This window comes from Lontra canadensis, unplaced genomic scaffold (genome assembly GCF_010015895.1).
Source record: "Lontra canadensis isolate GAN:19392208 unplaced genomic scaffold, GSC_riverotter_1.0 scaffold44, whole genome shotgun sequence".
Lineage (NCBI taxonomy): Eukaryota > Metazoa > Chordata > Mammalia > Carnivora > Mustelidae > Lontra > Lontra canadensis.
This window is the reverse complement of record NW_022631038.1, coordinates 11,054,161-11,342,518: the sequence shown is the minus strand read 5'-3', so window position 1 is coordinate 11,342,518 and position 288,358 is coordinate 11,054,161. Positions and strand designations below refer to the sequence as shown.

At 36.1% G+C, this 288,358-nt stretch overlaps 1 protein-coding gene across 1 annotated transcript; it reads left to right on the top strand.

Annotated features, from left to right (window-relative positions):
• The first annotated feature begins 59,827 nt into the window (after positions 1-59,827).
• Positions 59,828-179,329, top strand: CDH7 (cadherin 7). Its single transcript, XM_032872262.1, has 12 exons — positions 59,828-59,976; positions 71,816-72,221; positions 114,333-114,627; positions 118,142-118,261; positions 124,913-125,080; positions 127,520-127,707; positions 141,133-141,386; positions 154,236-154,372; positions 155,204-155,325; positions 155,969-156,086; positions 159,256-159,507; positions 177,189-179,329. The coding sequence occupies exons 2-12, from the start codon at positions 72,012-72,014 to the stop codon at positions 177,680-177,682; spliced, it is 2,358 nt and encodes a 785-aa protein (XP_032728153.1). The 5' UTR covers positions 59,828-59,976; positions 71,816-72,011; the 3' UTR covers positions 177,683-179,329.
• The last annotated feature ends 109,029 nt before the right edge of the window (positions 179,330-288,358 follow it).

The window sequence follows — 288,358 nt, the reverse complement described above, 5'->3', positions numbered from 1 at the left end:
GTTCTCCTATTTGCAGGGAGTATCAGTGAAGCTCAGATACCTCAAAGTTCCTAAGTGCCCTGAATCTTCCTTCTCACATTTATCAATGGTCTAGCAACATTTACTGGGGGAGCTATGAACCGGGAAAATAGAAGTGTGCATATTATTGGGGGACTATTTGACATTGATTATGAGTCTGAAACAACATTAATTTGGGACCAAAACTAACTCCTTGATTCACCTGTCAGAAAGGAGACCAATTTGATGCCAGGAATGAAATGGAGCTTTTAAGTTATACAACTCATAGTATTTCCAGTGGAACCACAATTTCACCTCATTAAGTCCTTCATTCCTAAGCTCTCCAAAGGCCCTACCTAGCAAAGAAAGCATGCATCCAAGGGGGCATCAGAGATCTTATTATGACCATAAGGATTAAAATGATCCAGAGATAGTCACATTTTCTATCCCATTTCTGTTTAACTGCCCATTTTTTTTTAATGTGAAAGATGGCAGGAGGATAGAGAACAATAGTGCATTTTTGTAAGCTTCATTAACTGGTGACTCCAGTTGAGTTACCATTCCAGATGTTATCTGTTTTTACTAAAACAAAAAAAAAAATGTCTTTGGCATCTGCCTAGCCAGTGATCTGGTGAATGTTTGTTTCCTTCCTTCTTGATTAGTAACCAAACACACTAGAAATTGTTTGAGGTTTGTACATGGCAAGTACATTCACTGTGCTGTTAGAGGCTGACATCAACCTATGACTGTCTACAATTTAGTCCAAATGAAACTTAATTGTCCTCTTCATCAAAATAGCATCAAACCAAATTATTCCTTTGATGATAGCCTGTTAATAGAAATTAGAGAACAAAAAGAACCAGGGCTTAGGGAATAGAAGCAAATCCCGTGAAAATATTGGGACTTGATATACTTTCTGTGCAGAGAAGAGGTCTACAATAGTCTGGAATGTATCTAGATAAAATGTTTACATCTTAAAGAAAGATATTTACTATATGACACTCCCCATTTATTTATTTACTTATTTATCTATTTCTTTATTTTGTTACAAGTTTTTATTTGAATTCTAGTTAATTAACATATAGTTACTTTCAAGAGTAGAAGTTAGTGATTCATCACTTACATGTAATACCAGTGCTCATCACAAGTGACAGTACCCTTTTTAAAAGGTATCTTGTTAGGGCTCTTTGGATTTGGGAAGAAACATACTCAAATTAAGGATATTAGACATTATAATTTTTAAATTAACATATAATGTATTGTTTGTTTCAGGGGTACGGTCTGTGATTCATCTGTCTTACACAGTTTGTAGCACTCACCATAGCACATATCCTCCCCAATATCCATTAGACATTATACTTTTAAGTGGTACAAAAATATGTATTTTTAAAGGTTTTGTTTATTACTTGAGAGAGGGAGAGATCATGAGCAGGGAGAGGAGCAGAGAGTGAAGGAGTAGGAGGGGGAAAGAATCTCAAACATACTCTGCACTGGGTGCAGAACCCAACGTGGGGTGCAATCCCACAACCCTGGGATCATGACCTGAGACAAAACCAACTGAACCACCCAGACACCCCAGAAAGCTGTATTTTAATTGGAAGACAACAAGAAAATAATAAAAGCTCCTGGCTGGTTCACACTAGAGTATGAGCAGATCTATCATTTGGCCCTTATAACCAAGCTAATAGAATTGGTTGCTGTATGTGCCAATGGACATGATGTTTTATGCAAATAGGCATTTGTATCTGAACCCTAGTGGCTGCACATAAAGTTTTAGAGCCCAGCCATGTCTATTCTCCTAAGAACTACTCTACTTTTGAGAAACATTGCTTGTTTTGCTATTAAGTTCCCCAAATGATTAAATGCCAAATTATGAAACTCCAGGTGTCCTTGCAAGCAAACATGCTCAGCATCAGTTGTTTGTCATTTGATCCACTTAGATAAAAATGCGGGTGTGCAGAGCAGTGCTTCTGGCCCTGGTCCTTTAGAAATAGCTTGTAGAGTATAAATTATAACTAAGTACTAAAGCTAAATAAATTTGTACTAGAACTCCCAACTTGCTTCCTTCTGTCACAATACTAGATGGCCACTCCTTCTATAATGAATCTTTGAATCTCCAGAGGACTTCCCTGTGACCTGTTTACTGAAGTGGAAAATACCTGAAAAGCCTGATTTTAGAGAAAGTCCTGTCTCATAAAGGGCACCAGCTTCAAGATGACAATAACAGAATGACTACCTCATTAAGAATCAGCATTGATTAACACATCTAGTTACTCACTTTTCCTGGAAAGAGAGATGACCTGAGCATGAACCCAACAGTGACTTAAGATTTTGACTAGATGTTCAGGAACCTGAAGCAAGATTACATTACTGCTAACAAGGAGTCTTGGGAAAGAGGAATGTCAGTGCACTCAAGTACAGAAGATTATGTGCCTCCAAAGGTCACCACATGCAGAAGAGGCACTTCGTAATCAGTCAAACAACATGACCAGACCTGTGGATGTTGGACTTCCTCTTTAACTATCTCAGGTTACAACTTTCCCTGACCCTGTAGGACTGGAAGTTCTAACTTCAATCCTGGTAGATATGGGGCTGTGGTTGTCAGTGTCTCAAGAGACTGTTGCCATATTTTACTATTTTGAACATGGACACAGGGCTTAGTCAAGCTTTCTTCTTTGCCCCTGGTAGATGGATGTGTTAGTCTTTTCTTTGTAAGGCACATAGCCTTTTTTCTGGGTCGCAGGTTTTACAGAGGTTTTGGTTCTAACTCCCCATCTTACAATCCTTGTCCTTTTTCTTTTCACTGCTTTGAGTTTTGAACTCCAGTAATCCCTTCTGTATCACCTGGCCTTTCTCCCCCCAAATCAGGATTACCTACCCTGCTCTCATCAACTTGAGAGCCTGCCATTCTTGCTATCAGTGACCTTTCCGTGTCTGATACCTGTAACTTCCCTTTCTTTCTGGTAAGCATGGCCACACAGTACAATATACTTTATTATATCTGCTTGATATTTCATTAGCATTCTTAGGTGTTTCACAGAATTGTTTGAACATTGTCCTGTTGAGCTGTGAAATGACTCCTGCCTTCCTAATGTAGTAGATATTTTAATATTCATTTATATTTTATTTGCATTACTAAAGTTCACCTGTAGAATATATATAACTACACAGTAATGATATATCTAGACTTCAGGTATAGTATATCTAATCATGGTGATTTTAAAACAGAATTTAATGTGGCTAAATAATAAATTTTAAATTGTCAATTTAAATGTATTTCCAAATAAGAAAACATTTTACTGTCAGATCTTATGACTATTCAAATACGAAATGAAACATGGTTGTCTAGTTAAAACATATATTCTTTAAAACAAAATTGTAGATACTGATATTTATAAAGGATTTGGAAAGTACTGGTCAGTGCATCTAATCTAAAATAACATGGTTATTTTGTCATATCACTAATGCAAATTATTTCTTATAATTTCTTATCACAAGACTCACAGCTTTATTTACTATACTAGAACTTCTGTGTAAAATCTGTACTATTCAAGAATGTAAAAGAGATGTAAACAAACATGTATTAGAAAGACTAAATGAATGTCCCTGAGAGATTTTTTTCTTAAAATGATGTTTCCTGGAACGGTCTTAAAAACAAGATTCTTAACACATTAGCTATGATCGGGTAGTTTAAAGAAGCACTAATAGTAAAGGGCAAATAAAGTGACTTTTCTTTTCTAACTAAATATTAAGTTAGCTCAACTTCAACGTTGCTTGAGTTGCAACATGCATTATAGAATACAGAGCTAATTGCTTTAGTGTTTCAACCCTCCAAGCAGTACAGATGTTATGCAAATGGTTTAGTGCTCATTTTCAGAAAGTAAACAATTGTGGTAAATTTTGCAAGGGTATTTTCTTTTTTTTTTTTTTTTGCATTAGCATTAAACTTCCCAAAATTGTTGTTAGCTGCAATGTTAGTGCTCAAATAAATTGAAAATTTTGTGAGGCAAAAACCTGTCAGATGTGAAAGTGTAATGGATTTTTGTCTAAGTGTAAAACTCTTACCTTAGAAAGCAACATGGAGTTAAATAGAACAATTAGTATTGAGTTGGTTCCATAATTTGATAAAACATATTATTGCTATCCTCAGACAGTAAGAACTTGTCAGTTGTGTTTATAAAATAAAAATAGGTTTATTTTTTCACATGGAATCTATACTTAGCATTTGATTTTTTTTTCATAATTCATTACTTGTTTTGTATCAACAATAAAGATAAATTTAGAAAGTAATTATTAATAACTAATCCTTGTAAAGATGACTTTGATGGGTGCCTGGGTGGCTCAGTTGGTTAAGCAGCTGACTTAGGCTCAGGTCATGATCCTGGAGTCCCAGGATTGTGAGTCCTGCATCAGGCTCCCTGCTCAGTGGGAGTCTGCTTCTCCCTTTGACCCCTGCCATGCTTTCTCTCTCTCTCATCAATAAATAAAATCTTTAAAAAAAAAGATGACTTTGAAATTCAGTAGGTAACTATTTTGTAATTATTTATAAGCATATCATCATTGTAGCTTAAAAATCTGAATCTTAACAATTTGTAGGGAAGGTAAAGTGTAGATATTTCATTATGTGAATTTGAGAAAGAACATGTATTTGTTTCCTACTGCTGCTGTAACAAACTTCCACAGATCTCAAGGCTTAAACCCATACAAATTCATTATTTTAGAGTTCTACAGCTCAGAGTCCTTAATTTAAAGCGTAAGTAGGACTGTGTTCCACCTGCAAGCTCAAGGAGAGAGTCTGTGTCCTCTCTTCTCCAGCTTTTATAGGCTGTCTGTGTTCCTTGACTCCCAGCCCATCACTCCATCTTCAAAGCCAACAACACAGCATCTTCAAATCTATCTGTCTCTGTCTCTCTTTTTCTTTCTCATTTTTGCTTCCATTGCCATATCTCTTTTTCTGACTTTGATTCTCCTGCCTCACCCTTTCCCTTTAAGGATCTTTGTGATTACATTGGGCCCATTCAGATAATAAAGAATAATCTTGGTGTCTCAAGTGCTTTGATGTATTCACATCTGCAAAGTCTCTTTTGCCATGTTTACTGGATTGTATAGTAGCCTCCAAAAGACATGGTCAACTGGAACTTGAGAATTTGGCTTTATTTAAAATAAAAATCTTCATCTCTGTAACTAAGTTTACAAAATTAGATCACTGTGGATTAGGATGGGCCTTAAGTCCAATGAAGATTAAGTCCATAGAAATGACAGAAAAAGTTTAAACATGGAGACAGACTAGAAGGTGGTAGGAATGGGTTCTTTCTCACTTTCTCAGAGCCTCCAGAAGGAATCAACATTTCCAGCACCTTGGTTTCAGATTTCTGGACTCCAAAACAATGAGAGAATACATTTCTGTCGTCCAAAGCCCCCCGTTTAGTGGTAATTATTTATGGAAGCTGTATAAACCAAATGTACTATTCAAACTAACATAATTATAGGATCTAGGGATTATAGGACGTGGATATCCTTCTAGTGTCATTATTCTGTCTACCACGAAGTACAAATATCCTACTGAATTTGAGAAATTGCCTTCATATTCTGACATTTTGTTTCTGTATCCTCACTGTTGCAAGATGCTTGAAACGATTTCTTAACATCTCTCTATATAATGATGTGATTGATTGATATCCAAGCACAGATAGATTTATGTAAAAATCTTACTCGCCATGGAACAGCTTCTAAAAGGTTGCTGGTCAAAAAAGTTTGGTAAGGTTACATAAAGAGAGATATACTCTGAAAACTTCATATATGAGCCTATAAATTAGAAATATTTGCTATTATCTTTGTAGTGTTCACTAACTGCAAGAACAATAAAATTCACAGAAAATAGTTTATCCACTGAAATTCTCTGAAAATAAACAAGCCTCGGTACTATCTCAAGTATTTCCCTTATGAATTCAGATTGATTTAAATAGAGATCATACTTATTTAACTATTTTTCCTTCATTTGTTTTCCAGAAGATAGTAGCTACATGTAAAGGGCCCCAAGTTTAATTTGGCAGTGAGTTATAGTCAAATCTCTTGAATGACTCCTCAGTGTTAGATTTCTTTTGTTCACAATTACATTTTACTAATGGTTTATAGTAATTATAAATTCCTGTTAAATCTCTGTGTGAATCTTTTCCATACTACACAAATGTAGTTTTTAGTAGATTGATCTACCATCAATAGTAAAGCTACAGTTGTTATTTTACATGTTGAATTTGAATAACCACAAATCAACAATGAAAAAAATATAGAAATTTTTTGTGAAAAATGCTTAAACATGAATTTATCCACTTTGCCAAAGTTCAACATATATATTCCCAATTTTATCAGCTCTCTTTGCAATTGCTAATTAAATCTCTTTGTTGGATTTTAGAAATAATAACTGAAAGCTGGCTGTTCCTGTAGCTATCCATGCCCCTAGACTGACTTCTTCAAGCAGTAATGACATACATGCAAGGAAAATAAAGTATGTTTTCTCACTGTTTGGTATCACACAATGTAGGCAATTCAAACAAAGAAATATTTTAGCACATTTAGGTATAAATATCATAGACAGACATAGTCTGAGAATTAAGAGTTTAATACATGTGACTATAATTTCTTACTGCTTTAAATTTCCTTTCAGATGAGACATGAATTATAGAGTTTTCTATGGATTCTATTTCTGGTTGCCTGTTAAAAGAACATATGGGACTATGTTATAACTAATTGAACTTAATTGAATTACAAGAGGCTCACTGTTTCTCAGAAATGCTATTATCTTTTGGTCAAGCAATAATATATAACAAGGAAGAGAATGAGAGAGTATTCTGAGAACACAATGTGCTGCTTATACTTCAAACAATACCTTTTGGAAGAGGTCATCCTGTGTTGTAGAGCAAATTCATAGAATATGATAGTACCTTTAAAAATGAATAACAAGACAATTTCTATCATGCCACTTTATTTTCCTGTGATTTAGTACAGAAGTTTACCAGAAGTAAAGAGCTATTTAAAGTACTTTAAGGCGCTCCTGCATGGTTCAGTGTGTGATTCTCTACCTTTGGCTCAGGTCATGATCTCGGGGTCCTGGGATCGAGCCCCGCATCAGGCTTTCTGCTCAGCAGGGAGCCTGCTTCCCCCTCTCTCTCTGCCTGCCTCTCTGCCTGCTTGTGATCTATCTCTCTCTCTGTGTCAAATAAATAAATAAATAAAATCTTTTAAAAAAAGTAAAGTACTTTAAGCAACCACTGGATCTTGCAACACTTTATTTAAAAATTTCACATGAGACAGATATCATTCATATTACTAGACCATGATAGCTATCCATTAATGTTCTGATGTGTTCATAAAAACAATGAACTTCTAGATATCCACAGCAATACATAATAATTGCTGTTAAATATCTTATAGAATCTGCATTTTTATTCCAATACATGATGGCATAATTTTCCTTGATTGAAATATTGTTTCTAATTACATACCAATTTCTTAAGAACACATCTAGATATATGCAACTTTTAAGCTAATGAAAGTAATCATCAAAAAAATTTATTGGATTTTATCCAATAATATCAATAATAATTTCATAGTAGATATGAATAACACCTAGTGCATTTCTTTTCAGAAGTAGGGTAAGTAAAGTGAGTTTTTATAAAAAATTCTTATTTTATGGACATTTTTTTAATAAACTTCCTTTTAATTGTCACAAATCTGGAAAATATGGAGAATAAGAAAAACAGGGAGGAGAAAAGAAAGAGAAGAATAGAAAGAACGAAGGAGGAAGGATATAGAGTGATTAATTTAAAAAGCAAGAAGAAAATGATGTAATCCCTAAATCAATAATGAGTGGAGACTCCAACAGATCTCATCATATCCTCCATTGTACAAACAAACAACAGAATTTGATCCCTTAGAAAGTTCTCCTGGTCACTCACTGTGCCTTCTGTTCCTAGTTCCCTTTTGTTAAGCTGATATTCCCAGTGTTGTCTGGAACTAGCAGCATCTGCATTACCATCTCACACCAACTGAACAAGAAACTTTGGAAGTAGGGCCCAGAAACCTGTTTTTATTTTCCTTTCCCTTTCCCTTGTTTTCTTCTTAGCACACTATCCAGGACAGTCTCATGGATAGTAGAAGCCACCACTCTAATCCAGACCACCTAATCCATGTCTTCCTCAGCCTTTTCATGTTCATCAGTTCCCATTTAAAGAATCTAAACTCCTTAGAAGGCTGAATGAGACATGGAGTAATAATGATATGTTTGTTCCCTCTCTCCTTCCCTCTCTAGAACAGGTCAAGACATTACTCACTACGTGACAAAATTAGGGTGTATTCCTATATTTGACATTCAACAAATTTTAAGAAAAAAGCAAGTAAGTGAACATTAATAAAATGAAAAATTCCCCAACTGCATGTTTTAATAAATCCAGTGTTCCCAATGACAGGAATCCTAGGACTTATTTCCAATCTGTCCTTGCTTCACTATAACTCTGTCTAAAGAGTCAGAGATATTGTCTTCCTTAAAACTAGGTCTAAGCAGGTCAATATATGGAGGTCTCCTGTTGCTTTAAAAAATAAATATAAGTGATTTGGCACTTTTCAAATCTCCCTTTTTAAATCATTTCTACCTTCTACCAATGTCCCACAACCTTAACTCTTCTCTAAACTTTCTAGTTCATTACTCCGCACTCGACTTTGTATTGCCATTTCTATACCTTCCTCTTGCTCTGTCTATACCCATGTATGATCATTTTCCCATTTGAACTTATTAAACATCTACTCATTTTAAGTTCAATTTCATGGTGTCCTCTTTTATAATAAAATATAACCATTATGTCCCCTTTTATTTTTGTTCTCCTATTTTAGCCATGCCTTTCCTTCTGTGTTCTTTTTGATCATTTGCTCATAGTTTCTGCATATGAATGAGTTCAACTTTGACAACAGAAATCCTTCTTGCAAAGCTTTATGTGTTCGGTTGTAATTGAGAGATAAGTTGTCCTACTTGAATTTTTGTCATTCACCCATTATTGGATATTTTTTAGAACCCTTTTTTTTTTTTAAGATTTTATTTATTTATTTGGCGGAGAGAGAGAGAGGTCACAAATAGGCAGAGAGGCAGGCAGAGAGAGAGGGGGAAGCAGGCTGCCTGCTAAGCAGAGAGCCCAGTGCATGGCTTGATTCCAGGATCCTGAGATCATGACCTGAGCCAAAGGCAGTTGCCACCTAGGTGTCCTAGAACCTTTAAATTACAGAACTTTCTTACTTATAATGGAGCCATAACCCATCATAAGTTGAAAATACACTTAATATGTTTGACTTATCAAACAGAGTTTAGCCTAACCTACCTTACACGTGCTTAGAACACTTATATTAGCTTAGAGTTGGGAAAAATCATCTCACACAAAGCCTCCTTTATAATAAAGCCTTGAATATCTCAGGTAATTTATTAAATACCATTCTGGAAGTGAAAAACAGAATGGTTTTACGGATGCAGATGGTTGTCAGTCAATCAGTTGTTTACTCTCATGATTGCACAGCTGACTGGACCTGCAGCTCATGGCTACTGCCCAGTGTCATGAGAGTGCATTGTACCTCATCTTTCTAGCCCAGGAAAAGATCAAAATTCTTAATTTGAAGTATGGCTTCAACTGAATGAGTATTGCTTTTACACCACTGTAAAGTTAAAAAAACAAAAACAAAAACAAAAACTAAGTCAAACAATCATAAATTAAAGACATCTCTATATAACTATTGCTTTATTTTCTCTATTAGTTTGCTAGGGCTATTACAACAAAGTACAAAAAAACCCAACCAACCAACCAAACAAACAAACAAAACCTGAGGGGCTTAAAATAAGAGAAATTGATTTTCTCTTAATCCTTGATGCTAGAAGCTCAAGATAAAGTGTCACTGGCCTTCTTCTGAAGGCCGTGAGGGAAGGATCTGCTCAAGACCTCTCTCCTTGGCTTATAGATGGCCATCTTCTCCCTCTGTCTTCACATCTTCTCTGTATGTGTCTGTATCCAAATTTGCTCTTCTTATAAGACACTAGACACTTTATTTTAATTTAATTATCTCTTTAAGGACCTTATCACTAAATAAGCTCACATTCTGAGATACTGAGGATTAGTACTTCAAAAATGAATTTTGGGAGAGACAGAATTCAACTTATTGTCCCTTATATCATGCAGAATGGAATAATACATAATAGTGTGTAAAGTGTAATATAGAGAGTAAGACCAATTATTTGGAAAGGGGGATAAACCTTAATAGTTAAGTCATGGTCATAATATTTTGCTTGCAAGGTCTAAATCAGTTGAAAACATCATACAGTTTTTTTGTTTGTTTGTTTGTTTTTGTTTTTTTAAATCATTTCCCTCTCTTCCAGTTCTCTCTATTGATGTAGTTTAGAGCCACAGGAAATGCATAAAATAACATCAAGTTTACACATTTGTTGTTAAATAAAATGCCTTCTTAAGAGCCACAGCAGACCTTTAGCAAATTATTGCTGAGTTGTTGCACTGCAGGCACTGAGAAAAATTCAATCAATTTCTGCTATATTCAATTGCAAAATACTAAAATATTCCTGAATAGGCTTGGTTGAAAGGAATCACATCATGTTTAATAGTGTAATTGTTTGGCATTATTTCCTACAGAGAATTGGTTTGGATAGAAATAATCTGAACGGAATTGTGAAGATTTTTCAGTGATATTCCTTGTCATCAGTTAGTAAATGATCAGCCTTGTGCCATGTTGTTTATGAAATACTAATAGCATTTAAATAATACCTAATAACTTTAAATAACTATCCTTTTTCTGGATAGAGACAGAATGGCATAGCATATTTTAACTACTAAGAGTGAGTCACCTTAACAGATTTATGTAGAACATCTCTAACAAATGTAAAATAAACATAAAACAGCAGTGTTCTTTTGTCATTGAGAAATAAGTCAAATGTTCAGCCTTAGCATAAATTTATTTTTATCTTCTATATTGTATGATATAGACCTTCATCTTATAAAGTTTTTTAAAAATCATAAAAATAACCCATTGCTTAAAAAATTTGTGACAGAATCATTGAATTTTCTATTTTGGGAGATCACATAGTTGAGGGAAAAAACATTTTTTTCAAATGTAGAAACCAAGGATTGTAGAATTTGACTCCCTATTCACTAATTAGATATGTACTATGAAAGACAGGAAGGAGAGTTTTATATAATTCCTCTTCCTTATGAGTTTATAATCTATTCATAAAGGCAGATATAGGTATGTTTCAAATTAAGTAAGTCAAATATAATCATGACAAAGTGAGTAAATACCATAAATAAAATATTTTAAATAATATATATCTAATTTGTAAGAACATGAATGACAAACATAGGCAAAGTTTTTGCTAAACAAACCTAAATCATTTCAATATTAATTTCCCAATTAAAGCATTAGGGTTAGTAATTGAGAAAGTGTTTTTATATGCTGTTCTTGGCTACCAAAAGAAGAAGAAGAAGAAGAAGGAGAAGGAGAAGGAGAAGGAGAAGGAGAAGAAGGAGAAGGAGAAGAAGAAGAAAAAAAAAAAAAAAGAAAAGAAAATGGGACAATGTCAGAGATTTTGAAATCTAATCTGATCTCACAGTTTAAAGTTATTAGATTACATGGCTTATCCAAGATCAAAAATTACTATATTTAAAACTCTCAGGATTGGAAGAAATCATCCAGGTCATCTAGTTACCCCCATTCATTTGCCAACAAGCTTCCAGTGGCTGAAGTGAAATGGATCATTTGGCTTCTAATTGAACATTTGTTTTTGTTTTTGTTTTTGTTTTATGATATGAATATAGGTTACAGATAGTTGCTTCACTTTGGGATAGACCAAATTGACTTCATCTAAAATGCCTTTCATCTTTGTTTTAGAATTCACTTTAAAACCCCTGAAATAGAAGACATAAGAACTGCTTACTGTCCTCTTTCCGTTGCCAGTAATAACTTGTGAAATTCATCCAAAACTCAATCTCTGCTACAACAAATCTGCAAGCTCATGCAAGGACAATCATTTAAGTTGTGTATATTCAAGAAAGAGGTAGTAAGGTGAGCTACAGTCTTATCTCACATGTACTTCTGATGGAATTGCATCTTTTACTTGTATTTGTGCATTAGCATTTCATAGTCAAGGTGCCTGGGTTGCTCAGTCAGTTAAGTGTCCAACTCTTGACCTAAGGTCAGGTCTTTATCTCAGGGTTGTGAGTTTATTTAAGCCCCACGTTGGGCTCCACAATCAAAGAAACAACAAAGTCATATAAAGTGTAAAATCCTGCGAATAAAGTGGCCTAGAAAAACTAATTAAATAGGAGAAAATTTGGTAAAGAAACTTATTGAGATGAAACTAATGTAATATTGCATGTCAACTATAATTTTTAAAAATGGAATTTATTGAAAGAGCTGTGTACCTACAAAAATTTAGCCATGCACAAGTTTTCACGAGAGTTTTGTTGGTTCCAAATGTTTTCACTAGAATACTTGAACACTTTGTAATATTTTTGAAATACCAGATAAACCTTGTTATAGAAGATTGAAAAGCCATAGGCAATGTAGATACCATTGAACATCTTGTTGATACAGCAGAAGGAGTCGGGAAGACTCTGAAGAGATGAAGGGGGCCGGGGAGTGGGGTGGGGGGTGTGGGGGGCGGGAATAGAACAAAGGATCGAAAGACTGAATTTCAAAGCAACTTTGAGATGGTTTAGCAGCTTACGTAGGAAGCTAAGCTACACTATGCTTTCCTAGTAGCTTAAGTTGGCTTTACTGCAAAGCAGATATTCTAATTTGTTAAGACAAGGGTCTTTCGAAATAAATGACATCTTTACTAATCATCTCAGAAGATGTAAAAAGGTACTGGCATCTTCAGTGCCCAAGACAGGCTCACCCTGTTCTTGAGTACAAACTGTGAAGATGGAGATCGAACTTTTTTGGTCTATGACTCCAACAGCTGTAAGGCTCTTTAAATTATGTTATAGAGCTCACAACCTGCCATATAGCCTTCATATTATAAAGCCTAAGTGAGAAAGGCGGTCATTCAACATTGAAGAAATTTATAACACAAGAAAAAAAAATCTAAAAGCTGTGTTCTTTGATAATAGAGCCTTAAGAACGTATTGATTTAGAAATGAGTTATTGATTTATTGAGATAATACTGAAGTGAATTTTTTGCCTCATAATTCATGATCATTGTAACTTTTTGGACCAAATTATTTTCACCCCCTTCACAGCATTTTCTAAGTGGCATTTGGTCCTAGGTACAAATAGATATGATACTGACTTAGTGATGAATTTTACAAAAGAGTTTTAGCATCAAGGAGACATTTTAGGCTTGAAATAAAAGTATCACAACAAAGGTCAGAGAATGAGAGAAACTGTTTTGTTTTTTTTCCCCTGTTTTCTTGATTTCCAAGGTGTTGACGAACTGTCTGACCACTCTACTCTCGAAGAATTGAGACAGTAAACATGTATATACATTTCATTTAAATGGGAAATGTGATAATATATTTCCAATCCAATCAAAACCTCAACACTTTTCACAAATTATTAGTATAAAATAATGAAGAACTTACTTCTGATATATTTAATTTGATTCTTGTCATTGACGAGAGGAAGAAGAATATGAGTAGTCATGAATACTAGATGACAATAAATTAGTTGAGATTTAGGTAATGAAAAAAAAATCTTAGTGAACATAATCAGCATGAGCAGATGCATCACATTAAAAAATCTGTAATGATAAGCTGGCCTTAAGCTATTAGGATTCTTGGGGTTATCAAGAGTCTTGAGTATATAGGTTTCTTGGATTAGGTCATTGATGATATCTGGCATTTACTACTGTCTGGTTCCTTCTGGTTGTCTTGTTCCTTCACTGACACTGACCTTAATCTGCCACCCATACGCATAGTGGCTGTTTCCTTCATCTCTCTCTTATCATTGCCAAACCTCATTTAAGCAATTCAACCATCATTAAGTAGAAATTTTGCTTGGTGTTTTTGAATTTGTTATGTATCTTTATCATGTTATTTTGACTTTTAATAGCACCGCAATTGGATGACTATCCATCACAGTTCGTGATGATAGTCCTAATGTAATTTTAATATCATATCACATTCAAAATTGGTGTGGTCTGTGTGTAAAGTGACAAAGTCATAGTATTTATGGCATATATTTGTTGTACTTTAGAAAGAAAAGTGAATGTATGTTTGATATTGTATACAGTATCATGCTATACACACACACATACAACAAACTTACCGGGGCACCTGGGTGGCTCAGTGGGTTAAAGCCTCTGCCTTTAGCTCAGGTCATGATCCTGGGGTACTGGGATGGAGCCTCGCATAGGGCTTTCTGCTCGGCAGGGAGCCTGCTTCCTCCTCTCTCTGTTTGCCTGCTTCTCTGCCTGCTTGTGATCTCTGTCTGTCAAATAAATAAATAAAATCTTAAAAAAAAAAAAAAACTTACCAAATTCATTAATTGATAAGTAACTGGGTGATTTGTGTTTTACAACTCTTCTGTGGGCTTTGCACAACTATTTTACAGTGTTTTTAAGATATGTGAAAAAATCTGAGGTTTTGTATAGATTGGAAATATATGATCCCATTTACTATTTAAATGAATAGTGTATAGATGCCCACTCTCTGAAAATTCATTATCCAGTCAATTTTTAGGAACTGATTAATTCTGATAAATGAGGAATACTGGGCTACCACTTGATCAGAGGTGAATCACAGACTTATAGAAGAAATTGTACTCATTGATCCTTATGTATTGCAGTAGAGCATTATTGAATTTATTTTGTTCATAGAAATTATGTCCAAAAAAGATAGAAAGTCCAATCCTTTTTACCAAGTATCTCTGCCTCAGTTAACAAATAGAGGTAAAATTGCTGGTCAGCATCCTGAGGTAAAATTGAGGGATGGATTGTATTTATATATAATTGAATTAAAACAGTGTTTGTTTTTATCTGATTTGTGTTACATGCTATTTTCTCTTTTAATTACAAAGCTAGTAAGTGCAAATTTATTAATCTTCTTGGAAAGAAAAGTTGTTTTGTTTTCTTAATGTGGCATGGATTAACAAGTCTACTTGCATGTCTAACAGAAAGAAAGATAATTGTTATAAAAATATAATGGGGCATCAAGATTAGTATTATTGAACTACCATCATACGCTGACACAGCTTTCATTTAAGTGCACAGAATAAATGAATAGATCTCTTCTGTAACTGAGATTCAGCTGGGCTTTTATTTGATCATCTCATTGCCTGTAATAAACTAGGGCTTATTCAAACAGAGTGAGCTAGCTCTTCTCTTTTTAAATCTGAATTAGGAAGCATTTTAATGGGTGAAATCATGGAGATTGCATCTAGGATGCACTGCTTCCATTGGTGAGGGAAAAAAGTCTGATGCCAGTCGAGGACATAGATGAGGAGGAGCTGGATGACTGATAAATTAGCAATACTTTTTCCTTTTATTAAAAAGATAGAGACTTGCATTTGCATCATAAAAATATTCATATTTTAAAATGACTCAACCTTCACACAAATACTGATTTTTAAAATTTCCTAATTATTTTATCAAAGAAACAAAGAAATATATATATCACCATAAGCAACAATGCAGGTGATGCTTTATTGGAGCTATGCCTCAAGAATTTATGGCCAACTTGTGATCCCATTTATAATTCAACTCTTCACATTTAGTGGAGATATCTATCTAAATCTATATCTCTATCTACATCTATATCTGTATATATGTATTTAGCTAGCCAGCTAGATAAAATTGGTAATCATGTATGAGTAACATCTCTTGCCAGAATTTAACTTGTCCCAATAGGTGAATTGGTGACCACTGTCTAAGAAAAAAAAACAATATACAGACCAGGTATAGAAGAAAATTATCTTTAAAAATTAAAGATAAAATATCCTCTATATTTCTAAAGCATAGCCTATACCAGGAATATATACTTGCTGATTTCTTTGACAGGGCCCACTGATTCACATACTGAGACAGTCAAGTTATGATAGCAAGTGCTAGGCATACATAATTGGAACTTTACTAATAGTCACCAAATAATATCAGTGATCATACATTTAAAATTTCAATTGAAATTTGTTGGGCAAATAATTTATTATAGGGTACAGATTAGATAATAAATCATCTTTTCCTCTATTGTTCCTCATAGCCATTTTCCTTTAGCCAATAAGCCTACTTAAGACAAAAGATTGACAGTTCACAAATAAATAACCAATGTTAATTACTTAATTAATTAATTATGAGAGAGGAGGGGAGAGAGGGTGGTAGGGAAGAAGGAGAGGGAGAGAGAGAATCCCAAGTAGGCTCACACCCAGCAGTGTCCAATGCAGGGCTTGATCTCACAACGCTTAGTTTAGGACATTAGCCAAAATCAAAAGTCAGACACTTAACTGACTTAGCCACCCAGGCGTTCCAATATCCAATCTTTTAAAAGGCCTAAGGATGTTATCTCATCTGTTGTTGAAAATGTACAAAACATAGAAGAGAAAAATATTGTTACTAGATCTATATATATGTTTATATGAATTCACTTATTCAATTATTATTTCAATTACTCATTCACATCTTCTGTCAGTGAATATTTGGTAATCTCTACCATGTGTTAGCCATTGTGCTATGTATTGAGATATAAACCCTAATTATACCATATACCTAAACGTTTAGACTTCCCAGACTTGGACAACATAAGTAAATAGGCAATTTCAATATACTAAAATAAATGTTAACATTAGGATAAACTCAGGGAAGAAGACACTCTGTCTCTGTAGGTCATAAGTGTGACTTGGATTCCACAGGGTTAAAATCAAGGTGTAGTTGGACTGTGTTCCTTTCTGGAGGCTCTAGTTTAGGATCTATTTTCTTGTTTATTCTAGTTGTTGGCAATGAGGTCCCCAGTTCCTTGGTAACGGACACCATTTCTCAGCTTATAGAAGCCACTCACATTCCTTTGCTCATGGCTTTCTTCACTTTAAAACCTACAACAGAATCCTCATTGCTCATCTCTCCTGTTTCTTCTTCCATCAGTGCATCTCTCTGACCAACGCTTCCACTTTTCAGGGGCCTTGTGATTACAATATTCATAGATTACAGGAATTAGAACATAGATATCTTCACCTAACTATTATCCTTCCCAACACACTATTCTGGTTCATTTTCACTATATATACTTTTAGGAAGATAGAGTTACCTACTAATGCTCTAACCTAAAAGTCACAAATTCTTCTAAAGTTTGACATACATTTTATATTGAAACAGTCTCTTATAACTTCATTGCAGATTATCTGCTCCTTAATACATGAAGTGATTCTGCTTCATTAATTATTTTGTGTCAAATTTCTTTTTGTATTTTACACTTGTTTTCTTGAGTTCCCTCTTTTTGTACTTAACTCCAGGTAGGATTGATTTCATTACATTTTAGAAATACAACCCTCATTATTTTGCAACCTATTCATATAAACTTTTACTTATACATTCTCTTGGAATGAATTAGTTCTTATAATTTGAATTAATACACACATACTTTTCTCACCTACATTTACAATTTCATATTTTGGGGCTTTTTTTTATTTAATCAGTATTTTTGTTTTTATTAATATTTGCTCCACATCATGTAGATCCAGCCAAACAGAATGAAAACAATTCTTCCCACTAACAACAGCATTCTCTTTATTATCTAACTAGTTTCTATCTTTCAAGTACAGATTCTAGAAAACTACCCGAAAGCTATTCTTATGAAACATTTTGACAGTATTTAATCAATGCAGAAATATAGCTAAACCATGTTTCCACCTTTGCCAGTTGGAGAAGGAATGATGTGGTTGCATCTGCAAACTTGGGGACCTGAAAGCATGTTATTAGGATGGTCCAGCTGAAAAGTAAGAAGGTCATGGGGATGAAAGTACAGAGATAGGATCAAATAAGCTTTTAGAGATCAAAGCAGGATGAGTCAGTGATATCATTCATGGTACAAGAGGAAGAAAGTGGTCAAAGGTGACTTTCACATTAGTGCCTTTTTCACTGATGGTGAATTCTTAAAAATAAGATCTGAGGAAGGACAAGCTTTTTTTAGATTATGTAAATTGAGTTCAGGACATATTCAGGTTGTGGTGCTAATGAGAAACTCCGGTTGAGATATGGATTTGGAAATCATCGTAAATTCAATCCAAAAAAGCAACTCAGATTATGCAGGGAGAGTAAGCAGCAGGAGAAGAGAGAGAACTTTGAGAAATGCTAGTATTTAAAGTATGGACAGCAAAAAGAGAATGCAGAACAGTACATGCAGAACAAACTCTTGGGGTGAAAAGTTATATTATAGACAAAAGTAAGAAAAACAAACATCAATAGATGGGACCTTCTATCAAAAATTTTAGACAGGTCAAGTAATTTGAAAGGTGGAATGTAACTATGGATGTTGGGAAAGCTCAGGAGCTATTAGGTTTTTATAATCTTGAGTAAATGGACTTAGAAAGTTTAAGTAGCATGCCTATAGTTACACCATAATAAATCAGAGAATATAATTTTATCCAAGGCTATTTGACCTCTTGATCTTAAACTTTACAGAAAAAAAAAATCTCAAATGAACAAAAAGTTTAGGTAAAGGAGTGGTAAATATTTATTGGTTTCTGTGGTGCAAAGAATTTCTTATAGTTGAAAGATTTGAAGAAAACTAAATTAGGGAAAAAATTTTAATAAAAATGAATAACATATATAAAACAATAATGGCAACCCTAAGAGGGAAACAATACTTTCAAGTGATATACCTGTAAGTTTTAATTTAAAATGTGCTGAGCTTCTACCAACTTTTTAAAACACCTAAAGTGATTCAAACATCAAGTCTCACAAGAATACTGAGAACTATAAAGCATTACAATAATCTGAAAGGCAGTACAAGACCTACGGGGCTGAATTGAGAATCACAATTGGCAGCTGACATGAGCCTTGCCAATTGGAGCAGATGGTATAGATATGATTTGGTTCTGTGCCACAACCTCCCCCTGGTAAGAGACCAGAATTTGTGCCAAAGGAAAACTTGGAAGCTGCTTTCCCACTGCACAGATATAAGATTTTCAGGGACCAAAGCATACCTGCTTTTTTGTTGCTACCCTGCTTCAAGTACCTCTCATTATGCATAATGTAAAATTACAAAGGCAAGAATGAAGGTGGAAACCCTAGGATTAATAAAGTATATCCTGTGAAGTGTTGACACAATATGTTTAATTTTGTGGGAAAGATCAATAAGTATTTTGCTCCTGGTATCTGTTGGAGACTTAAGTTTTTCTGAATTCTTTTAGCATATTGACAGAAGAAGAGGTTCTGGTTTTTTGAGACCATATACGTCAGTTGAGTAGAATTAAAGTACCTAAATATTTTTTAGCATGGGAAATAAGCCTATGAACTTTGTCATCGACCTAATGTATACAAACCAAGAAGCACAGCTTTGGTTGCTTTTTTCCTCTCTGCTAGTCAGGTTGGTATGTGAGCTTTCTGTTAGGAAAAAAAAAAAAAAAAATGTTACAAAGTCACTTATGTTCAAATGGTCTCCCTTACTCCACTGGCTTGGACCACACAAAACTTTGCCAAATTGAAGCTTGAATATGAAAACATAAGGCTTTAGTCCAGCAATTGTGTTCTGATGCTACCTGAGAATTATACCCAATGGACAGTGAGAAAAGACATAACATAAAAGACATAACACTTTTTTTTTTTCTTGGAAACCCTGAGTGTGTTCGGCAACTCTTCATTCTAATGTAAGTAAACAAAACCAACGCTCCACATGAGACTTGTGGGGGGAAAAATAGTGCAGGGCGATGAATAAGGAATAAAGTAGCTTTAAGGTTCAGAGAAAGATTTTGCATACAAAGATTAATTTTCTTGAAGAGACTGTCTTTTCTCCACTGTATATTTTTTCCTGCTTTGTCAAATATTTTTTTAAAAAGGTTAATTTTCTGAAATCATACAGTCAAATGTCCTCTACCCTTTATATCTACATAATCCAGATCTTCCAACCATCTGCAACATTGTCATCTTTATTCCTGATTTTCATCATTATTGAGACCTCTAACCCCTGAATTCCTCTTCCTTCCTCTAACTTAGTTTTCCTTTATTGCTTCCCATCCAGTTGCAGACTCCAGGGTCTCTTCCTTGACCTCACTCTTGTGAATGACCTCAACTTTTCTTTCTTATTAGTTGTAACCACCTGGAATATGTTCAGAGTTGGATAGATGCAGTATTTGCGTTCCCTAAGCCTAAACTAGGTCTGCTGAGCCATGCTAAGAAAGACGATATATCTGCAGAGTATGACCTCCTCTCTAAACTGATGGGACTTTGATTTTGTAGATATAGCTATACATATAGATGATATAGATATAAATATATATCAGCTAAAATATAGATCATAAATAAAGTATGTATACATATATAAAGTGTGAAAATAAATCATATATGTCTAATTATAAATACCATATTTATTATGTATACCATATATAATATGTATGTAACCTTATACATATATCATATGTATATATTTATTTTCATAGTCTTCCTTTACTCTTGATTCTTTCACACAGAGTGGTGTGGTTTGGTCATATTTTCTCAACTCACTTCAAACTCATCCCAATTTTTCCCTTCCCCTCATCACAGGACCTTGCTTTACACATTAACCAGTGCTCATCAGATGAGAACTTATTCCACTTCTTAATCACCAGTCTTAAAAATGACATTGTCTTTGGTCTTTATTTCTTCCTGTTGTAGAGGAAAAATTCTCTTTTCCAAGCAGGGACACCCAGTAGGAGCAGCACCATATCTAAGAGGGGTTGGACATAGGGGATGGCTAATAGTTGTCATGCTGATGGGTGAATCACTGGGGGGAAGTCAGTGGAAAAAAAGTTCTAAAATGTGGAAGCAAGTCCTTTCATTGAAATGTCCCATCTCCTGCCATGACTTTCAGTTGTCTCTCTAGAGTTCAACAGGTAAAAAATTCATTTACAATATGAGTATAGAACATAACTTCAATTAATAGAACATAACTTCAATACCATAATAAATATGGTATTTATAATTAGACATATATGATTTATTTTCACACTTTTTGCAGGTGTGATATATACAGGGAGTTTCAGAAGTAGCGGCTGTGATAAACTTGAAGGGGATTTTGGTTTGTTTTGTTCAAAATTTTACCAAACATTGCTTACCAACTTCTTTTGGAGTTGATATTCTGTTCTTATAACACATATGGGATATGTGAGAAAGTATAAAGACTATAGGGAAAAAAAAGTAAGGAGACTGAGGAATCCTAGAGATTTGTAATTTTAGTGGGTCAGGGTAGACCTAATAGAACGTGACTTTTGAGCCAATATTTGAGGAGGAGATGGAGTTATCCATTTATTAATTAAAGAATGCCCAGGGAAGAATAGTCACTAGTAGTAACCTCACAAACTCATGCCCATGAATGCCTCAGGGTTGATAGCTATAAAAGCTCTTGTTACTGGTACAATTAATAAGATAATCTTGATGTGAAAATACTGCATGTCTTAAAAAGGATCTTTATATACAGATCATTCATCACAAGAAATGTGATTTCTCTGCAAATACCAATATGTTTAGTCCAAGAATTGCAATAAAATATAATAATGAAAAGTTGGAAACTAAATGTTGATTTAAAAAAGAAAATATTATGAAGTAATTGCATTGTCGTTCAATACACTTTAAAGAAATAAGATATAAATTCTACTTCTATAGTTAACAGAAGTTGTTGGCTTACTACAAAGAGCAATAATAAAATATCTCTACATAAACTTTAAAGTTTAAGTGATAAGATAACAATATGTTTTTCCTATTTTATTATTTATTTATTTATTTATTTTTTAGAGAGAAAAAGACAGTGAGTTGGGGGGCCAAAGGAGAGAGAATCCTCAGCAGGCTCCTCATCTAGTGTGAACCCCACACAGGGCTCAGTCTCATGACCCCAGGTTCATGACCTGAGCTAAAATCAGGAGTCAGATGCTTAAATGACTGAACCTCCCAGGTGTCCCTAAGTTTTCCTCTTCTATTTTACAGGATTGGATTTGATTGGATATTTATAGTTTGTATTTTTGGTTTTGGTCTTATATGTTTAATTTCATATTATAAGCATTATAGGCATATGATATTTTTATACATATTATTATATTTCAGTTATTAAGTATGTAAAGACTACAAATATTTGAGACCAAATGTTTATAGACATACTGTTGACATTTTCATTAACCAATAGGATTACTCCTATTGTAGCATTTTTTATTAAAAAATAAATGGATATCTACTCAGATATTTTTAAAGATTTTATTTATTTACTTGAGAGAGAGAGAGAGCTCACAGAGGGAGAGCTAGAGAGAGAAACAAGAGACTTATGGACTGAGCCACCAAGGCACCCTCTACTTATACATATGAAGAGCAAACTATTTACAAATTACAGCCATTGAGACTATACAATAGATCCCACATTTATAAAGATTGCATTTCATAAATTTTATTGAACTTTATTTATATCTATAAAGATTGAATTTCAGATTAGATTTTTGTATTTTATATTAACTGTGGGTGTCTTGAGTGGTGACGTAAAATAATGGGGGAAATGCACCCCACTATGAAGTCTTAGAAACAAGAAGTAGGAGTTCCATCTGCTTTGGAAAAGATTGATTTTTACCCATCAGTTAAATGTTTGTAAGCATTGTTAAAAATTTCTCAAAGGATGTTTGTATTCCTTAAAGTAGATGTCATTTGTGAAATTAAATATAAATATTCATGAATTAGTATGTGGGTATATTGATTTTTTAACAAGATCTTGAAGTAGAGCATTGTTAAAAGAATAGCAAAATGAAAAAGAAAGTAATGTTTCATTGTCTATTATACAATGGTACTAAAAGAGAGGTCACAAACTTGAATACTCTCCTTTATCATGGTTAAAGAATTTTTTTAATAAAAAAATAAATAATCTAAAAAATCTTCTGTGAGCCTTAATAGAGATTCAGAGAGACAGTTTACAATTTGCCTAATAATTTTATGCAAAGATGCTTCTTTAAATACAAAAAAGTAGCAATTTATTTGTAACTGAGATGAAGTTGATCACTCCTTCAAATCAAAATTAATTTCTTTCAGAATGAAAACATACCTTTCATCTATAGTAAATGATAATTCTATTAAAATTGTCTGTAGAACATCAAACTGCTCAATTAGATGTCTGATCTAGTGGTCGGCCTCTTATGAACAAAACTATGGACACAACTGATTAAATTTTCATTTTTCACGTAAATATTTACCATTACCTAAAACCACTTAAAGTTTTAAGTTATTTGTGCTATATCCTGTTGTATATATTTTCTTTAAAGTGGAGTCTGAATTTTTTTGTTTCCAAAGTCTTTATATTTTTTCAGTTATCCAACATCACACTATTATATTTTACTGGCTAATGTACAGTGTATACACAGTGTATATGTATAATGACCTTTAAACACTTATTTTTTTGCAACAGTGCACTGTACTTAAGAAAATTATAACTAGATATGCTTTGTATTAGTCATTTTATTTTAGCACCTTACTATAAATTGTAATCACTGATTTTTAATTGGTTAAAATGAATTATTTGTTTACTTAATCGTTTCACTTACTTGGTAGAATACTCTTTAAGTAAAATCTTTCCTAGATGCAAGAATGATTGATGGCATTTATCATGTTATCTCCAAAAGTCAAGTGGCTTCAAAATGAAGGGAATCCTTGAAAGGACACTGGAAGCAGTGTTTGAGTAATTGCAAGTTCAAGCTTAACAGAACTGCTTGTTGAATTTAAAGAGTCTTTTGTGGCCATATCAATAATAAGAAATCTAAGACATTGTGTATTCCCACAATGGTCCATGTGTTTTAGCTGACACTGAGTTAAACAATGGTTAACTCAAACTCTGTCTGACTTACTTCTCAATCATTATTTTTCATTTATTTAATTGACTATTTTAGCTGCAATTGCAGGATTAGTTGTCTAACTGACTACTAAAGAGTAGTACTTTTTTAACATGTAAATTTATTTTCCCCTTTTTATTAATATTCATTCTAACTCCAGCATAGTTAGCAGTGTTCTATTACACTCAATCCCCTTCCCCTATTTCACCATGCCCTCACCCACTACCCCTCTGGCAACCATCTGTTTGTTCTTGTAGTTGAGAGCCTGTTTCGGGGTCTCTCTCTGTCTCTCTCCAGCTCTTTTATTCCTCCACTAATTTGTTTTATTTCTTAAATTCCACATATGAGTGAAATCATGTAGTATTTTTCTTTCTCTGACTGACTTATTTAGCTTAGAATTATGCTCTCTAGCTCCATGCATGTTGTTGTAAATGGCAAGATTTCAATCTTTTTTATGGCTGAATATTATTGCATTATATCACACACACACACACACACACACACACCATATCTTCTATAAAGAAGATGTGATATATATACATATATATAAATTTATTTCTTGTTCTTTGTTCCTTTTTATTTCTTTTAATTTTATTTTAATGAAAAGTTTGCACATATTTAGATTTTGATAATGACATGTTCAGAAATTTAAGAGATATTTTGATGACTTCTCATAATTTGGGATAGAGTAAATGAATATCAACTTGCAGAAATTACTTAAAGACATATATTTCAACTCTAATGACACGTAGAGAACATTTTGAAAACAAAGTTTTTGATAAATTCTAATTATTTTGTAGATAACAAATGAATATTTATTCATGGAAATGGTTTAAAAGTATATATTTAGTTCTCTGTAGCTATAATACTTAGTTTACAAATAAGACAGTACTTATATATTAATTTATATATATAATATATGAAGTTTTATATGAATTAATAAAATTAATAATTAATAATTAATAATAATAAATAATTTATTAATAGATTAATAAAATTGGATACTTCTATAAATAATGCAATATGATTTTAAACTGTAACAAGGCATTTGGGGTTAATATAAAATGATGAATTTTTTATTGACTATTCAAGAAATAAATATCAGTATCTTACATTATAAAAATGTGGTCATAATATTATAAATTTTACTAAATACTTCCTATTTGCTTTATAGGGGGATCTCTCCTTTGGATTAGTTACACACATCAGTTGTAAAACTTTACATCCCTTCAGATGTAACCTACTAAAGGCAAATATTCATTAATAGGAGCAAATGGTAGTGGTGCCTGGGTGGTTCGTTGGGTTAAAGCCTCTGCCTTCAGCCCAGGTCAAGATCTCAGGGTCCTGGGATCGAGCCCCCCATTGGGCTCTCTGCTTGGTGGAGATCTTGCTTCCTTCTCTCTCTCTGCCTGCCTCTCTGCCTACTTGAGATCTCTGTCTTTCAAAGAAATAAAATCTTTTTTTTTTGAAATAAATAAAATCTTTTTTAAAAAGTTTTAATAGGAGCAAATAGTAAAAAAAAAAAAAGTAGCTTCAAAAATAAAGTAGTATGTTAAAGGCCATTGCATTTCTTTCAAATGTATTGTTAAATTTGCTTAATTCCAAGGAATTTGTCAGAGTTGTGTTTGTTTTGTGGATTGTTCATAGCATCCTTGAATGGTTAAAAAAAAGGAAGGGAAATCAATAACATACAAATTTGGCACTACTTCCTTCTAAAACATAGGAAATTTTTGATAACTCAGTAAACTGCCTTGATAATCTCCCACAGTGTACACAGTCATTATGTCAATCTTAGTTAAAAAGGCACAGAAGTCCTGCCAAAAGTGCTAGGTTCAGAATGATTTAAACTATTTAAATGTTTTGGAGATGCACCTTGGTAAGATAATGACACAAAAATAGAATAGACAGATAGAAAACAAATAGCAAGCCCAGAAATAAAACCACATATATGGTTAACTAATCTTCAACAACAATGCCAAAGACACATTATGGAGAAAGGATAATGTCTCCATCAAATGATGTTGGAAAACTGGATATACATATGTAAAAGAATGAATATGTAACAGTATCTTACACCAAACACCAAAATAACATCAAAGTAGATTAAAAACTTAAACATTAGACCTGAAACTATAAAACTCCTGTAAGAAAACATAAGAGAAAAGCTTCACCACGTTGATCTTGGCAATGATTTCCTAGATATGACACCTTAAAAGCCAATAATAAACACGAAAGTAGACAAGTGGGATGACATCAAACTGAAAAGCTTCTAACAGCAAAAGAAACAATTGGCAGAGTGAAAAAGCTATGAATAGAGTGGGAGAAAGTATCTGCAAACCATGTATCTCACAATGGGTTAACATCTAAAATATATAAGGAACTCCTACAACTCAATAACAAAACAAACATAAAACAAATAACTTGATTAAAAAATGAGCAAAGGACTTGACTAGATATTCTCAGACATACAAAGAGCCAACAGGTATATGAAAAGATGCTCAACATCATTAACCATCAGGGAAATACAAAAATCAAAAATATCATCTCAGAATGGCTATTATCAAAAAGTGGAAAGATAGCACTTGCTGGTGAAAATGTGGACAAAAGGGGACCCTTGTGCACTGTTGGTGGGAATGTAAACTGCTAGAGTTACCATGGAAAACAGTATGGAGTTTCCTCAAAAAATTGTAAAATAGAACTCACCATATGGTCCAGTAATTCCATTTTTAGTTACATAACCAAACAATTGAAGTCAGGGTCTTGAAGAGATATCTGAACTCCTACATTTATTGTAGCATTGTTCATAATAGCCAAGACATGGAAGAAACCAACGTGTTCTCTGACAGAGGGATAAACAAAGAAAATGTAGTATATATACAAATGTGATTAGTGATTGTAGAGGCTGGAGGTGGGCAAAATGGGAATTGTTCTTCAACATGTGTATAGTTTCAACCATATGAAATGAATACATTTTAAAGATCTGGTGTACAATATTGGGCCTATGGTTAACAATAGTGTATTGGGCACTTTTCGGGGGAGAGGGGGTGACTGGATGGCACAGTTGGCTGAGAATCTGACTGTTGGTTTTGGTTCTGGTTGTGATCTCTGGGCCATCACAGAGATCTGTCATGAGATAGAGCCTTGCCTTGGGCTCTGCAATCAGTGGGAACAGATTGAGATTCTCTCTCTCCCTCTGTTCCACCCCACCAAGCACAGACACACTCTCTCTCTCTAAAGTAAAGTAAAGAAATAAATCTTTTTAAAAAAATTTTTCCAGAGAGACCTCATGTTAAGTGTCCTTAACAAAATATTAAATAATTAATTAAAATTTTAAAAATTAAATGCAATTATTTGATGAGAATATTTAAATTGTCAATTTGAGCTTATAGCAGATTTAATATAATGGAGAAATACAGTAGAATATTATTTAAATAAATTAAATTAGAATATGTCCAGTATTTTTTAAATAAAAAGGTAAAAACCAAATTGCTTATCCCAATAACATGATACCTAGCAAATAGTAGAACCTAATAATGTTGAGTAAGATAAAAAAGCCAGGCAAATATTCATTTTTAATTGAATGAGTGACATACAGAATTACAATAGTTTGGGTATACAACATAGTGATTTAATACGATTGCCATTTGGGACAACATGGATAAACCTAAAGGTCTATTTGATTTGAAACATTATGAGAAGACCACAAGAATAATTCTAGTCACCATCTATCATCATACAAAGTTATTATAGTATCATTGACTATATACCCTATGCTGTACATTACATTCCCAAGTCTTATTTATTTTATAACTAGATTATACCTCTTAATCATACCTTTCACCTATTTTGTTTATCCCCTACCCAACTCCCCTCTGGTAACCATCAGTTTTTCTTCTGTTCCTATGAGTCTGTTTCTGTTTTGTTTGTTTGTTTGTTTTTTAGATTTCACATCTAAGTAAAACCATACAGTGCTTTGTCTTTCTCTGCCTGACTTATTTACTTCGTATGATATCATCTAGGTCCATTTATGTTGTCCCAAAAGACAAGATTTCATTATTTTTTATGACTGAGTAATATTCCACTTCTTTATCCATTCATCTATCAAAGAATATTTAGATATTTTTCTATCTTCACTTCTGTAAATAGCGCTGCAATGAACATAGAGGTACATATATCTTTTTAAATTAGTTATTTCTTTTTTTATATAAATACCTAGTATTGGAATTTTTGAATCATACGATAACTCTATTTTTTAATATTTTGAGGAAACCATACTGTTTTCCACAGGGACTGCACCAATTTCATTCCCAAAAATCATGCACAAGGATTTATTTTTTTTCTATATCCTCAACAACTCTTGTTATTTCTTGTCCTTTTGATAATAGCCATTCTGACAGGTGTGAAGTGATATATCATTGTGGTTTGATTGCATTTCTCTGATGGTTAGTCATTTGAGTGCCTTTTCATGTGCCTATTGGTCATCTGTATGTCTCCTTTGGAAAAGTGCCTGCACATTTTTTTTAAATTGGATTTTTTTAAATCTCATTTAAGTCCTTTATACATTTTGGACATTAACCCCTAACCAGATATATCATTTGAAAATATATTCTCCCATTCAATAGATTGCCTTTTGGTTCTGTTGGTGAGTTCCTTTGTTATGCAAAAGCTTTTTATTTTGATGTAGTCTCAATGGTTTATTTTGCTTTTGTTGCCTTGCCTGAGAAGACATAGCTAGAGAAATATTTCTACATTCAATGTCAAAGAAATTACTGTCTATGTTTTTTTCTAGGAGTTTTATGGTTTAGGTCTCACATTTAGATCTTTAATCCACTTTGAGTTTATTTTTGTATATGGTGTAATAAAGTTTCATTTTTTTCCCATGTCACTGTCTTATTTTCCCAACACTGTTTCTTGAAGAAACCCTCTTTTCTTCATGATATATTCTTGTCTCCTTTGTCATAGATTAAATAACCATATAAGCATAGGTTTATTTATGGGCTCTTTATTCTGTTCCGTTGATATGTTTGTCTGTTTTTCTGGGTGATTTGTTTGTTTGTTTGTTTACCACTTCTACAATGTTTAATTACTATAGCTTTGTAGTATAGTTTGAAATATGAGTGTGTGATACCTTTAGTTTGCTCTTCTTTCTTAAGATTGCTTTGGCTATTCAAGATCTTTTGTGGTTCCATGCAAGCTTTAGGATTATTTGTTCCTATTTGTGTAAAAAATGCCATTAATATTTTGATAGGGTTGTATTGAATCTATAGATTTCTTTGGATAGTATGGACATTTTAGCAATATTAATTCTTCTAATACATAAGCACTGAATATATATTTGTGTCATCTTCAATTTCTTTCACCAACATTTTATACATTTTGGAGGACAATATTTTAGTTCCTTGGTTAAGTTTATTCCTAGGAAATTATCATTTCTGGTGGAATTGTAAATTGGATTGTTTCTTGATTTATCTCTAGGAGTTCATTATTAGTGTATGAAAATACAACAAATTTCTGCATGTTGATTTTGTATTCTGAAACTTTATTGAATTCACTTATTAACTCTAACAGTTTTTTGGTGGAGGCAGAAGGGTTTTCTATTTATAACATGATATCATCTGCAAATAGTGACAATGTTATTCCTTCTTTTTGAGTTTAGATGCCTTTTATTCCTTTTCCTTGCTTAATTGCTTTGGCTATGACTTCCAAAACTATGTGGAATAAAAGTGGTGAGTGAACATCCTTATCTTGTTCTTGATCTTTATGAAAAGCTTTCAGTGTTACTATTAAGCATGATATTAGCTTAGGTTTGTCAGATATGGCCTTCATTAAGTTTACATGTGTTCCTTCTCTATCATTTTGTTGAGAGTTTTTATCATAAATGGGTGCTGGGTTTTGTCAAATGCTCTTTCTGCATCTATTGAAATAATCATATATTTTTAGCTTTTGTTTTCTTAATGTGGTCTATCATGTTAATTGAGTTGACTGAGCCTATGTGTGTTGATAGACTTAAAGGAATTCACTGTAAATTTAAAAAAATTGTATACCTAGGAAAATAGAAGCTAACAGATCCATGAACTAGCTAAGAGAGTTTTGCATTGTGGTCATAAAACTTGAGAGAACCCACCTGTTTTAAATATTGCCTTAGGCTTGGCTTTAAAATCTTTTAGAAAAGACCTTTAGTGTTAGAAAACAAAAGGAAAAGGATTTACGTAATAAAAGTGATAGCAGACAAGCACTTAATTTCTTTTTAGTTTATAAATATGTTTAATATCAATTCCAATACAATAATAATATTCAAATCTCATTAAAATGTTACATATATCAGAAAATTTTAGAATAAAAGAATTATCTCAGTATATAAATGGTACTATTTTTCCTTTTAAATAGTTATCCATTATAATTACTAATTTAATCTGGAGAAACTAAAACATAAAACACTCTTTCAGAGAGTCAGTGATATAATTATCAATGGTATCATAATAGCACTATTCTTGCTTTAATCTTATCAATTTAACAACTAGCAAAAATAAGTTAAAGTTACTTTTCTCTAAAATGGAAAATTATTATTTGATAATATTTAGATTTTCATAGTGCTTGATAATTCAGTTCACTTGTCTGTGTATAATAAGGTGATATTGAAAATGGGTGTGAAATTATATTTAATAGATAATAAACTGAGAAGAGAACATATCATGACCAATTCAGTTTTAAGACCTGATTGTATAAAAAATGACAAGGCAATTAGCCTTATAGATTTAGTTCACAGTAAGAAACTCTGATTCTTCTCAAAATAGAGAGGAATGTTGTAAAAAATAGATTACAGAAATTATAGGACACTCCATTCCCAGTAAAAGTAAGGTATAAGTAAGAAAAAATTCTATAAGATATAAAAGATAAATGAACAAAAAATCATAAAAGTTATGCTATTTGGTATGTAGCACATAAAGAAATACCTTGTAACAACAACATAAAAGAAAGCAGTAGGACAGAGCTTATAGATAGGTGCATGGATTTTGTATACTATTGAAGTTTAGTTGTTATCTATTTGAATTGGACTATTATTAAATTTGGATGTTAAATGTAATCCCCATGAAGATCACAATATAATATTTTAAAAATACACACAAAAGGAAGTTAAAAGTGAATCAAGAGTTTACTAAAAATCTATACACAAAAGACATCATTAATTTTTTTAAAAAAAGACATTAATAGAGGAAATGAGGGACCCCAGAAATCAACTATAAGATATAAAGAAAACAAACAGCAATTGGCAGAAGTAAATCCATCCTTATCAGTAATTGCTTTAATGGAAATGGGTTAAACACTCTAATGAAAAGATAGGGGTTGGTAGATGGATTAAAAAAGAAAAAAAGATTCAAATATATTCTATCTTGTAGAGGCATATTTGAGATTCAAACACACAAAGATTAAAACTGAAAAGTGGGAAAACATTATATGTACATAGTTACCAAAAGAGAACTGATGTGGTTATACCGATATCAGACGAAACAGCTTGAGGGGGGAAAATAGTTACAAGAAAAAGGATATTATACATTGATAAAAGTGTTGATTTATCAAGAAAATATAAAAATATAAAACACATACATAAAATTGTTCTGTGAGGTAGGAAGGAGCAGGAATTTTCTCCCAACTATACAACAATTGCACCAGCAAAATCTGTCTGATATAAGTTTTTTGGGACTCTGAAGTGTATTTATTGAGTGTTTGCAGCTTCCAGGGGAAGGCTTGGAAGGGAAATTGCAGTTAATTTTAGTCCATTTTAGCTCTGAGCACAGTTGCAGCTACCAATCTCCCATCCCTCAACCTCCTGCCAGGCAACTGTACATGTGTTCCTGAATCAGCTTGCACACACTTTGCAGGAGCTAGGGTGGGTCAAAAGAACTCTGTCTTAAAAATGTGGTGAGTCTGTGTTCTCATTGGTGATTGCTGCTTCTGATGACAGAGATAAAAATGAAGAGGTAGATAGTCATTTTTGTTGCAGTTGCTCCATTGTTGCAAGACCCTCCCCCTTCTGCTGAAGTGACTTTTGGGAATTCAAAGAGCTAATACTCATTATCTGCCCCTTAAATTTTCATCTCTTTACCTTTTGGAAGCCAGACTTTAATGACTAGGACATTCAGAAACAACTACATATACAGGAAAAATTAGAAAGTGATTGCATATGCCCAGAGAAAAGCACAGGCTCAGAAGAACCTAAGAAGACCTAAAGTTTATATTCAGACTGATGCTTGGCACAGAGACAACCTATAATAACCAAACAAACGTACTTTTTTAAAAAATAAGACAAAACAACAGAGACAATGTGATTTCCAGAGAAACAAAGATATTAGATTCAAATATCTAATGTTCAAAAAAAAAAAATCCAAAGACATACAATAAAACAGGAAAATGTGACCCATTGAAAGGGAAAATAAATAAATAAATTAACAAAAATTATCCTTTAAAGTGACATCCTGGCAGATTTATTAGACACAGACTTTAAAAGAGCTGTCTTAAAGGTGCTGCAACAATTAAAGGAAGATGCGGAAAAGTTAAGAAAACAATGTATTAACAGAATGGAAATATCAGTAAAGAGATACAAAACCTAAAGAAAAAAAGAAGAAATTCTGATGTTTAAAATATTATAAGTGAAATGAAAAGTTCCCTAGAAGCATTCAAAGCAAATATGAGCAGGCAGAAAAAAGAATCAGAGAACTTGAAGACAGAGCAATAGAAATTATCAAGTCTGAGGGACAGAAAAAAAGAGATTGAAGAAAAGTAAACAGTGCTTAAGGTAATTGTAGGATAACATTGAGTCAACCAACATACAAGTTGTGGGAGTCCCAGAAAGAGAAGCAGCAGAGAAAGGGGCAGAGAAGATATTTGTAAAAAAATAATAATTATTTATATCTATATATAGATATATATATTAGTTATATATTCATTGTATATTATTTATATATTATATATCTATATATAGATATATATCTAGATATATCGATATAGATCTAGATCTAGATATATATATATATGGCTGAAAACTTTTCAAATTTGATGAAAGACAAATTGTATAAAATCCAATATCAAAACTAATGATGTTGGCTAATTGAACATAATAAAAAAAACCAAGAAGCTAACATCTTATAAAAAATAATATAATTATCAAAGAAGCTCAAAGAACTGTAAGTAAGATGAACTAAAAGGGACTCACATCAGGAAACACTGTAATCATTGTTGAAAGACAAAGACAAAGGGAAAGTGGCTGGTAGGAATAAAAAATGGTACAGCTGCTAAGGAAAATAATTTAGTAATGCCTCAAAAAACTGAAGATTGAATTAATTAATTCAACTCCACTATTAGATGTTTCAAAAAAAATTAGAACAGTTACAGATGGTTCTGGATTTACAATGTTCACCAAATTATTTTTCAGCTTTACAGTGATACAAAATAATACATATTTAGTAGAAACCGTACTTTTAATTTTGAATTTGGCTCTTTTCCCAAGCTAGTAACATGCGGTTCATACTCTTTCACGATACTGGGTTGTAGCAGGGAGCTGCGGCCCCCAGTCACTCATGCAATCACAATCCTCCTCCCTGTACTCTGCTGTGTTCCCTCTCTCGCTGTGTCTCTCTCTGTCAAATAAATAAATGAAATCTTTTAAAAAAATATATGTTGCCTGAAGAATATGAACAAAATCCAACCTCACACAGATTTGTAGCCAGACAGGGAGGGTCTAACTGACCCCCAAAAAAGTGTCAGAGACCTCGGGGGACTTCTAGCCACACTTTGAAACCATAAGTCTATCTGTAAACCATGTTAAAAAAAAAATCCTCATCATTTATAGCAGATACAGATTCTAGCTAGATTGATATTAATTCTCCAGAATTTAATCTGAATAACACATTTGTTAAGAAACAATCTCAGATACACATGTATCGAGATAAGTAAGTCTTTTTTGTTTTCCCACAAAACCTGGCTTATCTTTATCCTTATTCTCATAATCAATTTTACTTACTGTTCTCACTCATTAGAGTGCCAACTTTTGTGGGGAATCAGAAACGCTGTCCTTTCACTAGTTAGGACCAAGCCACAAGTTAAGAGCACAATGAATAGCTCTTTAATGAATGCATAATGGAACAAGTAGACGAAGGAAAATATTTGAAAGTCTGTTTAAAAGGGAATATAATATCTTCTTGTAAGACTTGGAGACAATAGAAGTATCCATGTTCTGAGAGGATTTAGAAGGATAGAGAGCGAGAAAATTGTATTCATTTACAGTGGTGAATAGTTTGACATCTTACAAACCTCTGGCTGTTATCCAAGACAGTTAAAAAACAGGTTTCTCTCTCTCTCTCTCTCTCTCTCTCTCTCTTTTTCAGTTTCTTAATGTGGTTTCAATGGTAGCACCAATCTTAGTATTTAGAATCTGAAAAGAAATTTTATAAAACAATTTAATCTATTTAAAAATAATTCCCTAGGGGCACCTGGGTGGCTCAGTGGGTTAAAGCCTCTGCCTTCGGCTCAGGTCATGATCCCAGTGTCCTGGGATGAGCCCCACATCGGGCTCTCTGCTCAGCGGGGAGCCTGCTTCCCTTCCTCTCTCTGCCTGACTCTCTGCCTACTTGTGATCTCTGTCTGTCAAATAAATAAATAAATAATATTTTAAAAAAATAATAATTCCCTAAAGGCCAGCTGGGTGGCTAAGTCGTTAAGTGTCTGCCTTCAGCTCAGGTCATGATCCCAGAGTCCTGGGATTGAGCCCCACATTGCGCTCCTTACTCAGTAGAGAGCCTCGTTCTCCCTCTCCCTCTCCTGTTCTCCCTACTTGTGCTTTCTTCTCTGTCTCTGTCTCTCTCTCTTTCTTTCCCTCTCGTGCACACTCTCTCTGTTAAATAAATAAACAAAATCTTTTTAAAAATAAATAAAAATTTAAAAAATACAAATAATTGTATTTGTAAATGATAGAAGAAATAAGGAAGAAAAAAAAAAACTTCATAATAAAAAATACTCAGTTCAGTCACAGAGCTATATAACTTACAGTAAGATGTCTGGCACCTCCATCCAACTTCTGACAGGATGATTCTATCATTGCACTTTTATGTATTGTATGTATGTATGTATATATGTATGTGTGTATGTATTTAAATTCCTGTGGTTTTGTATTGATTTAAAATTAGGTCTCTGAGTTTGTGCATGCATACATGCGTATGAGGGACACAGAAAAATACCATGTGGCCTGCGGAATACAGATACAAAATCTTCAAATTTTTGTAGAAACTTTGCCTTTTCCCAGTTATTGTGTTAAACTTAAAATGTGTTACTTCTCTCCCTACAGTAATGTATGAGGAAGGAAAACATAACCATTCTTGTTTTAAAGACGTGGAAACATGGGTTAAATGAATTGTCCAAATTCATTTAGTCAGCATAGAGTAAAAATCTCTGCATCTGTAGTGTTTTTCACTTCATTGCTTGTCTCTTCCCTCTTCCTCTCACCAGTCCAACTTTATTAACCTGGATGTGTGTCTCCTCTTCCCTATCATCGTTTGGATGAATGCATGGCTGACTTTGTGGATCTTCGTCTATGAGGAAGCATCTGGTGGTGGCCCCGAAGCTTCTGGCACTCTGGTGAGTTTGCCCCACAGCTCGGTGCAGATGGCCGGATTATTGATGGAAATGATAGCCTCCTGTGTGAATGGCTGCCGCAAGGACAGCTTCTGCCCTTGTGTTTCTAGAACCAGACCCCACTCTCTTACTCATGGGAACAGTGGCTATTTATGAGGTAGCCACTGGGTGGCACAAAAGCGCGTGCTTTGTAAGAGGCCCTTGACTTAATTGACACGCATGCTAGAGAGGAATTAAAAGTGTTGCCCCCAGTTCATATTTTGAAACAAATTGAGAGGTTCAAATTGAGATTCTAAGTGAAGGTCTGCGTTCTCATTATCTAGCATACTTCTCTACGATGCTGTATTCACTGCATGTATCTTTATTTACGTAAAGGAGAATGGGTCCCACACATACATTCATGCCTCACACTCCAAGGACTAAACAGTCACTCATTCATATAATAGAAAGTAGAATACCATTTATGGTATTATTATTATCATTGTCATTTATGATAAAATTTTCTTTCTAAAAGATCTTATTTGGCGGACATTTTTGGTCTTTCTGAGTATGTGTGTGATAATTCTGCTTCGGTGTGGCAATTAAAAAAAAAAAAAAGATAGTTTATTTCATTTTTCTCCCTGCTTCTGTTGGTTTGTGATTGTTGCAGTTACATTCATCAAACAGCACATTCATATGCAGCAACATAATTGTGGCCGTTTCGTATCTATAATCACTTAGAGAGAATGAGTGGGGATTAGCCCTTAGCTGGAGTGTTTAAAGAGGGAAAGAGGGAGCTTTAGTGTTTAAAAACAGATGAGCCATTTTCTACCTCCAGATCTCTTGCAGGATTTGTGCCTAGTCTGATTTTCTTTAGATTGAGGAAAGTGCTTGTATCTATGAAGAATTTAAACGAGTGCATTATACAAATGTTATTTTCAGGTGGAATGTAGCATTATATAGTAGTCTATTTAAGGGATTCAATGCCTGGAAATCCAGCACAAAGAAAAGTCCCATTCCCTCAGACTTCTGTGTTTTATAGACAATGTGAAAAATTTGCTTTAAAAATGAATTGCACATATAAGAGGAGGCTCCCCCTCTTTCATGTATATTTGGAAAAGTGTGGAAATAATAATAAAAATGATAATACAGCAAGCATGTTGGCATCAGATTATAATTAGATGATGTTCTAATGAAGAAACATCAGTTAGTGATATTTCTAATTTTTTTATTATATTGTGGGGATTTTTTTCCCATCAGAGAGGAAGACTCTCTTTCCGATGTGAGGAGTGTGATACAGGGGTTTTGGAGTATCTAATCTGGAAAAGCAGAAGATGTCAATGTTGAATGATATTTTTTCTTTCCTTCTTAAATTGTCCTTCACATTTGTTTATTGTCAAGAATGCCAGCTTTAAGATGAGATATTTGAGGACAGAAATCACTCTGCTTTCTTTTTTAAATTCTTTTTTTTATGCTATAGGATTTATCAATAACAGTATGCATAGTGAACAAATAAGATACTCAGCTTTTCCATATGTATCTCCTTTTGCTTAAATGTGTTATAGAAAGTGTTGGAAAAGAGCTGAAAATTGCATTCAGCAATCAAATGCTATATTCAACGTGTCCACTATTCTCCTGCAACTGAATGGGTAAAGCATCATCATAACTTGGTTCCTCATCTGCCTCATTTATGGCCACTAAGTAATTCTACAGGATAGCTCAGTAATAGCTTTGTGAGTCAAGAGGCTGCAATTCTAAAATAGGAACAAAATGACCCATCCAAATATGTCACAGAAATGCGACAAGTATCAAGGCATGGATAGGGAAAAACCAGAAAATTAAAGAGGCTTTAGGGAAATAATAAAAATAAAAATAATAATAATAATAATCCTACTTATTTATTGAACTATGTGCTTGGTTCTGTACTGAAAGATTCATATCCCTTAACTTTACTCCCCATAATTCTGCAATAAAGGTTTATTTTTTCTGCAGATGGAAAAGCAGCAGAGTGAGGAAATGCCTCTTGCCTAAGATTACCCTGAAATTCAGTGACAGAGGGGAGGTTCCAGAGTGCATTTATTATGACTACGAAATTGACTGTAAGGGAAGGTAGATGTTTCATGTTTGTTCAATGTCCTACAGTTTACCGAGTGTCATCATGCTCCCATTGGATCTTTTCAGGAGCTCTGGGATATACAGATATTATTACCCCAGTTGTACAGATGAATACATAAATATTTAAAATAACAATAATCACGTGCCTAATAAGGCACCAGGCCTAAAGTAGAAAAGGGTTTGGCGTTCTATCAAGTCAAACCGGTTGGCTTGAAGAACTGATTGAAAGTAAAGAATATAGACATAGAGGGAGAAGAAAGATACACATTCCAGAGGCCAATTCAGATGAGGATTCATGGATCTTTATATTTATTCTTGTTCTACAGGTTACTAGAAGAAATGTACCTGGAGGGGAACCATGGGAAGAAAAAATATTTGAGTAAATAAAGGTGGCTTACAAAGGCTTTGTGTGTTGGCAGAGTTCTGGAAGAGCTAACCCCGCCTGCAGTTAAGGGAGGCTGTGAGTTATGAGGAGAAGAGCCCTGGGCCTGAAGGCAGCTGCTGTGGGTTCCAGACCAAGCTCAGACATTCACAGGCTGAAAGATCTTCAACGGGGCATCCCCATAACTTCTTGGAGACTTATTTTCCCTGCTTGTAAGATGAGAGAGTTGAGTTACACGAGGTCTAATGGACTTACCAACAAAAAAGTTTTGACTCTAGAGTTTTCTTATATTTCCGGCTTCATTAGGAAGCTATCACTGATAAGGGGACAGCTCAATGGTTTCTCCAGAGAAGGAAGAAGCCCCAGAACATCTTCTACCTGCTATCACGGTGCCTCCATCAACTTCAAAACAGGCAGCAATAGTGTTAGCCTGCTACTTTGTCCCTACGTGTCTTCCTTGTAATTCATTCAGGTGAAAAAGGGAAGATTCTGAGGAAACAGATCAAAGAAAAAGAAAATGGGAGGCAAAGGACTCCCCTTGATTTTCCAACTCCCAGTTAGAGGATTATCTGCAGGACCACTTTCACTCTACGAACAAGTAACAGTGTATTCTTTAAGGCAAATGAGCCACATTTTTTTGACGTTATATGTTCTTCCCAAATTTTCTGGTTATCCTAACTCTGGGAGAACCCCATTTTCTCTATTCAAGTGCTGATCAGCTACTTCTTTGCTCTTAAATACAACAAAAGAGAGGGCACTCTGTTTTTGAGACTAATTGTTAGTCACTTTCTTTCTTCTGAATGCATCACAAAAGGCCAGGATCCCAAAATAGACAATCCCTCCATTCTTCCAAAATGCATTTAAATCAATCATTTTCGGTGCAGGCACTTCGGACATTGGTAAGGGCAGTTTTGCCCCACCTCAGCGATTTATATATTGAAATAGACATTATTTTAGTATAAATTGCTTTTATGTCTCATTTATTTTTTGTTGGAACATCATATTGATTTTTTTTTAGTTATTATAAGTATATAGGTGGGTTTATTATCTATGAATTTCATTTCCGGATATTAAATGACCATTATAAAGCACTTATTCTGAAAGAAATAATTCAGTGTTACAGGAGTCAGGCTCACTGGTATAAAATAACTCACATTATTAACTGGGAGGAGGCCCCTTTCCAGATTGGGCAAGTGACGTCTCCCTCAGCTCCACCGTCTTTTTACAGCCTTGATTAGCCAGCTCCCTAGTTTCCTAAGTTTAGCAGGTCATCTGATTTTTTTGCTTGTTCATATACAGAATAGGAACACATGGGCGAAAAAGTCTGAAATCAGTGTTGCTACCTTTCCAAACCCCGTAATAATCTGCTCAGCTAATATTTACTGAAAACATGCATTGTGAGAAACTGAATGTTCAAAGGACACATACGGTCACTATCTCAAGAAGGTAATACTTATGGTTGTGAGGAAAGAAAGACACCTGTGAGCATAAATCATTAAGTCATGCGTGTAGTATTAGAAAACAAATAACATGTTACAGAATTGCAGGAGAAACAATTCTTACAACTGTCTCAGAGTAGGTTTTATGAAAGAAATAACATTTGAATAGAGGCTTAAGGGTCGAATGAGGTTTTGATATAGTAGGAGAGCAAACAGACTGAACAAAGTTAATTGCCATAAAGATGTGGCCATGTACAGGGAATAATAAGCAGTCAGTATGAGCAATGAAATGTGCTTCCAGAGGGAGCCAACAGGCAGGATAGGGCCAGACCTTGGGAAGCTTTTAATCCCACACTTAGGAATTTTAACCTGTCCCCTTGGACAATAGGAAAACCCCACATGTTTTGAGGAGAAGGTGTTGGCATCATGCAGATTTGTTGAGGGAAATGGCTGGCAGCAGTGTAAGGGATGAAAAGGGGAGCAAATAAAAAGAAAAGGGACAGGGAGACTGATGAAGAGTTTCTTCCATAATCCAGTGGTGAGTTATTATGGCAGGACCAAAGCCAGGCACTCATGCAAGAATGGGAAGGAGGAAGGCAGATAGGAGAGAAAATGGTATTTCCTAATGTGGGTGTAGGGGGCAAGGAAAATCAAAGAGAAGAAGATGACTTCAAGTCTCTCCATATGGATGATATAAATGAGTGAAGGAGAGGGGTGCCTGGGTCGCTCATTCCGTTAAGCACCTGACTCTGAATTTCAGCTCAGGTCATGATCTCAGGGTCTTAAGATCAAGCCCAGCGTCAGGCTCTGTGCTGCAGCGTGAAGCCTGCTTAAGATTCTCTCTCCCTCTGCCCTACCGCGTTCTGTCTCTAAAATAAATAAATAAATCTTTAAAAAGATAAGCGGAGGAGAGAACATCATTCCGAAGGAATGGATGTTTAGAGAGAGGACAGTGAATTTGGTTTGCAAGACACCGAGTATCCCCCAAATAAACTTTGCTCTCAATAGAGGCGATAGCAGATTAAAAGGAAGTCCTGCCCCCTCCTAGACATTATAAACTTGTTTTCAAGGCACAGTCCTGGGCTGGTTTCAAAAGTCATTCAAAATATGAAGGGGGTTCTATTATGATTGACACAAGAGGAAACTGAATTCTAGAGGCATCAGTATTATCTGTGGGCTCTATCAGTTCTTGAATGAATGCTACCATTTAAAAATGTATCCTGTACGTCCTCTGCCAATAAACACACAGCTGTTGACAATACTCCATGTGGGCTGGGCTGTCACACTGTGTGTGAGATGATACAGAACAATAAAACAGAGTTCACACCAGTAGAGCAGATACTAATACGCAGGCACATTCCCACGCCACTTTTAAGAAGCCACTTGTTCTACTCACTCTGGTGATAACACTCTGACACAAGGTTTTTCACCAAGTGTTAATATTTTGCTTTTCCACTTTTGTTCCTCAGAAGTAGTCAGGTGCCCCTCACTCAGACCCCCACACTTGTTTCTGTGGGATAGCCTAATTCTAAAGTCTGCAATTACTGGGCTTTTATATAACAAATGATCTACCATCTCTTCATTCACCCATCGCTGGGAAACGTTCCTGCTTAGGGGTCTGGCACTGCTCTGGGTAGGGGTAGTAGGGAAGGAAGGGCTTCAGGACTGGGGAGAATAGGAGCACACTGGATGGCCTGAATCAGATTGTCTACATCACAGAAGCATTTTATTTTATTTTTATTTTTATTTTTTTAAGATTTTTTTATTTTTTTTATTTATTCATTTGACGGACAGAGATCACAAGTAGTCTGATAGGCAGGTAGAGAGAGAGAGAAGAGGAAGCAGGCTCCCTGCTGAGCAGAGAGCCCGATGCGGGGCTCGATCCCAGGACCCTGGGATCATGACCTGAGCTGAAGGCAGAGGCTCAACCCACTAAGCCACCCAGGCGCCCCACAGAAGCATGTTAAAGAGAAGACAAGAATACGCAGATAAGACAGGGCTTGAGAAAACAAAACAGAACTGGTCACTATATCTAGACAAGTAAAGTCTTAATATGAAAAAGAGGTTAGTCAGAAATAGAAGCAGCAATGAATAATAAGCTATTGGGGTAGATCTGCATGAGCCCGTTTTAGCCAGACATCTTTACACTTTCAAATCACAGAACTAACAATCCTCAATCTGACTTCCCGCTCACCAAGTAGCAGCCTGATAATAATGTGGCTTCCCGTGTGGTATGCCTGCAGGTGGAATGCCCGGTTGTCTCTCCAATTAGATGGCTCATTATAGATTGGTAAACTGGAGTACATCATTGCTTTTCAGCATGGATGATCTGAGATCACTCCTGCTTCAATTATGTTAATAAATCAGCTTTGCAAGCCACCTAGACTTCGAGCCAGTCCTTGAACCATAATGAACTTAAGGCTATCTCCCAATGAAACTTCTTTGGAGAAATACCTTTTTTTAGGGCTCCTAAACTCTCATTGATCACAACTTTTCTGAATTAAATTTTAATAATTGTCACTATTGCCACAGCAAAGGTCAGGATTAGAGAAACCACGTAGTAGCATGATGGACCCAGAACAGTCCTAAAGCCTGGGTGAGCATGTAATTTAGAGATTAATAGCAGATCACATTCAAGAATGCAAAGGAGCACTCACCAAATTTGAGAACAGAATTTTTAAAAGAAATGTTTCAAAGAGGGCTCTCATAAGAAAACTGTGTTATATGGCCACCCTACTCAACTCAGGTTGCTATACCAATCTTGAGACTGAACTTGAGACTTTCATTAAGATTCTTTTGTGAACCTATAATGAACCACTACCAAAGATACAGCCTTTTCTCTGTCATCCAAGCATAGAACCCTCTCAGAACTTCCTGGGACAGCTCCTTGGGGTTTCTGCACTTGGCATTTAGTAGCACAAGCAGACTTTGCCCTTTAGGATAACCTCCAGACCTGGTGACCTCACTTGTGCATAGATCATTCTGTAACTGCTGTGTCTTAGCTGAGGAAATCTATTCCCTAGGGAGAAAAAAATGAAGTTCAGGTTTATACAAAATTATCAAAGATTTAAAAGTGGTTTTCTTTGGAGAGAGGACATGGGAATCAAAAGGAAGGAGAAACATTGATTTTTCTAGTTACAATTTTTGTACTGTTTAAATTTTCTTTTAATGATAGTCTTTTAAAAAAAAAATCACCTTACCGCTTCTAAAATTCTTACAGACTTGTGTACCTGTGCAATGAAGACCCCTGTTGGAGGCCCATATGCTTCTGAGGAAAGCAGAAATTTTTTTGAGTATCACAGGGGCTTACACAAGGCTCTAGTAGAGAGAAAAATATATGTTTTAGAAAATAATATAATATGTGTAACATATTATACTATTATACTATGTGTTATATACAGAATTTTATTTTATTAATTTAGTTATAGAGATGTGAATGTATATCTATATATTGTATCTATATTATATATACTATGTAATTTTATGTATGTATATATGTATGTACATACATATGTACATACATATATATGTTCCTACTTCCTACTGTGTTCCTACTTCCTACTGTGTAACTTCTATACTGGGTTTCCCTTTCTCTCCTGATAGTCTTTAGTTCAGGTTTATCGCTGATAATAGTCATGCTGAAGTCCTCATGGTATGTAAAGTGAGATGTCTGGGTACAGACTTCATTTGCTGAAAAAGATTCCTCTGAGCACACTTTACAGATTGAGACAGCTGCTATAAATCATGTGGAATTAAATAGTACATTTTAAATTTCTTAAAATGGAATTAATTAAAATTAAAACATAAACATGTGAATGAATACATATAGAAAAACAATTTAAAACTCAACAGCAAAATTTTATTGCTTAAAATCAGCTCCATGTTTAAGATTGCTTTCTGTTATAATATCAATGACTGTATAGAATACATTATTAAGATTGAGCCCAAAGAGAACAGCTCCAGTGTAAGTGACTCCAACAACATAAATCATAGAGATCACAGCCAAGAAATAAGCTGCATCCATGTCTTCTTGGCTTCTAATAGAGATACTACAATTTCTGTGAAATAAATGGTCTTCCAACCTTGTTGACTTCCAGGACGTGCCCAATCCTGGACAGTTTGTGATGAGATGAGAGCACCTCCCTCTAGCAGTGCTCTAAAGAAGGGGCAAGACTTTGAAAAGGAAGTACTAGAAACAAATCGGGTAGGATAGATTTAAATTTAAGATATTACATGTATTTCATACATTTTTAAAAATATTACGCTTAGCAAGTAAATAATTGCACTTGTACTATACTTACAGTTAGAGATTATGAATTCCTATGACAGAAAATAGAACATGTGAAAATGAAAATTTTTACTACATTAAGGTAGGCAAACTGATGACAGAGAGCACCCAAAAGCCATGGATCAAAAAGATAGAAGGTTATTGTCTTTCAGGTAATGTTTAGGGAAGAGAAGCAGGTTCCAAACAACAAAACCAGCCAGTGACATAGGCTGACAAAGGCTTGGCCATATTTACCACATAGCTTCCAATGCCACTCTGGACATAGTCCTTTCAGACAACGGGAAGGGGAGACCAGAGAAGTAGAGGTAGGGCTTTCCTCATATGCAAGAGAAAGGACGTTGCACAAATTGGTCTTACCTTCCATTCAGAACTTGGGCTCCTGACCTTGCACAGTTCAAGGCAGGCTGAAAAAAGTACCCCATTCAAATGCTTACTATAAGAGAAAGATTAATATTGGTGAGGAGTCACTAGTCTTAGCCACATAGGAATAGTGGATATTTTTTCATCTTTTCCTTGTATTATTATTACTATTTATTCAAGGATTTTTCATCCTTTCTTTGTGTTATTATTACTATTTATTCAATAAAAATTCAGTAATAATTGGACACCATTTCCAAATTAACCCATTTGTTCCTTCGGATGCTCAGCAGCAACCAAAATTCCTTAGGAGTTGAAGAGTTGGTTGTGACATGAAAGTAAAGACGATATGACTTCAGTTGGCATAAAGCAATCCTTGTGTGAGAAAAAAATATGAGTTACCATCCTGAGCAGACAGAGGGTGCATCTCATCTGGTGGCCAATACCAGATGTTTCACTAAGAGGAATAAACCTCCCATAATATACTTAATTTCACAATATTATACCATGGGGGGGAATATCTTCCTGACCCATCTGGTGAGCAGCTTCTGCCCTCAAGCATGAAGATTGATAGCTGGTGTAATTCTACCCTAGCTAGTGTACTGTAACTGCAGATGCCACTCTTCCTCACATGAATCTCTAATTATCTTCAGGATCATTTTCTCTCATTCACATCCGGTTGCCTGGAGTTACACAGGTTAAAAATGTTGTTAATCTTTGAATGTTATTCTAAAAAACAGAAAAGCCTTACTTATGAATATTTAATACATTGTTCTGTCTTGTTTCACTAGCTACAGGTCACTTGCCTTTTTTTTTTTTTTTTGAAAAACTGTTCTACTTATATTTTATATTGCCCCCAGTGATTTGAGAGGTGCATCGATAAAGTAATTTTTCTCAAAATATATCATTGTCTCCATTTCTTCTATGCCAAATGTCTTTGTTTATATTCCATGACAATTTATAGTCATGAACTAACTTCCTCGCTGCTAATTTCACTGTAAATTTCATTGTGTTACAAGATACCCTCCGGACTCAACTTTAACAGATCAATACACTGAATTTATATTTGGTATGGAGCTATTAGCACCAGTATCAGCAGGGTAATTAACTTCCCAAACAGAGATATCATTCCCCATCTTCATTATTAATAGTGTGTATATCTTGAAGATATACTTCTATTTGCATTTAACACACATCAAAAGAACTTGTGGCTAAATTCCAACGTCCATGTGAATTCTAGATCTTAGGGACATAATTTCGTGGCATAAGATAATTTTAAGATCTATTAGGAAGGGAGCAAGCTGAAGAATATTGAAATTGTCAGTCATGAGAAGAGCTACACAGAAAAACAAAATATAGAAGCCACATGGAAGAAAGAACTCAATATTAAATACCACTCAGTATTTAGATCACTCCTTCAGAAATAATAGAGTCAAGCCCTATTTAAATGACCATGAAATTTACTTGAAGGTCAGCATTCACGTTAGTAAAGCAAAGGCCAATGACTTCTCACTGACAAAAATAATTTGTTCCTCATAATTTAAGAGGTTACTACCTTGGTTGAAAAATATGTTATATGCTTAGTGACCACTGGAAAAATGTGAAATGTCTTTCATATAGTTGCATTTATTTTTGTGATGTTATTCTATCCTAAAGTAGTTTAATATTTAGACATAATTCGTTTACAGACTGACAGACGTATGCTATGCGAGTCTCAACTGAGTTCTTTGAATATGAACAGGCCCTATTACTCATCCTTGATAACCGCAATTCTAGTGGGGATAGGAAGAACACTATTCTGAAGCAAAAGTTCTAGCATACAAAAATTTCACCACTGTCTATGGGTGCGAGATCTGGGATTAAATAAGGCTCAAGGAATAATTACCCTGAACTTTTAACACAATAATAAATGTTGGAAACTGAAAAGTGTGGAATTGGAAATATTAATTTAAGTAATAAAATTCCATCAAAAAAGAAGAGGATTTCATAAGTGAATCAGAGAAAGACAACTATCATATGATCTCCATGATATGAGGAAGTGGAGATGCAACGTGGGGGTTAAGGGGGTAGGAGAAGAATAAATGAAACACGATGGGATTGAGAGGGAGACAAACCATAAGTGACTCTTAATCTCACAAAACAAACTGAGGGTTGGCCCAGGAGGGGGGCGGCGGTTGGGAGAAGGGGGGTGGGGTTATGGACATTGGGGAGGATATGTGCTATGGTGAGTGCGGTGAAGTGTGTAAGCCTGGCAATTCACAGACCTGTACCCCTGGGGATAAAAATACATTATATGCTTATAAATAAATAAATAAATAAATAAATAAATATTTTAAAAAAGGATTTCACTTCTTCTTAGATAATATTTACCTAATGAATGGATCAGAGACATTTTTTTTAAGAGTAAATATGAGATCTTTGAAACATGTCCTCTTAAAATTTCTTTTTTTTAATCATTTCAAAAGCCCTGGTTTAAAATGATAGTGCCATTTGAAGCAATTTATGCTGATTTTATGTAATTAATTTCTGTTATTGTTTGACAATACTTTCCTTTACTCTCTGTTTTTGGGATAGATCCATTTTACTATTTTTAAGCTGCTTATACACTCCTATGCTGAAGTTGGGAGACAAGCTATCCAACTTTGCCTAACCCTCACTTTGTTTAAAATCACTTCCTCCTTAATGGATTTTTTTTTTTAATAAATATCTTCAGCCTTCTGTATGTGTCTGTGCCCCTGAAGAGTTTATTATCTATATAGTGACCGTGAGAATTCCTCAGATGTCATGAGGACACAAAAATATAAGGCATTTGATAATTAGGTGTAACTTAATAAATGCCCAAGGACTGTTCTTTCCTTATTGTCATTCATACAACCATCTTCTAATTTCTTATGTCATTATGGCCTACTTTTCAGCATGACCATGTCTTAATACGCTGCGTATCCAATCGAATCCTGCAGTTTATTGTGGGCAGCCCCGGTTGGTCTGTTCTGAGCTCTTTCCTCCCATCTGAGCGAATGGGAGTTATACTTATGCCCTGCTGGTGGCTTGAATCACCTCAATTTGTTCTGGCACTCAGAGGCAGCTGCTTCATGTGAAAGGCATGAGGACCACTGAACACCACATTAGGATTGACCTCAAGCTGGATGTAAAAGGCTCAGTCCTTTCTGCCGGGTCAGCAGAGCATGTGCAAACAGATTTGCTCAAGTGCAAAATGGTCCAATGATTTAAAGCAAGGGTTGGTCTCTTTTCTCTGTCTCTCTCTCTCTCTTTTCCTTGAAAAATGAAACAGGATAGTAGACGGGCTGCTATAATCTTAGCAACATCTGTTGCCTTTCACAAGTGTCTTAGCTAAGGACAATAAGTTTCAAAAGGGGACGGAGTTCCTGTTGACAGGGGTAAAATAAAAGCTCTCCACTAAAGGGAGATGTTTCCCCACACAGTTGAGTCCTTTTGTGGCTTCCGTCCCAATGCATATGGAGAAACTTATTTTCGTCTTTTTTATCCTGATGAAACTGCCAGGAAAAAAAAAAAAAAATCTTTCCCAAATAGTGCTTAATGGACTTAAAGAACTATAGAAAAGTTACATTTTCCCCTCCTTGCTTTTATTCTCAATACCTCAATCTTAAGCTCAGTTAATCAGAAATGTGAAGGAATTTATGCTTTGCATTCTTTCACATCTGTTACTTCTGAGCTTTTTTAAAATTAATCTTTTATACTAAGTCCAGAAGTTTAGAGAACAATTGTTAGGCATTTATTTATTTATTTGGCCAAAATGAATATTTCACACTGATTATTTTTTCCTTCGAATCTGATGTGTTCATCTTACTCCAATTATCTTATGTTGGGCATTGGATTTAGATAATTGAGATAGTAAGAGTTACCAGATTTTTTTTTTTTTTTTTGCAAGGTATTTTTCATAAGCAATTTTGTTCACTCCAACCAGGGCATCCTTTCACATAAGTGGAGATAAGATACAGCTGATCCGTGTATGACTCCTGCAGCCTTCTGTTTTTTAAAACAAATAAACAAAATTATTATTATTAATAATTAATTAATTTTGAAAAAAGGATATAGAAACCCTCAAATTCAATCCCATTTTATAATATGAAGTTGCAGCCTAGCTTGGTCAGAATTCTAGTATATAGCAGAGGAGTTAGAAATACAGACTTTCATGCATAATCTTCCAATAACAAATATTGGAATATACATTAAAAAAAAAAAAAAAACACCCAAAACAAAACCCCTCTCTGTGAGCCAAACTTGTGTGAAGCCTGGGTATAATCAGAGCAGCACTTAGATGGTACACCTTGTTTAAACAAATTAAAACATCTAAAACATTATTGATCTTGCTCCTTTTTGTTTTCACTTAAGCAGGAGACTCAATCTAGGCAAATTTCAAGGTCAGTTTGAGGTCAGCTGTTTTTCAGAAATTTAGAAATATATATTTTGCCTTAATCTATGGGGGATCGTGAATGGTTAAAGGTATCTAATAATTTTCTAAAAAGGTCATAGGGCTACTTTTATTCATAGCTATATTTTAAATAAACTTATTTATTTAAATAAACTTATTTATTTTTCGAATTAACTTTTAGGTGGAAACTACTATTGCATATGATAAGGAAACTGAATTATCAGTGGGGATTCTAAAAGCAAATGGCTTGCTTGCCATGAACTATCCCATTGCCTTTTTCGTCCTCCAAAATATAGGCATTTTACCCTGGAGCAAGTGACTCCTTCAATTCTTATTCTCCTAAAACTATGAGAATGATGATTTATATTAGTATTGTAAGGGCCTCTTTAGCCAGAGCATCTCCATCCTGACCCTGCCCCCTTCCCCCACTTCAGGGAACTTACTTAAAAACAAGTCCCAGAAACCAGTCCCAGGTAACAAAGCCCAAATACAAGGGTGGGTCAGGCCAGGTGGAGGTATTCAATCAGTGGGGGCGCAGACTGTCTCCTAACTACCAAGAAGTATGGGCCCTGCCCTTTAGGTGCCCTTTGGGTGCCAATTCTGACCAAGGTGATAGGCTGGTTCAAATATCTACTGTAGTGTAAATTGTAATTCCATTGGTCACTTATGTGTGACCTAGCAGGACTGTGCAGCTTTCTCTGTGTTACAATCTCATTGGTCACCTGTGCATGGCCAGGCCCAACCACATGGCCTTTGCCCTTAAAAGCTAGTCTGTGAAGAAGAGAGGGGTCACCTCTTTGCAAGAGACGGCCCTGGCCGGTCAGTTTGATTCTCGATGCTTGGCTCGAAATAAAGCTTTGCTTGACCTTTGCTTTGTATCAGTCTAGCTCCTTTGACCATGGACCCAACAGTATTTAAATGAAATTTTAGGGTGTGATGGAGAGCCATGTCAACAAAATCATTATATACATTTAACTTTTATAATTATAAAGTTAATGCAGTCTGAGCTGTAAAAAATATCACTTTAAGAGACATCAAGATCACTTAGTTAAGCCAGAATCTCTTGATTTTGGCTTAGATCATGATCTCAGGGGTCATGAGATCCAGGCCCAGGGCTCTGTACTCAGCAGGGAGTCTGAGATTCTCTCTCCTCTGTCTGCCCCTCCCCAGCTTGTGCTCTCTCTCTCTCTCTTTCTGTAAATAAATAAATAACAAATAAATCTTTTTTTTTTTAAAGTATCATATTAAAAATGAGAAAGGCTACAACCAATTATTTTTTCTGTTGCCTTAGAAAAGCTATGAAATTTAAACAAACAATCCTTCTTGGTATTTGAAATGCATAATATCACATAATTAAGCCCAAATATCTAGGATCTTTAAGAATCCTGTTTTGGATATTGCAGTATGTACCAATCAGCATGCTTTTATTACTAGGTTTTGATTCTTATTCCCATACCTGAAATGTATCATAAGAGTATGAACCAATCTGTCTCTGAATTTCAGTTTCATCATTGATAAAATAAGGGAATATGCTTAAATGTCTTCAAAGCTGTCTTATGTAGGTCATTTCATGCATAAGGTATTGAGTCCAATTATCCTCAGTGACTAGTGGTAATTGAGTGGCTTGCCAAGGCTCATTAACCCTTTCAGACTAGTATTTGTATCCACAGATATATTTGCAAGGAAATCTTTAAGTTACTTACTACAACATTTTTTCCATCGCTATTAAATGTGAAAAGCCCTCGCTAATAAAAATGGCATAATAAGTACTCATTTCAACCAACACTATTCTCACACAAACACATGAATACTTGAGCAAACGGTGTGCCTTATTGTGTCTATGAAGTTTCTTTGTTTATGTGGCTCCTGAGATAATTGTGTCAGTCTGAATGGGGTTGCTTCCTTATTTGATCTTTTGCAGGAAGGGGCCGTCCCTAATTCAGGTTTTAGAGTAACCATTTTGTTAGATGGGGAATGAAACAAATGTTCTAGTCATTTTTAATCATTCGGGCCTAAAAGGAGAATGCGGAACCATTTGCATTTCACAAAGACAATGAAGGCTTCAGCTTCGTGCATGAAGTAGTTCAAGTTCATAAAAAGACTGTTGCTCTTCTTAATCATAAGTATCTTCTAGGGCAGTGGTTCTCCAGTACTTTACTAAGCATGTTTGCCTTCTTACAAATTCACCTTCGAAGAAACTGGCTCATTTCATCTCATCTCATCTTTCTTCCTGTGGTATATAGTGGCTCGTATTTTCTCCTCCTGGATTTTCCTTCTGAATATGAGTTTAGCCTCAAAGTCACGAGCTTCATGCAGCTGCTAGAAGTAGGGTCATTCCTACATGCACATTTTATGTGCGTTAAGAGAGCACTAAATATAACTGAGTGGCACCAGCTATAAAACCGACAGAACTCAGGGCACGCCAGCGCTCTGGATCTCTATGCAGGGAACAATCAGGTTAGTGCTACTCAGAGGAGCTCAGTGGGCATGTGTAGAGGAACAGTGTCCCCAATACAAGTGTGACAATTGAATGTATGCTGAGGGAGCCCTCTTTCTGTCTAGGTGAGCAGAGGATTACATATAAAAATTGAATTTTATCTGAAAAAAAAAAATCCTCCATTAAATCCCTTTGCCCCTTGGAGATTATTTGAAGTCCTGTGAATATTCTCCTGATTTTCTGCTTAATCCTACTGTCACTCCACTTATCACATCCTAGACCACAGTGAAACGTCATACCAGTTGATGCTTTTAGGACTCTCCAAGAGCAACTATTATCTTCCTCCTTCAAATGTGGTACCTCACTGAGCAAGGTTCTCTTACTGAGTTCAGCCTCATCTCTACCCCCCCTCCTTTTTTTTAAGATTTTATTTTTTTATTTGACAGAGGGAAAGAGATCATAAGTAGGCAGAGAGGCAGGCAGAGAGAGGGGGAAGCAGGCTTCCCGCCGAACAGGGAGCCCGATGCAGGGCTCGATTCCAGGACCCTGAGATCATGACCTGGGCCAAAGGCAAAGGCTCAACCCACTGAGCCACCCAGGTGCCCCTCTCCCTTTTTTTAATTGTTATATGCCTGGAATATTCTGTAGGATCATTGCCTAACTTTCCTTTGTGGTTTCTGCAACTTGTGGCATTAAACTTAGTAAAACAGCTCACATTCAATAAAGATTTTTGAAAGTTTATTGAGAAAATCCACATTTTTCAAAAAATTCTAGAGCTGAGCACAGAATGTAGTGCAATGTTCAGCAGAAATTTACATTGTTGCTTTTTTCCCTCTAAAGGCTTTAGAAGGCTTTTATAGAACAACTATAATTCAAGAGACTGCACAGGCCTAGCTATATTATTTCTGACAATTTTGATTTGAGCTGCTTTTTAAAAAGTAATTTGTGTTGCAACAATTGTGAACCCAGAGATACAATTGCACATCAGTAGTATCATAAGCTATTTAAATAAGTAAGTGCTTCCCTTGCTTTGGCATTTAATACCAAATCCAAATCAGATGTTTATCTGTTTGAGTTTGTTCTTAGGAAAGAAAATGCTAAGAAATTTGACATGTAGCAGGAGAAAATCCTATTTTTACTTTCAAATCATAACCATTGACCTGCAACAGCTCAGATAGTCTCAAGCCTCGAGATGAAGCCGCAAATCTCTGGAGGAAACTGGAATAATAGCCAGGACCACCTCCTTTGCTTAGATCAGGGGACACGTGAATTCTTCACTGTTGGGTTCCAGTCCCACTATGTCATTTTGTTCGCATTTTCTTTCTGTGGGTTTCTTCTAAGTGGTTTGCGTGAGGAGTTACTACCTGCAATCTCAGAGCCAAGCAGAATCTTCAACAGCACAAAGTGCAAATCTTAAGGGAAATCTTCCCTGTAAATTTTCACTTGCTTCTCCCCAGACACGGATCATGGAATATCCTGTATTCTTTATTTTTTTTTAATTAAAGATTTTATGTATTTAGTTGAGAGGCAGAGACAGTGAGACAGCGCAGGAGCAGGGAGGAGAAGGAGAAGCAGACTCCCGTTGGGCAGGGAACCTGATACAGGACTCTATCTCAGGACCTTGGGATCATGACCTGACCCGAAGGCAGATGCCTAACCGCCTGAGCCACGCAGGCGCCCAGCATCCTGCAATCTTAAGGATTGAGGCTTCTGTAAGGCCCTCTTCTTCACACAGAGAAACTTTTAAGGAAAGATTTCCTTCGACCCCATTAGACATCTCTGCATTTTCTAAATAATTCTATGCGGACGTAGCAACTCTCTTTTCTGTGAATATCTTTAGGGCCCTTCAACTAAGTCATATACTCGCCAAGTATTCATTTCTGAACAGACTGACTTTCTGGATAGTGAAAAGGAGCCCGGGCAAACACCCTAAAGCAACAAAACTGTTATATTAGCTCAGACTTTTGGTTTTTCCAGTCCAGTACTCTGTGAGGGATACAGTCATCAATGGGCTGTAGTTGGAGCGTGATTCTACAATACTAACTGTAGGAACACGTCTACCTTCTTTTAGTGTTCATTTATACTCCCTTGTTGATAACTGGTGTCAAGAAATCATTAAAGATAGATAGGTAGAGAGGTAGACAGATATAGATAAATTTTCTGATTATATCCAAGAGATTTTCACACATTAGTGCCACAAGTAGAGTCAGGCCAAGATGTTTCTTATCTGGATTTCTGGAATAATTTTCTAAACATTTTCTTACCTCCGTCCCAAGAATGGCTTTAAAAGGCTGTGAAGTGTTCCTTCTTCTACTGAAATTAGAATGATTCTCCTTCATAAAACTCCTTGTGATGCCCCATTGCCCTCATGGTACATTCTAAACATTTTTTCTCCCCGTCCAGGACTTTCTGTCACATGGCCACTTTTGTGTGCTGCCACACTTGACATTTATTCATACTTCATCACCATGTTTATCAAGGTACATGGAGATGGATGTAGCTCCTTATTTTGAACACAGGTTGAAAGGTCCCTAAGGATAGGAAGTACATCTTAAATTCAGCTGCATATCCCATCATCCAGAAGAGGGTCAACTAATAATTACCCAATTAGCAAATGAATATCTTGAGCTAGAATCTCTCCTATTAAGATCTTTATTTTGGGCAGAAGACATGAACAGACATTTCTGCAAAGAAGACATCCAGATGGCCAACAGACACATGAAAAAGTGCTCCACATCACTTGGCATCAGGGAAATACAAATCAAAACCACAATAAGATACCACCTCACACCAGTCAGAATGGCTAAAATTAACAAGTCAGGAAATGACAGATGCTGGCGAGGACACGGAGAAAGGGGAACCCTCCTACACTGTTGGTGGGAATGCAAGCTGGTGCAACCACTCTGGAAAACAGCATGGAGGTTCCTCAAAAAGTTGAAAATAGAGCTACCCTATGATCCAGCAATTACACTACTGGTTATTTACCCTAAAGATACAAACGTAGTGATCTGAAGGGTCACATGCACCTGAATGTTTATAGCAGCAACGTCTACAATAGCCAAACTACGGAAAGAACCTAGATATCCACCAACAGATGAATGGATAAAGAAGAAGTGGTATATATACATAACAGAATACTATGCAGCCATCAAAAGAAATGAAATCTTGCCATTTGCGACGACGTGGATGGAACTAGAGGGTATCATGCTTAGTGAAATAAGTCAGTCGGAGAAAGACAACTCTCATATGATCTCTATGATATGAGGAAGTTGAGATGCAACATGGGGGGCTAAGGGGGTAGGAGAAGAATAAATGAAACACGATGGGATTGGGAGGGAGACAAACCATAAGTGACTCTTAATCTCACAAAACAAACTGAGGGTTGCTGGGGGGAGGGGGGTTGGGGGGGGGGTGGGGTTATGGACATTGGGGAGGGTATGTGCTATGGTGAGTGCTGTGAAGTGTGTAAACCTGGCAATTCACAGACCTGTACCCCTGGGGATAAAAATACATTATATGTTTATAAAAATATTAAAAAAAATTAATAAAAAAATTTAAAAAAAGGTTTTTATTTTGTAAAAGATGGAGTTATCCTTAACTAGAGAAAATTAATTGAAGAACATAGACATCCTCAGGACAAAGCTAAGGATGATATGATGAAAAAATATTTTGGTGGTGCGTGGGTGGTTCATCGGTTAAGTTTCTGTCTTTGGCTCCAGGTCATGAACTCCAGGTCATGGGACTGAGCCCTGAGTCAAACACCCAGGTTAGCAAGAAGGCTGTCTCTCCCTCTCCCTCTGTCTGCTGTCCCTGCTTGGGCTCTCTTGTTCTGTCAAATAAATAAAATCTTTAAAAATATATATATTTTATTATCCACAAAGTCATATAGAAAAAAACTATAAACAGCCCCACTTTTTGACAGTTTGCCTTATACAGGTGCTTCTTACCTCTTGTCACATTTGTTTTCCTACCATAGCCCCCCAATTTTAATACTACTTAGTTCTCAATGGTTAGCTCTCTTCTGCTCTTAGCTCCAAGATCTTTGAGACTCATCTTTGTGTTTAAGGATGGAATGGCTATGAACATAACCTAATTGGTAATCTCATCAGAACTTTCTTACTTGTACCAAATCTGCTTTGAGAGCTAAAACATGTAGGGAAATAACATCCACGCTGACAGAAAGCATGACAAGAGTTCTCTGACTTTTTCTGATTTTTCCTTTCCAAAGTATATTTCTCATACAGTGGATTTAATTGATTTAATCAAGAGTAAACATAGATTGAAAGGAGGGTTTTTTTTTTAAATTATTTATTTATTTGAGAGAGAGCGCGCAAGCGCGAGAAAGAAAGGAGATGGGGAGGGGCAGTGGGAGAAGGAGAGAGAAACAGACTCTCCACTGAGTGCGGAGCCCAACACAGGGCTTGATCTTGGACTCTGAGATCATGACCTGAGCCAAAATCAAGAATCAAATGCTTAACTGACTGAGCCACCCATGCGCCCCAGGAGAGGTTATTTTTGTTTGTTGTTGTTGTTGTTAGTTTTTTTTTGTTTTGCTTTTTAAATAGGAAAGAAAAGGGGACATTAACAAATTTGTACATGGCAACACATGACATAGAAGAAATAAAACCTTCAACTGAGGGGATTTGAAAAGGATTACTATATATAAGAAGGGAAATATTAGGGTACCTGGGTGGCTCAGTGGGTTAAGCCTCTGCCTTCGGCTCAGGTCATGATCTCAGGGTCCTGGGATAGAGCCCCACATTGGGCTCTCTGCTCAGCAGCGAGTCTGCTTCCCATCCCCACTTCCCCCGCCCCCACCCCTGCTGCTCTGCCTACTTGCAATCTCTCGCTCTCTCTCTCTCTGTCAAATAAATAAATACATAAAATATTTTTTAAAAGAATAGAAAAATTAAAACTTAAATTTGAGAATTACATGGACACACTATGAAATTTTGTAAGTAAGCATATGCTGTTATGACTTACATTTGTATTTCACAGAATCTTAAACATTTGACAACACCTTAGGATTTATCTAGCATAGCAAATTTTTTATTTGTGTTTCTCAGGAAACTAGGTTTTCTAATCAGCCAGAGTTGTAGGAAAAGAAAGGGTGGGGGAAGAAGAATCTGAAAACAAAACAAAACAAGTTTTGGAACTCCTGGGTGACTCAGGTGGTTAAGTCTGCCTTCAGCTTGGGTCATGATCTCGGGGTCCTGGGATTCAGCCCTGCTTTGGGCTCCCTGGTCAGTGGGGAGTCTGTTTCTCCTTCTCCCTTTCCCCTCCACTCGTACTCTCTCTCTCTCAAATGAATACATAAAATCTTTAAATAAATTAAAAAACCAGTCTTGTCCCTAGACTTGACCACAGCCTAAACCTGTGGAGCTCTTGTTTTATTTGTCATTCCTAATGTTGGGCTTCCCCCTAAGAATAAAATTACAAACGCTTTTCAGAGACCAAAAGGCTCTGTAAATTTGTCTCTGGGCCACTACTCCATCGTGACTTTCTCCTTCCTACAGTACTCCAGGTTTCTCAAACACACCCAGCTCTAGCCTTCTGCAGAGATTTGTCCCTGTTTATTCTGTCCACATTATTTTTCCTTCAGATTTTCACAAATGCAACTCATTCTCATCATCAGCTCTCAACCTAAGTGCCATCTCTGCAAAGAGGCCATCCCTGATGTCCTAGATAAGTAAAGGATTGTCCCTCAGTTCTCATCTGAATCACCCCATTTTTAACCAGGTAGAGAGGCACATACCTCTTCGTCTAGGATAAATGTCTTGTGACTTCTGAGAACCAGAACTAGTATTCTGGTTAACTGAACCCATTTTATCCCTCCTAGAATCCCTGTAAAGGTTATGGCTTAAGGATTTTTTTTTTTTTTTTAAGAAGGCAATTCACATGGAAACATGTAGTTCAGGATGGAAGCCAAATTTATGGTCTGTATTTATGGGGAAACACAAGATAAGAAAAAGAATGGGGGAAAAAAACTTTAAAAAATGGTCTCCAAATTTTTTCCCTTTGTATGTGGTCTTTTAATTAAAACATATATGGTGCTTACTGGGTATTTACCCTAAAGATACAAACGTAGTGATCTGAAGGGTCACGTGTACCCGAATGTTTATAGCAGCAACGTCTACAATAGCCAAACTATGGAAAGAACCTAGATGTCCACCAACAGAAGAATGGATAAAGAAGAAGTGGTATATATACATAACAGAATACTATGCAGCCATCAAAAGAAATGAAATCTTGCCATTTGCGACGACGTGGATGGAACTAGAGGGTATCATGCTTAGTGAAATAAGTCAGTCGGAGAAAGACAACTATCATATGATCTCCCTGATATGAGGAAGATGAGATGCAACATGGGGGGTTAAGGGGGTAGAAGAATAAATGAAACAAGATGGGATTGGGAGGGAGACAAACCACAAGTGACTCTTAATCTCACAAAACAAACTGAGGGTTGCTGGGGAGAGGGGGGTTGGGAGAGGGGGGTGGGGTTATGGACATTGGGGAGGGTATGTGCTATGGTGAGTGCTGTGAAGCGCGTAAACGTGGTGATTCACAGACCTGTACCCCTGGGGGGAAAATATATATTATATGTTTATAAAAAATTAAAAAACAAAACAAAACATATATGGTGCAGCACTTGTTTCCTCATAGGATCTCATGGAAGAAAGAGCCAGACAATCAATGGGCGGTTTACAAACAGCGTGGTGTCCTTGGAGTTGTGCTAATTGCTGGATGAGATACAAGCATTCACTTCTTCACTTAACAGATATTTACTATGGTCCAAATATGTGCTGTGTCTGGATCACGCTCAATATCAAGCTTTGTCTTCCTGAAGCTTTTAGTTCATAACAATTACAAGAACTGGTCTCTCATCCCAGCAATGTGTCCATTAGACAAAGCAAGACGAACGCATGTAAGGCCATCAGAAAAATGTAAAGTTCTAGATTGTATGATATTAGCCAAAATAACTAAGGATTTTATTTTTCAATTGATTTCATTTACTTATGAAATGAATAAATGAGAGAGAGAGAGAGAGAGAGAGCCCACGGGTGGGCGGGGGGGGGCCGAACAGAGGGAGAGGGAGAGGGAGAAGCAGACTCCCCACTGAGCGGGGAGCCCATGAGGAGCTGGATCCCAGAACCCCAGGATCATGACCTGAGCCAAAGGCAGAGGCTTAACCAACTGAGCCACCTGGGTGCCCCAATTAAGGATTTTAATACAGAAAAATATGCCAAAGGCCTCAAAGATGTAGCCAAGGTTTAATGTCTGGGTGCCTGGAGAATGATAGTGTCCCTGACAGAGAGGAGAACATTCGGGAAATCCGAGGTGATATCCAGGAAGAGATGGGTCTGTTCTGAACGTCCTGAGTTTGGGCGATGACTGACAGTGGAGTGCAAGGGGACCTCCAGGCAGGCCTGGACTTGGGGAGGCTTGGGGTTGGAGCTAGAACTTTACAAATGAAGCAACGTTCAGGAAACAGCGTTGCTAGGTATCTGGAACTTAACAGGAGTTCCAAAAATACTTGCTGTCAGAATTAGGAGCATGCAACTCACTGTTCAATACTAACTGCACGAGAGGAAAATGCAAGCAGGCTAAACGGGCAGGACGGACTGGCTGGGAGAGCGCAAGCGTGGGGGGAAGCACGGGAAAGCCTCGGCGCGGACACCAACAAGCCTCACCCCCACGCCGCCGGTGTACAGGGAGCCGCTGCTAAGGATGGAGAAGAAAAGCAGGGCAAGTTCCAAGGGCAGAAGAAGAAAAATGAAAACGAACTACTTGGCATTCACCTTCCCAGCCCTCAGGACAGAGCATCTCGCCCTCAGGTGAAGTCAAGCACCTGAGCAGAGGGAAAGAAGGCGCGCTCGGCTCTGCGGGCTGCAGCGCGTTCTCAGAGCCCAGACTCCCTTCCCCACCCCGCGAGGGTCCTCCATCCCCCCCTGCGCGTAAATCATACACCTCAGAACTTTTGCATTAGAGAACCCAGCAGGGAGAACATTTTCTGCAAGTAAAGAAAGTAGGACTAGGGCAGTCCGAGGAGATTGAAAGGGCAAAACGATCACGCAAGAAAACTGTAAGTTCTGATTAGTTTTATGACTTTGCCTTCATGCCTCAGGAGCTCAATTGATCACGGCTTCTACGACAGGCTGGGGGCGGGAGGGGAGGGCGCTGGAAAAAAAAATTCTCCAAACTCTCCTCCAGCTTCGCGCTTTCAGATGCAAATACCTGGCGGAGAGATGGATGGGCTGCGGCCCCTCCTACTTCCCGCGCTCCCCTTGATTTCCCCGCGAAGGACTCGGTCTGCGCCGAGCTGTCAGGAGGGCGCTGGAGGAGGGGTGCGCGTGTGTGCGCGCGCGTGTGTGCGCGCGTGGCGGCGGAGCCACTTCCTTTCCGATAGCCCTCGCTGGGTCTCCAGGAGGTACCCAAGTCTCAGTGGCTCCCCGGGCCGGTGTCGCCTGGCGCTGACAGCAGGCATCCGTCGCCTCCGACCACCGTCGCCTTCTCCGCGCCTTCCCGCCCCGGCGCCCTCCTTCCTTCTCCAGGGCGCTCGCCCTCTCGCCCTCTCTCCGGACGCGCGCTCCCGCTCGCTCCGGACCTGGCGTCTGAGCCGCGCGGGAGAGCCGGCTGGCCCCTCGGAGCAGACGCAGGCGGCGGGCCGGGGGCGCCCGCGGCCGGGGCAGCGACCCCGCGCCCCGCGCCCCGCGCCCCGCGGAGAGGGCTGTGATTGGAGCAGGAGCGCGCGTGCGGCCGGCCGCAGAGGGTGCCGAGCGGGCGCCGCCAGTCCCCCGCGAGCGCCGAGCTGCGCGCCCCGGGTCCCGAAGTGCCCGCGGGCGCCCGGCTGCGAAGCGCGCGCCCTTTCGGATGCAAACACCCGGGTCGCGGGCGCCGGACGCCGCCGGGAGGGCAGCGAGGCCCCAGGTGAGTGCGTCTGCCGGCTTGGGGCTGGGGAAGGCGCCGCCGGGCAGGAGCGCGCCCTCGCCGTGCGCGTCTGAGGCCGGACTCGTCGGCAAGCGGAGAGCGGGCGGGGGGATCCGTGCGGAGTTTCCCTGGGCGTCCCCAAGTTTCTGCGACGTGGCCGCGAGACGGGGCTCCGCAGGGCAGGACAGACGTGCGTTACCGAGCCGAGGGCGCTCGGCCCCGAGAGAGCCTGCGCGGGCAGACCCCAGGTGCTGCGAGTGCTGGCGAGTTCAGGGGCACGGCGATCCCAGCGCGCTCCAGATCCAGTGGGAAACCCGGAGTCTGGGGCGCTCTCCTCCGAGAGGAACGCGAGTGGCCCGCGTTGACCTGGGATGGATGGGGGCCGAACTCCGCGCCCGCTGGGCCGCCGGGTTCTGCAGCGGTCCGAGACCGGAAGGGGGTGTGTGCCTGCGTGTACAGGAGTCCCTGTAACCGTCCGCACTGGACTCCCTTTACGTTTGGAGAAGGTGGAACTCATCTAAGGGTGTTTTGCTTTTTCCTGTAATTAGTATTCTGCTGCTACGGTGCGTCTGCAGGGCTTGCCTCTGCTCAGCGCCCTGCTTCCCCTGCCGCCTGGCTCTACCTTAGGTTTGCGTGGGGAAAAGGGCGCCCTGTTTCTCTGAATGCGTGGTGGACTTCTCCGTGGGTGCACCTGCTACACAGCTAGTTGCTGGTATTCAACCTCCGAGCGTGGATTAGTGAGAGAGGACCTATTGCTGTATTGCTTTCACGTTTTAGATCGTTAACCTTACGGATTTCTTAGATATAGTTCAGGTGAGTAAAGACTGGCAGTGAGTTCACCCAGCAGTGGACTTTTGGGAACCTGTGAAGAAATCGTCAAGGAGTGGGTGTCTCAAGGCTTTGGAGATCTGCAGATTGAACCATGAATACACTTAAAGCGCCTTTTATGTTGCAAGAAATATCTTCTCTTTGTTAGATCATTTAAGTGAAATATCTTTAAGTAGGACTCGTCCTTCATAATCCCTGTAACCAGACAGGTGTTTAGGTCATTTTCCATACAGAGGTAGATAAACAGAACTTCATGGGGGGTGGGAGGGAGGGATATAGAAAAATGTAAATAACATGTGAGTATAAAGCTGATACTAAGTGACAAGTGTACATTTAAAAAACAGGTTAACAGCACAAAAGCATACATTTTAAGAGTTTAGGGGCAGTATCTCCCCCCTTTTAAAAGGAAAGTTTGCATTGATTCACTGTCAGCAACATCTAAATAGTTTTAAGTGTGTTTTTATAAAGACAAATTGGTGGTGGGGGGGAGCTAAGGAAAGTAGTAATTAGGTTGGAAGCTTTCAATAACTCACCAGAAATTACCCCCCGCCCCCCGCCAAGAACTGGTTAGGCTTTATGTTTACTGAAACTCTTGTTATTATATCTTAAAGGAAAAACATTAAGAATCCTTTTCTTTATTTTTAGGGATATTTGGAATAGTATGAATAAAAATGCAAAAGAATTGAGGCAAGTAATGAAACTGACAACTTTGTGAAAGTCTTGCTTATATGTTAGTGTTTAATATGGAGTGGAGTGGCAGAAACAATTAGGTAGCATTCAGTGTTAATAGTCTTATCTGGTAAAGTCTGTGGTTAGAAAAATAAAGAGAACAATAATCAGGACCATCACCCTGCTAAAAGCTATTACAGTGTGCAGCTTTAATAAAAGGGCATTGTGCGCTTACAACGTGAGGTATTATTGTTATTAAGGGCTGCAGTAGGTCATTAGAATTGTGTTAACAATCAGTTGACAGACTCACAACTCTTCTTAAGTCTACTTTTTATATAATAGCACAGAGCTTTTCCCTTTTTTTAATAAAAGGATAATTGTAAAGCATCTGTAGTCCTGCAGTTTACCCTTGAATTGACTCTAGTTTTTAGTGTCCAGTGAAAAAGAGAGGGTAGGGAGCATACGGAGTTTTGGCTACTGTTCAGCCTTCCTAGATCTAAAAATCAACCCACTGTGCCTCCTCAGGCGTGATTTCTTTGCTGGTCTACCTGTCATTCAGCATTTTAGTTGTTTTGATGGCAAAGCTATTATAAACTTCTCAGAATGTATACTGATATGAGGAAGTGAATACATCTTTGTAGAGAGTCAAATACTCTTTGTCAAATCTTTTAGAAATCTGTTAGTAAGTACCAAGCCCATAAATTGTTCAGTGTTGTGAATATTTATGCTTGAGTGATCTTAACCTTCCTTGACTTTATAAGATTTTGCATTTATTGTATTAGTGGTTTGTAACATATCACAGTTCTCGCTCACATACACATAAATGTTCTTTTTTTGTTGGTTTTTTTTTTTTTTTTAACTTGGTTGGAAGGCTTTAAAGACTTAGTTTAAAATGGGAGTTTCAGAAACTTCTAAAATAACTAATGCATATTAGTGCATTGCAAAGGGATTGTGATGGAAGCTTTTCTCCTTGGCATGAAGGAATCAGTTGCTTCTAAATGGAGTGAGAAAGGGGAGCTGAGGACAAGGAAAAAAGACATGTGATCAGAGTCCTGTGTGTGACCATGTTCTCAGCCTCTGACAAGCAGAGCAGATCTAGCTGTAACCAGCAATACTCGAGTGCCTCCTCTGGGGATTTGCTGGTTTTGCAGAAAGCTACCCCTGCAAACATTTCCCCCTCGTCATTCTGCAAGATCCCTCACTGACAAAATTATCAGTGCAAATGACTATGCAGACATCTGTCCGTATATTCATCTCAGATGATACTCTAGATTTTCATTCTGGTAGAATTTCTTTTAGGTTCTTTTGCAGAATGTTTATTGAAACATAATTCCTTTTATTGAAGTCATATGTATCATACCTGGCTCAATGTAAATGCTAAGGTGAATTAAAAATTGATATAGCTAAGAAGTGTAGAAATATAAAGGAAAAGCAATTTAAGTATAATTTTACTGTTATAATTGTACATACATATGTATAGTACATATATATAATACTACGTATGATAGTATATAAATAGCTCAGATGGATATGGTTTGTCATTTTTGTTTTCTTTTTAATGTACATGGGCTTCTTCCAGTTAATTATAAACTCTTTCTCCTCTTTCTTTTGCATTCCTTATACCTGTGACAGAAGTTATTTGTGCTTAGTTGAAATTGACTCTGTAATCCACTTAGAGAAGTTTTCATTCCATGTCTGATAGCCAGATGCACGCTACAGGCTGTGTGATTCATTTCCAGGGCCCCTGCCTGAATATTTAGGCCAGTTAACGGTAGGAGGCTGTGGTCTGTGGTTGTAACGTTATCTGGCCCAGGGAGCTAATGGATTTGATCACAGTTTCTTTACGTGAGAAGTCACATATCACAGAGGGTCCCCAACCTCACTAATTAAAATGTAAAAAATTATACCTTTTCAGTAAAAAAGACGAGGGCTGTTTCATCAGTATTAACATTATTGAAGCTAATACTAAACTTCCAGTGGTATACAGATAAAAGAAAGAAAATGGTAGTATATTTTATAATAGAAGCTAAAGATGGTAATATTAAATCTAGAATGATTATAGTTAAGTTAGGAGTAGACAGTCCTTTCAAAATATAGGATTTGTAGCAACAACCAGATGACTCTACATAGGCATCTACAAAAATATCCTGATATTTTTTTGGGTTGGTACCCTATTTCTAAAATAATAAGCTATTGTTTACATTTCAGTGGAAGTAGTTACTGTAGTGTCACAGGGCAGTAGGTATCCTTTGATCACTCACCAGATTTAGAAGGGAGAGGTGATTTTAAAGTTGGAGCCTCTCACAGTGGTTTTTGTGTAACATATAAATTACAGTCCTAAACAACAGATCCTTTCACTCCTAGTCTCACTCTGCACTCCTGATCCTCCTGACTCTTCTGGATAGGAATCCTAATGATCTACTTGGAGAATTCAAACGCATGGTCCTATAGACATCTGAGTAGGAATAAACTTATTTTTCTTGGCTTTTGGAGTATATGATAAATTACAAAAAAAAAAAAAGATCTTTAGTGTCAGAATGAGAAATGTTTAACAAATATTTTTAGTTTTCTGTGTAACCAGTCACGCCCAGTACCATGAGGAACTTGCTGTGTGATCTTGGACATTTCACTAGAATTCGGTAGATTTTGGTTTTCTTAGGAAAAAAAGAAGAGACTGCCTTACCTTAGGTTTTTCTAATGTGTGTTCTAGCTCTGTGGTTCCGCTACTCAAGGACTATTCAAACATCAGGAGCAGCGGGTTTAGGGACATCTTTACATTTTTGTTGTTGTTGTTGTTTTGGTTTTGTTTTGTTTTTTGTTTTTCTTTTCCCAACATGAACCCTCCCGAGAACCAAATGATTACCTTCTTCAGCACTGATGTGGCATTCTCTCTGTCCCATAAACATTATTCTTTTAAAAGCTCTGCTTGTATGTGGTGGTTGGGGGGGGGGGCGAGAAAAAAAAAGTGTGTCCAAGCTCTTGAAATACTCCTTGTCTTGGATTTTTTTCTCTCTGTTGTAGAGTTATGACATCTGCTCATTCATGAATGGGAGATTAGAATATCTTTTCTCTCTTTTGCATTGTCCAAATGTATTAAGTGGGTCTACTTTTAAAAATAAATAAAAACGACAATGGGCAAGTATTATTCTTGTTACAAAGCAGACTCCTCTAACTTTGTGTACAGAGATAAATCACAGTGTGGACCTCAGTGGTGACAGGTGGCTGCTGTCCTGGGGAAAACAAGGACAAATGAAAGTCTTAAAAGAAGCCATTGGATGAAGCAGGAGGAGCCTTTTCTTTGAATTTAAATAATGCTATTAAATACTCAGGGAGTATTCTAAAAAGGCATCTTTTGTCAGACTGTACAAAAGAGCTAATATATGGAAGGTTGTTCTTAAAGCAATGGTAATAGTGTCATCAGGGCTTCTAACCACTGCTGTGAAATGGTATCATTTCCGCTTTTGAACATGTGTATTGTTCTCCTTTCATAAGGATCCATTAAAAATATGTTGCTTGTCAAAATGTAGTTCAACTTTAAAGCAGTCCTGAAAATGACAGTTTTTTTCCCAAAAGGACAACAGCAAGACTTTTTGTTTTGTTTTTGTTACAACTCTGATTTTTGGGTACTATTATGTTTTATAAATTCATGAGCAAAACATCTTAGGGAGTATCAATTAGATACTAGAGATGTTTGGCAATCATCCACTATGGATTTTTCACATGCTCATTGATTATTTTCTATCAAGTACACTGACTCCTCAAATGTCATTCTTACAATTGTTTTTCTAGAAAATGCATCTGACAACATATTTTGGGGATATTATGTTCCACATAATTGTGAATTGTATTTATTTTCTAAAGGCGAGGCACAACTTCATCCCATCTTCTTTAAATTGCCAGTAGATAATAAACCATGTGTTCGTGTGATATACATTCAGTATATTTCAAAACCGTTTCAGACCTGTGTCTGATGCAACTGCAGACACAGAGAACACAGCAACTGTCCCTTGCCTGTCCTTTAGAGACACTGTGTTGATAGTCTTTAACTGAGATAAGCCATCAGTTATTTATATTGGACTGCAAAAAAAAAAAAAAAAGTTCCACTTTAACTTTGCCACAAGATCTAAAATAGCAATATATTTCCTTTTAACATAATTGATAATCATATTTCATAGCTCGAGTTACTTCTAGAAGGCATTTAGCACTTTTAAAGAAGCAGTTTAGCATATATAAATTAATTGGTAATTAGGCATGTGTTTAAAACTACTCTTATGGTTCTATATTTATGTGACTGGCTGAATCGGATACATTTCATGCTACTTGTCATGTGTTTAGCATGTTGCCTTTGATTTAGGTAGAACAGGCTCTACAACATTTATGCTTTTTCTGGTTAGCCATTGGCATGCTGATGCATAAAAATATTTTTTGTTTTTAAGGGAGTTTTAGCCATTGTTTTTAAGTATGAACAAACATTGTATTAAGAGTATGATAGTCACTTGATCTGATTTTTAAAAGTGGTTTCACAGCGATGTTAAGTGGAGCAGAAAATCCAAGAAAATTTTATAATAATGAATTCATTTGGGTAAAATAATATAAGCTATTAAAGTTAAATGAATAATAAACTATCTACTTGGAAATAATTCTTTGCCACTCAGTTGAACAAAAATAATTGGAACAAAAAAGTAGCATGCCAAAGTGATTTCAGGTCAAATAAATGATGTTGATTTAGTATATACTGTTTGACTGATTCTCATCACCACCTCCTCATTTTGCTCCAATCCACTTAAAATTTCTTTTTTGGGGGTTCATTTTGTATTCTCTGGACTAAGGTGTGTTGTGCTGATCACAGTATTAGCTGTGATTTTCGTGAATCTTTAGTTCAGCAAAAAAAAAAAAAAGTTTTATTTTTAAAAACACAAAAGTTTTATTTTTTGATAGGGATTGCATTCAATGTGTTTGTAGATTCCTTTGGGTAGTGCAGATATTTTAACAATATTTTTCTTCTAATCCATGAGCGTGGAATGTTTTTCCACTTCTTTTTGTCATCTTCAATTTTTTTTCATCAGTGCTTTATAGTTTTCAGAGTACAGGTCTTTCACTTCTTAGATTTATTCCTACGTAGATGATGGTTTTCGGTTCAGTTGTAAATGGGATTGATTCCCTACAAGCTTTAGCTTTAAGATATCAGAGAAAGAACATTTTTTAAGTCTCACTCAGATATATAGTATATGTATTTTTAAATTTTAGGTTATTAATCCAGTAGCAACCAGTACAGTCTTTCAAACATCTGGTTGGCTCCTGTTCAGTTCTTTCCTCCTCAGAACATATTCCTGTTGTTTTTCTCCTCAAAGCTTTAATGCTGCACATTCGTAATTGTCTAGAAGTTGACTTAAATCTTAGAAGTTGGGGTCCCTGGGTGGCTCAGTGGGTTAAAGCCTCTGCCTTGGGCTCAGGTCATGATCTCAGGGTCCTGGGATCGAGCCCCGCATAGGGCTCTCTGCTCAGCAGGGAGCCTGCTTCCTCCTGTCTCTCTCTGCCTGCCTCTGTGCCTACTTGTGATCTCTGTCAAATAAATAAAATCTTAAAAAATAATAATAAAAACTATTAAAAAAATTATAAAAAAAAATCTGTAGAAGTTACCTAAGCTGTCTATCAATACGTCATTGTTCTGTCCTTTTTTTCCTGAGCCAGCAATAGTGAACAGGTCAGCTCTCCAGACTTACAGTGGCTCACACCCTTAAGCTTTCCCACAGAGGACACAGTGACACATGACACCATTTGGGTGCCGGGGTCTCTGCTTGTTTCTGATGGGACTTTTCCGTGATTAACTGTTTATAAAACTGTCTATAAAACTCAGGAGGCAGAAGGAAGAGAGAAGATAAGCAATATGGGAGCCTAGCAGGGAAGGGTGCAGGGCTTGGGTTTGGGGCACAGATTTGCGAGTCCGTATTTAACCCATTGTGAAAAAAATGACAATTGTGATTGATTGTGTGCTCAAGTTAATTTATATGGAGGAGAGTGTTATCATGGTGACTTGATCTGTGTGGATATCTGCGGGAAGATAGGAAGCCTACTTGTGGTAGGAAATCTCAAGTTCCCGTTCTGATGACTTCTCTTTGAAGACCACAAATAACAAGGTTTTTCATAATGCGTCAGGGATCTTCATTTCTTTCATGCTATCTCAGTTCAGGTCAGGATGACTCAGGTTCAACTGTTGTACCGGTGTTTACCTTGGAAACAGATCCACTTGTGAAGGAAAGCAAGGGTTGGGGAAGTCTGATGAAGGGCCACCTGCCCTGGGACTACCCCCTGTTGCATCCGGTGTTCATTTCCAGCAGATAGTTGATAGTTACTATCAAAAATGATGATGAACACATATAAACCCCCCCTGCTCCAATCACAGACATTCACACATGAGTTTCTGATTTTCTAAGTGCTTTCTACAATAGGCATTATGGGATCATTTATCTGCCACATAAAAGAGAATTTTATCCTCCAATAATGTACACAAGGCCAGTTAAAATATCCTTGTACACTCATAGACCTTCAAGAAAGGTAAAGAAAATTTGGCTCAAGAGCCTGGCAAGTACTTCAAATATTACAGAGAAATATAATGGGATTTTTTTTTTTCAAAGGGATTGTCACTCATAAACATGGTAGAGCTACCAAGGAATTTATATATTGACTTACATGGTTAGCTTACCATATTTAAAAAAAATAAGCATAATGAAAAGAAACCTTATGTAAATGTGTTCCAAAGGTTAATTGTGTGTCTGCTTCTGTTCTAGATACTGTGATACAAAGATAGCATGGACATGCCTATTTATCAAGGTCAATGTTAATAATAGCTGCTTTTAAAACACTTCATTTAAACAGGAAAGTACAAAACTCTCTAGTCTCTTTCGCAAACATTAACTCAGTGACTGCAAAGTAATCCATAGCGTGTTCTGTGTCTGACTTCTTTTCTATGTTCTGGCTGGTTTGATAACTTCACAATTTCATATGGAAGAGAAAGGGTCTTCAAGAGGCAAGTCTAATTTAAACATCTCATGTTAAAATTCATGCTAAATTCTATAAATGTGAAAAATGCTTCTTTTACATCCCTATGACTTTCTTAAATCTTTAGTCATTAACAATGTGCACTTTTTTACAGTCTAAAAAAGCCAACAAAACCAATTCTGTGTAATTGTCAAAACAGTGAAGTTACATATATAAAAAATATGATTTTTAAATTTAGCTCATTTCTCTCATTTTGCAAATGTGGAAAATGAAATCCCAGAAGGATCCAAGGTCATATAGCAAATGAAGGAGGTTTTAGAACAAAGACCCCACTGATCCTGTTCCCGGTCCAGATTATATTTCTTTTTCTTATTAGTGAACATTTTGAGTGAATTCAAATTTCTCCAATTCTGATGCCAGTCTTTGACTTATAAAAATCACAGAGGACTTGGGTTGCCTTGGTGGCTCAGTCATTAAGTGTCTGCCTTCAGCTCGGGTCATGATCCCAGGGTCTTGGGATCGAGCCCCACATCGGGCTCTCTGCTCAGCGGGGAGCCTGCTTCTCCCTCTCCCACTTCTCCTGCTTGTGTTCCCTCTCTTGATGTCTCTCTCTCTATCAAATAAATAAATAATATTTTTATTAAAAAATCACAGAAGACATGCCTTTAGGAAAGAAAGTATTACATTCTTTTTTTTTTTTTTTAAATAATTTGATGCCATTGTTTATATTCGTATAGGATTTTGGGTTCATGATCCATATAGTTCTCTGACACTGAGACTGGAACTACCAAGAATGTTTTCATTCAGTGCAAGAGTTGTCTAAAACACTTTCCTATAAGTAACTTTAAAATGAAAACATCACAAACTAACTTTAAGATAACTAGAAAATATCATGATAATAGCCCCATCATCTTAAAAAAAAAAAATTAGGGCTTTTAATTGTGTCAGGCATCATCCTTAATTTTTTATGATTTGCTTATTTAATCCTACAAAGTAGATGCAATTATTACCATCTTTGTTTTGTAAGTTAGAGGTTAAGGCTTCATCTCTGGAACTTATATTAGAATTTAAGTCATGTGTTCAAGAATGCATAGCTAAGACAGGACAGAGTCAGCATTTGAATCTTTACCTGATGCAGGTGCCTATAGTTTTTCCTAGTGTATAATTTTGGTAACTTCCCAAATTTTGAATTCCAAAATATCATTTGTTACTTTGTTTCTTAGAGCTTGGATGCATTTCATCATATAACAATGTTACCAAGTTCACCTGAAACATAAAGTAGATTAACTAATATAACTATAGCACATTTAAAAAAAAAAATTGTCTTAGGGACCAAAGTATTTATTTACTTGTTTTTATGAGAAAACACATTCTCTTTGGAGGAAGTAGAACCGTGAAACTGAAATGTTCTTCGGCCACAGCTCTCACATGCTAGACAGTCCAGAACTCTAAGTCATCCCTCTCGATCTCCTGGAAATGTGATTTGCCACTGGCATGAAGGGAACCCATGATCTTGGCCCTTGGCATGCTGTCAGCCATTCCTACAAAGGCCACTCACTGTAAGCTCCTGGCCGTGACTCCTAGCTCATTATAGACCAGTCCATACTACCCTCCATTTCCCAGTCTAAGCACCTACTTGCCATCAACTTCTTTAACTCACTTCTCAGGTGGGTTAGCTCAGACCTCCCTGCAATTAACTTTCAACCTAATGGAGGAGCCTACATTGGAATACAAAGATATGACCCCAAGTTACTCCTTGTTTATGATTCTAAGTCTTAGAACAACTAATCCTTCCAGAGTGATTTCCAAATGAACCAGATTCATTTTAGATGCCTAGATAAGATATTTGGATTTTAGAAGAAGGGGCTCATTGCATAGACTACAGTAATATGCTCCAATAACAGTTTACTGTTCGGGTGGTTCTCAGCATATATCAATCAGCTGTACATTGGATTATTCTGGAATGCCCTCTGGAATTTCAGAACTTGATAGGGATATTTTTAACATGTATATGTTCATTTGAACAGAGCTCAAAGTCAATGCAACCTGTTTTTTAAACAGTTGTGTCGACTATTTTAACATGTTTAAGACATTTCATTTTTCTTCTATTAGATAAGGCATTTTCCATAAGCAACTTTGCTGTCAGAAATCATCTAATAAGTCACAGACACTCGTGTTACAGGAGAGACAGGTAGGAAGATGAGAAAGCTAATAATATAAAGACAGTTTATTTCCTGCTTTGATAGGGAACTATCTTTTGGCTTCATGTCCTTAAAACTATATTTTGCCACCACTACCTCCCCAAAAGAGCAAATGTGAACTCTCACCTTAATTATCCTATTGTTGATTTAGTTATAGTCAAATGAATTTATTAACCAAAGTACAGCATAGTGATCTCAACAAGATTTTTGCCATTAAGTTCTTATTCCTCTGTGTCTTGGGGTATGTTTGGAAGTTTGTTTTGTAACTGGTTTTATATCTCTTGCATAAACAATTCTGTAGTGAAATATGTAGACTTTAGAATAAAAGTTGTTTTGTTTTCATGCTGCTGCCGAGGCATGCTGGGTGCACACTCAGAGTGAACAGGGCTCACAAATATGGTTGAGTGTTCACACCTCTCTAGTGATCTCTTCAATTCCATATCCTTAGGGAAGGAAGCCCTACTATGCACAAGCCATACTGTAAGACGTTCAGTAGGTATTTGAGCCAGAGTGTCACCTAATGGCATGCTACAGAGGAGACATGACAATAGGTTTGAAGGGTGGAAAATGGAAACTACTGAGCTTTGCAGCTGATCACAATCAAATCAGAACACATCAAAACAGCTGGTGTTCTGTGACTCAGAATCAATCAACCGGTTTTGAATCACCTCATACTTCTCTTTATTTCTCTTTACAGTTTCACAGAAGAGATTTAAACCAGCATATGTCCTTCCCATTTGGTTAAATCCCTGCTTTGAGCTGCTTTGCTTTCATATTCTAATACCAATGAATGCAACTGACTGTAATATAAAGGAGAAAAATAATAAAGGCTAGCATTAAAATGATTTTTTAACTGATGTCGCTCCATTTGTATTAAGTAAACCATATGTTCAAATAGAATGCCTAGAAGAGACACAAAGTTTTAAGATTGTGTTATGGAACGAGGATAATTCTGCCCCAGCAGTATTCGTGATCTATACATGTGGCAACAGTTCTTGTAAATGTGTAAGTTTGTCATTAATAATTTAACGATTATGCAAATAATGGTATCTTGGGAAAATCAATAGTAAGTTCGTAAAGGAAAGTTAAAAGTTAGGCTGCGTTTTGGTTGCTGACACTAGCTCTTCTTTTTGTCCTGCTAGGTACCTATTACACCATTCTTTGGCCAAGCTTATTCAGCAGTGGTGACCCCTCGCAATCGAACACTCTGCAAATTATTATCTCTGGACTCCCAGCTGACACCCTGCCGGAGGCAAGAGCTCCTAAGCCAACTGGAACTGTGCCTTTTCTCTTGTCAAGGTTTTTTTCTTACACAGGAAAAAGAAAGAAAAAAAAAAGATGAAGTTGGGCAAAGTGGAGTTCTGCCATTTTCTGCAGCTAATAGCGCTTTTCCTGTGTTTCTCTGGGATGAGTCAAGCAGAGCTCTCCAGGTCCGGATCAAAGCCCTATTTCCAATCAGGGAGGTCCCGAACCAAGCGCAGCTGGGTGTGGAATCAGTTCTTTGTGCTGGAGGAATACATGGGTTCAGACCCTCTCTATGTAGGAAAGGTAGGGCATTTGGCCTTTCAAAGTCACAAATGATTATTGTGAATGTTTGTGGTTGGCTGGAGAACTGCTGTTTTTGCTTTGGGGAGACCATAACGATTACTCCTGTGAAATAGTTCGTGAAGTTTTTGGCATTAACCAGTCTGAAATTATAGTCCAGATTGCTCTCCATACACTGAAGCCATAACTTAGGGAGTGATGTTTATTTCTAGAAAGAGAGGAGGAGTCTACAGATGCTTCGTTTACCATGATTGTGGCAAATTAGTAAAACGTTTATTTTCAAAATTAGAACGAGAATACTCACTAAAATGAAGGGTAGTGGGTACGTCTGGACAGTTGATTTTTTTAGCTTCTTTATTCTTTTGGGGGGGAGTACTATTTAAATACATACTAACTTTATGCTTATTTATCCTTTTCTGATACTTGCAACTTAAAGACTGCAAAGTGAAATTATCGAGCCTATCGTCCCTCAGTTATGAGCAATTCTGACCCGCTTTTCTTAGTGGTGGTCTTGGTCTTGTTTTGATGGATCTGTTTTTTGTTTTTTGTTGCTGTTGTTTTCAGATTTTCCTTTTGGTTAAAAATGAACGGTAACAGAAGTCAGTTTCTAATTGATATCGGACAAAAAGTGGGCAGTTGGTGGTGCATGTTTGGGGGCCAATTGGATTTTTTTTTTTTTTCTTTCACAGCTTCGTTCTGTCTGAATATTTGGGTGGGGGATTTCTACTCACGTGCTTTCTGCACTGAAGGGTGTTTTGAAAGAGCATGGCCCTACCATCCTCGTATCATGTTCCCAGTCTTTAATCTACTTCAGGTTTGATTGTGTAAAGATTTTCCCCAAATTTCTCAGTTTGGCGCCAAGTACTGGTAAAGAGTTTCTAAGTAGCATGCATCGGCGAGATCTCTCTCTCTCTGCCTTTCTGCTCTAGCCTTGGTCAGTGTTATGCGTCTCTTCCTGATAAAATGAAACACAGCAAACTGGTGCATTTATCCATGAGTGAATTTTCCACTTTGAATGCCTGAAGAATCTTTGCTATTTATTCCATGGGTCATTGTTTCATTTGAATACATCTTAAGGAAGAGTGAAAAATCTGTTTTTGTTGATGGGTATCTACAGAAGTCAAAGTAATCTTTATTATTATATTCCTTTGATATTCCTATAGTTTATAAATACTGACTGTGCTGTATTATAAATAGTTGTATTATAATACAAATGTTTATATTATAAACAAAGGGGACCTGAACCAGTAGAGTTTCTAGGGTGTGGATTACGATGTTTTTGTGGCCCAGTGATAGCATTTTCTGCCCTAAGAAAGGATATGTAAGTACACAAGGGTTTTTGTGTGTAAGTTTTTTATAGCCATTGTACCTTTATCAATAGTACCATCACATAGACTGTGCATTTCTGTGCAGTGCTCCCTCAATCTCTCTCATTCATTTGCTTGTCAACAAAGTGAGAGCAATAATCATTACACAGTGTTATTAACTAGGAATCTGGCCCTTAGTTTCATATATTTTTAATACATATTTAACAGTGTCATCAAACTTTTTTTTTCAGTAGATAGGTATATAATATTCAATGAATTCATTGTGTCAGTAGTTATTAGGTGAGATCACACTTTTATGGGAATGTAAAGTTTTCTAAAGGCCACTGGAATATTCCCGTTAATTTGGTTTTAAGTGGAGTTGCCCGAATGACGTTGGTATTTTGAAATAACCATAATTTAAAATTTTAAAAACACCTTTATTTTAAATTTTAAAGTTTTTTGCATCATCATTGAGAATGCTTATGTTGAAATAATCCCTCTAAGACCATTTAGAATTACAAAAATGGATATCCCTAGGTGACTTAAATTCCAAATACATATAAAGTTACCAGGCCATGCTGTTGTTATTTTTCTAAGAGAAATTGTGCGGTTTCTTGATTAGTAAAAGAGATATTCTGTGCTTTCCTTTCAATTAGAGACCATTGCTTTGTAGATTTTATGTGACAGGAAACAAGTTTGTGCTTATCTCTTGGCAGGCTGTATATTGGGAGTTCAATACTGTCATTCACAGTAAAAGAATGTCCAAGATGGTAAATAGGTTAAAAACGAAACAAAAGAAAAAAACAAAGCCTTGATAGACAAAAACATACAAGTCCAGAAAAAGGACAGTAAAATAATTTGAGATGGAGAGGGAATTTATAGACACAAAAGGCTTCAAAGGAACAATTTACATTTGCTTGGAAGGAGCTGGCAGAGAATTCGAATACTTTAGATTGTATATATGAGATGATGAAATGATCCTCCTTAGGCTGGCAGTCTGTATAAATAGTTACAATAATGACTTTGACCTCAGTACAGTTTCAGTCACTTGGGTTATGTAGAATAAATATATTTTCCTTTTTTAAAGTGTTCGCAAGACCTAGAAAAAGAAAAGTTTTAGATGAAGATGTGGAAAAATGGAGAGGCAGATGTTCATGGAAAGAAAAGAAGGAAAGCAATCATTACTTTTTATAGACATGTATTTAAACCTGTACTAATTAGATGGCTAGACTCCTAGTCTTCCTGACAAAATCCTGTCATTTAATTTGGAAAACATATATAATGTCCTTGGTAAACTTGAGAGCGTAATTTGATCTCATAATGGATATTATAGTGTATGTTAAATTGACTGCAGTCTCATTGTGGATTCTACCACTTCCTACTAGTTGTGGAATTTGGGTTAAATTGTGAAATATTACTAAAATTTAGTTTCCTCATCTCTAAAATGGGAACAATGATACCCATAATTCAAGTTTCTTTCTGAGAACAGATGAGATCAAAATATTCACAGCATGCATTCATTTAACCTAGACATTCTGTTTATCTACTTTACTACATATTTATAAGATGACCCCATATGGATGATCTGTTGTGTTATATGTCCAGTGTTGTATTTGTGATCCTTCAGGTGAAAACAGGCATTATGTTATGTACTAAGTAGTATTTAAACTTACTGTAGTTACTTAGGAGAATGGTCTGTGCTGAGTGTGCTTAGAAATATAGCATGTTTTTATCTGTAGATGATTAGACTATGACAAAAAAATGATTAGGAAGCAGATGATTCGATCTTGAATTCTAATGTCAGAGAAATGACACCTGCAATTTTTAAGACCTTTGAATTTGGAGATCATATTTATGGCTGGTGGGCAAAAAGATCAGTTAAATGACGGTACAGTAAATAAAATATGGTCTTCAGGATGTTGGAGATAATGAGGCCAAAAGATTCTGTGCCCTTATTATTTTAGCCAATTTGCTAGGTTTGGTTAACATAATAAGTCAAGATCAAAGCAGAACAGTCTGTTGAAGGGGACCAGGAGGTCTTCTAGAACCCTTACCAAGAGACCTTCATGGTATGCAGTTCTGAGCTATGTTAGAATCTGACATTTATCATGAGCATCCCACCTTATTCTTACGATATCAACTAATAAACTGCTGAATCGAAACATATACACTTAAGGAAATAATCACTAGACATTACTGTGGCAGAACATTTTTTTTTTAAATTGAGGCATAATTGATATGTAACATTGTATTAGTTTTAGGCATACAACATAATGGTTCAGCATTTGTATATATGCTGAAATGTTCACTGCAATAAGCCTAGTCCATGTCTGTCACCTTACACTCAGGTTTTTACGTGTTATTTTTTCTTGCGATGAGGACTTTTTTAAGGTCTCTTCCCTTGGGAATTTTCAGACAGGCAGTAGAAGATTATGAACTATAGTCACCATGCCATGCAGAGTACGGTTTTAAAGAGTAATAGTGCACTATTCCCTAAGAGTATTTCTTAATTACCACCTGGCCTGTTTTCTTGTCCTTTTACAGGGAGAATGAGGTGGAGAGTCTTTGCTTTTCCCTTTATGACTTAATGTCTCCTGAACTGGCCATTTGAAGTCCACAGGAAGTAGCAACTTCTAGCCATCTCATTGCATCACGATGCACTTTTCTAGATTAGTCTTTTCCTCACATTGGCATTTCTCACTTAACGTTCCCTAACCATCTGACAAAAAAAAGAAAAAAAAATTGTCTACAGAACCACAGGGCCTCTGTTCCAGGTATTAAGTGTTTTTCATCTCTCCTACCATAATGGGCTGCCAGCTGATCCCTGCGCTCTGGGCTGTTACTTTCACTGAAATGTGTGCTTCCTGCCTCTTCTGCGGTCTGCTTCTCTAGCGGTTTTCATCACTCTTGGCTTTTCTGCTACTCCCTTTTCTTCCCTCCTCATTCAGGGAGAATTTATACCTGTTACCCCAGTCGAAATCAAATATATAGAAATGCAGTGTGGGATTCATTCTGCTTTAAATCTAAGCTTGATGGAAAAAAGTTTAAGCTTGCTGGAAAGTGTTGGTGAGCATTTTCAGTGCATTTAATTACATCTCAGCAATATCTCCTACCAAGACATTCTCTGTCTCCTGATAACTGAAGCTATGCTCAGTGTTCCAGAAATTTTCTCCTTTTTTAAAAAAAAGATTTTATTTATTTATGAGAGGTAGAGAAAGGGAGAAAGAACACAAATGGGGGAGGGGCAAGAGAGAGGGAGAAACAGGCTCCCCACTGAGCAGGGAGCCCAATATGGGACCTGATCCCAGGACCCTGGCATCATGACTTGAGCTGAAGGCAGACGCTGAACCCACTGAGCCACCCAGGTACCCCCAGAAATTTTCAACTTGAAAATTGGTTGTGTTTGAAAATTGAGGTCTGAATTAGATTCCTTAGCTGGGCAAATTTATATTAAATATACAAAAAGAAAATAATCACAAATACTAATTTCTTAGGGAGGAGCATTTTCATCATGGTAGTATTTCTATTTTGTAGATTTGGGAGGGGAAAAATGCAAAGATATCCTACAAATACGTAGATTACTTAAAGTTGGCTCCAGTCTTAGAAGAAAGCGAATAGTTTATTTTCCATCTGTTTATATGGAAAGCCCATTTTTATACTATTTTTATAACCAGAATGAATTCAGAAAACCCTTGTTCTATTTTTTTCTTTACTGATAGAAATGTGGAACCCTTGTGGCTTCAACAAGCATTTGCACATGGATCAGCTCTATGGGATACAAATAAGTTTAGATTTTTAGAAATACTCTTTTGGCAGTTATTTTTAGTTCTTGTAATACTCCACTGTAACTATAAAGTACTAAGTGCATTTTCTTCACATGAAATCAATAATTCAGAGTCTTTGTTTATTTCCTTTAAACTGAGATGGAACTAAAACATGTCAGATTTTGCCACTAAAATGAAAAAAAAACCTACTATTAATTCAGTTTTATATTGCTCATTTTCTCTTCAAAGTTATCTTAGGTTAGAAGTGAAGGTTGTAATTACCTTCACCAAAGGCTTTATCAGGTGAGACTACAGAGCTTAAGATGGAGAGAGCTAGCTTACAGTTATCAACCTAATTACAGTTAAACTAGATAGTATAGATTAGCCCTAAATTTTCTGATTATGTTGATCAAAGGCATTTAAAAATGCTGTCATCTTTAACATGTGTTTTTGTTTGTACATATTGTACTTGTCGTACATTTGGTGGTGGGAGAAGCAAATATTACAGTAATGTTCCTTGTATATCATTGTGTTTTCACGTTGGACTCATGCTGTTTTTAAAGTGCAAAAGACAGGAGATAACCTAAAAGGATGATATCGGGCCTTTCTGTAGTAAGTGTGCTGTAATTGTTTGACAAGCTTTATAAGCAGAGCTCATTGATATGGAGTTGCAGAAATTGCAGCAGTCTTTGTAACTCACCAAGATAAATGACAGAATTAGATAAATAGCAGGACAGTCACCGAGCCTTTGCTGGTTCAAGCATATATAGATAAGAACTATATTGGAAGAAATTTCGTCCTTATCATTTTGCATGATTTATATTGATTATCTGTCCTAGTGATTATGATCAGCGGAGAGAAAGCTTAGTTTGTATAAATACGCTTAATGTTATATCCCCCCCCCCCCCCCGCAATTCTCTTTGGCATGCTGTAAAGCTGCTTTGAGTTCTCTCCTTCTTTTTTCTCTCTCTTTTCTTTTCCAAATACTTATCAAGGACCTATTCTATGATAGGTATTGTGCTAGATAGGAGGGTTTAACAAAATAAAACCCCTCTTCCCCTTCATAAGATTTAATCTTTTTGATAAGCCAAGCAGGTAACTAGATGACATTGGGAAGTAGCAAATTATCTACAGCTGTGGAGGTGGGCAAGCCCGGGAGCTAATTCATGCATCCATGAACAAATGGTTGCGTGAGGATACCTGGTTTACCTCCATGATTTCATAATCCTTTTATACAATCTTCAAAGCAAAAAAAAAAAAAAAATCACTTTCTTTGAAAGTAGGACAGAGTCTTTTAAAATTGTGTTGGGGGAAATTTTATATAGTAGAAACACCCGTAAACAGAAACCCTAGGTTCTACTTACAAGTTTCTCATTTGGAGCAATGCTCTAAAGCATAATAAAGTGTTATCCTTACACTGTACAATGGAGATCAAGTAGGTAAAAATTTAAGACATTTTATTTTACAATAATTCAGACTTCCAAAACGTTGCTGAGTACTCTTCCCAAACCCAGCTTCCCCAAATGCTGGTATTGTTACATGATGACACCTGCTATTTAAACCGGGAAATGAGCATTGGTATAATACTATTTATTTGCCAACAAATAATATTCAACGTATTTCAATTGTTACAATAAATTACTTTTTCTGATAGGAGCCTACCCAGTATCACATCTTATATTTATCTTGTCTCCTTAGTCCTTTCCAGGCTGGGATAGCTCTTCGGTCTTTCCTTGTCATTCTTGACCATTTGGTAGCGAATTTTACAGTCTGGCTCAGTTTCATGTTTCCTCCTGATGGAGACGTTTTAGGTGATGTAGCTTTGCCAAGGATGCCACAGAAGGGATGCTGCACACTTCTCAGTGCATTCCGTCAGGAGGTACAGATGTTGGTATACTCAGTAGTAGTGATGCTGACTTTGGTCGCTTGGTTAAGGTGCTGTCTGCTAGGTTCTTCTGCTGAAAATACATATGAAAGTCTTGAAATCTTGAAGGAGGCAAAAAATGAGCTAAACTGTCAATATGAATTGGAGTAAATACTATAGTTCATTTGAGGGGGGCTTCTTGGCTGATGGTCCGTTGTCCATTTTTAGCAATGAGGGAGTGGATTCATCTGAAACATGGGTCAGATTTAAATCTATAATACCGTCAGGTAATACCATAATTTTATGTAGTAATTGATCTTATTTCTCCAAAGCACATCAATTTAGTATGTTTCAAGGAAATTGATTTTTTTTTTTTTTGAACCAAGCAATAATATTCTCTACAGTCCAGGATTCTAAGAAGATGTTTACTGATCTAGAATTACAACAAGAGCTTTTCCTCCATTGTTTACAAAATATAATGAACCATTTTATACTGGAAGGTGTGCCACAAATACTTAAACCTTATAATTGTACATAAACATTGTTTTAGAAAATAATAGATATTCAGTTCACTAATGTAGAAGTAGCTCAAGAGAGTGCAGTCGAATGTCATACATTTTAATATAGTCATAGGAGAGTTGAAATCTAAACAATGAATAGAATTATATTTAGTGTTTGAAAAGATTTAGTAATGACAATTTCTCCTAATGATCCCTTTTAGAGGCTATAAAATTTCTGTTTCATGGTCAATACTGATTAAATCTTCAGAGTTAGAAAGGAGCTATTCTCCTATTAGAAATGAGGTTATTGATACATTTGGAAGTAAAATAAGTAGAGTAAGGGAACAATCATTAGAGCTATAATTCAGAAGAGTTAGAAAGCAAATATGGATGCTTATATCAATTCTGAGAAGTGAATTTCTGGAAAAATGTTAATAAGATGTTTTAGGGCTACAAAAATAGTTTGTTTTCTTGTAAGTATCAGATTCCATTGTGTTACTGCCGAGCTCTTTTAACATAGTTTTTGAAACCTTTGCCTTTAAAATGGTATGTATTCAAGAAAGAACAAATACATTTACAGGGCTCTCAAATCATTTCATACTACTTACTAAAATGTAACAAGTCTTGAAACTGAATATGGTCAGAATAATAAGCAGAAGTAATAATGCAGAGATTAATGGTATTTAGCCAGGACACAAAAATATTAAAAATGAACTGTAGAACTGAAATGTTCAGAATAAGGTGTCCAAAAAGAAGAAACTATTGAGAGTCTGGAAAGAAAGTATTTAGGACTTTCATTCCATTTTTTTAAAACTGTCATCCTTTAAAAATTCTCATATTTGGTATATGAAATATGCAATATACTTAAGGAGTTTTAACTGAAAAAAATACCTTTCAACAAGTGGGATGACCAGTAGCCCATCCCAGAGGCAGGTATAAAAGAGATAAAGGAGTTTTGTGACTAGCTGGCCGCACCCTGCAGTGCACTATCCCATTGATCTGCTGTGGGCCATGGAACCTTTAGGTAGGCCTGGAGCTAGATAGGCTCTAAGTCAGCAGAGTTTACTTTTGCATCTCATGCCTTACTATTTCAGTGTGAGGGATGGTGTGAACACATCCTAATAAGCGGCATTAGAGGAAAGGAATGGCCAGGAAAATACTCATGTTGGACTCAGCCAGCCTTGGGTCTTCTCAGGCCAAAAGCCTGGGAGTGATCTTTCGAGCTGTCACTCAACAAGCAGAAGAGCGAAGGAGACAGAGAGAGAGAGCTCCAAAGATGTGTGTGTGTTGGGGTGGAGTAAAGGAACAAGATAGTATAGCGAGGCCATCTACGTTTCTAGTCAAATTAGAATCCTTGTCTTCTCTAAGATATAAATGCAGAAGACTAATTTCTCAAGATGGGGCTGTGTTACCAGAATGGTAATTACAAGAACCAAAATGATTAACATCATCCCAGCAAGTTTTGTGTGTAAACAGTGTGCAATTATCTGATAAGAATGCTTCCCTTAGAATATTTACTTATCTTCTTAGTTAAAATGCTGACATGTTTTAAGGTATTTAACTGAAAACACACAATCAAGATTTGGACAACACATACATAATGCTCAACAGATGTGAGTTTGAAAGATTTGTGATGATCACTAGTGAAATTAGTCAAACTCTACTTAAATTAGATTTTTCTGATTTGTGAGTCATTTAAGGGTCCACATTGGAGCAGAATGTGTGTGGAGAGTAAAAGATTACACATGCTGCACTTGGTTTGAAATGAAGAAGAAATAAAAGTCAGCATTTTCTTTTTCATAACATATTTGAGAAACTCAGTTCTGTATCTCACACCCACTCTATCCTTGACAGAGTTTATATAATTTTCTCAACTGAATCATAACAGAGCTGAATTTAGGCAGCTAACTAATCTTGCTTATTCAGGAGAAGAAGATACTGGTGAGTTTGTCATTGGGATTCAATGTAATTATATATAAGGAAAGTGAAGTTATCAACAGTTAAAAGTGATTGCTAAGGAATTAGGTGAGGACTGTCACATGGCTGTAGCACATGGAGAAAGCTTATTTGTCATGCTAGGCACACGTGGAGTCTGCAGAGAGATATAGAGCCACATCGAAAATAAAGAACCTTGAACTGTATGGCAGATACACAACCTTGGAAATGTGCTTTCTACAAAGATGAGTATCAAATGATAGGATGGTATGAGAAAGCTTGACATTGAAATTAAAAATACAAGCCTTATGGCAAAGGATAAGTTACCTTTTTGATTGATCATTGTAACGCTTGCAAGTAGACCTTCACCTGTGCCATAACCACTCTGTTCAGTGAATCTGGGAGAGCAGTGGTGCAGTGTAATGATCTGAAGCAAGACCGCTTTTCGCCTCGATGGGATCATTTGTTGGAACCGTGAGTCCATTGATGGTGGAAAATATATACAAATGAATGAGGACTCAGGGTTAGGGTGACAAGGAAGTGGGACATTCCGTTGCAGATCTAATTAAGATTTCACAGTGGAACTGATGATGAAAAACATAGGGAACTAATATTCCAATTATTAACCTTGTGTAATACATATATTTTTTTAGTGTTACTCTCCTCACGCTCTCTGTGGCTTCTGGCTTATGTTTAAGTTTGATTCTTCTGTAAACTCTGGGCACACTGACAAAGTCTAGTTTTTCACAGTACTCCATTTTTAACTTTCTACCCAGAGCTGAAGGATGTGTGGGAGAAAGTGAAGCTTTGAGGAGGAAGGAGTTGAAGCTGCTTCAGAGGATAGCTCTTTTTATTATTTTTTCAAGCAATGACCACTCTTGGAATTTAGCAAAAACAAATTTTGTGCAATTTTGGTTAGGAAATATGCATTATCACAAAGTGTTTTTTGGGCAAATCATATGTTTCCTTAATGAGGAAGCCTAAATATTATGTGAATATCAAATATTTTCATCAAAAAGTAAAATAATATATTCTTTTTTAAAAACTTACTTTTGATACTAGAGCTGCTTGGGGGTTTAGAGCTCATTTACGATAATCTCATTCTGAATTCGGAAACTCTTACACAGTGACTATGATGGGTGATCAGGTGGCCCCACATCGATTTTAGTTGGGGCAGGAATAGTGGAAGAAACACACATTTCAGTCATGTGAACTGGGGTTGAGTACTGGCTGTACCACTTGAGAGTGGTGTGACTCTGAGCAAATAACTTATTTTCTCATTCATTTACTTGTAAAATAGGAACAACAGTGTTAACCTCATAAGGCTGTCGCAAGCATGAAAAGAAAGAATTAATATGAAAGCGTAAAATGAAGTATGAAAGGAGAGAGGTTCATACGGAAAGAGATCTCGTCCACTACAAACGTGGTGCCTGGATGTACTGGATTGGCAGCTAGTAAATGCACAGGAAACTCACATGCGTGTGAGGTGTGGTGAGAAGAACTTTAGGACAACAAACAATAGTTTCAGGACAACTCTAACTTTTAGGAACTTAAATTATATGTGGCTTTTAAAATATATGAAGGCGGGGTATCTGGTGGCTCAGTTACACATCTGATTCTTGGTTTCAGCTCAGGTCATGATCTCAAAGTCCTGGAACAGAGCTCTGCATTGAGCTCTGTGCTCTGTGGGGAGTCTGCTTGAGGTTCTCTCTCTTCCTCTGTCCCTCCCCAACCCCCACCCCCATTGAACCCCCCACTCCCAAATAAATAAATAAATCATTAAAAAAATAAAATATTTGAAGGCAGGTATTTTGCACCCCCCCATTTTAAATAATGGCAAAAGATTAACTTTATCTCAAACATTTCATTTATGATATGATATCCAGAATTTTCCTCATACTTATCTGTGCTTTTTTCTCAGTGTCTCAAAATATGACAATCAGGATTAAACTTCACGAATTTATAACTGAGCCAGTCATTTCAAACCAAGATAAATGGAGATTTTTATTTCCCTCGGTATGAATTCTGCTGCTAACACAAGCCATAACTACATTACTTATCATTATTAGTATTATTATTATAGCACTATTATCATCTCTTGAGGAAAACAACACAAAAATTTGCGGTTTGAAATTAAATATATCTGATCATAAAATAGTGAATACATATAAGGAAGCTATCATAAAATTGAATATTATCTAGAAAAGCTAAAATTGATCTCTCCAAATATTGTTTTCCTCAGAAAAATGTTAAAGGAGGAGCCTAGCAACTCTCCTTCCAGAGCACATGGAAAACTTCCTCACGGGTTGCCCATATTGGCTTTCTTGTACCTTCCCCTTGAGGAGTCTCGGCATTCGTCTTCGGTTTTAGGAGTTACAACAATCTCTTTCCTAAATTCCAGGCAGAGAGACAGCCTATCGGGTTGTTAAGGCACCCCACAGCTATGGTGCCAGGACGTGGCATTTTCCTCATACTACTGAATCTGATGCACCCAAGTGAGCACCATTTCCTTAGGGTTGTCATCGGGAGTGCCTAAAGATACCACCAATTCTCAGACCATTTCTAGGATACAGTCTGCTGGAAAGAGGTGAGACCCGAGAGACAGGCCTGATCTGAATGATTGTTCTCCCACCCTGATGACCCATGGTCATGGATTTTGACATCTCTGTAATTCCTAAGATGGCCTGACCCTGCTTTAAAATCTACCATAAACCCAGAAGAAGGAAGAAAGAAAGAAAGAAAAGAGGTTGAGGGTAGGAGATAGGTCACTTTAGAGCTGTCTGGAGTGGTCAGTGCTAAAGATAGAAGGAATATTTCAGTTTTCTAATAAACATGTAGAAAATAAAAAATAACCGAGATTAGACCCTAAAAATAATGGCTTTACAGAGTAGGATGGAAACGTTTTTGTTCTATTTACTCATAGGGAACTGGAAATTATGCCCCCATTTATATGTTTCATGGTCATGTTTAGATATATTACCTAGTATGAATGGTAATGAATTGGTAGATTTCACAAGTGCACGGAAAGGAAGTTTAGCCTCGCTGTTAAACCCTACCTCAGGTTCATAAATCAGGAAGATCTGAGTGTGAATCTCAGCATCATCATTTAGTTAGAAATTAATGTTTCTGTCAGCTTAATCTCTGTTCACATGGGTTCATAATAGGCATTATGTGATACAGTTGTAGATAAATGTAAAGTGCTTCATGTTGGTAACATAGAAAACATCCATTAAAGATTATTATTGTTAATAATAGTAATGCATATTTTTACTCTGTTTTCAATTTCTACTTTCTGTAAGTAACCTGAGACTGGTGTTTACTTTTTAAAGAATGTATTTTTTAAAACAATCTGTAGTCTAAGGAGAAAACAAAGATAAAACCTAAGCAGGATTCATCACATTGTCCTTATTCTTTTACGTTATCACAAGGGGATGGTAGAGGGAGTCAGAACCTCTAATGGGTGACATTTGCTCAAATGCTTTGAAATATATAAATTATTAAACTTTGAAGTTGTTTCTGATGGGAAAAATAATTGCTAGTTATATTTATAAAATATTAGGCTAGCAACAGAATTTGGAACACATATGCTTTTTTTTGTAATTATTAATAAGTAATACTTTGATATGTACCATAAAAATACTTTCAGGATTTGGCTGTTGTTTTAAATATTATACATTCAGGATTAAGTCAGATTTAAAATTACATAAGACATCTTTTCAAACCACACACTTGTGGAAAGGGCAGAGCACACACATGTACACACAGAGGATTGCTTTATTCTCAAATGCTTTCTAAATCCAGAAATCTAATGATGTTTTGAGAGTTTCCAAGGAGCCAGGAGATTCCAGTATCATTAGGATTCTACTGAATAACAGTGATGCTTAATAAAACTAAATACATGAGATTGCTTGTTAATCTCTGCTAGGTTTTTTTTTTTTTTTCCCCAAGACTGTACCTTAGGTCTGAAATTCATCTTTACTTTCTCTGAAGTCTGGCTCAAACCTGTTACTTGGGTTTATGCATTCTATACTCATCGAGTTTTGAATTCAGAAACTGAGTTTGACTAATTCACTTTAGTTCCAAAAATGGAACTCTTTTTAAATATCATCAGCCTAATGATTGGGAATTAGTGCTGCTTGCAGAACATTTTTGGAGTAGTAAAATTCTGACACTTTGAGAGAATACCTTGATATAATTTCAATATTTATTTAAACAGGTATTTTTCCCTTCATGTTATTAGATAAATAAAGAGAAACCAAATATTTTACAATTCTGATAGTTTCACCAATGTATAAGAGGTGGGACAGACAGCATTCATATTGGGAAATACTGCTAGCTTTTAGGAATTGCTATTGTAAAGGAGTCTGTTCAGGCAGGCAGGTATTCTAGAATATAATTAAAAAAAAAAAAACCCAGAAGGAAAATGAAGGCCAGAGGTTATCCCCCCCCGCTTTTTTAAATTAGAAAACAAAACAAAACAAAAAATGAAAGACAAGATGTTGGAAAAAATCATCCAAAGAATATGTGATTCAAAGGGAGAAGGATGTCCTTAAATAGACTTCTACAATGTAAAGCTGAGGAAATGCTTCTGTAGCTAAGTATTTTTTTCAAGTACAAAAATAATTATGTCTGTTCACTCCATCTGAATGAAAGCTGTGTGAAGTTTAGGGCAAATTCTGTACAATTTGACCATGAAAAACCTCAAGGTTTCTAGATAAAATGAATGCTAAACCCTCCCCAAAACTCATAGGATGCTTATTGTATGATATTTGCAGTGAAGCTAGCTTATAGGTGAAAAGAAACACTTCTCAGCCTGGAGCAAGTTTATCCATTCAGATGGATAAGTTTATGTTTTATCCACCCAAATACAGGCCTCTAGTTGAGTGGAGAGAATAGCATTCTGGCTTCACAAGCTTTTCACTACAGATTGACCTTATACCCTAGGGTAATTTCTTTTTCCTTTATTCCCTGCCATATATGATGTGAGAATTCTGGTAAATCGTACCCTGCTCCTACCCACCACCAGAGTATAGTGATTATTCAACTTAAAAATAAGTACATAAAACATGACACATTAATGTAAAAATAAATATACACAAAACTATTCAAGTGTTCCTTTTGTTGGATTTGTAGCAATGTCTGATTAGAGAAACAATTCTTTACTCATATTTGTTTTGCTTTTGATTAAATCTCACTGAAAGGTGTCAGCAGCCATTCAGTGACTTTAATCTGTATTTTTCAGGGAGTCAATAACTTTTCCTTTGTATTTACTTTATGCTGATCTACCATATAATGCTATGGCTAAGTGTTTATCATTTTTATCAAGCACTGGTGCTGGGCTGATTCAATAGCACATTACATGGAATTAACATAGACCTGCACAGAGAAAACTGGTTTAATTTGGTTCCCGAGAATATGCGCCATCCTTTGCTTTTTTTTTTACTCAACTCATCAGAACTCATGTGACTGAGCGTGAGTACCTCTTTAAATGTTGTGCCCTCAGTGCCTCATCCTTAGGGAAGCTCTTGCTCTCAGGGAAACAAAGGACAGGGTTTGTACTTACCTAAAACTGAAAGTGAGTTTATCCTTAAATTGTATGCTCTTAACTGCCTTACTTGCTTTCCATTATGCACAGCCTTTTGGCAGAGAGGCAAATATGAGGACTTTCCCCTATATCTCTAATACTGATTCAGCTGCACTAGTATGGTCTCGGTTTGAGTCACAAGTGGTCCTCACCAATACTTTCTGGAAGTCAGTGGAGCTAAAAAAAGTACAAGCAAAGAACTGCTTAAGATGTGATAGAATGGGAAGAATTGACAGCCTCTTTCAGTGTTCTGGAAGGAACATCTGCCAAGCTTTAATTCTGTCTCATGCCAACACCATTGACATTTTATCAGAAAATTGACATTGAATCCTCAGATTTGATGGTGCTATTTAGTACCCTTTACTCCAGCTGGCCCTGTTCAACCCTTCGTTTTCTTATATATGCCTGATGTGCTGAATTTTATGGCAATGACAGTTAGTAGATGATTAAAAAAAAATAACTGAGAAGAGAAACATTGATTTAGGTAAGAAATCGGGTTAATAAAACATTTAAATTTTTCTCTAAATTAGCCTAATATAATCTGACCATACATATAAATTTTATGCAAATATATGCAAATGTGCATGTGATAACTTTTTACTGTAAGCATTTTATATACTATTTGAATGTGGTTTCTTGGTACAAGTTTAGAGCGATTTTGCAGGAGAAAAAATAATTTTGTGTTTACAAGTCAGCCTTTCAGACGTTTTAGAAGGTGGTGTTTTCAGAAGGAAGGAGATACAAAATAGAATAAGCAGGTCAAGCTCTTTTTTTTTTTTTAAATTTTTTATTTTATTTTATTTATTTATTTGACAGAGATCACAGGTAGGCAGAGAGGCAGGCAGAGAGAGAGGAAGGGAAGCAGGCTCCCCGCTGAGCAGAGAGCCCGATGCGGGACTCGATCCCAGGACCCTGGGATCACGACCTGAGCCGAAGGCAGAGGCTTTAACCCACTGAGCCACCCAGGCGCCCAAGCTCTTTTTACTTTCACTTTTCCCACTTCCTTTTCTCTCTTCCCTCTATTCCCCTTTTCCTTACACTTCTTCTACCACATTTTAATATCTGACATTTAAGAGGAAGAACTACTTTCTTAAATAGGGCAAAGGACCTTTTTCCTATTTTGTTGGTTGATTTTTATCTGTAGGTAGAAATGGAATTTAAGGATAACAGAAGTTTTAAACTGGACAGAATTTTTTGTTGGATGAGTGGTTTTGCATGTTCAGTTAATTCTTATTATTTATGCTAATTATATTCCATAAAATTGCCATGAACACTGAACTAGAAAATACTGAGCCATTGCTCCTGGGGGAAATATAGGATTCGGTTCTTGTTAGGCTCTGGTCACATTTCCATCCTGTCATCAACACATAATTTTATGTGTTTTTGTTTAAAGATATCTAGAAAGAGAGAGAGAGATGGATGATCAATGATCTATTAGGATTGAACACATGGCCAATGGCACTGTAAGTCATGCCTTAACAAAGCTTAACTAACACAAGTATTTTTTTTTTCCCTAAGGCACCTTAGCCTTCTTTGCCTTCTAGCTAATACTGGAGAGCAAGCACTTCAGCAATCCATGGGGTGTGGGGGGCTGTATTTTAAACAGCAAAAGTGCCAATAAAAAGCATAAAAATATGAACATATGGTATTACATAGACTTGGAAAAGTGCATTTTACCATATGAGAGCTGAAACAGGAAGGCAGTGTTGGGTATGGATGGACAAGGAGACTCAATTTTTTTGCTGCTCTGCACATGTCCATGAATGACCAAGAACAAATACATTTAGTGAGCAGGTGAGTTCACAAATATGGATGGAAGATCCACTGTATGTACTCTAGCAAAGAGGAAATGGGTGAGACCTATTTTTAGCACAATGCATGAACAGTTTAATATTATTAGGCAGCTAATCCCCCCAAGTAAATAAACCAGAGGAAAAGTAAATTGATAGTGATGAAGATAAATTAACAGTAAGATAATTATGAAATGAGTAGCAATAATTGAATATTCTGAAAAGCTCAAACCATCACTGACAGTATAGATCCTTTCTGAAAGATGGTATGATTGTCAGTTAATTGCATGCACATATATGGCACAAGAGGTTGGCAAAAATACTGTGCTGTTTCATGACAACCATGATTCTTATTGAATGCTGAGTTAGAATCCACCAATAATAACCACATCCTAACTTTAGTTTATAAATACCAAACCTATTTAGTACTAATAGTACTAATCTTTAGTGGTGCAAAAGGTTTCTATGGACAATTTAATGGTATAGAAATTTCTATGGAAATTATGACATATCTCTTTATGGCCACTCAGGAGAACCTTGGTGGGCTGAAGACAACACCTTGAGAATCAGAGACTTAGACACTGCAAGAGTGCTCACAAATGTCTGTCGTCATATTTTATCATTTCGGTCTTTGTGATGGAAATCCTGAGCAGAGTAAGTTAGGTAACAGTAGTATTAGCTGAAATTGCAGATGGAGTAAAACACCAAGGGTATAATGGAGCTCACACCTAGTAGGGGACACAGGGAAAATCAAATAGATACAAATAAAGAGTGTTGCAGAAACCGATAAATCATGCAGAGAAAAGTACACAAGGGGATGGCAATAAAGAGTATCAATAGACAGGTTATTTTTTTTTAAAGGGTGGTCAGCTTTACTAAAAATATTTTTACAAAGTCCAAGGGAAGATACAGAATGAAGGCAGTGGACACCCAGGGAAAGTAAATTCCAAACAGAAAACAGCAAGAGTAGAGACCCTTAGCTGAGAGTGGCTGATATGTTCGAATAAATAAAAATGGCCAGTGTAGCTGATCGGAGTGTGCAGCATGTGACAGCAGAGAAGAAAGGGGTCTCAGACTATCTGGCTGGCTGTATAGTTCCTGTTAAGTGTTCTTTGGTATAACACCAATGACCTGCAGTTCAAATACAGTATGAGAAAATAAGTCCTAGGAAACCCATCTCTGTGCCTGCTGTAGGGGGATTGTCCTTGACATTCCGGAATGCTTAGAACTTAATTTGTTATCAAGTTTTGATAGCATCTTTTGATTCTTCATTATTTAATCCCTTTTTGGGGGGGCACATTTGGTATTTTATGTTGCCCTTCCTGTTCATTTATGCTATCTCATTGTATCTAGTCTCTTTATGAGCCACATAAGTCTCTTCTAGAACAAGGTATTCAGTATATAGACAGAGAAATAGATAGTAAGGAAGCTGAATTTGTGTTCTTTTTTGATATTTGCAGCAACTTCAGTTTGATTAATGGCTTTTGGATTAACTAGAATCTGGCTAATTTATTACAACAATTCAATTGCAGAGCAACCCATTTAAACTATGATTTGACTGAAACTAATAATGTTGTATGTAATCTAACTTTTGTGAAACTAATTATTAGAGAAACCCTGAATACATTCAAAATAAGCATATGTGCCATATATATGTCATTTAAAAATAAATCTATTTGTATTGGACCAAAGGGACACGTATATAGTTCTCTACAGAAACAACATGAAAATTGGATCATCTCCTTAAGGTATGCTGCCAGTCTGGTAGAGATTATATACTGTCTTTAGTTCAATTTAATTAAAATATGTTTGGTTAAAGTGATAGTGTGAAATTCATTGTCTCACTGTTAAGGCAAAATCTGGTCATTTAATAACCACATTCTCTTACTTAAAGTACTTATTTGTAGAAAACTCAACAGTAAATTCTTAGCCAGCATTTTAAGAAAACTGTACGCAATATAGTAGATATTATATATAGGAGAAAATATAAAACTCTTGGGAAAGGAGAATAAATGACAAACGTAATGAGAAAATATCTAATGGTGTTTGGGGAACTTATATGTCATTTTCCTAGTGGCATTAATTTTAGGGTTCATTGTATATATCATGGATGGAGAACCTAATTTTATTCTGATGTTGCTACTGCCTAAGAAAACTTGAAAATTATGATGGTGAAGTCCTGTGATTTAGAAGGAGGTTTATATCTGGGGTGTATGGGTGGCTCAATCATTCAAGCATTTGGCTCTTGAGATCATCTCAGGTCATGATTTCAGACTTATGAGATCGAGCCCCGCACTGGCCTCTGCCCTGAACCTGGAAGCAGCTTAAGATTCTCTCTCTCCCTCTCCCTCTGCCCCTCTCTACCCAGCTCACAAGCTCTATATTTCTTTCTCTAAAAAAATTTTATTTTTTTAAAATTTTTAAAAGATTTTGTTTATTTGACAAAGAGAGATCACAAGTAGATAGAGAGGCAGGCAGAGAGAGAGGTGTAAGCAGGCTCCCCGCTGAGCAGAGAGATCAAGGCAGGGTTTGATCCCAGGACCCTGGGATCATGACCTGAGCCGAAGGCAGAGGCTTTAACCCACTGAGCCACCCAGGTGCCCCTCTAAAAAAATTTTAAAAACAGATTTATTTCCTCCACAAGAAACCAAAACAAAGATTACAACAAAATTAACTTTTAAATATTCAAAATAAAATTTGTGATCGTAAAGAGAGCAACAAAAATTTTAAATACCACATTATAGTACGATACTGAACATTCACTTTAAAATGTGCTATAAATAATTGTAGTGTTCATTGCAACTACATGTTTCTCCTCCATTGGCATGCAAAATCTTTGGTTCCCTAAGTCCAGAGATACGACCTGGCGTAAAGTAAATGGTGGTCGTTAATCTGAGTTAGCTACGCATTAATATGATTATAACATGAATAGGTAATGATGAAGTTTTTACTGTAACATTTAACACATATTCAGGCTTGTGTTTGTACTGTGGGGGTACCTGATTGTATAATGGGGATTGATGAGGAAATAATTTTCAAGCTAAACATTTTGATATGACCTTTGACATTTCAAAAGCATACCTAACATTGAAAAAAAAAGTGAAAACCTGGAAAAAAAAAAAATTTTTTGGGGTTTAAAAGCTTAAAAAGGGGGAAAAATATATATATATATATATATATATATTTAAAATAGCTTTTGGATATTTTACAAAATTCTGATTACATTGCTGTGCCAACTTCCCCTCAGTGTATGCATCTTGGGAATGACCTGTATAAGTACAGAGCCCTAAATCTTAAGGTGCATTAGCTTCAGAATAAATCCACCTTTGCATAGCAAATCATAAATCTCTACTAAAAATGTTTAATTGAATATATTAATATATGTCTGTGAAGGGACTGGTTTCTTGTTCAAAATGATGTTGTAAAAGGATAGCTTTAAGGATCGATACCTCTCTGGGTCAGATAATTTCCTTGGTTTCCTGCTCATCAATGAAAACTTATTATTTCTGACACAGGCCTGTCATATATTGTTTTTACTAAAACAATTTAAAGGTCATTATCATAAGGAACATTTTTTTTTTTTGATAGTGCAGGTCGAGAGTCATGCATAAAATACTTAGGGAATGTTTATCAAAAATTATTTTTAATTTTAGTAGAGATTTGATATGTATACATATGCATGTATATAGAAATATGTAGAAAGAAAAAACTTTTCTGGCAAAACATTTTGTTTAGTTGATATTTGAATTAATTAAATTGTGCCACGTATATTTAGGTGCCTATTGGGGCTAAGAAGGATTACTGAAACTTGGATTTGGAGCGCATTATCAACCGTTCTGCATTTCTGTGGCTGCTGGGGCTGTTACCATAGCGGCCGCTGCCTCCAGCGATGGTAAAGGTGGTTTTGGTGTCAGTTCAATGTAAATTAATAAGAATTTACAGAGCCTTTGCCATTCCTTCTACCAGATATACAGGAGTATGCTTAAAAGCATGAAGGAGAAGAGTAGTTTTCAAATATCAGCAACAGATTTTAAGAAATTCATAATCTAAATTTCAGAGCATTTGGGCTAAGCAATCAGGATATGGAGAAAAAAACAAAATTTGAGGTTCTTCAGTTTTGAATTCTGTGCCATGAAAGACTGGATATGCCGTCCAGATACATAAAGGCAGGAACAACAGTGTAATAAGGCAGAGCTATAATTATCTGTTTATTGGACTGGCTCTTCTCTTGGATGAACTCTTTGAGGGAGGATCTGTGTCTTTGATTTTTTGCATTCTCAGCACTGAGCAGATGGTCTGATGTAAGTATTTTTAAAAGACATTACACAGATGAATATAGCTAAGAAACTACAGATTCTAAGTAGACTGAGACTAATAGGACTGTGCACTCAGGAGATATATAGGTAATATATTTCCTGAATATGTTGGTGAAATTCAAGGCAAAAGAAGTAAGCAGTTAGTATGAAGAATGGAGAAGAGTAAATCACATTTGCTTTTAAGCAGGATACATCTTGGCAGGACAAAAATACTGAAATCATGCCTTAAAATTGAGAAAGAAGAAAGGCAACTATTAGCTGTAAGGACTTTTGGGTTTTTTTTTGGTTTTTTTTTTCAATATTTTTTACTGATCTCTGTACTTTTGAACACACTGAAAATAAGCTTGTATAATGAGGACTTGATCCAGATTCATTAAGTGGACAGTGCATTAAAGTTGAACCATCTGGGCTGTGGCTGGTTAGGTGCAGAGGCTCAGCTAAAAAAGGCACCCAGAATAATGGGTGGTTATTTCAATAAGCATTTATTAAGTACTACTAATGCACACAGTTCCTACCCCTCAAAAATTCTTGATCACAGCAGAAGCTTTTATTACTTACAGCTCTTTCTACCATGAGCCAAATTCTACAGTATTGGCTCAAACCACATAAGAGGTTTAAAGACCAAAAAACCTAAAAATAGGAAACTACTTGGGATCATCACCACTTAATAGCTAGCTTTTGGGTGCCTTCTGGAATCCACTGATCCTATATAACACACATAGTGTCTGAAATTAAAGAGAGGTGTCAGGGGAGGGGAGAGAGAAAGAAAGAGGCGGGGAAGGAAGAATGACAGAGGAGACCCTATCTGTCACATTATATGGAAAGTTCATTTGTGTAGCTGTAAGCCATCTTGTGTGGTATGAGCAGGTATTTGTATGTATTCAACGCTCCAGGTCAGAACTCACAGGGGCCGTACACTTGTCTGCTCAACTAATACAAAGTTCAAGTTTCTAGTGGCTCACAGCCTCCTGAAGTCGCTAACTCACTGACCAGCTAGACTTTTCACATCATGCCACTTGCTAGACGCTAGCACAGTGAAGGCTATTTCTGTGTGTACTGAAATGGGAAGAAAGAGAAGCAGAGTTGGACCTGCTTTCACTAAGAAGTTAGGTAGTGAGAGTCAGAGTCTTCAATAAGAATCTACTCAGGACAGGGGCGCCTGGGTGGCTCAATGGGTACAGCCTCTGCCTTTGGCTCAGGTCATAATCTCAGGGTCCTGGGATCGAGCCCCACATCAGGCTCTTTGATCACTGGGGAGCCTGCTTTCCCCTCTTTCTCTGCCTGCCTCTCTGCCTATGTGTGATCTCTCTCTCTGTCAAGAAAATAGATAAAATCTTAAAAAAAAAAAAATCTACTCAGGACAGTTTCACCCTATCCAAGTTTAGATTTTACCTGTAGCTAAGATGGTTTGCCTGTTGAAACCAAGCTTATGGGATCAGGAAATATTAAAAAAAAAAAAAAGAGAGAGAGAAAGAAAGAAAGAAAGAAAGATCAATCCATGGTCTGTAATGGTCCTTTAAGAAGTCCTGTCATCATGAGATTTTTCAGGGTATGCATTAATTTGCTCTTTGATCAAACATTTGTACATGGGCTATACACTCATGTAGCTATATACTGGTGATATATATACACAAAAAAAGATGTTTGTCCTTTCTGCAGGTCACAGTAACATGAGGAAAGTTTTACATAACCTCAGTATTGTCTGATAGTGGATTTTATAAATGTGCAATGAAAGATTAAAGGCAAGAACACAAAAATCAGCCTGGGGAGATCAGGCAAAAATCTTTAAAAAGAAGATAATATTTCAGCTGAGCCTTAAAGGATGAGAAAGTGGTCCCTAAATAAATGGGATAAGGGAAAAAGATGTTCTTGTTCCAAACGAGTATTTTGTGCAAGGCATGGCTTTGTGAGATAATATAATTTCTTCAGGGGTCTGTAAGTGTTTCAGATGCCAAAGAGGACAAGAGAGGGGTGGCATTCATGAATCAAGAGCCATACCGTGAAACGTTAATGTACTTGCTAAGGAATTTACTTGTTTGTTTTCTTTTTGTTCTTACTTGTCTTTTGGTACATTTAAAGGTTGGTTTTGAGCCAACTGGGATTCCAGAAAGGCCAAATCTGCCAGTGCTAAAGGCTTTTAAATTGAAGGAGGCAAGATGGGAGGCAGAAGACTGAAGGCTTCAATTCAGTGATGACTAAATATTCCTGCCAGGAGATGGTGGGGACTGAAATATGGTAGAATGAGGATAAAAAGGATAAAATGAGTAACAGTTATTTGGAAATAGGTATGACGTTGATTGTAACTGAGTTGCTGAGAACGTCTGAGAAGGGGAGAAGAGGTTCCCTGTCTTATCACAGTTGTTTCTACAGCATCAGCAAAGGTACCGTCCACGTAGTAAGTGTTTTACAGTGAGTGGTAAGTCCGTGTTTCTAGACAGGAAGCACCAGATTAAGTGGCAGTTTGACATTGTTGAATTTGAAGTTGCCTGAGGGATAGCCCCATAGAGATGTTCATTAATGAAACCCTCAAATCCCTAAACATAGAAAGTAGGTAAGAAAAACAACTTCTTGAACCTGGTTGATGATGAAGCATGTAGGATTGATGACTTAGGGAAGAAGAACTGACTTTTAATCTTGGTCATAAAAGGGCCCTCTGGGAGTGAAGGTATGGGCAAGTACTCTACAATATGCCGATTTTTACATACTCGCTGTTCTTCATCCGTTTTTCCTGTTCATCCGGGTAGTCAGAAATACTTTTTTTTTTTTTAAATACTGCATCAAATAATCTTAGTATGATTGGTAGAAAAGCCACTCTTATGGACTATTTATGAAAGGTCATTGATTGGTTCAAAACACATCCACTAAATTGTGAAGTACATACAGTCAATCACTGTGGGTAATGTAGTATATTATTTAGACACTGTGAACACGTAACTCTATTTACAAAAAAGTGCATTCAGAACTATGAAAAAGTTTATAATTTCATTAATATTCTTGCTTTTGAGGCAACAGTCTTGTACATTTGCAGAATGCTTCAAGAAGAATCTAATCTGGGGGCACCTGGATGGCTCAGTGGGTTAAGCCTCTGCCTTCGGCTCGGGTCATGATCTCAGGGTCCTGGGATCGAGCCCCGCATTGGGCTCTCTGCTCAGCATGGTGCCTGCTTCCCTATCTCTCAGCCTGCCACTCTGCCTGCTCTCTCTCTGTGTCAAATAAATGAATAATATATTTTAAAAAAAACACTAAAAAAAAAGAATCTAATCTGAAAACTTAGGAACGAAACATCTCTTAGTCTATCTAGATCTTTAGCCCTTATCTCCATTCGAAACATAAATTTGAGTTTCTGTATGAGTGTTTGTATATATATATGCAATATTTATATGTGCATGTGAATATTTCAGTATTACACATCTAATTAGCTTATTTGTATCCATACGCACACACACGTATACACACACACACACACACACACACACACACAGAAATCAACAAGATATTTTGGCCCTGAGACACTATCCTTTCTATGTGGATGGAGTTTTTAAATAGCACTAACATAACAAAAACTGCTACTTACTGTTTTATAGTTTGTAAGCCATATTTTTTAATACTTTATCTCATTTGAGTCTTACAAAAACTCTTTGAGGTTGGGGGAAAAGAATATCACTAGTTAACTTCCTTATATGAGAAAATTAAAGCTGAAAGTTACAAACATAGCTAATAAGTGATAGAGGCAAGCCTTAGCCCCAAGCCTTGATCACAGACTGTGTTCTGCTTTCCACTGTTAGTCACTATTTAGACTGATGCCAGACATTCTGCTAGAATTCTTAGGGGCTATGTTAAATGGTATAATATATAATAGTAATTTAATGTTTGTTCTGGGAGTCTATCTAGTAAATCCTATCACTAGTTTTTGTAATTTGTTTAGAATATGACAGAATTATTGGGAAAACAAATACAAGTTGCCTCGTCTGGATTCCTTCTGCCCCAAGAGTTGACTGAATTCTCTAGTCTTCCTCTTCTTCATTTGTTCCTCTTTGGCCTTTATTTTAAATTGATATCTCTGGCTTTTAATTAAGTGACATTTGACTAAATAACTTTTCTCTGTTTAGCATGCCAATTGGTTTATATGGTACTTGGATATTGAGGTTTGAAAATGACATTAACCGTTTATTTTATGGGGGTATGTTACATATTTTTCTGAAGTGCCCCTAAGGCTGACATTCTAGGCACCAAAAAAATGGCTCCAGAAATTCTAGCCGCACTCTGTGGAGCCCCAGCATGGCGGCCGAAGCCAGTGTTTTCTGAAGAGTGGTGAAGCATATGGAGGACCTCTTGGAGAATTTGGAAGACAGACGAAAAGGAAAAGGAGGGTTGTTTGGGTTTTGTACTCCCCAAGGACTGAATCGATGTGCCCTCTAGGGCTCAAATGGAGGTCAGTGTCTGTTGAGTACAAGTGAAGAATCAAATGCCTGAACCTTGAAAGAGCTCCATTGCCATCCCGTCCCAGAAGCTTATAGATGAAGCAGCAGGCAGTATTCCACTCTAGGGCTATGTGTTAGCCATTTTATGTTTCAATTTTCTTGCCTTTTATTAAAAAAAAAAAAAAAAAAAACAGATTGGAGAATATGTGTATCATCTTCCTAAGGTAAATAGTATATGACTAATATAATATCGTATTCTAGAATAACACATTTTGTAGCCTTTTTATTTTCTTTCCATGTTGCAGCAGACAGGAGAAGGACCCTCCTCACTGTGTCCATTTCCTTTCTGTTTCCAGGACACGTTTCATCCATGCAACCTGATTTTGTTTGGCCTGCCTCAAAACTCAGCTCTTTGCTAATGGCCATCCAAAAAAATAATAATAATAATAAAAATAAATCCTACAACATTTAAAGAAAAATCTTTTTAAAGTTAAGTGAGGCCATGGAGAGTACCGTATAGCGTTCCTCTTAACAGATCCCCCCTCATCAGACTGTGGTCCTTGGCTGTGCCATCTCTGAGACCCTGCCAAAAGGCTTGAATAGCTTTTCTTCTCCCTTCCTCCATGGATCAACCTGCTATGATTTCTCCTTCTCTTTTATTTATACCAAAGGAATTACTAATTATTCTTTACAACTGGAGTGTTTGTGAGGAAGGGGTGGCTCTCTCTCTCTTTCCTACAAATGTTTTAAGACCTTTGTTCTACATAAATAGAAGTATGAAAAATTCCAGTGAATACACTTCCTTCCATTTCATTACAAAACAAAACATTTTCCCTGGATTAAAGGCCCCGAGCACAGTATTATCTCAGTCCATTCTGCGATTGGTACCCCAGAAATTAGATCAGTATTTTTCGTTAATGGTGGTAACTTGTAAAGAGCTTACCACATCAGATCACACTGTACTTGTCACGGAAATATACTGTCACTCAGCATGATTGCAATGGAGACTTGATTTTGTAAAGAAAATAAAAATAAGATTATCTTAAAAGATGTTCTAGAGAAAATGCATGCTGTCGCAGTACGTAACAAAATGCTGTCATTTATTGAAGCTGTTGTCATTACGTTTCTTTGAGCCACATATAATATTCAGTGCTTCATGTGCTCTTTTCACTTTTACTTGGCTTTCCTTGATTTTCATGTTAGATAAATGTAAAATATGGATAATTTTGGCATGGAATCCGGTGGGTTTGACTGTAGAAAGCCTTAGGCATGTATTCTTGCTTCACAAAGCCTGTTGCGTTTCAGAAGGGGGAGGTAGAAGAAGAACGTGGGAGAGTTCCAAGTGGGAAGAGACAAAAACCAAAAGGCAGCACATTCTGCCTGTTATAAGATGCATTCCGTTTTCCCATTTTACTCTCAGAAATTGGGATGCCAGGTACAATTAATAGCATCTTAAAATTGTGATATTTCTATTTTCGTGTGTTGGAATATATGATTATTGTGGATATCACATTCATTGAGCTCATGCCGCTGGAGACATTGAATGCTAAGCTGATCTTTAGTATGGAAAGTTATAGGGAGACATCCTTACCCCTGAGCTGGAGAGCAATAAAATGAGCACGGTGTAGTAAGAGGCATATATATGACAGCCTTGAAGTACTATGCATTAGAGATATTTAAGGAGGGGAGAACAGTTAAAAGCCCTCAAGTTTTCATAAAGTAGAATTTCTGTGCTGTTAATGTATATAAGAAATAACAAAGTGCAATTCAGGGCAGTGCTGATGGGCAGGTAAAATGACAAAATTGGCAGACTATTGAGGGTAGAATGTTGGAAATCAGCAACTGGGGGAGGGAGACGAGGGATAAGACATCAGAAACAAAAACTGGAAATTCCGTCACTGTAAAGTCATGTTTTGACTCACTAATGGCTGGGTTTTTCATACAGGGGAGTGCAAAGATCCCGGATCTCGCAGGCCATTCATCTCTCATAGGAGGAGATGGGTGGGCGCAGCGCAGTGTAGATAAGAATGGGTAGAATACAGACTCTGTTGTCGGTATGACCTAGGTCAAGTCTGGGACGTTGTTGCGTGAGCTTGGGCAAAACACTGAATCCTGTTAAAGCATAGTTTCCTCACGGATAGAATTAGGCCAGTAATGCCAACCACAGACGGAGTCGAGAGAATTAAAGACCCCTTTACCACAGTGTCTGGCACATAATTACACTCAATAAATATTAGTTCTCACTATTAGCTCTTTGAATAAGAGAGCTATGAAACAATATGTGAAGCAGCGTGGGTAGAAGTCAGCATTGCAAACATAAAGCAAAGGAAGATAAGCTTACAGGAAGGCATCGAGGAGCTATGTTCTTTAACAGGAGTGGTGGGATTTTGAGTTCGACTGGATGAAGCCTGCAGGAAAATTCTGTCATAACTTCATGGTTGGATTGGTCCCATTTCACACAGTGTTGCAGGCCAGACCCAGCTGATCCTAGTGATTACTGTTTTATATTTGATGCGACAACACGTGCGTATTCTGTTACGGGATTCTTTGCTTATTTCAATCACACGCCGTTAAAAGGAAGGAGATACAGTCAGCGTTCTCTTTCTTCTTCTTCGTTTTTTGGGGTCCACAGTGAAGGAAGTTTTAGTTAATAGAAGCAGCATAGAAGGCAAGAGGGGAAATAACCACCCGCAATGACGCCCTCCAGGAAAGTTCCTCTGTATTAGGATCCGTCAGCAGCAGGCTTCTACCAGGAAATCATTATCGTCACAGTACAGCCTTGTACTCTTTCAAACTGAAATATAATAATACATCTGAACCGTGTGTCTGTAATGTGACAGGATGAAATACAGAGAAAATGTATAACATTGTGAATCTCAGGGAAAGAAAGAGCAAATGGGTTTCCTTTGTGTGTATATTTGTAAGTGATACTAATAGAATTTGTGTGTATCAGACAAATTATAAGTACCATGAATAGTTCCTTTTAAATAAGTGTACTTGTCCAAACAGTTGTGTTTAGGTAGCGTGTTATTTTGACATGCCCTTTAAAGATACTTTGTGTATGTTCTTAACATAGATCTTTAAATTAAAAACTAATTCTGTTGAATTATTTTAACCAAATTGCAAGCCTTTATACATATGCAAAACAGATCCTCCCAAGTGCCCAGAAATAAATGTCTTAATGTTTTTTTCCCCCCATGAGCCACTATAAAACAGACATTTTAAAATTATAGTAAAGAATCTTATAAATCTGTGGGATTTTTCCAAGGATACAGTGGTCTGAATGTGTTCTAAAACACCCTCAACTTTCCCAAGGTGGCATAACTACACAATTCTTATATGTGATTTTATAAATTAGTGCCAGCTAAGGCATTATTATACACCTAAAACTTAGCTCTCACTGTCACATGCAGTCCGTGGAGTAAGACAGGACATATTGGGAATATGGATGGATAGCTGTGGTTCACTCATGTTTACTTCGAGGAGATGTATAGTGTTTTAGGGATAAAAGGGAAGCTGTTAAAACCTCCTAGTTCAATCCATGTTATAGATGAATGAACTAAAGTCCCAAGAAGATACCAGTCCTTCATTGTTGTCCAACATGGGCGCGGTGTCCACAGCCCTGGCCCCATTTTCCCTGGTTCTTGTCCTGTCCCTGTGCCGGGGTGCTTTATACAGACATGAATCAGTTTCAGTATGATCCTGATTCCCTCTAGCAATTGTGATTGTGCTGCCAAAGAGCTTATTTTATTCATTTTAAATCCCAGTTCTGAGAATTAATGGATAGCCGAGTAGGGCTCTACTCTTTGATACTCTTTGGAGAAGAAGGGACAGAGTCATACTATGAAATAAATGGCTGTTCAGAAAGTACTCAGATAACATTACATTTTCCAAATGAGAACGTCATCCATTTAAAAGCTAAACAGAACTGCAAAAATCATTCTTAAGCAATGTAGTCACCCATCTTCCTTTGCCTGCGCCTTTGCAGGGGGAACGTGGCTCACTTGCGCGCTCTCTGTCTGTCTGTCTGCATCTCCGTGATACTATGGGAGTCCTGCTGGTGATATCAGAACAACCTGTATGCAAAGCTAGACAGCCACAAGCAGTCCTGGGAAAACTGGTGGTGGCTTTCTAGGCTCTGCGAGATGAGAGATGTTTGAAGATGTCTCACTCTTGTGTCAGCTAGTTATTGACTTTGCTTTAATGCTGCCCATCCCCCTGCACTCTCTTGCTTCCCCCACAACTTTTTTTTTTTTTTTCCTTCTAGACTTACTAATCCTACTGCATTTATTTATGGAAACTTTTATCCTTAGGGCATGTAAACATTGTACTCAAGGTGGTCATTCCTAGGAAGTCAGGATTTTGCAGTCACTTGTGGTTGGGTTGGGCACTAGCTAAGAAGGCTGAGAAGGAACTTTGTTTTCCTCATTTATTTCTAAATGATATCTTGCTTAAGAGAAGAAAACATGGCTTAGCTCTTCTTGGGTCACCTGAGCCAGAATATGGTCTTTTTTATTTCTTAAACCTGCTATATTTTAGATGAGGCAATTACATATCCCATGGAGAGACCTGTCATGTGAAACAGGTTTATTTTTTCATTTAGGGAGCTTTTGTGTTTATTGAAATTCTGCCAGGGATTTTTTTTTTTTTTTTGAGGTATGATTTTAAAATCTGCACCCTTTAAGCAAGTTATTGGCTTAGCTCCACAGACATGCTTATTTTCTCTTTTTTTAGCTTGTTAATAAACCTATTTTTTCTCTGTCCTTCAAAACAATATTATCAGTAAAATGCAAAAACATTTCCCTCAGCTTCGTCTCTCTTTCTTTCTTTTAGGCCCATGATTCTTAATAGTGGGTGTATAATAGTATGACCTGAAAAATTTTTTTGTTTAAAAAAAAAAAAAATAAGCCTGGGCCCATGGACTCATATTCTGATCAAACCATTCTGTAGTAGGTCTGGGCATCACACGACTTGAGTGCACATAAGACACTCACCCTGAGTGTGGAGAACAAGGGCGTTGAATGAGGAGAAATGCATGCCCACTTAGCTCTGGGCTCACTGAATTAAGAGCATTTTGCTGCTGCTGCTGTTTCTCAAAGGAAACCAGCCCAGTGAATCCTCCTCTCTCTGGTGACTGGATCACTCATGGGATGAAGTTTCTAGAAATCAAAGCAGTTGGGAGCATGGAGAAAAAAAGAAGTATATCAGGTGTCCACCGAAGGAAACACGCAGCACTCTGCTCGGGGTTATGTGTCTTAACGTTGCCACCAGCAGCTGCTTGAACGGCCGCTGCTTCTGATCTACAAGCACACAGCTCTCAACAAATGATGCAGATGTGCTTCTCACTCTCCGAGGCCTCTGCAGGAGACCGCGTGGTGTGCGTGAGGACAGACGTCCGCAGAGAGCCAGGCTCTGCTGCTTGTTAGTTACTGAGCTCGTACCTGTGTGCGTGCAGCAGGTCAGGTCCCCAGCAACAGACGGAGACAGGGATTCGCCTGGAGGACATTAATTGCAGTGCATTCTTGGAATCATTGCTTGGGAGGGCGGGAGGGAAGTGGGATCCCGCAGACGCAAGTGTTGCAACCAGTTGTAGCCTAGATCATGGCTAAGCTTTGGGTAGCTGTGGAGCTGGAAAGGATCTTCGTAGTTTTCCTGAATTAGGGGAAAAGAAGGAGCTTTAAAGCCCCCCCCGTGTGCTAGTTTGAATACGGGATGCCCCCAAGAAAAAAATAATACCTCTGGCAAATGTGGCTCTTTTTTTGGCAGTTTGACAACTTGACAACTTTGTAAATGTCTCAAAAGTGCCAATTTGGGGGAAGGACTTAGCTGAGAAATGTCAGCCATCAACACTTCCAGTGTTTCACCGGTTTGGGAAAGGAGTGGAGCTGCCTTGACAACCCCTAGAAGGTCCCCTGCTCCACCCCACTCAAATCCCTTCACCTCATGTAATCCATTCAGAGAGCAGCTCTTATGGAAACATGTCACCCTCTTTTCTTGGAGGAATTTACAGGGAAGTTAGAAGGATGAGGTGCAACCCCTATGGTTGTAGCTGATTTTTCAGGTTACAACTGATAACTCACCCCATTTCTTCTAACCACCCAGTCTTCTGTAGGCTGGGGACTTACACTTGCCCACTTACCATCAAAATGGAGCAAGGGAGTATCAAGAGACTCCCAAGTGTCCATATGTGAAACCTGGTCTTCCCCATTGTGTGGGAGAAGCCCACCTCCTCCTGGTGAGCAAGACCAGTTACACCTACGGGGATGGTCGTCCCTTGGTGCTGGGAGTTCAGAGACGAGGAGAGAGCATGAACTTGGTGCAATCACCCTGCTCTAGGAATGGGAGGCCCGCAGTCCACAAGTGGGGCAGGAGAAGGGAGGGATAACATGGACACTCCCACTGTACCCCTTTACTTCCTGGCCTTATCTACTCTACCTACCCAAGGAAGCTCTATAGCATTTGATGAGGCATTTCTCCCCAGTACAGAGCAAGTTTTCGTAAAACAAGTGAAAATGGGCTGAGAGAGGATCCCAGCATCTCCAGCAGCTGAGGAAGAGTTTCAGCCCTTAGGCAGACAGTGGGGTGGGGCAGGAGTGCCACAGCACAGACTCGTAGAGGAATGACCTTGGAGGTTTAACTGAGATCATACATATTTTCTTTCTACCATCAATTTCTTTGTTGGCTCTAATATATCCAACCTTTTAATAATAAACATACAATAGTCGAAACTATTAATTTTTTTGAGCAGACATGAAGTATTTCTTTAGGAAAAAAAATAGAGTATACCACCAGAATGTCTGATTCCAACTGAAGTAAACATGTGGAATATAGCAGGAGGTTTTGTCATTCTTAGTTTATCTTTCTGGCCCCAGAGGGATTCCCAGAGCCTAACATCATTTCTGCATCTTGATAATATAATAAGTATCACAGGGTATGAGATGGATACAGAAATGTATATTGTTTGCTTTTCCCTTATACCTTTGGGTAGAGAAGAGACAGTTCCTTTTGAGTAAAATATATAAACAAATCAACACAAAATTTTATTCAATAATCTTATGTAGAATAAATTAGAAATACTAATTAGTTGAAAGTGGTGAACAATTTTAAAGCCATGCTGTTATTGGCCTAAAGAGGTTTGTAGGTAACTGGTTATGTTTGTTAGGCCAGAAGTTTCTATCTGGAATGCTGGCTGAAAACTCATATTCCTGGTTCCCACTCAAAGAGATTCTGACTCTTTGGACTCAGGACCAAACCCAGAAATTGGCTTTTTTTTTTTTTTTTTTTTAAGAGAGAGAGAAAGCACACGAGCAGGCAGAGAGGCAGGCAGAGGCAGAGAGAGAGGCAGGCTCCCTGCTGAGCAAGGAGCCCGATGCGGGACGCAACCCCAGGACCCTGGGATCATGACCTGAGCTGAAGGCAGTGGCTTGACCCACTGAGCCACCCAGGCGTCCCACAGAAATTGGCATTTTTAACCAACGTCTCGGGTAATGATGATTCACGAAACCTACATTCTGAGCTTCAGTAAATAATAACTTAGGTAGCCAAACAGCAGGTAAAGATCAGCGAACTGTTCTGTAGACTTTTAAATTTTTTAATTATTTAAATAGATGTTTACAGAATGTAGACTGTGATATATTTACACTGTAAAGCCTCTTTTTGTATATCCCATGCAAAAAGTACTCTGTATTATAAATTAGTGGATCCTGTGTATTACTAAGCCTGAAGATTCCTAAAAAGGAATTTATTCCATCCTTAGTCAAGTGCCTTCCTGGAAAGCAAGTTCTGCCCTCCGTTGGCGGTTTCTTAGTAATAGGTTTCTTGTCTCAACTTAAATATCATTTCTTTAAAAAGCAATTCCCTGAACCTCTGAACTCGGTTTGATTTTCCTGTCAGATGATTTCTTGGCATTCTGTGGGTGCTTTTTTTTTTTTTTTTTTTTTTAAATGGTCATCAGAATTGCAATTGTTTGTTCAACGTGATTTGCTGACAACCTTTCTCTCCGTGAGCTCATGAAAATGGCCACAGCGTGGCTCCAAGCTTTAGGCTACCCTTCTCCACCCCACCTCTCTTGTCTTCATTCATATACACCCCTCTGCCTGGCCCAGAGGAGATACTCCGTACTCACCTTTAACAGAAGGTTAATATATATTGTTTCTAGATGGAGACAGAAACAGACTGATCCAATCTCTCTTTTTCCAGGACAGTGCAGCTTGGGCTCAAGGATGATGCCAGTTGTATCCCTTTCATTCAGGTGTAATGACTGAAGTGCTGTTTCTCTCTCTTTTTTTAAGATTTTATTTATTTATGACAGAGAGAACACAAGTAGGTAGAATGGCAGGGAGAGGGAGAGGGAGAAACAGGCTCCCCGCTGAGCAGAGAGCTTGATCCTAGGACCGTGAGATCATGACCTGAGAACCGAAGGCAGACGCTTTACCCACTGGGCCACCCAGGTGCCCCTGAGGTGCTGTTTCAAACCTGGTACTTTAAATAATAACTAAAAAGATACTTGTGATTTTATAAAGATGCTAGAAAGAATTAGCTAAACTAACATTAACTACTCAGTGACAGTATTTGAAACCAAGTTTACCAAATAGTTATCACAAATTACAAATAAGGTATATACTTACTGTGGTTTTAAAGTTTAACTAGCAGCCCCCCTTACTAATATCTTATTAATAAGCGTGAGTAGGACCAGTTAATGTCTGTTCTCCTCTTGGATTAGCTCCTTTTCTCTGTTTACCCTCCCACTTTCATTTATCTCTCAAATACTGTGTTTTTCCGTATCTTGTATCTTTGTCCCTGCACCGGCTTCTGTCAGGTCACACTGGATATATAGAATCCTTGTATCAGAATTGGTTAAGATAGTGTAATTCTCTTTTTAAATCATACTTGCGTCGAAGTTTTCTCCCCCAATGTAGACTCCAGAATTATATTTCTGTTAACCATTATTATTTGTATTTATGAATGCACAAGGCAATACAGTGCAAATGACTTCAGGAAGTATTTGGCAAACATGCTACGCTATTGTCCTCTGCCACTTGAACCTGAATGCCTTCTCCAAAATGCCGTGCACGGAGTATCTGTGCGAGTCTTAAAGATGGTCTCTTCAATTGCTCTGTGCCACCCTGGTAGTTAGTAGCCTCATGTTTTGCTTAATGTTAGGACAGGAAAAGAGTTTTGGTTTGTTCATTGCCTAGAAGCATTCAAAAGAACTTCCACATAGGTTTTAACCAGTGGCCCAGTGTTTCTCAACTCATCTGCAGTGAAGAGCCAAGTTTTCTTGTTTATTTGCAAACTTATGGGTTTTTAAAGAACACAGAACCTACTTTTTTATAACCTCCTAATAATTGTTCAACTATATTAAAAACGAATTACTTAGAAAATCCAGTCCTCATTTCTTTCCATTATTATTGGGCTCAACAGACATTAAATTGCTCTATAAAATGACTATGAAAACTGCTAAGCCATTCCTCTCGATTTTCTGTACTTACGTGGACTTGGGCAGATGGCACCCCATTCCGGGACCCCAAGTTGAATAGCCTGTGTCAGCCTCCTGTAACAGTTTCGGCTCAACCAGCCCCCATTTAAAAAAGTAAGATTGAAAATTATCCTCTTGAGCAAAAAGCTTGATGTTTCCAGGGCTTTGCTTTTTATCTGCTTCTGGTTGACTACTTAGAGTTTAGAACTAAGTGAGCAAGGTACTACGGGGGAGCCCTGAAGCAGGGAGCACGACGTGCTCACAATGACACTGGATGAGGAGGAGTTGGACGAGGAGGAGTTTTGATTAGGAGGAGTTTTGATCAGTTACAGTTTGACTCAAGGCGGATTTCCTAAGTTGTCTGAAAGTTCTGGATGTGGCCTGGAGACAGCAACCAGAGAGAGGATGAGATGAGCAGTGTGGAGATTTCGTTAGGGAGGCATGCGTAGCTGTGTGGAATAGAGAATGGTTTTCTGAGTTGTTACCACCGGGTCCCTGGGACAAAGATGCAGCTCTTAGTGTGAAGTTCTGAGTAACCATGCCATGGGCATAAATGTAGAACTGTTGCAAATAAGAGCAAGAGTCTCTTCCCTAGGGGATGGAGATAATTCTATTGTGCCCTGATAGGTGAACTAATAAATATGGATAGAAAGTTAATTTTTTGCAAAAATTCCCAAATGCATTACTTTATTATATCCTCACTTCAATGTGCAAGGCCACCTGTACCTTTATGGGTGCCGATCTATAGCAGACGAATGAACTGTGATTTAAGGGTTATCCAGGGCAGAGCAGATATCCAGTAGCCATGCTTCTGACTCCTTTGCCCTGGTGACCTAGCAGTTGTACCCCTCAACTACTAAATAAGTGAACCAGGACCCTGGAATGCATGTTCATTGCCACTGAATTAGTGTGAACTTTTTCTGAGGGGGGAAAAACAAATAAAAAACAATATGAATAGTTCCTCCTTTCTACCTATTGTTGGCTAAAAAAAAAAAAACAAAAACCAATGAGACTTTTTTTTTTTTTTTTTGACAGTTTTAACCTTACCTAAGCACGTCCTGGATTGTATCACTATCCTGTTTTACTCGATGTGTCCTAGTTAATACTTGTACTTTTTAAACCGTGCATCTTCATCAGAGATGCGTCACAAGTAAATTGCGTTCCATTACCCTGGACCACAATGATAATTATAAATTAGAAATACTTCAACCAGAAAGAAATGACTCAGACACTTGTTTTCATCTATAATATTTCTTCAACAACTTGATAATTACATGGTATCCAGTGACATGTGGAAAATATCTATTAAAACATAATGAGAAAAGAAAACTTGCGTGGAATGTGTGCATACGAGTGATTTTATTTTAACCAATATTGTTTAAATCTGTCCTCTGTACTTATAATTTGAAACTTGGGAAGTTTAGTAAATCACATGAGTTCCAACAATCTGTAATGTATTTTTAAACTTTAAAAAAATTGGGAATCTGTAATAAGTAACCCAGTGGCAGGAAAGTCACTTTAGAAATCCTTTGCTAATATTCAATATAAATCATTCTCAGATTGATTAACATGTAACTCAGCCATCATTACTCCATTTTTGTACACAGAAGTAGTAGTAGTATGAACTTTTATATTTTTGTAATGATAACTTTTACATCTTTCTTATTCAAATGCTCATTACAAGGGAAATTGAATATAAACTGTAATTATTTTCATCTTTACCATATGTAGGACAGTGAGGATCATAGAGATCTTTGCTGGCTTTAGTTTTATTTTTCAGTGTCAAAGCTTTCATGATAAACATTATCTCTTTCCAAATAGCTTCCTCTTATGTCTAGATTTACTCTTTTTTGGTCAGATGAAAATTCATTATGTTACATGACAAAGTACAATCCTGATATTATCGCGCTTTACCTTCATGAACTGTTCTACTACATCAGCTCGAGTGGTTGTTTTAAGTGTTCACGAAGTCCCAGTATTTTTTACTTCCATTTTGCAGAGGAGATGACTAAAAGACAAGGTCATCAGTACGATCAAATAACATACAGAATTTCACATGGTCACGGAGGGAAGAAAAGCTGATCAACATATTGACTTTTTTTTTCTTACCTTATTCTTTGCTAAATAGATTTATTCACTATATTCAGATTCTTTTAAGCAGACAGATTGACAGTACTAGACCAGGTAGTTCGTATCAGGCCTTAGTTGATTAAATAGATATAAGAAAATTGTCAGAACTGCAGTGTATTGATCTGTTTTTAGTTTTGCTCTTTATAATCTTCAATTAAAAACTAAATAGTAGATAAAAAAAAGTTAATCAAGGACATCCAATTTCTTCCATCCAAGGGCATCCAAAGGTCTATAAAACCCTCCACCAGCACCTGTGTGTGTGTGTGTGTGTGTGTGTGTGTACTACAGCATGAGACTCAGGAAACAGAAGAATAAGAAAGAATGTGTGCCCCTACAGGTTTCTGTCTTCTGGGGAACGCAGATGCATAAATGTGCGACTTCAGAATAACGTGCCAAATGTTACCACAGGCATTCGGAATGAAGTATCCGAGGTCTGTCTAGGCAGGTCAGAGGGTTAGGGAGAACAATGCAGAGATATGGGATGTACTTTGTTTAGTTTGTTTTCTTTTGCTGATGGTATTAAAACTTAAAAGGATAGAAATTGAAGGAAAACAGGCACTACTATTTTACAAACTGGATTATAAATTTACTAAATTTAAGACAATGAACTGTTTATTGAGAATGTGGAATATGGTGATAAAAAAGGAACGTGGCTTATAAGGAGTTTATAAATTAAAAGGTTGGATGAAAACAACTAAACCAGATTTTCAATATAAAGCAGAATCAAATGCATCCTAACAGAGAAATGCAAACAACATGCCATGGGGGGAGAACAGGAAGGTTGTAAAACTTCAGTACAAGGGAGCTTGCATTAAGCTGAGCTGGATGTCGGTAGGCAAGATGATGACAGACTTGTGTTGGAAAGGATGGCACACCTTGCCGTGTTCAGGCAGTGTGGTCCTCATCCAGCATGCCTGGAGCATGGAATGGCTTCTGAGATGTGATGGAAAAGAGAGACCAAAGAGCTAGCAGACAGCTACATGGAGCCCCAGGCTTAGAATTTGGGGCAAATCCCTAGACCCTGGGGAGCAATTAAAAGTATTTGGTGAGGGGTGTGATATAATTCAATGTTCATCTTAGCGAGGTAATTTCTGACACATAAAAAATGGAGAATAATCAGAGTTTTATAATAGTTCCAGTGAAAGATTTTAAGATCCCAGATTAGGGTTCTTGTTCTGAAAGAATGAAAAGAAGAGTTGCTCTATTAGAGGTCATGAGGAGGTATTCTGTCAAGCAGGGGATGATAGAGCCATAGTGGATTACTATACATACGACAGGGGCACTGGGTAGCTCAGTAGATTAATTGTCTGCTTTTGGCTCACATCATTATCCCAGGGTCCTGGGATGGAGCCCCCTGTCAAACCCCATCTTGGGCTCCCTGCTCAGTGGGGAGCCTGCTTCTCCTTCTTCCTCTGTGGCTTCCCCCTGCTTGTGCTCTCTCTCTCCGTCAAATAAATAAAATCTTTAAAAAAAAAACACAAAAAAACCTACTACATTTTAGGGTGCATATAAAGTGTAAAGGGTGCTTTACATTCCTGGGCTGTGAAGACTACAACATGGTGTGATATTTCCTTACACTGTTACCATTCACGGCGCTTCATAGTGACATAGAGGAAATATAATGATAATATCTCCTTCTCTACTGATTCTTTTGTCTTGAGCTAACCCAGCTAAGAGGTGTGTGTGTGCTCCTCACTGTTGTGTGCACTTGCAAAATCTAGTAATAATGATGATGATGGTGGTGATGATGTAAACATTTACTTTGGAGTCACAACAAATATTTTGAAGAGGATTTAGGAATCCATGCAGTAAAGGTGGGTTTTGTCATTGTTACGGTTTAGGTGAATGACAAGACCCACACTTACTAATCCATGCGAATGGATTAGACATAACATTGTAAGTTCTACTCTGCCCAAGAGAAGAGTACAAATATTTGTTTTCACATGAGTATTTTATTTGTTTTTTATTCATTTGCCATATGGTGGGACCATAGAATGCTTGTTTATTTTTTACTGCACAGAGTTTTCACTGTGGAGAATAGTGCTTCTCTGCTCTGTCATAGTCATTCACAAAGATGGTGTGCACTTGTGCGTGCGTGTGTGTGTGTGTGTGTGTGTGCACCTGTACAGAAATGCTTCACTTAAGGTTGCTATTAGGGAGTTCTGGACTTGCAAGTTTTTCTTTGCTGAACACTTTTTTTTTTTTTTTAAAGCAGAGGTGTATAATAGTTATCCACTAACAGCATGGGTTTCACTCTGCCTATTAAGATTAGAATATTAGTGCGCATAGTCTCACAGATTAAATGTCTGAATGCATCTGATAATTAGATATCTGTCTTAGCATTTCAAAGCTGGTCATCCACTTTTTATACAGATGCTTACACTAACCTTGCAAGGACACTCAAAGTAATTTCCTGCATGTGAATTCTGACAGTGATTACAAGCCTAGTGATGGTCTTAGCTGGTAGAAGAGTGTCAGTGATGGGAAGGATGATGAAGTTCAGGGCTCCAGAGACAGAGGGTGTGTGTGTGTGTGTGTATGTGTGTGGTGGTGGTGGTGGTGGTGGTGGTAGTGATGAGGGGTAGAAAAGAAGAAACCCGATCTTCAAATGACTAGAGAAACAAGTAATAAGAACCTTTTTTTTTTTTTTTTCTTTGAGCTCTCATGCTGTCAATGATGGAGAACAATTAGCAATACCACATAATGTAAAATGCAGTGTCAGAGCTCAGGTTGACGGTCAGCTCAGGATTTAATGTGTGTCATGTAATGAAAAGGAATGTGCCCTCCCTGCCTTACCTGGATACTATAGGAGCATTGTATCACCGAGGGATGGAAACAGCAATTAGTTGATAGGAATTAGTTAAATGAATCATAAGGGCTGGTTCTAAAAATGGTAGTCCCTAATGAGACTTAGAGACATAGCAAGCCTTTGATTAAAGACACAACCTGTATGTCATTTAAGTATTCCTGTGGTCATTGGATCGTCCCCTATTGTTTCACACCAAGGTCAGTGGTAGTGTGTAGACTCTTCTAATGTGGAGAGGTGTGGACGGGGTGAGGAGGATGGCTGTGAGAAGTGTGTGGAGGGGTGGGCTTGTTTCCATCCATCATCTGCACTTGTCTCGGGGGTCAAGTTTTTTGCCCTGTGTTGTTGAAGGTGGCAGAGTGTTTTATTGTTCCTTAATGCTGAGAAAGGAACCTTCTGTTAAGTCATAAAATGTTTGATGGAAACCACTCAAAGTACCGAGCTTCTTTAAGACTCGGGAGTAGTCGGGGGTGAGGGTTCACGCACCTTTCCTTCTCTGAATTGTCCTCTGCTGCAGCTTTTGATGTCCCCACTTCACTGGGCCACAGACGTCGGCAGAGGCAACATCTCATGGCAGGGCATGGAGATCGAGCTTTCCAGCAGCCCCTGCTTCTGGTGTAGCCACCGAGCACTGGGCATGTGACCTCAGGCGAGGCACTCAGCCTTTCTTTACCTTAGTTTCCTGTTGGTAGAAATAATGAATTCATTCAATGTGGGGATGAAATGAACTACTATCTGGAGAACTTTAAGACTCGTGCCTGGCACAATCACTCAAGCAATCCAAACTATAGTGATGTTCAGCTTGTTTTCTTCTTTCAGGGAGCTATAGATGCAACAGTAACTCTGAGAGTGACTTAAGAAAATTAAGCAATTCACCATATTTCCAGAACGCAACCTTTCCAGATGGGTGGGTCAATGTGCAGTACAGTGATCCACTAGGTAATTCCACATGGAACAAAGCTAAATTATAACTCATGCCAGTAACTAATCTTTTGTATTACTGAGCCCTGATTTAAAAAAAAAAAAACCAAAAACAAAAAAACTACAGAAACTAAAGGAGAAATCAGGTCCTTAAGTGTTCTGGAGCAGAGTGTAAACACAGCTGTCACCGTGCAGGGGAAGAAGCGCTTAGAGAAACCGTGATGTAAAGAGTGGTACCATCCACACCTAACACAGAAGGAAGAAAACGTTCTGCGGGCACACCTCCCTAAGTCGTGTTCAGTATTTGCCGTTTGTAGCACCTCATCTTTTAAAGAATGCCAACCCAGTTCTATAAGACCTTGAACAGCCTTTATTATTTTGCAAATTGGGTGTTTGCATTCATCTTACTCAGAGTCCAGATGATGGCAGTTATAGGGGATGAACGATTGTGGAGACGACAGATTGAGTCCTGTGTTTTTCAGGTTAGGAAGTTCAGGAGAATATGTAATCGTGCCTGAGTTTCCTTAGGTTCCTCTGTTCAACATAATGTTCTGACATACAGCAGGGACAGTTCGATACGGAATGACACACAATGCAAATCAGTAGGTGCTGTCCCTGCTGCCTATTGCTGGGGTTAATCATGCAAATCTAATGCAGTTCTTGGTATTTCAAGAAAGGTTTGAGTTGAAGTCTCAGGCATATACTGATTTAACATTCCTACTTCGGAGAGCAGTGTAATTTTTCTCGGCTTCACATTTTAAAATACAGAACAGGATCTGGAGGCGGATTTAGTGAGTGGACATCCATCCATACTTGTTAATCATGAGAGGGGGTGGGAGGGAAGGGTGTCCTTAAAGAATGTGGGAGTTTCTAAGCATATTAAATACTTTATTAGATCTAAATTTGCAAATGTTCTATAGCAAGTCCCTTTGCTTGGAATAAGATCAAATCAACTGATTACTCGTGTTTACTAAATGCTCTGTTCCAAGAAGATGGCTAAAACTGGCAAGGACAGACCAAATAAAAATTAACACCACCACAAGTTCCTAACTTTGGGAATGGTAGAAAATACCCTTGGAAATGAGACTGTTTACAGGAAGAAATGAAATTGTCTTGCTCCCAAGTGCAAGCTGACACATTCTAATAGCCTTTCTGCTGTGCACAATAAACATCAGCTTATCTTTCCAAGAACAATAAAATTTCATGTACTGCTGCCTGACATAAGAATTATTTTTACATATCTCCATATCGCTGACTCTCTTGTAAGTTAATCTCATCTCACATGAATTTTTCACCAGCTTCACTCTGATGTTGATAAAGGAGATGGTTCCATCAAATACATCTTGTCAGGCGAAGGGGCAAGTTCCATTTTCATTATTGATGAGAACACGGGGGATATTCATGCTACCAAGAGACTGGACCGAGAGGAACAGGCCTACTACACACTCCGCGCCCAGGCGCTGGACAGGCTCACCAACAAGCCTGTGGAGCCCGAGTCCGAGTTTGTCATCAAGATTCAGGACATCAATGACAACGAGCCCAAGTTCTTGGACGGCCCGTACACGGCAGGAGTTCCCGAAATGTCTCCTGTGGGTAAGTAAAGAACATGCTGCTTTGGCAGTGTCTGGTTTTAGGGGGTCTGTATTTAAAAGCAGATCATCATAAGTACTGAAAAAAAAAAAAATCGCTTCAGTGTTGGTACGGCAATGTCTAGTGAGGATGAGGGGGAAGTTCGAGGTGCCTTAGGAGCCGGCGTCCAAGTCTGAGTATTCAGATCGGTATTTTGTTTCTATGGAAAATTAAGAAAATGTTCCTTTCCCACAGGGATCTCAGCGTCTTTGTACATTGCTCATTCCCTTTTCAATGTAATATTTAATTTTAAAAAATGATTAAAAGTACCCCTAGGAAGTTAAAAAAGAAAATCCTTGCAGACCCTGGCCTGTGGCAATCTTTTCTTTCTCCTGATTAATATTAATGATTCACTCTTCGAGGAATCCTTCAGTGGCCAAGGTATCAGGCTGCCCATCTAATGTTTAGATGAGCTGGTCTGTTTGTTTGTAGAGTAGGCTTGAACCCACAAATGTCCCTCCATATGCCACCACTAATCTTTTTGGAATTTCTCCAGAAACTTGACATGTGTGGAAATTTATATTGAATTGATAATGGTAAAGTGATACTTCGTTTGAGATCTATAAAAGAACCATGAGGGCTGTTTTATTCAGAGGGCTCTTCACCCTGCCCCATTACCGGAAACACAGAAAGTAAATTACTTCCGGTATATGCTTTATTTCTATCAAACGATAAAAAGCCAGTTTTAAATAATTGAATCAGATGTCTTTGGAATAATTTTCAGCCAGTATATCATTTTAGATGATCTTACAATACAAAGCAAAAAAATATGGGGCTTAACTAGACCAGCTGATTTATATATTTATTTCCTGTCATTTTTCGTCCCGAAGTAAGACAGTTATTTAAAGTAATAAATTGGATTTGTATTTTAACAGGTGAACATTTTACCCAATGTGATTTGTTTTATATTACATAAAGGTCACTTCATTCATTCCAGCATTCAGCCCACAGTTAGGAAGTGGAATTGCAAAAACGTGTATTATGTGTGCCCTTTAGGAGAGCCACAATTTAGTGACCCTAAATTCCTAACAGATGGGAGCATGAAAATTATTTAAGGTACCATTGCTCTAGCCAGAAAGAAAATAGAAACAGAAATAGAAACAGAAAATGAACCAGAAGAATGGATGCTTGTGGTCCGGAAAAATTCAGAACCCCAGAGGCAGCATCTCACTGTACCTAGCGTCTCAGTGAGTGTTTCTTTGACCAAACAGGCTTATTCACACCTGCTCAGTACTGCCCCACATCTTCAGTGCTGCTTGCTGTTGCTTAACAACAAGAACAACTAGGAGTCAGCTGCCACAACAGGATTTGCAGGTTTTAAAGAAAAGGGGAAAGTACTTTGTCCTCCCACAACTAGTCGTGTTTAGAAAAACAAGAAGCTTTGAGTTGCGTTTGAGGAGGTCAGCCCAACTCCATAACTTTCATATGGGCATGTTGGACATTCTTCATTGGCTTGTTACCATTTTCCTTCGCTCCCCAGAATGTAGCCATGCAAACTGGATTAATGTGAACTTAGTTCTTCTAGAGGTGAAATAATGCACACTGTAGTTTGGGTTTTAATTGTACCACTCTGATATCAAACAGCATGATTATTATGCACACATGCAAGTTATATTAGTTAATTGATCAATTCCAGCAGGTTCAGAACTTTTTAGAAAATCATTTTCAGGTGCCTTCAGGATTTAACTGACATTAATCGAGAATTCTGGAATAACAGAAATTTAAACTAAGAACAATGGAAGTCTACATTAAATACGTAATGTGGACCTATAGTGAGTTGTAGTTTATCAGAGGGTCTAATTCTAACCAAGTAGTTGTAGTAGCCACTAAATATTATGGCATATACAATACAAGCATTCAGTGTTTAATATTCAGGGCTGTGTTTTTCACTGGAGGCTCACCGCAAGATTGAAAACACACTAATAAGCCCTTAGGATAGTTCATTCATTTCCAGACGAGCGTAGATAAGCATGGACAATATAAAATCATTTAAAAATATGTGTGCATGTGTGTAGTGCATGTGTATGTGTATGTATATATAAGGTGAATTTCTTAGTGAACACTTCAGGAAAAATTGTATACAACCCAATTTACTAAAGTAGTCTTGATTATTTTGTTTAAGGCACTTTCCTTTTCAAATGAAGGAGGAAATCTGTACTTAAGCATGTCACTAGAGTAAACATTGCTGTAAAGATGGTGCATTGTGAAGAAAATAGAGAATATTAATGCCATTAATTCTAATATTTTAAAATAATCATAATTTAATTTTTAAAAGTATTTTAAATATGCACCATTTACTGTTTGGTCCTACCAGGCATCCGCAGGGCACAATCAACTAAGTCTGTCAAATAAAAAAAAAAAAAAAATCAGAATTTTAAAAACAGTGCTATATACATAGCTTCATAATACGCACCCATTTTTAAAGAAAATGGGGTTGGTAAGGAAAAACATAGTGCTGAAAAGACAATAGATTTGTAACAAGATGGACATTAATGACTTATTTAAAGGACTTAGGGAAATCTCTTTAGAAATATATTGAAATGAGATGTTAGATTAAAAATATTTTCAATAAATTATTAGAAACAAATCCAAAACTTGGAAGAATTCAGAAAGAAAAAGACTTGTTCAATTCCCACCAATAGGACATAAATGGTAAAATAACCTGTGCTTAAAATATGTAAACTAAGTAAATGCGAGTAACATTTTTAAGATTCAGCTCCAAATGGAAATAAAAAGAACACATCACGATAAATGCTCTCCATATGGAATAAGTGAACACATAGTCAAATGCAGAAGCCATAGGGCTTTCTATCACATGCAATATAGAAAAACAAATAATAATGCAATTTTTAAGGTTGCCATGGTTTTCCTCCTTTGGGAGGGTGGGGTAGATTTTCACTTTATGCTTTTATTTTTCAATCAATTCATAGAAACAAATGAAAACTAAAACTATTCCTGAAGAGATGCCACCTAATAGCCAGTTAAGTGGATCCATCATTAACTTAGTTAATGAAGTTTCATTTTCTGTCTGGCTCTACTCAGCTGTAAGAGTGAGATCCCTTCGGTGACTTGGGTGTCAAGATGCTGTTACTTGTCACACTGCCTTCTGGACAGTAATGGAGACTTATAGCGATTGCTCTTGATAAAAACTTGTTACCTGACCCTGATGGATGAGATGCCTAAAATTTGAGTCCCTTCCAATTCTGAGGATCCTCCTAATGGCCATCATCAATCTTATTATTATTTTTTTTTTGCTAACATATTTTTGTAGCCCTTAAATCTTTCTGAGGGCTTAATTAGCATTTATCTTCATTTTGGGTTTGTCTTTTACAAAAAATATGCCAATTTTTCATATGCCTTGAAACATGAAAAAAGAAAGTAATTAAAAACAAAGGTAGTGTGTTCAGCGTTTTGTGAATCATTCTGTTTTATGGAATTTGGAAGTTTTTAATTCATTGGTTTTTGGATTGGCAAATAGGGACCTCAGTGGTACAAGTGACAGCAACAGATGCCGATGACCCTACGTATGGTAACAGCGCCCGAGTGGTCTACAGCATTCTGCAAGGACAGCCATACTTCTCAGTGGAGCCAAAGACAGGTAAACATTGAAATGTGACTCTTCTTATAATGTCATCACATGTGTCTCGGCACAGAGTTAGTATTAGTTATTTTTATGATACAGTTGACGCCACATGGCTTCTGAGCTTCTCTCAATATGTGAACTGTGGTAATAAACACATTATTTATTGAGGCGTTAGCATCTTCCAAGAGTATTTTATTAAGTTTATCAGAACTTCTACCAAATTTAAAATATTATGTGTTAAAAAAGTATTTCAGTTGCTATCTCCTGACTGTATAAGAAAATACTATTTACATTATTTTCTTTTTGTCTTGCTTTAACTAATTCATGTAGAAATCACACACAGTTAAATTTAAATCTGAAACAGGAACCTCCCTGACATGCAGTAGGATAGGTAGTAAGTTCAGGTTATCCTCTAAGTCTGGTTTACTCAGGAGAGTTAGTTTAAACGTAACAATTAAGATGATGGTCTGCTAAATTAAAAACTAAATTAAATGATTTAATTTTAGAAGGAAAAAACATATTTTCTATGAGTTACATGACTGCCTGGATAGAATATGTAGTTGGTTGGCTAGGTGTTCTGTTTTGCTTTTAAGCTGAAATAGTTTACAGTAAGTAAGAAAGATTCTAGAGCACTGTTACCATGATTATAAAATAACATTTTATCTATTCTGCTTTTCTGGTTCTAGGTGAAGGGAGGAAGGGTGAGTGTGGAGATGGGTGGTTTGTGCCACTGGCCTTCTTCACCATGAATTACAGAATTTATCCATATTGTAACAATTTTGTCTTTATTGTAAAGAAAATTATTCTTCAAACAGCCAAGTTTATGATTATTGGATAGGACCTGTGACCTTAAATGATTATTTTAATGATAATTAGACTACTTTCCACATAAATGGTAATATTAATTCATTTTCAAATCACTGTGAAGGATAAATATCTTAAGCATCTTTTGAAAATGGTAGTTGTAATGTGCATGAACGGAAAAATAAATTCAATCTTACCTCGCCAATAGAGTTTTTACAGAGATATATTTGCATATTTTATACCAATATAGTGGTAGAGTCTGAAAGCCACCTGGAAAGTCTAACAGAGAAGAAACAGTTCTGATTAAGCAAGTATTGAAGGAGAAATAAACAAAAGTATTTGATTTATGATATGAATCCTGTGAACATAGAACGTGTGCTTGTGGTTGATTTAATGATAGATCTGAGAAGCATAAATCCACCCACCCATTCCCTTATAAATTGACTCTTCACAGCCTACAAAGACATTGACAAGTTTCTGACAATTTGCTCACAAATTATACACTCCTGCATTATATAACCTGTCCAGAAATAGCATGCACTCCTCCCTAGGGTTAAATATTTTGCTGGTACTAATGACTGGCTTTTGATTTTAGCTTTGTGGTACAGTGATCATTTTTCCTTAAAGTTCTGTGGAGGTAAGGTAAGGCCTATGACTGAGCAAGCAGACAATCGTCCATGTCATGGTATCACGTTATTAGTACTTCAAATTAATTCTAATTTCAGAATCTCGAGGACTGTGTATTGTAGGAGATGAAGAGGTCAGTTTAATTTTGTTTTGTGTAGAGTTTTTCATATTGTAATTATGGTAATCATTGGGACTTCTCTTTGTACGGTCATTAGTGTAGAGATATCCTGGAAATTTTTGTCCTCTGCTAATTTATAATATGGATAGTGTATTATTTGCAAAACAAATCTATTTGTTTTCATAAAAATGGAAAGTTTTCAAGCCTTAAAGGCATGGATATCTGTGAGTCAAGTTTGACTTAGTCTTCATAGTTGGTGTCAGTTGATTTTTATCTATGTGAGAAATAACATGAATTTCTAAATCTTTAAATCTAAGAGTTTTTAAAAAAGAAAGTAAAATTTTTGATAGGAAAAATACTAGAAATATGCTAAATCGGGATTTTGTAAAAATAGGCACAGGGAGGGGTGCCTGGGTGGCTCAGTGGGTCAAAACCTCTGCCTTCAGCTCAGGTCATGATCCCAGGGTCCTGGGATCGAGTCCTGGGATCGAGCCCCGCATCGGGCTCTCTGCTCAGCAGGGAACGCGCTTCCTCATCTCTCTCTCTGCCTGCCTCTCTGCCTACTTGTGATCTCTGTCTGTCCAATAAATAAACAAAATCTTAAAAAAAAAAAAAAGGCAGGCACAGGGAATTACTGTTAGATGCATTTCTATAAGTTTAACTTCTGCTTTTTTTTCTAATATTAATAATACCTATTACCATTTAGTAATCACACATCATGAACCTAGCATGGCCACAGCTTCCGGTCACGTATTATACCTGTAGCACTACTCACAGCCCAGATGACCAGAGGGTAACTGTATTTTCCACCTTATTTCTCCATCAGGAAGACAAGACTGTAAGTAGCTGCAAAAGCCAATGTTAGCAGTTTGCTCTAATAAGCAAACAGAATGGCATTAGGAGCACGATAAGGCAACATTAAAAGGACTCAGAGATTCCCATCACCCATCTCCATAATGACCACAAACTGCTGGGAGGCTGGTGGTTGGTTATTCTGAGGTTTCATCTGCTCTGTAACCTACAAGCAAATTGACTCCATGTTTCAGTCTATTTGATATATGGCAGGACTGGCTACATAATTTGCAGTTCAAAATGGAAATGCAGGGCCTGTCTTCTAAAATTAACAGGACTTCAAGAATTATCAACCCAGCAAGAAACAAGCCTGGGACCTGTGACCCCTGTACAGGTCATGTGGCCATAAAGCTGGCCCTGAAAAATGGATTGAATGATAACACACAACTTGTCATTTAGGAGTTCCTTCTTAATATAGAAGTGTGACTACGCAATACCTGCGTCATATATTACATACCCACTTGTGACACCATAACTTTATGTAAGTAATATAGTTATAACAAAGCCCCTCCCCATGTGCCCTTGAAATGCATTCCATTCTGTGGTGTGGAGGACCCTCCTTCCTGTCAGGCTTGCTGAGGATGTCCTCTCAGAGATTACAAGACTCCCTTCCTCAGAGACTCTTCATTTGATGCCAACTCTGAAATTCTTTAGTGTTCTAGAAGCGTCCATGTTTGCTATCCTTGGTTCTCCTCTGACTTTTTATGGTTTTATCATATGCTTCACTTACAGAGGGACAAACCAAATATAAACACAGCTTAGATGTCAAATTTAGAAATATAAACTAATAGGAAGAGATGCACCATGTACATCTAATATGTCTCAGATCCACACAGCTGAAGCCCCGTAGACCTGTGTTACCTGGGTCGTGTGGTTGACTGGACCCCTAGACCAGTCCAAGACCTGAGTGTGTAGATGCCAGGTCTCAGGGATTCTTTGGATCCCTAAATGGGGTGGTTATCAGAACCAGCTATTATCTGTTACATTTAGTACATATTTATATTCATGAGAAGTTCCATGGTAAAACAATATGCTTTAAAACAATCATAAATGGCTGTTAGGAAATAAAAGAATCATCTGAAAATTTGTTCCCAGACTGAAAACCAGACAGTTGTTGAGCAATAGTGATGATAAATTAATGTTTCATATGCACAGTATTTTTTGTGCCCATGGATTACGCATAAATGGAAAGTTCTGGGTTATTAGGTCAGATGATACATCTATAGAAAAATTATTATTCAGGAAGCTTAAAATCTGAACTAATCTCTTTTCTAAAGAGCTACTGGAAATATTCTTATCATAAGTGGCTTAAAATGACTGATACTGAAATCAAATAATGTTGTTGTCTTCCACGAAAATCTCACAGAACTATAGAGATCTGGCTAGACAAAACTGGCCTTTACTACTTCAGAGATGTAGTGTTAGCAATTTGCTGTATGTGTGTTTCTCCATAATATATAGCAAAGTGCAAATCAGATCCATTGCCTGAGAACTCTTTGCCAAATGTAGACAGTTTTATTTAAAACTAAGGAGCTAGCAAAAGTCATGGGGCTGGAAATCTATTATTTTTGAATGTCCTTATTTAAATTCATTTCTCTCCCAATTATTCCATTCTTGTCAAAAATATGTTTAATATTTGAGGTATTTGGAAATTACCTTTGCCACCTGGTTACTTTGCAAACTTTGTGATGATTTTTACTTTGGAAAAGGGCTATTTATAGGATCACTTGTAAAGAAACAATTAGAAGTGTGAAAAATAAGTGAGTAACTTTGACTACCAGACTTCTTTCTTAATAATGTTACATGTCCTTACAAAAATAATGCCACCAAGCAAAACCATGAGAGGATGAGGCTGCCGTGTTTTCCTTGCTGATTAGTTGAGATATTAAGGCCTCTCTCCATCATTATGAAGGTGTAAGGATGAAAGCTCACTTGTACCTATTGATTTCGGAAGGAAAAACAAGAGATGCCCTGAAGTTAAAAAAAAAAAAAAAGTGAATGAGTAGGAAATGATTCTAAACACAGCTCATTAATATTTTGTTATCTAATGATACACTTAATGATCAAATAGTAAAGAGAACCAATCCTCAATTTATTTTAAAAAAAAGGAGTTACAAATAAATAAAGGATGTTTAACATCTGAAACAAAAGAAAGGAAAAAGACAGAGAGGTGTAAGTCCCAGAACTCTTAGACAAAGACATTTTATGCTCAGTAGCAATATTACTGAGATCAGCTCTTATTGTATCATAGAGTTAACAGAAGTATTGAAGGACAAATATGAAATACATGTGGAAACATTATGACACTAAGAAGAATAGGTAGTAGACACTGATCAACCAAACCAGTATGTGACTCTTTCTTATGATTTTCATGTTTCTTTGATAGTTCACATATTAACTATAAGCAGTGTGTAGATAGCCAAAAGAATTCAGGGAAGGAGTGACTTAAACTGTATTTGCTGTACTTGTAGCAACACTGCCTGATGAGAAAAAGTGTTCAAAGTTTAGAAACAAAACAAAACTGTCCTAATTAAGGAAGTGTAACTCAAACGCTTAAAATACTGATGTGTTGTTGTTGTGTGTATATGTGTGGGTGTGTTTGTGTTTGATGGCTAGTGCTCAGACTAAACGCAAATATGGTCACTTAAGACAGGATGAGTGTTGTTTAACTTGGAATCTTGGGAACTAATAACAAACTGCTTAAATTTTTCCTGTGCTATTGAAGGGCTTTGCTCATCTGTTTCCCAACCCTAGAACAGTTACCAAACTGTCAAATAGAAGTAGAGGGCAGGCCTTGTATAGTTTCCCGTAGGCTTATTCTTGTTGCTGAAATTAACATACACTATAAATAAAATATAACACATATTATCAATAGAATATAGCACACCATTATGACATGTGTACATTGAATAATCAGCCTTTAAATTAGCAGCTTTTAAAAAATACAAATCTGGAGGATATAACATTTTTATGCTAAACATGAGGAATGAAAGAAGCTTCATCCCAAATTAAACAATTATTTGCAATTATTTTATTCCCAAAGAACCATCCTCTATCAAACAAGCTGGTTTTGCTGTTGTTTTGCTACTGAAAAGTCCATAATACCAGAATTTCTCATCCTTAGGTCTGAGTCAATGAAAATTTAAATTCTGACCTCCCCATAAAAAGTAGAATCTGTTTAATAAAATAGATTAGACATCTTTCAAGCTATGGTCCTAGGTGGATAGGTAAGACATAGTTTTTGTTGGAAAAGATGAAATTGCAAGAAATAATTACGTAGGAATCTATATAGATCAATGTTAAATACATTCTTATCTGATAACCCCTCTATGTACATATACTAAGTATATTAGGTAAATATATCATTTTATATATTTACATATGATGTTAAACTAAATTTCCACCCATTTTTAAATATTATTGCCTAAATACTTAGGCAGTAATTAAGTAGTTATAAAAGAACTAATTTACTGTACCAATGACTACTGTGTCAAGTTTCCCCATCAATCAAAATCAAAGTCTGAAATCAATTTCTCCTGCATTTGAAGCCTTAAGGGTGATCAATATTCAATGCAATTGATTACAAACAAACAGCAACAAAACCCATGAATGTTTTCAGTGTTGCTGATTTATAGTAACATAGTCGTTCTCATCTTTAGTGCTTTTTCTCAGATCTTTCGATACAGGGTAACACCATTGTGCATCATAACCACAACCACAACCATAGCCATAGTTTAAAATGGTGTTTTTCTTATTAAACATTAAATCACTCTCGTTTTTTGCTTTGTAGACTATTTCAGCTATTTTTTTCTCAAAGAGAGGTAATGGGAACCATAACTGAAAGGTGATAGTGATTTCACATCACCTGGGAATTAAGTGGTTAGAGAGGGTGAAAGAGAAGAAAAAGAGCGTTTCATTGTCATGTGCCTGCACAAGTTACTGCCCATTATTTTAGATGAGGACTTCATGTTATTTATTTATAAGTTGTTATTTCTGAACCGTATTTTCATAAAACCAAAAGAGAACCCTCTCTATCCAATATTGAGAAGCCCTCCCTGCTTTTCCCTTGTTATCGCACTCTCTGTGTTTTGTAATATTGTATGTAACTATTATGTTCCCTTGGTCTTTAATAGGCAGTAAGATTATTTAAAATAAAACAACAAAAGGCAACAACTCAGGAGTGACTTGCTACCTGTATCAGTGTTCTTTGCTAGTATAAATGCAATGATTCATGATGCGTTTTACTGGGATTTGAAATTTTGCAGGAGTCATCAAGACCGCCCTTCCAAACATGGATAGAGAGGCTAAAGACCAGTATTTGCTTGTTATTCAGGCAAAGGATATGGTTGGTCAAAATGGAGGACTCTCAGGAACTACGTCAGTCACCGTGACCCTAACTGATGTCAATGATAACCCACCTCGCTTTCCTCGAAGTAAGTTATTTTGTTAAATACTCCAAGTGCCCTAACTTCCCTTGCCAGTCTATAAGTCTATAAAATGTCTTTTAAAAGGACTCTTTCCAAATACTTCTCAAACAAGTGACCTGACTATATGCTCTCACAATTTTGTTTCATGAGGGTCATGGATTTTAATTCAGAAATGTAGAATTTAAAGTGTATTGAAAATGAAAAGAGGCAATCATATCTTTGTATTACTTCTGTCTTCAATATAATATGGTTTTTCTTTGGTTCATATTTTTAATACCAGTTATTAAGTTCATTTATATAATCATCTTTTCATTCTAAGATATTCTTTGTACACGTTCTATAAGTTACAAGTTGTTGCCAATTGTACATTCAGATAAATTTCATGCATTCTATACACTGAAAGTGTTGATTTATTTTTAAAGATAAAAATGGAAGAGCACTAAACTTTTTCATTTTTTACTCCATGCTTTTTTTTTAGCCACTTCATGCACATTAAACATTCCTTTAGCAGTTCTACCATCTCTTTCTTGTGCAAACATTCAGTGTTTCAAAAGAAGTCAATTCAAAGAACCAGAAAACCACATGCCCTCAATTTAGTTTCTATGACCAAAGCGGCTTTTGACTTAGCCAAGAAAAAAAGGGGGGTTGGAATTGTAGGTAGAAATGTCTTGATTATAGAAAAGCATTTCATCTCACTCTCTTAGTTTTTTTTTTTTCCTTTTGTAAGTATATGTGGTATTTCTTTACAATGCTTAGGAAAATAAGTAAATTGTATAGACTATTATGTCTCTAAAATGTTTGTTTGATAGACATGAGTAAAGAAACTTCCTTACAAAAACAGATCTTAGAAGTGAACAATGTCAAGGAAGCTTTCTCTGTAAACATGAAAGACACTTTTTTCCTGCAAATACTTCGTCTTTGGATGTTTCATTTTTATTTTATACATTTTTAATATGTAATACTGTTATATGATATTGCTATAGAACATTTTAATACCTCCTAACAAAATAAAGTTGAAATTACTCTTAAGTTTAGCATTCAGAAAAAAAAAGAACTCATCCTTAATTGTGTCCTTGATAGCTTATAATGGGAGAGGAGAGGAAGGTTGTAGAATAAGAAAAATAATAACATAATTATATTGGGCTCACAATAAACATTTTTCTTTAAGTCTAGAGTGGTAAGAATTGATATTTAGAATTTTTGTTGTTTCAGTTGTTATGATTTGATAAGATACAGTACAGGTTTTCTAGCTTATTAGATGCTCTCTTACTTATTAAAGTGAGGGAAGCCATGGATATGTCATTGGGTTTTTCAGTTTTGCGGGATGCTCTCTACCATGTGTTGTTAATATTCTATCCTTAAAATTTCTGGATTTTACTAAGAATGCTTTGGATATGTGAAAGGGGTCAATCAAAAGTCATCAGCATATCTTTTCATTTTTTTTAAATCAGTAACTATTCACAAAATTTATAAAATTGCTAACAATAATAATTTTGAGCTGAAAATATGGTCCCTTCATATGGTTACATTTTCCTTCTTCAGTTCCTTCGAAGAGAATCTTTCTCTTCATAAGAAAGTGAAAATATACCACATTTAACAACCTGAAGGGAATGGAATAGGTGGAGGAAGCAGGAAAAAAAAAAAAACAGATGATTAGAGAAAAATGGTTCTGAGGAGTTTTCTGGTTTCAAAGGGATGATTCATGGTCATCTGCTTTCCAGAGTTTTTCTTTTCCTTGACTTGCAGGATGGTGAAGAGGAATTTTTACAACAGAAAGTTAGAAAGCTTCTCTTTCTATCTTACTTTTCTTTCCTTGGTACAAATAATATCTCCTCTGCTCTTGTGTCATTGTGTCCCAAATCAGTTCCGCATATAACCCACGGTGATAACTCTTATTTCTGATAAATTTATGAGCTAAAATAAAGCTAATCTGATCTTTCATCAATGTCCTTGTCCAGTTGTCTGAAACCTTCTTAGTAAAAGACACTGTTACATAAATCCTAACAATAAGTAATCAGAACTATTTAGTCTTCTGTCGCCCATATGAAGCCTAAGTTCTGCTGTTTTCATTTTTTAATATTAATATTAATTATATTTTAATTATTTAGATGCAATGGTTACATGCTTAATTTTATGTACAACTATGTTAAATTTATTTATTATTAAAAATAGCTTATTTCTCACCAGTAGAAATACAGGAATGGAGACACTTATCATGCCTTTCTCAGGCTGTTTCTGCTGTCACATATTAATTATTATTAGATCATTGCCAAGGAGTTTCTGGAGTCTATATGAAACCTGTCCTTTATCTCATATTGCCGTAGCATATTTTTTAAGTAAAATACAAAAACAAATTAAGCAAAGATGATGCAAAATGGCCACATAGTTAAGTATTTTGGGGTTAGCTTTGTGTAATTTGTTCACTTCTTGATGTGAATTTCACAGGGTCTTACCAGTATAACGTCCCAGAGTCCCTGCCAGTGGCCTCCGTTGTGGCCAGGATCAAAGCGGCTGATGCAGATATAGGTGCTAATGCTGAAATGGAATACAAAATTGTGGATGGTGACGGACTGGGGATTTTCAAGATTTCTGTTGATAAAGACACCCAGGAAGGCATCATTACTATACAGAAGGTAATATTTCCTTTACTTCTAAGTTCTGTGAAGGTAGCACCACAGCGCATACAAAACAGAAAGCCATGTTTGCTTTGATAGAAGAATGTATTGGACAAAATAAATGACCGTGTGGAACTATTATTCTTTTGACTTTAGGAAAAAAAGGTCTGTGTTTATTTTGAGGTGTCAGAATCATAGAGAATCGTGAATGACATTTGTAATCATGCCCTGACTAGTCTCTACTGCGTAATCCCACAGCCCTTATCTGTAATGCTAAGACAGTAAGGCACACTGGAGATGTGCTGTTTTAAATGACCTCTTTGGAGAGGTGAGTATGTTTCTTTATTGACTATTCCAGGCATGAAACCTCTAAAATCAACTAAAAGTCTTTGTTAGGAAGCTAGACAGACACTCCATATATGTGAAAGCAGTGCAAAGTTGGAAATAGAAACCGAAATGTTGAAGACTTGCTACATTATCAGTTATTCCTTTTTACAGTTTATACTAATTGAAGTGTTTGAGGAATTCGTATGGAGCATGAAAAGTTGTGAAGCTTATCATAATCCCCTAAATATAAGTGCAAAGGAGATAGAAAATCCCTATAATCCAAACTAAAGACTCTGTCATGGTATATTTAAATTAGCTCCCAATACTGATTAGATAAGGAGGAAAATGAGCTATTTATTCCTTCTGCTTTGTATAGACATGATCTTTGACAAATGTTGAATCAAAAAAAAAAATTATTGCAAAAAAATTATTAGAAATAGTAAAAATTAAAATATGTGGAAAACCTCCACCCCCGAATAATGGAATTTTATGTCAGTCTGACAATCCAGGTGTATAACTCTGTAATTAACACTCCTCAATAATTAACACATGTCCATAAAGAAAGTTATATTTTAGTTGTTACAGGAAAACATATGTTTGATTTTAGGCCAATGGGCAAAACATTTCTGCAATTATTTCCAGTGGACAGCTGCTATTTTAGCTCAGCTGGTGACAATCTGTGTAAAAAAGTTTTAATAACTAGGATAGGCCAACTGTTGGCAAAATGATTTGTTTTGTTGTCTAAAATAAAAAGAATGCAATAAGGTACGATGTTGCTCAAAGGTTTCAAAGATTCATCTGAAATCAATCTGTTCCTATTCTAGAATTGTAAATATATATTGAAATTATTTTTATTGAACACATACATTTCATATATTATAAAGAGCATAAAGCATGGAAGAAACATATACACAAATATATGTATTTGATATATTTAGTTCAGTAATAAAGTTCATCTTCAGTTTCTTAACATTACTTTTTAACGTTTTGGGGAATTAACTGTTAATTCTGGTCACAGTCAAATAGCACACTTTTTTTTTTTCCCCAGTTTACATCTTTGTAGTCATTTCTATCTTCTTGCTCCTCCTTGATCCATAATAGCTCTTGGCTGTATGTTTTTTTCTGTTCTCTTTAGCGTTATCCTAAAGTTGGTTATCATGGCTCACTCCGAAACTATTTTAATAGTTCCTGAGTTCACAACCTGTTTCTAGCCTCTCAAATCCACCACTTCTTTAAACTGCTGTTCAAAATTCAACAATACTTTATTACTCCCAACTAGATTGAAAGCGATCTACCTTATCCTAAGGGAATAAGAGAGAAGGCTACCACAAACTGAAATGAAGCAGTAAAATAATCATGAATGAGCTTATATGCTTAGAAATTCCCAAAGAATTCACTGAAGGCCTGTTAGGGTTAGCAAGACTTTTCAATAATAATGGCTACAAAAGTAATTTAAAAATCAGTAACTTAGCTGTAGCTCCTAAGAGCTGTTGTATGAACTTTCGTCTTCAATCCAAAGACAGTGGCTTCTACTCATGAAAAATAGAATATCCATACTTGGCCCACTACCCATAAAACGTTCCATCTTAAAGTAGTATAGTCCACTAGCCTCATAAGGGCAGTCTTTAACCCCAAATCCAAGTGTTTTTCCATCATGAAGCCAACAGGATCCTGAGTCTCTATTTCAGAAGAGTGCTTTTGCTTAACATTTTTTTTTTTAATTTAATTAGTCTCCTTAGAGAGCTGTTTTGTTGTTGTTATTGTTTTGTTTTGTTTTGTTTTCAGAACGAAGGAGGTCTATCCTTAAGATTTTCTGATTCCCTCTGTCAGAACTAACAACTGCATATGGTCCTCAAGGACAGGATTTTGATTTTTAGTTTTATGTATCACGATTTCAGTGAAATGGGGTTCTGTATTTCATTCCAGGTAAAATGTTTCCAGAGGTTTCTCACAGCGAGTGGAGTCAGCAAAAACATGTATGAGTTCCATAAATCCAGTGTTCTTTCTGTACTAGGGAGTAGTAGAATCATCTATGAAGTCCAAAATGGATTTCTGAATCTGAGTCACAAGGGCACTCCTACTAAAACTAAGAAATTCTGAAGGAAAACAAATGAAACATTCTTACATTGTTCTTAGAATATTTTTAAATTTTCATTTAGATGTACAGTAGAATGCTATGGGTGGTCCAAAAAAATGACCCATTTTTTGATGGGTTTTCTAGTGTCTCCTAACTAAAGGAAAATGTTTACCACCAGGCACTGCTAGGATGTTGACATACGTACTTGTTCTGGTAATTGTGAATGTCTCTAAATAGTATTTCACATGTGGATAACAGAGTTCCACTGCTTATTTATATCATCATTTCTCTTGGAAATAGGGTATTTTGTACCTGTGGACCATGCTTGATAATCATGTGAACTTATTCTCTCCGTACTCTATAGTATAATAAAACTTTAGTTCATTGCTTTGTCATAAACAATGCACTGTCATGGTTGTAATGAGATTTATTCTGGTTTGAGCAAACTTATCATATTTTGAAACATTTACATATGTTATACTTTGCATAGAGTGAACTTCAGAGCAGAGAGAGACAAGAAAACAATCTTTTTAAAGATACATTAGAAAAAGAAAAATTAGTATAGAATTGTGAAAGAGAACCTTCACTTATGTTATTATTCCTCCAATGTCTTATATAGAAAATGTTTTTAAATATGACTAAAGAGGCAGAATCCCAAAGGCTAAAGGTTTTTGTAGATATTACCACAGAATTATAAACATGATTATATATAAGTTTAAATACTGTTTCAATACAGCGTTTCACAGTGAAAACTGCTGCTTTGGTCATTTATGAATGATTTAATGATAACTTCTACAACCTGTTACACAGGGCTTCCAAATTCACAAAGTGTAAACATAAGTATTATCCGATGTGAGCGAAAACTGTCCTTCTTTCCACCTAGAATTTTTTCTCCTTACATTTCTGCATCATAATTTACAATGTGGGAGCTTTTGTTTCCTATTTTTCCTTTGAGAGATGACAATCTTTCCTCTAATGCACTTCAGTTTTCAATATAAGACCTCAGTAGGCATTAAATATGGGATTTTGCTTTTATAAAATACATTACTATAAAGTTACAGTACAGTAAAAAATGAACATTTTCAAGATGCATTTCCTGTGAAGGATAAGTACACATTCATCTCTGGCATATGGAGTGTTCAGAGGCTCACACTGTCACTGTCAAACAGCACATTTAAGCTTTTCCTGGCTGATTCTAGGCTATCTTTATAATCTCCTTATATTCATACCTCTAAAATTCTGAATGAGGCCAAAGCTATCAAATAATGGAACATTATTGTCAAAGTATTGATAAGGTGGCCCACATCCCTTCACTGCGCAGGAGGAAGATTTAGAATATACAGCTTCCTTTCAGCTTTCTCTCTGCCATGCAGATTTCTAAATGCGAGGGTTTACTATCTTGTTATTGAAATGTGTCCTTTGTCTACGACTTGCAATAATGAGGGGCTAATTCCCAGAGTCAAGTATGTATTTCAGCATTTCATAAAATGCTACTGATGTGTGGTGGAGGTCTGTCGAACCAGCAGCGTTTCCAATGTATTTTTCTTCTTATCATTACATTTTTCTTTCAGAGATTTTATTCAATTAATCCTGGTGCTGTGGAGGCACATTTCTCAAATGGAACAAAGATATTTCTCTCGTTGGACTGTGGAAAGGCATACATTTTGAATTATTTTATTTATTACTTTAGTTTTTAAGGCTGACTGTGATAAGATTAATATAGTAACTCGAATGTAGTTAACTTGTGAATTTCAGACTATATTTTCCAATTTATCCAGCCCATTGTTACTGTGTATATTTTAGCAAATCTTTATAATACTTTAATTATTATGCTCATGTATGCATAGAAATAGGTCATCTGCTTATTAAGGTATACACTTAGCCGTGTTTGAATAGCCAAGATTATAGATGCATTTAAGGGCTTAGAAAGGAAATAAGAAATTGACACTCTTTGAAGGAAGTTGATAGTAATGTAAGTGTCAATACATGATAGTCTTGATCAAAGAGGCAAAGGCCATGTTCGCTTACGTGTATTTTCTGTTTGCTTTGATGTTGACAGTTACCAGAACAGTTTCTCAGAATATGTGTATGTCAAAGACATTTTCCAGTGAGTCCATCACTTTTTTTTTTCTTTTTGCTTAGTACAAGTCACAGATAATGTACAGTCTTTTCCTTACTTCTTTTCCATGGCGTGTTGTTTCCTAAATTAGTTTCAATGGGTAAGCTTCCAAGAAAGACATATTTAAGAAAGATATATTTAAGAAAGAGATAAAATTTAATGATTGTATAAGAAAGTTGAAGAGAGAATTTAAGGACAAAACTTAATGTTTCTAGTATGAGTAACTGGATGAATAATTGTGTCATTTCTTTAGAATGGGAGTGTGCAGATGATTAATATGGTTTTGAATAATATGAGGTGCTTGTGATATCTGGGTAATAACATCTAGGAGGTCATGAGTAAGGAATAGCAGCTCTAGGCAGAGGTCTAGAGTACAAACTTAGGTCTGGGAAGCATTACCATCTGCATGATAATTAAAACTAAAAGAACACTTGAGAACATCACTAAAGCATGTATATAAAGTAAGGGGAAGTGGTGTCTGGCTGGCTCAGTCAGTGGAGCATGCAGTTCATGATCTCATGGTCATGAGTTCAAGCCCCATGTTGGGCACAGAGATCACTTAAAAGGCATAATAAAGTGAGGGGAAGAATGCTTTCGACATTACTTGGTGAAACTGAAAATTTTAAGTTAGCAGGGCAGGGAAAGATTCAGAGAAGGGAAATTGTTTTTTCTTTTAGGTGGGGTATTTTAAGAGAGTTTATACATAACTGATCAACAAAGAAAACTTAAAATATAAATATATTTGGATAAATAAAAGAAAAGGAATTGCATGTATTATCAGTAGGGGAGAGAACTGATGGATCCTGGAATCTATTTTAGCTAATAAATACAGGATATAAACCAATAAGGAGATGATTAGAAAAGTCAAGGGCCCGGAATTCAAAGAAATTTGCACATCTAGATATGACCCCTCTCTCGCTATTTCATTTGCTCATTTCGAGTCTATTTTGGATCATTTTCACTGGATGTGCTGCCATCACATATCAGAACCTAAAGCCACCAAACTTTCATTCTGTTTCTCTCCACAGCTGTGTCAGCTCTTCATTGCCACTTAAATCACCCCCCAAAAAGACTACTTTAAACAACACTATTTGTTTACATCATGATTTTGTGGGTGAGCAATCTGGTGGGGGTTCAGCCGGCTGACTTTTCTGCTGGTCTTAGGTAGGTTTACACATGGATCAGTGGTCAGCTCCTGGTCAGCTCTGCGGCTCTGCCTCTGCGTGGAGGTAGCTGGCTGGCTGCTGGGACCAGGGGGGCTACCAATGTGTCTCATAGCATCCAGTTGCTAAGTTGGGTTTGTTCCAAGAATGGTGGGAACAGAAGCTACAAGGTTTCTTGAAGCCGATATCCAGAATTGGCACATCTCTGCTGCCCCATTACATTCATCAAAGCAAGACAGGCCACCCCAGGTTTGAGAAGTGAGTGGAAAAAAACACATGAAAAGAGAGGAGCTGTACAATACTGTGGATGCTGGGAAAGTAGAAAAAAAGACTTTGAGTCCCAGCTGTGCTCCAAAGAAACTAAAAAGTCTTCAGGTTACACATTATATGGAATGGCAAAAGTAAGACAGAATCTCAGGTCAGCTGACTATATACTATAGTCTTCTGTCCTGTTTCAGCATTGCTCACAAAATAATTGTGTGGATCAAAATAAATTAGTAATTTTTAAAAAATGCAATAAATTACTATCAGCTGCCGTTTGATAAAAGCTGCCAGGAAAGTAGGAGCTAAACTGCCTTTGGGTCATAATCTGGATTCAGCCTGCCTGAAAATGTGTGAGACTTTTCCACAGGAAGTCACTGGGTTTAGTCAGTGGTGCATGCTGGGAAATAGGGGCCTCTGCCTGAGCTGTTGTGTGAACCTCGTTTTAGACACTGGGCAGGAATATAGTCATTTGGAAGGCTTGTTTTCTATTTTCTGCTTATGAAATAAAAAAAAAGCCTGCTGAATTCACAGTAGGTGGTGGTGGTGCACAGAATCGTGTGCCCCTCTCCCCCATCCCAAAGATATCCATATGCTAATCCCTGGAACCTGTGAGTAGTTTACCTTACATGACAAAAGGAATTTTGCAGACATGATTAAATTAAGGGGCTTGAGATGCAGAGATTATCATGGATTATCTCATAGGGCTCAGGGTAATCTCAAGGGATGTGGGAAGATTCAGTCAGAAGAGTGGAGACAGAACCAGAGGAAGATAGAAGGGGCTGTGAGCCAGGACTACAGGTGGCTCCTGGAAGCTGGCATGATTCTTCCCTGAAGCCTTGGGAAGGAGCACAGCCCTGTCAACACCTTGATTCAGACCTCTGAATCCCAAAATGGTAAGACAATAAATTGATGTGTTTTTTTTTTTTTTTAATCCACTACATTTGTGGTGGTTTGCTACTGTAGCAGTAGGAAATTAATACAGAAGTCCTAGTTGAACATTTCTGTGAGTTGAAAAGCTAATCCAGACAACAGAACATGAACAAGAAAGCCAAACATTCATTAACTAGGTATGGATAAGAATCTGGGTAATTGCTGATTTAGGCATTCCGTGCTCAAGTTGAAAGAATATGTGATGGCAGTAGACAGTTTGGTGATGAGAGCCCTCAATTCCTCTCTCACCACTGCAGTATGGACTGCTAATTTCCTATATCAGTTTTATATGGTTTATCCCACTTTCTTCCTTTGTCATCATACTGAGATTCACTACTACTCTTTTTGTTTGTTTTAGATTATCGGATTCATACTTCCAATTCATTCTTAGTCTGTGGGAACAAAGACACTGGGGCCACCCCGTGTGATTATGAGCGAGGAACTCAGTCTGTCCTTGGCTCAGTTTCCAGATTTGTCAGAAAGATCTGTTAAGAGATCTTTACAGTATTATCTTGTGAGAACCAATGAGTTATAGCAGTTAATAAATTAATATTGTAAAACTCATTGAATGATAACCTACATATGGGAAGGACTATATAAATGTGTATTGTTAATGGGGAATACATTTAGCAGTTTATGGTTCTGCCTCTTTGTAGATAAGTTCAACTAAAAATCTGAAACATATATGCATTTAGTTGATGGTCTTCCAATTTTTTTTAAGTTAGAAAATACCAAATTCAGTCTAAAGTCAGATGAGACAGAGGGCTGCTGAGTTAAGAGCTAGAGTGTATGGATAGGGGGAATAACAGCATTATCTAAAGGTAAAGTAAATTTTCTTGTATCTTCATGACAGGAGGTAGTTTTACAACTTGGAGCAAGGCTCAGGCTGCAGGTTGGCCCCTACCCTCCACAGCAGCTCACAGCTACAGGCTCCATCTTCCTTGATGATAACATTTCAAAGAAATGACTCCCCTGTTTCTTGAGGAAGATATTCCTAGGCTGCAAAAATGGCAAGAAACTTTTTTAAAAAAATTTCCATCTCAAAGGGGCAGAGAATGAACTTACAATACATGCTTTCTATACTAACTGCTCTAAGAAATGGTAGGTCAGGGGCCAAGAGCAGGAAGAAGCCTGTCTAAATTAAGGCAAGTGGGGGAAACATTAAGGCTTTCTCAGGCACAACCGGGGGGAGGGAGAAGACAAAGGCAGTGGCGTAGTCGCACATAATGAAGGTATGCTTTGCTTTTGAAAACTAGTTGGGAGAATCACTTTAGAACTCTTCTTATTGTATTTAAATGTACAAAATTATTCTAGCAGAGAGAGCTTTTTCAAGGTTGTAGGTCACTTTTAAGGTTCTGGACAGTAGATTTATTTAGAGTAAAATAATTGCAAAGGGAACGTTGTAATTGAGGGTTATTTTCCCATAGGTATGGCCTCATTTAAGCCCATTTACTTAGGGGGGGGGAAAGATGTGTATGAGTTTGATCAACAAGGAGGGAAGATATTGAAAGCAACAGAATATGCTTTGATCCAAAAGATAGCTGGAATCTCTAGAAAAAGAAGTGTTTTTAAAAATGACAATAGTCTTAGTGCTTTTATACAAAATCAACATTAAACATAGACACTAAATATAGAGTCAGGCACGTGTGTGTATGTGCGCACACTCTCTCTCCCTGGTTCTCTTTCTCTCATCAGCCCTTTTGGTACCATGCCATGGTTAGAAGAGCAGAATGAACAATTTCCAAAAGAAGAGTTTAACTTGGATCAATTCCTAAACATCAACACAAGCATTGCCCAAAAGTGCAAGATCTAAAAGGAGGCCACTGAGCTTAATGAGAGCACATTTGGCTGGAGACCAGAAGCCAAGAGATATGGAGAAAGAAAAATGCAGTGCAGTGATTTTATTAAATGGATTCAAGATGATGTTTTAACTTAGGTTTTACTATTTAAAAGGCTAAAAATGGCAGGGACAACTATGCATATCCCACTATTAATGATAGTTGGGGCTTTTTGTTTTGTTTGTTTTTTTTTAATTCAAGCCACTATATTATAAACTGACTTTACTGAAGATGTAGGCCTAGGTGTCATGGGAGAAACATAGGGAAAGAAGGGATGGTTTTATCTTTCATTTGATTTGCGTACAATCTAGCAGGAAGTAATGGCACTAAGAATAATGTAATAGTAACAAAGTGAGTATTTATATAGCAGTTACTCTGTCAGTCAATGTTCTAAGTGTTCTAAATTTAGGAATACCTTATAGCAAACCTGTATGTTGGTGAGGTGGGCAGAACCTAAGTGTGATAATGCCATATATAATAAGAGACCCTAATTGCTCTTGGATTCTGCTTTTTATAGCAGGAAGGGAATGGGTGGTGGGTGGACATGGCCTTGACTTCACATAGTGTGTCTTCCCCCTCTACACATGTAACTTTGGACTTTCCCTGGAACTCTCTGCTGTTTGATTTTCACACCCATTAATAATACCAGCCTTGCATCTTTTTAAATGCATGTTAAAGATGTGTATAAAACTTCATTTATGGTTAGCTTTCCATTTAAAAAAGTTTTATTATCCGTTAGGTAAGGGGATTATGGGAACATTAATAAAGAAGGTGATGGTGGGTCTCCATATTTCAATACAACAAATGGAAGACAAAATTACATGAAAGAAGGACCATCATGTGGTAAGAACTGGAAGACAGTGTGCTCCTTATAGCGAAGAGTTCATTTTAATTGTGGTAAAAGGGATAGGAGGAAGAAGGGTGAGCATCTAATCTGGAAAAATAAGCTTATTATCTTGGGCTCCTTAGATCAGGGGCTGACAAACAACTGCCTGTTTCTGTACAGCTCAAGGACTATGGATGGTTTTATATTTTTAAATGATTGAGAAAATGGGAGGAAGACGGGTGGTGTGTGATAAATAGAAGTTACGTAGAACTGATGTTTCATTGCCTGTACGTAAAGCATTATTGGCACATGGCCACACTAATTCATTTACAGGTGACAGAGAATGTACAACCTGCGAAGCCCAATTATTTAGTATTATTTCCTTACAGGAAAAGGTTGTTCACCCCTACCTTAGTTATAATGCTTATTTTTTAAATTGTTTTATTTTAATCCTAGTATAGTTAACGTCTCATTATACTGGCACAGTTTTGTGTATTATTCAGTTCTCGTCAAGAAAGTGTCCTCTTCATCCCCTTCACCTGTTTCACCCATCCCCCACCTGCCTCCCCTATGTGGACCATCAGTTTGTAGTTTGTTTTTTGTTTTTTTAATCCTGCAGTTCATCATCTCTGATGGCAAAAAATGTAAACAGCCCTATTTTGTAGTCTAGGAATATATACCAAACAAGCCGCTTCTCTTTTTCAGTGTCTCTGACATGCATGTTGCTGGACAGATGAAAGCACACCTTGTTCAGGTCTCAGAATGGCTCTGTGGCATCACTGGCTTGGGTCTCATGACTCCCGTTTGAATCCAGGTTGTTATTCACCCTACCTACTGCTTGCTGTTGTGGGCCACAGGGTGAACAGTGTTTTGGTTTACTTTCCGATTATATATAGTCTCCAGTGATATGTAGTTCCACTATGGGATAGAATCTGTTTAGACATTACCTTTTACTTTGTGTTTCCTCAGTTGTTATTTTAACTTCCTTTTCCCCCAAGTAAAACTCCGTTCATTAAATCTAATAGTTATAGAACGTATTGCTTAGATAGAAGTCAATAAGAAAGAGAAATAGAATTAAAATTTTATTGCAAAAGCTTTCTCTTCAATGTGGTTAACAACCCTATCTGTCACACCACACCCCTCTTTGAAAACTAGATGTCTGGCTGATTCTGATTTGCTCTGAAAATCATTTTGTGTAGCAATTTCTTTTGTCTGTAATCTTGATTCATAGCCTTATGAATTATTTTATTGCTCTATTTTCATAATAGCTCTTAGGCAACCAATCATCATGCATGATACTGTGTTTCATTATGACTCGGTGGCATCCAGATGTCTATACCTCATGTTGTTGCCTTTTAGACATATTAAAAAAAAAAGTTCCCATAAAATAGTCGCATTCATTTGTGCAGTAAATTTTAAATTTTTCTTCATATGCCAGTCAAACTTTTACGTGAATACAGAACTACTTGTTATCCCTTTTCATAGAGCTGAATGAACATCTTAAAAGTGGTTGTGGTTTTGAATTGATTGAAAAGGAGATGGTAAACAGGATTTTTAAGACATTCTGTGATACACAGACACACACTATATAAAAGTAAGATTTCTCTTATTGGCCAGTTTTATAAGTAATATAAGAACAAAGTACACAGGTTACTATCCAAGCTATGTGTGTGTTTAGAGTAAGTGAATGCACTTAGGTAAATAATTTTTTTCTTTTTTATTCTTAGCAATACCCAAATTAAATATTGGATAACATGTATGGACACGACACAATGTTAACACAGAGGTCAGCCTTCTTACAAGAGGCCTTGCATCACAACTACCCAATGAGCCTTTTAAAAATACATACACTTCGTCCTGGATCTGATGAATCCGAATCTTTGAAGGGGCCACACATGTGTCAGAAAACCCTTGGGTAGTTCTGATCCCCACATTTGGTTGAGAACCATGGGTCTGGAAACATTTTTATGTAACAGACAAAAAAGGTAGCATCATCAAAACATCACTGAATTTGTTAATAACATGGTCTTTAGGGCACTGTGTACCACATGTCCCTGCATTTTCAGATGAAATCTCAGAATGAATTAAAACTGCATTTTCCTGTAGCAATTGTAAGAAGTGTTTTGTGGTAAAGAAAATCAATACACTTGACTCTTCCTTCCTCCACTTCCTCCTTTTGGTGATCAGGATTCCCTGGGGCAAATAGATAGTTCAGTTTTAAGGCTGTGTGTCCTGAATATCTGTGGTCTAGTTTTTTCTAATTCAACAAGAATTTATTGGGCCCCCTTCTATCTACTGAATTCATAATGGGCTCTGGGAATGCTAGTAATTAACAAAACAGTCTGGAGCTTACAGTCTATTGGATGAGACAGATGTGAAGCCAGTAAAAATTTCAGTAAGTGTTCCCTGATCTAGATTTTGTAAACCTATTTTTGAGTATTGATTTATATATTTTCCCCTCAGTATTAACCAGGGATGAGCCATGGAAACGTTTTATGTAACATATAGCTGCAAACACACACCTATCTATATTTATTTTGTATGTACATGGGTTTCTGTGTGTACGTTATGTTTTATATAAACAGTACAGGTGTATATCCTGCTTGTCATATAGACATACATGCAGTGTATAAATACATATAGTGTGTGTATCTATATATCCTATTTTCTATTTAAACGACAACATTGTTTATTTTAGTCAGCACCACACCTTTGGGGATGGCTTGGAATATATGCTTTCCCACATACATGCACACACCTGCCCGTGCACATGAGATGAAGTTGGATTCCAATTCTCAACATTACATTTTAGCCCCTTTTCTCTAATACATTTTTGTTATGTAACCATTAGGTAAAAATTACAATTAAGTAAACCTTGCTTTATATTTGGTAGCATTTCGGTCCATTTCTTTACTTTTTTTTAAAAAAGGATATTTTTGTTTTATCTCTTTGAATGCAAGGAACATTTGGGGACAGTTTTTCAGTGGTGAGATTGAGCTTGAAAGTCATAAAAATCTGTGACTCTTTATTTGCAAATAAGAGAAAGCGTTTCTGTTTCTCTTCTCTTCCTTGAAAAAGAGAGGCATTTTTATTGTCACAAACAACTTCAGCATGTTTTGTATGTAATTCTTTTTTTTTTCACAGATGGTGCTTTCCTAGGACAACATTTAATTGCCCTTACAACTTTTTAAAGCTACCAAATGGTTTAACTGGGGTCACTAATTTTTGAATTAAGTGTTGGCATGCTAATCATCTTGGAAAGTTGCAGGACTGAGATTTTGGAATGTAACTCAGCCATCAGACACAAACAGAGACACAGTGTATACTGGTAGAGGAATTGTGGAGAAAGAAACAATGGGTGCTTCTTCGAGAACTGGCTGTGTTTTCAGATGGCACAACATTCAACATCACACCTATGCTGTGTGGCTGCCTTGGACCACCTAACAGCTCAGGATTGTAAAGGAGTTCCTGAAATCAATAAAGATGACCTTTTAAATGAGAAAACCAGTGGAAAGTTATATTTTTTCTTTCTTTTTAATGCACACCATGGATAGTGCAGTTAAATTACATGGTGGAAGGATATTATATTGATGTCCCTGTTGGAAAGAGTTTTCAATCTTATCAGTTGTCTTTCAAATAATATTCTAAAGACTTGCATTTGCCCATGCAATGCACGGCAGCGGAGTGGATTAAGTTAGCTCCAAAGCACTTACCATTGTCTATGAGCCAGAGAAGCGGCAAGGATTCTGATTGGCATTATTATTTATTATTTGTGAATGCTGATGGTGCATTTTCATGGCGGAGTCCTTTCTATGCTTATTGGCATTCATAAATGAAAAGGCTCTGCTTAGCTGACTATTTAATTGGTAATTTAATTTCCCTAATAACTTTCTTTACAGGACCTGGATTTTGAAGCCAAAACAAGTTACACACTTCGGATAGAGGCTGCAAACAAAGATGCCGACCCTCGCTTTCTAAGCCTGGGACCATTCAGCGACACGACAACGGTGAAGATAATTGTGGAGGATGTGGACGAGCCCCCCGTGTTTTCCTCACCTTTGTACCCCATGGAGGTGTCAGAAGCTACCCAAGTTGGAAATATCATTGGCACTGTAGCAGCTCATGACCCAGATTCTTCCAACAGCCCTGTGAGGTAAAAGCTCATTTCTCTTCTTTCTGGCAGTTTGCAACAATGTGCTTTATTCACAATGCAAGTTTCTATATTATGATGCTTTTGATTCATAGCAAACGAAGACCAGTTTTGTCTCTGTATTGAGCCATAGCAGTGGAAGTGAAACAGCATCAGAACAACTCGACATTTTACTAATTTAAAAATGTTTCACCTGATTATCCAAGGCCATTATTATGTAGCGATATTCTTAGGCCCTCATTATCATCCACAAGCCATAGCTGATGTTCCTATTGAACCAATTATCCTGAGCTCTTTCAAAGCCAACTGTGTTCAAAGATGAAGTGATGCATGTCCTAGTTGTAAGATACAGACATATATGAGAAAGCTAATTTTATAAACAATTAAAATTAGGGATTAACTTTTAAACAAATCATATTTTTTACACACTGGCCTATTTGGATAGCATATTTTTTAAGTTTATTATTTCCACTTACAAAAAAACAAATAATAGTGTATCTATAGATAAGGACTGTTTTTCAAATGTCTTATCCATAGTCCTGTACCAAGACTAGACACATGGTTCTAAGCAACCGATCTCTTTACGACCAACAGAAAGATGATAGGTAAGCACTTTAGAATACCACAACAGTGTCACACTTTGTTTTACTTCTAATGTACAACGTGATATCGACATGAATGTTTTTGCGTATGTGTGTGTTAGTATGTGTATGCACATGAGACATCTTTTTAGGTGAATAGTCTATAGAGAATATGCTTGAAATCACTTTGTATTACATGTCTTAATTTGCACTCATAAGTAAAACTTTTAATGGGACATTTTGGATTTTGAGTACAAAGTCTAATAAAGTACAAAAACCAGTGGATGTTTTATATTCAGATATATTCAATTAAAAGCTAACCACAGCTTTTTAGATTTAACTGCTATCTGGCAATGCTAAGTGCTTTTGAGGTAACTTCTGAGCTAAGTTTGGACATTGACAACAAAATGTTATGAAAAGTATTTGTAATTTAGACAATAATTCTTAGTTAAGAAAAGCATAATCTTTTACCTCCCTAAAATAATAAACTTATTTAGGCATATGTAACTGCTTTGCTTTGCTTCTCTTTTGTCTGACATTAGTATCAGAGTCTAATGAAGAATTTGCATAAAATAATTGTTCAAAAATGAAGTCATACTCATCATTTCCCTATCTACGTGATAAATTCAGGTTATATAGATGGCTATATTATTTTTAACACAGTGATCATAAATTATTCCTAAGAATAATAAGCTTCCGTGTGATAGAACATTTGAGAGTCACAAATGTACCAGAGAGAACAAGCCTTCCCCTTCTCCCTGTCATAGCCCAGCCTTCATCGTCAAAAAAGTTTCCTGACTTAAGCTCAGCTCCCTCCAGCGAGTCTTGCTGACTTGCGGACACTTGAATTCGGGTTTTGTTACAGCATCACATGTCTTACTGAAACACTAAGTCTCCTCCCCTTATGATCAGACACAACATGATTGTACTCATAGATCAGCTACTGGGAATAGTTTGACTTCTGCTTAAATCATTTAATTTCATGGGGAGAAAGAGAATTCTTTCATGAAATTAGGGATATAAAAAAAGGAGACACTGATCCATAACATAATTCAGTACTTGAATGAGAGAAGATAAGAAATCTTGTTTCTTCTTTTTTCCTTTACCCGTTTCCTGTGTATCATCCTGTGAAAGCCTCTGACGTAAATATTTCACTTCTTGTAGTATTTTATTCGAAACAATGCAGCATTATATAATAATGTGGGGAGGAAGGAAGAGTAGGACCAAGCAGCTAAGTGCCTTGAGTTAGAGATGAAGTGACCTCCAGGTCTCCTCCCTGACGCACAGATATGGAAGGGTCAGAAGTGAACTCTCTTGATTTTGGAGGTAAAGATCTCTGTGGCTTTCTTCAATGAAAGAAGCTGGCCAATAATTTATTTTTACCTCATTTTCATTTTCTTAATGCTAATGAAGGTGACCCAAAAAGTTCCAGTTAGTACTAACTTATATCAGATTTTTAAACAATTTTTTTAAAGATTTTATTTATTTGACAGACAGAGAGCACAAGTAGGTAGAGAGGCAGGCAGAGAGAGAGAAGACGAAGCAGGCTCCCCGCTGAGCAGAGAGCCCGATGTGGGGCTCGATCCCAGGACCCTGGGATCATCACCCGAGCAGAAGGCAGAAGTATAACCCACTGAGCCACCCAGTCTCCCCATTATATCAGTTTTTGAGCCTAGGTCTCACAATTAAAGAGGTACAACCTTTGTTCAAAGGGACTAAAATATTGTTGGTGTGTGTATATATATATTCTTTTTGTTTTTTTAAATTAATTTCGTGACTTAATATTTACCACTTGTATTCTTGAAACATTTTTATACTATTTTTTTAGAGTCACTCAGTCATTCACGGCTGATTTTTTTTTTTTCTGGGTTTATCTTTGATGTATTTCTCCTTTCCTATTTATTTGTGATATTGTTTAGGAGGCCAGATTCCTCATCTTGTAGTTTGATGAGTAGGTATGCATGCCTGCACATTTTCTAGAAGACTGGTTCTCTTTTCTCAACACTGCTATTTGCCGAGTGACCTAGGGGATGCCCCTTAGCCAGCTAAGTTTCTGTCTGTCCAGTAAAAAGGAAAGGCAAACCCTATCCCTGATTTATCCCAAGTTTTTTGAAAATTAAATGATAAAGGGAAAGTAACTAATGATTTTAAGTGAGAATCATGACTTAAGTATTAGAAAGTATTATCATTGTGCATTGCTATTATTATAGTTTATTGGGTTTCATCCCATTTTTGTTTCAAGGTCAGTAAGTCAGCGAAAGGAGGCATACTTTAAAAGCAACTGTATTGGCGATCTGTACTGTGTTTTGTATTCACATGTATTCCAAAATATAGATGATATTATGTAGTTTAATGGATACAAATGTGTGTTTGCATGGGGCATTCAGGTACCTATCAAAATTTAAACCCTCCTTCAACAAATGCCAGTGGATGGGCAGGGGACATGGTCTGCTGAGATCCTAGGATAAATGAATTTCCAGATTGCGATAGAACCCACAGAGTCTTAGGGTTATGAGTTTTGTGCTCACACCTTTAGAAATATTGGGATTCTTAGAGGAATGGAAAAGTAGTATTTGTTTCATTATAATGGCTTAAAATTAGGCCAATAGTATTTAAATTGTAAACCAGGATGGGAAGTTGGGTAATTAATATTTAAATTTATTGACTTTTTTGTAGTATAATATTAAAATCGAGCAAATGCTATTTATAATTGGAATATTTACCAATATGTGGAGTGAGAGACTAGAATTCTAGAAAGAAATACATTTACTTTCCTCCAGCAAGGCAAAATTGAGATCCTTTTCTCATATGATCTCTGCCTTGCTCAGCACTTTTTATTTTTACCTACTTTTGATGCCAGCCAAAGCTATGAGTAACTCTTCTCTGTGCATCTGCCCTTCCTTTAAAAGAGGACTGAGGCACCTATGTCACCATAAAGCATTTTGGCCACCGAGAAGCATAGTAGCATTATGTGGAAAGATTAAATGAACTCAGAGCCCGGTGCTTAGCCAGAATATAACGCCATTGTGAGCTGTTATACCTTCATGATCGCTTGTCTAGCATCTAGGTGTATTATGTCCCCCACCATGTCATATATACATTATCTTCCTCTTCCCGTATAGAAACTGGAAGCCAAAAGTGGGAATTAGATGGTAGTTGAGATTACTTAGCCAGGAAAAAAAAAAAAAAAAAAAAGAGAAGAGGAGGCTCTTTCAAAAGCAAAAGTAGGTAATTGAGTTCTAGCAATCTTCGGGCTACATTTATGTTTTCGTAGTTGCTTAATGTTTCATGTAAATATTTACCCCAAATAATACCAAATATCAGGGCTTAGCTATTGAACTTCGAAGGATGGGTGATGTTCTGCGGATGATTTTGATCGTCTTTCTAAGGGGTTGAAAGTTCCCACCTGTGTTTCTCGTCAGTGAGGACAGATAGTGTGGGAGCAGCCTAGAGTCTAGAGCACTCTTCATTCCTCATGTCAGCGCTGGGAGACAGAGCAGAGCAACAACACACATTTATTAAGAACCTGCTTTGGGCCCAGTGCTGCGGAGAATATTGACGGGAAAAACAGAGATGAATAAAACATGTCCTCTGACCTCAAGGAACTTACAATCTGCTTGAAGACATAAGATCCCAGAAAAGTTAAACACAGCGAGGGGAGAAAGCGTCAGAACTATAACATGGCCAATTGTGAGATAAATTGTAATCACTCCTAGCTCACTGGACAGGAGCCTTCATTTGCAGGAGAGAGAGCATCAACAGGGCTTTGAGGGGTGGCATGATTTGGACAAACCAAGAAAACATTATGCAAAGTCTGTTTATGTTTTATTTAGTTATAGCCTAAGAGTCTAGTGCTGTTTTATGAAATCAGCAGATTGACTCCCATAGACAGCACAAGCCCAAAATCCCTATGCTAAAAATAGCCAATGAATTGAAACATGATATTACTACAAATAAGATCAGATGTGAAGAGGGTTTCATAAAAATTAATGGGGATTATTTTCAGCATTTCCAGTAATTTAAATACAGAACTACATTTGTATTTATGCTCAAGGATACCACAATAATAATACTTACCTGCAGGCTTTTTTGGCACTCCTGGTATTGTATGTTCTCAGATCAAAGGTGATAAAATAGTATCAGATATTACATTATGTAGTGTGACTAGTAAGAACACATTTGGATGTTTGAATAATTCAGTGTGTAGTTTTTAAAGGAGCTGGTATGCATGCATACATTTGTACCTATTACTTTAATCTAAATTATTTGCTACTTGTTACTATTTGATTTTCTAAGAAACAGCCAGTAACATAGAGAAAAATAGTGGTTCATGTGAACAATAGCAGAAATCAATTCCATCAGGAAGACATGAGCTATAATCCATTCCAAAATGCTTCCCAATTTAATGTAACTATCACTAAAAATGAAAAAAAAATATATCTCTGTTCAGGTATAGTGATTTTTTTTAAATGTATTTTTTGTTATAGTAATGTTAATGTTAATATCCAGAGGTAATTTTTAAAATGTGTTAAGTAGGAAATTCCTAAGCTATTTGATCCATTTTTCCATCTTTTGTTATATTCTGGAATTACAACTCTGCTCAAGCAAAGGTCTTCTGAGTTAGTTTTTTTGAAGACGCCAGGTAAAATGAATTTATTGAAGATTACATTTCTCTTGATTTTCCCTTGTAGTATTTTCTACGTTTAAAATGCTTATTGAAAAGCATGATGAATAGAAGAACATAAAATCCATAATGTTTGTGGTGTGAGTCTTTGGGAACTGTACATGAGGTGGAAAGATTAAGGAGCTATATTTACCTTGAACTGTACTGTTTGCATTCTTTAGTTACAATAACAGAAATTGGCATTGGTAACTGAAAAAAAGGAAAAGGAATTTATTGAAATAATTGGGGATAGCTCACAGAGTTAAAGAAAAAATTGAATAGCTGGTCCTCAGGAAAGAGAGTTTTTTTTTTAATAAATATGAGGTTTTTCTATAAATATGAGCAGCAAGAATGAGCAAATAATCTTTTGAGCATGCGGCAGTGGGACGAACCCGTGCCAACACTTTTCTTTTCTCGTGGCCCTCTGTTTAAGGTTCACGGTTTCTTGGAAAGTTTTTTGGCCTGTCTTAGGACGTGTGTCCCGTCTCTTACCCAGGAAGTTCTGGGCGTCTTGATGGTGAGTACCATCAAGATTGCATGAGATTGGGAAGGTTTAAATTGCCAACGGAATATTGAGTTGCCATTATCAGAAAGGGGTGAGGATGTAAACAATGGTGTCAGTAAGTACTGAACTCAGTACTTTATTTTGAAGAAGTTTCTTGTTAAAGTCCTACAAGGCAAGCATCAGCATCCCTCTGTTCTAATAAATCTGCCCCCCTTCACCCTGGTCTTACAGTTAGAAAATATGGTTCCAGGATTTTACCAACATCTCTATCAGTACCTCTCTACTCCTTGCAACGACAACACCACCACCACCACACACACACACACACACACATACACACACACACACACACACACACAGGCACATTTCTTAAGAGATTAAGGTTTCAAATCATTGAGCTATTTCTATTGTTTAGATTTGTCAATGTATATTTGTCACATTACCTCTTGCCCTTTGGGGAGTAGCAGTGATACATTCGTGTTAATGTGGCTCACTCACCCAGAGGTCCTATTTCAGAGGATTGACATGCATATCAATAGCTGGGCAATAAGAACACTACTTGGGAAGAGCACTTTGATATTTTGATCGATCTCCATAGCTTACGGAACAGCAGCAATGATGATAATAGGTGCTTATTAAGGAATTCATTTTATAGTCGGTGTACAGAACACGGAGCATCTACAGATGTTTAAGATGTGGTCCCAGCCCTCTTGTCATCTAGCTGTAGGAGATATTGTATACAAAACCTATTTTAAAAAAATCTAATATTAAATCTGGAAATGAGAAACCATCTAGTAAAGCCTTCTCATTTTGCAGCTAAGGACACAGAAGAATTATAAATGGTAACTGGAAAGCTCAAATAAGTATAGTAGGTTAGGGGCCAGGTCGTGGCTATAAATTTTGTCCTTTCATTCCTACGCTGTGGTTTGTAGTAGTGAGCGCAAAGCCCACAGGTCCTATATACTGCCAGGTTTCTTAAAAAGGCATAATTTGTAAGTTGTTTTCATTTTAGTTTTTGTTTTTAGTTTAAATTAAAATAAAATATATTTTTTAAAAAGTTGTAAGATCTGAGGAACAAGGAGATCCAAATATATGTCCTCCAACTGCTCACTACATTAAACATTAAAGAATTTTAGTGACAGCCTGTATTCTTTATACAAACCAAGAAAGGCCAATTATGGATTATATGTGTTTTATTTTTAAAACAGAATGGCTTTAATGAACTAAACTTTAGAGATTTTCCTTTGACTAAGAATTTCTTTTTTCTTGGCAATATACTATGGGTACATCCTTGATTTCTCTGTACTAAGTGCCCTAATTTTTTATTTGATCCTAGGGAAATTACAGTTACAAAAATATGCAGTGACTATCTGTGATAATGTAGGGTAATCGCTAAGATCAGACACATAGAAAATTTTGGAGATCTCTATTTCAACTCACTTTACTGATTAATAAACTTGAGCTGAAGGATTAAATGACTGGGAGTTCCCACAGGTAGTCAGAGCAGGCTTGGTGCTATCATCCTAGAATCTCCTGACTTCAAATCCTGGGGTCCCATAGTCACATCACATCATAATACATTATGATATTCTCCAAAATTATTACTGGTGTGATATAAGAGAAGCTCGATACTGTGGGGGCTATGGGGGAGGTGCATGGATGAGGGTGAAGAAAACTGTTAGGCTGACAAAAATTTATAAATCTTAGCTTTTTCGTTTAAATCTTTATGCTTCTGATACTATTCTTAGGCTTTCTTTCTAAAACCATTACCCATTTTCTTCAAAATGATGTGTGGCAGGACCCTGTCCCATGTGCCTTCCTTTTCCTCACAAATAAACCAACCACATTCTGAATGATTTGTTCTTCTGCACAAGCAAAGACGCTCTGAGGCCTGAGGGTCTCTGATCTTAGGCAGGAGTGCAGTTCCCCAGGATGGCAATTAAGTCTCAGGTGTAAGGCTCTAAGGGCATTCAAAGATGGGAAAGATGGGGATGAGTTAGAGAAGACAGGACAACCCCTCTGTGCCTACCCATATTCAGGACCTTGGAGACTCCCTAAGTATTTAGGGAGTAAATACTTGTAATAAATAATAATGTAGTAAATAATAATGTAGTTAATAAAAATAATGTAGTAAATAAATGTTATTAGAAGGGCTTGCTGCCTTAATGCTAGAGGACTATCTTCAAGGAACACTGAACTGAAATAATTGGAAAGGAGAAAAAATGGAATATAGGAGGATCAAGATGAAGAGAGGCATAAGAAATGAAGATACACGTTACCTTTTCATTCATCAGTTAAGACATCAGTTTGACTTACAGTTTTAGGTAGGAGAGCATTGGGAAAAAGTAGAAAGAAGCTGAATTGGAGAGTCGTAAGTGGCAGGGACTAAAAGCTTATTTATAGGTAATGTGGTATGTCATGGAAGGATGGCTCAGATGATGGCTCTGAATCTTGGCTCCATCAACAACCAACTGTGAGACTTTAGTATCCAGTACTGAAATACCATGATAATAGTACCTGCTTGCCCTAGTTAGAAATTGTGCTTGGCTAGTAGCAACAAAGCTTAACACTAATGACTTACTAATGAGAAGTCTGGAGCTATACACCCAAGGACTAACAATTTGGCAGTATAATGTCATCAAGGGCCTTGGCTTCTCATATCAAGCACTCATCACCTCATATTTACAAGATGGCTTTTGGACCTCTTCCCGTTGTGTTCACGTCCCAAGTGAGACGGAGGGGAAGGGGCAGAAACAAACGCCGGCTGAATTAGCAGCTCTGTCCTATCATTTCAGGAGTTTTTCAGTGATGCTTGACTCAACAACTTTCATCTCATTTGCTACAACTTCACCATCAGGACACCAATACCACATCTACATAGGAGACTAGCAAATAGAGTTGTTCAGCTGAACACATGCTGCCTCTAAACAAAAGCTGGTTCTAGTAATAAGAATTAAGGGCAAATGAATATGAGATACATAAATAGAAGTCTTTGTCACACATGACCTTTCATAGTTTAGGATGCAGAAAAAAATGCAAACTAGGCTTTAATGCTCAAGTCCTTCTGAAAATGGGAAAGTTCTGAAGGAGGGATAGACTGGGGGAAAGGCTGATCCATCGGCTTTCAGATACACTGACATTGACTTTGAGCTGAAGATGCTGCAGGTACCTGGAGCAGTTGGTAGCTCTCAGGAAAAGGATTGAGGCTGGATACTAAGATTTTCAGCTGTCTGACTAGTAAATGGGTAGACTGGAAGCTTTAATACTGTAGTGTCAAAAATACAGAGGTGACCTCTCTAGTTGGTTACTCCAACATATATATATAGATAGATAGATACAGATATAGATATAGTCATACATATAGATATGTGTGTGTGTGTACATATATATGTGTATATATATATATATATATATATAGAGAGAGAGAGAGAGAGAGAGAGAGAGAGAGGTTTTTCTTAGGCTATAATTTGCAGAAACTAGAGGGATTGTTGTGAGTCCACACACCACTAACAGCACCAGAAGATGCACTAATGTTCACTCTGGCGTGTGATTAGAGAAACATCAATCCTCTCCCTTTCTGCTAAGCCTCTAGTTGACTCAGGCCATCAAACATCTCAATGCCAAGGCCAGTGGGATACAGAAGTACAATAAATGTGCTCATCCAAACTTCATTAGCGTCTTGCTTTTCTTTTAGCTCCGTCAGCCCTCCTGTGAGACATGTGGTACCTCTGACTCTAAAGAGTACCCATATTTTCTTTATTTTTCTTGACTGAGGGATTGTTTTTCTCAGGTAACTTTATATAGTAGTGAATGCCTCATATATAAGATCTAGGGTTTTTTTTTGTATGTCTAGAGGGACTGGTAGAAAATAGGGAACTCCTTTAATTCTGGGTGACCCCAAGTCCTTGGGATTAAGAAGCATAGCCACCATCCAGAATGTTCTAGACAGTTTGTGTCCTCCATGTCCTTGCCAAATCTCCCATCTCTTCTCAAACCAACAGCTTATTCTATCCCTACATCTGCTCTCACTCCCTTTTTCTAGGAGACCAATTTCTAGGAGACCAATTTGTTGGTTTTCTCCTATGTATGTTGATAAGGAATAAAATGATGCAAGATCTAGGCTACAATGTATGGTCATTGGGAGTTTCGGAGAAACTGGATGCAAAAGTAGGAAAAACAAGCCACCAACCAATTCTAGATTATTGGTTTGAGCAATCAAATGATTGGTGGTATCATTTACTTGGAAAGAGTGGAGAAGGTGAAGGTTTAAGAAACAGCAGGAGTTGTAATTTCAGTTCATGTTGTATAACCATGTGGTGATATTAAACATGTAATTCAATATATAAGTCTGGTGGCCAAGGAACTTTTATGTAGATTTGGGAGCAATCAGAAGTATAGGTTACTTAAGCTATGGGACTGTATAAATTTCAGAGGGAAAGCATTTTTATATAAAGAAGAGAGGAGGACCACACAGGAGAGTTTTCAGAGAGTTTAAGTAAAGAGAAGTTATGAAGAGGAATGTGAACCAGTCAAGGGGACTGTAAAGAGCGGGCAGTTATGTAGGAAGAACACAGAGAATATGTGGTACTGACAAAGACAGATGGAGACTATGTTTTAAGGAGTCTTCAGTGGTCAATCATAGTATATTTGAATGAGAGAGTAAGAAAAGAATAGAGGTGAACAATGGACTTGATGATATAAATGCCAACAATGAACTAGACACACATGAGGAAATTTGTTTTTTAAAGTAGAAAACACACTTGCTTTCAATTCAAATAACGTACAGAGGAAAATATCTTATTCCAAGGAAAAATATTTTGAAAAAGTCAGAGCAGATGGAATGTGCAGAATAAGTTTGATTTTGATACAAATAAAAACACTTAAGCTATAATAGAAGGATGGGAAGGAAGAGGGAATAGAGGAACTCAAGTAAGATTTATTTATTTTTCTCATACCCTGTATGAGAAGTGTGAGTAAATTTTGTTTGTACTGCCATTATCATTTCTAACAATTTAATTTTGTTTTTCCTTCAAAACCCTCAACTTTTCTGTGGAATGCATCATCAGAATCTTCCATGTTGCTATCAACCACTAAATATACAGTTATCACATTAATTCATTGGAGATTTTAGTTCCTGGATCATTTTAATCCTTCCCATAATAACTCCTGACATGGTGATTGGTAACTGATTGAATTATACCAATGACTCATTAAACATGTTGATCTTTCACTTTCTTGGTCTTTTTGACTCCGGTGATCTGTTCTTCTGCCTTGATTTAGTCATAGGTTTTTCGTTTTTTGTTTTTGTTTTTTTTTTTTTTTTTTATTTGACAGAGAGAGAGATCACAAGTAAGCAGAGCAGCAGGCAGAGAGAGAGGGGGAAGCAGGCTCCCCACTGAGCAGAGAGCCCGATGCAGGGCTCGACTGGAATCATGACCTGAGCCGAAGGCAGGGGCTTAACCCACTGAGCCACCCAGGTATCCCAGATTTAGTCATAGGTTTTTAAAAACATACTCTTGACTTGTCAGTCATCAAACATATGCTACTACTGAAAATTTACCTCAAGGATCTCATTCCCTGTCTACCACTTCTCACTCCAGCAATTCTGCAACCTGATGCTATCAGAATCTTCTCAATATCAGTCTATTTCCCCTTATTTCCTTAACTCTTCCTTATGAACTTCTATACCATGGGCCTTCATTATTATCACTCCTGTGTACATGCCCCTATCATCTGTACCCCCCTCTTTCCATTGTCCATGACTAGTCAAATCCAACCCTATGCTCTTTATGTACCTTCAAACACATGTATGACAACAGAACAAGACAGATAGGCAGGATGACTGGTCTCACATTGAACTGATGAACATAAAATGCAAATTGGCAATTCACAGTGCTTAGCCATCCCATTATACATCCCTTAGTCTGTGTACGTGTGTGTATTTATATATATATACATATATATATGTATATATATATACACATATATATACATATTTCTGTCCCTTCTAATAAATGACTTCTCCCTCCTTCTCAAAATGTCTTCTCTTCTTTGCTCCCTCAGCTGATAATCTTATTTCATATGCCATCAAGAAAGTAGAAACATCAGAAAATAAGTTCCTAATACTCTCATCACCTAAACACCTATTGCTGGACAAAGACAGTATTTGTTGGTTTATGGTTAATTTTCTAATATTTTCTGATCCCTCCTCTTTCCTTGCTATGTTTGCTGTGTCTAGAATTTTATAATACAGCAGACTAGAAGTAGATGATTCTATTTAATAATGGTAGTTGAAGAACTAGGGAAACATAAAATACATTCTTAAATTGGGTATGTGTTTGCTAATCTGTCCTTTTGTTTGTTTTTAAATAAGATTTCTTCACTCAACTAGAACCACTGGGTGAGGGTGTGGTGTTTTGAAATAGTCATTAATTGGAGGTGGATGAATTTTGGGTATGGAACAAATAACAGCATAATGGAGTTAGAATATAGGTGGAACAGTCATTTTTTTTTTCACTAGTATTTGGATAGCAGATATTTTGAGAAAATGCTTCTCTACACCAAAATATTCATGTAATTTTAGGGGTTCTACCTTGAAACATATCTATGGAATCCCAGTCAAGATCCTGAATGAGAGATTTTTTAAAAGTTAGGGGGATTAAGATCAGGCTGGTGTTATCAAGACAAAAGATGTTGCTACGTGTATGTGAATGGGCAAGATGCCTATATCTGTTTCATTTTAGAAGGACCTATGAATGTGACAAGGGCTACTAAATCTATTGTAAATGATTTTGCAGAGTCAAAATAATAATAAAATAAATTTGAAGTTTATCAGTTCAACAATCCACTGTGAAGATAACTATACAAGGGTGTTTATTTTTTACTGACAGAAAAGCAAAAAGTTTACTGACAAGCAGTTATGAACCGAGTATAACATTGGTGAAATTTTAAACTAAGCATGTATTTATGTTACTAATATGACAGATTGTGGAATCAGCAGGATTTGGTGGTTGGCTATGCAATTAATGAAATAAATTTAGCAAACTGTAATCAAACAAATATTGAAGGTTTTATTTTTCTTTCTTTTTTTAATGTTCAATTAGGTATTCAATTGACAGAAACACAGACTTGGAGAGATACTTTAATATTGATGCCAACAGTGGAGTTATTACAACTGCCAAATCTTTGGATCGAGAGACAAATGCTGTTCATAATATCACAGTTCTTGCAATGGAGAGCCGTAAGTTGTAAGGTTGAACATTAAATTACGATGGAGGACATTGAGAGTACAGAATGGGTTGTCATGAGGTGGTAATTTCCGCTTGAGTTCTATTACGTGCCTATCTGAATTGATCAAAATCTTGAAAATCCCTAATTTCAAGCTGTGAAATATATTTATATTCCTTAACTTTATTTGCTAATACTCATAAAGTTAATGAAAAGAGATTGCTATAAAATAACAGGCCTGAGTTACCTTCAGGGAGCTTCCTATTGTTTCATAGTTTTATTTCATAAGCTGCATTTATGCTGGTATAGAGTTAGTGCAGTAGCTTACAAAAAGTAATAACTTGATCCCTAACCAATACACACATATATGCATATTGGTATTGAACTAATTTTAGCCCCGATAAGAAAAATATTGAAAGAGGGATGCATAATGGTATGTTATGCATATTATCTCTATATATAGTATATGTGCATGGATAATATGTATATATGTGTATAGTCATACAAATTTGTACTCTAGCCTCAAAGAATATTGAAATTCATGGTATATTAGTCCTCTTTTCAATGATTTTCTCATCAGGGACTCAAATAAAGACACACATGTACTATACATACGTATGACGTTTGGATCAAATTCTCTGTTGCTCCCTTTGAAGTCTTTAGTGTTATGTTTCTAGATTTCATTTATGGTTTGGTCATTTTCTTATTAGAATCATGATTTAGAGAGGCAAGCCATTTTGGCTGAGTCTAATTGTTTTTAATAGGAGTTGCTTGAGGAAGATGGCAATGGAATAATAGCTTTACTCTCAGAGTAAATGATAAGACAAATTTTCCTCTTTATTAGAGAATCCATCTCAAGTCGGAAGAGGCTATGTGGCCATTACTATACTTGACATCAATGACAACGCCCCCGAATTTGCTATGGACTACGAGACCACTGTGTGTGAAAATGCCCAGCCAGGGCAGGTAAGAGCTTTCCGCACACCAGGCTCCTAGCTTGGGATTTCTTTAAAAATATCCAGCAGCAGTTACCTTTGAAATTCTGCCAGCTTTAAGATAAAATGTAATCAGCACATCTCAGCAAAACTAACACTTTGATGTGTAGCATAAACTAATATTGAAGGAACTTTAAAATTCTGGTTTAATTGGGATGATGAAATTTCTCAGGAAGAAAGGGAAACATTGTGAAAGCCGTGGTAAACGGTGGAGAGCTTTGACTCCTTTAAGGAAAAATCTAGCATATGATGCTTGATTGGACTGCCCCCCGTTTTACACAGCAGGACTTATGTACCTTGAACTTCTAAGAACTAAATATGGTTTAATCTTGGTGTGGCTTGTTCTACTCATCCATTTTGTTTGGTGTTTTATGGCATGTACTCGGCTGGTACAGCTTATTTCTCAGGTTCACAAAAGTAAATGCAAATGTGAAATTTCAAAGGGACATGATTGGTTTTTCAGAGCCCTTTTTAGATTGGGTTCGTATTAGTACATCTTGTTCTTCCCCCAAGGAGGATGGTATTTGTTATAAGGTATAAAATTGCTCTGTCCTGTCACACAAAACAGCAGGGCACAGCAACATGCTTTCATGCTTTTTAATTCTCCATCCTAGGTTATCCAGAAGATCAGTGCTGTGGATAAAGATGAGCCATCCAATGGACACCAGTTTTATTTCAGCTTGACAACCGATGCAACAAATAACCACAACTTTTCATTGAAAGATAACAAAGGTAAGGTATTATTATTACCACCAGTGGAGGCAGCAGGTACAGACTCTCTAAGCAACAACTTTTTCTTGCTCAGGAATGCTGATTATGGACACACACATAAACACACACACACACACACACACACACACACACTAGCAGGGACATTAATTAAAGGGCAATGAGCCCCTCAAGTAATTTTTATCTATGGATTTGCTGTCATGAAGAAGCAGCTGCTAGTTAAATCATTTCCAGCCTAAATCCAAATAGGGGAGAAGCCAGATCCATCTCTCTCTGACTTTTCTTCTAGACCTCTGAGAGCCAAATAAATTTGTTAATAAGACTGTACTACATAGGTATAACTTGAGACATTAGGAAAATAATTGGTATTTCCTGTTTGATATCAACCCAAATCAACTTTGACTTAATATTTTCAAGAGTAGCATCAGTTACACTTTTATTTTTAACAAAAAACAGAAGTAATCCATGCAAATAATTAAAAGATATATTCCTGATGCAGGGAAGTAAAAAAAAAGAACAAAAGAATTTCCTGTCACCCTAAATTCATTTCTCTGCTTCAAAAGTAAATTCTCTTATCAGTTCCCTAAGTGTCATTATAGAAACATTTTTACAAATACCTGTAAGTATATTCTGGTTTTGCTTTATATATATATATATATATATATATATATATATAAATATATATATATGTGTGTGTGTGTGTGTGCGTGTATATACATATACACACATACACACATTTTGCTTAAATATGTATTTATATGCACACACAGACACATAATAAAATATTTACATTTTATAAATATATATAGACTGACATAGGCATATATATTTTATATATAAATGTATGTAGATAATTATTGATATATGTATATATATATATATATCATTATAGGCAACACATGGACAATTATAAGAACTTTTAAAGTAGGAGAACCTGCTGTTCTATAATTTTTAACTTATATATTCAGAGGTGTTTTCATTCAAGGTATTTATTTTAACAAAAGGGCATTTGCAACCGAAAAATATACAGAAAGAGGAGTATTCCCCAACAATACAGAAAATGTAATTCATTTGGGTTGAATATGTGAATCAGGTTTCAGGAAAAAGAAAACCTGTAGAAATACATTTTCTAGTCAAACACTGGCTCATCTAAAAAGACTTATTCAGAAGGTGGATATTACAAGTGCTTTTTGCCTGAAGCTGCCATCTTCTTTAGTGCAGAAAATCCAACTTTGACCTCAAAAATTCAATCTGAAAATAATAATTTTCTTGACCCCACTCTCTGCTTAAATAAGAATACTATCTTGTCCCTTTAGTAATATAAAAGGAAGAGCATTCTCTATGTGGGTAATCCCAGACTCTCTGACTTAATCATATTTGGGACAATTCTCAGCACTTTGATTCATCCAGCACAAGTGTAGAGGAGATTTTATGACCTTGCCAAGAAGATTCTGAATATTTCCCCCATGTGTCATCCTATCCAGTACCACCACGATTGTTGGACAGCACATGCACTAAAATGTATGGATTTATGGGACATCCCCACTGCTGCACAATTGAAAGATTTCCCTGAGTCAAGATCAGAGCTCCCTAGCATGTACCTTGGAGGAAAACATGTAGGAAGAAGGAGAAGATCAGTTCTTATATCGGCTTCCATGCTACGAACTGCATAGAGAACATATGAATGTTCATGATCATGAATTTCATGATCTCCTTCCCGAACATAGGGCTTTCTTTTACATATTAGGCATTTAGGCACGTGTTCCACAATCCAGTGTGTGTGTGTGTGTGTGTGTGGACATGCATGAGTGCTATTTGAAACCAATCATGTTAGATTACAATTCAACAGCTCTGAAAAACTTTGTGTATCAAAACATGAATACATGTATCTTAATGACTGGGAGGCAAAGAAATAGATGTGTGTATTACTATTAAGTGTATAGAAACATACTGGAAACAATATCCTCCAACAACTCCCTGTGTAGATTTTTAATGAACAGCACAACTTCATGTCTTAAAAGATTTGTTTACAGAAAAACTTACCAGATGGAACCTGAAAATCAACAGTTTTATTCTCGCCACTTCTATAACTGAAGGTTATATGTTTTCTCCAAGGTCCTGTGAACTTCCTGTTTTGTGCTCTTTGGACCAGGTAGATTTCAGTTTGCTCTTTCATTGGAGCATTGTTAATTCTTTTATGATAAACATTGGATAAATATCTTTCTTGTAGCTTGGAAAGGAGGCACATAAAGTACACTAGATGAAACTATGATCCTATTTTCCTTCTTCATGTTTTAATTGCTGTAAATTTAAAGGATCACATAAATTCTCTAATTAAGATGTAGCTGGGTAAATTGCCAGTAGAAAAAAAATTATTTCTGGTATAGAAATCAGAGTTATGTGATACAGACTTACTGATCACTGATAAAGGTTTCATAATTAAATGTTAGGTAAAATAGAATATTGAATATAAATTAAACACAAATGACCTATTTTATCACTGACAAAATGTTTATATACATGGGGTGTGGGTAACAATATATACCAATACGGACTTTTAAAAAACTACACAATAATTCCTTTCCTGAATATCTATGTATACTTCATTCAGATAAAGCTGCATTATGTTATTTTACTTATTTCTTTATTGGGTTTGGAACTTGTCAAGGAGGGGATGGATTGGGATTTTTTATTTTTGCTATCTGATGATGCTGCAAAAGTATTTATCCTTTTAATTTGAATCATCCTCTTTGTAAGTGTCTGATTTGAAATTTAGGAGAAAAGGGTCTACTCTATGTGATTTTTACTAAGTTACAGTTAAGTGATGAATAAAAATTTTCATATTCAGACTCTTGCCAAGTCTAATCTCATATTCAGTTTTATTTGATATCTGTTTCCTTTGGTCATAACTGTGTAGCATGATGTAAATACATTAAAATGTATTAAAATTAACGAGTACTGGGTAGTAGAGCTCTCTGACAAGACACTTAACAAAATGACTTAAATCACATCAATTAGTGTGTGTGTGTGTGTGTGTGTGTGTGTTTCTTCTAAAAGTTTCTAATCCCTTTTACCTATTTCGCCCAGCTCCCCACCCGCTTAAATCAGGTAAGTTTGGCAGGACTGAGTCCATCAGAAATCTTGTGTTACACGTTTATTTTCTCTATCGTAGACAATACAGCTTCCATTCTCACCAGGAGAAATGGCTTCCGGAGACAAGAACAATCTGTTTACTATCTGCCGATCTCCATCGTGGACAGTGGATCGCCGTCCCTCAGCAGCACCAACACTCTCACCATCCGCGTCTGCGACTGTGATGCCGATGGGATCGCTCAGACCTGCAATGCGGAGGCCTACGTTCTACCCGCTGGCCTCAGCACAGGAGCCCTGATTGCCATCCTCGCCTGTGTCTTGACATTACTGGGTAGGTACTGTTTCCAGTGTTTGCGCTGTAAGAGCAATCACACCAACCATACATCATGACCTTCTCTTTTCTTTTGCCGATAGTACCTTTTTGAGAACATGTGCGAGTGTTCTGTTTGATGGTGTTTCCTTCCATGAGCAACCCATGTTCCTTGGCCACACTTTCCAATGGTATATTTAAAATACAAGTCGGAAAAAATAATTTCATTTTTAAAACAACAGTGAAGATAAGGGACTGTTTAAATTTGATTTTTTTTTTCAAATTTACCAGGTCACAGCTATTTGTGTTAAAATACCCTACAAAGGAGATATATTAGACCAGAATCTTTTCTATGTTGTTTTGATAGTGTGATTACTTCAGAAATTATAGCTTTATATCCCACCTCTTTTCAGAAAAGATTTAAGGTAGATTTTTAAATTATTCACAAATTTGAAAAGATTGTAATTTTAGGAATGTAAAAGTTATAATTTCCAAGAATTAATATATTTAATTATATTCTCCATGATTACTTTATTGTATGGGTAAATAAGATTTGTAACTTATATTAGAATTAGTTTTATAGGAGATTATGCAGTACACTTTTAAAAATTGGGAGACATCCAACACGGGCATTGGGTAATGGGTTTATGGTATATTCCTTAGCTACATTGTCTTTCAGAGTAGAACTTCTTACATCAAGGACAACAAGCATTTAGTATTACATCTGAGACCGTATTGTGTGTTTTCTTAGGGTCTAATATAATTTATGAACCCATTTATAACATATTTTTGTAAAAGCTGAATTTGGCAATGTGAGTCATCATTGGGTAATGTTTAAAAACAAGTTTTATGAAGTTAAGTAAACCTAACTTTTATTACTGCTCCTAACATACACTAGCTTTTCACCAGGGGAACATTATAAAGCTGGCTACTTAAACTAGAAAGGGAAAATAATCAAACTAGACTGTAAGGTTGTTGTAAAAGTTAAATGAGATAATCATGTGCCTACCGTATAGCAGACATGCGGTAACTTTTAAGTGTTATTGATGAAGTGAATTCTCAACTTATTAACCAAGCTAAGACCTAGTGACTAATATCCTGTAAATGAACCCTACAAATGGAAATGATTGACTTCAATAACCAGCTAAACACATAAATCTGGGAAGGAAACAACTTTTTTTTTTTTTTCCTAATACCTTCACACAGGTGGCAGAAAGTCTCAAACTCATTAGAACTGGTAAGTAATTCTCAGTTAAAGCCTGATGAGAATAGAATGCAAAAGACCGGAGTAAGTTTTTGAAAAAGATGGAACCATTGCAAAGGCAGATGGTATATGGATGACTTTTTGAACTTAACCTGGCCAGTTATCATAGACAATTTAGATTACGGAGTACTTCCAATGAGTAAGATAAAATTGAATTCCTCACAATTTAATCATACCCAACAATTAATTACCTTTGATTTCTTTTAAAGTTGTCTATCTAACGAAGCCTACTTCATTGTTAGAACATACTTTTACCATTGACCTAAGGATTCCTTGCAAGTTAGGTTGCTTGTTGGTTCTAATTAAGAATCATTACCTAGCTGTCCCTGAAAATAAGTAAAGTAGAGTCTTATAGATTTCATTCTTACATATGATATGTAAGAATATGTGATAGTGTGTGTGTGTGTGTGTGTGTATGTGTACACATTTGTCTCAGGGTATGATCATAGGTTTTCGTGGATTTCATCAAAATTTAGTTATATTTGAGCATTTTCCTCTAACAGATATCAGATTAGGAATATCTCTTCCACTTCTTAGGACAAGGTGTTTGTGTCTTATATTTTATTCATTTTTAAAAGTTTTTCCAAGTCTGCAAAAACATAAGTCAAAACAGAGCCTATTGTGCTGAAATTCATTTGTTGAACGAGTGGATTTCATTTCTCAGTGAGGACTTGGCTCAGTAATCAGTAGGTTTCTGTTTAGAATTGAGTCTTTTTTTTTTAATATTTTATTTATTTATTGACAGAAAGAGATCACAACTAGAAAGAGAGGCAGGCAGAGAGAGGGGGAAAGCAGGCTTCCCACTAAGCGGGGAGCCCGATGCGGGGCTCGATCCCAGGACCCTGGGACCATGACCCGAGCTGAAGGCAGAGGCTTAACCCACTGAGCCACCCAGGTGCCCCTAGAATTGAGCCTTTTTATGCCGTATTTCCTGAGTCTTTAGAAACAGAGGATCAGAACTTTGCATTTTCGTTAGGTTCTGTCTCTTCAATTACAGACTCTGGGTTTTCACACAATATGTGCTAAAGCCAGCATGACTGAGTATTTGGGTGGGGGTGGTTGGGTGGGAGACACAGCCTCGCATGGATCATGATTTCTAGTGTACACATGACTCATACTTTATACCTTAAGAAGTGAGGTGGATTTTATTCCTGGACACTAGATAACAGGATTTGTAACTCAACCTTTTTAGGCTTTTAAATATTGCTAGAAAAAAGCAAGGTAGGGGTGTCTGGGTGGTTCAGTCATTAAGCGTCTGTCTTCAGCCTCGGTCGTGATCTCAAGGTCCTGGGATAGAGTCTCACATCAGTTTCTCTGCTCAGTGGGGAATCTGCTAATCCCTCTTTTCTCAATCTCCTCCCTGCTCATGGTCTTTGTCTCTCTCTCTCTCTCCCAAATGAATAAATAAAAAAATCTTTAAAAAAATGGTTTTTAAAAAGGGGAGGCAATGTAAAGGGGTGGAAATTGGGAGGGACTACTTGAGAATCTAGTTCAATCTAAGGATGAAACTAGAGAAACTTGGGCTTTTAACCCCTACGGAAAGGTGCTTCCCTGTATGCCAAGTTTGTTTTCCAGTAATGTTTCAAATTAAAGCTATTTGTAAGATGAGAGAAAGGTATGCCCAGAATATTCATGCTGGAAGGTATCATCAAAATCAATTCTAGCCCAAACCTCTGACCTTTCAGAGGGGGAAAAGGAAGTACAACTAGGTTCAAGCATTTCAGGAATTCGTATACCAAGTTAATGGCCAGGATGCCATAAGATTCTAGGTCTCCTTATCATCAATCACTGTTTTTAGATTAAACTACAAAGAAAATACACCTTGAAAATATGTTTTTTTTCAAAATTGTTCATATGTAGTCCTTTCTCAAAATTGGAAAATCATGTTATATGAAGCTGGTCACGTCAACTTCATGTTTGTTTCCTTCTAACTTTATGGGTTAGTTAGTTTCCTGAGTTTTCTCCCATCCCAAATTTGTTCTCACCCTTTCAAATTTATTTGTATTCTCTCAATGAAAGATGATCCAAAAATGAGAACCCCAAGTTTCCTTTACTTACATTGAATACAACTTGAATGGGAGAGATTGTGGTCATATTCAGTGTTCATGATAAAGTTATCAATCAGATGAAATTATTTTGCAAGTAGAAACATTTCATCTGTATATGGCAAGATACCTTAGTATCCTAATGTTCAACTAAATATTTTGCTGGGACACCAAATTTTAAGATTTTATTTATTTATTGAAAAAGAGAGAGAATGCAAGCAAGGGGAAAGGCAGAGGGAGAGAGAGAGAATCATAAGCAGGCTTCATGCTCAGCAAAGAGCCCAACATGGGACTCCACCTTATGACTCTGATATCATGACCTGAGCAAAAATCAAGAGTCAGAGGCTTAACAGATTGAGCCCCCAGACTGAGCCCCACCCCAACACCTAATTTTTTCTGCATGTTTATCATAGTTGAATTCATAATGGTGAACATATATGGTTATTTTCCTACTAAGCTGAATGCACTTCAGAGAAAAACAAATCTAGGGCACCTGAGTGTGGCTCAGTTGGTTAAGTGCCTGCCTTCCACTCAAGTCATGATCTCTGGGTCCTAGACCAAGCCCCCTTGTAGTCAGGCTTCCCGCTAATCAGGGAGTCTGTTTCTTTCTCTCCTTTCATCCCTCCCCCCAGTTATTTTGCTCTCCCTCTCAAATAAATAAAATCTTAAAAAAAATGTATGAATGACTAACACTAAATTATTACTTCAGTGGATTTTGAGAAATGAACAGAAAGAATTTCAGTTGTTTTAAATGTTTCAATATTAAATATTGCACATCGATCCAGAGAATATTATAGCTGTTTTCTTTGTTAGTTTCTTAGTTAGCATGTGCACACTAAAATTGTCACTGAATTTACTATATTAAGTTTTGTTTTTCCATATTTAGACCTTTAGGTCCAAGTAACTGATGTCGTATAACATCCCCTCTAGCTCCCTGCTCTTTAGCCACAACTGGGATCAGTTAGACTGGCCCCGCTTCAGGTTTAATAAATCATTTGTGGAAAACACTGCTCGCTACATGGGATTCAGGTTCTTGCAGTGTGTCCAGGGTGACCAGCTTGACATTCCGCTGTCATGCATCTTTGCGCTTTTCTTTTCTTTCCTGGTCCAAAGAATGCTGAATCACGTTTGCTCCTCTGTCACTGTGGCCACTCATGATTACGTTCAACAGGAAAATATTTTCCTAGTTCTGTAAGTGATAGTATTACATATATATGTATATTATATATATGTATGCTACATACATATATATATATATATTTACTTAGGTAATACTATGTATACTAATACCTGGTATACTAATAGGTAATACTAATACACACACACGTGCGCGCACACGCGCATGCACACATATACACAAACACAAGATTGATCCCCATCATAATCTATAATGATAGTCCTAGTGATATTAAAGGACAGACGTGGCTAATGTATGGTGGCACATGTGTTCCTCTTTCAAACAGGTATAAGCTAAGTAAAAATTAATTACAGTTAATAAGCTCATACTAAGTGCCAGACATTAGCTAAGTGCTTTATGAGCATGGTCTAATTTAATTCTCACAACATATTTCCAGGCAGGTATTAAATAGTATTATGCCCACTTTTTATATGTGAACACTAAATTAGAGGAAACACGCACAAAGTTCTAAGTTGTCACAGCCAGGACCCAAACACCAGCGGGGCTGCCTGCTTGAATGTCATTTATAAGGTATTTTTCCCTATGTGTTTTCGAATAGGAGAGACTTGTGTGTCTCTCTGGGAAATGCCTGTTGATCTGTGGGTATCACAGCCCAGGTACTGCCAAATTAGAGCTGGCAGAATGTTTAATCTGCTTTACAAAGCAGGTTGATCACTTCTTTGGCTCTGAATGTCTAATTTACAGTATCCTCCAACTACTTCCAACCTTGAGAGAACACATCAAGAATTACATATGATAAATTTGAGATTATACTTCATCACAACCAAAATATATGCTATACCAATTCTCTTTGTACACACAATATTCTTTATGCTTAGGTCAGTTTTGTGTCTGTCTTGACAATCAAATCATTCTAACTGCCACATTTAATGGAGAGGAAATCTGTGATACTTTTCTGGGGTAAGGGGAAGCTCAGTTTTGTTTGTAATGAAACGTTTTGCCGTCTCGAGACATGGAAAGCAGCATCCCTTTTGTGCAGATGATTCGCAGAACTCTGGGATGGACACGTTCATCTAACAGACTGCTGACATTAGAAATTTGAATAGAATTATTAAATCCTGAACAGTTTTCCTACACCCTTACCTCTCCTCCCAACTTAGTCCCTACTTTCATGTTTTTGGAGGGGAATCAATCACACTTTACTCTTCTGTTCCATCTCCCACAGCCAATCAGTCTCCCCAAAATGTGAAATTTTACTTTGTTGACTCTTGAATCTGTGCCATGCTCTCCCTTGATGCCGCACCTGATTTTGACCCAAGTGTATCGTTGCTCTCCTGAGTTGCCCATCTCTACCAGATCCAATCTACCAGCATCCCAGGCAGACTGAGTTTCTCCAAAGCAAATGTGACTGTGACACACACCAGCTTAAAATAAGATTTCCATGGCTCCCGTGGTCTACAGATGAAAATCACAGACTTTCTATGCTCTAACTGCTCCCTACCATTTCAACCTTCAGCCAAATTGCAGAGCTGCTCTTTCTCAGACTCATCCTGCTTTGTCTTACCTGCTCGTACGTGACTTGCTCCTTCTGCCTCGAACACCTTTGCCCCGATTTTCTTCAGTGTCCAGGTTGGGTGCTGTTCCTGCGTGCCCCATAGCACCTTTTGTATACCAGAGCGTCCTTCATGGCTGACTCCCTTGTTTCATTAGTTTGTATATCTGCTCCAGTAGACTCCTGCTTTTACATCAGGGGCTGAGTATTATTTTATCATTATGTACATGGCCATAAAAGGCTGATATGACATGTCGAGGGCATGTAGTACCTACATTCTGAATGAGACCATGGATGATTTGAATGTATTCGTTAGCAGAAAAGAGGGTTTGATTTTATTTTTGTCCTTATGCATAAATAGTAGCTCCATTAGAGCCAGATTTTCCCATTTCCTAAGATTATATGATTTTAGGGCATTTTGTCTGAAATCCAGCCTCTATTTTTTTTTTCTATAAAGTAGAAATTTAAAATACTGACATTATATTTTTGAGTTAATAGCCCTGCATATCTACAAGGGCTCAAGAAAAAATAAATCTGAATGTATGATTTTCCAAATCTATCTAAAGGTAGAGAAAATACTGCAGTATTTCAAGGTTAATGCATTTGTTGTTAAAATTCAGCTTAAATTTTAGTCAAAAATGCTATAGTTGTTATCTAGTTTACCTCATGCACATGCTTAGATTGTATCAAATATAAATTTTCATTTATTCTTTGTGGCTATAAATAATAGAGTAGGTTCATAAGTACAAGTTCAGATTCTGGCCTTTTGTGACTGAGGATCTGCATATATCTCTTATTCTACAGCACATAGATCCAGACAAGATGACAAGTTGAATTCTCTCACCCTTTACATCTTAGCTTAGATGTCACTTCTAATGACATCTGTCTTTGATCATCAGACTGCACTAGTACCCCTGTATTTTTCCTATCATTTCACTTTTTAAAACATAGATTATTTCCTTGCTTGAAACATTTCAGAAGCATCAAATGTACTTACATAAAATCCAAATGGTTCTCATGGCCCACAAAGACAGACATGTTCTGACACCTGCTCACCTCTTGAAGGTATCAGGCTGTCTAATCCTTCACTCACCCTGAAGAAAGAGCCACATCACTGCTTTTCCCTTAGTTTCAAACATGCTGCCCTGTTACTGAAAGATTTTTCCTGAGTCCCTTCACCTGTTGGGCTCACACTATCCTTTATGACCAGCTTCAGTCTTACCTTCTTAGGGCGGGGATGTCTCACCTACTAATTAGATAAGCAAAGCACTGTTCACAACCATGAGTCTTTGTCTTTTTAACTAAGTATACTTGACATACAATATCCTTTTAATTTCAGGTGTACATTATAGTGATTTGATATTTTTATATGAAATGAAATGATCATGAAATGATCCTCATGATAAATCTAGTTACCATTTATCACCATACAAAATTGTTACAAAATTATTGACTATATTCTCTATCCATTACATTTCCAGGTCTTATTTTATAACTTAAGGATTGGACAACTTAGTCTCCTTCACCTATTTTGCCCACCTCCTAGTCCTCCCTACTCTGGCAACCCACAGTTTGTTTCCTGAGTCTGTTTCAATTTGTTTTTTTTTTTTTTTAAGATTCCACATATAAATGAAATCATTCAGTGTTTGTCTTTCTCTGAGGATAATACACTCTAGACCTATCCATGTTGTTGCAAATGACAAGATTTTATTTTTTGTGGCTGGATAATATCCCATGTGTGTAGGTAGGTGTATATGTACATATACATGAGAGAGAGAGGGAGGGAACACAAAGTATGGAAGTTCCTCAAGACATGTATGTCTTTGAATTGATGCTTTGGTTTTCTTTGGATAAACAACCAGAAGTGGAATTACTCAATTTTATGGTACTTTAACCTTTTGAGGGAACTCTGTACTGTTTTCCATAGTGGCTACACCAATTCACATTCCCACCGACAGTGTGCAAGGGTTTTCTTTTCTCTACACCCATGCCAACACTTATTTTTTTTGTTGTTTTTTTGACAGTTGTCAATCTGACAGGTGTGAGGTAATTTATGGTTTTGAATCTAATTTCCCTGGTGATTAGTGATGTTAAGCATCTTTTCATGTTCCTGTTGGCTATCTGTATGTCTTCTTTAGAAAAACTACTATTCAAGTTCTGTACCCATTTTTAATTGGGTTGTTTGCTTGTTTGTTTTTGATATTAAGGTGTGTAAGTTCTTTGTATATTTTGGATATTAACCCCTTATCAAATACTTGATTTGCAAATATCTTCTTCCATTCAATAGGTTGCCTTTTCACTTACTGCTGTTGTCCTTCATTGTGTAAAAACTTTGATGTATTCCCAATTGCTTCTTTTAGGTTTTTTTGCTCTTGCCTTAGGAGACAGGTCCAAAAACATATTGCTAAGACCAGTGTCAAAAAGCTTACTATGTTTTCTTCTAGGGGATGGTTTCAGGTCTTACATTCAAGTCTTCTAATCCATTTTGAGTTTATTTTTGTTTATGTTATAAGAAAGTGGTCAGGTTTTCTCTGCACCATCCTCTGTAAAGATAGTCTTTTCCCTGTTGTATATTCATGTCTTCTTTGTCATAAATTGACCATAGTTGTGTGCATTTATTTCTGGCCTCTCTTTTCTATTCCATTGATTTATGTGTCTGTTTTTGTGCTACCACCATACGGTTTTAATTGCTCTAGCTCTCTAGTATAGGTTGAAATCAGGAAGCATGAGACCTCTGACTTTGTTCACTTTCAGGATTGGTTTGGCTATTTGGGGTCTTTTGAGGTTCCATATACATTTCAGGATTCTTTGTTGTAATTCTGTGGAAAATAACATTGGTAATTTCAAGGGATTACATTGAATCTGTAGTTAGCTTTGGATAGTGTGGACATTTTAAAATACTATCTTTCCAATCCATGAGTATGATTTACCTTTCAATTTATTTGAGCCATCCTCAATTTCTTTCATCAGTGTCATAGTGTTCAGAATACAGGTCTCTCACTTCCTTGGTTAAATTTATTCCTAGGCAATTTTTAAAAAGATTTTATCCATTTATTTTGAGAGAGAGAGAAAGAGAACGAGCTGGGGGAGGAGTAGAGGGAGAAAAAAGAAGCAGACTCCCTGCTGAGCTGGGAGCCCAATGTGGAGTTCAGTCTCAGGACTCTGGATCAGGACCCAAGCCGAAGGCAGACTGCTTAACCATCGAGCCACCCAGGTGCCCCCTTAAGTAATTTTTTTGATAAAATTGTAAATGTGATTGCTTTCTTCATTTCTCTTTCTTAGTAGCTTGTTATAGTGTAGAGAAATGCAACCTATTTCTGTATTTTGTATTCAGTATTTTGTATTTATATTTCTAATTTTGTATTCTGCGACTTTTACTGAATTCATTTATTAGTTCTGGTAGTTTTTGGTGGAGTCTAAGGTTTTCTGTATACAGTATCATGTCATTTGCAAAAAGTGACAGTTTCATTCTTTTCCAATTTAGATGCCTTTTTTTTCCCCCTTGCCTAATTGTGGTGACTAATTGTGTTGAATAAAAATGGCAAGGGTGGGCATTCTTGCCTTGTGTCTTAGAGTAAAAGCTTTTAGTTTTTACCCTTAAGTATGATGTTAGCTATGGGCTTGACATACATGACCTTTCTTATGTTGAGGTGTGATTCTTCTATACTCACGTTGATTTTTGATCATACATGGATGTTGAATTATATCAGTTGCTTTTTCTGCATCTAATGAGATCATATGATTTTTAGCATTCATTTTTGTTAATGTGTTATATAATGTTGATTGATTTGCAGATGTTGAAACATCCTTGGCATAAATTCCACATAATCATGGGGTATAATTTTTATATTTTTAAGATTTATTTATTTATTTGAGAGAGAGAGTGAGAGAGAGCAGAGGGAGGGGCAAAGGGAGAGGGAGATAAGCAGACTCCCCACTGAGCAGGGAGCCCATTACAGGACTGGATCCCAGGACACCAAGATAATGACCTGAGCCAAAATCAAGGGTCAGATGCTTAATCAACTGAACCATTCATGTGCCACATGGGGTATAGTTCTTTTAACGTAATGCTGAATTTGTTTTGCTAATAGTTTGTTGAGGATTTTTGCATCTGATTTCATCAGGGATATCGACTTGTAATTTTTTTTTTTTTCAATATCTTTGGTTTTGGTATCAGGGTAATGATGGTCTTGTAGAGGATTTGGAAGCAGTCCTTCCTCTTCATTTTCTGGAGAGGTTTTTTGTTTTTTAATTACTAATTCAGTATCTTTACTTGTAATTGGCCTATTCAGATTTTCTGTTTTTCTGTAATCTCAAAACGTTGTGTTTCTAGGAATTTATCATTTTTTTCTAAGTTCTTCTATTTGGTGGTGTATAATTATAGTAGTCTGCTATGATCATTTTTATTTCTGTTGTATCATTTTAACTTCTATTTCTGATTTTATTTATATGGTTGTGTTTTTCTCTTGAAAACTCTGGCTAGACGTTTATCAGTTTTGTTTATCTTTTCAAAAAAACCAGTTCTTAGTTATGCATTGATCTTTTCTATTTTTTAAGTGTCTAATGTATTTTCACTCAGATTGTTATCATTTCCTTTCTCTTCTAATTTTGGAATTTGCTTGTTAATATTCTACTTCTCTTAGGCATAAAGTTAGATGGTTTATTTGGGATTTTACTTGAGGTAGGCCTATATCACTATAAACTTTGCTCTTAGAAGTGCTTTTGCTGTATCCTGTAGATTTTGAAAAGCTGTGTGTTCATTTTTATTTTCATTTGTCTCAAGGTATTTATTTCCAACTTTGATTTATTTATTGACACATTGTTTAGTAGCATGTGCTTTAGTCCTCCACATGTTCTGTTTTGTTTTTCTAGAAATCTTTCTGTGATTGATTTCTAGTTTCACACTAATGTGGTTAGAAAAGATGCTGGATATAATTTTAATCTTCTTGAATTTATTGTACTTGTTTTGCAGCTTAACATGTGATCTATCCTGGAGAAATGTTCAATGTGCACTTCAAAAAAAAATGCAGTCTGAAGTTTTTAGATGAAATGTTCTCTATATATCTGTTAAGCCATTTGGTCTAATGTGTTGTTTAAGGCCAATTTTTTCTTATTTTCAGTCTGGATGATCTATTTATTGATGTAAGTAGGTTGTTAAAGTCCCCCCACTATTTTCTATTATTATATTGTTTTTATTATCAGTAAAAATTATGACTAATCGTTAATGAAGATAGATGGGAGATTTATATGTCAGAGACCTCACCAATTGTCATATACAGAAAATAGTTGAATTTTTGGATTTCATTGAGCTTATGTTGAAAGAGTATTGGGTGAAAAAGAAAGAAGCCACATACAGAATTTGAGGAATATTTATCCTAGGTATTACCTAGAGAAGAGCAGCCACCAGAGCATGATTTGAGAGGAGAGAGTAAAACTTTTTTTTTAATTGTAAGAATTCCTGTAATATTCTATTAATTCAAGAAAACTCACTTGTATCATTTTTCCTGGTTGAAGATCTATGTCAGATATGATAGACTGGCCCTGTAAGCTAAGGGCTGACTAATGCCCTTTGGATTGGGCAGATGTTAACAAGACCATTGGTGACCTTAGTTTTGGAGGAATAATTCCAAAAAACTCAGCTTCTCTGGCTTCAGGGCAATCAGGATATAGGAATATGGAAATATGAAATAGGCTACTTTTATAAAAAAGAAAAGTCAGTAACATTGAGTGTAGTTGAAGATAAATCATTGATTGGAAAATTATCACTTAATGACCTATTTTTTTTGGTGAGAATATAGAACTCTGGTGTAGCTCCAGGCATGGAGAAAGTGGTGGGAATTTGGAAGTGACCCTGAAAGGATCTGAAATATTTCTGTCATGGTTGTTTCTGATCTGAAGCCACCAAAGTTCAAGTTCAAAATTAAAGAAAATTAGTGAAACTTAATTAGTGGCAAATGGAGAAAATTAACAGATTTTTAGTAATCTTTACGCAAATCAACAAGATCAGAAGATAGTGAACAGTTGAAAAACAAAGTTATTGAACGGCTAAGTTCTGCTCGCACATAGATGTGGATAATTATTTATAATAAATTATTCAACTTGGATACAGATTGTACTAGCAGATTTTTCATTTAGAGTAGGTCATTTTTCAGTTACACCTAATAGACACAGTAATAATTGTAGTATAATAGTTATTTTGCTGTTCAATATGTCATTTGGCAATAAAATTTTAGAGCAGTATTCCTTAAGATCATACAGAATTAAGATTTCATTTTGTCCAAAGAAATATATTATGATTCACAAGGGTGAACTACATATGTAATTTTAAAACTTCAGGTAGCCTCATTAGCAAAACTAAAAAGGAACAAAGGAAGTAAATGCTAATAACATATTTAATGCAATAGTCACAAACTTATAATTTTTACATGTAATCAATAAAAATATAGTTTACATGAACAATTTTAACATTAACAATTGTCTTGAACATCACACGTCTATTTTAAACTAAAAGCACATCTCAGTTCATGTTTCAAATAGGGATGGCCACACTTCAAATGCTCAGTAGCCACGTGTGGCTAGTAGCTACCATGTTGGATAGTGAAGATTTAGACAATCGTTTTTTTGACTAATAAGAAATTCTGATTATTCACAGAAACAGAGAGAAAATGGTATTTCTAGGTGACAGTAGCTTATCCTTCCAAGTCTTACTCCATGTCATCTCTTTTGTGAGGCTTTCTCTGAGCAACCTGGCCAAAGCATACCTTCCCATACATATTTACCTAGCATGCATTATATTGCTATATAATCTTCTGCATCATATACTAGTTGTATTTTCTTATATAAAATATTGAGCTTCACAATGGCAAGAGTTACCTGCATATCTCCAACCCATACTTTATTTAACAAATATTTATTGAGTGCTTATTTATTATCAAGTATTGCTTTTTGTGCTCAAGATATATCTGTGGGGAATAAAATCACTGACCTTACAGGGATTACAGTTGTAGAAAATCAATGCCCAGTAAAAAATGTTGAATCAATGTTGAATGTTGAAATATCGAAAATAATGTTGAAAAATGTTGAATTAAGAGAAACTTAGGTTTTAACTTTTGGTGAGTCTCTAAACAGTACGTTAAACTCAACGAAGTGATATTTAACAGTTTTTAAGGTCTTGCAATTTGATTTAAAGCAAGAACCTTTTATAGAGTTTTAGGTTGGAAAAGAACTGACTTGATAGTAGTTCACATGACTGAGTGGTTTTAAATGAATTGATTCAAAATTTGAAATAAAGGGAATAGTTTTTCTTTATTATAAGTAGGCTTATCTAGCAGTAGTACCAATTTGTGCCACATCTGTGCAAATGTTCTGGGGACCAAAACTGAATATTGAGCATTGAGACATTTGCAAGCTTAGATAATTCATTGCCAAGGACTGGGGATAACAATCAGGCATTGAATTCAGCAGCTGAGAATACACTATAAGTGCTTCTAGAGTGTCTGCTGTCTTTAAGAAAGTAAGACATTTGACGATGGAAGTTTGTTGGAGAGGGGGCCTCTTAATTATCATGACCAATAATGCTATGGTTAACCTCCAAGAAGTGTGTTAGGTGGGACTTGAAATACTTTAAAGATGATTTAAGTAAAAATGGATGTATCTGTCACAGACTACAGTGATGCTGAGAATATAGGGGTCCACTACTGTAGAGTAGGCTGTGTGTTTTACACATCTGTATTTTTCTTCATCTTCCCTTTTATTTATTTCAGTTTGGGAGAATGGTGCTGTTTTTGTCTGCATGCTTCTTTGTACCTGTGTACCTGTGTATGTGTGTACTTTCTCTGAGTGAATTACATCATGATTTATAATATATTTATCTTTGTAAATATAGAGCTACCAAGTTTGAGCTGCTTGGATGCAGAGAGCCTCTCTGTTACGATTTTGCCAATAACCAGCACTATTGCCTGCGTGACTGGGATACTCTGAAAATGTTGAATGTTAAAGAACTGAATTATAAAACAGAAATTGCAGTAGCATTGTAATTGCTTTCTTAACATCTTCTTTTCCCTTCTTCCTGAGTTCAATCAGTATGGTTTTTTAAAAACGTATATAATCATATATGCAGTCCTTAAACCACATTGGTTATCTCCCACCTCTTTCTTTACTCCTAAGCCCTGTCAGCTCCAACCTTTGCTAACTGCTTGTTTGTGCCAAGTATAATCTCCCCTATCACCTAGCCTCAGCCTTCAGGGGCACGTAAATCTGCCTTGTGTGGATCTGTTTCTTCTACTATAGACCTTTAAAAGATCATATTTTCTTCTTTTGGAATAATTATCATAGTTGTACTTTTACATTTAGTTTTCGCTATTTGATTAATAGCCTGCCCATTTCATTATAAGTTCCATGAAGAAATGTGCTTTGCCTGCTTCTGTGTGCAACATTACATCATCACATCCAATGCCTGTGATAAATGGTGAACACACATTTGTTAACCATATATAAACTCATGAACAACACATTATAAGTGCCACGCTGTCTAGACTAGGTCTTTTCTGTCTTCACTCATAAGTATTATCCATATGACAGAAAAGACATATGAGAAAAACCTCTTAAACTATATAATCTTGTGCTTACTTAAGCAGAAAATATTCTTTTTAATACAAGGATTATCTCCATAGACCCTGAAGAGCACTTAATACTTGTTCTACGTAAAGGTTAAATTTTATTTTTTATATGGGCTCATGCAGTTAGAAATTAATATTCTCCTAAGTCATTGAAATGTTAAATTTTCTAACCTCCTAAAACACTTCATTTTTCTCAGCTTCAGGCAAGATTGAGAAATAAAATAAACTCTATAAGATATTAATATCCTTAATAGGTACTGAACCTGAGGGCTGACACACCTATGGGTTCTTTCATGTTTCACTTTTACTGAGCACTATGCTTGAGTGTTAAAAAGTAAGTTTTTCTGTAGCATGAAAATATATTTACAATAGAACATAAGAAATAATTGTTTTATGTTAAAATAGCATATAAAACAAAATGTAACATATATATAAATATATATACCTATCTATGTATAAATAAAACATTTATATATAGATATATAAAGTCATATATATATATATATATATAAATGACAAGATTCATTGTAATTATATGAAGGAAAGACATTTGGAAATTTTGACATTTTTGCCTAAATACAAATTTTAAATTAAAAGAACTAATTATTACATAATATCTTACTCTCTTCATAGCCTCATTCACTTTGCCCATTCATTTTTTTTAAGATTTTATTTATTTATTTGACAGAGAGAGATCACAAGTAGGCAGAGAGGCAGGCAGAGAGAGAGGGAAGCAGGCTCCCCACCGTGCAGAGAGCCCCATGCGGGGCTCAATCCCAGGACCTTGAGATCAGGACCTGAGCTGAAGGCGGAGGCTTAACACACTGAGCTACCCCGGCACCCCGATGCCCATTCATTTCTTGTATCCTCTTGTACTCATTTGGATATTTGCTCCCCCTCAATTCTGCTTCCAATGTGGGTGACAGATTTCTCTTATTCCTGCCTCTACCTGTCCACCCATCATTCTGATACTTACCTTTCCATTATCTCTATCTGACTTCTGAGGAAATATTACCTTGCCTCTCTGTTGCAATTACTTTTATTTTGGGCGGAACTATATAAAAAGTTTCAGAAGCTATATTTATACTTAAATCTAAAATATTATTTATCCATATGTCTTAAAATTTGCTGGTGTGTCTTTCTCTGAACTAGCAAATTGTCACTTGAGCTCTCAGCTTGTATCTCAATTACTTTATACAGAGCACTAGGCTCATAATGTTCTGGAAAGTGCAAAGGCTTTGGGGCAGTTGGAAGTAGAGGATACTTCATTCCCACCTATTGCATTTTATTCATTGACCATAGGCAGGATGTTTCACATGCCTAAGACCACTGTCAAACAAGAACACACATACCCCAGAAAACTACCCTGTGGGCCAAATGATTAAGTCCTATTTGCAGACCTTCATTTTTCACCTTTACTGCCTTTTCTGTCTCTCATTCAGTCTTTAGTGCACGTGCCTTGCCATATGTTTGTTATACCTTCTACTTTCTTACCTCATTTCATTGTTTTTCTTGGGTCAGAGAAAAAATTTTGAGTTCACATTCTTGGTTGGTCAGAGGATAACAATGAAAATTTCTCTTTGGCACACAAACAAGTACTTGTCACTCTAATACCTCTCCTTATGTTATTCCCCAATCTCTCTAATTTACCCTGGAAACATTTGTCTATAATTATCTTATGTGGCTAGGCTCCATTAGTTTAAATTACTTGCCCAAGATCACACAGGCTGATATGTGAAAAGGCTGAACTTTTAGCCAAGGCCATTTTGACAACAAAGCTATATATTTGTTTTCAAGGCCCATGTCAGAACATTGCAACAAAAAAAGGCCTTATTTAAGTAAGTGCTTAGACTTCCTTTTTTTTTAAAGCAGATTGAGGTAGGGGATGGAATATATCTCATCTAGTCTTTGTTTTTAATTATTCTGAATTACACTGATGTCCTTCTTGGCTTTATTTTTTTTTTTCTTTTCAAATGTATTATTAATGCCAAACTAAAACCTTATAAGACATTTTAAATATAAATATTTTACATGTCTTTTAAAAAGCAGGCTGAGAGTAACGGTGCCTCTGGGCCTTTTAGATCATCTAAAAAAATATATTTGGCTGATGTAATAAAAAGGTAATTAACAATAATTCTTTATGTATTTTGAACTCCAAAATTCAAAAATACTTTTTTTGTAACTTAATTCAAGTGCCCATGAAATCTGATATGTTCCCAATTCAGCTAGCATTCCGTCGCCCACAGTCTGAGGGAAACAGAATCTTTCTTAGTAGTGTATACTTACTAAAAATACAAGAGTGTATTCAGATATTTTAAACCCAAAAAGCCAATGTATCTGGTGTCCTTTGCTTTCTAGTGCAACCATATGCTTTACTATTTATTAATTTTGATAAATCTCTCTTTGACCAAGCTGAAAATCTCACAACTTCTCTCCCCAGGTAGAATGTGTAAAGACCAAGTTCGTTCAGTATTTCATCCTGAAAGCGAGACTCAATTTACTATAGAAAAACTTTTGATCTTCATATATGGCCTGACATACTGGGTTTTATTTAACAATGGAATTTCTTAGATAAGTACCAGGCATTTCTTCAAAGAACCTGACCAAATGCTAAAATCCATTTCCTTCCAAAACTGCAATTGTTAAATTAGACCTAAAACATTTATGAATTTATGAATGTCACTTTGCCTTTCCAGCAATTAAGGAGTTCAAAAACGAAAACAAAAACAAAACAAACAAACAAAAACCCTTTGTGTTTCCCAGCTTTGAAATTACTGTATTTATCCTGAAATGGCCCTTCAATTTGCTCTGGAAAATACTTTGGAGGTTGCCTTACAGAGGGAGACCTCAGTTCTGAATAGGTGTGGAAAAGGGTTTCTTGATGTATAAAAGTGTCCTGTTTTAAAGGCGTTTTAGCAGTTTTAGCACATCTACTGCTGTTGAATTCCCATGCAGGGAGGTGGTCAGTTCATTTCCCTTTAAAGAGCAGGAAATCTGAAAGTCAAGGTCATAGACCCAATTCCACCATGGTGAGGGGCAGCTGGTGATTTACTGAAACTTTCCCTTTCCTGTCTCCTTGGCTTAGTGTTGATCCTCCTGATCGTCACCATGAGAAGACGGAAAAAAGAGCCTCTCATTTTTGACGAGGAGAGAGACATCAGAGAAAACATCGTGAGGTACGACGACGAAGGTGGCGGAGAGGAAGACACGGAAGCGTTCGACATGGCCGCCCTGAGAAATCTGAACGTCATCAGAGACGCCAAGACTCGGAGGGACGTGACTCCAGAAATTCAGTTCTTGAGTCGACCCACTTTTAAAAGCATCCCAGACAATGTCATTTTTCGAGAATTTATTTGGGAAAGACTGAAAGAAGCGGATGTGGATCCCTGTGCGCCCCCGTACGATTCCTTGCAGACGTACGCATTTGAAGGAAATGGCTCCGTGGCCGAATCCCTCAGCTCCTTGGATTCCATCAGCTCAAACTCTGACCAGAATTATGACTACCTGAGTGACTGGGGGCCTCGCTTTAAGCGACTTGCAGATATGTATGGAACCGGCCAGGAGAGTTTGTACTCATAGCCCCGGGACCTTAATTTGAAATGTACTGAAGAAAAAGTAAAAGCAAAAAAAAAAAAACAAAAACAAAAAACAAACAAACAAAAAAACCAAAAAAAACAAAAAATAACAAAAAACCCCACTCCGTACAGAAAACAAGAACTCGACTTACTAGAGAAAACTGTTGTAAATATCTCTCCATTTTTAACTGTTGAGGTTTTTGCCTTGGTGAAGCATAACTTCATTAGACTTATCCAAGGGACTGCACTGACCAGAGACTCTGAGCTTTTGAAGGCTTTTTGATAAAACGAAATGCTCAGTGGTTTGTGAATAGATAGCAACTCTCAGATACCTGCAAAGCACCTAACCTCGATGAGTAAGTAGTGGCCTGTGTTGTCCGTGAACCAAGCGTACCCTGTACCTACCTTCACGGCATTGACCGTGAGAAGAACACAACTCGATGAGCCATTGAAAAGTCCTGGAACTTCTTGCATATCAAAACTTGGGACAAATTTAATTTACAGTGATGCTTTTAGCTTGCTAGATTATAGAATCCAGCAGCATTTTATTGCTGTTGGGTAGCAAATATATATTTCATTTAGCAATATATAAATTCTTAGAAAATCCTCTCCAAACCTCCAACACAAGCCAATAAAATTTGGTGTAAGGCAACATAAACTGTTGTTTTGCAAATAAATTATGAAGTGTTCCAAATAAGAAAAAGGTAAATCATTCTTTAAGTTTGCCATCATTTTGAGATGCTTGTGTAGGTATGAAAAAAGTTGCTGTCTATTCATTGATGTTGATTATCTCTTCTGATTTATACAGGAGACTATCTTTCCTTTCTTTTTTATTTGACACATGTAGTGTTCTATTTATTTTGGAGCTCCAATCTCCACTGAATTCAGGTCCATCTGACTGCCTCATAGCATTAAACTCGTCAGAACATGCTGATTTTTCTCCAGTCTGAGCTACATGAAGGAAAGGAAGCATGGAAATGGAGAAAAAAATAGTAGAGCAGTTGAGCTTTGCTGCTGTTCACATCTCAGAGAGGAGCACAGCTACAAGGACGTATAAGTCGTTCATCTGAGCCATTAGAATGTACCAAACAGTGGAATAAAATATTTGTATTTTAGAAAGGTTTCAGAATTGATTTTTTTTTTGATGCAAGATTTTTCAAGGTCATAAGTTCTATATGCTCCAAAGACTTTTGAGAATTTGTTTTCCCCAGCTTCCTTTACTGTAAACAGATTGAGTAAAAGAACTTTTTTTTTTCACTATAGCTTAAACAATGTAATGCTATAAATTTCAAAAATCCATCTTTAAATTCTGATGCTAATTTGTTCCTCAAGAATTAACCAAGCAATGTAGGATTTCTGTACTGGTTTAGATGTGCCAAAATGAGGGGAGCAATTTCCAGTGATCACGTGCTTAAATTTGAGACAGGCTTCTTAGGATAAGAACTTTATGACTATAATATTTCCACCTATCATTTTTTTCCTGGAATAGCATTAGTTTAGTGTACATATATTTCAATAAGAATGGATTTTTTTCTTTCATTTCTCTTTTTAAAAATAATTTATCAGGTTCCTAATAAATCTACAGGTAGTGGACACTGTATAGGAAACTACATTTTAAAAGTGCTTCTTTCTGAAAGACAAACACTGGAATCAGAATATCAGTATTTTGATTACATGAGGAGAAACTAGGATTCTGTAAACCTTCAGTTCATCTTTAGAAATAAAGTACGCGAACGTGGCCTTCAGCTTCATCAAACTAAATGATTCAATAAATCTGATTATCTACAAACAGTCCTTTCATTTGAATAAAGTTTTATAAACATTGTTTCAGGACTAGATAGATATGCTTCTTGATGAATTAATATACACATATATGAAAAACTCCTAACAGTAAAAGATTCTGTTCATGACTTTTAGTCACATATGTAAGTTTTTCAAATAAAAAAAAAAAAATACATAGTACACTTACCCAGTTCAATAAAAACAGAGTGTGGTGCAGGAATTATATAGGTGTTAAATCAGCAAGGTGCTGAGAAAACAGTTTTGTAATAATCCCCTTGTCTGCAGGAAGATAAAATAGTTTAGTACGTTTGGATTATGATGTCAAAACTGCTGATTGTTGCACATATCACTAAATGGAGGTTTGAATATATTATAGAAAAGAAACATCACATCATTCACCCATTCACCTTGCTTTTTCTTGTTTTCAAGTATATATTTTTTTTTTTCTTTTTTTTTTTCTTTCACATTTGCCGGTCATAGATTGGGAAAAGAAAAGCTCAAATTTAAATAAAGATTTGAAATTCTTGCATATACCCATTGCTCTTTTATGTGTGAACAATCACATCAATACAGAATAAACTTGCTTCAGTGGTATTTTTTAAAAATGCTTGAGATGGCTGAAAGAATGTCCCTAATTTACATGATATTTATATGAAGCGCTCTAGCTAAGCCTACTGGTAATAGAAGTGAATTGGTTATTTTTGTTTTCCATTTTCTTCTAAAATCTAATGCTATGTATGATTATCTCCACAGTATGTGAGAGGCACTGGAATAGCTGATTGATAAAATCAATGTTAAACCTAGTTAGGACATTCTCTAAAAACATTTATATAAAAACTTATATCTAGTTACTAAAATTCAGTGGTATCCTGGAACCAGCTAGAACCAGCTCCTAAGAACCAATGACCTACATCTCTTCTCAACCCTCCTTCTAGAGAGATCATTTTGGTGGATTGAAGTTAGCCGTGGGGTGATATTGAGACCACCACGGAAAGCAGCAAACACTCCCTGTCTTTCCTGGAGATCCAGTTTTTAAATATTTACCAACATTTCACTGCTTCAATTGCTTTATAAAGGAAACCTCATGACAGTAAATATAGTATGACTGAATATCAAATAATGACATGAAAGAAATGTATGCTCTATCCTACTACTAAACATAGATGCATGTGATACTCCCTATTATGAAGTCTTTGGAGCTACAAATACAAAGGCTCCACTTCATTGTGGGAAGTAATGGCTTAATAATTTCCAGGGAAGACAGTAGTATGGGAAGCCAATAAATTTAAATATTTTCCATTTGTCCATCTGGGGCCACCATTAGAAACAAGGTGCACAAAGTAATGCATGTTTTTGCCACTTTAATTTCTTAAAAATGTTTGCATTTTACTTGTTACTGTCCATGTCAAGGAAGTATGCCCAAGCCCCAATTCTGAATTATCACTGCATAATTTTAAATCAGCATAAAGACTATGCAGACTAAATCTTATCAAGAACGTGGGCATTTGCAGATCAAGCCTAAATTATCATTCTAGATTCACAGATCAATTTCTATGTTAAAGCAATACTCTAAGGTCAGTGGCAGACCAAAATTAAGGAGACAACAAGAAAAGATCACCTCTGTGAAAGCAATGAGTAGATCTTTCTGTAAGCCATTAGATGAAGCTGGTAAACTTCTTCCTTTGACTGGAAGCTCACACCCGAGGCTGACCACAGTGGCGTTAGGTAAATGAAGGACACAGACAGGAAGCAATCATATTTAGGTAATGATAGCTGCCTTTTCACTCTGCCCTCTGAGGATGTTTTAAATTAAAATTTTAGCTTCATGCACAATTATGTTTACCACACTAACGATGAGCTGGCACTGGCAATTATTCTCATATAAAAAGTGTAGTTATATAAAATGTGAGTGATATTTGTGCCCAAAGAACTTCCATGTAAACAGACTTGTTACATCCAAATTTAAAATCTGAGGGAGCTTAAAATAAGTTTAAATATATTGCAAGAGGCAAAAGCAATCTAAATAAAGTTTTTAAGCACTAGCTGTAAATACTAATCTTCAAAGTTTCAATTTTGACATGATTGACTTACAGACTATTTTAATTAACCTAATTGTTTTTAAATCACTATTCAAAGGTTTACTTACAGTTGATCTAATTAAAGTTGATAAGAAAGCTCCAACTTTTAACTCTTTCTGTTCAGGGATGGCTGGAGATACATACAATATATATGACAATAGAGAAGGAAATTCATTTTTGGTTATTATACAGCTTTTAAAAAATTATCAATAATGTATATTTGTATGTACGGTGGTGTATGAAAGTCTGATAGGCAAAACTAATGCAGAAATGATAACTAATCATCAACATAACCAAAAGAGCAAGAAAGGAGTAATAGCATTTACATTTTGAGTGTAATTGAAATTGTTTCAGAGGAGTGGGATAAGCCCTCAAGAAAAATGGGAGTTATTTGACTCTGATTTGGCAGCCACTGTAAAGTACAATTCTAGGGGCAATGTTTCAAGCAAGAACAAGACAGCCAGCATGTATGGCATTCTGGCACTTTTTCATCATTATGTCAGCTTGTACAGGCTCAGAGTTAAACTGCAAAAGGTCATGTGCCTGTGTGTGTATGTGTGTGTCTGTGATGGGAAGGCATTGGAAAATATGTCCGAAGCAACATTAAAAAAAAAAAATGGTCCAAAATTATCTTATGAATGCCAATATATTATTGTCTTTTGGCAAATTATGGATAAGCCATAAGACCAGACTCTCTGATATTGACTGAAGGGAGAAATATTTTATTTGCTTTAAAATTTTAATTTAATTTAAGGAGAAGAATTTTGGTATTAATGGGAAAGCATTTAGCTGAACTATCTAAATAATTGTGTCGTTTTATTTTTATTGTGTAGATGTGATCTCACTGTTCTCACAGACTATGGAGTTTGAATTATTTATTATGGAATGTCACTGAGCTTTGGCCTTGACTCTCAGTGTGGTTACTACGAAGGCCCAGCTCTGTGGTTATAAAATCTGGGTCATAAGCCAGTTCTAGCACATTTTTGCTATGCCCTGGATGCCATTCTAATTCTCTGAACCTTTATATCTTCATGATTAAAATTGAGTTAATTACTATCCTGTTGCAGAGGCTTGTGAGCTGATTAAGTGAAAGTGCTGTGTAAACTGTAAAATGCTGTAAAAAATGTAAGGCTTTATTATGGAAAATTATGGAAATTATATAATAAGGTTGATTATATGTATTGTTATATGGTAAACACAGATAATTTCTGTTTTTGGAAATGTGCATTAAGGAAAAAAAAACCATGCAATTAGTGTCCTAAATTGGGAAAGAATTTTCAGAGACAATTGGCATAATTGAGTGAAGCCACTACTCGAAAACAGTTTTATGAGGTCTTTAAATATTGGGGTCTAATTCAAACCAGTTCAGTCACTATTCAGAATTAAGGATATCAGATGCTTGAGGGATTATAAGTAAGGAACCACTGTTTCCCACTCCTGATCCTGAGTGAGTGGAAGATGAAGGTCTTTAGTTGATCCCAGCCTCATTACAGAAAACCAATATGTGGGAGCCAAGGAGATCTGTTGTAAGACAATAATGAATGTTAGTTAAGAAATCTTCCAGACATCGGAGGAAATAGACCAGAGGAACTAGAGTGTGACTCTAGGGAGTTCAAAGCTTTTGTCAGTTACGAGTGGCATATGTATAATTAACAATTTATAGATTTCAAGGAACTAAGTACAATAATATTGACTTAACATGAAAACTATCCTGTACTCTTGTTTTGGGGACTTCAAAGTACTTCCAATATCTTACAGTAGCTTACTTTAGCCTTTTATAAATGAAGCCACCATCAGAGATTAAAAAGTACTATAGATAGGATACTATTGCTTTGTCAGTGATATCTACTCATAAAATGAGTATTAATAAACTTTCTACTCAACTTTAGATATTAGTTATCTGATTATTTGAAGCTCATCTGAACAATTATAAACAAATACAGTAAGAGCTATGTAATTATTGAGAATGTTGAGAAGTATAGCATACTCATACTCAAAGACATTAACTCTTACATTTTTATCGCATTAATTCATGAAAGAATGCTAATGGTTTTTATTTTTATAAGCTGTAAAAAATGATATGCTTCACCCCTGTTTCATGCTGTATTTTTTTGTTAGTAAACACTATTTTTTAATACCAAGATCTGACATATGCAGTATGCTAAATGTGTGATCAATACTTCAAAAGTAATCTTTTTAAAACAGATCAGATCACTATACAGCAGTTGCATTTTACCTGTAATGATTTTAAAGGCAAAAATTGAAAAGGAAATACAAATTTATATATATATAATTTAATATATATACAAATTTATATATACAAATTTAATATATATTATGTTTCAAGTTGCATATATGTATTGAGTATTATAGCATATGCACACACACACACAATCTGAGGCTAAATGCTAACCTGAAACTTTTAACATTTTTTTAAAGATAATTATGGCTACTAGATGCAATCTCTAAAATCAAATTACATGAAAATGCTGAAAAATGCTACTGCATATTTGTAAAGCTGTTCTTTACTATAGATTCCAGAATTTTTTTGCAAAAGTTAGAAAAATGAGCAATTTGTATAAGTAAAATATACAGCATAACTTTCAATGAAACTGTTAGTGCATCTTTAAGAGGCCCTATTATATTAAAAAGAATTGGATCCTTTTTTCTGCAATGTTTTTACCTACACAAGAGTCACTTGAATAAAGTGACATAAAATAGTTTTTAAAATGCTAATTCAATTAACTATAAAAATCAATTTTGAAAATGTAGTTCCATTTAGCCTTGGAAATGAGACATCAAGTAAAACCTTGAGGTCTGAATGTATGTCAGAACCTGAAGAGATGATTTTTCTTCAACTCAAGCACTGCCTTCCAGGCAGCTAGTCTGCTAGAGTACTAACTATTTTAGATTTTTTATTTGTTTTCATCAAATAAAGCAAAGTACCATTTCATAACTATACAAGCAAATGACTGTATACAAAGGGCACAATGAATGCAAATTAATTTGGGAAGCCAGCCAGTGATAATATGAGAGCTCAGTTTACTGCCATGATTTCTTGATGTGTGCTTTGTTGTGTTTAAAAATATTAAGAACCTGTTGCAAATTAATTTATTGCAGAATAAAATAATTTCCCAAATTCTTGATAAAACACCTGAGACTTATGAAGGCTAGTTCTTTAGTCCTCATTCTCAACTGTGATGGTAATACCAAATTGGCTTCCAATCTGGACCTCCTGACCACTTGGTACAGAAAATGAATTCTGTTGTAATTAATGTTCAATGTTTTCTTCTAAGTGACTGATTTTTATGCAAAATTATCTTAATAAAAACGTTCCATTGACATGTCACTTTAAGTTTCAGAAAGATCAAATTTAATATGTGATTTCAATTTTCTCACAAGCCTGTGCAGTGCCCTAGGAAGGTGTTGTTATACCTTTTTCAAAGGCAAAAAATTGAAACTCAGAACAATTATAATTTGTTCAAGGAGACAAGTGGAGTAAGTGGTAGAAAAGAAAAAAAAAGTTTACCTGTTATATTTTCTATTATCGTAGACTTTCAAAAAAAAAAATGATGTTTAGGTTTGGGAGGATAAGAAGACAATTGAAACTCATTTCAAAATTAAGCTCTTCGATCTTAATTAAGCTTTAGTTTCCTTACAAAGAGTGGAAGACTACTTTATTCTTATAAAGAAAAAAGAAAGAAAGGAAGGAAGGAAGGAAGCTAGGAAGGAAGGAAGGGAGGGAGGGAGGGAGGGAGGGAAGGAAGAAATCCTAACTGGGAAAATGGCATTAAATTATGTTTCAAAGTGGTAAGAAAAAAAAAATTTACATTGCCAGTAATCCCACACTTCAACACTATGTTCCAGTTCATCACCTGTTATCTCTCTGAGGGGTCCATTGTCTCAAGAATGTACAATACGATAGCAATGTGGCAAAATAAATATTCTGAGGGTCACCCTCTCTGTAGATTTCTCTACATTTTACTGCATTGTTATCTCTTGGGAGCGTAAGGAAAATCCTGAAAAGCCCTATAATTTTATAAAAAAGAAAAAAAGTTTAAAAAAAAAAAGCTGAATACCATGAAGATGAATTGTAAATAGACAGGGCCACTGAAATTGCCCTGGGACAGCTGTTAACACAATGCTGAGCTCATCTAGACAATGTGGCAGCTGCATTAAGCCAGCACCCACAGGGGTGTTAACATAATTTGAGGCCAGCTGAGCCCCTAGCTCCCAGATGATTTTCAATCAAATATGAATGAACAATTAAAAATCATCAGATACAGGGGATGAGCCATCATGAATGACAAATTTCACAGAAACTCCCAAGAACTTCAGATACACTAATTATCAAAAATATAGAAAGAGCTAGGCATAAAATATTAAAGGAAATCAATAAAACATGAATAAAGACCTTGCCAGTGATGGAGGTGTGCTTGCAAAGGAACAAAATTGTACACCTCTATGTGAATAATATATTACCTTGAAGCTAGAAAACAGATGGGGTACATATAGCATTTGATACTGCATGAGAGAGACTCAGTAAACTAAAAGATAGATCAGAAGAAATTACCTTGGTTGTGGCATAGAGAGAAGAAAAAAAAGCTATGATCTATAAAAGCATAAGGGATGAGGATAAAATTGTGAAGGTCCATCATGCCTTTACCCATTGTGATCTGTTATTCAGACTTCCAGCACAATGTTCAATTGCCTTTTTTAACTCCCATCTTTAAACGATGGTTAACTTTGCCAGAGGCCTCCTGTGCCCTTGACTTTACAGCAAGCTGTACACACTCTGCCTTTCACAGTTTGATTTATTCAGCTCAGTGATCCATTTAACAAATATTGTTACAAATGAAGCCTCAATTCCAGTGAAAATAAATTGTGTACATCCATCAAAACTTGGGGACATACCTAGGAAAAGTGAACAGGTTGCCTTAGCAATTTGAATTAAAGCCAGGTAATTAAAAATAGGCTCTGTATTTTATCTTTTCTTTCAAGAGCGTCTGGATGATTTCATCTGTGGCTACTGAAGATCAGAGTGCAACCTTATGTCTTTCCTCTGATAGAGGGAGCTTGTTTGGACAGAAGGATGCAATATAATAAGGATATAAGTGGTATAAATACAGATGGTTGTTATTTTGTTTCCAGGTACTCTTTCCTGCCCCACTTGGCCTCCAGAAATCTTTTCATCAATGTGTTCTACAGCCAGTTGAAGATTAAGTCATTCTTCAGCTCTCAGGTGATATGTCAGTTACTAATTTCACCCTGTACCATGTCTAGGGGGGTCATAGATGTATTTATTTATATATTTCATAAATATAATTGAGCCATGCTCTGCCATTTCACATTTGGGAATAAAGTGGATTCTCTCAGTGCTCTTTCCAGGTAAAAATGGCTGTTATTTTTTTTTTTTTTCTTTTGAGCATCAATAAAGAGTCAGAGGTGAGTTGTGGTATTCTAAACTTGGTCTCATAGGAAACAAGGTCAGGATTTTATGACAGGCACAGGTCTTGTAACCTTTGTATTTGAAGGCACTTATTTCCCTCACCAGAGAAAATAAATTAATAAAACTTAGTCTTTTAGTTCCTGGTAGGATAGTGGAATATACATGCATCTATGATCATGTGGAAGAAACCAAAGAAAAGTCTCTTTCGTATAAGCCTAAAAATGGTACACATTCACTTTCCTTTCTCTGAAACTTAGCTAATATCTAGGCTCTAAAATGAAGAGAATTAGTGAAATAGTGTATAAAAATAAAAGATGAAAGTACTTCTTTTTCTTAATATGCATTATGTTATTACTTTCACTATAGATAATTATATCAGGGAGGCTTAAATCACACGAATGTTTCTTAAGAAACATATTTGTAGAGGAGGGCCAAGATGGCAGAGAATAGGAGACCCTGTTTCAACTGGTCCCCTAAATGAGCTAAATATCTACAAGAACACTCTGAACACCCATGAAATCAGCCTGAGATGTAGGATTATACACTTTTGGAATTCTGTGGGGGCAGAAGACATCAGTGGAGAGCTAAGGCATAGTGGGGACACTCTGATTGATATCAAGGGATAAACAGAAAGGGTAGGGAGCCACCAGAAGTGACCCACTGGAAAGTAATACCCCAATATGAAAGTGCCCTGTTGGAGACCACCATTAACTTGGAGTCTGGTTAAAAGCACTCAAAAAGAGCAAAAGATCTTAAGGGGCACCTGGTGGAAACATGCAGTCATAGGCAGGGGTCTAAGCCCACATTCCCAGAATAGCCACCACTGGTGACAACCCATGCCAGAGAAAGTATGGCAGAGCTTCCAGTCTGTGGTCCCTGAGCCTGCGGCTTTCTGCTGCTTGCACCACCACTCAAGGGAGCACACTCTCTCTTCTGCCCACACCTGAGAGAGCCTGGTGTGGGTGCCAGCCTCTGGTCTCTAGGACTGCAGCCTTCACAACCAGCCAAGGGTCTGAATGCTCCCACCCCATCCTGAGAGAACCCAGCATGATTTCTGGTTGGAATCCCTCCACGGCAGCCTTCTGCAAACTGTACAACCTTGGGGTCTGACCGCACCCAGCAGGGACTGGACTCTGGACAGCAGTCCCAGCAAGGACAGCCACCAGAAGTGGGCTCCCTGGACCAATATTTCTTGTGGCTTTAGTGGCATGGGGGCTGCACAGACAAGTGGGGCCCTGGGTAACCACTGAGACGGTGGCTGGGGGTGCTCACTGCCCCCAGGTGCTAACCACCCCTGGGAGGCTGTGCTGTTCAGTGGAGTTTGCAGAGGGGGAGTCTACATGTTCTGGACCACCCAGAGGGGAGCAGACAGAGGCTTATCTCTGAGGCAGAAGACTGGGTGCGGACAGTTTGCTTTCCACTGAACCTCTGAAAAGCCATGAAAAACTGTGGAAGGACAAAAGTTTCCAGAGAACAAAAGCCTGAAAAAACAGTTTCCACAGAGCCCAGCCCCTTGATAACCCAGGGCGACTGGACTCAATTGACTCAAGACTGATGAGAAAACAATGCAGCAGGCCCTGCCCCCAGAAGGCAAGCCAAAAGAACGAGAGGACAACCACAGGGTCCCCATAAAACTATTAAACCCCAACATCAGGGGAAAACAATATTTTAAGCTCACTGTATTTCCCCAAAATCTGTATATTTCAGAGACACAACTTTTTTTTTCTTAAATTAGTTCTCACGATTCTTGTTCTTTTAATTTTTTTAAACTCCTTACCATTACAATTAGGTTTAATACAACATATTCTACAATAACTTTTTAACTTAAACTTTTTTCATACATATACATAAACTTTTTTATTTTTCTTTTAATAATCATATACATATAAGCTTCAAGGTAATCATTTTTCCCTATTCAATACTACCCCTATATATAAACCAGTTTTAATTTCCCTTTATCTCTGGAAAGTTGAGTCCTTTAACAAAGATATCAAGATACACCCAGGAAGAACCAAAATAACCTTCCTTGCCCACATTGAGGATTTATAAGCACCCTCCCATTTTATTCTTCTGTAAGTGTTTCTGTGTATTTGCTTTTGTTCTGGTATTATATAAATCTTAATCTTTGGGTTCATTTTGGATGGGTTCTTTTTTTCTTCTTGTCATTTACTTTTGTTGGTCTTTTCTTTGTTTTTGTTTATATACCTTATAAATCTTTCTTTGGGGGCTCATTTTGGCTGGGTTTTCTCTGGTTTGTTGTTTTTTTGTTTGTTTGTTTGTTTGTTTGTTTTTTCCCTCTTTCTCTCTCCTTTTTTTCCCTTTCTTTTTGTTGGTGTCTTCAGATTACTCCAAAACGTTCCAGGGTGAACCTTACCTGGATCATGGTTGATATATTCAGCCATATGTCCTCAACCACCTCTCACCAAAATGACTAGGAGGAGGGACACCCACAGAGGAAATACTCCCACAGATCTATTGGATATGGACATCAACAGTATATTGGAAAGGGAATTCAAGGTAACAATTATCCAGGCAATGGCTAGGTTAGAGAAAGCCGTTAGTGACAACATAGACTCTCTAAGGGCAGAAGTGATGGCCCACCTGGCAAAAGTTAATAATGCTATCAATAAGAATCAATCTAATCTAAATACTATAACAGCCAGGGTAACCAAGGCAGAAGATACAATAGTTATCTAAAGAACACAAAGAGAAAAAAATATCAGGAGGAGGCCTGAAACAAAAAGCTTAGAAGCCATGAAAACAGAATTAGGGAAATGAATGATGCCATGAAATGTTCCAACGTCAGAATTATTGTGATCACTGAGGGGGTGGAGAAAGAGAGAAGACAGGAAGATAGAGTTGAACAAATTCTGGATGGAAATTTCCCCAATCTGGGGAATGGAACAAGTGTTCATGTCCTAGAGGCAGAAGTCACCTCCCAAGATCAACAAATCTAGAAAGACCTCCAGACACTTGACTGTGAAATTCACAAATCATAATTTTAGACAAGAGGTCTTAAGGGCAGCTAGGGGGAAGAGATTCCTTATGTACAGAGGAAAATCCATCAGAATAAGGTCAGACCAGTCTAAAAAATGCTGGTAAACCAAAGAGGGTTGGCAAGATATATTCATGGCACTAAATGAGAAGAACATGCAGCCAAGAATACATTATCCAGCAAGGTTGACATTCAAAATGGATGGTAAGATAAAGAGCTTCAAAGACTGGCAAGGTTTAAAAAACTATGTGACCACCAAGCTGGCACTACAAGAAATATTAATGGGGGTTCTATAAAAGAAGAAAGAACCCAAGAGTGACATAGAACAGAAATTTACAGAGACAATCTATAGAAACAAGGACTTCACAAGCAACATGATATCAATAAAAACATATCTTTCAATAATCGCTGTCAATGTGAACAGGCTAAGTGCTCCCATAAAACAGCACAGGGTTGCAGACTGGACAAATGACAGGACCCGTCCATATGTTGTCTACAAAAGACACATTTGGAACCTAAAGATACATCCAGACTAGTGAGGGGATGAAGTACCATCTTCCATGCCAACAGGCCTCAAAAGAAACCTGGGGTAGGATTCTCATATCAGATAATGAGATTTTAAGCTAAAGACTATAATCAGAGATACAGAAGGAAACTACATCATTCTTAAAGGGTCTATCCACCAAGAAGATCAATTGATAGACCTCATACTGGGTCACAAATCAGGGCTTAACTGATACCAAAAGATTGAGATTATTCCCTGCATATTCTCAGACCACAATTCTTTGAAACTGGAACTCAACCATAAGAAAAAGTTTGGAAGGAATTCAAACACTTGGAAGCTAAAGACCAACATGCTCAAGAATGTTTGGATCAATCAGGTTTCAAAGAAGAACTTAAACAATTCATGGAAACCAATGAGAATGAAGCCACATCGGTCCAAAACCTATGGGATACAGCAAAGGCAGTCTTTTAAGGGGGAAATACATAGCCATCCAAGCCTCGTTCAAAAAAAAAAAAAAAAAAAAACTGAAAAATCCCAAAACACCACTCTCTTTACACCTTAAAGAACGGGAAAATCAACAGCAAATGAAGACAACCTCATGCACAAGAAGGGAAATAATCAGAAATAGAGCAGAGATCAATGAGTTAGAAACTAGAGATACAGTAGAACACATCACAAAACTAGAAGCTGGTTCTTTGAAAGAATCAATAAGATCAATAAACCACTGGCCACACTAACCCAAAAGAAAGCAGAGAGGACCCAAATTAATAAAATTATGAACGAAAGGGGAGAGATCACAACTAACGCCAAGGAAATAGAAAAATCATCAGAAATTATTATCAACAGTTATATGCCAATAGGTTAAGCAACCTAGAAGAAATAGATGCATTCCTGGAAACCTAAAAACTTCCAAGACTGAACCAGGAAGAAATTGACAACCTGAATAGACCAATATCTAGTAACAAGATTAAAGCAGTGATCAAAAACCTGCCAAAAAACAAGAGCCTAGGACTTGATGGATTCCCTGGGGAATTCTACCAAACATTCAAAGAAAAATAATACTGATTCTCCTAAAGCTCTTTCAAAAAATAGAAACAGAAAGGAAACTTTCAGACTCTTTCTGTGAAGCCAGCATTACCCAGATCCCCAAGCCAGACAAAGACCCCATCAAAAAGGAGAATTTCAGACCAATATCCCTGATGAAGATGGATGTCAAGATTCTCAACAAGATCTTAGCTAATAGAATCCAAAAGTACATTAAAAAGACTCACCACCTTGACCAGGTAGGATTTATCCCTGGGTGGCAAGCTGGTTCAACATTCACAAATCAATCAATGTGACAGAACAAATCAATAAGAGAAGAGAGAAGAACCACATGGTATTCTCACTTGATGCAGAAAAAGCATTTGTCAGAATACAGCATCCATTCCTGATTAAAATGATTCAAAGTGTATGGATAGAGGGAATATTCCTCAACCTCATAATATCCATCTATGAAAAAGCCACAGTGAATAATATTCTCAATGAGGAAAAGCTGACAGTCTTCCCTTTGAGATCAGGAACACAAGAAGGATGCCCACCCTCACCTCTGTTGTTCAACAGAGTACTAGAAGTCCTAGCAACAACAATTAGACAACAAAAAGAAATAAAAGGTATTGAAATTGGCAATGAAGAAGTCAAATTCTCTTTCCTCACAGATGACATGATATTTTATATGGAAAATCCAAAGACTCCACGCCCAAACTACTAGAACTCATACAGCCAGTCAGTAATGTGGCAGGATACAAAATCAATGTACAGAAGTCAGTTGCTTTCTTATACACTGACAATGAAAATATAGAAAGGGAAATGAGAGAATTGATTCCATTTACTATAGCACCAAAAACCATAAGATGCCTGGGAATAAACCTAACAAAAGAGGTAAAGGATCTGTACTCAAAGAACTACAGAGCACTCATGAAAGAAATTGAAGAAGACACAAAAAGATGGAAAAGCATTCCATACTCGTGGATCAGGAGAACAAACATTGTTAAAATGTCTATACTGCCTAGAGCTATCTATGCTTTCAATGAATCCTGATCAAAATTCCACCAGCATTTTTCAAAGTGCTGGAACAAACAATCCTAAAATTTGTATGGAACCAGAAAAGACCCTGAATTGCTAAGGAAATGTTGAAAAAGAAAAACAAAACTGGGGCATCACGTTGCCTGATTTCAAGCTTTACTACAAATCTGTGATCACCAAGACAGCATGGTACTGGCACAAAATCAGACACATAGACCAGTGGAACAGAGTAGACAGCCCAGATATGGACCTGCAGCTCTAAGGTCAAATAATCTTTGACAAAGCAGGAAAAAATATATATATTGGAAAAAAGACAGTCTCTTCGAAAAATAGTGGTGGGAAAATAGGACAGCTATGTATTGAAGAACGAAACATGACCATTCTCTCACACCATACACAAAGATAAACTTGAAAGGAATAAAAGACCTCAACAAGAGACAAGAATCTATCAAAATCCTGGAGGAGAACCTAGGCAGTAACCTCTTCGACATTGGCCACAGCAACTTCTTTCAAGACATGTCTCCAAAGGCAAAGGAAACAAAAGCGAAAATGAACTTTTGGGACTTCATCAAGATCAAAAGCTTCTGCACAGCAAAGGAAACAGTCAGCAAAGCAAAGAGGCAACTCATGGAATGGGAGAAGATATTCGCAAATGACACTAGAGGCAAAGGGATGTTATCCAAGATCTATAAAGAACTCCTCAAACTCAACACCCAGAAAACAAATAATCATGTCAAAAAATGGGCAGAAGACATGAACAGACACTTTTCCAAAGAAGACATACAAATGGCTAACAGACACATGAAAAAAAAATGTTCATCATTATTAGCCATCATGGAGATTCAAATCAAAACCACATTTAGGGGCGCCTGGGTGGCTCAGTGGGTTAAAGTCTCTGCCTTCAGCTCAGGTCATGATCCCAGGGTCTGGGATCGAGCCTCACATCGGGCTCTCTGCTCAGTGGGGAGCCTGCTTCCCTCTCTCTCTCTGCCTGCCTCTCTGCCTACTTGTGATCTCTGTCTGTCAAATAAATAAAATCTTAAAAAAAAAAACACACATTGAGATACTACCTTACACCAGTTAGAATGGCCAAAATTAACAGGACATTAAACAACAAGTGTTGGACAGGATGTGGAGAAAGGGGAACCCTCTTACACTGCTGGTGGGAATGCAAGCTGGTGCAGCTACTTTGGAAAACAGTGTGGAGATTCTTTAAGAAATTAAAAATAGAGCTACCCTATGACCCTACAATTGCACTACTGGGTATTTATCCCAAAGATACAGAGGAAGTGAAAAGAAGAGCCATATGTACCCCAATGTTCATATCAGCAATGGCTACAATCGCCAAACTGTGGAAAGAGCCAACATGTCCTTCAGTGGACAAATGGATAAAGAAGATTTGGTCCATATATATAATGGAGTATTATGCCTCCATCAGAAAGGATGAATACCCAACTTTTGTATCTGCATGGATGGGACTGGAGGAGATTATGCTGAATGAAATAAGTCAAGCAGAGAAAGTCAATTATCGTATGATTTCACTTACTTGTGGAGCATAAGGAATAACATGGAGGACATTAGGAGAAGGAAAAGGGAAAATGAATTGGGGTACATTGGAGGGGGAAATGAGCCATGAGAGACTGTGGACTCTGAAAAACAAACTGAGGGTTTTGGAAGGAAGGGGGGCTAGGGGGTTAGGTGAGCCTGGTGGTGGTTATTAAGGAGGGCATGTATTGCATGAAGCTCTAAATGTGGTGCATAGACAATGAATCTTGGGACACTGAAAAAATAAAATTAAAAAAAAACATTTATTTGAAGTCAGTTTTTCTCTTACTGTACATATATATTCTGAGGATATGTATTATTATCAGCATTCCACCTATAAGGAAACTGTAACTCTAAGAAGTTAGATGAATTGACCAATGTTCCAAACACATCATGATGGACCAAAACTTGAACTAAGCTAAGGCCATTCTTTCTTATCATTATATGATTGCTCATAATTTAAAGTTAAATACATATTACTATCATTTCACCTATTAAGCATATATGTATTGCCCATCCAATAGGTCGATAATTATAGGTGATTACAACTTACTGTTTTCCTCTAGGTTTAACATGTGGTATGGAGGGAAATCCATAAAAATGTGATCCCTTAGCTATAAAGTGTTTAGATGAGAGAACTTGTAAAATGGAGTCATAGTCACATTCATGTAGGCAAAACTTTGTTAACTTTTAAATAGTATTTCATGATAATGGTGTACACACAAACCAAACAAGACTGTAAAGGAAATCCTAATAGATAATTTGGGCAGTTGTGAATCTTAAGTGTAGAAGATTTAAGTGTTATGGATGTGGGCTAGAATTAAAAGCAATGCCTTAGAAATGAATATCTGGTATTGAACATAGAGACTTAAAAACAAATGCCACTATCAGTAATAAGCAAGACATAGTTTTGTTACAATAATTGTCTTACTACCATGTTTGTAATTGAAATCCTCTCAAAGTCTATTAATATACAAGCACAGAGGAAAATATGTCTATGGTTCTTGAACCCACTTTTAAGGAGATGTTCAGAAAATGCTGGTTGAAAGTAAAGTATTAGTCGAAAATTATTATTTGAAATAGCCCTAATTCTAGACAAAATCCCTCCTCCCTCTTCAATTCAGCTTTCCGAAATCCAAACATTTATTCTTAGTTTTAGAAGTGCTTATTTAATGAGTTCTGGTAAATGTAAAATGGGTTCTGGTCATACAATAGTTGAGTTTGATATTATTACTGCACATCTGCTAGAAAACTTTCTCTGAATGTGATTCCTGCATTACCTAAATCATTAAGAAAATTTATCCTTGAAGACTTAATGATGTGCATGAAATTAGAACTTCTAGAAGTGAGAACCTTTGTATTCTGGGATATCATCTTCTCCTGAAATGTCAAGAGCTACCATACAAGAATAAAAAACTGGCACCTCTGTCAGATTCTCTCCAAGACCAGCCAATAAAATTCTTTGTATGTTAATGTTAAAAATATCCATGGATCCAACGGGTCTCTACATTGGATAAGAAAGGTGAGTTTGTCTTTCAGAATTTGAATACCCAAATTCTAAGAATATGGATTATAAGCTACTAAATAAAATCTATGAGTCCATACTAGTATAAATTAATACAAAATTAAAGTAGGGATACAATATTGTTCAAATTGTTCACCCTACCAAAAGCAATCTACAGATTCAAAGCAATCCCTGTCAAAGTACCAAGAGAATTTTTCACAGAACTGGAACAAAAAATAATCCTAAAATTTGTATGGAAGCCCCCAAAACTGCTTATAGCCAAAGCAATCTTGAGAAATGGTCAATTAATGTACGGCAAAAGAGGCAAGATGGGGAAAGATAGTCTTTTCCCTAAATGGTGTTGCGAAAATTAGCTACCTGCAAAAGAAGAAAGCTGGATTACTGCTTACACCATACACAAAAATAAATTTAAATGGTTTAAAGACCTGTATGTGAGAACTGAAACCATAAAACTCCCAAAAGAAAACATAGGTGGTAATATTTTAGAAATGGGTTTTAGAAACATATTTATGGATCTGCTTCTTCGGGCAAGGGAAACAAAAGCAAAAATGAACTATTGAGACTACAACAAAATCAAAAGCTTTTGCACAGTGAAGGAAACCATCAACAAAAAAGGCAATCTAGTGAATGGGAGAAGATATTTGCAAATAATACATGATATCCAAATAATATAGAAAACTTATACAACTCAACACTAAAAAAACAAACAAACAACCTGTTTAAAAAGTGGAAAGAGTACATGAGTAAATGTTTTCCCAAAGAAGACAGATGGCTGGCAGGTAAAAAGTTGCTCAATATCACTCATTATCAGAAAAATGCAAATTAAAACCACATTGAGATATTACCTCACACCTGTCAGACTATCTATTATCAAAAAGACAAGAAATAACAAGTCTTGATAAGGATGTGGAGGAAAGGGAATCCTGTGCATTTTTGCCAACAATGTAAATTTGTGTGACCACTGCAGAAAACAGTATGGAGTTTCCTCAAAAATTAAATATAGAAATACCTTATTGTCCAGTAATTCCACTGCTGGGTATTTACCCAAAGAAAATAAAAAATTGGTTCAAAAATTTTATTTACCCCTGTGTTTATTACAGCATTATTTGCAGTCTCCAAGATATGGAAGCAACACAAGTGTCGACCAACAGATAAATGGATAAAGAATACATGTGTGTGCATGTATGTGTGTGCAATTACCCAGCCATAAAAAAGAATGAAATCCTTCCATTTGCCACAACATGGATGGGCCTAGATAGCAGTATGCTAGGTAAAATAAATAAGACCAGAAAAGATAAATATCATATTACTTCATTTACATATCTAAAACATTTAATCTAAATCTAAAAATCTAACAAATCTAAATCTGAACAATCTAAAAAACAAACAAACTCACAAAAAAAAAATCTCTAAATACAGAGACCTTATGGTTGCCAGAGGGGAGATAGGTCAGTGGGATGAGTGAAATAGATGAAAATGAATAGGAGATACAAACTTCCAGTTATGAAGTAAATAAGCCACATAGAAGAAAAGTACAGCATAGGGAATATAGTCAACAATATTATAATAATGTTGTATGGTGACTGCACTTATTGTGGTAACCACTAAGTAATGTATAGAATTATTATTTTTTTTTTTTACAAAAACTCCTTAATATTTTTTTGTTTCAAATTGTTATTTAAATTCTAGTTAGTTGACATATAGGGTAATATTGGTATCAGGAGTAGAATTTAACATCCAGTCCTCATCACAAAAAGTACTTTCCTTACTATCCATCACCCATTTAACTCATCTCCCCATCCACCTTTCTTCATCAATCCTCAGTTTGTTTTCTACAGTTAAGAGTCTCTTATGGTTTGTTTCCCTCTTTTTTCCCTTCCCCTTTATTCATCTATTTTATTTCTTAAATTCCATATATGAGTAAAATCATATGGTATTTGACTTTCCCTGTCTTATTTCACTCAACATAATACCCTCTAGCTCCATCCATGTCATTGCAAATAGCCAAGATTTCATTCTTTTTGATGCCTGAGTAATACTCCATTGTATATACAAATACCACTTCTTCTTTATCCACTCATAAGTTGATGGACATGTGGGTTCTTTCCATAATTTGGCTATTATTGATAATGCTGCTATGAACACTGGGGTGCATGTGCCCCTTCGAATCAGTATTTTTTTTTTTCCCCTTTGGGTAAATACCTAGGAGTGCAATTGCTGGATCATAGGGTAGTTCCATTTTTAACTTTCCAAAGAAGTTCCATACTGTTTTCCAGAATGACTGCACTAGTTTGCATTCCCACCAACAGTGTAAGACTTTTTCTGCATCCTTGCCAACATCTCTTATATCCTGAGTTATCATCTTTGGGCATTCTGACAGGTATGAAGTGATATCTCATTGTGGCTTTGATTGGTATTTCCCTGATGATGAGTGATGTTGAGAATCTTTTCATGTATCTGTTAGCTATCTGTACGTCTTCTTTGGCAAAAAGTCTGTTCATGTCTTCTGCCCAGTTCTTAACTGGATTATTTATTTTTTTGGGTGTCCTGTTTGATAAGCTCTTTATAAACTTTGGATACTAACCCTTTACCAGATATGTGATTTGCAAATATCTTCTCCCATTCTGTAAATGTATAGAATTAGTGAATCAATATACTCTACACCTGAAACTAAAATAACATTTTACTCTAATTATAGTTCAAATAAACAAATTAGAGGTAAATGAAAGTACTTCCTTGCAGTTAAATGACAACCAATAAATATTGAAGGGATAATAAAGTTAAGAAGTTATCCATGGATATTAAAACTATTGTGTAATATTTGATAATAAACATATACTTTATATACTCTCCAGGTTTCTTCTCACAAGATATTTACTAATTACAGAAGGAAAATAATAGTTTTATGTTGGAGAAACCTGGCAGACACTGCCTTAATCAGCTAATCATCTGTTCACTAACCTTAGGACAAATTATTATCAAATGCCTCTTGACATTATGTACTGAGCAGGATATAACATCACTTCCGTGGTATATCTCTTCTGAGAGATGTATAATGTGTTTCTAATCAGGAAATGCATGGTACAGACCCAAATTGAGAAATAACCTCTGAAATAGTGAATGTGTAGTTTTCAAAAATGTCAAGATCAATATATTTTTAAAAGCTAGAGGATTTCCAGATTAAAGGAAAGTAAAGTGATATAAATGCAATGCATCTATTTCTAATGTCAGAAGGAATTTTTTTTCCAAAGTATATTTTTATGAGACTATAACATGAAGGCCAACTTAGCCTCTGCCAAACCACAATGTGAAATCACTTTTATGTTTTGTGTGTAACAAATGGAATCTTTGAGTACAGTAGAAGTAGAATATTACATAGAAATAGCAGCTTATTAATGCCCAAGATAAATTAAAATAATAAGACAAAACATAGTATGAGACTTTCACATGGCAATGCAAATATATATAATTCAAGCTTGGATGTAGTTTCTATGGTGATTACCAAACTTCCACTAATCACTATGTTTCTTTTTCCATATACCAGTATATTTGTTGTTATAAAATTCTAAGAGATGCTTCATAAAGTATTTCTAATCCACAAACAAAATGCAAGTTGGTAATAGCTAATTTTCTCAGAAATCCATCAGTTTTTCAAATTAGTGTCTATAAAGTTTGTAGCAATAATTACCATTTTTCTATGATATGAATGACAGAGTAACTGACTGGATTGGGGTAGATTCACTTAGTGCAAATCTTTATATTAAGATTAGAAATTTCATTTACAAAATGCTAACTGTAGAATTATAACTATTATAATAAACTTATATAATTTTTAAGTTGTCTATCATTCATTGTACTTAAGCAAATAATAAATGGTCTAATAGTTTGACCCATTATTAAGTACACGTTGAATTATTTGTTGTTGAAAACTCTAACTGATAAAGTCGAAGCATGTGAGTGAAGCATTTTGTACATTAAAATATTTTTTAATAAATTTAAATTATTACATCTAAGCAGAAGATAAAATTGGCCAAGTATGCTTTAACAAAGTGAAATAAAATGGGAAGATCCCATACTTTATCTGCTTTAATGGGTGGCAGTTACTCCGTAATTTTAGATGCAATTAATACTATTAATATTGATAAATATTTTTCTCTGAAGAAGCTTAAATTTTCTCTTAACCCTTGATTACACTACCAACATGTATGATTTACTAAATGGCTTTCTCTTCCCTACCTTCTCTTGGCTTTAGATAAGATTTATTAAGATATCCAATCAGAGAAGTACCTCACTTCCTGACAGCATCTAATTCATAGCAAAACCCTACTTTTTTTAACTTCACCAAATCATCTAACACAAGCTCCAATAATGTCTTTTCTAACATCTTACTAAGATACCCAGCTACTCTGTGGTGTGTGCTCTTGTTTGCTGCAAGGAGAAACTAAATCCAACTGTGGTGACCTATAGGTCTATTACTAGAGGTCTTTAGCTGTAGGACATTGAGAGCAATTACGATGTCAACAGTAATGGAGAAATGAAGTAGCTGGAAGAGGATGTAGAGTCACAGGAGGTCGTTTTTTCACAGATTTGTATTTCACAAATACAATATTTTTGGAAGCTGATGCAAGGGAGATAATTTGAGTGAAATCTCTGAGGTGACAGGGGAAGGGTCTAGTGCCCAATGGTTGACCTTAGAGAAAAAGATAGTCCATAACTAGTATTATGAAGGAAGATAGAGCTTATTGCTACCAATAAAGGTAGCTTGGTGTGGTAGTGGGAACATGTGGAAGTTCTAATTGTTTTTTGTTTTATTTCGTTTTCTTCTTGGTGAACTAGATGGTAATTATCAGCAGAAAGTGATCAGGGGGAAAGACATCTTGATGATTAAGGAGAAAAAAGGTAAGCAGACATTCAGGGGAAAAAAGGGTGAAAAAACTAGAGAAATGCAATGCTCAGGACCCTTGAACTTATTGATCATGACCAGAAATCAAACAAAATTGTCCCTACATTCCCAAATCCCAACACACTCAATATAGTTCTTAAACAAAGATGAATAGAAACTTTCTAATTTCTGATTTACTAGAGTTATCAAGTTGTTAACACACACACATATATCTTGAAGTGGATTTCTCAGAATCAGTTGTTAGGAGGGACATTATAGCACCACTAGGTACAGCCCTATATGTAAATGTCTGGATCTGGGCAAATTACCTGAGTAATTCTGGGCAAGAAACTTGCCTCTGTGTGGCTCAAAATTTTCATCTATGCAGTAGGCTTAGCAATAGAAACTACTTTATTTGGATGCTGAGTGAGTTAAATATGTTAATACTTTTAAAGTATTAATGTTAATACTTTTAAAGTACTTAGAACAGCAGGCACTACATTTGCAAAATAAACAGAACCTTATCAAACTAAATCTTACATCTTTTTTTTCCTGAGTTGCTTTAGAAAAACGAAGTCAAATAGGAGAACCAGTAGAAGTAGCTTATCGTATTTGCAACATGATTATTTCTGATGGTCATTTGACACAGTCTTTGTGGTCTAGATCCTGGCTGGCAACTAGAATGACTTACATCATAGAACTCTGAAGCCATTCATGAATGAAAATGCTCTTTCCATTGGCTCCAGCATTCTTGCATCATTTTCTAAATTATGTCTAGAGAAGCATTAATAGAAACTTGTTTTAAAAATTGGAGAAAATTTTAATTCCAGATAATGAACCAATCAATTATAAGTGCATTAACACATTAATTTAATCTATTATAAGGTGAAAAATGCATTCTTGCCTACTTTATTTCTACCAGAGAGAGATCCTATGATGGTATTGTCCAACAATTCTCTATACCTACCACCAAAACATAGCCTTTTAAACAACAGATTACTTTATTTTGAATGTGTCCACTTAGTGGAATGTCCTTAAGGATTATCCTGAGATATCAAAGAGCCTTAGTTACTACTCATTACTAACTGACTGCTCCATTTTTAATACTAAATTTTAAATTGATGAGATATTTATTTAATGGTTTTGTGCTTAAATATTTATTTTTATACGGTTAAAGATTTCCTTAAAAAGAATATGTGCTCACAGGTTTGAGGAAATCTTAAAAGACCAGGTCTACTGAATGAAAATTATTTCTCACATCTGTAAAAATTCAAATAATCAGACTTCTAAAAGAAAAGATTTCTCTTAGGGGTTTTATTGATCCTGGCATTCCAAATATCTACACATTCTTGAAGTAAAACATTATGTGGTAATTTTACTAATGAAGTATCTGGGGCTAGCAATAATCTAAAGTTGTTCAAGTCCACCTCTATCAGAACTGAGGCATTAAGACAAAGAATAGTGCCTCAGAACTGCCTACTATTTTCACAGGAAGAGCTGAGGTCTACCCAGGAGAAATAAGTTTCTATTAAAATACGATAGGGCATTTAAGTGCACTGATCCTCTACTCTCATTGGAGATATGTTCGATGGGACGTATTAGTGATGCAGTTCTTTTTACTTTAAAAAATGCTGTTCAAAGCTTTTCTTTTTCTTCTCAAAGAATTTTGCCCTGCTTTACAGGCAATACCCACAGAGAAATAAAAGTTACTTTGTGTGATATTACATTGCATTTTACATTCAAGGACACTGTAAGGATTTGTGAATTGTATAAAAATTAAAACATTCCTTTTCTCCTAAGAACAAATAAAAGGTTGAACAATGTCTGTTTCTGTTCTTCTGTACCTATTCCTTTGCCAAGGCTAGAAATGATGGCAAATGTATTAAGAAGGCATTATCTTAAAATTCTTTGTAATTATTCATTCATTTCTGTATGCAGAGAGTAAATGTAGCATAATTAGATAATAAGGTTGAAATATGGGAATAGGAAAATATTTAATAACTTTAAACACTTAGGGAACATGTAACCTTGGGATATTAACTTTAAGGAAAAAAAATCTTTCTAAACTATACAAAATTACCTTTCTGAAAAACGAATTAAAAATAGGTAACATCACCTGAACAAAGAAATAAAGGCAACTTATTTCAAATATTTAATATTGAAAATTAGGTTTATTTATCTAGGCTACAGATAATAAAAAAAGTCAATGCATTATTTTACTTATCAGACTATGCAAACCACTGGGATTTAGCAAGTTTTTTAATGTTTTAAACACCATTAGAATTGCTCATGAAAGAAAGGTAGCTAGTTGTCAAATATCAATCTCCTTATGTGTGTATATATATGTGTATGTATGTATGTATGTATAATGTATTATGCCATTATACTCAAATTGGATTCCTAGAGTCAATTCTGAGTAACAAGCAATGGAATATTTTGCAAGCCAAGAGATTATTGTCCCTTTGCAATTTGCTAGTATAATTAAATTACTTATATTTCATGGAAAATAAACTCACACTGAATGTTTTACTGAACTTGGTCACATGAGGGTAAAGGGCATTATGTAAACAATATTTTTTAAAAGATCCTTAAAGATATTTTACTATTTTTTTTATCTAAAGGAAAGAAAGAGATTTATATAATGGCTTCCATTGACATTCATTTTATTTTATTAAGAACTTTTGATATCTTTTGGGATAAGCTTTTACATCACACTAAAAAGATCTTACATGAATACTTGCTTTTTCTAGTGACTTCTATGAATTAATATGAAAGAAATTCCTCTATTTTTATTCCTCAAATCTGTTTTGAAGATGGGGATATGGCTCACTTTTAAAGAGTTCCTTTCTACATAAAATGCATACTATTTCAAGTAGCATGCTTATTATTTTTGTGCAGAGCAACAGGACACAATTCAAAGATTCATATTATAGAGCTACCTGAAAATGTATTAATGTATTTCTTTGAATATTTTTGCATGTATCCATAATCTTCAATCTTTGATTTCTGAATGTTCTATATATTTCAAGATTTATGGTTGAAGCTATAATCAAATGATTGAATTTTTAATTGTTTATCATTTACAAGTGACAGAGACATTTTGAATAATGTGTTCATAAGGCCTAGTGTCATGCTTCTAGAGTCTGTGCCACAACCTCTGAACAGCTCAGAAATAGGATGTTGTGTTGACAATTGCCCGTATTCATTGGAGAACGACGAACTTAGATTTATTAAATTTAGCACACTTTGGAAAATGTAAAATGAACACAGGAGACCAAAATATAAATCGTATTCTATAAGCAAATAAATACAGCTCTTTTCAGCCTCCAAAATAAGCATAAAATACACAGAGGGATGAAGAGAGACAAGTTAGAACACAACAGCTGATTTTACAAGGCTGCTTGTCCCCTTAGCAGCTAGAAAATACACGGTGGTTCACATGACCCATGATTCTCTTGCTCTTTGTGCTTTTCACCTTTTCTATGAGATGTTCACACTCCAGTCAGTGAAAAGCTAAGTTTATATGAAATAAGTTTAATATTAATGGTATAAACTGTGTTAAAAAGGAACTAACTTAGATGCATGATGCTAATCATATTCTCAAACTGCCCTTATGTTTTGATGGTGCAATATTATAAACAAATCAGATAATCATGTAGTAGAAATACACAGCATCCTGGAGAATGATGACAAAGTTCATAAAAAGTATAGTTTGGAAGTACCCAGACAGTTTATTATTTAGAGTAGAAAACTGGGTTTTCAGATTAAGGTTGATTCTACCAAATAGATTTCAATTCTGGACGAAATATTTCAAATTCATTTGTCCTAAAGCTAAATGCTTTAGTTCTCTGATAATCATAATAATTTGATGACATTTAACTATCTATAGTGTGAAGATTAAATGTACAGTAAATTTAATGAGTACTATTCTTATTTTTTTTTAAGATTTTATTTATTTGACAGAGAGAGATCACAAGTAGGCAGAGAGAGAGAGAGGAGGAAGCAGGCTCCCCTCCGAACAGAGAGCCCGATGTGGAGCTTGATCCCAGGACCCTGAGATCATGACCTGAGCCGAAGGCAGAGGCTTAACCCACTGAGCCACCCAGGTGCCCCTGTTTTGTTTTGTTTTAAATCAAGATAATTGTTAATTATCTGAAAAACCCAGAAAGCTTATAGGTTACACCACATTCTTTCTAAACACAAATACACACATATAAATAGATGCACACATACCCACAGAGCAAAGAGAAGTAGAATATGTCAAAGTGTGAACTTCTGATTCTGTGATCTTGAGGATTTTTTAGGAATGCATAAAAAAGAGATAAGTCCTTATTTCAATTCAAAAAGGGTTTTTTTCAATATACCTTTTGCATAGGTCCAAATTACTTATCAAAATTCTAACTGGTGAGTGGTTTTCATAAGTCCTAGCTTAAAAACTATTTTAATTTAAAGCAAGAGAAGCCAGAATGATGTGTTTAAAATAAAAATTATCTCCCTTCTTTAACCTTATGACCAATAAATTTGTATTCCCCTTGTACATGTTCTTGTTGGGTTAAAAAATATGAAGATTAGGGGCACCTGGGTGGCTCAGTGAGTTAAAGCCTCTGCCTTCGGCTCAGGTCATGATCCCAGGGTCCTGGGATCGAGCCCCACATCAGGCTCTCTGCTCAGCAGGGAGCCTGCTTCCTCCTCTCTCTCTCTGCCTGACTCTCTGCCTGCTTGTGATCTCTGTCTGTCAAATAAATAAAAATAAAATCTTAAAAAAATATATGAAGATTAGTTTAACATATTTGATATATTTAGCTATATGGCAAACTTCTCCAAGGAAGAGAAGATGTCTTTTCTGGTCCTTCTCCACTCAATAAACATGAGGAATTGCATGTAACACACACCTAAAATTCATTGTTTTGAACAAGCAAATTAGCAGGAAAAAAGGTGAGGCTATTAATATGATTGAATAAATATTCTAAGTGATTGATTAAAGATTCATTCAATCCTGAGTATCAAAGCCATAAAAGCCCTGAATCCCAGTTCTAGCATAAACATCACAATGTGAGATTAAAAAACAAGCAAAACAAAGCAAAACCTCTGTGGAACAGTCCTAACAACATGCTAGAGATATTTGATACATTTGTTGTGTTATTTATTCTGAAAATTCTAATCCTAGTATTTATGCTGGGTATAAAATTAAATGAGGACTTCCATTCCTGATAATAGTGGAATAGCTTATATCAGAAAAATCATCCTGCAGATAATAGTATAGAAAAATATGTGAAGAGTTATTATTTGAGGGTACAAACAAGTAAAATGAAATTAAAGACAATTCTTTGTCTTTTGAAAAAAAAAAGGAGCATAATGAGTGAAGTGTGAAATAATTAAATTTTGAAATTAAGCAATCTGATAAATATTGAATATTATTAAACTAGTATAACTGAACATTATAACAATAGATATGACTAAAAATGTCAAAGATGAAAGAAATGAAATGCTAAAAATAGCCAATTAAACCAAGAGAAGATGAGAAAGAAATAATAGAGAAACAAAAAAAGAGTATGTAGAGAACAAACGTTAAGGTGGTTAACTTAAACCAAATAATATCAAAATTACATTAAATACAAATAGCAAAAACAATCCAATAAAGGCAGAGGTTTTCATCCTGGATTTTGAAAAAACAAGAAACAGCTCTATGCTGTGTATAAACAATGCAGAATACAATTAATAATATAGAAAAAGATACATAACGTATACTTTCTGCTTACAAAGTTTATGTCTTTATATCAATATCAGCAAATGCAAACTCCAAAGTCATAAGTCTTAGGAGAAACAGACACTTGTAATGATAAAATTTCATCAAAATATAACAAAAGCATTCTTGTCAGCATTTGGTGTCAGTGTTCTGGAGTTTGGCTACTGTACTAGGTAGGTACAGGTCCTAATTGGCATCCCCCAGGTGACATAGGATTTGGAACATCTGTCATATGCCTATTTGCCATCTCAACCATTTTTTTTTTTTTTTTACTTCGCTGTTACTTCTAGCACTCTCCTTTCATCTCACTTTCATCTCCTTCCCTCTTTAAATAAAATATTCCTCGATGTACTTCCAATAATCACTTCCCTTTTCTTGGAAGGATCTTATTTTTTACATCTGTATGAAGCTTTTCAAATCTATGGCTCCATCTCATTCTCTATCCTGAGATCTTGACACACATTTTGAGCTCACCTTCTAAAACCAGATGCCTCAATAAACTTCAAATTCACAGTACCTAAGAAAAATATACTCTTTCCTCAGAGTTTGGGTCCCAAGCTTGTTATTCCTATTTTTCACAGCTCATTAATATCATCGTCATTCATCCAGTCAAAGCAGAAATCCTTTCTTCACTTGCAATTCCTAATTTTACTTTACCTCCTACATAATCTGTCACCAGATCCTGTTTTATGTTTTTAGAATTTCAAAGTCCAGACTGTGTCCTCATCATTTCATCAGGAATATCTCAAAATCTTTCTAAGTGGTAGTCCCTTCCATTTATTAACCTCCATGACCATATGATTTGTTACTTACAGGATGATGCCCACAGTCTTTAGCAAGGGACCAAATTAATGTATAAACTAGTGCCTAAGTTACTATTGCCACAGTAATGCTGTATGTTAAAGAACCACATAATTTTTCTACCATCCAAATAGAAGTGTTCATTGGTAATAAATCTGGGCTCAGTGGAAATTGGTTAGGCATCTCCTTTTGATCTTATGTGGGATTGTTGCCATGTGTGAGGTTCAGTAACCTGTCAAATCTCTAGGTAGGCCTCCCCTGAGACATCTTGGTGGATTCAGCTTGATGCCATCTCTCTTTCGTCATCCAGCCTGCTTTCATGGTGATATACGAAGCACAGAGAGGAGACAGAAATACATGTTCCTGAGGCTGTGTTCTGCACTGCAGGTCCATCATTTCTACCACGGTCTATTGGCCAAAGGGAGTCAGATGAGGGGAGTAATATGATCTGTCCTTATGAAAGCAGCCTCAAAATCACATGATAAAGGTCTTCAAAGAACAAAGAATTGGAGACATTAATGAAATCAATCCATTATATTTGGTTTATCTGATCCTTCCTGGAACTTTCCTCTAAAGTAGGGCAGCCAAAAAAAAAAAAAAAAAACACAAGACACTTAGTTAAAATGTAGATTTCAGATAAAGAAAGAATAATATTTTAATATAAAAATGTCCTAATGCCCTGTATTATCAAGATACTCAAGAAAAATAGGATGCTATTGAGAGATCTCTCTCCCCCAATCTTTCTATCTCTCTAGGGAGAGAATGATTGATTTTAAGCTCACATGATTGTGAAGGCGGCCATGTCTGAATTTCTTAGGGTAAGCCAATAGACTGGAGATCCAGGAAAGAGTTGATTTTGCAGTTCAAGTGTAAAGGTCCTCTGCTAGAATTCTCTCTTCCTCAGGGGGAGGTCAGTCTATTTTCTATAAAGGCCATCAACTGACTTGATGAGTTGTACCCACATTATGGAGGGCAATCTGTTTTACTCAAAGTGAAATATTAATCTCCTCTTCCTTTAAAATTACTAGACATACATGAAAGGAAAAATCTGAAAATCTATTCCCCAGAACACTCTCTGCTCTTTCTCAAAAGCTGTATTCTGGCCCAGTTAAAGGTACTGACTTTCCTACTGGAGCAGTTGAATCACCTACATTACAGAGCAGTAATGGGAACTAAATAATTTGACACTGACATGGGCCTGAACACCTCTAGTTAACACCTGTGAAGAGCTCCACAAATAGCAGCTATTGTTTCATTGTGACTTTGGACAAGTACGGTAGCACTTGAAAGTCAGTCCTTTCCAAGAACTTTTCTTATTCAAATCCAAGCTGTGTGAAAGATGCATTGTAGAATGTGCATTGACAATGCTTTCAAAATTAAAAGTACTAAGTATGTGCAACCTTGTTATTAGGACACACTGTTTCAAACAAAAATTGCACTGGTCAGGCCGTTAAACAGGTAAGGAAGAATGTAGTCAAGTCTATTGAGATGGGGAGAAAGATCAGAACTCAGTCTGAGGTCAACAGTCCTGAAACAAAGGGCAAAAAAAGATTTTAAGGATTGGTACGAGGGTATCAAAGCCCATCTGTGTGGAAAGTTTGGTCAAGCTGAGAACTTTAAGGCCATGTCGGTCACTGCCTATAACTAAATAGGACTTTAAAGACACAAATTTAGAAGTAGAGGGAAATACATTCTTACCTTTAAAAATAAGAAACAAGGTTCCCTAAGAGAGTGAGAAGGGTTACATTTCAGACAGCAGGATTAAAAACTGGCAACAGTTAAACAACACACAGCCAATAAATGGAAATTAGAAATTCTACAGTTAAAATCTGTTATTCCTGGGAGATATCCTATTGCCTGGTGCTTTAAATGACTAAATGTTCCTATTTAATGACCTTGTACCATTATTAGCATCAGTGTGTTAATACATTTAAAATGCTTATAGCCCATAGTGAGCATATAGCAGCCCTCAATAGCCATTATTTATTTATTCTGAAAAACTCTTTCCTTCCTCTGCAGAACTTCAGGCAAGTAATGCTTCAGGGTATATGCTATTGACTTTCAAAAATAATGGACTTGCAAATGTAAAGGATTTTCCAAACTAGCATGTGGACAGGCATCTACAATTCTTACACTTGCCTTGAGTGATACAAAATCTTCATGCAAGAAAGATGAAAATTGCAGAGTAAGAGAATAGTCAGTATTTCTAAATCCTATGATTTGCATTTTGATATTTTTATGGTACTTATTTTTATAATCATGGTTTGCATATAACTGTACTAAATAAGAAATGGCCTAGTGCTGGAAAAACATATTAGTTCAAAAACTGATATATATTGTGGGGAGAAATAACCTCTTAGTAATACTAACATTTTTCATGTTAAAGAACTGATCAAAATAGAGTTTTGAAACAGTGATTTGCAGCTACTAATCTATCATTTTTAAAGGATCAGCCTAACTTCAAACAAGCATTGGAGAGCTGTAAACTATTAGTTGGGACCTTGACTATCCTGTGTCTTTATGGTCTCTAAAAGTACTGTTTGGGAGAATAATGTCAAAATGGACAATTCATAGAATATGAGCCAAAAGGAAATGTCAGTTTAAAGTCTAAGTTGCAATCTGATTCTAGAAGTGCTACAAATCAGACGGAATTTCTTAACTGAATGGCTTCTAAAATAGCTACATACCATTGCACCATTGCATTGCTGTGGTCAGCTATCAGTTGGAGAGATGATTGGATTTCTCATTTAAAGCTTTGTACCTAAGTATTATAAGAAAAGCAAGAGTTTCTTAATAAAATCAAGTATAGATTTATGTTTTAAATACTACTAATGAATCTGAAATCTCTCAAATTTCAAATATCCTACAACTCATATGTGATTAGTAGTTCTACATGATCTGCCTCGCCAGGTTTTGCTGGACCCTGGGGTGAGATGAGGTTAGAGCACTCTAAGTCTTGACAGTCACTCCCCTGCTTCCACCCCAGGAACAAAGTATTTTGCTTCAAAATGTTATTCTGTTTTCAGTTACCTTTTGACAAAAACGGACTGGAAAATTGTTCACTTAAAGTTTTTATTTTAAAGCCCAAAAGAGAATCTAGAGACTGTAAAAATCCTAATAATGAAGTAATAACTATTGTTAATATTTGTGGCTATGTCTCACCATCTAGAGGGAAAAAAAAGATTCTGAGTGCTACACTATCATTCAAAATGTAAGCATTCAAAATTAATTGAAAACCGCTAATTTTTACTTCCTTTTTCCCTATCAGTATTTAATTTGAAATAAGGGCTATTGTCACGTCTCAGAATCTGTTAGAAAGCAATGATTTTTCCTGGTGTTATGTAAAAACCACTGCCATGAACTGCAATTTTTCATTGTTTTTCAGTTCCATTGGCTTTAAGCCCAAAAGGCGAAGGTGGTGTCAGATCAGCTCCGTTCAGATTCCTTTTAGCAAATTCTCTATGCAAATACCTCTATGCCACTATTGATAATAAGCATGTGAGTGCAGAAAAGTACAGAATGCCTTCATTTCTCACTGTCAAAAAAGATGAGCTGTACTTCTGTAGGCTACATTTGCCTCATCTTACCATTTAGAAAACAGGTCTCTCCCATTCTTTTTGTTCATTTTGATGTTTACTTTCCTTTTTTTTTTTTTTTTTTTTTTTGTGTGTGTGTCTTTGAGCTCTTTTGATATCCTACTATTCTATCCCCATTAGATATTGGTGTGGTCTAAAACATTATGATTGTCCATAAGTTGTTTTTATCATAGAAATTTCTAAACTTTATCTATGTGATGATACTGGCCTTTAGAAAAAAAAAAAAGTCAAAGAATAAGCAAAGAGCACCCCAAGAAAACCAGGTAAGAACAAAATGAATAATCTTGAACAGCTTCACATTTGTGTAGGTTTATATGCCTGCATAAATGTTTATTATGATTATTATCATTTTCTCTGTTATTCTTTTTTTGTCACAATCTCCAGGTAATGGTGATATTATTGACCTCTTTGATATGACCATTGATTGAGCAAGTTTTTTTTTTTTAAACTGAATAGGTGCCAAGATTTTCATATATATATTGATATGTAAGTGGAAAAATCTTTTCAGAATATAGGTAGAATAGAGCTTGAGAATGCAAGTAGATTACTGCCATCTTTTCCCTAAATGAATTTTTAAAAAATAATTGCAAGGTTTACATTTAGAAGATGAGTTTCTAACACTGAAATCAGCAGGTCCTTAAAGGCAATGTTTCTCAAAATCTTGTGGTCCCTGAGCAGTTTTGTGATTTTAGATGGGTCAAAAAGTTTGAAACAAAAATTTTCATTCATTTCACAGAATGAAATCAAAGGTTTATTATAACTTTTGTGGAAACCCTATTACATTTATAATAATAATAATCATGTTATGTGGCCTGCCTTGTTGAGCTGGTCTTGGCTAATATTCAAATAATAGAAGGTATTTTGAGAATTCACATCTTTTTTGTGTGTGTGTCATTGTCATTTTTTATTTTGTTAAGCATGCATATTCGATTATTGTTCTTTGCATTCTATTAAATCCTCAATTTATTAATTGGGTTATTAGTGAAAAAGTGGGTTACTGAAGTATAAATTCAGTGATTTTAACTAAGACTACAAATTAAATCTATTAATGGGAATAATCAAGGCCTGTGATTTCCTAGAGCTCTAGTTCCCATGGAAGTACCAGAAATGACACTTCATCCAAATAGCTTGAGCCAGACTATTAATACTTAAGTATTATTTACAGAATCTTGGATAAATCAATAACATTTTCCCCAGAAGAGATGTAATAATATACCCTTCCTGCAGGGAATTAATTAACATCAAAAGTTAGAAAAATAGACAAAATTACACAGGTGCATTCAAAGTGGCATGCATCATAGCCAGAATGGAAACAAGAGACTATTGAGGAAGAATTTGTAAACCAGTAGAAATGAGGTATTGGCAATGTTTTTTGTCAAAGGGTAGTACTGAATGCACATCAAACTGATGTCATACAGGTAGAAGAACAAAATCAGTCACATTTGTGAGCTAGGATGTATTTTTTTCACACTTGGATGAAACTAGTCATATACAGAGCCTGAATTCACACTTGGCTCACACAGTATATGCAGAGGAGAAAGAATTGATCATTTTGACTCTGCATCTAGTATACCCTATATATGAAAATAAATAACAATGGTGCAAACTTTGACATAAAATGGAGTGTTTGGGATCAATAGTTTTATTAGAGTACTAAGAAGAAAAAGCATTGTCCTAGTAAAAGAGGATACATCCAAATATTGATCTGAGTTTATTCAGAAAGAAATCTTAAAAGTTACCAATGAGTCTACTGCTCTGAATTCTAAGTTGAAAGAATCACTGAAGATGTTTAATACAGTCCAACATTGACCACTGGGTGTTCTTCTGCTGAGAGTCCTACAGAAGTAAATCTAGTCTTAGAAAAAACCACTTTTGTCCTCTCAAGTACACTAACTAGAAAAGAGATGTCAAGGATATTAATTGGGTCAAGAAGAGAGTGGGCCTCTTTCTTTGCTGCTTTGGATTATTTAGTTCATTATTCAGAAGATATGCAGGAAAGATTCACAATGCCAAGTTATCTCCAAGCTTTCTTTTTTTTTTTTTTAATTTTATATGCAGGACAACATTAAGTAATGGTTAATTAACTAAACCAGAGTTGTTTTTTGTTGTTGTTGTTGTTTTGGTTTGTTTTTTTTTGGGGGGGGGTTGTTTTGTTTTGTTTTTTTAAGAAGTCTGTGTCTCGGGAAGCACAAGCAGAGAAAGCTAAATCTGTAAGCATTCTCATGGATTTAAAATGATTACTGCTCAAGTCAAGGCATCGTAGTGCCTCTTCCATAATGAAAAGGATTGTAACTTTTTGCTGTTATCGTTTGGGCTACTGAGAAGCTGGCTTTCTTTATTCTGCAATAGAAAAGTCTGATATACCTAGAATTTCTTAGTAATGATATATTTTTGTAAAACAATGTTTATTTCCATTCCCTTCACTTTTTATAATCTTTGAAATACTTCTCACTCAGTTCTACCTGTCATTTATAAAGATTGTATGCTATACCCTTTAATACACAATTGCATCTTCATTTGAGATTTTACCTAAGGCAGAATTTAAAAGATACCAGGTGAATACAATGAGACTATTAAAATAATGACATCTTATTAGACACAAGCCAAGGATGGCCAAGCATAATGGGTACTTTAATCTTTGCAGCTCCTTTAAAATTTTATACGTTTTTCCATGGAGTTGTAAATTTTAAACTCTATGGGCTTTTTTAAAACTCTATAGGTAAATTTTAGATTCTATTTCATTTGACCAAAATTTGGTTGATTTACAAGCCCTTTTTATATATCCCAATTTACTTTAGCTTTTGGGGATCAAGATGATATATTTACCCCTGGACATTTTAACACAGATACTTTGAACTCCTAAAGAGTACCATTATCTTTCAATTAATAAATGCATGCTATTAATTAGTCTTATTGGTTATTTTCCTTGCAGACATGTTTAAAGTAATTTTAGGCAGTCATCAAACCATCTGTTGTAAGAACTTTTTTCCTATTTTCTCCCACTGTCAAATATTCCACAAGTTATTCCTAAGAACAGTAATAGATTTTTTATGAACCTTTCAAAGAATGGGATACTACAACTCTCAATCTGAACAGAGAACTCAAACTCACAGTGAGTAATGCTGTGTAACACATGGCACTGAGATTTTCAACCATTACCCCTTTAATACAATAGCTCGAAACCACCAATATGCAGAGATGGACTTCGCAAATGGACATTGCAACTTTCCAGTCATGACTTCTTTTCACACAGCTAAGTGCAAAATTTGTCAGTCCAAAAAACTGAAGGACAACTTTGATCTAGTTTTTTTTTTAATTAATTAATTTATTTGACAGACAGAGATCACAAGTAGGCAGAGAGGCAGGCAGAGAGAGAGGAGGAAGCAGGCTCCCCGCTGAGCAGAGAGCCCGATGTGGGGCTCGATTCCAGGACCCCGAGATCATGACCCGAGCCGAAGACAGAGGCTTTAACCCACTGAGCCACCCAGGCGCCCCTTGATCTAGTTTTCTTATTAGCTTTCCAGTTATTTCTAATTCTTTTTCCTGCCAAAGTCTTTAAATTATATCATTTATTCTTGAAAAATTATTTCCCCATTCTCAGTCATAAAGCTAACATTCATTTTTATTAATCCAAAAATGTAGGTCATGGGGCAACTAACTCTTTGGAGTTCTATAGAACCAAAGTCTCTTACATACTGAGCTATGGTTATAACTCTTCGGATTCCTACAACTTGTCGTCACCTCCTAAAAGAAAAAGAGAAATGGGTCTTCTGTATGAGAGTACTTTTTTTTCCTTTCTTTTTTTTTTTTTTTTTTTTTTTTTAAGGAAAGACAGACTGCCACCTGCAGTAACTCACCAGGATGTGTCTGGAGTCTTGGAAGCTTGGCCACCCTACATTCTCCTACAAATGGAACTTGAGAGCTTGTTTGAAGGTTCTAGCCACTGGGGAGTGGCACTCCCCAGTGCCACTAATCATATACCCCTGACCAAGATCTGTCCTCCTCTATTGGGGAAGGTTTGTTCCCTTGGACCAAGGGTGCACCTTCACACCTTCAGGAGGGGTGCACCTGGAGCTGTGAGAGAGGAATGTGACCCCTGCCTGGCCAGCCAGATCAGCGGTATCAAACCCTGATGATCAATGGAGTGATAGATGTTGTAGCCAGATTGCCCTCACATCCTCCAGTTCTACATTTTTTACAGCTCTGAGGTATCACTGAACTGCAATATACATTATTTAAAGTATAGAATATATTTTCACACACACATGTTTGTGTGTGTGCATTTATCACCATAATCAAGAAAACGAAACTATCCATCAGTACTCAAAATTTCTCTGTAACTTTTTGTAATCTTGTTCTCCTGACCTTTTATGTTTCCATAACCTGCAGGCAACTATTCATCTGCTTTCAGTTTCTGTAAACTAGTTTGCATTTCTAAAATTGTATAAGAATGGAACCGCACATTTTCTTACCAAGCTTCTCTCATTCAGCATAAACATTTAAGTATCCATCCACATGATTGTATATATCCATACTTTCTTTTATTGCTGAGTATTATCTCATTGTATTATTAATACACCACAATCCTATGGGTGGACATTTAAATTGTTTCCAGTTTTTGACTATTGCAAACAAAGGCTACTATGAATATTTGAATAAATGTCTTTGTATGGACATATGCCTTCTCTTCTCTAAGAATACAATGGCTATTTCATTTGGCAGATGGATATTTAAATTTATAAGAATCTGGCAACTGTTTTACAAATAATTTTACAGTTTTACATTGCCACCAATATGAACTTTCCAGGTGCCCCGTATCCTTACCAATAGTTGGTATGGCCAGTCTCTTTAGTTTTAGGCATTTAAAGAGATGCATAGTGGGAATTCATTATAGTTTTAATCTGCACTTATCCAATTACCAATGAACTTGAGCATTTTTCATGCGTTGTTGGCTTTTTTTTTTTTTTTGCTATCTCTATATCTTTTTGGGTGAAATGTCTGGGGAAATTGTATGTTTCACCTAATTTGTTTTCTGTCTCTCACAGATCACCATTCCTCATTGCCTAATGTCTAATGTTATGAAACCTTTTATTTCCTTTTGTCTGATTTTAGAATTGTTTCAGGTGGGAAAATAAATCCAGTCCCACCTTGGCCAAAGTAGAAGTTCTTATCTGCGCAATAAAGTGTTTAGCCTTCTTTCAATGAATCCACATACATTTTACCTACATACCAGTCATTTATGTCCAAGTAAATGTTTCAGCATTTTCTTTCTCCCTTACACACTTCTCAGTCCTACCATGAAAGGGCTCTAAGGACCATACACTTCTATATGTGGTATTCTATCTTTGTCATGCTGATTCATTTTCCCACCCTTGAGATATAACTAGATAAATTCATATGTGGTTTCTACACTTATTCTAAATTTCTCTGTTGCTAAAGATGTGGCATTTACTCTCCAATACTGCTGGAGTTGTTATAGTGAGCATTTCTACTGTGTCTGCAGACATTTCCCCAGATGTCAGCTTTGGATCTATTCACAGAACTATCATTAGCCTTTGTTTCAAGTCACTGATTATCTTCTCTAACTACTACAGTTGAACAGTTTGGTGTTTTGCACAGTTGGATGTATTTCCATTTGACAGAGGCAAATGATTGGGAATTAATAATTAGCATCTGTGCCAAATCTGCTTATGGACCACTTTAATTTAAGGGAACAATATATATGGTGAACCCCAGATACCTATACTGGGGCTGTTTCCCTTATCACTATAATTTTTACACTGTTGAAATTGTTTCACATTGAAGGACTATATAAAAAAGGGAGCTGGGTGATTCTGGTGAAATGAATTCATAGCTACAATCTCAAACTATAGAAGCTATCATCACAAGTAACAGGAAGAGAGGAACACAGTTGAAAATCAACTAGAAACTTCCTAATTATACATTACGATTCTAAATTATATTTCCCATAATACTGATCAGCTACATGTTAGGTACGTTCTGGGCCTTAAACATTATCTCTCTGCTTTGGATCTAGTTCTTGGATAATTAACTCACAATTTGCCTTTTATTTGGTCAAAGAGAATGTTTAGTTTTTTAATTTACCTTTGTGTTGAGTTATGACTGTAGCAGGCTTTCTTTCTCCATTTGCTACCCCAGAGTTTATAAACAAAAATCAATTACAGAAATCAATTACAGAAATTCACCTTAATTTATCACATTAATGTTTTCCTTAATGCATCAAGTATAATTTGTTCAAATCTGTCACATCCTCTGTTGTAACAAAGATAAGATAAGAAGTCTTATTTCAAGTTGTGTCTTACTGATCATAGACAAATACATACGAGTGAATGGCTGTTTTAACACCTGTGTCTCATCTGTTTTCTGTATTTCACCATTTTTATCTCCCCTTAAGAGGTATCTGATATGAGTGAGTCATACAAGAGGTCACAGAAGACCAAAATCTGTCTGGTTATAAGATTTAAAAAATCTCAGAGAGAATAACTGGCATTTTTTTTTTCATAATGACTAAAGGTTGAGTAGAATACCAGTTAGGCTTCAGGGTTTCATGCATAGCAAAGTTTTAATCTCATTGCTTAAGCAAAGGTCTAGCTTACAAGAGTCAACTCAAGGTCCGAAAAGACTCATCTATGTGTTCTCTCAAATCTGACTTGTCAAAGAAATATTTAGTTGATATGTTCACATCATAAAATGTCTTCACTTGGTGGTGAAGGTTTTTGAGAATTACATTGTAAATTTTAATTTAATTAAAATCACATTTTTCTAATATGGGTTCACAATTTCTTTACTTTGATAAGTTTGGTGAATTTTGTCATGAAATATTTTATGGAATACTCTGGTGGCTAAACACCTTTCGTGGCTTCTCAACAATAGTGGTTCTTTCTCAATGTCTTCTGCTGGGACTTGTTAGAGATGCAAATACTTGCTTCAAACCTTCTCACCCTGCATCTTCTACCAAATCTAATGTACCAGAAACGTGGAGCAAAGCCCAGCAAACCTTTAACAAGCCTTTCAGTTGATTCTGAGCAAGTCAAAGGTAGAGAACTACTGCTATATATAGTCTTACTTTGTAACTCAACAATTTTGAAACTGCTATAAAATGAAGTACCACAGGAAATGTCTACTACTTATTAGTTGATTTGATTCAAATATTAGCCTGTGAGTCTATTTAACTGATGACCTATACAAAACTCCTTGTAACAAACCAATCTAAAAATATGGTTGAAACAGAACTTCATAAAGATGAAACTGTATAATATCAAATGTAGGACAGACACCTAAGGATACAGCAAATGCCACGTCTTGTAAAATAAGTTTAAACAGTTGTTTCTGAAAAACTTAAGCAAAAGAATGAGCCAATAGCTATGATATTTCCCCCCTAAAATGAATTCCTTTAACCTGCTTATCAGCCCCTATTGAGTGCATTTAAATATTGAATTAGAAATAACTGTAAGAGTGAAAACCAATCAATTTAATATGCACATATTTGTTATTAATGTATATGCCCTAAATGAGAAAAGATTTTTAAAAAAATGTTGCCTAGTGAAGATGACAAAGCTAAATCATTCCATATAATTTTTATGTTAAGATAATCTTATGTCAAAGTTATTTTACAAGTTATTGATCTTTTCTTTATCTGTCACACATAGTTTATATTTATTCCTTTATTTAGAAAACAAGAATCTCAAAGAATCCAATTCAATATACTGTCATAAAACGGTAATGTGAGTACAGTTGATTCTAATACTTAGCAGCTTTCAATATACTGAGAAGTGATAGCAATAGAAATTGGAGTTCTGATCAATCCATCAGAGTATCCCCTTAAAAACATGAATCTACAGAGACAGTAAGAGTTGAGTCATATTTGAGGCTTCAAGTTAAGCCATATTTGAGGTTCAAGAATTCATAGATGTGAATTACTCCTAACAGTTGCCCAAATTATTTCCAAAACACTATACACTATTCTGCTGTTCTGTTTGAATGTGACTCTGTATTTCCTTCCGTATGAGGAACGTGGGCAGGATAGGAAAATCCCTTCTGCTTTGCCACAAGGTAGAATTTTCAATAACAATATAACTTTGGTTTTTCTTTTTATTCCATCACCCCACTCATTTTGGAGGATATTTGTTTGGAAGCTTACATTACAGGAACTTGGAAATATACCACGTTTTCCAGGGGACAGAATCCTTAGAGCATGACCACAGTTATGTTCATGCATGTGGTACGAAAAGAAGACAGAGAAGAAGAGGAGCCCATTTCAAATCGATAAACTTGGAATCTTTGTTCTGACATTTTCTTACTCTATTTTGTTGGACTATTAAATTAACCTCTTAGTTTCATTGTCTATAAATTAACATAATAGTCCTTACTTTCAATGGTTACTGTGAGATTTAATGTTGACGTTGCTTTCTGTCCTCACTACCTCCTATAGTGAGTTTATGTGGTTGTCAATAAAAGCAATTTACTTGCAAGGCAATGATCAGTACATTTTCATTAGTCATTGTTTTCCCTGGGACAATGATTTTAATTTCTGATTCTCTTACTTTAGTGGTGTTTGGTTTCTGCGGTCTTAATAAGTTTTTGCTGGGTTCTTTAATGTTGTTCTCATAGAACAGAAACTAACTTTTAACATCCCTTTACTATTAAATATTTAATAATGTTTGAACACTAACTTCTTAAGGATGTTTTAAATCTTTCTGTAAATACGGCAGTACAAATCATAGAGGTTTAGACTTTCACTAAATACTAAAAAAAAAAAAAGGAATTAAATCAACTACAAGCTAAGTAAAGTTACATAGGAGATTTCATACGGTAAGGAGGGCAAACAACATATTTTCATCTATTTCCCTGGAGTAAGAAACTTTATCTGCTAATTGCTAGTTAATGACCATGAAGTGCATTGAAAATATGTAAGAGCTGTATATAATGATTGAAACTTGATGACTCCTTCAAATACTATGATCATTTAACAACAGTTGAAAATTCTTTATGTTAATTGCTTCTCTTACTCATTTATATTGCAGGGTGACCGCTCTCCTTTGAAAAGAAAAGAAAAATTAACATTCTTTTAGCCCCCTTCCCCTCCCTAGTGAAGGCCCTCTGGTTTTCATGTTTGACATGAGCTCAAATATTCCTTTAACTACTAAATGTTCTCTATTCCTTGAAGTGTGATGTATAAATAATGGCACTGGATGGAAACTTTCTTTAGTCTCTTGTTTCAAAATTAAGATCGTCTAAGTGTTGTCAGACGTTTAAGTTTCTAACATCCCAATCCTGTAGTTTTATTTTTAGCCTTATGTACTCTTGATTCTGGCCAATTGCCACATTTCCTATCTTCTCTCCCTTTAAAGGCACAAGTTCAAGTCTCCTGTGCATGGCCTGGCAGCACATTTTGTGCACATTCTCCAAAGACTGCCATAGCAACATAAAAGGATAACTTCTGCTTACATAAACTTTCATGGATTGGAAAAATAAATGCTTGGCATGACATCAATAGTTTGTCTCTATCTGTTAGTCCTCCACTCTGGAATAATATGAAAATTATGGATAGGTTGTCGCTTTTATCTTTTCTCATGTATGGAAGTCCAAATTGGCTGCTGTGATTCATGCGGACCTTCTCACATCACTTTGTAGTCATGGTCCCTTGGTGCCCCATTCTGTGGCTGAATGGAGCAGCAATCAATTTATTACGGAGAACACAGCAACAAAATGGAGAAAAGAGTGTGTGAAAGGGATACGTATGGTTGACTGTCATCTAGCTTTGTCTCTTTAGAATCTAAATGATAAAAACATAGTATATTGAACTATACAATGATTTATAACTGGTTCTAGTTTATGTCTGGGCAGGGGATAAATATTATATATTGTCTACAATCTCTGAGTTACCATTTTTTCATTTAATCTATTCATTATCACCACAGTAATTTATTAAGGGCTAAACGTTACCCATGTGTAAGCTTCCTTTAAAAGTAATTCAACACTAGACTTTATTTTTCAAAATTTCTTTTCATGATTCTATAGGCTTATACCTCGGTATTTAAAACTAATGTTTTTAACTGCTCTATGAAACATCAAAAGGCAAAATAAATATGGATTTACCTATGCAAGGAACCTATAACCTAATGCCTGGGTATTGAGAATATATTAGATTATCACTCAGCATAATTCAAGTCATTCATTTCAATCCCGATCAATTTTTGTTTGAAATGAGAAAGTTTGACACCTAATGAGCTATAGTAGCCAGAGATCTAAAGTGCAGCCGGAACACCTGGGTGGCTCAGCCAATTAAGCATCCTCTTGGTTTCAGCTCAGATCATGATCTGATGGGTCTTGAGATCAAGTCTTGTGTGGAGCTGTGTCCTCAAAGGGAAGCCTGCTTGAAGGTTTGTTCTCTCTCCTCTCCCTCTGCCCCTCCTCCCCCCTCCTTCTCACTTTCAAACAAATAATCTTAAAATACATCTGAATTACTGAGATCAGAGCCCATGAGAGAGGAAGACATCCTTCATTTCTGTAAAATAGGAGACTTCAGTCATTTTCCTTGTTTCAACTATGCTAGAGAAGCAGCCCACAACCTCCATGCACAGGGGCCTTCAAAACAGTGTTTCATTTGCTTGAAATCTGCTTCATAGCTCTTCTGTTTGGCCACATCCTACTCCTTCTTAGCCTCTCAAGTAAAATACCATTCCCACAGTGTGGTCTTCCCTGACCCCAGAGATCAGTGCCCAAGCACGATCTGATAGCACTCTGGTCCTCCTCTTTTCCTGACACCATCCACTGGTAACCACTCAGTCAATGGAAATCATATCTGCCAGGAAGATGCATGAAGGCACAGACGGTATTTAACACATAGGAGAAGTTTAACAGACGTTTTCAGAATAAACAAAGGATAAATTACATGTTAAACAACTTGTCATTTAAAGTATATGCAAGCTTTGGAGGTTTCCATCAGTGAAGTCATGACATGGCTTGAAAATACAACTTTACAATAACTTAGTTCATGACAAAGAAGCCCCAAAACAAAAGGGAAGAATGAACTCGTAAATGTTTGGGGCAAAGTAATTTGTCAAAAAAAGAAAGATAAAACTTAACTTTTACTTTTGACTCTAGATGGATTAAAAATCTCAGTGTGACAAGTATTACCACATAGGTAATATTACTTGAAGGATGTCATTGTGCTCCACAAGGGACCGGCTAAACAAGGCAAAAACAAAAACAAACCAAAAAAAGCAAAGAAACAAATAAAAAACCCAAAACCACCCTGTAACACAAATACAACATAAAGTTAAAAAGTAAGGGATTTGATTATATCAAAATTAAAGAGTTTTGTTTAAAAGGATAGAATCGACAAGGTTAAAAAGATCAAAGTCTGCTTAGAAGATATGTGCACACATGCAAGGTAAAGGAACATCTAATATTTAGAATACAAAAGAGGAGGAGGGGGAGGGGGAGGAGGACGAGGAGTCCTAGAAACTAGCAAGAAAAGAGACAAAACCTAAACTTATAAATGGGCACACTGTAAATGATTCAAAAGAATATAAAGTTCACTGCTACTAATTTTCAAATAGCAAAGTCTTGCTAAAACATAGATTCAAAAAGATTGTTAAAAAAAAAAAGATTGATGTGTTAAGTATTGCTAGAAATATGGGAAAATAGAGGCCACAGCACTGCTGGTAACTGTGGGAAAGGTATAGTCATTTTATAGAGCAAACTGATAATGCTTTGTCAAGTTATTTTTCTGAACCTTCAGTTTCTCTTGGTAGAATTATATACCCATAACTTTGCCCAGTGATTTGGCAGTGCTTTTCACGAAAGAGGAGAAACATATATGACTCACCTATTAATTAAAGGGTTAGTCATGTGGCTTCATTTAGCCAATGTAATAGGAGTGGACTGGTTACAAGCAGAGATTGAGAAAGGCTTGTATGAGTCACGTAATTGGTCAAGAAAAGAATATGCCCCAAGTGGCCACAGCACCGTCAGCCTGATTACCTCCATGAGAGACACGGCAAACATACCTGAACCCAACACATAACCTGAACACCAGGAGCTCACGTGGACTCTTTTCTTCATTCACCAGTCCCCAGGTCGGGCACATTCTTCCTTGATAAGACCTGAGATATCTGTTACTTTTTTTGCTATTACCGTGAATGGTAATTTATTAATTATTTATTAATAAATTTATTAAATAAATTAAATAATTTAAAATATAAAATAAAATAAAAATTAATTAATTAATTAATTATTATTATAGTAATAAATTATTAATTACTATAATAGTATCTTTACTAATATCTCCATCTCTCTTCTGCTTCCCCTTCCCCATGCCCCAGCCCAACCAATTCAATCTGAAATCTTTTCCCATAATTATTTTTTTAATGCTGATCTGACCACGGCATAAAATCCTGCTTAAAATCCTTCCAAGGGTTTCTATAATTTCTGCGATAAAACGAAACTCACCTCCTTAATATATAGTGCCCATTAGGTAGAGAGTCTGGCCATTTCTCTATTTCTTCTTCCACTCTCTCCCTACATGCATCCTTGACTTCTGTGCTGGTGGCCATCTGCTGTTACTCAGAATTATCCCCACACTTGTAATTAACTCTTCCTCTATAACTCACAGGCAGGAGACCACATTTCTCAAACACCATTGCCAGCAGAGTTCAAAGTTAAGAAAATGTCTGTGTAAGGTCTTGGAAAAAGATTGGAATGGTGGAATAGGCACAGAAAGCACCAGTGTTCCTCTGACACCAGCAGGCAGGTGTGTGAAATTCAGCAGAAAACAGACAGAGATTTAATATTGACTAAAACAGACACAGATTTCATAGTGATGACAATGTCTCCTGTACATATCAGTGTTGTATTCACTGGTGTTAGTTTCTTGCAATTATTACGACATTCTAAGTTTCTGATATCCCTGGAAGTTATCCTTGTCCTTTTGGAAACTCAGTCCAAAAGTTTTGTAATTACTTATTCTTTATATTAAATATTTAGGCTGAAATCTGTAGTATGTTTTGTATTTTTATGCTTCTTGACAGAAGCAAATCTACAGACAACTCAGGTGATCTCATCTCACACATTTCTGATCTCTGTCTCTGATTTCCTTTATCTGAGGCTCCCTATCATTACTACATTGCTTACTTTCTACTTTTCTTTCTTTCTTTCTTTCTTTTTTTCTCTCTCTCTCAAAACTTAGCTGAAAAGTCACATTCTTAGGGAGACTTCTGAACAACCTCTTATATACTTGATGAAGATGTTCTCATTTCAAACTGATTTTCTCTCTCATACAGAATTTTGATTGTTTCTTAATTTGTATATATTCTCTATGTTGTTCTAGGTATCTGAAGAGCAGAGCCATCCAAATGCACTAAATGATAATAAGTGCATAGTTGGTGCTCAAAGGATAGTTCACAAGGGAGAGATATTAGCACCTAACATGAATCTTTCAAATTGTGTCACAAAAATAGGACTGACTCAGAGAACTCATATTAAACTAGACACAACACAGCATTGTGTTTTATATTATTTATGCTGAAGTTACACACACCTGAGGATTGAAACATAGCTCTGCCACTTGTTGTCTGTGTTATGAATGAAAAATTACTTCAACCTGCTTCGTGATTGTTTTCATAACTATAACACAGCTATAACAATAAACAGTACATTATAGGATTTCCAAGAGAATTAAAAGATATATTTAACATAGCGTTTGCACAGAGCAAGTAATAATAAGGGCTATTATTGCTGTTATTATCATCATTACTCAGTTCCAGGATTCACAATTCAAATTTGGAACCAAATACGTTTTTAGATGAACTGGTAGATAGCTTCAGCTCTCACTACATGCTATTTATAATTCAGGAATCAAAGACAATTCAACAATGTTCTTTGCAATTGAAATAGAGCATCTGAACTCATTATTTGGCCTTTGGAATGGAATAGATTTGGACTGTGTTGGATACTTGTATATATAAATACATGTTTTCTGCAATTAGGAGTATTGGAAAAATTAGTAATGGCTTGATACTAGGCTTTATTCAACTAATCAATACCAGGCTTAGCCCCTCTAGAAGGAAATAAACCTTACAAATCATGTTTTTTGAAATTTTGGGAAAAAAATGAATTTATACCCACATAATGAGATTTCAGAAAAAACAGAACATAGTCTTCCACTCTTCACCAACACACAAATAAGAATTTGCTTCTCTTATGCTTATTATATTCCAATATGGTATATTATAGCATCCATATTAATATATATAATATTTATATTGCACATAGATTAATAATAAATGTTATATGTAATTATGTGGATGGCATCCAGATTTTAAGTTGAGATAATTTGAAATTTAAACATTTTTATATATGTCACACTTATTTTTATAAAAGAAAATACCATTTTCTCTCAAACAAAGAAGTTATTCAACTTCATGAAATACAGACTATATTTTTTCAGGCATAATAGTATGTTTGTTTGAGGTTCTTTGTATAAAAGATGGTTTTCAAAATACTTCATGATTATTTTTTTCTTTTTGTGGCTTGTAGAAAATCATTTTGGAAGCATTTAATCTAAATGTCTTTGCTAAGTAAAACTTCCACATATTTTAGAAAAACAAGTCAAACTATGTAGAGACAAGATGCTTTAAGAAAAAAAAAAGATTGTATTTATTTATTTGAGAGACAGAGAAAGAGTGGTGGGGGGAAGCAAAAAGAAGAGAGAGGAAGAGAGGGGGGAAAGGGAATCTGAAGCCGATTCCAGGCTGAGTACAGAGCCCCAACCGGGCTGGATCCCATGACTGTGAGATCATGACGTAAGCTGAAACAAAGAGTCTGACACTTAGCTGACTGAGCCACCCAGGTTCCCTGAGACAAGATGCTTGTAAATAACCATGTTCTTATATTTATCATCCTTTTCTATCAAGGGTTAAAATTAACTAATAAAGGCATTTGCATGGTGGTTTTTCTGAAGGTGCTCTGCTGTACATGTAGGTGAGGGTGTGTGTTAGTCTTGAAGCTACCTGAGTTTTCTCTACATCATGTTATATTGTTAGGAGAATCATATTTTGCAGCATATATCTTTGATATGCTAGATCCGATCTAGCACAGTCTATGATTCTCTGGAACAGATTGCAACCACGACAGCATTGTTAATGTATTCAGTGGGCATTATGTCTCACATATGTTATGTAATTGAATCTTCACAACAAAACTATTAAGAAGGTATTATTATCCTCATTTAATAAAGGAGTTAACTGGTTTATAGAGGATGTTAAGTTGTTTGATAGAGAAAAGAGTTACACTAATGATCCAGTCTGTCTGACACTGTGATTTGATTGTGATGTATATACATTAACCACAGAACAGTATTTTTTCAAAGTATGATACCTGGCTATAGGATGGCTCCAGATAGCTCACAAGAGCAGGTTGTGTGCATGTCTTTCCAACAATCTGTTCCATGATGTCACTTGGACAGCATGAAATAGACCCTGGTAAGACAAAGTTATCACAGGAATAGGTACTTTGGAGAACCAGTTTACCTGCACACCACCAGCAATGAATATCTTGTGACTATGCTATTAAGTGGCAAAAAAATATGAATTCATTCCTTGTGTTGTTTTGAATACATTCAGAAAAACTCATTTCCGCCTATAACTATTGGCTTTACTAAATCCAAAGCAAATCAGTTTTTTAAAGGTCACTTAAATTAGCTGTTAATAATTTTAGAGTGTTTAAAGATACATTTACTGAAGATTCCAGATCAGTTTCCTTCTATGAATTTTAATTGCCATACAATCATTAGCAAGGGTGTGGCTCTTGTTATGGATGGCTGGCTGGATGGATAGCTAGATGGCAAACCCCAAAAATTTCAGGAACTCCTCCTATGGACGTACTGTAACTATAATCTTGAGGTGTTGATTAAAACATTTCTACTTGTGCTCTTTAAGTGATAATTATCATTGGTTAAATATAATTATTAAAACTTTAGTGTCTTATTGGTTTTTGCTGAGGTGATACATAATAACTCATGTTTTTATGAATAGCGCACGGGGCCTATACTTTATCAATTAGTGGATTTTAGTGGATATGGGAATTGTAGTTCAAATATGAATCTTTTCTATTCCTAGTGATTGTAAACCAGTCCTCTTATCCAAACATACTGTATAAAACATTATTATGACTGATTTCTTACTCTACAAGACAATGAAAAAGAGTAGTCTGTGTCCTAAAAAGACTTTTTTTGCCTCCCCTGAGGGAATTAGTTAAAATAGCTTCAGGAATATGTAAGAGAGGATCACTGTAACATCTTGATGGTTCAGTGTTTAAAAGATAATGACAGAAAAAGGAATATATCTGGAATTAGGAAGATAAGGAAAATCCCAAGAGAGTTGCTCAATTTTAATCATTTTGAGTAATACTTTAAAAACTGCCAAGTTTTTATTTCTTACAAAAAATATATTTACAGAGTTTATGAGTGGATAAATTGTTCGCTCAAGTGTGTGGGAGGAAACTAAGCTGGATAATTTGAGGTAAAAAAGGATGTTGGTCTAAGCGTGAAAGAAAGCCAAATGAGGCAAAATGTTAAGTGATGATTACAGAGAGGATATTGAATTATGGTAGCTTTTTAACATAAATTGTACTTATTTTTTTCTTTGAATACACTGTTTTTATTATAAGCAGTTATCTTATTCATGGTGATATTTTAGATACATTCATTACAAATGTACAAATGTAGATACAGTGTTACAAATGTTCAGATACATTTGTGTGGAAGGCTGAATAATGGTCTCCCAAAGATGTCCATGTCCAAATCCCCAATACCCGTAAGTGTGTTAAGTTACATGACAATGAGGAATTAAGGCAGCAGATGGCATTACAGTGGCTAACTAGCTGACCATAAAATAGGGAGATCATTCTAGATTATTCTGATGGATCTAATATAATCACAAAGGTCCTTCAATTTGGAAGAGGGAGACAGTCAGTGTCACAGTCATGCACTCTAAGAAAGATTCCCATCACTGGACTTTACTAGCTTTGAAGACAGAGGTTGGGGGTCATGAACAAAGGAATGTAGTTTGCCTCTTGAGCCTGGAAAATCACTGGAGTTTCCCCTAGAGTTTCTAGAAAGGAATGTAGCCCTGTTCACAATTTGATTTTTTGCTCAATGGAACCCATTTTGAACTTCAAATCCCCGGAACTGCAAGATATTAATTTGGTACTGTTTTATTTCACTATGTCTGTGGTCATCTGCTAAAGCAGTAATGGGAAATTAATACAGGTAGGATGCTAGCATGTGGAAACATTCTAAAATGCTGGTCTTTCATAATTTGAAGGCATAGCTTCTTCAAAGAGGAAAAAATGCAGGAACTCAATCACTGTTAGAATACAGGATTGGAGTGGTAAGTGAGGCTGAACAAATACTAAGCCACTTGGGAAAAAGCTTTTCAGATTCTTCCTGAGTGATGGTCAGTCCCAGACCTTCCCATGTCAGCACATATACCATATGCCCCCATATGTGTGATACCATGTGAGTAATATATGAACTCAAGTCACTTGGTCTGGCATAACAGAAATTATCTCTATATTTCAAAAATAGACTTAATCTTTATAAACTAGATATATGCTGGCCCTTCTTTTAATATATTTAATTGGGAAAAGACTTTGTGTTTTGTGGTAGAAATTAGTAAACTGTTGGTTATTAATATATGCTCAACTTCTTGAATAATGACTATAAAGCAGTTTGAATAATTCTTGCCAGCTGATTTGCTTGTTGGTTTTATCAAAATTCTGATAAAAGAAACAGAGCAAATATAATAAGTTTTCTCTGAATTCCTGTGATTCTGACAGATTCGATGAATTTATAATTTTTGTGGTAAGTCCTAACTGACTAAGCAGTTAAAGTTATTCTGAAAAGATTCAAAACATTACAAGACTGGTTGAATTTCATCAATTCACTCTAATTATTTGTTAGTTCATTGTGCATGCACGTATTCTCTCTCTCTCTCTCTCTCTCTCACACACACACACACACACACAAGTCAATAATAAATTATTTGACACCCATCCAGTATTTCTGTGTGGTAGAATAGCCCTCTGAAGATATCTGTGTCATAATCTCTGGAACCTCTGAATATATCACCTTAAATAACAAAAACAATTCTGTATATGTTATTAAGGTTCCAGTTGTAAATAGTGAGACTATCACGGGTAATCACAGAAGCCCTTCAAAAGAGAGAAATTTCTCTGGCTCAAGTCAGAAAGTTGTGGCAAAGAAGAATCAGAGAGATTTGAAGCATGAGAGGGTCTTGTCCCCCCATTCCTGGAGGGAGCTCCTCCAAAATGAGTGGGGACAGTTTCTAGGAACAAAGACAAGCTTCTGGTGGGCAGCTATCAAGCATCATGGACCTCGGCAATGACTGAATCCTACCTAGAACCTGAATGAACTAGTTTGCAGATTCTTCCCCAGCAACTCCTGTGAGGATCCGGGTCCTGCAAACACCATGAGTTCAGGCTTGTGGGATGCTAAACAGACGACCCACCCAAGCTTACCAGACTTCTGACCTACACAAGCTGTGAAGTAATAGATTTGTGTCGTTTTCAAGCCCTAATCTTGTGGGAAGTTGTTACAGCAGTGAAAGACAACAAATAGCCTTGCTTCAGGAAGCAGGAATCACATGAAGTCACGAGGACTCTGCAAAGAGCCTGGCCCCAGCATGAGTCAGGTGCCCTGGCTGGGGGAAGGCTGGGAGTTGCAGAGAGCAGAGGATTATTATTGCACTTATTTTCCTCTCAACTGGAGCATTCATTGCCTCTGAATTCTCGGTACTATTACAATAACTACAAGCTAAAAATAAAATCAACTCAAAACTCCTAGTTCAGTGTGGAATAGTGCCCTGTGTTTTTGATTCATCTATCATGCTACTATGCCACCTGGCTCATCCTGAACCTAGGCTGCGATGTGTAACTTCGATATTCACAATATTCTGTTGCCATGAAATGTTTAGAGGACATGTTGCAAAACCACTCTTTTGAACACTGCCAGTTTCTGACAATTTGTGTTCCAACTCAGACCTCACTCCTGAATTGCTCCCTTTGCAGGACTTCTGATATGTTAAATGATTTGGTTTTCATTTGAATAAACACTTGAAGAAATTTTTGTGCAACTTGATTATAATGTTTCTTGTCAGATATCCATAAAAGACTTATTTTTTTTAATGTGTTATATTTGAAACAGGTACAGGAGAATCCCTTGCTTGCTAAATTCTGTGAAAAACATCCTTTACTTCCCTTTTGCTTCTGATTATTTCCTCTGAATTTTCCATATTGCTGCACATATATTCCTCCCTGGTTTTCTTCCTCTACCATGTTTCAGTTAGCATGGCTCATGTAAATGAAATAGTCACCTGTCCTTGGTATTAAATGGCACCCTGTCCTAAGAATTTAAAGACCTCCAAGTAGCATATCAGAAAGGTTAACAGCAAATGAAATGATGCATTTCAGTGATACTGTGGACTTCATTAAAATTTAGTATTCGTTATTGGTCTTTTCTAAGATTATGAGTTCCATTGAATCATTTGTTTCTGCCCTTGGAGTTTCACTAATAATTCAAAAACTTTGCTTCAAACATCTCATGTCAGCATCTTTAAGAATCATGCTCAGGACCTAATACCACCCAAATAACAAAGAAAGGAACCTCTGATACAGGCAGGGCTTCTCTGTCAGGATGTATCAGTTTCTTTTCAACATGGCTTCCTGACTGGATGACTGGTCTCCATCTATATCCAAGAAACCTGTCCTCTGAGTGTATTTTCTCTACTAATAGGACTTCAAGTACTTATATGATGTGGTGTTCGTATCATGGTCCATGAATAATGCATTATTTTCAAAAATTTGAAATATAGGGGTGCCTGGGTGTTTCAGTCAGTTAAGCATCTGCCTTTGGCTCAGGTCATGATCCTGGAGTCCTAGGGTAGAACCCCGCATCAGGATCCCTGCTCAACAGGGAATCTGCTTCTCCCTGTGACCCTCTTCCTTCTCATGTTCTCTCTCACTCACTCTCTCTCTCTCTCTAAAATAAATAAAACCTTTAAAAATTTTTTGAAACATAGAAAAATAAAAATAATGGATTATCTCTTTTCCTAGAGATAATTACCATCATCATTTTGGTATATTTGTGTCTAATAATTATACATAGCTAAAATTATAGTGTATATAGATTTTCAATATGTCTTTGTTTTTGCCTAACACAATGCATATTTTCTATTTTCAATAGTTAATATTAAAATTTAAATGTGAATAATCATCCTACAGAGAGAGTACAATTTATTTAACCATTTATCCATTATTCGACTCAGTTATCAAAGTTGTACTATTGTTTAAGTGACATTGAAATACAGGATGCTTGCACAAATTTTTTTTTTCTACCCTTGAGAGACTGCTAGACATCTATAAAGCTTGAAAGTTCATGATACATGCAACCAACTGCTTCCCAACTCCAGGATATAGTGTTCCATGGCTGCTTCTCCATCATTTAATATTATCTTCCAATTCTGCTAATTATATAGGTGAAGAACAGTATTTCATTATTTTAATCTGCATTGCTTTGATTTCTAGTAAGACCATATGTTTTCAATCTATGATTCATTATCTTTAAAGGAGTTGATAATATCTCTCTTGTTTACCTGACAGATTTATTTAAGCGATTAAGTTAATCTTCTCTGTTACAAGCCTTCATGGAATCATGTACCTACCTCTCCAGCACAGTAATACTTGCAAATATTACTACAGTACAGTATGGTACTGGCACATTCACTTAATGTCTCTTTTTTCACACTAAGCTATACTGCTACATACTTTGAAACATGGACCATGACAGTTTTTGCTCACCCAGAGTGGGTCTAAGTTTTATGGGTTCTCAAAGCAGGACGAGCTTGAAACCTTTCATGGGCTAAATAACCTTTAATAAAAATTTATTGAAGGGGCACCCAGGTGGCTCAGTCAGTTAAGTGTCCACCTTCAGCTCAGGGTCCTGAGATCGCGCCCCAGATCAGGCAGGAGTCTGCTTCTCCTTCTCCCTCAGCCCCTCACCTCCACTCATGCTCTCTCTCTCTCAAATAAGTGAATAAAATATTTAAAATTTTAAAAAATAAAAATAAAAAAAAATGCAGTGGAAGACGTAAAGCAAGAATGAGACCATGCATGTCCTTATAGTCAAAGGAAAAACCATGGATTTTGTCCAAACAAGCCAGAGAGTGATAATGCTAAGCAAGAATTACCTTACATCTTTATTTCCACTAACCACAAAACAAAATGTAATAAATATTGTAGTATTTGAAGGACATATGTCTTCATCACCAAAATAAGTCACACATTTTCATAGGATATGGAAGAATGACTTGCAGCTAAGGAATAATAGGTGAATTAAACTTTATATAGAATATTAAAAGTACAAGATACAGAAGCAGAAAAAATATTTGACAGAGTATAAAGTCCATTCATGATAAAAACCTTCAACAAAGCAACATACCTCAACATAACAAAGGCCATAAGTGAAAACTCTCAGTAAACATCATCCTTAATGGGGAAAACAGAGCTCTCCCCATAAGGTCAGGAACAAGACAAAGATGTCCACTCTCACCACTTTTATTCAACATAGTACTGGAAGCCCTAGCCTCAGCAATCAGACAACAAAATGAAATAAAATGCATCTGTATTGGTAAGGATAAAGTAAAATTTCAACTATCTGTACATGACATGATACCATATATAGGAAACCTTAAAGATTCAACCAAAAAACTATTAGAAATGATAAATGAATTCAGTAAAATCTCAGGATACAAAATCAAAGTTCAGAAATCTGTTATATTCCTATACACTAATAATGAAACAACAGAAATTAAGGAAATAATCCAATTTATAATTGCACCAAAAAATAATAAAACATCCAGGAATAAACTTAAAGAGGTGAAAGGCCTGTATTCCCCAAACTACAAAATACTGATGAAAGAAACTGAAGATGACATAAAGAAATAAACTGTCCATTCTCATGGATCAGAAGAACAAATATTGTTAAAATATCTATACTGCCAAAAGCAATCTGCCGACTTAACGCAATCCCTCTCAAAAAACCAACAGCATTTGAAGGACTAGAACAAACAATCCTAAAATTTGTATGGAACCACAAAAGATCCCAAATAGTCAATGTAAGCTTGAAAAAAAAACAAAACTGGAGGTATAATTCCAGATATCAATATATACTACAAAGCTACAGTAATCAAAACAGTATGGTACTGGCACACTTATAGTCCTACAGGTAAATGGAACATCACAGAAAACCCAGAAATAAACCTACAATTATATGGCCAATTAATCTTTGACAAAGAAGAATGAGTATACAATGGGGAAAAGACAGTCTCTTTAACAAATGGTGTTGGGAAAACTGGACATCAACATGCAAAAGAATGAAAGTGGACCACTTTCTTTCATGATACACAAAAATAAACTCAAAATAGATTAAAGACCTAAAGATGAGACTTTAAACCATAAAAATCCTAGAAGAGAGCACAGGCAGTAATTTCTCTATTATTGGCTGTAGCAACATTTTTATAGATATGTCTCCTTAGACAAGGGAAACAAAAGTGAAAATAAACTACTGGGACTATATAAAAATGAAAAGCTTCTGCACAGCAAAGAAAGCAAGCAACAAAACTAAAAGACAACCTACTGAATAGGAAAAGGTATTTGCAAATGATATATCCAATAAAAGGTTACTATCCAAAATATACAAGGAACTGATACAATGCAACACCCTCAAAACAAATAATCCAATTAAAAGTGGGCAGAAGAGATGAGCAGACATTTCTCCAAAGACATCCAGATGGCCAGCAGACATATGAAAAGATGGTCAACATCACTCATAATGAGGGAAATGCAAGTCAAAACTACAATGAGATAGCACAATACTCCTCTCAGAACGGCTAAAATCACAAATAAAAGAAACAAGTGTGGGTGAGGATGTGGACAAAAAGGAAGCCTTGTGTGTTGTTGGTGGGAATGTGAATGGGTGCAGCCACTGTGGAAAATGGAATGGAGTTTCCTCAAAATTTTAAAAACAGAATTACCCTATAATCCAATAATAGCACCACTGGGTATTTACTCCCAAAATATAAAAACACTAATTCAAAGGGATACATGTACCCTTTGTTTATTGCAGCATTATTTACAATAGCCAAATTACGGAAGTAGCCCAAGTGTCCATTGATGGATGAATGTATAAAGAAGATGTGGTGTGTGTGGTTGTATCACAAAATAAATATTATTGAACCAAAAAAAAAAAAAAATCTTGTCATTTGTAATAACACAGATGAATTTAGAGAGTATTGTGCTAAGCAAAATAAGTCAGTCAGAGAAAGACAAATAGCACATGATTTCACCCTTATGTGGAATTTAAGAAACAAAACAAATGAGTAAAGAAAAAAAAAATAGAAAGAAAGAAAGAAACCAAGAGTCAGACCCCTGCCTATAGAGAACAAACTGATGGTTACCAGGGAGGGAGGTGAGGATGGGCAAAACAGGCAGTGGGGATTAAAGAGCACACTTGTCATGAGCTGTGTAACATATAGAATTGTTGAGTCACTATACTGTACACCTGAAATTAATATATCACTGTACTCTATGGTGGAAAAAAAAACCTTAGTTTAAAAAAATGTAAGAGGCTAAAATACACAAAATTTAAAGATCATGTAGAAAAGTAACCTTCTAGGAGGAAAACATGGAGCATGTAGTTTCACTGAAGCCAAGAAGGCAGTGACAGCCATGTCCGAAGAAGTTAAGTGTCCATGTTCAATGCCAGAACAGAATGATCACTGGATCTGGCCACATGCAGAGTGAAGGAGGAAATCTACAAATGTTGGAGTGGATCAAAGAACAAATCCTAGTGAACAATGGAAACTTTAAAACTGAAGACAGTTGAATAGCAAAAGATACCATTAAACTTTGATGAGGAAAGAGAGTGGTTGCTGTACTTACAAGTATATATGAGCTCGAGGTGCTTTTTACTTAGTCTCGACCTAATACTGGCTGAAGTTTATGAAGGGCTTCCTATATGCCAGATGCCGTGCTAAGGGCTTTTCCATGCAGTGACACATATGAATGTCACAATGAGCCTGTGAGTTAGGTACTACTATTTCTATTTTATATCTGAGGAAGAGTTTGTCACTTGTCCACGACACAGAACACATGAGGACAAAATTAGTCTTTTTGATCAAAGAGGCTCTTTCTCTGCAAAAACAGAGAACAAGTTGGGTCCAGAGGCAAGTATGGACTAAGAAAAATGTATGCTTTGGTTCATGTAATTGCCACTTCTCTAAGGGGGACACCGTTTAGACTGGTCTCCTCACTGTGCTGTCACAGGAATAGTTCAAGTCTTAGACATTCCAACTTCTGTAGCTCTGCTGACAAAGTTCCTGATCTCATCTGCTTTAAAATTTGAGCACTTTCTACACTTGTTCTTAGTTGCAAACTCCAAGGAGCCTTGGACCACCAGGCTCACTAGGACCCCTCTCTGCTGGGAAGCCCCCACACTTAGCTCCCTAACATAGCCCTGTGTCACTGCACAGTCTATGGTTCTCCTTTACCAGCTTTATGACGTGTTGAGTTCTTTTTTTCCACTGAACATATTAATGCTTCTTCAGAACAATAAGCAAAAATTATTATTTTTATTAGAAGTCATGGTGAATCTAATATGTGAAGAATATATTTGTTTTCTGAAATAACCTGCATCTACTGAAATTTATTTTATAGCTACAGTGACTTTATTTTCAGTATAAAATTGGTATATGTAGCTAATACATAGCAGTATATTTGGAGGGATAATGGACATAATCAAGGTTGCATGGTTTTCATATTTCTATTTATACCTGCATGTCAACTAAAGTAAAGCAAACTTTACTTCCAGAACATGATTATAAGCATTGTGTAATTACGGTCTCTACATAAAACAAGGTATAATTTTCATATCCAAAATGTACTGTATTGTATTTTTTTCTGCCTAATGACTTCCTAAATCTAAGTATTTTTATTTATCCCTTCCCTCTAAAACATATTTAAATTCACTTTTTACTGGAAGCTAACATTTAAAAAAAAAAAAATAGAACAAAGAAAAACCTGAAGAATGCAAATAAGCTACCCAAAACTATTATTTATTTTCAGACTGAGTTTAACACAATCGTGATATTCTTCGGATTCTGGGCAGTAAGGAAAGCATGATGATTTATATGATGAAGTATTTTTTCTTAGGAATTAAATTTGGAAAAGAAAGAAGATGAAATGGACTTTTTATTTTTCATTATTTTCCTAAATATGAAAATTCAGCCTTCTAGAAAGGCACGATTTTCACTCAATCTAGATCAAATTAATTTACACTTCCTACTTGTGGGAGAATTCTATATTGATTTGGTGTGCGAGCTTCCTTTCTTCATTATGTGCCCAGCCAGGAAACGCAGAGACCATGATGATGGAGCAGAGACAGTAAGTAGGGAGGAGGGTAAGTTTAATGCCTGTCCCCTTCCAAAAAATCATAACAAATATTGTGTCTTCATTTAGAGTAATTCCCATAAGGTTTCTTTTTTCAAACGGAGGTTCCTAGAATACTGAGGACCATGCTGCAAATGGTTTGGTAGAAAATAAATAAGTAAATAAATAAGCGTCTGAATTTCTCATTTGAAAGGCATCTGCTGAAGCCCTAGCTCATCTGAGGTCCTCTCCTTTCCTTCTCTGGGGAAAACAGCAGGCAGCGATCGCTGCGAAAAAAGTAAAAGCTGTGCTATCACCCGCAGCCATTCAGGCCAGGAGCTCTGAAGAGCATTTAATCACCCAGCTGATTAAAAATCATGAGGCCTTCACCTACCAAGAGATCATGTGTTCTTGAAAAGGGAGAACACAATGCGTTTGACGATGGTCGTGACACTGGAGGAGGAGTAGTTAGAGCCCTCGTTCCTCCCTTCAGAAAAGCCTCGAGAAGCCTCTCCCGGGGCTCCGGGTGTGCTCTCCCCAGTCTCCTCACCAGCAGGACTCCATTACAACAAGGCTGCTCTCCTCTCACACCACCAATAACAGAAAACATGTCCATTACTCTACCGAGATGACGTGGAAATATCATAAAGGAAAAATCCAGCTGGCCGAAAATATACTTAATCCAAGACTCCTTTTCGAACTACTTTTCAAACAAGGGCAGTGTTGTTCATCAGCTACTGACACAGTCCCTACTGCCCAGATTTAAGTCCTACCACCACTGTCTGGTTCTGGGGACACCTGATCAAGGGATCGTTTTTCTTGGTGAGTTTATCTTTAAAACAAGACAAAATAGAAACCTATCCCATAGGTACATTGGAGGTTTGAATGGTTGACCAATGTCAAAACAGAATGGTATCTAGCAAAATGTAAGCATTCAGTTAATGAGAGTAACATTCATATATGGAAAGGATTCATCAATGGGGAAAGCCATTCTTGACTTCTAGAAGTATGCGTCATTTCAAAGAAAGGGAATGTGTTACCTGATATGATTTTGGCCATGTTAAATCTAGAAATGCTTTAGTTTACCAAGGCTCCGTCTTATTCAGCTTTGATTAATTTGCTGACACCATAGCCTGGCCTTTTACAAGAGAAAGCAGATCTCCTACTTTTCCTGTGGTATCTTAAGGATATCTAAGAATAATAGAATTTCCTTGTGGCCTAAAGATGTTGTTGGTATTTGTAGCACAAGGATGGGAACAAAATAACCCAGATGGTTGTTAGAGATATACTTAGGGCTCAGCTTCATTTAATTTACTAAATCACCAAGTGCTTTCCTGCTACAGATTAGTTTGTTTGCTCTTGTAATTTTCACTTATTAGTGTGAAGAATATGTCATTAGTGGAAAGGATGATTTATGATGATAATAGGCAGAGTAATTAATATGCATACATAGTATAAAGTAAATATTTGAGGCATTCTTACCATCTCAATCAACCTTACGGAAACAAAGCATAATAGTCATTTAATTAGTTTCATCCATGACTCTGATTACAGCCACATGATAAACTGTAACAAAAAAGTCCAAGTGTTCACTTTAGAATTTGGGAAAATATTAAGCCTAAACCTTGCTAACTTGCTCAAGAAGGTGACTTTTCTGTTTTCTAATGTGTCTTATTGCTTATTATGATAAATATGACAAACGAAAGAAGCTTGCTACCCCACTGAATTCTTTCAAAGGTTTCTACAAGTTATAAGAGAATGCAGAAGGCTTTGTCAACTGAAATGTTTAGCTCAGCAATTTAAAACCTTTTGTGCTGGCTTGTAGATTACAGTGCTAGCTTTGAAAGGAGAGAAGTAGTGTTCTGTTTTCCAGCAGCTCTTCAGTTTTTAGATGCCAAATTTAAACAAATTTCAAATTGCCCCATGAGAGTTTAGGATTAGTTCTAGGCAAGAATTTCCCTGAGAATTAGATGGTTAAGTAAGAGACATTCTTCCTATATTCATTGTTTAATGTTCCCACCCATTCCCTTTCTTGCTTTATTTTCTTCAAGGCCCCCCAGAACGTCCCCCACCGCATGGAGATCTCTTCTCTATCTTCAGATACTCCCCTTCCAGACTTGGAGTCCCACACGTGGCTGTTGTGTCCCCCACTGCATGTAGCTCACCATCTCCCCCTATCCCATTCTGTTCCTCCTCCTCCTGTGCCTGAGGGTGTGGACCCTCCCCCCACACCAAGTGCACCCCGGAAGCATCTCTCCTCAGAGTCACTTTCCCAGCCTGTTCCATGCTGCAGCATGCACAACCCTTTAGAAATCACACTCCATTATAAATGGTAAACAGAGAGGAAACAGAAGGTCCCCAGGTCTCCAGGATCCCCTCCTCTCAGGGCTATTCTGACTTCTAACACAACAGACAACTTTGTGTGATTTTAGACTAGATATAAATAGAATCATGAAATTTGTGTATTCTTTGTGTTTTGATTTTCTTCTCTCCACATTACATGTGTGAGATCCATCCATATTGTTCAGCATGGTTTGTTTCTTCATCAGAACACGGTATTATCGTAAGACTATGTCACTTATGGACATTGTTTTCTTTCTTATTTGGCTGCGATGAATAGTGCTAAGAAAATAATTATGCATTTCAGTGAACATACATATGCACTTCTTTTAGATATCCTGGTATCTTAAGAATTGATGGTTCATAAAGAATATATATTTCAGACAACCCCAGTGCAGCAACTCTTTCTGCCAACAGGTCCTGTCCCCATGCTTTAATAAACCACCATTTCACACCAAAGATATCTCAAGAATTCTTTCTTGGTCATTGGCTCCGGACTCCACCCCACTGACCATCAGTTATATTCTAAAACTTCATCATATGGCAGCTGAACATGGGGCTCTGAGTCCTTACACCTGGATGCTGAGCTTTGGTGCAAAATTGGTTGGATCCACTCTTTCCTTATTACTTCTTGGTTTACTTTTGAATTTGCCAGAGCACAACTTGAAGCAAGGCTTAAAAGAGTACATGACCACCAAGCCAGCACTACAAGAAATATTAAGGTGTGGGGGGTATTTCTATAAAAGAATAAAGAACCCAAGAGTGACATAGAGCAGAAATTTACAGAGACAATCTATAGAAACAAGGACTTCACAGGCAACATGAGGTCAATAAAAACGTATCTTTCAATAATCACTCTCAATGTGAACAGCCTAAATGCTCCCATAAAATAGCACAGGTTGCAGACTGGACAAAACGACAGGACCCATCATATGTTATCTACAAAAGACAAATTTGGAACCTAAAGATACATCCAGACTAGTGAAGGGATGAAGTACCATCTTCCATGCCAACGGGCCTCAAAAGAAAGCTGGGGTAGTGATTCTCATATCAGATAAATGAGATTTTAAGCTAAAGACTGTAGTCAGAGATACAGAAGGACACTACATCATACTTAAAGGGTCTATCCACCAAGAAGATTTAAAAATTATAAATATTTATGCCCCCAATACGGGAGTAGCTAACTACATAAGCCAGCTGTTAATAAAAATAAAGAGTCATATTGATATGAATACATTAATTGTAAAGGATCTTAACACACCACTAATAGATCATCCAAGCAGAATATCAATAAAGAAACAAGAACTCTGAATAACGCATTGGACCAAATGGACCTCACAGAAATATACAGAACATTCCACCCTAAAACAACAGAATATTCATTCTTCTCAAGTGCACATGGAACATTCTCCAGAGTAGACTGGGTCACAAATCAGGGATCAACTGATGCCAAATGATTGAGATTATTCCCTGCATATTCTCAGATCACAATGCTTTGAAACTGGAGCTCAACCACAAGGAAAAGTTTGGAAGGAATTCAAACACCTGGAAGCTAAAGACCACCTTGCTTAAGAATGCTTGGATCAACCAGGAAATCAAAGAAGAACTTAAACAACTCATGGATACCAATGAGAATGAAGACACATTTGTTCAAAACCTATGGGATATGGCAAAGGCAATCCTAAGGGGGGAAATACATAGCCATCCAAGCCTCACTCAAAAAAATTGAAAAATACCAAAACACCAGCTCTCTTTACACCTTAAAGAGCTGGAAAATCAACAGCAAATTAACACAACCTCATGCATAAGAAGGGGAATAATCAATATTAGAGCAGAGATCATTGAATTAGAAACTAGAGATACAGTAGAACACATCAACAAAACTAGAAGCTCGTTCTTTGAAAGAATGATAAGATCAACAAACTACTGGCCAAACTAATCCAAAAGAAAAGAGAGAGGACCCAAATTAATAAAATTATGAATGAAAGGGGGGAGATCATGACTAACACAAAGGAAATAGAAACAATCATCAGAAATTATTATCAACAGTTATATGCCAATAGGTTAAGTAACCTAGAAGAAATGAATGCATTCTTGGAAACCTATAAACTTCCAAGACTGAACCAGGAAGAAATTGATAACCTGAATAGACTAATATCTAGTAATGAGATTGAAGTAGTGATCAAAATCCTCCCAAAAACAAAAGACCAAGACCAAGACCTGACGGGTTCCCTGGGGAATTCTACCAAACATTCAAAGAAAAATAATACCTTTTCCCCTGAAACTGCTTCAAAAATAGGAACATAAGGAAAACTTCCAGACTCTTTTTATGAAGCCAGCATTACCTTGATCCCCAAACCAGGCAAAGACCCCATCAAAAAGAAGAATTTCAGACCAATATACCTGATGAAGATGGATGCCAAGATTCTCAACAAGATTCTAGCTAATAGGATCCAACAGTACATTAAAAAGATTCGCCACATGGGGCGCCTGGGTGGCTCAGTGGGTTAAAGCCTCTGCGTTCAGCTCAGGTCATGATCTCAGGGTCCTGGGATCGAGCCCCACATCGGACTCTCTGCTCAGCAGGGAGCCTGCTTCCTCCTCTCTCTCTCTCTCTCTCTCTCTGCCTACTTCTGAACTCTGTCAAATAAATAAATAAATACTCTTAAAAAAAAAAATAAAGATTTGCCACCATGACCAGGTGGGGTTTATCCCTGGGTTGCAAGGTGGTTCAAGGTAGTTCAACATTAGCAAATCAATCAATGTGACAGAACAAATCAACAAGAGAAGAGAGAAGAACCACATGGCCTTCTCAATTGATGCAGAAAAAGCATTTGTCAGAATACAGCATCCATTCCTGATTAAAATGATTCAAAGTATACGGATAGAGGGAACATTCCTCAACTTCATAATATCTATCTATGAAAAAGCCACAGCAAATATCATTCTCAATGAGGAAAAGCTGACAGCCTTCCCTTTGAGATCAGGAACACGACAAAGATGCCCACTCTCGCTACTATTCAACATAGTACTAAAAGTCCTAGCAAAAGCAATCAGACAACAAAAAGAAATAAAAGATATTTGAATTGACAATGAAGAAGTCAAACTCTCTCTCTTCACAGGTGACATGATACTTTATATGGAAAACCTAAAGACTCCACCCCGAAACTACTAGAACTCATACAGCAAGTCAGTAATGTGGCAGGATACAAAATCAATGTACAGAAGTCAGTTGCTTTCTTATACACTGACAATGAAAATATAGAAAGGGAAATGAGAGAATTGATTCCATATACTATAGCACCAAAAACCATAAGATGCCTGGGAATAAACCTAACCAAAGAGGTAAAGGATCTGTACTCAAAGAACTACAGAACACTCATGAAAGAAATTGAAGACACAAAAAGATGGAAAAACATTCCATGCTCATGGATCAGAAGAACAAACATTGTTAAAATGTCTATACTGCCTAGAGTCATCTATACTTTCAATGCCATCCCGATCAAAATTCCACCAGCATATTTCAAAGAGCTGGGCCAAAGAATCCTAAAATTTGTATGGAACCAGAAAAGACCCTGAATTGCTAAGGAAATGTTGAAGAAGAAAAACAAAACTGGGGCATCACGTTGCCTGATTTCAAGCTTTACTACAAAGCTGTGGTCACCAAGACAGCATGGTAGTGGCACAGAAACAGACACATAGACCAGTGGAACAGAGTAGACAGCCCAGATATGGACCTACAACTCTATGGTCAAATAATCTTTGACAAAGGAGGAAAAATATATAGTGGAAAAAAGATAGTCTCTTTGAAAAATGGTGGTGGGAAAATTGGACAAGTATATGTGGAAGAATGAAACATGACCATTCTCTTACACCACACACACATATAAACTCAAAATGGATAAAAGACCTCAACGTGAGTCAGGAATCTATCAAAATCCTGGAGGAGAACCTAGGTAGTAACCTCTTCAACATTGGCCACAGCAACTTCTTTCAAGACATGTCTCCAAAGGCAAAGGAAACAAAAGCATAAATGAACTTTTGGGACTTCATCATGATCAAAAGCTTCTGCACAGCAAAGGAAACAGTCAACAAAACAAAGAGGCAAACCACGGAATGGGAGAAGATATTCGCAAAGGACACTATAGGCAAAAGGATAATATCCAAGATCTATAAAGACCTCCTCAAACTCAACACCCCCAAAACAGATAATCATGTCAAAAAATGAGCAGAAGACATGAACAGACACTTCTCCAAAGGAGGCATATAAATAGCTAACAGACACATGAAAAAATATTCATCATTATTAGCCATCAGGAAGATTCAAATCAAAACCACATTGAGATACTACCTTACACCAGTTAGAATGGCCAAAATTAATAAGACAGTAGACAACAAGTGTTGGAGAGGATGTGGAGAAAGCGGAACCCTCTTGCACTGTTGGTGGGAATGAAAGTTTGTGCAGAGACTTTGGAAAACAGTGTGGAGATTCCTTAAGAAATCAAAAATAGAGCTATCCTGTGACCCTATAATTGCACTACTGGGTATTTACCTCAAAGATACAGAGGAAGTGAAAAGAAGGGCCATCCGTATCCCAATATTCATAGCAGCATAATCGCCAAACTGTAGAAAGAGCCAAGATGCCCTTCAGTGTACAAATGGATAAAGAAGATATTGTTCATATACACAATGGAATAGCATGCCACCATCAGAAAGGATGAATACCCAAGTTTTGTATCAACATGGATGGGACTGGAGCAGATTATGATGAGTGAAATAAGCCAAGCAGAGAGAGTCAATTATCATATGCTTCCACTTACTTGTGGAGCAAAAGGAATAACATGGAAGACATTAGGAGAAGGAAAAGGGAAAGTGAACTGAGGGAAATCAGACGCAGAGATGAACCATGAGAGATAGTGGACTCTTGAGAAACAAACTGAGGGTTTTGGAAGGGAAGGGGGGTAGGAAGTTAGGTGAGCCTCGTGGTGGGTATTAAGGAGGACATGTATTGCATGGAGCACTGGGTGTGGTGCATAAACAATGAAACTTGGACTACTGAAAAAGTAAAATTAAATTGAAAAATAAAAGATAATATATTTCAGATTTTTAGATGGTGCCAGTTTTCCAAAGTGGTTAGGTCAGTTTGTATTTCCACTAGTAGTATATGAGAAATCTGATTGCTTCCTACACGCTTGTTGATGGTTGATAGATTCTACTTCTCTTCTTTTAGACTTTCAGGTGATTATCTCGTAGTATTTCACTGACAACCGTTAAATTGGGCCTATTTCAATGTATTAATTGACTCTTAGGTATTTTCCTTTGTGAAATGTGTATTTGATTTTTTAAAATTTTTTATTTTGAAACATTTGTCTTTTTCAGACTGATTTTTAGGAATTATGTATTCATTTAAGTCATCATTGAATATGCATTTCTCAAATATTTCCTTCAACTGTGTGATTTTGATTTTTATTTACTCAATGGTGACTTTCAACAAAGTTCTTAATTTTAATGCAATCTATTTTTCCCATTATGTTTTGAGTTCTACTTAAGAAAATGTTATCTGAAGGACATGAAGATATTTTCCCATGTGCACCTCTAAAATTTTTATTACATCTACCCTTCGAAATAAATCAACACTCAGTGTAGATTTTTTTCTTTTTTTGTGGTGTGAAGGTGGATTAATGTTCATTTTTCAGGAAGGTAATGAATTAAATGACTATTTTAATGGGTCTGATTCAGATTCTATTTTATGTGTATATTTATCTGCCCTTGACCCACAGCCACACTGTTTTAATTACTATAGCTTTATAATCAGCCTTGACATATGGTAGGGCAGGTACTCTTGTTTTAGTCTTTTCAGAGTCCTCTTGAATGTTTTTGGACTTTTGTATCTATAGGTTCTTTAGGGTGAGTTTATCAATTTCCACCAAAAAGGGGGGTTAGGGCAGGAAAGAGTGCTGAGATTGGGGTTGGAATTGGTTTGAATCTTTAGATAATTTAGAGAAAATTGACATCTTTATAATACTGAAGTTTCTAATCTATGGACATTGCAACATCCTTTCTTTACTTAGATTTTCTTCAATTTCTTTCAATTACAATTGCAGTGTTTTTAGATTTGGACTTTCTATATAAAGTATTTTGATGTTTTCCCAAATAGCATCACTTTTAAAATTAGACTATTTCTTTGTTACTGACAAATGTTTTCTTTTTTTTTTTTTTTGACTTTGTATCTAACTCCTTGTAAATTTTATCAATTCTACTTTAAGAAACCTCAAATTCTAATTGTTTTTTCTCTCCAAACTTTCAGTGATTGCAAAAGGCTTTACTCGTCCCTATCATTAGTCACAGTCACCTGCTGTGGCCAAACTCGAAGTTTTAGTCTCTTGTCCTGTGCCAAGACTTATCATTCGCCCCAGGGAAAGAACTACCCCAAGCTCATCTCTCTGAGTCACATTCTCCCTTAGAATCTCAACACCTTAAAATCTTCTTTGTTTCAGCAACCCTGATTTAAATAGATTATTTTTGTACCATTTTTTTTTTTTTATTTTGGTGAGACTATCAGTCTGACACCATCTACTCTTCTAGTTAGAGTCAGAAACCCTGCTTTGCCAAATGTTGATGTGTGTGTGTGTGTGTGTGTGTGTGTGTGTGTTATCATTTGCTTGATACTGGTATGGTAATTTCCATCGGATTCAATTTTGAGCATACTGGGCCATTCAACGTGAGATGAAATAGGCAAATATACTGCTGACTACTGCCAAAAAAGAAAAAAAAAAAGTAAAACATGAAACATAAAGAAACACAAAGAAAAATTATAGCTGCGTGTTTCAATGATCATCTGAGACTCAGGAGCATATGAGAGGACAGGGTCAAAGCATTAGATAGATTTGCTCAAAAACATAGCCCTGAAGACGAACAAATTGCAGAGTATTAAATGGATGCATTTCATAGTCCCTTTGAGTGGTTGTTATCCTGTAGTCGATTGTATTGTAGCTGATGCTGACTCACTAGTTTTGTTTTGGGCTTTTTTAATCTACACAGTGCCAGAAAAATCCCACAATCTAAAACTGTGCTGAAACAAAAATGGGTTGCCTCTATTTTTTTTTCTTGTGAAATCATACCAACATTATGGAATATTAGTCCTGCAAGGGATAATAAAGGTCACAAACTCTGTATCCCTTTTATGGATATAATGAAATTCAGAACAAAGAACATTAAATAATTTACTAAATATCATATATTATTTAGTGGTAGAATCAAAGCTGCAACCAAATTTTCTGATTCCTGGCTCACGATATTTGCCTTCTACAATGAAGATTCACTTCAAATAACAATGTGACATGTAACAACACCATTTTTAGGTTATATACACCTGTTTTCCCCCTTTGGTTTAAATCTAAACCCTGACTGTTCACCAGGACTTAGTCCACCTCCTTCATGTTTTCTGTTCACTCATTTCTTTTTTGTGTATAAAAAAGTTAAAAGCAGAGAACTTAATTCTTTAGGTAGATGGTGGGAACCGCTATGGAAGAATACTTCAGAAAGAAAAAAGTTGGTGAACTTTGTGTAGACTCCCTAGTGTGTAAGTGCAGAGGGGAAATGCCACAGGAAAAAAATGATTGCAACCATAGTCCTATTTGTAAATTCTGCTCTGAGATGCAGCATGAGTAGGCAATATTTAGAGTGCCTCTCCTTCATTCCTTTTCCTTCTAAAACATAAATACATACATATTTGTAGCAAAATATTATGTTGAGATTTTTATTAGCTAAAATCTATTAATGGTGTCATTATTTAATGAGAAAATAAATCAGAGTACAAGATTTCCACCAAAGTAAAATACTCTTACATGTGCCAAAAATCCTTTTTTGTGAGTTTTCAAATTGCTACAATATCATACTCGAAATCCACATGACACAACTGTATTATAGATAAAAATAAAGTTATCTTGTTATATAAATGATACTATACTACCTTAGACTGCACTTTACTGGGCCATGTTATTTATAATAAGATTCATTTGGTGAAAAAAAAACTGAAATCGGGGGAAAAAAGGTAATGTAGCTTGAAGCATCAATCAGATTATTTATAATAAAGTTAGGATGGTCTTAAAAGAAATCAAGCTGAAAAATGAATTGTCATTTTAATGAATCTTGAACTCTGTTCAATGTTATAGTCACGTGATTTTTTCATACTAAAAGGACTATGATATGATTGTCTTCTGAAATATTGAATGAGGGTAGGAATCAGAAATATTATTCAAGTTATATAGATATCTGTATTGTTGATTAGGGAGACAGATATAGATTTCTATAAAACAGTATTAATGGTATTCACAAATATCTAGGTATTTCTTACTGTGGTATTAAAATCAAAGATACCTTATTATTACTAGTCCTATAACAAGCTGATGGATTGTTATAATTTAAAAGCTGGAATTATTATAACAATTTATTTTCTGTTTATGTTCTCTGCCTTTCCTTGATTTTGAAAATACTTTAATCATCTAGTACTTTAGCTAAATAACATTCTTATAGCACTGTTCAATTTTCATTATTTCTATTTCAGATGGCAATCTGTTTAGGATTATTTTTGTTAATGTTTGCTTTTGCTTAATTACTGAACTACCTATGTATAAGTCCAAATGTAAGGATACTGAAAAATGACATCCCCTAAAAAATACACCATATTGTGCAGAAATGATATATCATAGGTTTTCTTATGAAAACCGAGTTTTCAGATTTTAATAATCACAAAAGTTATAGGAAATCTACCTTTCATTAGTTTACAACAGGACACTTTTACATAACTCATATCATGGTTTTGGACCTTAATAAGTTGATAATATCTGGAACACTTTATTGGTATGTAAAAAGCTAGTCACTTTGATTCTGATGTAGGTTCTGATAGGTTGAAATGGTCTTGCAAAGTACAGAAAGGCAAATTATACACACACATACTCCTAGTATAATGGAAGGAGTATAGGTTTGGATTTGGTACAGATTTGGACAGACCAAGTATTAATAACTATTTTAGCCATTTCCCAATTCTGTAGACTCAAATTATGACTATTTTCCCTCCTAGGGTTGGTACTGTGCTCTGAATTGTCACTGCATTCTAGATAGTTCAACAATTGTGCCATGTAAATATAGCTGTATTTTTTTACAACATATTAATAACCTAACATGAAGTCTCAGAACAGAATACCTTGACACCTGTCTAAGCACACAATAATTCTCTACAAAACTAACTTAACTGAGTTAAGGATGCAACTAGTATCATGGAGTACCTAGTCCCAGCAAGAACTATACTTTCTAAGGTCATCTTACTGTACATTTATAGAAAACCTTTCATGTAGGTGTTATTTTTATTTTGGTTATGCAGTGAGGATCATAAGTGCTAAAAACCTAACAAAATTCACACTCTGAAAGCTGGTTGGAAAGGTACAAATAGCTTGCCTAGCTGAATCCAAAGTACATGTTCTTCTCATTATACTATACTAATTAGTATTTGAAGAGCATGTTCCAGTTCTCCGTATGAAGATGCTTTTCGGCTATAGTGCTTTACGTTCTCTGAACAGTATCCCCATGGGGTAGATTATTTTGCATTTTCTGAGAAAAAGAAAGAATCAATATTTACTGAACACCTGTATGTGGATGATGGTATAAATATATATGATGTCTAAACTGACGTATGCATCTGAGTTAGCGATGTAGATATCTGTATCCGATACTCAAAGTGAGTACTGAATGTATAGATGCTGATGCTTCATAATTTCATTCCTAATGATTTTCTTCCTCCACTTACTCAAGACTTATCTGCTTCCTGATGTTGACTTGGTGAAGAGAATTTTAGAAGTGTAAGAACATATGCTTGGTCTTAAGCAACTACAGTTTAGTGGAGAGCTATATTTACAAACAGTCACTATAAAAAGTGGTCCCTCTCCTTTCATGTTTCCAATTTACTCTCCTTCATTTTTTCTAACATATGCTTCTCATAATTAAGGAAAGTTGGCAGAATTTTAAAAAATTGCTTTTCAACTGTCATACCATCATAGCATCTCACATATATAAAAATGGCATGGAATAAAATCTATATTATTTTACACACAAAATATTATCAAGTATATTATTTGATATATTGTTTTTCTCAAATAATTCTGGCATCAACTGATCCCTTTGGATACTGTTTAGTATCTCTTCTTACCTAGAGTTACCTTGAAAAAACAAGTCTAGTTATTTATATTTTTTAACAAAAGAAAACTGCATCAGTGTGGCATGGCTCTTTTTACCTATCGCATGGACCATGTTATTTTTTATAGAACAACGCCCAACACTTAGGAAGCCTTCCAAACTATTTATTGAATGATGGATCAGAGTAGACTGAATTCACTTCCTAGATATTTTATACGTTAGCCTCTGAGTCTACATTTTTTGGACTGTTACCAAAACTTCTGAAACACAAAGGCCAGACTCAAGAAGTACAAGCAACAGGTTTTGTCTCCAGCTTCTCTTAGATAAACTTACTCTTTAAACGTCATTTTTGCTACAAAATATAGAGCAAACAGAAGTAATATTGAGGCATATGGTGTTTATCTGTATTACCCCCAGAAGTCATTCGTTTCCAGCTGGGAGTTAATATCTGATTTTGAGCATGGGTTGGCCTCTACCAGAGCGCAGATGGTTTTAAGAGAAGTTTCTTCCAACAAGTGGTCAGCTCTTTAGTTATACCTCCAGGATGTCATTGTGTTTGAGGTAAGTTTTATATGGCAGAGAAGTATAGGTAAAGGTTTTTAAAGGATTATGAGGTTGCCAAAACCCTATTAAAACTAAGATATTTTAAGTTGTCAACATTCCAGAGAAATGGTCATTTAAGTATGTTGCAGGAGGACGAATGGAGAGATGGATAGTTAGATCAATAGATGATAGATGATAGACAGACAGATACTTAATAAAGTACACTAAAGACAACTTCAGTGGTTTCTTTTGAGACTGGACTATATTTTGTAAAAGTTCTAGCAGACACAAGTTTCAAAAATCTTTCGACAATTCTCTTTCAACTACATCTACCAGTCTTGATGAGTTTTCACAGAAAATAAAAGCAGAATATGAACGAATATTAAATTTCCTGTCAACTTACTTTTATTGAAAAGATAAGCAAAATGGTAATTAATAGATTGCAAAACAGTCTAAGGTATTTCTCCACATCTTCCTTTACAAGACTTCGGAATTAAATTAAAAAAAAAAAATCCTAAAACTGAGAACAAGAAATCCCTTACTTTGTCTAGAATACTCTCTGCTCCTCCCATTCACTCGACTGGGTTGGTTAACTACGGCATCATGGGATAGAGCTGAGATCATAAATGGGCAGATAATTATGGAGTTTATCTCAAACGAGCAATTATTTATTCGGCATCGACTGTATGAGAACTGGGTATGGAAAGAGTCAATCTTTCAGTTTAGAGAACCTGAAAAAACTGCATTTTTCCTAAATTCTTATGTTCCTTTTCCATAGAAAGATGAATAAGGATTAGGTGGTTATTTTTAAATTAAGTTATCCGGTATACAGTTTCAGCAGTCATAGGTAGTAGCTCTGACATTTGAGTGTTACATGGCAAGGGCTTAGTGTAAACCTGATGTAATTTCCTATTTTCGCCAGGACACTGATATTTTCCTAGGAAAATCCTCCTGCATAGTTATCACAAACAGGGATTGTTTCCTTTTCCTCTAATACATGAAAATTTGCAACAGCAATTAACTCCTTTGGCAAATTATCCTAGAGCTGAAAATACTACATATTCTCAGAGCTTACCTATACATTTGAGTTTCAGGTAAATTTTAATTTCACCCTTTTAGCTTTTGTTTCCACTTAAAACTATGTTTATAGTAGATCAATGTATAGCTCAGGGAAGGAGTCTTATGACAGTAGCACCAGAAATACCACACATTAAAGGGAAGTGATTTACCATACCCATGAATGCATTTTCTAGCATGCTGTGTGCCAGTTGACTTTTATCGGGTAATTATGTTGAATCTTCTCCTAAACCTTTTGTTCCCCGGGCAGCACCATCTTTTGCGTAAAGCGTCATCAGTATGCCTTTCTCATACATCATCCGTGTGACAGCTTCAATGGTGTGCTGAAGCAACAGCTCATCAGGGCAGCAGTGCTCTGTGATGATTTATCACAGTAACATATCATCAGAGGGAGGCAGCCGAGTAATATATGGCCCGAAGCATTCAGGAGTGTTATGCAGGAACATATTTAGCAGCGCAAGACTATCCAAGAAAACCCAGAAACTTCACTTTAGCAGACATGGGTCCTAATCCACATAGGGAGGATATTTTCAGGCAACGGCTCTCATTTACATACAATTGGACACCCGCTTATAGTTGGCCGTCCCAATATTTTCAGGATGTTCTTATAAACTCTTTAAAATACAATTCAGACTGAATGTTATAAGAAAATATGTGGTTATTGAAGGTGATAGAAAAAAGCAGATATTGCTCTATATTACAGGCACTCTGGAGTTTGTCCCTATAGCATTTTTTAGAAGGGTGTGCAGCTTTAAAAGAAAATTCTTACTCTGGAAAGCCACACTCTCCTATGAAGTAAGCATAGTCAATAAATGAATATCTCAACTTCTCAACTTGAAAATTAATGCAAAGCAAAACAGTCTGGAATTTAAAAAATGGAATGCTTATAAAATTCAAGTGTTAAGAAAACAAATCACTATTTTAACATGGTTTACAATGACACGGTCATGTGATTTTGGGGAAAAGCGTTGGGTGAAATTCTCAGATCTCAAGTGTCTTTATATATAAACTGAGATATTAAGTAAATTTTAAGCCTGCAGAAAATCCAACCTTTTATTTTCATGAATATTTGAAATTATAAGATTAAAATCTTCATTGGGGACATTGATTTTATTCATTTTCATGGATGATTCAATTTGCAATTTTCCTAGTCATAATTTTTTATATATGATGTCTGACAACCTCAGTTACATCTGAGGTGATTAGCAGAACATTAAAATAGGTCCTCTTTGGGAAGCACAACATCATTTCTGCTAATGAGTTCTACTTTTGGAAGGGCAGACATGTTCTTGCCCTGATTTTGATGTGGACGCATGTCCTTCTTCCTGGAGGTGCTACTCGGTTAGAAATATCTCTTGGCTAACCTCCCAACACAGCATTTGTCAAGATCTTATCAATCCTTAGATCCAATTGGATGAGAAATATTTCCTGAGTGAGTTATTTCTTCTTCATGCAATAGGAAGCTGTTGTCACCAATTTTATGGGGCAGTAAAGAAGAGGTTTTAAAGAGACTAAATCGTACATTTTGCTGCCAGTTTGTATTTTTGATGTCCTCAATATATGGCACCTTATTTTATGAGTTTGGATATAACATTCCCCCAAATTCTTCCTGGCCAAGCTGTGCTCCTATCGAGTTATTTTTGTGCCACCTCAATAGCACTTATCCTTATATAATACATCATTGTAATTTATCTATTTATGTGTATGACTTTCCTCACAGGCCTTGAACTCTTTGAGAAGAATTACGTTTTATCAATCCGTGTATTCTCAAGGGTAGCATGTAAGTGGCCAATTGATAGCAGCTGAAATTTAGCCATCCCTCACTTTTGAAAATTCATATGACACAACTTTGCTTTTTCAAAAGACCCACATTAGTACCTGTTTTCTCCAGCCCAAAGAAATCCACAGAGGATTTTCTATTTTAGAAGAAAGGTGAAAAGTGGAAACAAGCTTTCCACATTTGTTCAGCAAGGAGCCCTGGTAAGAGGCAAGACACACCCTGAGCTGTGAGACCAGCGCCCCCTGGTACCATTCCTGGGAACTGCACTCAGCATCTCAGCATCAAGTCGCCAGAGCTTCAAACTGTGTCTGTGAGCATGTGTGCTTTATCTCAATTTATTTTGTGCATCCGTGCCTGAAGATACCAGGAAAACCTAAGAGAGGTTATGGGGGTAGGGGGGAGGCTGATAATGTTAAAATATATATAAACTCGTGATAATCGTTTCTTTGTTTTATGCCCTACGGCTCACAAAAGTTTCTATAAATTGCTCTACTGTTGTATAGTGAGGGAATCCTATAATTTTATTGTTACTTACGGTGACTTAAACATATAAATTACTATTCAAGTGAATGCACTTCTATTTGTATAGGTCTTAAATTTATTTTGCTTATCTCTCTCTCTCTCTCTATATATATATATATACACACACATACACATACATACATATATATCGTTTGGTTGATATACATTAACCGAATTAGTTCACAAACATTCATTGAAAACACTATTTGTCAGGGTTGCTGTCATCAGTCAGGCTAGGAAGAGCACAATTAGTTAAGTATCTACTTTCAACATAGTATGTTAAACATTGTCAGAGTAACAGCCATAATAATGATTAGTCATAGTAGCAAAAATACCATTACAAACTTACTGAAGTAATAATTACTTCAGTAATAATTAGTTAATATTTAGTAATAATTAATTCAGTAATAAAATTACTGAAGTAATAAGTAACGAAAAGACAAATTTGTGCTTGTAAAGCGGAATGCACTCTGCTTAATGGTTTATATTTGTTGCTGAATGACATACTCACACTTACTCTGAGGCAGATGTCATTACTGTCCCAACTTTACAGACACTGAAGCTAGTTTATTTATTTTTTAAGATTTTGTTTATCTTAGAGAGAGAGAGAGAGAGGACAGGGGGGAGTAGAAGGAGCAGTAGACTCCCTGCAGAGCAGAGACTTGATCCCAGGACCCTGAGATCATGACCCGAACTGAAGGCAGGCACTTAATGACTGAGCCACCCAGGCACACTGGAGATAGTTTAAAGACAATGTGTCACTTCATCAAAGGTACATGGTTACTAGGCGGTGAAGCAAAGATTCATTCCCAGGTGAGCCTGATGTGAACCTAAGCTCTACCTCTAAAGTGTGTTATTAAAAATGCACAGATGCTCTGAGGATAACAGGACGGGGGGGGGCCTCCACAAGCTAAGACTTTGATACCCATCAGTATCACCTGGGAGACTTGTAAAGCAGAGTGCTGGAAACCATCCCTAGAGATTCTGGAGATCTGAAGAGGGCCCCAGAATTTCCATTTCTTACATTTTCTGGTGATGCTCCTGTCTGCTGGTCTGGAGGCCACACTTGAAGAAGACCCAACCCAGATTACCATAATAGTTCAGGATAGTAATGCCAGACTTGAATGTAGGACACCAATAAGACTGCAGAAGAGGGGGAGATCTTGAGAAGCATTTAGACTTTAAAAGTTTAATTTCCAGGAATGAGGCAATTGCACTTAAATTAAAAAAAAAAAACTCTAATAATAAGATTCTCACATATTTTAGTTGGGGTGACGGTATTCATGGAGGGAAAGAAATCAAAGGGTCCATTTTTGAAAGACTAAAGAAGTCATTTAGGGGAGAATTTTGAAACTCGACTTTGTTGAGAGACAATTCTCCATGGGTCTCTCATGTTTCTGCCCTTCCAACAGCAGCTCTCATACTAGGTAATCTTCTTAAGGTATAGGTTTACCAAATATAGATATAGTGTCTCCTTGTGCCTCAGCCTAACACAATTCACCATGGGTACAGCATCTACCAGGGACACTCCATATTGCCCCATGGAACTTGAAGGGGAACAATACATAATTTAATCTATATCTCCATTTTGAAGCTTATTAAAATAACAAATCTTGAGATTTCAACATAAATCTAACTTATGCCATTAAATTTTTCTTCATTTTGACCTTCTATTACCTGCTGTTAACTTTTTTCATACGGATATTGTATTTATGTTGTTGGCATTGTGTAGATAAACTCAGCACATTTCCTTTCTTTCTCTACCTTGAACTGACACCACGTGAGGTTTTGTATAGCTTCTTAATATATAAACTTTTTAATGGCCTTGAAATATGTCACTTTATTTAATTTTATATGATCTTTCAAATCTTGAGATCTTAAAATGACAGGCTCTTGATTGTGTCCCACAAGAGAAATAAAAGAGAGTGGGTACTAGTCCAGAATACCAAAAGATATCATGTCCATATTTGAGTCAGGCTGTTTTTGAAACATGCATCTAGTTCAAAGAAAACTATGTATTTTTATTATAATGAGAAAAAACCTGAGTTCTAGTTCTAGGGTTTTGCTTGGCTGAGTCACAGAACAACTCTGCATCAGTTTATTTTTAAATGAACTATAATTGGGGCACCTGGGTGGCTCAGTGGGTTAAAGCCTCTGCCTTCAGCTCAGGTCGTGATCCCAGGGTCTTGGGATCGAGCTCCGAATCGGGCTCTCTGCTCAGTGGGGAACCTGCTTCCTCCTCTCTCTGCCAAATAAATAATCTGTGATCTCTGTCAAATAAATAAATATTTAAAAAATAAAATAAATGAACTATAATTAAATCTTCACACACAAGTGCATTCCATAAGAAACAAACAAACAAACAAAAAAATGGGGAGGGCAATGACAATGAACATATTATTTTGGTAAGAGCCAGAGAATTGAATGTAGTGAATAATCAGAATTTCAGGGTAGTTTAATGGAATTGTTTCTCTCAAAATTAATAACCTCTCAATATCCTGTTTTGCAATGCATTAATTAATTTATTCATTTATTTTCAAAGTTTTCATCTAGTTCCCCTTAAGCCTTGTGTCAGTTACGAGGCCAAGGTTGGGTATACAACATTAAGCATATCAAGTCCAATCCTAGTTCTCAGATCAACTACGGTCTAGTGGAAGGTAAACATCAATCATATCAGCTTTCTGATAAATGGATCGTAGAGAGGCTTCTTATGGAACCCTAAGATGTTCTACTAATAACCGTTTCTGTTCGTTAGAAGAAATACCATTAATTACAAATATTCTCAGTGATATATTTTTATTTTTCACAGATATCACGTGTGTTCAAGTAATTTGATTTTTTGATAGACAACTGCGGGAAACAGAAATAATGTCAACTGTTCATTTATTTTCAGATATAATTCACATATATTTTGGCACAAATACATCATTTTTATTGTGAGACTTCATGATTTGAAGGCAAGTGCTGTGTATTGTTCCATTCTTACATTGTCTAATATGATTTAGATGTGTGATGAATAATTTATAGAAGTCATGTTATATAGGAGTGCATAACTAAGAAATGGAAATTCAATCAATATGCAATTATTGAGAATATACACAAGTGTGCACACACTGAAACATGTGTGCACATGCTGAATTATACTATTGAACTTAATACTTGTCATGTAATAGTGTTATTCTGTTTTATAAATTAAATAGAATAAGCTTAATTTTGAAATTAGCATGACTTATCACCTGATTCATTTAATTATAACATTATAAGAAGTAATCATATACCATTTTTTAGAAAAATATTTGGCATATTGCAAGCCATCCTATATTGTAATGGATATTATCTGTGGAATTTACTTTTTGTTTTAGCATTTCTGTTATGTCTAAGAAAAAGAGATCAAAATTTACTTGACAAGTGTTTTTTTGTTTGTTTTAAGATTTATTTACCTGAGAGAGAGAGAAGGAGAAAGAAAGAGAAAAAGAACAGGGCAGAAGGGCAGAGGGAGAGTCTTCAGCAGACTCTGCACTGAGCACAGAGCTGGATGTGGGTTCCATCTCATGACCTTGAGATCATGACCTGAGCAGAAACCAAGAACTGAAGGCTTTACTGACTGTACCACCCAGCCTCCCTGACAAGTGTTACTTTAAAAAAAAAAAACAAAAAAAAAACTTGGGTTTAAAAAAAAAAATAGTCCTTCATTTGACAATTGTAATATACTTAATAAAATAAAATTATAGAAAAAAAAACTTGAAAATATATTAGAGATCATCACAGTGTACATTACTCTTGTGGTTATAGATGATTACCAATAATGTTAAAACTTCTGTTTAGTTAAAATCAATGTATATGTGGTACAGTCAAGGTGGTTAACTCTATTAATTTCCTACTGACCCCATAACAAACCAGCTCCAATTTTTGGCTTAAAATAACAGAAATATATTATTTTCTATTTCTCCAGATTAGAAGTCTGACACTGCCATTACTAGGCTAAAATTGAGTTTTCAGCAGGGCTGAGTATCTCTGTGGATTCTCTGGGGGAGAATCCATTTCCTGTCCTTTTCAGTTTGTAAGGTCCCTTTCCTCCATCTTAAGAGCCAACAACATTTAATCTCTGATCATTTCCCCACAGTGACAACTCTCCCTGATGCTCCTCTTCTGTCTTTTATTCTATGTTTAAGGACCCTCCCTCACATCTGGGGTTCAGCAGGGTAGTCCAGGATAATCTCCCTATCCCATGCTCCATACCCTTAATCACACCTGCAAAGTCCCTTTTGCCATGTAATGTTAACATGTAATATAATGTTTACAGGTCCAGAAAATTAGGACATGGACATCTTCAAGAGTGAAAGCATTATTTAAATCTCCAGGATCTTCATGACATGCATTTCATTAAAATGAATTTAGTTTAACACTGTCACTAATTAAATCAACAAATATCTGTTAGAATTATTATAGTCAAGTACTATACTAGGAAATGCAAAAAGGTAAAAATAAATTATACCATTTCAGTGGAGGAAAATATAGCAGGAACCATTAGTAAACCAACAACTATAATGGGATGTCATAATATGTGAGCATATAAATCAGACTCGGTTGAATAGAGATGAGTAGAGGTGTAGAAAGTTCAGGACTCTTTCTGAAAGAGGTGGTGCATGAGTTTGTCCTGAAGAGCATGTGAGAGCTAATTTGGTAAAGAAGGAAAAGAACTCTTGAAATGTGTAACCTCCTTTAAATGATTTAGTCCCCAGTGGTTTAAAATGAGCATTAGAGTGTCGACTGAGCATCTGGCTCTTGGTTTCAGCTCAGGTCATAATCTCAGGGTCGTGGGATCAAGCCCTGCATCAGGCTCTGCACTCAAGGAGGAGCCTGCTGAAGATTCTCTCTCTCCCTCTCCTTTTGCTCGCTCCTCCAAAATAAATCTTTTTAAGGAATTAAGAAATAAACAAAATGAGCATTGGAGTTCTATCTTAATAATATTCATCATTAGATTCATGACCTTTCTTTGTGAAGAAGATAACTTGGCACTTTTAGCAGTGTGTAAACTTAATTTTCTACATATATTTTACCCATTTTTGATAAAATACTCACAGAAAATTCTGTTCCATTTTAAGACAGACGGTGCTGCACTAAGAAGGAAACGTGGCTAGAAATAATCACTTTCATAGACAAAGATTGTATTCTCAAAGATTTCCCAGGAAGGCTCTCCTCATTTCCTCTCCTCTTGTCCCTAGTTCTCCAATATTCATCACTGCTCCCCAAAATAAACACTAAGCATAAAGACCGGGCAGTGTGCCCCACAATAAACTTCCAAGAGATCCCTCACTTACCCTTTCTGTAACATCTGATTGAACTCTTTCCACATGGTAACTTCTAACAGACTTGTGTGAAACTCCAAAAAGAAGCAAACAGTCTGTGAAGGGTACAGTATTTTCTTCATTTTTTTTTTTAAGATTTTATTTATTTATTTGACAGACAGAGATCACAAGTAGACGGAGAGTCAGGCAGAGAGAGAGAGAGAGAGGGAAGCAGGCTTCTTGCTGAGCAGAGAGCCCGATGCGGGACTTGATCCCAGGACCCTGAGATCATGACCTGAGCTGAAGGCAGCGGCTTAACCCACTGAGCCACCCAGGCGCCCCATATTTTCTTCATTTTTATATTCCCATTATCTACTAGACTTTATAGAAGCAAAATTTTACAAAATATTTTCAAAATAACATTTTGTAGAGTATTTATATTTAATTATAAATATTATATTTATATTAAAACAATAGTTATTAAGATAATATATAGATATTAAGATAATATATAATATAGATAATATATGACATAATATATTAAGATAATATTAAGATATATTAAGATAATATTTATATTAAGATAATCAAGGTCTATAACTGTTTTCAGTAGATGAGGGGACTGGGGCTCATAGGGATTAAGCAATCTGCCCTTGTTCTTGGTTAGCATGTGCTAGAACCTGAATTCTAATCCCGACATGATGGTCTATAGACCCTTTCATTTAACCCCCATGTAATTCTGTCCTACTGGGTTAGATGGACTAAGAAGAAGGAAATGATAGCTCCTTCCAAAACCACAATGCTTGTGGTTTTTGGAGGCTCCAGCCCTCAAAATGAAGAAAGAATTCCTCAAGAAAGCAAACTTGACAGAAGGCATGATAGAGATGAATCAGTTGTGGAGTCAGAACTTCAGTGCTGGGAAAATGCTCAAAGCTTTCTGTGAACAGTCAACCTGCTCTTGTCTCCTGCAACAATTTACGGAACATAATGCATTATTCCATTCAGTGATATTGCATCTTTGTTATACTCAAAAGTGATTATAACAAACCCAGTGCTTACAATCCTTATAAAGAAATGTTTCATTTTGAATACATTTTGTTTACAAAATAAAACTTCTATTTATATCATTAATGTTGAATAAAGGAAAATGGTGTAGCAATTTAGGGAGCAGAAAAGAATAAGTTATTTTCAGTTTTGGAAAAGGGAGTCAAACAAATTGTCAGCTGCATATGTGACATATGAATGAGAGCCCAAGGACGGGGGTCCAGTCATTTGATATGCTGGCATGGAGGAAGTGTGGGGTTTGAGGTCAGGCAAAAATGTCTTGGTTTCTCCAGCCTCATGCTCTGACTGGATCATGGATTCAATAAATATTAAGCATCCTATCAGGTTTCGATACATGAGCATCAGAAGAGAAGATCTGACTACAGCATTTCCTTCTTAATTAGATTGCCTACGGTGACTCAACATTGTCATCAAAAACTTTCTAGTTATTTCAAGGACTTAGATCCCAGGGAGGTCATGACTTCCTGGGACTTAGAGAGAAACCCATTATTAATGTAAGAATATAATTTGCCTGAAGATTGTATAGTTTGTTATAAAAAGAAGAGAAATTTCTTTATAGCCTTTAATTTGATAATGAGATTTTAGCTATCAGCAATGTGAAGAAGATGGGAATTGAGTGATGAGGCCAGTGGTCCTACCTTATTAGTAGTAAAATTGGTCCCCATATCCATTAAAATAGACTAGCAGATGAGGAGAGGAGCTAAGACATCTAATATGTAACACTAGATAGAAAAGGTGATCTCCTCCGTGTTATTCTTTATGCTCCACTAGTAAGTGAAACGATATGATAATTGACTCTCTCTGCTTGACTTGAGGACATTGGGAGATGGAGGGAGAAGTGAGATGGCGGATATCAGAGGGGGAGACAAACCATGAGAGACTACAGACTCTGAGAAACAAACTGAGGGTTTTGGAGGTTGGTGTGGGAGGTGGGGTGAGCCTGGCGGTAGGTATTATGGAGGGCACATATTGCATGGAGCACTGGTATGGTGCCCAAACAATGAATTCTGGAACACTGAAAAAAAATTAAATTAAATTAAAAAAAAAAAGGTGATCTCATTCCAACATTTGAGTATCACTACTTATACCTTTTAAAAGCAAATTCATAATAATTGAGGGGTTACTGATTTATAAATTGAACACTAACTGATTATACAGTTTGTGGATTTTTCAAGACGTTTATTTTATGATTTTTCCCTTTAAATACCAAACGTGCACTCACGCTCTTTGCGTTCATTAGAATCTCAATTAGAAACACAGCATTTATTACAAGTTATGACAAAAGATTATGGCAGATGGGGAGTGGTTAGTAAAAATTCTGTCATTTCAACTTTCCTATTTCCCTTAGGATTTTTTTGAGCTTTCTTTTTTATTCAAGAGTTCCCTTAAGAAACGCTACTTCAAAAATCCAGTCTCTTCATTCCCCTCTAAAATCATTTCAGACATTTTTAAATAGTATCTCTAGTTAGGAGACAGAGGAACTACGTGTACATTCCAACATCAATTTCTGAATTTTACCTTGTTCCTTCTATGCTGTGATTTTCTTTTTTCTTTTGTTAATTTCATGAATGACAGTTAAAAAGAAAACATTAAATTCTCAAATGGTGCCCAAGAATTATTAAAGCATTTAAAGATGCATTTTTAGACCTGGTTGGTGCTTTATGCCCATGGCAATCTTGGCTAATGAGGCCATTTACATTCATGAAATAAAAAGATGGTCTGCAGAAAGTCATGAGATACAGTTTTACACATTTAAATACATTAGTGGTATTATCTGGACATTATTGAACTTCAAGGCCAGGAGCCTCAATTATTTGAGAAGCATATTTAAAAAAGCCAAATTCTCATTACAAAGAATCTAAATTTTTTAAAGTTTGTATTGCCAGGATACCATTCACAATGGGTGCTCATGATCATTCATATTAAAAAATAGAGCAAGGGTATTTCTCATGAGATGAACCATTAAAGCTTATTTTCATAATTTTCAGTTGCTGTAATGTTATAATAGAGTTTCATAGTGTTTAAAACATTCTCTGCTCCCAGTGAGTTTAGCCAGCTGAATTAGCTGTTTCAAGATATTAAGGTGGCATTTGAATAATTAAAGTAGGAAGTTATTTAATAATATCCCAGATTCTTTCTTCAACATCCAGTGGCAGCTTGAGCAAGAGAAAAATGTAATAATATTTTACACGTGATTTCTCTTTTTAATTTTGTCTTTGCATTTCAGCAATATCAATAAAAATAGTATCCTTTTAGGTCAAGAGCAAGGTGGAAATTACAATTTTCCAAGTTATGTTTCACTTCCTATTGCACCCTGGCCACAGTACTAGTGTCTCTATCCTCAGAAAATATAGAGGTGAATCAGCATTATTTCCTTTTAATAATTTGTGCATACACACATCCTCACACAGACTTCTTAAAATGATAATACAGTTCAAAATTTTTTTATGTAATCTTTAGAAAGGAACATCCTTCTTGACCCAGAGAATGGCTTTTCTTCCTAAATCAGAGACCTTATCTTGAATATGTTCATAGCAACTCATATAAAACAATACCAATATTTATGTTTTCTAAGCTTTTCTCTAGGAGAATGTTTAAATAAGTTTGATATACATACATGATTAACTAAATGCTTTTAGTACACTGCGAAAATTTTATATTTAAATAAAATGTATTTTTTCAGAGATTGGTATTGGAATAGATTTTTTTTCTTAAGTAAATAACTCAATAAAAATCCATTGGCATTTGAATTTTAGTAGATTAGGGACAGAATCAATAATATGTGACATATTTCTAAATGGTGAAGTAAAAACTTTTAATGGTTTCTTTTCATAAGATATCTTTAGATAATTTCATTTTATAACATGATAACACATTTAAATTGTAATTTTTATAACATACTAAACTGTTTTCTTCTCTAATTTTATCTCTTGACAAAGTACTCTATGGATGTGTATTTTTATTAGGTATTTATTTTGAACCCCTACCTTGCTTGATACTTAACTAGTTGCTGAACTCATTATCACAAAGTTTTTATTTAGTATATATGTCAAATATTTTTTAGTATTAATCATATGACCTTCAATCACAATAACATTCTACCTTCAATGAATAATGTATTCTATCTACATATGAGATATACCTTTCTTTAGATAACATTAATTTAGGATATGGAGTTATATTTTAGCTTCATTTCCATATCTGAATTTTCTAATTATACATTTGGAAGATTATGAGTGATACTCTAGTTTTCCAATTTTTTTTAAAGATTTATTTATTTGACAGTGAGAGAGAGAGAGAGAGAGCACAAGCAGGGGGAGCAGCAGGCAGAGGGAGAAGGAGAAGCTGGTTCCCCACTAAGCAGGGAGACCGATGTGGGGCTCCATTCCAGGACCCTGGGATCATGATCTGAGCCAAAGGTGCACCTAATTTTTCAATTTTTAAATAATAACATAAAATTTGTCATTTTAATTGATCAGGTTTGTAAATTGGAGCCAGCCTTACTATAGAACTTGTCATTCACTTTTCATACATCCAAGTGATAAAAACTGTTAATGTTGATAACTTCTTTCATCTTCTTTTAGCAAGTAAATTCTTGCTTTAAGTTTTGCTTTATTTGTACAATATTTAGCCATTAAAACCTTGAAAATTATTTATTTTCTGCCAAAACTGGGGGAAAAATTCAAAAGGACATAAATTAGCCTATGATATTTGAAGGAAGAAGGCAGGCAGGCAAGGGAGACAGGGGGAACAAGGTGGGTGAGGGAGATAAGGGAAAGAGGGCAAGGTGGGGAAAGAAGGGAAAAGATGGGAAAAAAGAAGAAGAAAAGAGAGGAAGAAACAGCAACATATCAGCACTGCCAACTTCTCGGGTTCCTTTAAGTTCTCAGAATTAAGAGCACAGTTAATGGTACACTTGCAAGAATATAGACTCAGATTTAACCCTTTTCTACTTATAGCCTAAAGGAAGAAGCACAGATGAATCAGGGATTGAGTCAAATTAATATTCAATCACAATTCTAATAAGAGTCACAATGGAGTATAATGGGGGGGGGATTTAACCCAAATACTCAGGTTAAGAAAGTCTTCAATGGGCAGTAATGTTTGAGCTAGAATATTAGAGATGCACAGAAGAGTAGGCTTCTTAGATTCCAGATGGAGTTCACAAATGATATGTGGCATCTACACAGATCGGGCATTAAAAGGAAAACACAGGGTCTGGAGCACTAGAGCATGTGGGAGTATAATGTCCGTGAAGCTACCAACTTCGATGAGACCAGAACATGAAGGGTTGAGCAGGCCATGTTATGGACGTCAGTATTTATTTTTACAGCATGGGACTTCAATGACTTTTTAAAAAATTTGTAAAATGTGCTCTATCTTCAGAGTAGAAAATAGACTCGTGCATGGGGGATAACACTCTCTGTGTACATGCTTCTTCTGTGGGTCTCACCTATTGCTATTGTTACCATAATGAAACAATAACCAAAATACTGTTTACTGAGCTCTTAAAGGGCAAGTTTATATGGTTAAGAACTGTTTTGTTTTAATTTTATAATAGGAAGAAAATAAAGCTTAGAAATGTTAGGCAAATTATGAAGAGTAAACACAATTAGTAAGTCTAGCAACTAAACATTGAACCTAATTCTTCAGTTCAGAATCCCAGTTTTTGTCTTTTTTTTTTTTTTAAGATTTTATTTATTTGGGAAGAGAGTGAGCAAGAGAACACACAGAAAGGGGCAGAGGGAGAGGGAGAGCAGGCTCCCTGCTGAGCAAGGAGTTCAATGAGGGGCTCAATCCCGGACCCTGAGATCATGACTTGAGCCGAAGGCAGATCCTTAACCAAATGAGCCACCCAGGCACCTCAAGAATCCCCAAACATCATATTCCTTTGTAACTTGCTCTGATTAGCTAACTTGGGGTCAGGGGGGCCTCTCCGAGTAGCCTGAGGAGGGTTGTTGTTCTTCTGGGAGAGGGAACACCTCTTTGCTATACTGGTTGGATGCAGCTTCTTTGAACTTCTTTTTTTCTGAAACAACTCAGGTTAAGAATTTTTCATATTTCTCTACCCCTTATATCTGCTCGGACTATGAAAGTTAAGAGTTCTTCCCCGCTGGTAGCTACTAGTTATTCCATATTACCAAAGTCAATGGCAAATCTCAGCCCACATTTTGTGTGTTCCCTCAGCAACATTTAACACAGTTATCTCCCCCTTCTTGAAACATTTCACATGTTCAGCACATCACACTCTACACTTTTAGATCATTTGCCAATCTTTCTCATTCTCCATGAATGAATCTTCCATTTCTTTCCCAAAACAAAGCATTATAAGGCCCCAAGTCTTGGTCTTCAAATGAGCACTGAGTCTTTAAGTGAAATCTTTCAGTCTTATTGCTTAAACAACATCAGTTCAATGAATCACACACAGATAAATCCCCAGCCTTCACTTCTTTCAGAACTCTAGAGTCATACATCCAGTTTTCTACTCAACGTCTCCATTTGGACAACTCTAATTCAACATTCCCACACTTGACTCTTCCTCACTTCAAATCTGTTTCTCCTCTAGTTTTGTTTTGTGGTTGGAGCTGTTTTGTTTTCATCAGAAGATGGATGTTTAGATCAAAACATGAAATTTTCCTCAATTAAAAAAAATCACACTCCATATACAATTCATCAGCAAAGACAGTTGAATTTATAAACAAAAGTATATTGAATTTGACCACCTCTCAACACTTTAATCTTTATACTCTAGTCTCATACAACATACAGAAATGAAGGAATACCAATACTTTTTTTTTAATTGACCTAATCCCTCTAATAGACACCTCTGCCCCCTAAGAGCTGCCTCCACCATAAGTCATGATCATTTACTATTGAGTTTTCACTCAGCTATCAGAGTGAACCTTTTAAAATATACATAGATCATGGGGTTCCCATCTCTCTAATCTCCAATGGCTACTCAAACTGTACAGAACAAAATCAAAATTCTTTTCATAGACTCAGTATCATACATTGTCTGGCCTCTGATTATTACTATGTTATCATATCTTATGTTATGTATCGTATTACATTTATCCTTTACATTGGGCTTTTATTACTTATTCCCTTGTCCACAATATTTTCTTTCCTCTTGATGTTCTCATGGTTCACTATCTCATTTGCTCCATTTGTGTCTCTGCTCCAATGTTATCTCCTCAGAATGCTTTTTCTGTTCAGCCTTTATATAGCACATGATAGATAATCTTAGTTTAACCTTTTATTCATCACTTACTCATAGCATTATAATGTACACTTTAATGTATATTTATTTATCTAGTATCTGCCCCTCTGACTAGAATGTAGCTCTCCGCTGAAAAAGACTTAGCCTCTTTCTCCCTAATATTTCCAACATCTAGAAAAGCAACTGACACATCTGAAGAGCTCATTAGATATTTGTTCAGTGAATTATGAATGAGTGGGTCTGTGTCCAACAGAGCTAATTCTGAACTCTTCTTTGAAGTCTGTCTTGGAGCTAGAGTTTCTCTCATAGGAGTTAACCAGTCTCTTTTACCTTCACCCAGTACCTCTCTGCACATAATGGGCGAGTGCTTGAAGGCTGGAGTGTAGTAGTCCTGGACTGAGGCCCCAGCTCTTTGTCTTGTTGACTGTGACTCCAGGTAAGGTCTATGCATTTCACCTTCCTCAACTGTAGTTTTGGCATATTTACCTACTTCACACGGCTGAATATCAGTTAAATGGGAAATTCTTAAAGTACTAAGCCTGACACATTGTAAAAACTCAAAATTTTTTTTAAATCTCTTAGAATATCTTCCCAGATTAAGCAAACTAATTTAGTCCATTCCTGTTTTGTCAAACTTTTTTTTTTTTAAGATTTATTTATTTGACAGACATCACAAGTAGGCAGAGAGGCAGGCAGAGAGAGAGAGGAGGAAGCAGGCTCCCTGCTGAGCAGAGAGCCCGATGCGGGGCTTGAACCCAGGACCCTGGGATCATGACCTGAGCCGAAGGCAGAGGCTTTAACCCACTGAGCCACCCAGGTGCCCCTTGTCAAACTTTTTAAAAAAGATTTTATTTATTTAACAGAGAGAGAGTGTGCCCAAGCAGGGGAGGAGCAAAAGAATAGGGAGAAGCAGACTCCCTGCTGAGCAGAGAGCCTGATGTGGAGCTCAATCCCAGAACCCTGGGATCATGACCTGAGCTGAAGGCAGATGGCTAACTGACTGAGCCACCCGGGCCCCTGTTTTGTTAGACCTTTAAAACACCTTATTCTTTTTTTTTTTTTTTTTGGTAGAGATCAAAAGTAAGCAGGGTGGCAGGGGGGGGGCGGGGTGGGGGGGGGGTAGCAGGCTCCCTGCCAAGCAGAAAGCCCAATGTGGGCCTCGATCCCAGGACCCTCAGATCATGACCTGAGCTGAAGGCAGAGGCTTTAACCCAGTGAGCCACTGGCTTTAACCCAATAAGGTGTTTTGGCTCCCCCAAAACACCTTATTCTTAAGTGTAATGCTAGATCATGTTGTGAAAACAAACCCATATATTATAACGATATGCTGAACCACTCCCATTGGGCTAACCATAATAACTTGTTCTATAGTTTGTCTTATTTTTTGTATCTGTTATATGCTTAAGCATATAAATCATACTTTCTTTTAGTTTTATGTAGTTAGTTAATTGCATTCTAGCAGAGAAAGACTGGTCATTTACAGGTAATCGCTTGTCCTAAATCATCATATGTTGAATTTTGGGGGGAGGTAACCTCCCTGTTAAAATATCCTTTTGTTGTTTGTTAAAAATTTGTAATATCCCATTTCCATTTTCACTGAAATGATTCAAATTAACCAAAGAAACATGCTTTAAAATAATGTAGATCATAAAACTGTGCGTGCAGAGCAGATGCCTAATAGGATGCTTATAATTACATTTTATGTTTGATCTGTGGCCAATTACATGTAGTCTTCAGTTTAATGGAGTCAATCCCAAGCAGAACAAGAGGTCTAAATGAGCCACTGCGATGTCCTGTACTTCGTAAGATATCTCTTTAGTTGACAGACGTTTCATTCATTGAATCATGTAAATGGATTTCCTACTTACTCCTCAAATATCCCAGAAAATTGATGCTTGAAGGGTCAATAATATAAACAAGGGACTTTTTAAATAGAAAGAATGGGTAACTGAGTCATATATATCATATATATATATCATATATAATAAATGATAAGTGATAAATGATCAGTTCCATCAAGAATGTAAACATAAGGAGCGCCTAGGTGGCTCAGTGGGTTAAGCCTCTGCCTTCAGCTCGGGTCATGATCTCAGGGTCCTGGGATCGAGCCCCGCATGGGGCTCTCTGCTCAGCGGGGAGCCTACTTTCTCCTCTCTCTCTGCTTGTCTCTCTGCCTACTTGTGATCTCTCTTTCTCTGTCAGATAAATAAAAATAAAATTTAAAAAAAAAGAATGTAAACATAACAATCTAAAATTTTCAGAGACGTTCCTGAAGTTAAAGTCTATCTTCTTGCTCATTTGGGGATTAAGAAATAAATATACAACATTTTAAGTATAAAAAGGCATCTACTTTCTATAGTTAAAGGATGGTAAATTTATTAATATTTATTCACAACATTATTATGTTGGGTGGTGATATAGTAGAGGTATTGGTAAAGATATCAGTAACTTGAACTGATTTCTAGTAAGTATGTAAGTAGGTTTTAATGAAGTTTATTTTACTTCACTTACATGAAGAGAGTCCACATTTTAAATGCATAGCTATCCATTTAGACATGTTTCTAAATGCAAGCTGGTTCCTGAAATGAATGTTACAGCTTTTTCTCTTGATTTTCAGTTCAGCAGAGTGTGTCCTGATGGTCGTTCTAATTTACTATTGAGCATAAATTAAATATGTATTAATCAGTTTACATGCAAATACACTCAAATATTTCGATGCAGTGGCCTTCAATGTTTATATTTAAACAACCATCTCTTTAGCAATCCCTGATAGTTCCCCCACCGCAGGGAGCAATAAAACCGTACAGATGGCTTACTTTTATATATGGGCTTTAAATAAGCCATGTGTCTTTCTTTTCTTTAAAAAAAATCAGCTAGAATTTATTGATTGCTCATTATGTGCCTAGGGGCAAGACTAAATTTTTACATTGAGAACTGTGGAAATAACTTTTCTGCTTATAGGAGTGAGATAACTTCCTCTTATATTCTATAACTCAATCCTTCCAATTGATTAGCTCAATATTGGTTAAAGTAAAATATGACTCAAAAGACTTTAATTTTTCCCAGTAAAGAATCAGAATATATGACCAATTTGGAAAATGAAGAGGTTGTGGAATTGGTCATCTATCCACCAGACTTTGAATGATCCTTATTATCTCTGTTTCTTCGTTTTGAGGACTGGGATACTGAGATTCCATGTGTAGGGAGCATCTCACTGGAAAACCACTTACGTGCAAATTTGGATGCATTTTTTCTTCTTCCAGATGAAATTACAGGTGTTCCCCCACTTTCTAAAAGTTCACATTACTCTACTTCAGTTTTATAAGACCCAAGTTAGTACCTGTGTTTGTAATCTGAAAGAAATCTGAAGACTAGGTAAAAGGACAAAAAGCTAAAATAGCCCTCAGCCTGTTTGGCAGGAAGCCCATACAGAGACCTTGCTCACCTGAGCAGGGAGAGTGGCACAGCCCAGCTCCCTCCCTGGGAATTACACTTGGCATCTCACCCTCCAGCCACCAGATTAGAACTGTGTCTGTGAGCATCTGTGCTTTATCTCAAACTTATTTAGTGCATCCATTAGCAAGAGGTATCTTAAGATAGCAAACATTCTCCGTATAAGTTAATGCTACTTGGTTTTTTGCTTTCTGCCATTTCAGCTTATGAAAGGTTTCAAAGAACATACTACTTTCAGATAGTGGTGGAAGCCTATACTGAGTTGTGGAAATTAAGTCTAAGCTAAAGTTTCAGGTTTACTATGTGATCTTGCACAAAAAGAAAAGCGGTTGAAAGTAGCTGAAGAAAGAAATGTATCATGTATTCTGTCTAGGTAAGAGTCTAGACAATCTGGTAGACCTTGATGGACTGGAGATCCATGTTATACTATGAGAATATGTTCAATTAAACTGCCCCTGCAGTAATTTGGGTGGCCTACTCAGTAACATTGATGGCCTTGCAGGAACATCAGTGGTGACAGCTCAGCCTGAACCCCAAAGGATAACACACAAGTTTAAAGCTTAGAACTGGATGTTGGCTTATTTGACTACCCTTATGAAGGTGTTGAAAGACCTGAGTTTAGAAAACTTCTGGCCAGATTGAAAGTCAAGGGGGGAAAAAATGGGAATATTAAGAGCCCTGGTAATGAAGGCCTTAAAGTTGGAAACCCCAAAACAAAATAGGTGATACTTTTAAGAACTTTAGAAGACAAAACCTAGCCTAATTACTCAGTTGAATAAAGTGATTCTGGGAAAATGTTATAAACAGAATGTCATAACCAATGAAATTACCCAGTTTAATAAAACAACTTAAAGAAAGGGTCAGAATTATAAGCTTAGGGTAGGCCTGAGACAGAGACAGAGTACCAAAAGCCAAAGAAAAAAAATGAAGCATATTTTCCAAATATATAAAAAAAATTCTGGATATTATTATTGGCAGATGGAAACAAATAATCTTGTAAAACTCAAAGTCAATGTATATTTTGAGAGAACTAAATTGTCAAAAAACCCAAAAGCCTGGATTTTTTTAAAATCTGAAACTTTAACTTTATACATCCTTTAGGAACCCATCCTTCCACTGGAAGGAGATGGCTAAAATAGATGTATAGCTTCCTCAGAAGGGCTTAATCCCAAATGTCTACTTCAGATGTTGAATACATCACCAAAGAGCTTAATCCCAAATGTCTACTTCAGATGTTGAATACATCACCAAAGAGCGAAAGTAATGTACACAGCACAGAAAGCTGCTATAGAGAAAACCAGGCAAGAATAGGGCAATATTAATAGTTAACCCCCTCCTGACCACAGCAGGAAAACTTGTCAATCCTTTAAGGATTGTAATGATGCTGTGGAAAAGTAACTACTGTTTTATTCAATACTCTTAGTTTCTGAAAATAGAACAATGTATTATATATAGATCCTAAACTAAAGCTCAGGATTTGATGACTGGGAGTGACATTGTGTTCTCACTCTCCAAAAAGAGTAATTGTATTCTCTTTGCAGGACATTAACAAAAGGGTGCCTTATATCCAGAGATACAGCAAGGGATCACCAAATCATGTGGTTTTCTATATTTCTCAGACTCCCTGGTGATTAGGTATGAACAATATACCAGGGTTCTGGCCAATGGGATACATATGCTACATATGTGTATGTACATGTGTAGCCATATGTGTATAGCTACACACCCCAGGGGGAATCTATACAAGACTCAAAATCCTATCCAGTCCTAACTGAACAGAAACGTGAGCAAGAAATAAAATTTTATTAGTTTGCTGTATCAATGCATGAATTTGGGTGCCTTTAATTATCAAACACAGGCTAGACTGTCTCTTGGCTTCCATTGTTGCCCTTGAAATAACTTTATACTCTCGTTTCTTTTTAAATAGTCTGTGTTAGGGGTGGTTGTTCATTTTAAAGATATTTTCTATTTGGCTTTCTGAGGTTTTATCTCTATTAGTTTTTATTGCATCTGAGAATTGATGTCTTTAATTTGCACATTCTATGAATCAAATATTTTTTGTCTCGTTTTTTTCCCCTTTCCCTGAGAATCCTTTAAAACACATGTTAGTGGGGCACCTGGGTGGCTCAGTGGGTTAAAGCCTCTGCCTTCAGCTCAGGTCATGATCCCAGGGTCCTGGGATCAAGCCCCGCATCGGGCTCTCAGCTCAGCTTGGAGCCTGCTTCCCTCCTCTCTCTCTGCCTGCCTCTCTGCCTACTTGTGATCTCTCTCTGTCAAATAAATAAATAAAGTCTTAAAAAAAAAAACCAAAAACACATGCTAGTATTCCACACCATTCATTTTCTCCCTATCTCTTGTCTCTCTGCCGCTTTGTAGACTTTCTCTGACTTGTCTTTCAATGTATCAGTTGTCTTCAGTCCTGTTTAATTTGCTACTACATTTATCCTTTGATTTCTTAATTTGTTACTGTATTTGTGTCTTCTAGAAATTATTTTTTTCTTCAAATGTGCCTCTTTGATTTTAGAGTTTCTAGATCATTGCTGAGGTTTTCAAGTTTGATTTTAGCTTTTTTTTTTTGTCATTTTGTCATATGTCTATCTGTTCTGATTATCTTTGATTTTACATTAGGCATTATTTTTAAGAAAAACAGATACAAATAACAAGAGTCCTCAGATAATATTCTATTCCTCAAAAGAGTACTTTTGTTTACTTTTCGCTGCACTCCCTTGAGTGCTGATGGTACGGGACTTTGAACTTCACTGATAAATCATAAAGGCAAAGTACAGCTCCAGAAAGACTAGCTCTTTTGACCCTCTAACTACCATGGTATAGCCTTTTAGGAGGTCAGCCCAAGTGTATGCTAGATTACCTAGTTTCCTGCTCTTATGGGCTAGTTGATGGTTACTTGATTTCTAAGCTCTGATGCAATGAAGTGATGTGGCTTCATCTCTTGGGAAAAAATTGTTGAAGTCACAAAAGCAAGCAAAGGATGTAGCCAGTATGCTGAGACATAACACACTTAATCCCCTTTTATTATTTCCCACTATTATTTAGTGAGGAGAAACTGAATCTAACATCATATTCAGCCACACCACAATTAAATCTCTATCTTAATTATAATTTTGTGTGTTTAAATGATTACTATTTACAGGGGTGAATATTTAATTTTAAACTATGCCTTTCTGTTAAATTTTAAAAGACAAGTTATATACATATATATATTTCTACACATACACCTAAGTACTTCATCAATCTAAATTGGTATGTGCAAAGGAAGATGGTGCCTTGTTACAGCAGATGAGGTAAGAAGCATGCCTCACAATATTGTGATAAAATATGACTACTTTCCTTTGATGATCTAAAATCATCTACATCACTCATTTCAGCTAAACTTTACTTCCTCTCCCTGATTTCTGTTTTTATACTTTCATAGTTCTCTTCCCTTTTAGGCTCTCAGATTCTTTCTTCCATCTACCAAAATTTATTTGCTTAGAGGAAGTAATCAGAATAATTTTTAATGTAAAATCTGGCCAATGAATACTTTACAGTTATTTATCTCTAAGGAAGAAAATAATTTTCCATTCTTAATCATTTAAGATTTTATACATTACATTGGTATCATAGTTGTGGACATGGGAACGGGGAGGTAAAAGTGTTGGGCCCTTTTTTACAACCCATAAAACACTCCAGTGATCACCTGTTTCAGCTAATTTTAAACCTAAAAAGTCAGAATTAAGTTACAAAAATTTCATTATCAGTAAAAGTTGCCACAAGCCAGCAGAGGAACTGAAGAAATACAGCCTTTTCTGGTAGTGTTTACTGTCAACTGTCTAAGCTTTTCTCCTTTCAAGAATTTATTTAGGAGAGATTGTCAGCTTTACTCTGGGATCTTCCTCTCTAACCAAAGAGAAATTTGAAATATTGAAAACAATTGTCATTTTGAAAGGTAAATGTCAAATTTGTATCTAGAGGGCATTACAGCTGTTAAAAATGTTGATCTAGCATCTGCAAGGACAGCAAGCGATGGTTTACATTTTCAACTCAAATGCATGGAAAGAAAATCAAATAAGTCTATTCATAAGTCTTGTAAAAGCATAGAACTTGTGTCCTGCCTGGCAGAGAGAATAATTTTAAAAGTCCCCAGAAGTGTTAACTGAATGTAATGTCAAGCTGTCAACAACTGCTTTCAAAAAATAAATTATCTCTAATACCTTGTGTATTTTTTCACACCTTCTATTCCCCTGTTACCAATTAGTTAATACTCACTTTGACAGAGAGATGATGATTCTCAATAATCTAGGACTTCAGATGTAGCATGAATAACTTTAATAATGCTCTTACAGGAGAAAATCTCTCATAAAGCCTCACTATATCAAATCCTAATTTAGAGAAATGCGGCAACAAGCTGCAAAGTACTCTCAAGTTAATGTGCAAATGTTTATTGGATTCTCATTTCTCGTCAGTTTCATGTTTCACTGATGTTTCTACCCTCTCCTAGGGACACATTTCCTAAAGGAATTTATATTGTTTTTATTGATTGCCATAGAAAATTAAAGTTATATTCAGAAAGAATAAAATACATCATTCTTGAATTACTAAACAGCCTGTGCTATGATACACATGAGAAGCATAGTTATCAGAAAATGAGGTCACATTTTAATGTGTCTGAAAGAAGTATTTATATGAAGAAGTTGGGGATGTGACCAGGGAATAATAAAAATTATATATGAGTCAAGTAAACAAGCTAAAGAACTTTCACACAAAAGAGCAAGACAACTGTGTCTTAGGTAGCAGGTAAGAAAAAAATGAAGACTGTATCAGAGAACTTGGATGATTCTAAAGTATTACACGATAGTAAATGAACTACAGAGCACTCATGAAAGAAATTGAAGGAGACCCAAAAGATGGAAAAGCATTCCATGCTCATGGATCAGAAGAACAAACGTTAAAATGTCTATACTGCCTAGAGCCATCTGTACTTTCAATGCCATCCTGATCAAAATTCCACCAGCATTTTTCAAAATGCTGGAACAAACAATCCTAAAATTTGTATGGAACTAGAAGAGACCCCGAATTGCTAAGGAAGTGTTGAAGAAAAATAAAACTGGGGACATCACGTTGCCTGATTTCAAGCTTTCCTACAGAGATGTGATCACCAAGACAGCATGGAACTGGCACAAAAACAGACACATAGACAGGTGGAACAGAGTAGAGAGCCCAGATATGGACCCTCAACTCTATGGTCAAATAATCTTCAACAAAGTAGGAAAAAATATACAGTGGAAAAAAAAAAAAAACAATAACAACAACAACAGTCTCTTCAATAAATGGTGCTGGAAAAATTGGACAGCTATATGTAGAAGAATGAAATATGACCATTCTCTTACACCACACACAAAGATAAACTAGAAATGGATAAAAGACATCAACGTGAGGCAGGAATCTATCAAAATCCTGGAGGAGAACCTAAGCAGTAACCTCTTTGACCTTGGCCACAGCAACTTCTTTCAAGACATGTCTCCAAAGGCAAAGGAAACAAAAGCAAAAATGAACTTTTGAGACTTCATCAAGATCAAAAGCTTCTGCACAGCAAAGGAAACAGTCAACAAAATAAAGAGGCAAACCACGGAATGGGAGAAAGTATTTGCAAATGACACTACAGGCAAAGAGATGATATCCAAGATCTATAAAGAACTCCTCAAACTCAACACCCCAAAAACAGATAATCATGTCAAAAAATGGGCAGAAGACATGAACAGACACTTCTCCAAAGAAGGCATATAAATGGCTAACAGACACATGAAAAAATGTTCATCATCATTAGCCATCAGGGTTCAATCAAAACCACATTGAGATACTACCTTACACCAGTTAGAATGGCCAAAATTAATAAGACAGTAAACAACAACTGTTGGAGAGGATGTGGAGAAAGCGGAACCCTCTTACACTCTTGGTGGAAATGCAAGTTGGTGCAGAGACTTTGGAAAACAGTGTGGAGATCCCTTAAAAAGTTAGAAATAGAGCTACCCTCTGACCCTACATTTACACTCCTGGGTATTTACCCTGAAGATACAGATGTAGTGAAAAGAAGGGCCATCTTGGGGCACTTGGGTGGCTCAGTGGGTTAAAGCCTCTGCCTTTGGCTCAGGTCGTGATCTCAGGGTCCTGGGATCGAGCCCCACATCAGGCTCTCTGCTCAGCAGGGAGTCTGGTTCCTCCTCTCTCTCTCTCTCTCTCTCTCTGCCTGCCTCTCTGCCTACTTGTGATCTCTGTCTGTTGGATAAATAAATAAAATTAAAAAAAAAAAGAAGGGCCATCTGTACCCCAATGTTCATAGCAGAAATGGTCACAGTTGCCAAACTGTGGAAGGAGCCAAGATGCCCTTCAATGGACGAATGGATAAAGAAGATATGGTCCATATATACAATGGAGTATTATGCCTCCATCAGAAAGGATGACTACCCAACTTTTGTGTCAACAGGACTGGAAGAGATTATGCTGAGTGAAATAAGTCAAGCAGAGAAAGTCAATTATCATATGGTTTCACTTACTTGTGGAGCATAAGGAATAACATGGAGGATATTGGAAGATGGAGAGGAGAAATGAGTTGGGGGAAATTGGAGAGGGAGACAAACCATGAGAGACTGCGGACTCTGAGAAACAAACTGAGGGTTTTGGAGGAGGGGATCGGGGGTTGGGTGAGCCTGGTGGTGGGTATTAAGGAGAGCACATATTACATGGAACACTGGGCATGGTGCATAAACAATGAATTTTGGAACACTGAAAAGAAATAAAATTAAATGAAAAAAAATTGCTATTGTCAGAGTTGAATTTTAGCAAAACTCCAAGTTTATGATATTTTACTTTTGTAACACTCTACCTTCCCTTCCACTGGTTTCTCTTCTCCTTCACTGACCTCTATCCCAGCTCCAGGTCATCACGCTACTCCTGGGACCCTCAGGACACTGGCTGTGGAGCACCTGTGTCTTCCTCTTTTCTGTCTTTCCTCCATTTTCTTCCAGTAAAATATTACTAAGTTCCAGAGTCCACTACTTTCCCCATTTGTCATGGCCATGATAGCTTTTTATATAAAATGAGGCTCTCCTTATTTCATGATAAATACATAGCAAATGCTGGGAAGAAATACACAAATTATTTCTCTCAATTCTTTACTTTTCATGCAGGCACAGCTGGCTGAGTGATCCTTATTAAAACTGAAGTCAAATCACAATTCCCCAATGGATTTCTGTCTTAATCAGATTCAAAACTAAAGTCCTTGCAATATTAAAATGATCTATAAGACCCAACACAATCTGCAGTTAGACAATGAGTCTCCTCCGCCCATCCTGCTTGTACTCTCTGACTTTTCATCATTTCCAGCAACACTGCTTTCCTCGGTGTCCCTAACATTTGGGGACACTTCTGGTTCAGAGCCTCTGCACTTGCCCTTCCTTTTTCCTGCAATACTATTTATCAGTGACCTACATGGGTGATCCCCTGACCTTCTTTAGGCATTGTCCTAAATGTCATCTTTTTAAAAGAGCCCTTTCATGGTCAAGCTACAGAATTACATTGCCTGGTTTCCTTTCTCCATTTCTTTCCTCCCTTAGATCTCACTGCTATCTAGTATGCTAGATGACTTATTATTCTTATTTTTCTCTATCTTCTCATTAGAAAATAAACATCATGACAGTAGAGATCTTTGCCTGTTTTGCATAAAACAGTGTCTAAATGACACCTGACACATAATATACAAATGAAAGTGCTCACAGCAAATAAATGGATATATCCCATAAGGTGGGCATTCAAAACTAAACCTATATGGACTGAAGCACAAAAAAGATTGCTCAGGTCCAAAAATTGAATCTATGTCTTTCTGACTTTCATAGCAAGCAATATAACAGTTTTTAAATCAGTGGGACTTTGTCATTTAATACTGGCTTTCTTGCAGCAATTTTTCATCAAAAGCATTCTATGTTACGGTTAAACTTTCAGTTGCCATGCCAAATTGTTAAAAATCATTTTGATCTTTTCCCTCAAATCTCACAAATAGAGGACACTTTTCTAATGAAACCAGGGCTAAGATGTGTTTATATCATCAAGATATTAAGATCCCATATAAACGCCCAACATGGAATAAACTCTCTTTTCTTCTGTTCTTATACCTAAAAAGCCAAACAACTTGAAAATCAAGGACCTTTCTTGGAACTATCTGAACGTTGAGGTCACAGGACAAGCCACTGCCCTGAAATCTGGAGAAACAATAAATTCAGAGTGTCACAGCCCAGATCAGCTTACCTGGAGCAGAAACTGCTGGACCATAAACTGATAGGAATGGTTAAATGTTAATTTTGGTAAATCGCTAGATGCTAAGTGTGAACCAGCAGGATAACAGAACCTCAGAGTCACAGTTTTCAGTCAGGTCCCATATTTTTACAGATTTTACTTTTAAGGAACCCCACTAAGTTCTCATAAGAGATAGGAAAGATCCTCTGGTGGCTGTGGCAGGGGAAGAGAAATAGTTACCATCATGAGATACACCAAGAGTCTTCACCATAACAATGCCTGCTCTCTAAGGGGAAACAATTTGCCAGTCTTATATCATATCGGGGGGAGAGGGCATTTCTCAGACTCCACTCCTCTCTAGCCTTCCTGCCTCATATAAGGGTGAAAAAAAAATCTAAGATACAGCTATGAAGGTCACAACTGAGGAACTTAGACCAAGTGAAATACTGAGATTTAGTCTTAATTTTGTAAGATAAGTAATCCTATATCTTTCTAGCACACCAACAGGACTACAGGATAATAAGAAAGGATTGTAGTTGTAAAAGCTGTAAAATACAGATTCTATTTAAGTAATTTTTAGGGAGACCCAAAGAGAGACAAAAACAAGAACACAAGAAGAAGTTGAAGCCTCTGACCTGACAACTATAGCAAACATTAAACACAGCCCAGCTCTACCAGATCAACATAAAATCTCACACTAATGGCTTATAACCACATTTACTACTGCCCTATGCACCATGTTTATCTTTCAACAACAACACATAACTATAAGGCAGGCTATAAAATGCAAGAACACAGTCTTAAGAGACAAAGTAAGCATGAGAACCAGATTCAGATATGGCACAGATTTTGGAATTCTTATACAGGAAACTTAAAATAACTATGGTTAATATACTAAGGCATTAATAGAAAAAGTATACAGCATGCAAGAACAGGTGGGCCACACAGAGCAGAGAGGTGAAAACTAAGAATCAAGAGGAATTGCTGAAAATCACACACACTGTACAGGCATGAAGAATGCCTTTGATGAACTCATCACTAAATTATATCCAGCCAGGGAAAGAATCAGTGAACATAAAGAAACATCAACAGAGACTTTCAGAACTGAAATGCAAAGCTAGCAAAAATTGGAAAACATACACACACACACACACACACACACACACACAAGACAAAGAAAAAAAAAAAAAACAAGAACTGTAGCATAATCCGAAAAGAGGTAACACATGCATAACTGGAATAGTGGATGAAGAAAGAGGATAGAGCAGAAAAAAATATTTGAAGTAATAATGGTTGAAAATATTCCCGAATCAATGACAGACACCAACCCATAGATCTAGAAGGTATAGAGTACACAAAGCAGATTAAATGCAAAAGAATGTGTACACAGGTATTTCATATTCAAACTACAAAAACCAATGAGACAATGATTTCTGCAGAAAACAGAAGAAAAAATGTCACCTGAACTATGCAGAAACAGTTACAAGTATTACAGTAGATCCTTTGTCAGAAACCATGTAAGCAAGAAGAAAGTGAAGTATTTAAAGCATTTAAAGAAAATAATAAATCCCTGAAATCCTATATTAAGTGAAATTATCCTTCAAAAGTGAAAGAGAAATAGGAATTCCCCAGAAAAAAACACGAATTGAGGGAATTCATCACTGCACCACTGCCTTGTAAGAACTCCTAAAAGATATTTGAGCAGAAGAAAAATAAGGTAGTTCAGAAACTTGGATCTCTACTTAAGATAAGTGTTAGCAATAGAAAATGAAATAAAATACTTTTTTAAAATTCTTAATTGATCTAACAAATGATGGTGTGTAAAATACTAGTAATGTATGGGATGTTAATAGCATGTGGATGGCTCGAATAAATAGCAGCAATATTATAAAAAGAGAAATTGGGACTATTATGTTATAAATGATGTAGACTACAGTTGAGGCAGATACTGTTATTTGAAAGTGGACTTTGATTGATGTACAATATGCATTGCAAACTTCAGGTAGCTACTAAAAAGTTTCAAAAACAAATGTATAGTTGCTATGCTCAGAGAGGAATCACATAAAACACTCAAAACCAGTAAAGGCAGAATAAAAGAGAGGAGACACAAAATACAACAAATAGAAAGAGTTACAAACATGGTGGATAGCAATCCACTATATTAATAGTCACTATAAATGTGAATCCTTTAAAGACTAATTAAGATGACATACGTCAGAGCAGACAAAACAAACAAAAAATGAGACCCAGCTATATACGGTTTTCAAGGAAACCACTTCATTATACAAAGAACCCATTTAAGGGATTCCATTTGGTTCTCTACAAATGCCATTGAGTCCAGCTTAAGTGCCAGGCCAAACATTGTGTTAGCATCAATGATAAAATACGATGAAAATGTACCATTGTCCTTTTGAAGATCTCATGGTTCTCAACCTGTGATCAAGGTATGTTATGGACTAAATGTTTGTGTACTCGCCAAATTTATATGTTGAAACCCTAACCCCCAATTTGACACTCTTTGGAGATGGAGGCTGTGAAGCAGTAATAAAGGTTAAATAAGGCCATATGGGTATGGTCCTAATCTAACAGGGCTGGTGCCCTTAGAACAGAAAGAGAGTTCTCATTTTCTGCTATGTGAAGACATGGCAGGAAGGCAGCCCATCTGCACACCAGGAAGAGAGCCCTCAACTAGACACCACATTGCCTGTCACCTTATCTTGGACTACCCAGTTTCAAAAACTGTGAGCTTACTAAGACTTCCCCTACTTGCCAAATAACCCCAGCTGTAAACCATCCTATCTGTAGCTTGTCTATGCTTTCCCATAAATATCTACCTGTGACAAAACCACTCTGCCAGACACTGATCTTAGAATCTGGGGTGCTTTCCCCATTGTAATAGAATAAGTAAAATTAATCTTGTTTTTCCAGTTTTTATCACTGACTGTACCATATTGAACATGGACTGACCTGCCCTTTTTTTTTTTTTTTTAACCAATAAGGGCAATTCATACTATAAAGAAATACATGCCTTTTAAGGCTCAATGCACGTTTAAGGTACATTATATAGGTACATCTTCATTAATTCTTTACTTTTTGTTGAATTATATCTAGGAATATTTTAAAAATGAGACTATAGTTCATTTGTATCATTAATTGTATTATCATTTGTATAGCTCATTTGTATTATTATCATATGTATTATTATTATTATTATGTGGGTAATTAGATAACATTCAATTTTTTCACAGGCAATACTGAAATGTTTACTTGTAAATGTCTCCATAGCATATGTATTAGTTTCCCCTACTTTGTAATAAAAATATCTTACTTCAAGTGCTTTGCATGAGATTACCCATTTTATCCTAATATTTTTATATTTTATATTTTATATTTTACACAAAAGATTATGCAATTTGACCAAAGAGAAACTATTTTCAGTTAGCGGGATAATGCATTTTCAATTGTGTTATATATAACACCAAATTGCTTTCCAAAGTGGCTGACCCATTTTATTTGTTCACCAGCAGTGCTGGAGTTCCCTTTCCTCACATCCTCATCGATAACTGATAATGTCAGACTTTTGAATTTTGCAAGGATGAGTGAGAAATAATATTTGTTTCTATTTAATTTATTCTGACTAGTGGAGATTTTTCCTCTGCTTTCTTTTTGTAGATTGTTTAGTATTGTTCTTAGCCAATTTTCTCACTTACTTGTTTAAGTTTTTCCTCATTGATTTATAGGCACTCTGTAAATATTCCAACACATTAATGTTTTCTCCAAAAGGATAGGCAGTATTTATCATTTTGTTTACATCAAAGGTTTTTAATTTGGATGTTTCCAAGTAGATTACTGTTCAGTTTTTAAATTCTGATATTGAGGTCTTAAGAAAATTGTATTTTCCAAGTTCATAAATATAATTTGTTAGGATTTGGGTATGATGCTAAATTATATCTATCTGACCTACCTCTGAGCTCAGAACAAATTAATAAAAAAATAAATAAATAAATAAATAAATAAATACGATTTGGAAAGAGGAAGGTTGCCAGGATAATCCACTTACAGGTATAGTTGGTGTGTGCTTGGGTTTTCACAGGAGCACAAATTCCTACCATAAGGTAGCCACCAGATGGAGTGTTTGAGATTGTAGCGCAAATAACTCATGCTAATTAGGCTTCAATTATAGGCAAAGAAGGCAAAAGAGAGCAGGGTTGGGTACTAACCCAAATATTTTTGCCAAATAGAAGAGCAAAGCATAATTGAATTATCCTGCTGAATTTTATTTCCAAAATATGTCTTTTTTTTACAATATTGAACAAATTTCCTCTATTCTTAATTTGCTAAGATTTTATCCAAGAATGGATACATGGATGAATTTTATTTTTATTAAGCATTGAAATGCATATATGTTTTCATTTATTCTACCAGTGTGGGAACTTACAGTATTTGATTTCTGAATGGTAAACCAAATTTGAATCGCCAGGAGAAATCTAACTTGGTACTGATGTTCGAGTTCATGAATTTGTTCTCCTATTTCAAAATGCTATCATATATATATTTTTTAATTATTATTGAAGTTTGAATTATTATTCAAGTTTCAATTATTGCATCATTTAAGTTAAAAATCCCAGTTCATATTTTTCATAGTATGGAGTTCTCTGATGTGATTCCTTATCATTTCATCTAATTTCTGGTTTATATAAACCACACACGTTTTAGAAACTGTGCCTGATCATTCTGATTCATGGGCACATCACATGGTTGGCCGTGTGCCATGTTTCCTGTCCTGCATAAGGCTTTATTTCCTGGTAAGGATGGTAATGCTGGACTGAATGCTGGACATTATATATGAAAATTATTCTGGAAAATGGTACTAGAACTAAATTGTATTACACTTTAATAAATCAAGGATGTATATTTCAATCTGTAGTGTAATCACTAAAAGAATAGCAAAAGATGTAAAACTAACAAGTTAGGGTGATGTCACAAAATGGAATATTAAAAATACTTAAATATTCCTAAGCGAGGCCTCTCCGAATGTCAATTATATAATGAGGAAGAAGCAAGAACTGTTCACCCAGTCCTGATAAGATTTTAGAAAGAATAAAATGCTCTAGTTCTCAACATTCTAATATTTTAAACTTCAGTGTATGAAGTAATTACTTTTTTTTCATTTCCCTATGCATTTATAACAGAATATCTAATGTTTTGACAAAGTGTATAGAGGTCACTGAATAACCATTTATGTCCCATTGACCATTAAGATCATTTTGCAGTTGTAGGTCATGAGACCATAAGACAGTCCCGAACTACCATGCAGAATGAGGTCTAATCTGAATAAATAAAAATTTGCCAAACTTGCCACCAAAAATGAAAATGATTACGAGACAGGAGAGGTTCAAGTCCATCTGTTTCTACTATTTGCTCTATGAGGTAAAGTACATGAGTTAAGCATGACCACTGCGTGGATTTGATTCAATGAGAAAACATATATATGTTTATCATCACGTTAAACTATTTCTCAAAAGAACCTAGTGACTCCATTAAATATTAGATTGCTAGCCATGCTTTCAAAATATGAAAAAGGTGGTAATTTAGAAAGACTTTTAGCCTAGACAGTAAATTCCTGTAGTGGTTTTAAATTCTAAACTATAATTTGATGCTTTGGTGACAACTCAAGCATATACTTATGCTACTAAACACTAGTTTATTTATAGGCATATTTATAATAAACACATCTGAAAGATTAGGTTGGGGCAACACTGTGGAAAGTCTTCAGTGCCACTTTAGGAATGTGTATTTATGTTGGAAAAACAATAGTGGAATTATTACCAATGCTACTTTTGAGAATGTTAATAGCTGATACTTTATAGGACTTACTTTGAGTCAGGAACTCTTTCAAGCACCCCACGCCTATTCATTTTACTCTCACCTTTACCAGGTATTACTATGATTATACCCATAGTACAGATAGGGAAACTGAGGCATATATAGGCTAAATAATTTGATGAACCAGACACAGCTAGAAAGTGGGAGTGCTGGAAATTAAACCCGGGCTGTCTGGTGCACAGCATGGGGCATGCTATCTCTTCTTGTATCATTTCATACATTACACATCATAAATTATGCCATATCACTCCATATCCCTCTCTAGGAACCTCTTCTTGGTCATCTTCAGAAGGTGCTTTATGAGTCAACATTATAAAAGAAATTATTATAGCTGAAAAATAATTGTATTTTCTGTGAGTTTGGAGATTATATTAAAATATCCTATCAAAACTACTGATCTGGTAAAACAGATGTATAATAATACAATGAGGAGAAGATAATTCTTAGATCTAAATTTTTAAATAATTATTCTCAAGTAAAAATATTAGTGTTTTAAATATTTTCAACATATAAATGAACAGAATTACATAATTTTTGCATTTTTATTTGTTCTATTTTCATTTACATATTTTATCCATTTTTCTACTGGCCATTCTTATTTTTGCTTATTTTCTTCCTGTCTCTCGATTAAGTGCTTGTCAATGAAAATATAATTCAAAAACAAGAGGAAAGTTATATTACCTTTTTGTTAGACTTAGAATCTACTTATCCATAGTTTATTTTATAATTTTGCCATGAGGATCAATGTGTAATTTTCTATCATTTCTAAAACAATGAAATATTCATATTTATTTTTTGTTTACAATACTAATGAATAGTCTGGTGTAATACTTCTCCATGGGTGGTAGCAATGGAATCAGCTTCTGCATACAATAGATTATTTAAGAATAATTGTAAAAACAAACTTATTTAATTATGAAACAAATAAGTATCTTTTTGATATATCTTATATAGTGCTTAGTCTCTTCAGTGATCATGCAACTTTAGCTACAGCTTGGAATGTATGATTATAACTTTTATAAATCAAAATAAGGTATTATTTAAGAATAAATAGGCATGAAATAAAATAGACAGAATCACAACAAAGATGATGGTGATTCACTATGGCATGGGAGTTCTGGAAAGGACAGAGTTTGAAATGGGACTTCAGCTATTCCTATCCATATTTTAAATTTTAAATCCTAAAGCATAAAGTCTGCTAAATATGGCTGACATGGGTATGTGTTTGTTACACGATTTTTTTTTTCTCGATCATCTCCTCACCGTTTTACAGCTTATTTCCCACTCAGAACTCATGAAAAAAACAAAAACAAAAACAAAAACTGTACTGTCAGCAGTGGACATCTATAATATAGAGGTTATTTGATAAGCAGACGGTTTTCATTTTTATGTTATTTCCCTTTCCATATACGTAGGGATCAAGGATCTCTAACAAGAACATTAGGCATCAAAGGATTTATTTTAAATGGTAACCTGATCATTGTTTTAAATGCTACACCTCTCTTCCTAGGTTATGCTTATAAGGCATATAACTTAGCATATTATTTTTCTGTTCCTAAAAATTGGAAAAGTGTAGTCTCTAGTGGTGAATCTTATGTATCAACTTGGCTAGGCCATGAAATCCAGATCGTAGGTCAAATATCAGTTAGGATATGGCTGTAAAGTCACTTTTTAGATGAAATTAACATCTAAAGCAAACCTTTTAGTCAAAAGATTACTTTCAAAAAAAAAAAAAAGATTACTTTCCATCATGAGGATGGGACTCAGCCAATCAATTGAAAGCCTTAACTGAAAACAGGGAGAATGTGAGGAAGAGACAGCCTCCAGATTGCATTCAGACTTGGGCTGTGGTCTCGCTTCCGCCCTGGGTTTCTAGCCTGCCCTCCTGCCCTGCAGAATGTGGACTTGCCAGCCTTCACAATCCTGAGTCAATTACTTAAAATAAAATCCTGCCCATAGATAAATAGATGCATAGATTTAGACAGATAGACACCCACATATTCTATTAGCTCTTCTCTGACAAACCCTGGCTAATACGTGGTTTCGTTAAATTTTTGACATTTATATTTTAAAACATTTAAAGCACTGGAATTTGGCCATTACTTGCCTTAAGATTCATCCCACTGCATTATTTTGAATGCAGCTCTATAGACAGAATTAAGCTTCTAAAATATGTTCTTTCCTAGGCGTTATGTCCCAACTTACTGAAAAGCATATAACACATGGGAAAAATTTGTAACAATTACCAAATTCAGGCTAACATCAAAAAAATACATACCTTGATTCTAAATCATCTCCATTTTCTACAGTCCAGGTAAGCAAATTGAAACGCCTACCCACTCTAAGGTAAAAACCATATTAGATTAGTTGGTGGTCGGTGATTCAAGCATAGGCAAACAAGAAAGATGCAGGAATGTATTTAAGAGGGCAGACTTCTCCTTTAATTTTCAGACAGATTTGTTTTTCAAAAGATCCTAGCTTGTCATCTATTTCCATTCGTTGAGTACACATCACATTTTCTATCTAAACAAGTATCGTAATCATTCAATATGAAAAAATGAGACACTCCCACTGCCTTCCAAAATTAGAAAAAATGAAGCCCTAGAGTAAAACCCTGCTGCCTAATCACACATTCTCTGATAGATGGGCCAGTGTCATTCCTGGATTACAGATGTTAATGAGCTGTTTAGAATAGCTCACTTGAACGGAAGACTCACAACAGGCCAATTTTTTTTAGCCTGTGTTAAAGGTTACTGGATTGTGCAGTAATCTGATTTTTTTTCCATTATACACCATTTAGATTTTTCAAAATACAGAAAATATTGTATGTTATGCCTATACATATTCAAAAAGACAATCCAGGAAGATTATGCTTCCATTTTCATTTATGATACACTTTATTTTTTTCAGAAACAAAAAGATGAGGAACTAGCCTAGTATAGAGGTTCAAATTGGACAGATTTAAGAACTTACACATAGACTTTTTTCTTTCTTATTTTTGGCTACTCTCCTTTCCTTAGTCTTTTCTTCCTACTCTTCCCAGATTATTCTCTTGTCTGTCTCATCCTTCCTTTTTCATTGCTAAGACATTGTTAATTCTGGCAGAGAACAAATAGCCTTCATGTCATTTTTTTTAAGCCAATGTTCTGTAATTTTACTTATGTGTGCTCAAGTATTTATCCCCCACAAGCAATTACATTACAAGTATCATGTCAGCACAAAGTAATTACATGATTTTACAGATTATTTGATAATTATCCCTTACATTACTAAGTATTTTCAATTATTAACATGTAATATTTTTGGAATGTATAATACTAAGGCATTTGAATACATTTTTGAAAGAGAAAGAAATCTATATTGCAAAGCATTTGTACTTTATTTTCTCCATTTGCACAGGAAAAAGCCCTAAGTACATGTACAACTAATAGGATTTTCTGAAGATAAAACAACTGTTCAGTGAAAGTAAATGGCCTTAGTTTTCTCAAAGAAAAGTAGTATTAGCCACAGTCAGAAAACATGACTTCATTTTTATTGATTGATTCATTTTACAAATATTTATCAGATGTTTACCATTTGCTGGGAACAGTATTAAGTGCTGGGGAGACTCTGGGAAACAAAAATGAACTTGATTCCTGCTCTCATTATTATTTCAACCTGGCAGAAAAAAATAAAGATTGATCAATAATCACAAAATCAAAGTTGTGACTTTGATCTATACTACGAAGGGGTGGTACATGGTATCAGATATAACTTGGAGATCTGACCTAGTCTGTGTTGAAAGAAAAAGGAGAAAATTTATCACTGATCCAATATTTGAAGGATGAAAAGGAAATAAATGTGCAAAGGGAATCCCAGGCAAAGACTCTGGTTCTGGAGAAAATGAAAGAAAGACATATGGCAGGCTCATAAAAAGGGAGGCTGGATCTGACAGAAGATGCAAGATGCAAGAGAGATGTGCCCATTGTGGGGCGTGCTGAAGATTATGATCATGCAGGAAAGACTAACAGAGCATCTTTTCAGGGTTTGGAGCATGTTAGCAATAGGATCAAAAGTATCTAGGTAGAGATCTAGGAATGAATTTAAGAAGCTATCCCAGCACTTCAGGTAAGATATAGTAAATTGGGATTAAGGATATAATGGTAGAGAAGGAAACATGAAATTTATCTGAGAGATATTTAAGAAGATGGGACTTAGGGAATTGGGAAAAGAGAAGTACCAAGGAATATCTCTTGTATTTCTAACATGTACAAGTGAAAACATAGAACTGTGCAAGACTGAGTTTTCAGTCTTTACTTCAATCATTACTTGTGTAACTGTTTTTGAGCATTTTCAATTTGAGGGTACTTGATGCCTTCTCAAGCAGTTAGGTCAAATAAGTAGTTGAATTGTAAATGTATATTCTGGGCCAGATTTTGATGCTCAATAGGTGTTTATTGAATGAAGAAAGGATAGTGTGTGTGAATTAGTCAAGCTTAATATGAAGCCAAGTCTCAAGTTTTTTTTTTTTTTTTTAAGATTTTATTTATTTATTTGACAGAGATCACAGGTAGGCAGAGAGGCAGGCAGAGAGAGAGAGAGAGGAGGAAGCAGGCTCCCCGCTAAGCAGAGAGCCCCATGTGGGGCTCGATCCCAGGACCTTGGGATCATGACCTGAGCCGAAGGCAGAGGCTTCAACCCACTGAGCCACCCAGGTGCCCCCAAGTCTCAAGTTTTTATCTCATGACCCTGTGCACCTTTCACTATGGCATGCTGTCCTATTTTGATGTTTTATTTCTGTGAGGAACTCTTAAGATACTATCACTTAGGCTATTGATAGTTATCTCCATCTTGTGGTTTCTCAGAATAATAGATGCTTTTGTTGATGGACCTAAGCCCATCAGCTTTTGTGAACATAGCTGCTAATGGCTCACAGAGCTGCCTTCTACAAAGTATTTCCCTTGACCAACTGAAGCCACCTCATCTTGACAGGTCTCCCACACCTTGCATGCTGCAGTCACTGACTAATTTTTATGGGAACAAATTAGGCTAGCTTCTTTACCTCAAGCTGGGATAACTTTGAAGTGTAATTTATACCCCAAAGTTAATACATTTGAGATCTGGGCCAGCCTATGGCAAGACAAAACCTGAATCTCATTCTAGCTCAGTCATTTCTGATTTTCTCATTCCTTTTCATCTTCTTTACTAGAAGAGCAAACTTCATGTCACAACATTGTGTTACAAGCATCCTCAAACAGAGTGGCCCTCTAACAACAGCTTTTATTTTGTTTCCTAACTGAAGTTTGAGAAGGTATGGTGGGGACAGTTTTATTTTTTCTATTCATCAGTGATTTGGAGGGCTAAAATCTCCCGAAGGCTGATTCACACTGATGCTGGCTAAACTCAAAGAGCTGCTAAACCAGAATAGAGATGTCCTTTAGACAGCTCTTGCCTTCCCTGTGGTCCTTCAGCACGATCCCTTCAGCATGCTGATGTCAAAGTAGGCGGACTTCTTTTATTTTTTATTTTTTCTTTCTCTTCTTTTTTTTTTTTTA

What these genes read in the sequence shown, in the direction of transcription:
- CDH7 (XM_032872262.1), top strand. Translation starts at nt 72,012, where the DNA reads ATGAAGTTGGGCAAAGTGGAGTTCTGCCATTTTCTGCAGCTAATAGCG. An exon ending in TCTTCCAACAGCCCTGTGAG is followed by an intron (nt 141,387 to 154,235) that starts GTAAAAGCTCAT and finishes ATGTTCAATTAG; the next exon opens with GTATTCAATTGACAGAAACA. An exon ending in AAAATGCCCAGCCAGGGCAG is followed by an intron (nt 155,326 to 155,968) that starts GTAAGAGCTTTC and finishes TCTCCATCCTAG; the next exon opens with GTTATCCAGAAGATCAGTGC.